The 214322-nt window shown below is 45.8% G+C and overlaps 1 protein-coding gene and 1 non-coding gene across 3 annotated transcripts; one reads left to right on the forward strand and one right to left on the reverse strand.

The window, feature by feature from the left end:
* The first annotated feature begins 12644 nt into the window (after positions 1 to 12644).
* On the forward strand, positions 12645 to 179111 carry SLC24A4 (solute carrier family 24 member 4). Of its 2 annotated transcripts, none has more exons than XM_077123389.1 (17): positions 12645 to 12965; positions 14864 to 14974; positions 126044 to 126120; positions 131023 to 131097; positions 133968 to 134052; positions 135180 to 135283; positions 135869 to 135943; positions 138153 to 138178; positions 139789 to 139842; positions 141073 to 141215; positions 145763 to 145932; positions 150068 to 150278; positions 166441 to 166607; positions 172890 to 173004; positions 175991 to 176103; positions 176487 to 176552; positions 177736 to 179111. In XM_077123389.1, the coding sequence occupies exons 1-17, from the start codon at positions 12836 to 12838 to the stop codon at positions 177886 to 177888; spliced, it is 1875 nt and encodes a 624-aa protein (XP_076979504.1). In that variant the 5' UTR covers positions 12645 to 12835; the 3' UTR covers positions 177889 to 179111. The 2 variants fall into 2 exon arrangements, with proteins under 2 accessions (XP_076979504.1, XP_076979505.1); XM_077123390.1 differs by having other exon boundaries at positions 141073 to 141158.
* Positions 41848 to 41918, reverse strand: TRNAC-ACA (transfer RNA cysteine (anticodon ACA)). The gene has a single exon. It is a non-coding gene; the product is annotated as a tRNA-Cys (tRNA).
* Positions 179112 to 214322: the final 35211 nt, after the last annotated feature.

Consider the following 214322-nt stretch of genomic DNA (forward strand, 5'->3'; position numbering starts at 1 on the left):
TGGGGATATAGATGATTTGCATTTGAATCATAACATCTATAATGTTGAAGCCCAGTTATTGGAAAATATTGGACCCCTCAAATGGTTCATGCAAGTACACAACACTACACACTGCAGAGTTAACCAAACCTCCATTCTGGTGAAGCTAAGTTCACAGTAATGCAGCTAAAGAGCAAGAAGAACAGCGATTGAAGAACAGCGAATTATCAGGAATTCTCCAGATAGGGAAGTTGAATATTTCCTCCTTTCTCCCCAGTCCCCCAAGAGAACTTTGCAAATACTTTTTTATTCTCTGCCCAAATTACTCTGTAATATATCAGCAATCCCAGTACCTTTCACCATTAGGCACCCCTGCCTCCTGGAAGGCTTCTTCTTTCTGGTTCAGAGGTTTTAGAAAAATAGGCAGGGTGTTCAGGTGGAGGGAAAGGGGCTGAAGGGAATTGCACCTAAGGGACAGAAGTGATGAGGGGTGGGTTGGGAGTGGGGGGTCATGAACCTAGGAGGAGGACACTAGGAGGAGCTGGAGACCAGGGTGCTAGTGTTAAGGCAAATTCTGATTGCCCAGAGCTGCCTGGCTTGAGGCTTTCTTAGCAGCAGGGTCAATGCCCCCTTTGTACCTCTTCTGAGAGCTGCCTCCTCTTGGGTTATTGACCGCAGGAATGTTTCTCAAGGCAGCCCAGACTGACACCCACTTCCACCCCAGGAAAGGCACTGGTCCACCTGTGCAGGGACAGGGACAGTGGAATTCTCAAACCCCAACCTCAGTGGGGCAGAGAGGAGAGTGACACGTCCTTTCAACCCAACACACTCTATCGCATTGGTGGAGCCCATTGATAGGAGCTGTGAGGACCTCACCTAAGGTTGCATTCAGGGGGCTCTGGTGGAAATGCCTTCTTTACTAAGGAAAACAGACCCTCGGCCTGTTGTCCAGGGAACAGCTTCAGGGTCCCCACTAAAGGCATCATTATTTTCTTTTCATCAAAGAAGCTATTTTTATTTCCAGTCTCTACTCACACATAGTAATGCACACAATTTCACATAGTTATAATTATGGCAGGAGGATTGTTTGTTGTTTCTTTTTCTAAATAGAAGAACCTCAGATCTTTTCATTTCAACTTCTTAGCATCCCATAGCGTCCTTTGCTGAGCAAATGATGGCTGTGTCTTTGGCAATGAGCCAAGAGATGCTCACTGCTGTGGGAACTTATAAAGAAGCTCACATATGTGTTTGAAAATGGCACCACCGGATATCCTATGGGTTGCTGTTTTGTTACTTATGGGTCAAACTTGGGGTATTAGGTGGGAGCCTCCATTTAACAGCTAACCAGGCTTTGAAGCAGCGGGAGGATAGAGTCCATCATTTGAAAGTTTTAAACAAGTGAACAGAGAAGGAGGCTCACCTGTCATGCAGCTGGTACAGAGTCTCTGCCTCTCCACCTGCATCTGCATCCCAGGGGACCCAGGGTAGGCTCCACCCACACCCATTTCGATGATCCTTTTAATTTGGTTTCACCTTGTGACAAAGGTGTGTCTTAGGGGTGGGGTTTGTTCTACTCTCTGAACTCATTAGAATGGTCCAATGGGTTTCTCATCAGTGATGCCCAAATGGGGTCACAAGATCTCTAACAGTACCTTAGCTCCCAGTCCCCTATTCGGTGGTCTGTGCTGGGCTGGCCTGCCTGAGGGCCTCATAATGAACATCATACCTAATGGAATATTATGTGAACCAAATCCACATGGATGCCAGGGCTGTGGGCTGTAATGTCCCAAGGAGGGTGTTGAGCGTTAAACCTGGGGCCCTGACAATATTTCCCTCACCCCCCATCACCATGCAGGTACTTGGACAAAGTTGTTTCTGCTTTCTGTTCTCTAGTCTCATCCCTGAGGAAGTAAGGGCTGAAAACAGTGCCACCTCCTATTCTCTGAGAGGACCTCTTTACTGATGTGGTATGCAGGATGGAAAAAACCAGGAGCTGAGAGACTGAGCTGCTAGGTCAGGCTCCACCATCAACTCACTGTGACCCGAGAAAGTCACATCTCTTCTCTGGGCCTCATTTTCCCCATCCCTAAAATGTAGGGATCAGGATCTATGAGTACCCTTCAAAACACTGGTTCCATGGGGTATGTTAATTGCTGATAGGAACAAAAAGGATACCAAGGTCAAATGAGATTAGGAAATACTGGATCAACAAAACAAACGATGTTCTATCACATCTCTGGACCTTCTCAGAGTCTTTAATATTCCCTGCAGATCTCCAAAGGAGAATACAGAATGCATACAGCATTTCTGAAATTTATTTAACCAGTGAACCCCTAAACTTTCTTAGTGTCAGCATTAGAATTCTCTATTTCTCCCAGGACAGGCAACTAGAACTTGATCTTCACTTCTTTGAGTGTCTAAGACTCTTTGGTCTTTTGCTTATTTCTAAATACAAATAGTTCTTGTAAGGTAATGGGTGTGGGGTAGGGATCCACTTTAAATCAGGGGTTCTTGAAGGTTGAGTTTTGAGTAAAGGGTTCTAATCCTCTGGAAATTATATTAAAAAACTGATGTGTATAGTTTGCACACTTCTCTGGGGTACAAGGTCTATGGCATTTGTCAGCTTTTCAAAGGCATCTGTGGCCCCAAAGGTGGTGAAACACTGTATAAACTCTTACTAGCTAATACCTTAGCAGAAATTCAGTTTGATTTTGTAGGAATGTGGGTATGAAAACATATTGGTTGGGACCTACCTATCTTGATGAGAATTAGTGGGGGCAGGGAAAGGGCAAGCCAGGAAAGAGGATGGAAATGAGGAAAATGAGAAGGACTAGCAGCAACTCTGTCTGGGCAGGTCATAGCATCCTCTACTCCTTCCTTGGTCCCATCTATGAGTGCTTCTAAACCCATCGCATGTTTCTTCCTTATGGAACGCGGCTACTGAATATTAATGCTTTGTGGCCGGGAGAAAATCGCTGCTGTATCAAAAAGGCTCTGTCTCTTACAGGTCACCAGGGCTCCGTTTATTAAATTGTTGCTCAAGGGCACAAGTGTCCGGAAAGCATATGTGTCCCCAGGGCCTGTCGCCTTCTCTCTGGTTCAAAGACTTCCGTCTCCACTGCGGACTCTCTCTGTGCAAACCAGAGAACAACGTGGAGAAGCTGAGAAATGGTTGCCGGAAAAAAAAATTAATAATAACTTTCATTACAGAGCACAGCCTGGACATGCAAATGTGTCCCAAGGCAGTGGGGCATTTGCAAGGTGACCAAGAGACGGTTCTCGAGCCAAGAACGAAAGATGAGAAGTCGGGATTCAGAGGGAGAGATGGGAAGGTGTAAATTCAAAAGCAGAGTTCTAAAGTTCACCATTCTGGCCATGATCTTCTGATCACTGACCTTTGAAACAGAATACTAATAATAAGAGTATACATTATTATTTACCGGCAGCCCCAGGGATTAGAATTCTCTCGGCTTGAACTGCCCCATGACTGCTCACACATGACTGGACAGAGGATGGTTTTAGCAGCTGGTGGAGGCGTGAGAGTGACTGTGTTTTAATCACAAATGAGCTCTTCATTTCTCTCCTTTGCTATCTTCTGAAGTAGCTGCATTTTCCCACCTGAAATATCTCCACCCTGCACGTAAGAAATCGCTAGAGCTTGCTTTCAAAACTTGGTTTAAAAGGGGGAAAATGGTACAGGTAGAGGCCCCAAAGCTAACCAGCAATATTCATCAGAAACCCTTTAAATTAATTTAAAATGCTGAGTCATACAGAACCATCAACATTACATAACAGCCATTAAAGTATTAGAATTACTATGGGGGGTATTTTATTATGCAACCCAGTGGTAAATCTCCTTTGGGGCCCTTTTTTTTAATTCCCCCAAAGAATTGCAGTTTATCAATTTGTTTTCTAACGGGCTGATTCTGTATTCATCTCAGCCTTCTATTCAGCTTTTTGCCTCAGTGTCAGGATGGTGGACTGCACTTTTGTAACACTATGGGACAAAAAGTTGATATTTAGCATGAAAGACATGCTTGGTACTTAAAAACAACAACAACAACAAAAAACACACTTTCAATCGTACGAAAGGCAGCATCCTCGATTCATTACTTCCCCAAGTGCTTAGTGGAGGCATATTACATGTGGGAGAGTGAGCAATGAACCCAGAATAGGAAATCTGAGCTTCAGTCTCAGCTTTGTCTTTCCGGGCCTCAGTTTCCTTGTCTATAATAACAGGGGGTTGGGCAGGTTTAATCTTGGCATGGTAGAGCATGATGGTTAAGCGCAGGGATCCTGGGCCTACATGGCCAGGCTTTGAATTCCAGCTTTGTAACGTAGCTGCTGTGCAACCTTGGGCAAGCTACTTAACCACTCAGAGTCTTGGGTCCCTTTATCCATAAAAGATGATTAGGGTGGTACTTCCTTCATAGGGTTTTTGGGAGGATGAAGTGGGTGATAGATATAAAGTGCTTTGAACACTGCTTGGCCCAGAGCAAGACGAGATAACCATGATACACGGTTCTGATTATTCTTGGTGAGGCCCCAGCAAGATGGTGGCCTGTGCACGGCAGAGACTCCCCCCAAGCTCTTTCTTCCTCTCCCCAGCACACAGCCAGACCTCACTTCCCTGCCTCCCTGGCAGTCCTGGCCACTGGCTGAGTTGTCACCTTTGGAATCTAGGTGGAAGTAAAGTTACCAGGTCCAGGCCGGACCCATCAAAACCTCCACATGGGATTCTCCTGGCCTTTCCCTTTCTACTGTTTCAACATAGACAAATTTAGTTCCCCCAAAGTCTTGTTGTCTGAGTTTGATTTAGCTGCTATTTCAGATATCACACAGTGAGTTGTGATTTTTGTTGGCTTAGACTATGGGAATTTATTGTCTTACAAATTTGAAGACTAGCAGGCTTGCTTCTTCCCGCAACCAGCTGCATTCCAGTGCTGGTTTTCTGCAATCCCAGGGGTTCCTTGACTTTTCTTGCCTCCCGTTACATGGCAATGTCCGCTGCTTTGTGACACCTGGGACCTCTTTATAAGGCCTCCAGTAATCTGTCAGCCACACCTTAACTAAAAATAATATCTTCAAGAGGCTCTTTTTACAATGGCTTCACACTCCCAGGACTGCAACATGTCTAGATTGGGGTACATGAGTCAACCGACCACATATGGCCACAAGGCAGAAGGGACCAGGATCTCTGAATGGTTACTTAGAGAAGACCTGTCTTCCAATGCACCCATTTCACACTTCACATGAGTGAGAAATACACTCCCAGTGTGATAACCCTCTGAGATTATGGGTCCACCAGAGTTAATATAGCAAGGCCGCTGCGGGGGTACAGAGTCCGACAGGGAGGAGGAAATCGTTTGCAGAGGGGCCAAACCTGGTTGTGGTTATACTGTTGCTTGCCTCCAGGTTTCTGATGTCATCTGGGTCACCAGACCCAAGGACGCCCAGTTCTCTAGTAGGGGACAAGAGCTTGGATGTCCAGCAAGTGCTGGCCTGGTATCTGGCAAGTTCCCTCCCACAGCTGCCCAAGTTGGCCGCCTGAGCTCACTGCCCCTGCTTTCTGACAATAGGGGCAGCATTACTGCCCAGATGCCACAGGGGACAACTCAGGTTGCCTGGTAGTTGCCTATGTTCAAAATCTATCATTTCAGGCCTCAGGGCTTTGCCTTCCCACCTTCCCAGCCTCAGCTGTCCATCTGAGTTGATAGTAGGAATTAGCAGGAATGCTTGTTCAGGAGCATTTATGATGGCCAAAGTGAAATTTCTCATTAAAACTTGAAAGAAAGCATGCTTCCCGACAAAGTATGGGGGTAGAAAGGGGCTGCCCACGTGGTTTTGGCTCCTGGTGGGGGTAAGGGTGGGGGTTGATTTGGCGAACATGTACCTGGGTTGCAGGCTGCCCCAGCAGTCCCAGCTGCATTTCCCAATTCCCCTTGTGGCTGATTCTCTCTCTTTCTGATGAAAATCTCCAGTACTCTAGTTGTCCCTCATTCTCGGCACTTGTCATTTTTCTCCTGGCATGACTATCATTTCTATACATGTATTCGGGCCCTTTCGGGGCTTTTGAGGCCTGAGCCATTAGAAGAAAATGAAGAAATGTGAAAACAAAATAGGGCACATTCATAGGAAAACAAAAACCCAAGCTGCTGTAGCCTTTGGCTGTGCAGGGCACGGATGGTAAAGGAGAGTCTGGCTTTGGTGCAATGTCACAGCTTACACTGAGCACAGAGAGGCCAATCTAACAGCAGAAAATTAGCAAGGGTCTAAATGGAAGGCATTTTTTGAGCCAATTCCCTCAACAAGTGGCCCTTCCTATAGCTTCCTATGGCAGACCCTATCTGCCTTATCGCTACTGTCAGACTGACAAGACCCATGTAAGCAGAGGGGTCATGGTCAGAGGACACCCTGGAGGCACCTCAAAGTCTGCACCTTGGGGTGGAGGATTGAGTTTGTGACTTTTTTTTTAAAGTCACCTAGTCTCCTACAGCCACAATTCCACTTCTGGGGTGGAGGTGGATAGGTGTGCACCCAAATCCCTTCTCTTCTGCTTCCATATGCTGCATTTGGAGCCTTCTTTGGCTAGATGTGTTAAACAACAAAGCTGCCACTGATAGAATATGAGAAGTAGAAGGAGCTGTGAAAGGTTTGGGACACAACACTGGGTGCTTCCCCTTTCTGCTCTCTTCCTCCTACCTGTTGACAGCACCCAGGTGTGGTAATGAGTCTGCTTTGACCATCAGATGATGAAGATGTTGGTGATGCCCTGGGGAAGGCGGAGCCACAAGGCAGAAGGAGCCTGGGTACTCAGGTGACAACGAGGAACAGAGCTGCCTCATAAATCAGGACAGCTCCTACAGGGACTGTTGCATGAAAGAGATAAATTTCCTGTTCTCGAAATCACTCTAGTGTTGGATTTCCCTGACGTAGCAGACTAGCTTTTGCCCTAACTGCTATATGCCTCATAGGTAAGCTATAGAAATGCAAAGTGCCCTATAGCTCTGTGATTTCTGAAGCAATGGTGAGCAAAGGTATTGGTCATTTCCATGTTTAAATTACAAGAATCTGAAAAATTGGCTTGCAAAGTATGTAACAGATTACCTTGATTTCAGGGAACCCCCAACCCCTGTCTGTTCATGCATCTTTCCTCACTGGTCTGCTTAGGCTGAAGGTCCCCACCATTAGCCAGTAACCAGATGGGTCAGCTAGCCAGTTGACTCAGGCAGGAGACAGTGCTGTGACACATAGCATTCTGTCCCAACCAGGCATTAATCTATCCAATGAGCTAATCAACACACTCCTGTCAGGATGAGGAGCTGTGGCACAGCGGGTGAAGTGTGTGGCTCAAGTCTTGACTTTACCATGCAAACTCAACCAGGTCACTGAATTGGGAGGGTCCTCAGCTTCCTTTGGCAACCATAAAATGGGGATGCTAATTCTGGCTGTGCCTACTCCCAGGGCTACTAGGAAGTTCAAGACACAAAAGTGCTGAGAATATTGCATATAGCAGATGCCAAGGGAAATACATGGCAGGTCAAGTCATGTTTGCTGAGTATGGGCTTTAACGTTTGTCTCGTCCTTCCACCAATATTTATTGACAACTACTAAGTCCAGAGAGTGAACATGGGAGGTTTATATTCAGAATCGGGGAGGGGGGGGGAGCTATAGACAAAGTAAATGGGCAACTGCAATACAGCATGATGAATTATTTGGGATAGAAGTTCCAGGTTCCATGCCAACACAGAACAGGAGCTATTAACTCAGACTTCAGCGGTCCTAGAAGACTTCTCAGAAGAAATGGTTTATTTTCTAAGATTGGAGGCAAAAGGAAGAGTTAGATGGCACAGGAGGTCTGGGGGTGGTGTTTCTCCACCTTTGCTGCAGATTAGAAAAAGTACTGATGCACAGGCCCCATCGCAGGTGGCTTACAAGCTCCCTAGTTAATGCTAATGATTCTAATGGGAGGCCAGTGTTGAAAGCACTGATTTGGATCATCCAGGACCTTATAAGTCAAGTTAAAAAGCTGGAAGTTTATCCAGAAAGGAACAGGGAGTCCCCGAGGGTTTTGTGGAAGGAAAGGACATCATCGGATATTTTTTCTTCAGAAAGATCACTGCAGTTGCTGGGTAAAGATAGGAATGTAATGGTAAGACTGAAGTCAGAGAAAGTGGGTAGGAAGGCTGGTGCAGTGGCCCAGGTAAAAAAATGGATCCAGTAGTATCGTGGGGATGGCAGGAAGTGGACAAATCTGACTGTGGGGGAGCCAAGCTTGACGGGACTACATGATGGATTTAATGGGGGTGGGGTGGGCTGGACAAGAAGTGGGAGGACAGGGATGCTGCCAAGATTCCTGTTTTGGGCATGCTGGTCAAAACTCCGGTGAAGGCTCTGGCTAGAGATATGGATTTGAGTAATCAGTAGATAGCAAGTAATTTAAGACAAAGGATTGATGAGCTTTCCTAGGGGAGAAGAGTAAAGAGTGAGAAGAAAAGTGGAGCTAGAACAGAGCCCTGGAGGGCTGAGGGAGGGCACACCCAAATGACATTGAGAAGAGCTGGTCAGAAAGGGAGGAGAAAAACCAGAGGCATACACTGTCAGGGAAATTCAGGAGGTGACCCTTTACAGAAAGGTGTGTTTCAAAGCGTCTCATTCTGCTGAGATTTATCCACAGGTCAGTGGCAACAGTGAAGATGGATGGAAGCTGGAGTGGGTTCAGAAGTGATGGTAAGAATTGGTACCACTTATACGGGCAACTATTTTCTATCTTCTTTACCATGTAGGGAAAAGTGTGTTTGTTTAATCATTCACTCAATCAATCAATCCTTTATTAAGCATTTACCATACTGGGCACTGTGTTTTGAGCTGTGGATAGGTTGGAAATTCCTTGAAGCCCTCATTTGCTAGGAGGAGATATATCCTTGCAAGTATTCCAAAATAATGTGTTTAAGTGCTAAAACAGAGATGCATTCCAGGGGTTTGGAGCACAGAGGGAGGAGGGGTTTGGAACTCTGCGAGGGAGGAGGAAGGGCCAGGCAGGAAAGGCCCTGGAAAAGAAGGAACAGGGGTACAGGTTTGGAATGGTTTGGTTGTCACTGAGACTGTCCAGGACAGAGTTCAGATCTCAGCCGGTAAAGGAAAGATGGCACTTCCTGGTTGGGCCGGGCCATAAGCTTTAGCCAATGAGTGGTGGGCAGTGGTAACATGTCACTTCCTGGCCAGTGCATTCAATTACCAGGGTAACATCCTGCAGAGCTCCCATTCCCTTCTGGCATGGCAAGGAGCAATGCTGGAAACCAGGGCCATTCCCACTCCCAGGTCCTGAGGGATTATAGTAAGCCCAGCATCCTCTCCCATCCCCCATCTCTCAATAGACCAGAAGCATGAGTCAACACTGAGCATTTGGTGTTTTAGGGTTTTCTAGCCCAATGATTCTCAAAGTAGGGTTCCTGGACCAGCAGCAGCAGCACCTGGGAACTTGTTAGAAATGCAAATTCTCAGGCCCTACCCCAGACCAACCAAAGCAGAAACTTTGGGAGTAGGGCCCAGCAACCTAAGTTTTAATAAATCCTCCAGAACATTCTGGTGCCTGCTCACGTTGGAGAACCATGGACCTAGCTGATGCTGATTTCTTCAGAGGAGAAGACATTAGGTGTCATGGAGGAGGTCATTCTAGTAAAGCAAGCTTTAGAAAATGGAATAAGAAAACTACTTAAATGATGAGGCTCTTCATTTCACAGGAAAGGATTTTTGGGAAAAAACATCTTTGTATCCACCTGCCACAAACTGCAGTTTCCCATCAAATTGGCTAAAACCAGTTGGGCACAAACAGTTTCAAAAGGAAATAGTTGCAGAGGAGACATGCTGAATGCACTGTTATCCAAGCCAGACTCAGGGATTAAGAGTAACCCAGGCATGCATTTTCCATTTCCCCCATGGCCTGGCTGATTTAGAAACTCCTCCTGAATGCTTCAAATTTGAAAAGTACATAAACCCCCCTTCTCTCTTCTACAGGGTGAGTCATGAGGGCTGCAATGAGGCTATTTAGTAATGGGCACTATTTAAATGAAGCAAAAAATACCATTTTAAATGAATTGCTTTTTAAGCTGTCAAATAAAAGGAATCCATTTGTGCATGTGAAATTATTCCAAGGGATCTAACTATTAACTGAGAGCAGGTGAAAAATTGTTGAAGAAAAGAACTATTCTAACAAAGAGCTGGTTACATGCTTAAAGATAGACATCTAATGATTCCTCTGACCTGTCTGGATTCAAAATTTTCTATTTTCATGACTGGTAGGTGAACTCTACAGATAGAAGTTTTAAGAACATATTAAATTCTGGTAATAAGATGCCATTTTGCTCATTGGAGTTGCTTTAATGCTTATTATGGACAGAACACCATCATATAATCCCTTAAAGTTTTGCCTTTATCCTATAGTTGATGCTGAGGGTCCTTGGCTAGCTTTCTAAGTGACAGATTTAACACTAGTTATGGTTTTCTACTAGTTATTGATGAATGTATACTTGTACAGCATAGTCAATGAGTAGAAAATTCTGCAAAAGTATGGAAAAGTGCCTTTTTCAGTCACTGGAGGCAGATTTCGCCAACATGTAGGGTGAGCCTCAATGGTAAGATTATCTCCGCAGACAAAACAGAACTCTGACCTTTTCCATTTCATTACCCGTAGGGGGTTCCATTGCAGTTAGTCTGGTGGTCATACCTTCAGTACCTTTGCAGGTACTGAAACAGGGCTGCTGAAAATAATTAGTGCACCTTCTCCCTCCCCCACGGACCTCCTGACATCTTTTACCTGTGTCACTATGCCATGCTAACATAAGCAAAATTTCCCCTTCTTACTCTATCCAAAGGGAACCAAACATCTGGGTGGTGACAGGCTAGAGGCATTGAGGCAGGCTCAAATGGGCAGTGCTTCTCACATTTGTGTGCATACAAATCTCCAGGATCATGTTGAAAATGCAGATTCTGACTCACTGGGTCTGGGATGGGGCCTGTGAGTTTGCATTTCTCATGAGATCCCAGGAGATGGCCCTACTGTTATGAATCATATCTTGAGAAGGGAGGGTATAATGTGCATCCTGGAAAACAGTGACTCTTAGAATTCACCCTAATTACCCACATTTATTTAAGGGTCTAGTTTCCATTGGATTTAAGGTTCCTTGAAAGCAGGGATTGGGTCTTACACCTTTGTTTTGTTCTCTGGCTGGTACCCAACTACCATACACCCTCCCCCCCCCCCCCCGCCTCCTCCCCCCCATAGTCGGTATTTATTTAATTAAACAGACCTGGCCTTGTTCCAAAAAGGATTTTAAGTGAATTTAGTCCATAGTAAGCCCTAAATAGATGTATGATGAATCGGTAAGGAAGTTAAGGCAATTCCAGTGGTTGTTACAAATCCTTTCGGGCTGGGTCCCTTCCGCGCTGGGTCCGGTCAGCTGGAGTTCCCTGCCACCTGCTTGCACCTGGATTACACTTCACCTACTGCTGTTCGGCAATTTTCCCTCCTGCCCCATCGCTAAAGCGGCTTACGCTATAGAAAAGATCGGAAAGGAGGAAACAAAACAAAAGGGAAAGCCTTGGGAAGCGGTCAGTCCCGAAACCTCAAAAGCTCACTCACTGGTGTAGCCGAGGAACTCGGGTTTCTCTCTCCGCCTAGGTCTCCAGCGTTTTGCAGTTCGGTGTCCCGCCCCCGCCAACCCAACACCCCCACTGGCCCTGAGAGCCCTGCAGGAGCGGTCCCGGCGGGCGCGGGCGCCTGTTGGCTTGGTGCAGGCATGCTTGTTAGCTCTGCTCAAGCAATTAATCTTCGCGTGCACCTCCTGCCCCAGGGGATTGGTGGGGAGTTCGGGTCGCCTCGGGGGTCGTGGGGAGCGATAGCAGCAACTGTTCCCTGTTTCGAGAGTCCTCGGCGGTGCCATAACCCATCCCTCTTTGCAGCAGCCTCTTAGGGTAGAGGAAGGGCTCATTTAGGTTCCATTGGGGAAAAGGGAGAGAGAAAGCGAAGGAGGAGGGATATGATGTTGGTCAGTAGTTGAGCCTCACCGGGGGAAGGGAGGAGCGCGCGGGCGAGTGCACCCTAGGGGAGGAGTACACGTGCTGAGGAGGAGGGGGTGAGAGGCGGGCGGGAGGGGAGGAAACGGGAGGCGCCACGGCCTCGCAGACGCAGGCGCCAGCAGCCGTGGAGCCGGAGAGAAAGTTGCCGGGGCTAGTCGAACCCCGGGAGGGACGACGTCGAGGCAGCTCGCCGCAAGGGTCAGCAGCTCCCACGCACCCAGCCGGCCTTCACCCTGCGAGCACTCCATCGCCCGGACTTGCCTTGCAGGAGAGCATCGCCGACGGGCGGTCTCGCGGCAGCCGCCAAACTTGGAGGGGGAGGATGCTGCGAGTGGGCGCCGTGGCGCGGGGCGCGGGGGCGCATTGAGTGCTCGCCGCGGGTGTCCCCGGGTGCTGCTGCCAAGGCTGCGGCCACCGAGCGCGCCGAAGAGGAGCGGGCAGGTAGCAGCTCCAGCGCCAGGACTGCGCCAGCCCTGCGAGCAAGGGCCGCCAGCGCCACCGCGCCGGCGTCGCCTCCTGGCCCCGGAGCCATGGTACACGGAGCGCGCACGCCGCTCGCTGAACTCTAAGCTCCCGCAGCGCCACGCGCTCCCACCTCCTCTCTCTCCTCCGGGCTTCTCCGCCAACCTTGCCCGCAAGCCATGAAGCTTTGGCCCGGAGCGCCTCGCCTTTGAACCCCGCCTCGCCCTCCCCAGTCCCGCGCCGCTCCGCCACAAACAGGACTCCAGCCACCGAACCTCTCCATCCTCTCCCAAGGATTGCACCCAGACGCTCCGGGATGGCGCTGCGCGGGCCCCTCCGGCTCCACAAAGTTCGCAGGAGGCGAGAGATGCTACCGCAGCAAGTTGGTTTCGTGTGCGCGGTGCTGGCCCTGGTGTGCTGTGCGTCCGGCCTCTTCGGCAGCTTGGGTAGGTCCCGGGTGAGGGCTATTCCGCCCCCACCTCGGGAGTTGGGGGTCCCGGGCCAGGAAGCTAGCGGGGCAGCACCGAGATATCTTCCCATCCTTCCTCGTCAGGTTGGTCCCGAGGGTTCATTCATCCGGGGCAGGTAGATCGCACCCAGGAGGGCTCGAAACGGAGCGCTGAGCTGTTGCTCGGGTTCCCCTGGGCTCAGGACGCGGATGTCGATCTGTGTTACTGTGAAGCCGAAAGCTGGAACCGCTACCCCCTCGGTGCCCGAGTTCGGTCCCTGGAGTGCGCGAGGATGGACAGCGCAGCGGTGGAGTCCAGGCTTGGATTCTTTTGGTCTGAGGCAGGCGAAACCGAGCTGTCCATTTTCCTTCTCATTGGAGCGGCTGTGCGCTCTGCGACCCTCGAAAACCCTGGTTCAGTGGCAAGGCTCCGCCATTGCATGTCGACCCTCCCCTTGCCTCTGACCCTGTAAAGGGGGCGCCATGGTGTTCTTACGTGCCCTCCCCCAACTCTAAAGGGGTGGGACAGTCTGTCCCCGTGGAAGATTACTGCCATGAAAGCCCTAAAGGGGTGGGACAGTCTGTCCCCAGGGAAGATTGATACTGTCAACCCCTCTTATGGCCGGTAGAAAGAGAGGAGTGTTGCCTGGAGCCAAAGTCTACAACCACCTCCTCCAAGGAGAGAAGGAGGGATTTGGGAATCGTTTGGGATAGGCAGATCTGGGGCAGAATGGGGGAAAGAGAAGAAACTTAAGAGAAAAAAAAAATGTCTGTTTGGGGTGACCTGAGCCTACATCTTCAGAAGACATTCACTTGGTTGAAATTCCCATTTTGAGTTGGACGCACAGGGCCTTTTAAAAAGAAAGAAATGCCTGCAATTTAGCAACCTTGGCATGGAAATAAAGCTTGTAGTATCTTCCTGAGCATTAAAAAGGTCATAGGCATCTAGACACTATGTAGAGAGGTTTATAGTGATGGATAAAAACCAGATGGAACTTGATTAAACTTTTAGAAAATGCTCCCTTTCAAATTCCACATGCTGCAATTTGAGAATATAGGTTTAAAAGGTGACTCTCGCAACAGAAACCCAGAAAAGTGATCTGAACTTCTTAATACCTGGTGCTTTGCATTTTCTCTCCCTCAGTTACACACCAGGAATAACAAAATACCTAGAGGCTTTTAGATGTCAGCATTTTAGAAGAGGTTTTATTATCCTCTTGAAGCCGTGTGCATGCCAGGAAAGGTAAAGGAATACTTTAAAGGCCTTAAAGTGAGAATAATTTTTATTTGCTCCAAGAATTACCTTTAGGCATTTAACTGTGTTTGGATGCTGGGCTTCATGTGTTCTCCCTTGTTGCTTAATTATGCCCCTTTGACCAGCCACATCAGCATCACCTGGCTTGCTGGAAATTCACGATCACAGGTCCCACCCCAGATCTTCTGAATTAGAATGTGAGTTTTCTTGCAAGATTCCCCAGGTAGTTTGGTGTACATTTGAGTGGGCACTGGCTTGCTGATTTGCTCTCCATTTGTAGGCTCCACCAGGGCTGGGCCACCTGGTCGGTTTACTGGAAGGGAAGGGAACCATCATCTCTCCAAACCCTTCCTGGAACCTGTGAGGGGCTGAAGGCTGAAGCCAGACAGGTCTTGCCCAAGGTCAGATCACATGTGGTTTATCATCTGGTACTAAAAACAATGAACTAGATATAGGAAATAGATGACTATGTGTTAGCAGGTGATTGTATACTTTCAATAATTGTATCCCTCCCTACAGGTGGCTCTGAATAGTCAAATGAGGCTGTTGCCTACATACACAGATATACACAGATAAGGTCAGTTTGAAAATGCAGGTACCACGTTGACCTAATCATGTCTCTGACTTATTTTTCAATCTAGGCCACAAAACAGCTTCTGTGAGCAAACATGTTCTGCCAGATACGTGGAGGAATAGAAAGCTGATGGCACCATTGAATGGGACTCAGGCAGCCAAGAATTGCACAGATCCTGGTAAGAAATAGCTCTTCCCTCCCCCTCGCCAAGGCATTTTGCCTGGCCCAGAGATGATGCTTGTGGGGACAGTTACTGCCAGAGCTGGGAAAAGTGGTTTAATGGACCTGAGGGGGAAAGGGTAAGTTGTTGAAAGGTAATGTACAGACATTAATCAGTTGTGCTGCTAAGCAACTCAACTGCTTTCTTTATCCAACTGAAAAGGTCATGTTCAAGAATTAAAAAATTTATTTTTGTTCTCACAGTGCTCCTGTGGGCTAAGTGTTTTCCCAGCTCTTTTGATTTTGTTTGTTTGTCCGAGAGTCTTTGTTTTCTTTCCCTTTTGTTCACTGTATCCATTTGCTGGAGCTCTAGGGGCAGCAGATCCTGCTTTGGAATAATCCAAACCTGCTGAGCAGCTGCAGAGACAGCCTACTCTGGGGTACTGGAATACTGGGGTCCCTTCTCTGGAATGGAAGTTCAGGGTATCCATATGCTCTGGGAGATAGATTCTAGGAAGTCAGAGGCTATAGGACTCCTTTTCTTTTCTCCTGCCACAGTCGGGATTTGCTTAGACAAGTGGAGAAGTGTCAGGGGAGAAGAGAGGGGACCAGCAGGAGGCAAGGGGTGTAGAAACTGCCCCAGCCTCAGCGAGGTAGTACTGGGCTCCAGCCATGGCTCCTCCTCCTGAGGTGTTTGTGAAAGGGATCCTGTGGGATGGTATATTTGAAAACCCTTTGGGAATTACGAGTTTTCTTACAGCTGGTACCACTTGGCTTTTCCATCAAGTTTCTGGGCGAGTCACAATAATCTCTTAGGCTCCCTGTTTCCTCACCTGTAATGTGGGTTTAATAGTACCTGTCTGCTTCAGGGTTGTTGAAAGAATCTAGTGAGGCTCTGTATAGCAGTGGGTGTAAAAGGAAAGGAAGCTCACGGACAAGGAGCAGACCCTAACACCTTTTTGGGCAGGTCTTATCCCCATTTTACAGGTGAGGAACTCTCTAGGGAAGTGACACGAATTGCTCAATGTCATGAAACTTATAAGTGGCGAAGCTGTAGTTGGAACCTAGCCCTGCACAGCTGAAATGTCTAGTTGTTTCTGCATCCACCACCAGCTTCCTGTCTCAGGATGCCTTTGAGAAGTATGTAAGGGGGAGCAGAGGGTAGACAAATGCAGGCCTGCAGAAAAGTTGCTGGGATTCCCTGGGAACCTGGACCATCCCTGTCCTGAGAGAGCCCATCCGTGCTGGTGACCTGGCAGGTATGGTGCCCAGCCTGCCATCTGACTTCTCTGGCACATTGTCTGTTAGAAGTGGCAGGTGTGTGTGTTGAGGCCACACATGCTGCAGGCTGCGGACTCCATGTGATAGACACGTTTGGGGCAGGGAATAGGGAATGACTAAGGCTGGGGTTATTTTGACACTCCAGAGACCTAATGGCTGGAATTAGTGCCATCCACATGGGGAACGCTTTGCTACTGTGGGTTCTCAGGGTTTATAGTTCACTGGTGCCCTCGTTCTGGGTTGGCTGTATCCTTCTAGGGTACCTCTGTCACTTGTAGTCTGAACACATCAGTGTGTTGACAGAGCCCCATTTCTTGTGATGGATAGAGCTCTCCTATGCCCTATGGTTGCCACAATATCTCCAGTGTACTTTTTATTGATTAAAAACAAAAAAACATTGATTCCACTAACTTATAAAGCACTCGGTCCTGTTGTCCAGAAGCCCTGACATTGTCTGTTTTGTGGAGAGGCAAATGGAGGGAAATTGGCAGTATCACTAGCATAAATTAATATTTGCATCCCGCTTTGTGTTGATGGCTTTTGGAATTAATATTTGCATCCCGCTTTGTGTTGATGGCTTTTGGGATAGGGCCTGGCATGTAGAAAGGACTCAGTAAACCTTGGTCAAATGATGGAATGAAGGTGCATTTTGATATCATAAGCACGTCAACCTTTAGTGTTTTTGCAAAGATGAGGGACATGAAGTTCTGATGTTTAGTGACTTCCCAAGATCATTTGGCTGATGGGGGCATCCCTGGATCACCTAGTTCTGACTCCCATGCTCTCTCCCTCCACTGCACCTGCCCCCAGCTCTCCTCTCTGGCCAATCTGAGGTGGGGCTGACCTCCCTTCTAGCCTCCTGGTTCTGGACCATGAGACTGTCCACCCCCTTTTCCATTCCAGAAGAATGTGGCAAGCTCTGGGGGGTCCTTGGGAATGGTGGTATAGGAAAGTGTATGATGCAGCCCCATGGTCAAGAAGCTGACAGTGGAGCAGGGAATACTAGGTGACACTCAAGGCAGTGAGCTGAAAGAGCAGCCCACAGAGGTGCTTTGGGGGCTCGGAGGGGGGTTGGATCAAGCAGACTTCTGTTTCAGAAAACCTCCCCACTCTGGGTTTAGAAAAAAAAATAGAATTTATTGGCTCAGTAACTGAAGGTGTGGTATCAAAGGTTAAGATGTGCCCATGACTCAGTTTCCTCTGTGGCTGGACTTGCTGTCCTTCAGCATGGGAAGATGGTTATCACCTAGAGTTCTCCTGGGCCCCAAAATGCTGGCAAAGCACACCTATGACTGAGTAGCTTCTACTGGATTGGCTGGGCTTGGGTCACAAGATCACCTGGAGCCAGTTGCTTCCCCAGGGGAGTGCTAAGCGCCTCCAACCCACTCACACCTAGGGCACAGGTTCCACCTTCTGAAGAAAGGTTCTAGAACCCCTGCCCTGTCCCCCAGCTGCTCACCATGGGATCCCACCCTGTGGCTACTGCTGTAATAAAGGTAGAGCAGAGCTTCAAGTTAGTGAGAGTTTCTGGGCTGTGACCAAGGATGGCATCTCATGGCTGTCAGCTTTTCTGTACAGAGGACTTTTCCCATGAAGAATCAATCGCAGAGGCTTCTTGCATCCTCTTGAGGCTTTTGCCCACATCCTTCTCCAGCAGCTGGAGGGCTTCTCCTTTGGGAGACATGGGGAGCTGGAGCTTTAGGAGTTTCCTACCATATAAAACTCTCAAAGTACCCCCCACACACACACACACCGGTGTTCCAAAGACATCTTTGTATGAAACTCTGGGGCACAGGCTGGGTCATACTCACTGACTAATTGAGGGAGTTTAGGGTGGGGCCCAGGAATCAATATATTTTTAGGAGCTCCCCCAGCCACTCCAAGAGGAAGCCAAAGTTGAGGTTCATTGTGCTAGAGCTCCACTGCCCTAGCAGTGTGTGGGCATCACCTGGGAGCTGGGTAAGGCTGCACAATCTTGGACCCACCCCAGACATATGGAACCAGAACTTGCATCTTAATGAGACCGCCACGTGATTCATATGGCCACTGGATTGCCAGAATCCTGCCTGACACCTCGTAGGTGCTCAATAAATATTTGGATGTTGAGTGAAAGCTAATGCTTTAACATAGGGATTTCCTTGAAAAACTTTTTTTTTAAATGTAGGGATGCTAAAAAACAATCTTCATTTTGACCACTGACATCCGTAGAAAGTTTGTTAATTTCCTTTTCCCCAGAGATCTGAAGGCATGACCTGAGCAATAGGCCTTAGATCTTTGTCATGGCCTGCGTAGAGCCAGCACTATAAAAGGGAAGTGAGCCCCTCTGTACACAAGGTAGAGCGCGGGGGAGCCAGCGTGTGCTCACACATCACTTGGTGGTGGCACCTGGAGTGTTTGAAGACAGCTGAGGACAGCAACCAGCACTGCTCAAACCTGGTCTGCAGCCTAGAAACACCTGGGAAGCACCTGAAACCACTAATGCCCAGGTGCTGCCCTGTGAAGTCACAACCAGCAAATGACACCCTCCAGGGAGCATCTACCTCAGAGGATGGTTAGGATTCTCTGAGCTAATACCCACCAAGCACTTACGACAGAGCTTGTCATATAGCACATGCTCAGACACAAGCTTCTTTCTTCATTATTATACTCTTATAATAATAAGAAGATAACATGATGCCTGGTGTATAGTAGGTGCTGAGAAAATATTTGCCCTTTGACTTTTATGAGAACAAGTACATATCCCAATCAAATTTTTTCCTTTCTTCTTCTGGAATCAAATTTCTTGTTTTGATTTTTTGAAGTTTCTTGAGGATTTGGGATGCTGGAGGGTGACATATCTTGTAGAAATTGCCCCTAAATAGAAACTGTGATTTTTTTGTCTCACTCTTGAGTGTTAGCTGTTGGTTTGCATTTAGGTTATTTAGCAGGGGTGGGCTTGGCTTCCCCCATCCTTATACTACTCTCCCCCCACATTTGGGATTGAATGAGAAGTCTCCCCCCACATTTGGGATTGAATGAGAAGTCACCTTTCTACTGTGTCACCCTGCTTGGTTTTCCTATACCCTGTGTAAAGAGAGCAAGCAGGGAAAAGGGAGGAGCTTGGTTTTCCCCACGGTTATTATGGGAGGGATTTAAATCCTCCTTTCGGATTTGCTTTATCATACTTGGTTATGTTCTTTCCCAGTATGTTTTCTGAAATGCCTGACAGCTATGTGCCCATAGAGGGACGGCTAGGAGGAGAAGGCTGATGGTGGGATATTTGAGAGAGACCTTGAAGACGTTTCAGGAGAGTAGAGGAGCTGGGTGTAGGCACCAATCAGATGGGGAGTCTTTTGTGGTCAACGTAATTCTGATCTACCTGTATTTTTTATTCTGTACCAAGGCTGATGTAAAGGCCACTGTGGAAGGAGAGAGGGGTAGTGGGGTCTGGGGTAGGGGTGTGTCTGATTGGTGGGGGGTTGGGATCCCACACAGAGTTGCTGAGACTGGATTAGGAGATGAGATCGCTGAGCTGGTACCCGCTGCAGCAGGCGCCCCTGTGCGGGGAGCAGAGGTGTGGAAAGCATGAGAAATCAAGAGTAGGAGGAAGGGACCGAGAGCTGCAAAATGTACATCAGGACAAGTGGGTGTGGAGGTGAGGTGGCACAGGCAAGCAAGACGAAGCGCTTGGATTCTGAATAAACGTCGGCACGCCTGCTGCTTCAGCTGGCTTGGGGGACAAGTCACAAAACCAGAGTTTTAAAGTTGTTACATAAAAGCAAATCCTGAGTTGGAAAAAGAAGAATGAAACTTCTTTCCTAGGTGGGGCGATCACAGTTCAGTTATTGTCCTGGGATGGCAGGAGCAGGAGTTTCAGCCTGGGGAGTGGGTTTCCTGGGCAGGTAACCCCCAGAGAGCCAGGTGGTTTCGTGGAGAGAGTGCTGCCACCATCATCCTTGGGTCTGTTGATACCAGGCTGGCTGAGCTGCCATCTGGTCACAGACAGAGGTGAAGGAAGATGGTAGGCCTCCATGTGCTCGCTGTGTGCTTTCGGAAGGTACGGATGAGGACTCCAAGTGGCTTGGAAGTCAAAGATCTTGAGTTCTAGTCTGGCTCTGCCAAATCCTGCTTAGCATTTGGTGCTTCCCCTCCACCCCCATCCCCCCACCCTGTATTTTTTTTTTTTTTAAACACAAGGAGATTGCACTGGAAAAACACAGAGACTGCAGGCAGCCAAAAAAGGTCCCTGTCCCAGCAAATACCAGCTTTTTTCTTTGGAGATGGCATTTTGGCACAGTGAAGGCAGAAGTGTGGGTTTGGGCCCCAGCTCACTGATGGACCAGGTGACTTGGGACAAGTTGCATCATCTCTCTAAGCTTTGGTTCTTCTCTTTGGTAAGTGAGGCTAGCAGCAGTTCCTGCCTGCCTTGTAGGGCTGCCGTGGTACTTCAAGGATATGATGTTTAGAAGTATTCTAAACAGTTCCCAGTATTCTAAACAGTATTCTAAGCAGTTCTCAGCACATGGTAGCTGCTGTTCTCACCATAGTCATGGCCAAGACCACCCTAGGATGTGCAGGGCACCTTCTCAGCGTTTCTTATCTTTCAGTGTTTCTTATCTTTCAGTGTTAACATATGTGTTTCTCATAATGACCCTTTAGGAAGGTACCGCTATCACTCTCATTTTGCAGACAAGGAAAAGGAGACCCAAAGAGATCAGGTAACTAGTCCAAGGACACTCCATCCAGCAAGAAATGCAACCAGGTGTTTTAGTTTGGGAAGTCTGAGTTGTGAGCCCATATTTTAGCCACAGTTGTTAATAAGTGGGAAGGAAAAGACAAATTAGAGTTGAGGAACCTCCAACTGGCAGGTTCCAGCCGCTGCCCCTGTCCCTCTCCCGGATGCCCCTGCGACAAGGGTGGTACGCCCATCCACCGTAACAGCCAACATCTGCGTGGGCCCCACTCCTTGGTATGTTTCTAACACTGATTTGTTTGCAATCAAAGTTTTTTTTGCCTTTTCCAAACTATTGGGGCCATCTGTAGCACTCTCTCCTACCTCCCGGCCATCTGCTCCCCCCTGGCTTCCATTCCTGCTCCCGACGCCACGCTGCAGGCCTCCTGCGATCCAGAGCACGCCTACTCAGCTTCCTCTTGAACTCTGAGGAACGTTCCTCACCAAGTTAAAAATGGAAATCATGAAGCACTGCCATGTGTTGCCTTGGGTGGAAGAGATCCAGCCGTTCAACACAACAGAAAAGTCGAATGCTTGAGGAGGGATTTTTAATTTTTTTTATTAAGCATTGTCCGTTATTGAAGAGGCCATTCAAGCATAGCATTTCACTAGAAAGGAAGAAAAATAAATGTGCTGGAATAATGGACTGTTTCCCGTGGAAGAGCAGTGGATGTCCCCCTTGGGAAAGGAAAAGAAGGTCACTGAGAAGGGAAGGGGCACTCTGCTCAGTTGTTCACCCCCGTGCAGATGGGAACATGTGATCACCCATTTTCCAGGTCCCTTTGCTAAGTCAGTAGAGTGCATGGTTCCAGCCTTGGAATCTTGTAGCAATTGCCTGAGAAAGGAAAGGCATCATGCAGTTTTCAAGTGTCTGCAGGCCCTGGGTTATGCTAGGCCTGGAAGTGGTGGGGCCGGTCTGTGCCATCAAGGTGCCCATCATGGAATGGGGTGCTCAAATAAGGGTGAGGCACTGCCGCCCATGACAAATGCTATGTAGGGGGATCCCTAAGGGAGGGTATTGCAGAGAGAAGCATGGTGGCTCAGGACGAGGGAGCCCTCCCTGGAGGAGATGGCATCTGGGTTCAGCCTGAAAGGGCAGTGGTGGCTGCAGAAGATTCTAAACAGAGGGCACCATGCATTTGAAAGTGCTCTTGGGAAATCACGGCAGCATCTCCTGTACCTGGAGGAATGCTTACTAGCAACCACTTCATCTTGCTCATTGGTTGTCCGAGGGGAAAGAGAAAACAAACACAACGAAAGATTACCAGGCACAATAGTAAGTAATTAGGCTTTGGGGATTTAGCAGGGAGTCAGCGTTCAACCAAGGCTATGGCTGAATGAGATTATTTGATTTTTTTTTTTTTTAAGCAGACCTGAGGCACCTGGCCCAGCAAAAACACATTTGCTCTTGTGAGTGAAGGTGAAAACTGCTCACAGCACCTCACTAAGCCAGTAGTCACGGTATTTATTCACAGGTTGTGCTTGGCTCTGTGATAGCGCGTGGCAGATTGCTGTGATACCAGTTTAGGTCTTGCCAGTCTTTTCCCATTAGCCTGTGATGAACTCTTTGAAGGCAGAGACTGTATCTCCTTCATCCTTGACTCTAGGCCCTGGTCTGGGGTCTTCACATAGACTCAGCTTGCAGCAAATAGTGACCAAATGGTCAGACCCTGTCATTTGGCGCATTGGGGAGCTGTACCCCGTAGAAGAGGCTGGTCGTCTTCCTGGCTGTCCCGTCTCACCTCCTGATGCCTTGGGATAGATCAGGACACTCAGTTGGCAGGTGAGGGCATTAAAGCTCAGGAGTTGAAAGTGTAGACACTGGAGCTAAACTATGTGGATTCAAACCCTGCCTCTGCCATTTATGAGTGATGTGACCTTGAGCCAAGGTGCTTCACATTTGCCTTCTAACCTAGGAGAAGGGTCAGGAGTTGTTTTGTTCAATGATGTATCCCAAGCTCTAAAACAGTGCCTGGTGTTCAGTAAGTGTGTGTGCACGTGTGTGTGAGTGTGTGTTCATTCATCCTGACTTGTTTCCCCATCTGTAAATAGAGGCCATGATAATACTTTCCTCCCAGAATACTAAGTGTGCTGATCTGCCTGGCCCAGAGTGAGTGCTGCTGGAATTCTTTCTGAAAGAGAGTTTAAATTACATGACAACTTTATAGGATGTGTTTTTGGAACTGACTTCTGATGAAAGACTGAGGATGAATTTTATAAATGCAGCCCTTTGCTTTGAGTAAAGGTTAATGTGAATATCTTGAGCCCATGTTGGCTTGTTTTTAATTCTTCCAGGATAAGAAGCTGTTGACTTTTGTGTGGATGGTGCTAAGAGACTGCCCAGACCTGTGTGTCACTGGTGGCATGGCACAGGCCTCAGGGTTAGTCCTAAATCTGATCTTCCTGTTGGTGATGTGGGACCAGATATATGAGAGTGTAAATTTGGGGACCTGCTTTTGGATTCTGTCCTTTACACAACCTGTGCAACTTGGGGCTGTCAGAGCCTTAGTGTCCTGTCTGTGAAATGGGCATAATAGTGATACCGTTTATCCTACCCTTTCTCCCAGGATTTTAAGGATTAAAGTTAAAAGTGCTGTGCATGTATCATTGTTTATTGCATGACTGTGGTAAGCATTTAAATTTAGAAGGACATTCCCTCCTTGCAAAATTGAGAGGATCAGTTATTTGGGGTTTCTCAGAATTGACTTATAAAACCATAAATAGGTTTGGGCAACAGCATTGCGCTTGGCTAGTGGGAGACAAAGGCCCCAGTGTTGGTGTCTGGCTGGAAATGGAAAGATGAAGGAAATCGTATAGATCGGCCTTCCATATACAAGCTCTTAGACCCACCATTGCTCTGTCTCATTTCATGCAGCACATATCTGACTTTCAGTTCCATTATACAGGCCAAGTTCTGGGGGCAGCCTCCTAGCTTGGCCTGTCCTATGCCAGCTGCTTCAGCTCTGCTTGTTGAAATAAACGCTCGTGTGGGAAAGCTGGCCCTACAGAGAGCAGTTTCTCTGACCTCAGGTCAAAGGCCATTCTTGGGTTTCATGTTTGGTTACTGGATGAATATTGGTTGAGCAACCCTATGGCCCATGGGGAATTTGAAACTGATCTGGATATGAACCCTGCCTTTCAGAGGTTTCTATTCTAGTGGAGAGGATGGAGAGCTGTACAACTAACCTGCCATACAATGGGGACACCGTCCTACATAAGTCCCTAAGTCCTGAAAGCCAGGATCAAGAGGGTATCACATGAAAGACGTCACTGAAGAGGCCTTGGAAGAGTCACAGTGGAGCAGACACATAGGGAGCAGTGTTCAAAATGCTTTAGCCATGTGAGGTAGGTATGGCTCTATTGTTGTCATCTCAACTTTACATTAGATGAGATTAAGACACAGAGAACTTGAATGATTTACCCCAGGTCTCTGCTCAGAACTGTTAGAACAAGGATTTGAACTTGGGGCAGCCTGGCTCCAGAGCCTGTGTTCTAGAACAAGGAGGAGAAGGGTATACCCAGCTGAGGGGCAGCAGGAGCAGAAGCTCAGGCATGAAAGGTGCTGGATAAGCTTGGAGTGGAAGGCCTGTGGGTGGTTGCAGGAGATGCATCATCCTCTGCGGTTTTTGGGCCGAAGAGCCTTGAACACCCAAAGGCCTGGGTGCTTTGTCTTGTAGGCAGTGGGAGCCACCAAGGGTTTGTGGGCAGCTCTGTATTTCAGGAAGAAAATACAGGTAACAATGTGGGGGTAATGTAAATTGAGATAATATGAGAAAGGTCTTAGCATTTTGTATAATAAGCTTTTATAGGGAGAAAAGAAGTGAACACAGGAGAATATTTGGGAGCCATTGCAAGAGAGTCAGGCAAGAGCGAGGAAGTCCTGTGTGGAATGTCAAGGAGTAGAGAGAGAGGTGGAATCTGCAGATCTTGGCATGCGTTGGGTGTGTAAGCTATGAAGTGGGAAGTCAGCTTTGATTATACATGTGGGTAATTAGGCCAGTGTGCTGCCATTGTCCAAGATGGGGGCCCAGAAAGTATCCTTCCTACTTGAGATTTGGACCCCTCCCCCAGGATCCTAGTCCAGGCAGAGCCTTGTATCAAGCACAGTGAGTGGCTTATATCTTAGATTTCATATTCCTAAGTGTGCAGCCATCCAAGGGACACTCACAGGACGTGGTTGTGTGGAGCACTGGTTGGGTGTGGGGAGTAAAAGGAGAAATCCTTGTCTCCAGTGAGCCCACAGGCTGAATGGCAAAGATGTATCTGTAATCACCTGTGTGCCCTGGAGTGACTCTAACACCCACATGGCTGGAGGGCTTCACAGTGCACTCAGTGTCTGAGCTGGGCTTTGACGCAAGTAGACATTTGTTGGACAGATGGGGAATGGAGGGCCTTCCTGGTGGATATGGTGAATGCAGAGATAGGGTGATAAGAGAGAGCTTGGCCAGATCCAGGACCAGGACAGCATTTTCAGGTACTTCAGGTGTGATGGCCCCTGAAGCTAGATTGTGCCCAGCCCAGTAGCTCAGCTACAAAGGCTGGGCTTTTGTCCAGCTCACATGGGGTTTTAAGAGTAGAAAGATTCCTCTGGCCTCCTTAGGCACTGCTTACCTTTCCCCCACGTGCAAGGTCTCTGACACCTATTGAGATGGGATAGCCACTCACTGTGCCAGGAACTGAAGGGATGGCAGAGCACGTGCTTCTTATCCTCAGGGAGCATGGCCCGTGTCTTGGTTAGGGACAGGTGTCAACTTGGCCAAGTTGTGGTACTATTTGCAAGTGTTCCCTGTTGATTCTGTTTCTCTAGAGAACCCTAACTAATACAGCCCGGTAGGCCTGGAATGCTCCAATCATTGGACTCCTTCCCCTGTTGCCTCACATGTTGGGACACCCAGTGTATTACACATTCAAATCAGTAAGGCTTAATTCCAGCACAGATTCACTGAGGCTCTGTCACAGAGCCTTCTGCTGTAAGCAATGCATAGCATTAGAGAGAGAAAAAAAAAAGATGGTGAAGGAATTGTGAAATGTAGAGCATGACCCATCACGTCTGAAAGGGAAGTATCTGTGCCCGTTACTCTGGGGGGACAGCCAGTGCTCAGACTTCCATCCTGAGTGCCTTTTCTGCCTTTTTCCACCCACTCTGATGAGTAGTATACAAGGGGGCGTTCGCACACTTGTCCTGAAAGAGAATTTGTCCCACCACATGGGCACCAGGCAAGGTGCCCAGCCTCCTTCTCTGGCCTGGTGGCCTTTGCATCTTACCTCATTTGGAGATGAGCCTGGGACGGAACCACTAACCTGTTACGTGAACTGCCCTCTGGGTCCTGCATAAGCTCATTAAGGCGGATGGCCCTGTCGGACCACAGCATCTCCACAAAGCACAGGCACTCAGGTAACAGGGGCCGTGTTGACTCACATGATGTGGCTGGGAGCTGGAGATGGAATCACTGCCCTGAAAGGCTGGGCTTGGAGAAACCAGGTACCAGAAAGAGTTAGACCCCTAGGAGTGTCGATAAAGGCGGCTCATGGAGTCAGTGGGATGATGTATAAGCACAGATTAGCGAGGCTAAGTAGCGCTGGCTTATTAGCTAAGCCTCCAGGGGCTGTGTGAAGAGGTACACTTGAGATGGCTGAATTTCACCTGGCTGCAATTGACTGCACCTGGAAAATTGTCAGACTGTGGAAGAAGAGCCAAGGGACAGTGCCCCAAAATCTCCTAAAGGAAACCTTGGCTTCTCAAATAGAAGGAAAATGGAGAGAAATTCCAGCACCTGGGATATTTGAATTAGATTGGACTGCTCACAGGAGGGTTTATGAGAGAGAGAGAGAGAGAGAGAGAGAGAGAGAGAGCCTGGCTGGCAGCAGAACAAGCCGGCTGTGTTGTATCTTTTCTCTAATTTCTGGGCAATTCTTCTGTGGGCCTCAGAGGGGGCAGGCCATTGAAAGAATTGCTGTGAAATCGCTTTGTTTAAGTCTTGCTTGTTTTTCCTTAGCTGGCAAAAATCCCCATATAACATTGTGTGACAAGCAGCTAAATGACTTGCGGGCTTTGGGTGACCCATAGGCATTAGAAGGAAGAAATGAAAGGTCAGGGGAGCCGGTACCTAATTTGCAGTCCACATGCATTGCAAGGATGCTGCTGCTGCTTCCACAGCCCTGGAGCTCCAGGCTCATGAGGAATACTTAGAATTGCACAATAAAGTCAGAAGGGACTCAAGAGATCACGGAGGAAGGCAGCATGTTTTGTAGCTCAGAGCAGTGCTTTTCCATCTTTAATGTGCACTCAATCACAAGGGGACTGTGTTAAAATGCAGATGCAGTAGGTCCAGGGCAGGGCCTGAGATTTTGCATTTCTAACCAGCTTTGGAGTGACATCAGTGCTGCTGGTCCAGAGACCAGGCTTTGAGTAATGAGAGCATAGGATCTGCCAGGCCTGGGTTGGAGGCCCAGCTCTGCCAGCTAGCTGTGTGTCCTTGGGTAAGTTACTTGGGCTCTCTGAGCCTCAGTTTCTCCACCAGTGAAATGTGGGGTAATGGTACTTATCTTGCACAGTTCTTGGCAGATTTAAATGAGAGCATGCATGATGACTGCTTAGCATTTTGACTGTTCCATAGCCAGGGTTCAGCGATAGAAAGCTCCAGAGAAAGAGAGAGAGAGAGAGAGAGAGAGAGAGGTTGATCCAGCACCCCCAGACTTCTCCAAGGCTCACTGGTCCTGCAAGATGGTCTGTCTCTTCTCTCTACCCCCTACTCAAAAACAGTTCCATGGTCAAAACTGTTTGGGGAAGACTGTAAACTTTGCTGCTTGTGGACAATTCATTCCCAGCCCATGCACGAAAAAAAAAAGTGTATTCAGGGCTCTGAAATATTCTGCATTTAAGAAACCTTTAAGTTTTTTTAAACCTACTATTTCTCAAAAATTTGTTGTGGGGGGCTTGGACTGGGAGATGCTGACCTGTCTAGCCCACTGTCCCTAGCCCTTTAGGTTTCAGTACAGGTGGGGCCCTGAGGTTTGAGATTGTGGTTCTCTGCTCTGGCTGTGCCTTGGAACTGCCCAGAAACTTAAAAAAAAAAAAAAAAAAACTTCCCTTGCCAGGTCCCACCCTCCACCAATTAAACCAGAATCTGGAGACCTGGGGACTGGGCAATAATACTTTTAAAGCTCCTGGATGATGTTAATGAGCAGCCAGGGTTGAAAGACTGATTGGCTTGCTGAGATTCACATCTGCCTTCATTTCTTTGGGCTGCTGTGACAAAGGGCCACAAACTGTGTGGTTTAAAGCAACAGGAATTTAGTCTTTCACAGCTCTGAAGGCCAGAAGTCCAAAACCAAGGTGTTGGTATGATCATGCTGTCTGAAGGCTCTAGAGGAGAATCCTTCCTGGCCTCTTGGAGCTTCTGGTGCCGGCAGTCCTTGGGGTTTTTGGACTTGTAGACACATCACTCCAGCCTCTGCCTCACTCTTCACGGGACGGTCCCCTCTGCATCTGGGTCCCTGCCTCCAAGTCTCCCTTTTCTTAGGAACACCAGCTATATTGGATTAAGGCCCACCGTCTTCCAGTATCTTCTTATCTCAACTAAGTGCATCTTTATAAACCCTATTTGCAAATAAGGTCATATGCAGGGGACCGGAGGTAGGACTTGAATAAATCTTCCAGGGCAACAGTTCAACCCTCAACATCGTCCAACTGAAGTTGCAGTGCTGGGACAAGAACCAAGGCCTGTCAGGTCCGAGGACACTGTGCGTATCAGCCACCTCCTTGAGTCTCCCTCCCTGACTCAGGCTCCTACCCTGGAGTTCCATCTGCAGGGCCTGCTAGGACCCAGGGAGCTGGAATGCCATACTGGAGTGCACGCTGATCGCCTCTGGCTTATGTCCATCAAGCGTGTATTGATGACTGTCGATTCCCATCCTGCCCTCAAGGAGGGAACCTGGCTGGGAAGGCAGGTCTGCCCGCGTGAAACCATCAAAGAGCTGGGACAGGCAGTGTGCAATTCATTGCCCAAAAGTGGTGCACAGAACTGAATGTAAATTAGATGAAGCATTGTTGCTTTCAAGGATAGGCTTTTGTTTATAGTGGTGGCGGTGGCAGTCAGCAGTCTACAGTTCCAATCTTTAACAGTGAAAGATCACTGTTGAGTGTACTTGCACTTGGAGATTGGGGGCAGTTTCTGTGGCCTTAGTGCTCTGGGCACAATGGCCCGGTTCATGAACATCTGCCCCAGCATGGTTTGACCCAAGGAGCCACTATCTAATGGTCGGCTGTTCCGATTTAGTTAGGGTTTGGCAATCATGATTGCCCAAGCTTGCCTTGGCCTGGTGTATAATGGTGGGGAGGAGAGACCAAATAGACTTTTCTCAGCTCACCTAGGGCCCTGGGAAAACAAGCCCAAAGTCCCTGTTTACTCTGGGTTAAGTCTTCGAACTCATTCCTCTCTTTCCAGGATTATGTGCTCCTGTGGTTTTTTGTAAGGAGATTGTCAACCAGAAAGCACCCACCCCAAAGAGATCATGACTGCATGTCACCATATCCCGCCAGGCAGTCCTTGGGGGATTGTGACAAGGTGAACTCCAGGGGATCCACTTGTTTCCTGGGCCCATGAGCAGTTTGCAGGAGCAGAGCTATTGCCCATGGTTACAAGCCTGCATATTCACTTCACACTTAGTAACCAGTCCCTAGCCAAGCCATGGAGCCCGGGGGAAACCCAAGGAAAAGAAACCCCCTTTCTGGTTTGGCAGAGCCGACTGTGTGTTGGGGGGTGAAGGACTGTCCCTCTTGGTCTTGTTCCAGTTGGAGGTTTGACAAACATGGTTCTAACAAACTGGTAGAAATGTCCCCACGCTATTTTTCTCCATAGAGATATGTGATAGCAAACATAATGCAAACTAACAGCAACAAATACAGTGATTTCAACTTCTGATTATATCCCTCTCCTAAAGACCGTTTATGGCTGTTTAATACCTTTGGTCTCCAGCCACTGTGGAGAAAGAGGACAAAGACTCTTGTTCCCCATTGTACTCAGAGCCCCCCATGCCCATCTTCCTTTAAGCATCCTTGGAATTGGGTATTAAAACCCATCATAAAGCAGACCCTGAAGCAGGGGTATTTGCCATTTGGGGTTAGAGAGAGTCCATCTCAGATCCCGTGTGGGTGAAGTGGTCCCTAATCTTTGCAGAGCTGAGGGCACTAGAGGTTGACTGTTTAACGACCAGCTTTGCTCAGCTTGCCGGGTTTGCTGGGTAGCTGCTTGCCCAGGTCATCTGTCCTGGAACACTATGGTTTCCTGTTCGGTATCCTCCCTATTTTCACATAGGACTGTGTCACTAGAGCAATGTGTGGCAGATGAAATTACTTCGCAGACTTGATTTCTCATTGTTTGCTTCCTATGGCTTTGGTGGTGCGCATCTGTTCACCACTTTCCTCTCCTGTAGTGTATCTTACAAGTTGTCTGTTTGGATACAATCTGCAAGTTAAATGCGTAATACCCTGATGTCTGTTTAGAGAAGAAGTAGATGGCAAGGTCAGAAACAGCTTTTCAGATTGATCGGAAATTCACCGACACCCGCCATTTGACTAAATATTGGTCATTTTTGAGTTTAGCTAATTCTTGAGGTCAGATTCTTCCAGCCGGCTTCTCCCAGGCTCTTAAACTGATTGAGTTCTCTGCTCATACCTCCTCTGCTGCCTCTGGCTTGAAGTCTGCTCAGGTCATCTGCTCATTCATTTATTTATTCTTTTCATTATTTATCCAAGAAATTCAGGGGTCTTCAGTGTTGAAGCCCTGAGCTAAGAGTAGATGAATTTGATCAGGGCTCACCCCAAGGAGCACACCGTGCAGGAGAGAGATGAATCTAAATATTAGTGGTTCATAATGAGGAAAATAACTGCTTCTGCCTGAAAAAGATCTCTTAAGCCTAATGGAAATTTAGTTCTCTCCACAAGCTCGTTGGCTCATTAAATCAACTTTGCTTCAATGCCTACTACGTGCTGAGCCCCAGCTAGGAGATGATTCCAACTTCAGGGATCCTCGATTATAACCTGACGGGGAAGGTGAACTATGTAATGCCAATGTTCTCGGTTGACTCTGAGGACAGAGGAACTTGCAGATCTAGTTACCTTAGGAGGCAGATAAAGCTATGTCAGGGTTCAGAGGAGGAGGGGATTTTTCCTGGTGGGGCTTCCTGGAGGGATTGGGCTTGAACATCTGGATAACTGTTGGTGCTGTGGATAAAGGGAAGGACAGGGACCCAGGATGTGAGGCAGGAATTTCTGCGATGGCTTTATTAATTATTGCTTGTAGTTATTTATGTCTGGATCTGTACAGAAGGGGATGTGACTGGCATTCGAGGTTGACATTGGATATGGACACGTGGCTTGCTTTGACCAGACATGACTTACACCCGTCTTAGCAGAAACTTGAAATTCCACTGTGTGTTTCTGCCAGCCCTTGCTTTTTTCACTTTTCCATGGTGTGTCCCAGATGGGACTTTATCATTCTACCTGGATTCTCAAATGGGAAGACAAGAGAATCAAGGGCTCAGCCAACACAGCTACCAATATGTGACACGAATGAGAAATAAATGTATGCCATAAGCCACAGATGTTTTAGGGTTGTTTGTTACTGCAGCTTAGTGTGGTGAAAGTTGACTGATACAGTCTGTGAGTAGCAGAGCAGAATAAGTTTGCTTATGTAGTGTTAGGCAAAGGGAGGACTTGGAGGTCATTCTGGAGTCATATGATAACAAGCCTTCATTGTTGGCCTAAGGCATTTGGATTTCTTAGGGAAGCCACGGGAGTCAGGGAAGGCTTCTGAGCCATGGATTGGTGGGATGAGAAACATGCTTTTGGAGAGGTGACTCCAACCTGTGGTCAGAGGGTGGACCTGGTTCTGAGGAGATTTTGAGGCTACTTGGGGAGTCCAGGAAGGAAAAGAGAAGAGTGGCACCAGTGGGAGGGACAGTAGAACTCAGAGACTAGGTTATGGTTAGACCGGCCATGCTTAGACACCTGACTGTCTGAAGGAGAGTGAAGGAGAGGATCATGTGGGCCAGTTTCTAGGCAGGGGGAGATTTGTTCTTGTTTGGAGCCTTCCACAAGTGAGGAGAACTGGGGCTGACCCAATGTCTTCCACTGGGCTGGCTTGCCAAGCATCAGAGTGCTGCCTGTTTCCAAGAGGCTGCAATGTGCTGTGTAAAAAGACATTTCTGGGACGACATGCCAGGCATTGGGTGGACTTCAAGTTCTCTCCCTGCTTTGAACCTGCTATAATTTTGTTGCTGCACAAATTGGTGTGCAAAAAGGGTGAAGGTGTGATAGGACCTGACTGAGGAGAAAGATGCAGCATTAGGAAAAGGGGACCTAATTAGAATGCATTGTGCCCCACTGTGGCTCAGGCTGGCTTTGGCCTGCCCCATTCGATACATGTAGTAGCATCATTCATTCATTCATCATTTGTCCAACAAAGTCGTTGAGTGTGTACTCTGGAGCCAGACTGCCTGTGTTTAAATCCTGCCAAGCCACTTAATAGCCGTGACCTTGGGCAAGCACCCTTCAGTGCTTCTATTTTCTCCTCTGTAGAATAACTGATCTTAGGGTTAAATGTGCTAGCACAGGTGCAGCACCTAGAAAAGGATTGGTCATAGCCCTAACAGTATGGGCTGTTAGTGTTGGAGTGGAGATATGTGTTGAGCATCTACTGTGCTCCAGGCAGTGGGCATATAGCAGTGAACAAAAACCCTTGCCCTTGTGGAGCTTATATGTGAGTGGAGGAGACAGGAGATAAATATGTAAATAAATGGATGTATAATGTAGGCACTAAAGATTGGAATGAAAAATAGATGGGGTTAAGGAAGTAATGACCAGGAGGGGTTTGAGGGTTTAAAATAGGGTGATCAAGGCCCCCTCGAGGCTGTGATCTTTGAGCACACACGTGAATGAAGTAAGGGAGGGCCATATTGATCTCTGGGAGAGGAGAGGGCAGGGCAGGGAAACGTGTTTCCAGCCCAGGGAACACGAAGTGCCAAGGACCTGAGGAGGGCAAGTGTGTATCTCTTCTAGGAACAGCAAGGACGCTGGCAAGGCCAGAAGGAATGAGGTTGTTGCGATGTTTCCTTTTCTCCATGGGACCTAGATTGCAATGGTTTTTGATTGCAGGGGATTAGATTGTGCAGGCATGATTGAAAACAACTGCTGAAGTAGGTAGGGTGTAGCCTCCCCTGCTCTGGAAGGATTCATCAGGAAACTTGGGCGCATGTGTGCCAGGTGCTGTGCTGCTGGCCCCTGCGGAATGGGGTTGGGTTAGGGTGGTGCTGGAGTAAGGATGACCCTAAGAGTCAGGGCTCCACTAAGCTACCACCTCTATAGTGCCCACCCACCTTCAGTATGACTCAGTGATGCAACTGGACATAGCTTTGTTGTTAATCTATTTAAAATATGCCGTAAAAAACAAGAATGTGCTATAGTGACTCCTTATTCTAAATTAAAAATGTATATATATGGGCTCGTCAGTGGCTTCTGATATTAATCTCCTCTTTCTTCCCCCTTGGGGAGCTAGTGATAACCTTTAGCCAGTATGGTGAAGGGATCAATGTTTACGTTTCCGATACTATTCAGTGTCCCACGGTGGCTCATTCTACCTCACTTGTGCTGGGATGCAGCAGACCTTTCAAGGAGCCAAAGGCACTGGGTACCTGGTGTCTCTGTGGCAGAAGACCTGGCTAATGGTAAATGACACAGTTGGAAACACTGAAGCGTCGAGGCACTTTAGCAGCCGGGAAGGAATGATGCTTCTCATTCGATAGTAAACTCTTCATTGTTCAACTGTATTTCCCTCATTGCTTATCTTCCAGGAAGCTCAGAAGTGTTTCGTGCTCAGTTGCCTTAGATTCCCTTAGAAGTTTTTTAAAACAATAATTATCCATTCCCTCCTTACAATTTCTTCCCTACACTATTACTCGATTTTCAATTTTCTCTCCAATCTCAAGCCTTTTGGGTGGTGTTAAGTGACAGTCGTTTGGGGACATTACCTTGTACCCAGATTTCTGATTGGAAAAAGATTGTTCTCATCAAGTTAAAAGGAGTAGTTTGGATGTTAGTTTCTTTCTTTTTTTTAATTGCAAAATATAATACATATACAAAAAAGCAATAAATTTCCAAGTACATTTTAACAAGTAGTTTTAGAAAAGATTTTAAAGTTTGGTATGGGTTACAGTTCCACGATTTTTCATTCTTTTCTTTTTAGCTGCTCCAAGACACTGGAGACCAACAGAAATTTGAATATAATGATTCAGTAGTCATAGTCATTTGTTAAACCTTGCCTTTTCTGTATAATCCCACCATCACCTTTGATCTTTCTCCTACTCTTTAGGGGTATTTGGGTTATGCCCATTCTAACTTTTTCATGTTGGAAGGGGCTGTCGATAATATGGGATGGGGGGTTGGAACTAGTTGATGTTCTGGAGAGGCTGGACCCTCTGCATTTTGGGACTTATCTGATCCAGGGACCCATCTGGAGGTTGTAGATTTCTGGAAAGTTACTAGTGTATGGAACTTTTGTAGAATCTTATATAATGCCGTAGGTATTCTTTAGGATTGGCAGGAATGGTTTTGGTTGGCGTTTGGTAAATTATAATAGGTAGCAATGTCTAACTGAAGGTTGTGTAAGACAGAGTAGCCTTTTATCTCTATTTGAACTCTCTCAGCCACTGATATCTTATTTGTTACACTTCTTTTCCCGCTTTTGGTCAGAATGGTATTGTTGATCCCCATGGTGTCAGGGCCAGGCTCATCCTTGAGAGTCATCCACCGTGCCACCAGGGAGACTTTCACCCCTGGATGTCATGTCCCACGGAGTGGGGAGGGCAATGGTTTCACTTGCAGAGTTGAGCTTAGAGAGAGAGAGGCGCCACATCTGAGCAACGAAAGAGATCTTCCTGAGGTGACTCTTAGACATACTTGTAAGTAGGCTAAGCTTCTCCACTACCTACATAAGCTTCACAAGAGCAAGCCTCAAGATCAAGGGCTTGCTACTTAAAATTAGGCCTAAGAGTCACCCCCAAGAGAGCCTCTTTTGTGGCTCAGATGTGGCCTGTCTCTCCAGCCAGCACAACAAGCAAACTCACCACCCTCCCCCAGTCTATGTGGGACGTGACTCCCAGGGGTGTGGACCTTCCTGGCAACATGAAACAGAAATCCTAGAATGAGTTGAGACTCAGCATCAAGGGATTGAGAAAACAACCTCTACCAAAAGGGGCAAGAGTGAAATGAAACAAAGTGTCAGTGGCTGAGAGATTCCAAACAGAGTTGAGAGGTTATCCTGGAGATTATTCTTACGCATTAAATAGATATCACCTTGTTAGTCAAGATGTAATGGAGAGGCTGGAGGGAAATGCCTGAAAATATAGAGCTGAGTTCCAGTAGCCATGTTTCTTGAGGTTGATTGAATAATGATATAGCTTTCACAATGTGACTGTGTGATTGTGAAAACATTGTGTCTGATCTTCCTTTTATCTACCTTGTCAACAGAGGAGTAGAACATATGGAATAAAAATAAATAATAGGGGGAGCAAATGTTAAAATAAATTTAGTTTGAAATGCTAGTGATCAATGAAAGGGAGGGGTAAGGGGTATGGTATGTATAATCTTTTTTTTTCTGTTTTTGTTTTATTTGTTTTTCTGTTATCTTTTTATTTCTTTTTCTGAATTGATGCAAATGTTCTAAGAAATGATCATGATGATGAATATGCAACTATGTGATGATATTGTGAATTACTGATTACATATGTATAATGGAATGATTATATGTTAAGAATGTTTGTGTTTCTTGTCGTATATATATTTTTTAATTTAAAAATTAATAAAAAAATTTTTTAAAAATCAAAGGCTTGGCCTATTGATTTGGGTGTCCTTAATGTTTGACGCAGTATCAGAGGGTTCTATAGAGGTAAAGTTTAATAGTCCCATATTTTTTCCTCCCGTCCCTCAAGGGACTTTGCCAATACTTTTTTATTATCTTCTTAATATACTCTGGGGTGTATCCAGGCATTATCTTAAACACACAGGATTAAAGGCTCTCATTTTTATTCTGGGTTCCCTGTATTTGCATTCTTTAAATGATCTATCCAGACAGGTTGAGTTAGATTATGTGCTATGGAAAATTTAGGTTCTGGACAAGATAAACTTTTCTTCCTTTGGTCTCAAAGAGTAGGTGAAGTTCTAAAATACAATGTCTTCCTTACCCCTGTATTCTGAATTATCTTAATCCCAACTTGACCGGCTTCATTCTTACCTCTATATACCAGGTTATATATATATATATAAAACAGCCTCTCAAATCCAGAAATAACAATTACCACTCCAGACTAAATGTGACTACTGTAAGAGCTTACAATCTAGGTCCCAGTTTTTTTTTATAAATATTTTCTAAATGAGACCGTATGACATTTGTTCTTTTGTTTCTGGCTTATTCTGCCTCTCCAAATGCCCCACAGATTCATTTACATCGTTGCATGCCTCACAACTTCGTTCCTTTTTGTAGCAGCACCATATTTGATTAGATGTATATACCATGGTTCGCCAATCTACTTCTCAGTCAGTGCATCTTTCACTCATGTCCATCTACTTAGAGTTTCTTTTGCAACACTGACATCTTCACAGATGAGGACCCAGGCCCAGGGCAAGGAAAGACTTGCTTAGGAGGTAATATGATATGAAAGAAGGGGCTGGAGTTTGAATCCTGACTTCACCATTTAGTAGGTATGTGATCTCAGGCAGGTTTTAATCTACTTGAGCCTCAGTTTCCCTATTTATGGAATGAAGATGTCCCTAGCCTTGCAGGTTTGTTACATGGATTAGATGAGATCATTTGTATAGAATTTTTGGCATGGTGCCTGGCTTAATAAACACTAACTTGGTAGCAATTTTGTCATGATTATTTCTCTAAGTTAAAGAGTCAACAAACCTTTTCTGTGCAGGGATCAGGAATTAACATTTTAGGCTTTGCAAGCCATATGGTCTCTGTATAATGACTCACCTGCTGTTTGTAAGTATGGCTGGGTTCCAATAAAACTTTATTAACCCCGGGATGTGGATTGCTGAGCTCTTCTCTGCATCACAAAGGAACTTGGCAGTTTCCTGATTCCCAGTCTCTGGGACCCTTTCTCTGAACCTACGTTGCACACCGGAAATGGAAACTGCACAGTAATTAGTTTCATGGTTATCCATCTTTTAGTTTTTCAGGTTATTTTTTTCTAGGCTTATACTAAGGCAAAGTTTCAACTTGAGAAATCTGAAAAAAGAGAAGCATGGCTATGAATTTTCTCTGGGCCTCATCTTCTGCTATGCATGGGGTAAAAATCCTTTGAAGAAAAATTTCTGAGGGCCACTTTGGTGGCAGCTGTTTTGGGCCTGGGGCCACCAAGCAATGGAATTTGGTTCTTGTTGGGACATCAAAGCCTGAGGATGTTGCACAGGAGAGAAAACTTAAATTCAGGAAAGACCCCAGACTTTGTCTAAGATTTAGTGGCTGAATGTGGCTTATAACTTGGAATTACTAACTCTCAGGGAGGCTCACCATGTTATGGTGAATCTCGTAAAATGAGTCACTGTATAGCAAAAGTGAAAGAATGGGAGAACCCCATCTTATAGGTAAAAGAGTGAGGTGGGCTGATATCAGGATTGCTATTGAATCCATTCCCCCCACCCTAATTTTCAATGACATATAATAAAAGAACTGAGAGATGTTTTTGCATGTATATGGCTTTTTAAACGTTTTTTTTTAATTAGACTTTTTCTGTCTTTTTTTATTTAGACCACTTGTAGGTTTACAGAAAAATCATGCAGAAAATACAGAGTTCCCATATAATCCCTTACTGTTTTCCCTAATATTTAACATTTTGCATTAATTGTAGTACCTTTGTTAAAATTGATGAATCAATATTATAATTATTATTAAGTATAGTCTGTAGTTTAAGGTTTATTCTTTGTGTTGCATAGTTCTTTGTTGTTTTTAGGTTTTTATTCCATTAACATATATGCAGCATAACGTTTCCTGTTTTAACCACTTTCAAATATATGGTTCAGCAGTAATTACATTCACAATTTTGAGAACATTATAGATCCATATGCAGTTGAAAGAAATGATACAGAGAGATCCCATGTACCTTTTACCACCCCACATGCTCTGTACCCTTCATCCAGTTTGCTCCAGTGGTAACAACTTACAAAACCATAGTGCACCCTAGATGCTGACACTTATACAGTCGAGATGTAGACCTTTGCATCACCAAAAGGAGCCCTCAACTTGTCGAAGAACACTTTTAGATATAAGCTTTTATTAAATTTTGAGGTTATTTGAGTAAAGTGGCACACGAACAGGGCGGTAGTGTCCCTTTAATGCCACACATTTTCAAATACTATCTGGTCTAACAGTCTTGTTGGAGTCTCACAGTGCAGAGAGGCTCCTGTTCGAACTGTGGCTAAGGGAGCTTTGTGATCTGTCTTCCTAAGAGGCAGTTCTTGAGGACTGGGGGACGTGCCATCACACTCTTTTGCCTACACTGTAGGAGAAATCGGTTGCCCTAATCAGGAATTTGTACCTCAAGGGTGATAAATTAACGTGGCAGTTTATTGAATTTGGGGGGCCAACACTTGCCTCCCTATCTGGAGAAGCATTTGGTGGCCATTTGACCAAAAGGCATCATTTGGGGCTGACTTGTACCCCGGTGGTTTTGTTGCTATAGAATCACCTTCGGAGAAGCTTGTCAAAGCTCCACATAATGAATTTATAAGCAGTAGCATCCAGCTTATGACTGTATTGAGCCCTTTTAAAGCTGCCGCACCTAGAAGGACAGTATTGGGTAGAGGTTGTTGTGAACTGATCTAAGCCAATTTGGTGACATGGCAGTTAAATTCTTTGGCTGCTGCTGGCATTGGTAGAGTCAGCTGCTCTCGGCAACTTTGCTACCAGATCTTAAATAAGTTGGCGAGCAAATGCTGCCACTCACAGACATGCAACCTTCAGGAAAGTAGATGAAGTCCCAGTACTTTACCCTGTCTGTTATTCTGAAGACAGGTTTCAGTAAAGATCGACTCAGGTAGAATAAAAAATATTCATATCAGTATTCATTTAACCTTCTAGCCAGGGTCTAGCAGCCCGGACCCTCCCACCAGCACTGTCGGTTCCATCAGTAAGCCTCCATGTCTGACACCCCGTGTGCTTGTTTCTGAGCCACTAATTTATCAGTGAACCCAGTTCATTATACTGATTACTGGAGTTGCTGAGGTGATAGGGAATAGAGACAGCTGAAGGAGTTTGGAATTTGGCCAAATTGTCATGTTAACTTTCCACCCCTGGGGTCCAAATTCCTGATTAGGGCAACTGACTTCCCCTAGAGTGTAGCCAAGTCTACACGTGTGTACATCCATATTACATTGTCACGGCTGAAAGTTCAAAGTAAATTACAGGTACCATAAAAGTTGTTAGCAAGATAGCATGGGCTTCAAAATACCATCTTTAATAAAGCTGTGGGACCCTGGGAAAGTTTTTTCTGATTTTTTTTTTTTTAGCTGCTCTGCTTCCCCATCCATGAATTGAGGATAATAAGACCTAACCTCAGAGGTTACTCCTTTACAAGGAGAGAATCCTTATAAAACCCATAAAAAGAGCTCAATGCATGTTAGCTGCTATAGTTATTAAGTGAAAAAGGTGCTTCTCAGCTTCTGCCTCCATTGGTATGAGCAGGACATGTCCCGTAGAACCATTCTTAAGTGCTCACTCTCTCCCTCTGTATTGGAAGTTACAGGGTTAGTTTTCATTGGAGGCAAACAGAAAGGAGGACAGGAACTTGAGCCCCTGCTATGTGACCAGTCCTGTGGCAGGTGTCAGCGAGGACGGTCCTGGCCCCCAGGGAGAAGCTGGGCATCTGCTGGGGAAGACAGCTCCTGAAGAAGGACGTACGAGTGAGATGAGCCATAGACAAGCGCAGGAGACAATTGGGGGGGCCGGGGTGTGGGGTGTGACCTCGTGAGAGAAGATGACCTCAAGGAAGGAACTTTGAACTTGAGACATGCTGGACAAGTAGGAGAGAGGAAGGAGGGGACTAGCAAGTGCAAAGGGCCCAGACAAGAGAGATCAGGGTCTGTCACAGCAATACAAAGAAGTTCCAGGGATTTGGAGTAGAGTGGCAGGAGAAGGAGTAGGAGTTGAGGTCACAGGATTTCAGGGGCCATGTGGACCAGGGCCTAACAGACCAGGGGACAGCATTTGCTCAAGAGCTGTCTCCTTCGTTAGAATAGATTCTATCAGGAGGTGGCTGTGGATGTGTGGCATCCTCCTCATTTTGCTGATGGGGAGAGGCTGGGAGCGGGTAGATAGGGGTATTGGATATTTTGGCCCAATGTGACAAGAACATACACAACACACACGTCCCCACATACCACATCACACATGCTCCTAATCTCCCACTGCTCCTGCTCCTACATATCCCCCCACACACCACATACATACACACATACACACACACACACCACACTGCAACCCTAACACCTAATACATGCACACCACAGACACACAATCCTCACACACACTACAACCCCAACACCTAATACATGCACACCACAGACACACAATCCTCACACACACTACAACCCCAACACCTAATACATGCACACCACAGACACACAATCCTCACACACACACACCCCTGGAGATAAATAATATTTATAAGGAGCAGCACTGGAAGAAGGATTCCAAATTTCATTCCAAGCTTTATCTTCCCACCTGCCAAAGGGGAGATCTGAGCTGAGGGCTAAGGTTTGTTCCAGCCAGAAATTAGAGCGAGTTAAAGTTGCAGACGGACTGTCATGGCATATGAGAGCACGGCGGCACCTTAGGAACACTCAGTAAAGGAACTGAGGTTGTCTTCTGAGTTAAAAATGAAATCCAAACTGGGGAAATGCCATCAACCATCCTTGGAAATGAGTCTGAGAAAGTGATTTTTTGGGAACTCCCAGAATTCTGATTAGGGTTTCCTCATGACACTTTTAGGACAGTGACCTTGGAGAATAATTGCAGTTCAGTGCAGGAAATTTTTTAAAAATCCAAGTCTTTGAATAGGTAATGTATTCATGTGATTCAAAATTCAAAAAGTACAAAAGATGGTGATGTAAAAACTCTCCTTCCCACTCAAATCCCTTCCCCAAAGGTAGCCCATTACCAGTTTTTGCCTGTGTATACATGGTAGATTGGTTTGTGTGAGGATTCATAGATTTCACATAATTAGTAGCTTATCATGTACATTGTTCTGCTCCTTTCTTTTCTCATTTAACAATAGCTGGGAGGCAGACCTAGATCATTAGTATATAAACAGTTTCTTCCACCCGTAACCAGCTGCAGAGTATTCTATGGCAGGATGGGCTGGGGTTTATTTAACTACTTCCCTGCTGATATACATTCAGATTGTTGTTATTGCAAAAGAATGCAGGGTAGGGAGGCACTTCTTTTACTATGACATTGTTGCAAGGAGTAGCTTAGAAGTGGAATTTTGACGTTGCCAGATTACCCTCTGTCAAGATCCTTCCTATGAGCAGCCTCCATCCCACCCACTGTGGCTCAAGAGCGCCCGTTCCCCTGACCCTGTCATATTTTTGGACTTGTCAAATTTGCTTTTCTGGGATACTGGTGGAGTTTTGATTTCTCTTTCACTCGGGATTGAGATGGAGCAACCTTACATGTTTGAGCCATACATGTTTCCCTCTCTACTTGCTATTGCTTGTGTCCTTTTTTTGTATGCTATATGGAGGGGTCACATTTCATTATCTTCCCAATGACTATCCTATTATTGCAGCACCGTTTGTTGAATTTTTGTGGGTTTTTTGCGTATTTGTTTTTTGGGGGAAGTGCATGGACCGGGAATCGAACCCGGGTCTCCCGCATTGTGGGCGAGAATTCTACCACTGAACTACCCTTGCACCCCTGCTCATGTCCTTTCCTACGCATGCATTTAAACAGTTGCACCAACCAATTTGGAGAAGAACTGTGTTATCAGAAGGGAATTACCCTGGAATCCCCACAGGTCAGCCTTGAGAACCTCAAGACGGCAGAACCTGGGTTGAGCCCTCTGTTCTTTGTGGCAGCCTAACCCAACAGGGAACAACAGTCCCAACCCCACTTGTTGTGCTACGTCTTCCACAGTCCTCAGGCAAGCTCCCCACAGAGTTGGCTGAGCCAGGGGAGACTCAGCTGCATGGACATCTACTAGGAGAAACTGAACTAAATGATGCCTGATTTTCTGCATCCCTCCTGGTGAACTTGGCTACAGAGAGCTGCCTGTGTGAGCTGGCGGTTCCAGAGAAGAATTGAAAGAATTGCTTCTAGAAACCTGAGGCCAGGTCTTGGACCTTGCTGAGCTTACCTGCCCCCTGCTATGGGGCATTTAACCCCTGGCAGGCCTCACCAGGTGATTGTACTGGGCATTGCCCCCTTCATTCATTTATTCACTGCTTGTTACCATGCTGACAGCGTGGCAATATTATTGTAGCTTTGAGACCACCACAGAGATTTTGGAAATAAGTGAAGGCCACCCAAATGAGAACAGCTAAGGCTATTTATTCAGAGCTTGCCATAGCAAGGGAGTCGGCCGCTGTCACCTGCATTTGGCAAAGACTCAAAGGCAGGCAGAGGAAAAGCTTTCTAGGGAAAAAAGGGGAAGCGTTCAGATATTGGAGGCCATTGGCAACTGGAAGCTGGAGGCAAGCTAACTAGAAGCGGGGCATCTAAATGACTGCTTAGGAGGGCATTTTTGACTTTCTCTGGTTGGTCCTAAGTTGGAGATGGGAGCAAAAATTACAGAAGCGCTCAGTTATTGATCAAGCCCTGGCCATTTGGTGTCAGTCATTACAGGGATTGTGGTTTGGCCTCCTGGGCTGGTTGCTGTAGATAATGGGCAGCTTCCTGGACTGGCTGCTGCTGATAGTGGGTCAGAGTTTCCTGGTCATTGTCTACTTGTATATGCAGTGTCTCCATTTAAAAAGGACTAATGGCCTGCCCTTGTGAAGCTTATAGTGATGGGGTGGAAACAGACACAAATAGCAAAGTATATTCATTTCTCGAACTTTAATGTACATGCAGCTCACCCAGGGATCCTGTGAAAATGCAGATGCTGAATCAGCAGGTCAGGGTGGGGCCCGAGACCCTGCACTTCTAACAAGAAAGGGGTGTGGGTGAGGGTAGTCCACAGATCCCACTTTGGGTAGTGAGGGGCTAGAAGGCATTAGGTGCCACGGGGGAGGGGGCGGGATTGGAGCAGGGCGAGGGGGCCGTAGAGGGCTCTTTGGGGTGGGACATTTGAATAGGATCCAGGCTACCCAGCAGAGCCCTCACTGAGGAAGTGATATTTGAGCAAAGGCTTGAAGGAGGTGAGGAGGGCACCAAGGGGACAGGCCTTCAAAAGGGGGGGTGGGGGCACGGTTGGTTGAGGAACAGCGAGGGAGGTGGGTGTGTGGGGGGGGGGGGCGGGGAACAGCAGGCCAGGGGATTGTGGCGGTGGGGGGAGGGTCAGATGGCGCCAGGGCCTTGTAGGTCACCTGCGTGGGCACGTCCCGTGGAAACTGCTGTCTCCCTGGCGAGGCGCTCACTCGCAGGAAGAAGCTGAGGACGGAGAAACTAGGTGACTTGTCCAAAGGTTCAAAAGCTCGCCTCGGAGCCGAGTCCTCACACTCCAGATTCTGTGCCCTGAGATGCCAGCCTGTGAGGTGGAGGAACTTTTCCAGTGCCTGCAGAAGTTTACCTGGATTCCCGTTTTGAAATATCCTCTTCTCCCACATACGAGAGCCCCAGGCTGGATGGGGAGGGCTGGAAGACAGAGGATGAAACCCGGGTATGCAGGCCTGGGCGTGCCGCCTGCCCTGGGTTCAGACGTATGGCCTGGGCTCTGCTCTCAAAGTTTGAGGCTCTGCGTCCATTCTGAGGCCGGAGGGAGCATGAGGCCATCACAAGTGGCATTGGCCCTGTGAGGCAGCCAGTCAGGGTGTCCCGAGTGTGTGGTGTGGCAGGAAGCCCTTCTATTTGTAGGTTCCCATGGAGCTCACACTCTCCCTGATGGCCCTTTAAGGAAATGATGCTGTGTGTTTATTGCTTGGGGGTGTGCACACACCATTGAAAGGGACGAGGGCTGAACTGCTCGGTGTGCTTGGCTTGCCACATCCAGTCCAACAGGAAGCATGGAGCTCTGATGCAGCCTATGTGATGTTTTCTCAGGGAACCAGGGAGAGGATGCCAGGGTGCAGGCTGCTGCAAGGGAGTACAGCTTCCGGGTAAGAATGTAGGCTCTGAAGCCAGAATGTCTGAATTCGAATCCTGGATTCCATCACTTACTAGCTGGGGGGCTTGGTTAAGTCCATTTGACTGTTCTGTGCCTCAGTTTTTCTAACTGTAAAGTGGGTACGGTAATGGCGGTGGTGGTGAGAATAAGAAGAATGTGAATCCCACAGCCCAGTGCCTGGAATGTTGTAAATACCGAATCGTAACAACATGGTCTGCACACTTCAAAGCGTCAGCGAGTCTCCAGGGATACAGGATAAAGCCCAGACTCTGCGATGGGACACAGTTCAGTTCTCTCTAGGATCTGGCTCTGGACCTCTCTAGCTCCCCTCCTTTCCCCTTATGCACCATCACCTACCTGATAACCTAAACAGGTGTATCCTTTGCCACACACTTGTTATGGCCCCTGTCCCTGAGGGTCTGCCACCAAGCTGAAGCAGTTCCCAGCTCGTACAGCACAGAGGGAGCAGTTCAAGTTCAGGAGATGACCTGCCGCATGTTTCAGGCTCCTCGGGTGCGAGGCATTTGCTTGTGTTGACACTGAGAGGTGTTGCTTCATTTGTGTTTTACACAACCGTATTTCCAGCTTTAATGAGTGTTACTTCAATAGTTACACACTCCCCTCGGCACTGGAAGCACATTTCTTGGGTCCTCAAGAGTTGCTGAGCTATTTCATCAGTGAAGGTCAAGTTCAGGTAACAGCTTTCCTTGGCAGGGTAGGATTAGGATAGTCCCTGGCAAGATGCAGAGCAATTACAAGCCAGGGGAAACTTCTAAAGTTAGAAAGGCTCCAGACAGAAAGCTTGGCTCTAAGAGAGAATGGGATATCCTGGTGTAAAGATGGAAATGGGGCAGCTTGATTCAGTTTTATTTGGGAACCTTAACTGTGAATGTGTGTTGCATTTCAAAATTGCAGCAGCGAAGGAAGTGTGTTTCAAGCAGTCTTAGGCCGCCTTTAGTGGAAGGAAATAAATGAAGGTGAAATCTCACAGATACAATTCCTCAAAGCACCAATCTAAGTCTGAGTAAATGTTTATTTTCAATTAGTAACCTTCTGAGAATAAGCCCTGGAAGTCTTGCTATTTGAGGCTGCCTTGGCAGAAAGTGTGTAGTGGAGAGAGAAATGAAAGTTGTCTCTGTTCAACTCAAAGGTTCTCCTTTTCCTAAAATTTATTTGTTTCGGTTCTGCCTGGAGGGGTAAGGGAGAGACATTGTGCAGGGAAGTGGAAAAGAAAAGGGGTAGTTTATTCAGATAAGCCAATTAAATGCATTCAACTGGGGTAGATCTGGTGGTGACCCATTTTGGAACATGTTTGTTTCTAAGGAAGTGGATCCAGTAAGTTGACCCTTGGAAATAATATAGTTTTCATGCTTGTGGGTTCAGCTGTTTGAGAGCACATACTGAAGTCCTATTACATAGAGCGCCATGTTATGTTTGTGGGTACTTGGAGGCTGGTGTATCTTCTCCAGTTCCACAACCCCCTTTCCAGTTCTAGCCACCATCTTCTCTCATCTCGACTAGGGGCTGATCTGGTCTGGAGTGCTAGTCTAGTCTAGTGAAGGGAGCTGATCTGGTCTAGACTAGGGAGATGATCCAGCCTCGTGGAAGAGGTGTGACTGAGCTCTTCTCCCTGTTCTCCACAATCCACTCTCAGTACAGCTGGGATGACCTCTTACAACTTTTTAAAAAGTATGAAATATTAGCACACACAGAAAAATTAGTAAGCCTGACTAATAAGTATAAAATGAGCACCCGTGTTATGATTACTCAAGTCAAGAAATAGAACATTTCTTTATCAGCCCCAGGAACCACACCTGCTCAAGGTGACTGGCCAGGAGAAGCTCACCCAGTTTGGGAATCTCATAGCCTCACGGGAAGGTATTGCCTCAGATCAGGTCATGCTCCTGGCAGGCACGCCCCTGCAGGATGAGCCACCCTGGGCCAGTGTGGGGTGGAGGCTGTAAGCTTGGAGGTGACGTCCATGGTTCCCTGCCCTGTTCTGGGAAGGTGCGAGGTCAGATGCCTACGGTGGCCAAATGGGACAAGAAGATGACCCTAGCCGGATACAGGACGAGCAGTGGATACAGGACAACAGCTGCTTTGTCGATGTTATTTATGCCCACCTTTGGCAAGAAGGGCCCCCGTGCCAACTCTTAAGTCCTTTGCAAACTTGGCTTTCTCTAATAAAGCCGCTTAGCCCAGTCACAAAAAAAAAGAAGGAAAAATACAGCTCCCCTGCGTGCCTCCTGCCACTCATCCCCTCTTCCCTCTGGGGAGCTCCTTCCTGACCTAGATGTAGTCACTTCCTTGCATTTCCTTATACCTGTACCACGCATTGGTAAAACTATTTAAATTTTGCCTTAAAAAAAACACTTTACATTAATGGAGTTATACTAAAATGTTAATATATTTATATATATTTAGTGTACTTTTTTTTTGGCTAAACATTAGTAGTTTTGTCCATGCTACTCCTTGTAGCTGTAGTTCATTTTTATTGTGATTATCTCATGCAGTGGAACACAAGACAGTATTTTGTCTGTTTACAGTTGTTAGTTTGGTTATTTGCCGTATAGCCCTACTACCAATAAGGCTGCCACACGTATCCCTGTCCATCTTGCCTGGTGCATGTGCTTTCATTTCTTAAAGGATAATATCTAGAAATGGAATTGCTGAATCATACCACAAGCAGACTTCCAAGGTGTTTGTATCAATTTACGTCCCCTCCGGTGGTATTTGTGAGTTCCAGTTGCTCCATAGACTCGCCAACACGTTGTATTGGAGGTCTTCTTAATTGTAGCCTTGCTGGTGGCTCTCAGGACCGTCTCATTGTGACCTCACTTCTAATGAGGACGAGCACCTTTTCGTATGTCCATGGCCACTTGGATATGCTCTCATGGGAGATGCGTTTTCACATCTTTTAGTCATTTGCCTACAGGCTGTCTGCCTTATTGATCTGGAGAAGTTATTTATGTATTTTGGAAAGGAGTTATTTGTTTTTAACAACACATCTTCTCCTGGTCTGTGGCTTGCCTTTTCATGCTTAATGGTGTCTTTTGATGAGTAGAGTAAGTTTGAATATAGTCAAATGCATCGATCTTTTGCAATAGAGAGTTCCTGGTGTTCTAGGGGATTTCCCTCCCTCAAGGTCATGAACATATCCTTCTACTTTATCTTCAAAAAAAGTCTGTAGTTTTTCATTTCACATGCAAGTCTGTGATTTGCCTGGAGTTGATTTCTTGTCCACCCTGTGAGGGTCTTTTCTGGTATACCCAACTGCCCTGTCCCTGCAGGGTGATGTTTTAAAAATGCAAATCATGCCGTATCACCACCTCCCTTTAACCATGTTAAGCTCTCCCTTTTCCTGTACTGGCCTACAGGTGCCTGTCGTTCGCCCTGCTGTAGAGCCACCTGCCTTTAGTTCTGTTTCTCAGAAGGGCCCAGGTGTTCCTACATCAGGGCCTTTGCACTTGCTGATCTTGCTCCCTTATATCTTTTGTGTCGACCTCACCCTCTCAGAAGGCTTTCCCCATTTGTCCAGTACAAGTGGGTCCCTGTCTGCTCCCACGCATTACTTTCTCTTCTGTATTAAAGGCATCAGCTGTCTGAATGATCTTGTTCTTATATTTATTTATCTCTCTCCATTCGAGTATCAGTTTTCTGAAAGCAGAGATCATTTGGCTTGATCTCTTTGTCCCTGGTCCCAAACACAGAGCCAAGGAAATAGTAGGTACTTGTCCATTGTTAAATAATCAAGTAAGTAAATCAAAATTGAAAAGGGCTTGTCGTGTGATAAGAGGATTTTCTGTAACAAATATTTACATAATGCTTACCATGTACTGGACATGGTTTAAAATTGCTTACAAAATATTAATTTGCTTAATTCTTATAAAACTCCCAGGAAGTTGTTAATATCACTGTTCTCATTTGGCAAATGAGGAAAAGGAGGAAGAGAGATATTAAATACCCAACATCACACAGCTAGGGAGTTATAGAGCTAGGATTCACCTCAAATGTGAACTAGGATGGAAATGTGAATTAGGCAAGAGCCACGAGGGAGTAACACCCTTTCTCTGGGGATCTGCAAATGTCAGTAGGTATAGGGATATAGGAGAGAGTGGTAGGGGTTTACTGCAGCATCTCCCTGCAAATTCCATGGACTTAATACCCTCAAGAGTGTCCTTCGGTTGAGGATTTTGGTAAGTGCTGCTTTGTTAGGAGAGTTTACAGCATGATTCATGTGCTGAAGAGGAGTCCTTTTGGTGAAAATGCTTTCCTTGTTTAATCCATATTTCCTAGCTTTAAGGGAGCAGGACTCCCCTTTTAGCATAACTATTAACAGTCCATTAATTAGTGTTTAAAGGAAACACATTTTAGGAAATAACAGTTGACTGCAATAAATGAAGCCGTTTATGTATATTTTTAAAAGTAGGGGAAAACATATAAACACAACTACTATTAAAATTTTGGTATATTTCTTTCTAGTAATTGTTATACTTGAATTTTTTTTTAACAAGGCTGATTATATTGAATAATTTCCCAACATGATTTTTCTTCCACTTAGTATTTGATTCCTAAATAAACTTGGTTTTGTCATCTTTGTAAAGATTTTTTTTATACTTGCATTATAGTCTACAACATGACTATGCTACTATATAAACCATTTCTTTGAGCTGTTAGACATCCAGGTTGTTTCTAACTTTTGGTATTATTAATAAACAGGGTTGAGATAAATGTCTACTGTGGAAGTCTTTTTCTTTTCCTCCTCTCTTCTTTCTTTCTTTAGTATTTACAGATATTCCCTGAAAGTGGGCTTACTGGGAAAGAGTGCACACATTTTTTAAGGCCCTTGATTTATCAAATTGCTTTCCAAAAGGGTGATACCAGTTTGTCATCTGAGTGGTATAAAATCTCTACTCTTTTTAAATAAAATTTGGTGACCCACTTTAAATTTAAAAAGTCCATTACAAATCAAATGATTGGTGACATGAATTGTTTGAGCCCTTACCCTTAAACTTGTTTTCCATTATGCTGACAGGACTCTTCTCCCTCATATCTTCAGGTTTTGTAAGGCTCATTTTTGTGAAGTAAACAGTTGATACATTTGCTCATCGTCTATCTGGGGATTTTGTGGTTTTTACAAGGAACTGTGTATCGTGTTATTTAACAGACCAGGAGAGGTCTGATCAGATCCCTGGGATTCTTCCTGACTGTTGAGGATGGGTTCAGGATGCCACATTTATTCCCCTAGTTTGATCCTCATAGGAGCCCTGTGTGGTAGGAGGAAAATGGTTGCTGTCTTGGTTTACATTGGACAGGTGAGAATATGGCAGTGTGGAGAAGTGAAGTGATCCTCTGGGCTCGCAGACTGGTTGTCCATCATGCCCCAGGTCTGTGAGCCTTGGGAGGAGGGTGGGCCTTTCCACCCAGCACATCACACCCCTTCCAGGCAGCTGCTGGGGTGACCCAGCTAGTAGGGACAGTTGCTCCTCATTATCCATGGATTCCAAATTTGCAAATTCATGTACCTGCCAAAATTTATGTGTAAGCTCCAAGTCGATATCTACAGCTCTCTCCTGGTCATTCATGTGCATGTGTGACATGGTGAAAATTTGAGTTGTGCAACACAATTGTTCCCAGCCGAGGTAAAAAAAAAAAAAAAAGGAAAAGCTCTGCTTTCCTCCTTTCAGCTCTTATACAGTAAACAGGCGTGCTTTTTTTTTTTTTTACACATTTAGTGCCCTGTTTTTTGCACTTTTGTGCTTTTTGTGTGTGATTTTGATGTTTAAAATGGCCCCCAGGTGTAGTGCTGAAGTTCTGTCTAACCTCCCTACAGCATAAGAAGGTGTGATTTGCCCGGTTTGATAAGCTTCCTTCAGATGAGTTTCAGTGCTGTTGACTGTGAGTTCAAAAGTTAGTAACAGAATCGCAGGATCGAATGGGACAAGATGGCAGTTTAGCGAGGTGTGGGATTTAGTTTGTCCTGCAGAGCAGCTAGTAAATAGCCAGAAACAGTACAGTACAACTGCAGGGGCCACGTCAGTGACTGGACACACAGTGTACCCCAATCTGGACCAGCTGGACCGGCTGCGAGCCCCCCCCCCCAGAACCGTGAGTTCCCCAAGCCACGGCAGCCGGGTTGCTTCCCAGAGGGGAAAGGAAAAGGACTTTACCAGCAGCAGGGGCTGAGCAACCAAGCTCCAATTGTGGAATTAATTAACAAATTCTGACTACTAAAAATAGGCCCCCAGCTCAGCTGAACCTCCGGTAAAAGCTGAGGTTGCTGGTTTTTGCCCCAGCACAGAGTGGGCAGGGCTGACGGAAAAAGAAAAAAAAAAAACCAGAGGCTTTTTGGATCGAACAGCACAAAATACTTGAAAGGGTCTGTGCCCTGAAGGAAAGGAGGGGGCACATAAGACCTGGAGATATACAAAGCAATGTACCAACTTGTACTCTTGATTGGCAAACCCGAGGTAGGGGTACTCCTCTGAAAAGAAAAAAAAGGGTTACTTTTCTTTCTTTGTGTGTGTGTGTGTCTGTGTGTGTGTGTCTGTGTGTGTGTGTCTGTGTGTGTGTGTCTGTGTTTCTGTCTTGATTACTCTTTGGATACAACTGCAAGGCTTCTCAGGCTCTAACTGCCCCAGGCAAGGGCGGAACTAAGCTTGTTTGAGAGACAAAGAGGCTGGTCAGGTGAAAGGAAGTAATTCCCTGGAGCCTGTGCCTTCCCCAGGAGAGGGGTGGGGTCCAGGTCGTGTGGAATCCCTCCTTCATGGAATTCAGACCCCAGGGTCTGGAAAACTGAAACGATTAAAACCAGCCTACATCCTCTCCTCTGTCTAAATCACACCCCCAGCAGGGAGAGTCTGCTGAAGTTAAAGGTTCCATATCACTTTATGCTGGCGGGACCTGCCGGTGGACAAAGCCACATACTGGGCAGAATAGGGAAAACACAGAGTCTGGAGCTTCATAGGAAAGTCTTTCAACCTGCTGGGTCTCACCCACAGGGAGAAATGAGGCAGGTGACTCTTTCCTCCTGAGAGGAGGCCAGTCTGGTCTGGGAAAATCTGACTGGGATCTATAATGCCTAAGTAGACCCTCCTAAGACAAAAAAAAAAAGGCACCATACAGGCAGGACAGGAAACAAGAACTGAAAAATTCTGATAACAAAACCTATGCTAGAGGTCTAGAATAAACCAAACTGAATGTCAAAGAACAGATAGACAACAAAATCATCCAGCAAGAAAATCCTATGTAGAAAAGTGAAAACAATCTCCAGAATAAACTAATTAAGGAAATTAAATGTCTAGACTACCAGCAAAAAATAATGAATCATACTAGGAAAATTGAAGATATGGGCCAGTCAAAGGAACAAACCAACAATTCAAATGAGATACAGAAGTTGAAACAATTAATTCAGAATATTTGAACAGACATGGAAAATCTCATCAAAAATCAAATCAGTGAATTGAGGGAGGCTATAAAGAAGGCAAGAAATGAACAAAAAGAAGAAATCAAAAGTCTGAAAAAACAAATCACAAAACTTATGGGAATGAAAGGCACAGTAGAAGAGATGAAAATAACAGTGGAAACCTACAATGTCAGAGTTCAAGAGGCAGAAGATAGAATTAGTGAACTGGAGGACGGGACATCTGAAATCTGGCAAGCAAAAGAAAATAAAGGGAAAAGAATGAAAAAATTTGAGCAGGGACTCAGGGAATTGAATGACAACATGAAGTGCATGAATATAATGTACTGTGGGTGTCCCAGAAGAAGAGAAGGGAAAAGGAGGAGAAAAACTAATGAAAGAAATTATCACTGAAAATTTCCCTACTCTTATGAAAGACTTAAAATTACAGGTCCAAGAAGTACAGCGTACCCCAAACAGAATAGATTCAAATAGATGTACTCCAAGACACTTACTAATCAGAGTATCAGATGTCAAAGAGAAAGAGAATTTTGAAAGCATCACGAGAAAAGCAGTCCATTATGTACAAGGGAAGCCCAAAAAGACTGTGCGTAGATTTCTCAGTAAAAACCATGGAGGTGAGAAGACAGTGGTATGATATATTTAAGACACTAAAAGAGAAAAACTGCCAACCAATAACTCTATGTCCAACAAAATTGTCCTTCAAAAATGAGGGGGAAATTAAAACATTTTCAGACAAAAAATCACTGAGAAAATTTGTGACCAAAAGACCAGCTCTGCAAGAAATACTAAAGGGAGCACTAGAGACAGATAGGAAAAGATTGGAAAGAGAGGTGTGGAGAAGAGTACAGAAATAAAGACTATCAGTAAAGGTAAAAAAGAAGAAAAATGAGATATGACATGTAAAATCCAAAAGACAAAATGGTGAGAGAAAGTACTGCCCTTATAGTAATAATACTAAAATGTTAATGGATTAAACTCCCCAATCAAAAGACATAGACTGGTAGAATGCATTGAAAAACAGAACCCATCTGTATGCTGTCTACAGGAGATGCATTTTAGACCCAAGGGTAAACATCGGTTTAAAGTGGAAAGTTGGGAAAAGATACTTCATGCAAATAACAATCAGAAAGAACAGGAGCAGCTATACTAATATCCAACATATTAGACTTCAAATGTAAAGCAATTGAAAGAGACAAAGAAGGACACTATGTATTAATAAAAGGACCAATTCACCAAAACTTAATAATCATAAATATTTATGCACTGAGCCAGAGTGCTCCAAAATATATGAGGCAAACATTGAAAATACTGAAAAGAGAAATAGACACAACTACCATAATAGTTGTAGACTTCGGTTCCCCCTCTCATCGATGGGGGAATATCTAGACAGAGGTTCAATAAAGAAAGAAAATTTGAATAATACAATAAATGAAATAGGCTTAACCGACATTTATAGAACATTACAGCCCACAACAGCAGGTTATGCCTTTTTTTTTTTTCAAGTGCTCATGGATCATTCTCAAGGATAGACCATATGCTGGGTCAAAAAGTCTCAATAAGTTTAAAAAGATTGAAATCATGCAAAATACTTTCTCAGATCATAAGAAATGAAATTGGAAATCAATAATAGGCAGAGGGTCAGAAATTTCACAGATATATGGAAGCTCAACAACACACTCTTAAAGAACCAGTGGGTCAAGAAATAAATTACAAGAGAAATCAGTAAATATCTCAAAGCAAATGAAAATGAAAACACAGCATATCAAAATGTATGGGATGCAGCAAAGGCAGTACTAAGAGGAAAATTTATTGCCCTAAATGCGTATATCAAAAAAGAAGAAAGTGCAGAATAGAGGAATTAACGGTCCACTTGGAAGAACTAGAGAAAGAACAGCAAACTAACTGCAAAGCAAGCAAAAGGAAAGAAATAACGAAGATTAGAGCAGAAATAAATGAAATTGAGAACATGAAAACAATCGAGAAAATCAACAAAATCAAAAGTTGGTTCTACGAGAAAATCAGTAAGATTGAAGGACCCTTAGAAGAAGAGAGAGGATGCAAATAAATAAAATCAGAAATGGAAGAGGAGACATAACCACTGACCCCGCAGAAATAATGAGAGGATACTACGAACAACTTCATGCTAATAAACTAGACAATGTAGATGAAATGGACACCTCCCTAGAAAGGCATGAACAACCAACATTGACTCGAGAAGAAATAACAAACCAATCATAAGTAAAGAAGAAAGTTCAGGACCAGATGGCTTCACATGTGAATTCTACCAAACATTCAAGAAAGAATTAGTACCAATCCTGCTCAAAGTCTTCAAGAAAATTGAAGAGGAGGGAAGCCTACCTAGCTTATTCTATGAAGCCAATATCACCCTCATACCAAAGCCAGACAAAGATACTACAAGAAAAGAAAATTACAGACCAATCTCTCCTATGAATATAGATGCAAAAATCCTGAACAAAATTCTTGTAAATTGAATCCAGCAGCACATTAAAAGAATTATACACCATGACCAAGTAGGATTCATCCCAGGTATGCAAGGGTGGTTCAGCATAAGAAAATCAATTGATGTAATACACCATATCAACAAATCAAAGCAGAAAAACCAAATGATCATTTCGATTGATTCAGAAAAGGCATTTAACGAAATTCAACGTCCTTTCCTGTTGAAAACACTTCAAAGGAGAAGAATAGAAGGGAACTTCCTCAACATGATAAAGGGAATATATGAAAAACACACAGCTGGCATCATCCTCAATGGAGAAAAACTGAAAACTTTCCCCTTAAATTCAGGAACAGAACAAGGAACAGAACAATATTGTGTTGGAAGTTCTAGCCAGAGCAATTAGATGACAAAAAGAAATACAGGACGTCAAAATTGGAAAGAAAGAAGTAAAACTCTCACCATTTGCAAATGATATGATACTATATGTCGAAAACCCTGAAAAACCCGCAGCAAAACTACTAGAGCTAATAAATGGGTACAGCAAAGTGGCAGGGTTCAAGATCAACACTCAAAAATCTGTTGTGTTTCTATATACTAGTAATGAACAATCTGAGGGGAAAAACAAGAAAAAAATTCCATTTACAATTGCAAGCAAAAGCATAAAATATTTACAAATAAATTTAACTAAGACTATGAAAGACCTATATAAAGAAAACTACGAGAAATTGCTAAAAGAAATCACAGAAAACTAAATAAATGGAACGGCATACAGTGTTCTTGGATTGGAAGACTGAGTATAGTTAAGGAGTCAATTCTACCTAAATTGGTTTATAGATTCAATGCAATACCAATTAAAATCCCCAAAACTTACTTTGCAGAAACAGGAAAACTAATAACCAAATTTATCTAGAAGGGCAGGGTGCCCTGAATAGCTAAAAATATGCTGAGAAAGAAAAATGAAGTTCAAGGTCTCATGCTACCTGTCTTTAAGATGCATTATGAAGCTACAGTGGTCTAAACAGCATGGTACTGGCATGAAGATAGATATACTGACCAATGGAATCGAATAGAGTGTTCAGATAATACACCCTCTCATCTATGGACAATTGATCTTTGATAAGGCAGTCAAATCAACTCACCTGGGACAGAATAGTTTCTTCAGTAAATGGTGTTTGGAGAACTGGATATCCATATGCAAAAGAATTAAAGAAGATCCATATCTCACACCCTATATAAAAATTAATTCAAAGCCGATCAAAGACCTAAATATTAGATCTAACACCATAGAACTTTTAGAAGAAAATGTAGGGAAATATCTTATAAATCTTATAATGGGAGGCAGTTCCTAGATCTTACATCCAAAACATGAGCATTGAAGAAATAAATGGATAAATGGGAACACCTCAAAATTAAAAACTTTTGTGCATCAAAGAACTTTGTGAAGAAAGTAAAAAGACAGCCTACACAATGGGAATCAATATTTGGAAGCGATAGATCAGGGTCTAGTATCCAGAATACATAAAGAGATTGTTCAACTCAACAACAAAAAGACAAACAACCCAATTATGAAATGGGCAAAAGACATGAACAAATACTTCTCAGAAGAGGAAATTCAAATGGCTAAAAGGCACATGAAAAGTTGCTCAACTTCTGTGGCTATTAGGGAAATGCAAATCAAAACCACAGTGAGATATCATCTCACACCCACCAGAATGGCCATTATCAATAAAATAGAAAACAACAAGCGCTGGAGAGGATGTGGAGAAAGAGGCACACTTATCCACTGTTGGTGAGAATGTAAAATGGTACAACCACTGTGGAAGGCAGTTTGGTGGTTCCTCAGGAAGCTAAATATAGAATTGCCATGTGATCCAGAAATACCATTGTTAGGTATCTACTCAGAGAACATGAGGACAAGAAAACAAATGGATGGTTGCTCACCAATGTTTATAGCAGCATTATTTACAATGCCAAGAGATGGGAACAACCCAAATGTCCACCAACAGACGAATGGTTAAAGCTGTGGTATATACATATGATGGAATATTACACTGCTGTAAGATGGAATAAAGTCATGAAGCATGTAGCAACTTGGATGGACCTTCATGACATTATGCTGAGTGAGATTAGCCAAAAACAAAAGACAAATACTGTATGGTCTCACTGATACGAACTAACATTAATGAATGGTCTTGGAGAATTTCAGTTAAGAACAGAGGCCTGTAGGAGATAAAAATATGGTAGATATTGGGTAATTTGAGCTGAAGGGATACAGATTGTGCAACAGGACTGATTGTAAAAATTCAGAAATGGATAGCGCAATACTTGCTAATTGTTGCACAATAATGTTAGTACACCAAATGAAGCTGAATGTGAGATTGATGGAGGAGGGCTGGGGGCACAAATGAAATCAGAAGGAAAGATATACGATAAAGACTGAGATGGTATAATCTAGGAATGCTTAGAGTGTACAATGATGGTGACTAAATGTACAAATTAAAAAATGTTCTTGCATGAGGAAGAACAAAGGAATGTCAATATTGCAGGGTGTTGAAAATTATTGTAATTCATATTTTAAAACTTTAACTTATGTGTGAGACTAAGGCAAAAAAAATATTTATTTGGTACAAAATGTATATTTTGACAAGGGCATTTCCAAATATAAGTTAGGTTCACAGTTTAATTGAACACCATATGTACATGGAACCTTGAATAGGGCATGAGATTTTGTATGTTTGTCCAGAGGGATGTCCCGATAAATTCCAGAGTGATGCCCCAATAAATTCCAGAGTGATTTGAACAGTGAATAAAAAGTACTTGCAAAGTCCCCCTTGGGGAGTAGTGAGAAAGGGGGAAAATTCAACTTCTCCATTTGGAGAACTCCTGATATTCTCACAAGCAGTGGGAACCACCAAATCAATAGGCCGAGCCCTCAATCTTGGGGTTTGTTCCTATGAAACTGATCCCTGCAAAGGATAGACTAAGTCTACTTAAAATTAGGCCTAAGAGTCACCCCCCAGAGAACCCCTTTTGTTGCTCAAATGTGGCCTCTCTCTCTCAGCCGCCATAGAAAGCAAAGTCACTACCCTCCCCCTCTTTATGTGGGACATGACTCCCAGTGTAAACCTCCCTGTCATCGTGGGACAGAAATCTGAGAATGAGCTGGGACTCAGCATCAAGGGATTGAGAAAGCCTTCTTGACCGAATGGGGGAAGAGAGAAATGAGACAAAGTGTCAGTGGCTGAGAGATTTCAAACAGAGTCGAGAGCTTATTCTGGAGGTTATTCTTATGCATTATATAGATAACCTGTTTTAGATTAAGGAGTATTAGGCTAGAGGAAATGGCCTGGAACTGTAGAGCAGGGTTCCAGTAGCCATGTTTCTTGAAGATGGTTATGTAATGACATAGGTTTTGCAATGTGACTGTGTGATTGTGATGACCTTGTGTCTGATGCTCCTTTTATCTACGGTATGGTCAGATGAGTGAAAAACATGGATTAAAAATAAATGAACAATAGGGGGAACAAGTGTTAAAATTAAAAAGTATATATACTGGATAGATGGAAATACTAGTGGTCAATGAGAGGGAGGGGTACGGGGTATGGTATGTGTGAGTTTTTTCTATCTCTAGAGTGATGCAAATGTTCTAAAAAATGATCGTGGTGATGAATATACAACTGTATGATGATATTGGGAGCCATTGATTGTACACCATGTATGGAATGTTTTATGTTAAGAATGTAGGTGCTTGAACATTGCTGTAACAATAAAAATAAAAAAGTTAATGAATCAACAGCTTGTTTTATGAGCCCCAGTTACCTGTACCCCAGTGTGATTTGTGGTTAAACCTGCTTACATTTTTGTACAGAGGCTTTGTTTCAGCATCACTCTGAAATGTTCTGAAGAAAATGATACAGCTTCTGGGTGGGGATAAATGGGTCAGCCTCCAAAAGACTGGTGAGACACAGAACTTCTGCAGGAATCATTGCATGCACATTTAAGGAAGAAGCAAAAGAAATAAGGTGTCTTTAAACAGAAAAACAAGAGTATGTAATGCCTAAATTTGCGGGAACCTAATCTTATCTATCTCCTAGGGGTAATGGGTGAGTATTCTATAATTTGACCTTCTCTGGGACTCTGTAGGACATAAGTACCATGAAGAATGAGAATCAATTGTGGCTAGACAGTGCCAGCCTCTGTATCCTGTCCTCTCCTTTGCACCACTTGTCCAGGCTATGCAGAGGCTTTTCTCATTGTCTCTACAGCATAAAAACCACAGAAGCTCCACTCGGCTGCATGGTGTTATCCTTGTATTTCAGAGGACATGATATGCCATGTGTGGAAATAATTAGAATAAAGCAGTCGAGCCTTTTTAAATACGCATGTGAAATGAAAGGGAGCATTTTCAGCTTTAAAAAGAGATGGCGTTGCCCACTTCCAATGAGCCGTGGGTCCTCAGCTTTCCAGTAGGAGGCATCAGGATGTAAAAAGCCACAGGTGTCCATGGCCAAAATATGCCCAAGGCTGTTGGGTGTGTCAGAGATTTCCTTAAGTTGGCATCATTCCCCAAGTGTTTCTCGCCTCAAGTGTTGACCAATTATGTAGTAGAACAATTTTTTTTTTTCTGAAGATAGCATTGGAAACTGCAAAAATGCCTCCTGTACTAGCTAAAACATTTATTTTTGAAAAGCTTTGGTTTCAGACATATTCCTTGGAAAATGTCTTGGAGATAGGAGATGCTGGGGGTGGGAGGGAAGAAGCTTGAGAAGGTAAAGCGGGGAGTCGCATGTGATCTATGTTTTTTAAAGCTATAAGATCTCAGCTACATGAATTTCTGTTATTGTCTAAGTCACTTTGTAAAAATAAATCAAGCCAGGGATGCAAGGGTATAGTTCAGTGGTAGAATTCTCACCTGCCATGGTAGGAGACCCGGTTCGATTCCCAGCCTATGTACTTCCCCAAAAACAAACAAACAAGCAAAAGAAAGGAAAAGCAAATGGTTCTGCAATAACAGGATACTCACATGGGATAAGAATGAAATGTGACCCCAGGCATGTAGCATACAAAAAAAAAAAAAACAAAAAAAACCCAATTTAACAACTCTCCTGCCCTTTATATCTTTTAACAACTTAAAGTGCTGTGAAGTTAAGATGGCTCAAAACATGGTTGTTTTGAGAGGTATTCAGGTCTAGTGAGCAAAATAATGAGAATTTGTTGTCAAAGACCAGGGGTAAAATTTTGCCAGCTCTTTACCTCTGTAGCCTGAGGCAAATCACTTAACCTCTGAGTCTTCTCACTCTTCTGGTTACCTTAAGGTCCCAATGCGTTCTTTTAAGTGAAAAATCTCTGCAAATGTAACGATAGTCCCCATGTAAGCTTTTAATATATTTTTTTTAATGCAAAGGAATGGACCCCTTTTCCTGGCTTCTGCCCAGGTGTCCCACCAAGAGGCTCACTCATTTCCCTGTCCCCAGGCTTGGCCCTTCCTCAAATGCCTTAAGGTTGGCAGAATTTGAGCTTTGCCACTTCTTACTGATCGGTTTGGTCATTCACCAGCCCAGGCCTGGGCCCCTGCTCAGGAGATGACCTTATAGGGGCAGTTGAGTGCAACTGTTGGTTGAGGCTGGCCCAAGAGCACAAGACTGAATATTAGGGACTTGTCAGTTCTTCCTCCCTCTCTCTTCTGGCTACTTCTGCTTGTCCTTTAGGTCTCAGCTTAGATATTTCCTCCCTCAGGAAACCTTCCTGGATCTCCCAAGGCTGGGTCATGTGCTCATCCTGTGTGTTCTCCCAGCACTCTATGACTTACCCCTCATAACTCTTTTCATACTGTACCTCAGTCACCTCCTTATGTCTTATTTTTTATCTTTTTTATTTTTAGAGAAGGAAGAAGGGAAGAGAGAGAGGCAGAGGCAGAGAAAAAGACAGGAAAGGAGAGGAGAAAGGAGGGAGAGAAGATGGGGGAATGAGGGAGGGCACTGCGGGCAGGAGAGCCCCACATTCCCCATCTGTCCTCGAAATCTTTATCCAGATCATACAGAACAAAATATCAAAGGAAGTTATATTGACTTTCCATCTGGGAGCTTACTGCTTCATGGCCTATTAATCAGAGCAACTCATTTGTCTCATCTGAGCCTTGACATTGTCATCTTTACCAGAGTCATAATATTAAAATTATACACTGGTGGGCCACGGTGGCTCAGCAGGTAAGAGTGCTTGCCTGCCATGCCCAAGGACCCGGGTTCGATTCCCGGTGCCTGCCCATGTAAAAACAAAACAAAACAAACAAACAAAATTATACAGTATCTGTCCATTTGTGTCTGATTTATTATGCTATTCCACTGAGGATTATGTCCTCAAGGGTCATCCACATTGTCATATGCTATAGGACCTCATTTCATCTTATTGCTGCATAATATTCAATTGTATGTATATCCCACACTTTGCCCATTCATCTGTTGATGGGCACTTGGATTGCTTCCATCTTTTAGCAATTGTGAATAGTGCCGCTATGAACATCAGTGTACAAATGTCTGTTTTGTATCACCTCTTTCAGCTCTTCTGAGTATATACCAAGTGATGGTATTACTGGGTTGTATGACAATGCAATGCTTAGTTTTTTGAGAAGCTGCCAAACTGTTTGCAACAGTGACTGCACTATTATACAGTCCACCAGCAGTGAGTAAGCATTCCAATTTCTCTGCATCCTCTCCAATATTTGTATTTTCCTGTTTGTTTAATGGCAGCCATTCTTATAGGTGTAAGATGATAGCTATCTCATTGTAGTTTTTATTTGCATTTCCCTTCTCGCTAAAGAAGTTGAGCAATTCTTCATGTGCTTTTTAGCCATTTGTATTTGCTCTTCAGAAAAATATTGCTATTCATATCTTTTGCCAATTTATAACTGGGTTGTTTATTCTTCTGTTGTTGAATTATGTAATTTCTTTATATACCCAGGATATCAAACCTTTATGTGATGTATGGTTTCCAAATATTTTTTTCCTATTGAGTTGGCTGCCTTTCTACCTTTTTGACAAAATCCTTTGAGGCACAAAAGCTTTTCATTCTGAGTGGTTCCTATTTATCTGTTTTTTCTTTTATTGCTTGGGTTTTTGGTATAAAGTTCAGAAAACTACCTACTGTTACTAGGTCTTGAAGGTGTTTCCCTATATTTTTGTTTTGTTTTGTTGTTTTGGCCTGGGTAGGCTCCAGGAATCAAACCCCGGCCTCCAGCATGGGAGGCGAGAATTCTGCCACTGAGCCACCGTTGCACCATCCTTCCTTATGTTTTATTCCAGGAGTTTTATAGTCCTGGCTCTTATACTTAGGTCTTTAAATCCATTTTGTGTTAGTTTTTGTAAAAGGTGTAAGATATGGGTGCTTTTTCATATTTTAATTATTGATATCCAGTTTTCCCAAGTCCATTTATTGAAAAGGCTATTCTGTGCCAACTCAGTAGATTTGAGAGCCTTTGTCAAAGAGCAATTGACCATAAATTTGGTGGTCAATCTCCACACTGTCGATTTGGTTCCATTGATCAATGTTTCTACCTTTGTGCTGATACCATGCTGTTTTGATGGCTGTCGCTTTGTAGTAAGTTTTAAAGTCAGGAAATATTAATCCTCCCAGTATTTGAAGTTTCTTTCCCTTCCAAAAGGATTTGATAAGTAGTTTTTCCAAGTCTTCAAAATAGGTTGTTGGGATTTTGATTGGGATTGCATTGAATCTATAGATCAATTTAGGTAGGATTAACAGCTTAGCAACATTCAACCTTTCTATCCATGAGCATGGAATATTACCTTCTTATGTTTAGCTCAGTTTATGACACAGTAGATGCTCAAGAAATATTGATTGAATGGATAGATAAATCAGGCAAATAATTCCAGCTGGATCATGGAAAGCCATCTCTGACAGCAGGACATAGCTCAGTTGACTCTCTGACCAGGGAATTTAGGTAGAGGAAGGGCTCTGACAGTCTAGGGGCCAATCTGGCCCACCGTCTGTTTTGCAAATAAAGCTTATTAGAATATGGCCATGTCCATTCATTTATGTACCATATTGTATGGCTGCAAAGCTTGAAAGATTTCTTTTCTGACCCTACACAGAAAAAAAATGTGCCCACCCCTGGTCATATTAACGTACTAAAATTTATCAGAAATGAACACAATTGGGGAGTTCAGTACTACCTTTATCAAAACAATCTCCAAAATATTCTACACCCTGCATGTGCCACTCCCCTCACAGGCCCAAGCACCAGTTTTGTTGGTTTTGCGTTCTTTGTGCACATGGCAGGTACTCACAGATTACGTAAAGAAGTTAGGTGACCATCACTGCACCCTTGAGGAAGGTAGCTTCAGGAAAGCAAGTTACATGGGCTGCAGTTTTCAATCTGGGTGGGAAACATCCAGGGAGAAGGATGATTGGCAGCATTTAGGACTTTCCTTCTCAAAGTGTGGTCCAGGGACCGGCAGCTGCAGCATCCTCTGGAGATTGTTGGAAATGTGGAATCCCAGACCCAGTCCATCAGAATCTGCACTCTAACCCCCTTCCCAGGAGGCTCCTATGCACGTTAAAACAGGAGAAGCCCTGATTTGGAGCAAAATGACTCATAATACTAATCTTTGATATTAGAATTCCTTAATGACTAACAAATCCACTTGGAGGTTAGATAAATAATTCTGGTTCATTGCAGAGTAGTTAAAAGCAGCCCTAGGACCTAACCCCTACTCTACCTTATATTCTATATGCAGCCTGAGTGAATTGCCCAGCCTCCTTGGACCTCGGTCCCCTGTCTGTAAATAGACCGTGACAAAACCTACCTCCGAAGACATTATGAGGAGGAAAAGGAATTAGGCCTGTAAAATTCCTAGCACAGGTTGTGACACTTCAGTGATACTTGGTGATGGGATTATGTGTGCTTTTGTAATAAGATTTCCCAAATGTTTCATTTTTAAAAGTCCACAATTAGAGCTTTTAAAATTATACTGAGCTATTTATTAAATATGAAGCCATAGGAAATATCAAGCCTGTTCAGGCCCCCATGTGCTTGGGAAGTTGTAAGTGTACCGTGGTCACTGTCTCATGACAAGCAGAGCCTTTTGTAGAGAGACTCCTGGGCCTCTCTGAAACTCTTTGTTTTTAACTTCTTCTCCTTAAGCATTGACTGTAAGACAAAGAATAAATGCTTTTGGTTTTCAGAGGTAGGAGCATGTCCCGAGAAGGTGGGATTCGGGCTGATTTGAGAAATGGAGCAGGAAGAGAGGGAGGCAGGAGTTCCCAACAGCTGGAACAAAATTAGTAAATTGAAGGATTGACCAGTAAGGCATACATTCCAAGAGCAATGAGCAAAGCAGTTTAGCTTTTTGGTGTAAGTGAGCGATGAGAGGTAAGACAGATGTAGATCTGGAAGACCTAGAGGCTTAGTTGATGAGTTTCTGATTTTGCTCTCCAGATATTAGGGATTTTTTAGCAAAGGAGAGGCAAGATTCTCTCTCTAAGCTGACACAGCAAGTAAATTCACTACCCTCTTCGCCTATGTGGGACCCGACTCCCAGGGGTGTAAATCTCCCTGGCAACGTGGGACAGAAATCCTGGGATGAGCCGGGACCTGGCATCAAGGGATTGAGAAAACCGTCTTGATCAAAAAGTAGAAGAGAGAAATGAGACAAAATAAAGTATCAGTGGCTGAGAGATTTCAAACAGACTTGAGAGGTTACCCTGGAGGTTATTCTTATGCATTATATAGATATCCCTCTTTAGTTTATGATGTATTGGAGTGACTAGAGGGAAGTACTTGAAACTAGAGCTGTTCCAGTAGCCTTGTTTCTTGAAGATGATTGTATAGTGATATAGATTTTACAATGTGACTGTGTGATTGCAAAAACCCTTGTGTCTGATGTTCCTATTATCCAGGTTATGGACAGGTAAGAAAAAAAATGGATAAAAAATAAACAAATAATGGGGGGACAAAGGTTAAAATAAATTGGGTAGATGGAAATACTAGTGGTCAATGAGAAGGAGGAGTAAGGGTTATGGTATGTATCAGTTTTTTTCTTTTTTCCTTTTATTTCTTTTTCTGGAGTGATGCAAATGTTCTAAAAAATGATCATGGTGATGAATACACAACTATGTGATGATATTGTGAGCCACTGATTGTGCGCCATGTGTGGGATGTTTGTAATGTTAAGAATGTTTGTATGTTAAGTTTTATCAGTAAAAATATTTTAAAAAAAGAGGTAAGATGAGGGCTATACTTTTAAGATTATTGGTATGCTGCCTTGGCATGGGGAGAATTATAGAAAATGCATTAGGCTTTGTGAAGAGTCTGTTTTTAAAAAACTATACTTTAAATCTCACTCTCTGGGACTTTATGGGTCAAGCTTTAACCATTTTGAGCTTCATATACCGTATTGTTTAAATGGAAGTTTGTATCAGTCAACTTCTGCTGTGAAACAAAGTACCCCAATACTTAACGGTTTAAAGCAGCAAAATAGTTATTATTTCTCATGTTCCTGTGAGTTGGCTGGGTGAGTCTTCTGATCTGATCTTGGTTGGCTCTGGCTGGATGGTTTCAGATGGCCTCCTTCGCATGCCTGGCCATTGGCTTGATGTCAGCTGGGATCATGCCAGGCATCTCATCATGCAGCAGGCCAGCTCAAGCCTGTTGCTATGGTGGTGGAAGGTCACAGCAGGAAAAGAAGGTACATTCCAATATGCAATCATTTTTCAAGCCTTTGTGTTGTAGTTCTTTATATCCCATTGGCTCAAACAAATCACAGACCCAGGCCCAGTTTCAGGGATAGAGCAGCAACCCTGCCTTTTGATCGCTGGAGTAGCAAAGTCACATTGCAGAGGGGCATGCTGCATACAGGAGTGGGAGGGATCTGTGGCAGTTTTCCCGTCTTCCACAAGGTTAGAATACTTATCCCATGTGGCTGTCATTCTGACGAGAAAAGTTCTTAATATGCGCTGTATAAAGTAGGTGGACTTGAATTTGGGAAGACAGACTGCTTAACTAGTCCAGGCATGAGGTGATGAAGGCCTCACACTTGGGTTGTTGTCAAGATTGCAATGGAAAAGAAAGGAATGAAGGGAGAGATCTTTCAAAGACTAAGGCGGCGTGACTGCATTCACTCCATCAACAAATTTGATCTTTACCAGGCACTAGGAATGGCAATAAAATAAAACAAAGCCCTTGCCTTTGTCATGGGAGTGGGGAGAGAAATAATGACAACATTCTGTTTGATGGTGGTAAAAACAAAGCAGGGTGATCATATGGAACATGGGCAGTGGGGCATCAAAAAGATTCGAGTTGGGGTGTCTGGGTGGGGATGGGAAGGCTGGTGTAGTGAGAAAATGAACTGAGCTCAACGATACTAAATTTGAGGTTTCCATAGATCCTCACAGTAGAAACAAATGTCCAATTGATGGTTGCAAATGAGCGTAGGAGGGCAGTGAGATGGGGCAGAATCTGGGACTACAGGTGGGGATGAGGGAAAGAAGGACGAAGACAGCAGCCTTGGGGAACACCCTGTGCTGGGCCCAGGAGGAGGAACCTGTGTAGTTCCTGGCTCACACGTGCACAGGAAGTATTTGTTGGGAGAGATGTGTGTTGCTCATCGGTCTGGTATACCCAGAAGTTTAGCACAGGAGTTGCTGCGTGTACCAAGCTGTCTTGGAATGAGGCCTGGGACTTTTCTCTCCTTGCTTGGCTGGGCTGTAATGGAAACCCCGGGCTCCTGGTTTCTCATCCAACCCCACTGTTATCCAGCCCTCGTGTCTACTTGGGATCTCTCAGTTGACTACACACTTTGCATCTCAGGCCCAGCCTTCTCTTTTCAGCTCCTCTGGGCCTCTGAAGAGAGAGCCTTGGCGTTTTCCTCCTTGGAAATAAAGATTTCCAAGAAGGTGGAATGGCAAGGACCTGGCACCTCCTGTCCCCAGACTAGTGGGTCACCTCCTGACTTCTACCCCTTCTCATCCTCTTAATCCCAATACTTCTCTTTTTTCCTTTCCCTCTCTCTGCTTCCTCTACTCTCAGCTCTTCCACTGCTTGCCTTCTGCTGCTCAAAAGCAGGCTTAGAGGGGTAATGAAGGAGTTGGGCAGCTTTAGGATGGACTGGACTCCACTGAAATTTAATATCAAGTCATTAAGCCTATACATCTGCACAGCTGCTGACACAAATGGGCAGCCGTAAAAGGGATCTGGGGGGGTTGTGGCAGAGAAGGCTTTAAGCTTAGGAACTTCCAAGGTAATTCACGTTTTGCGTTAAAAATAAGGAACTATTTTCTGAAGTCTCCTGAACCTTTAACAGTGATAACACTGATGCAGCGCTTAGTAGGCTGTGTTATAACTTGTGTGTGTACAGATTTGCCCCTTAGCTGTAACCATTTGGAGAGCTTTTCTTGTGCCTAGCTCTAGGATGGGATCAAACATTTTTGCTCAGAAAGCTTTGCAGAATGAATGAGCAAAGAGGTGAGGCAGCTCCAGGCAGAATCTACGATGCCACTGATATTCGGTCAGCCAACATTGGATACCTACTGTAAGCCAGACTGAAGCCTACTTATGCCAGGTGCTGTGCCAGGATCTGGGAATTCTGCAATGAACCCACAAGAAAAGGCACTCAGCCTACTTGGATTTCTTTTTGGTTGTTTGCACCTTGCCTTTGCCAAGCCACAGTTAATGACACTTGGAGTATGTCCGTGGCTTAAAATAAAATCTAATAAAGAGGAAGAGAGAAGAAAGGCTGAAGAAGGAAATTTTTCATACATTTTTCAGTCATTTGACTGCTTCTCTTAGGGGTCCCGAGGATGACCCTTTCCTCGTCTAAGTGACAGAGGGGATGTCTGAGCAGGCCAGCTCAGGCCAGGTAAAGGGGTTGACACCAAGCAGAGTGTGCAGACTTGTGCAGCCTGGCAGTGAATTGGTGCCTTTTCACAGTCTGAAGGCTGATCCATGTATATAGTCAGGTGGCCTCCAGCTGGGGTCAGTGGCTGCTACTTGACCAGCACTGCTCAGAACTTTAAAGCACTTAAGAGATTTGCCACTGGATTCACAGTACTTGAAATGAGTGCTCACAGAGCCTAAGAGTTTACCAAACATTGTCCTTGCCCCGCAGTCCACATGGCTGCAGGGCTGACCTTCTGAAGGTGCTCCTTCCTTTGGTTAAAGTCTCCAGAATTCTCCATCTCCCTAGGGACGAAGAAGAAACTTCTTAGCACAACTCTGGAATTCCCCGGTACTCTGGCCCGCGGCCCTAGCTCCCATCCCTTTCCCTGCATATGTCTCCAGCCACACAGAACCACGTGGAGTTTCTCTAACTGTGTCACAGCTTGACGCTTCCTTGCCTCTGCATTTGCCATTTTCTGTGCTCAGTATCACTCCTGGCATCCCCCTGTCTGGCCACTCTTGCTCATTCCTTAACACCCATCTTAAACAGTACCTCCCATCTAGGAACATTCCCCGACTCCCTCAGCCATGTTGATTATTCTTTTTGTTTTTCCACTACTGCTTTCATGGCATAATTAGATTATAATTGTTAGTGTGTCACATAATTAGCTTATAATAATTAGCTGTCTTTCCAGGCAGGCTGTGAGCTCATCGGCTCAGCACCCAACATGCAGACAGAGGTTGGTATGTGATGTTCCCAAACTCTCATAGCATGGACTGAATGATGGCCACGGTCCCCTCCTTGGGGGACCCCATCATTCTGCTAGGCTCTTGGGGGTGGGGTGGGGTTGGTGGCGGTGTTGGGCGAGTAAAGACAAGAGAGGCTGGATCAGGTGACAGCCCCAAAGAAAAGGAAGGTGGGGTCTCTGCCCTTGGGAGAGACAGAGAAAGCACAAATAATTATGCATAAACACCCAGGATGAAAACAAATGTATACACATTCAGCAGCAGCTGTGCCGGCCCGCGCCATGGATGTTGGGAGGAGGGGAGATGGGATGACGAGGGCACTGGGGTTACTTTGGAACACACAGTTCAGTGGAAAACAACCTTTCCCTCCTGTTCAGGGCAGCACTGCCATCCAGGAGTCTGGGAAGTGGGTGAAGAAGGAAGGAAGCGATTGGATGCACATCTGCTGTTCCCCTGCTAGGAATGCACTCCCCTCATCTTTGCTTTTTGGCTCCTCCTTCCCCTTCAAGTCTCACAGTCATTCAGAGCCTCTTGCTCACTGCCTCTGGGCAACATACTCCATTAGGGGCCAAGACAGGCGTGTCTTCTGCTCCGGTGCTCCCACCAGAACCACCCATGGTATCTTAGTCCATGTCTGTTGAAAGAAATGGATCTCTTCCCCTCTCCCTCCACACTTGTCCTTCCAGGCCCAGCCACCTGCACAGGTTCCCATAGATGCCCTGTGATTCCGTCTCTAGACCTCGTTCCTATCCTTCCTTCTCCCTGACCCTCCTCCCTCCTTATCTTTCCAACTTAACTCAGGCGGCACCTCCCTCTTGGAGCCCTCCTGCATTTCTCCTGGCCCCATCCAGACCCTCCTCCCTTGGTACCTGGCATTTGCCATCCTAACGGTCTGCCTGCCACAGCATGTCTACTGCCCACCTGTCACCACTCCTGCATGGGAGCTCCCCTGGGGCAGGGACCACCGTCTGTTATTTGGGTGCTGGCCCCCAGTGTGTTGCCTGGGAAGGGGTTGCGTCAAACCTAAATGCACCTCCGCAGGGCTATTGGAGCATTGGTGAGGTCGGGTCTGCAGAGTAGCTGGTGCTCGACCTGCAAAGATCTACGGTGATTTCAGGGCCTGCTGTTGTCCTTATGGCTGTGGAGTGGTGTCCCTGGATGAGCTTTTAGCGCACGCTCAGGCCTTCCAGTCTGCAGTGGCTGGCCCAGCAGGGCTTGGATTGAGAGCTCCGCCTTCCAGCTTTCCCAGAATCTCTCCTCTCTGAGGCTGGCATTTAGGAGGACGGTCAGCTCGGACCTCCGTGCACTTGCTGGTTTGTACCTGTCTCTCCCTCATAGGCCCAGCCCACCAGACTGGGCTGTAGCCTCCCCCAGGGCTGTGGGGGAGCCACTGTGGTCCACCTTCACCTGCGCCCCATTGGCAACATGGCTGTCTCCCCGCCGGAAAGTGCACCCCGGAGCATCGGGGGCGGTAGCATCAACTCACCTGGGTGGTGTGTGCGGTGACACTGTGGTCCCAGAGAAGGTCAGAGATGACTCTAATAGTCATTAGACAGCCGCTAATAGTAATTGATTGATTAGCATGTTAGACACTGTTTATGAAATTTCATGCCTGTTAACTCTCAATTCTTGGGATGAGGCAATGGCAAAACTGAGGAGGAGAGAAACCTGGACTTGCCCAGTATCACGTGGTGTCAGTGGCAGTGGCTGGTGCAGAGCCCAGGCTCAAACCTCCCATCCGTGCTGCTTTTTCCTGTGTCACCACGTTCCAAGCACTCGTAGCTTGCACTCAAGAGCTTACTGTGTGCCAGGCACTGTCCTAAATCCTTCACATGTGTAGACTCATTTAATCCCTACAGCCTTTGCAGGGTAGCTGCCATTATGTCCCCATTTTGCAGATGATGAAATTGGGGCATTGAGAGGCTAAGCAATTGTAGTAAAAACTTCACTTTTTTTTTTTTCCTGCTGGACTTGCTGCCCTGGTGCCAGCCACCTCGGCCTCTGCTGGGAGCACCTGTTTCGAGGGTCAGGGCATGGGAAGGAATCGGAAAGGAGGCTGTGTGCGTAGGGTGGGGACGCAGTCCTATCAACATGACACCGTCCGATAGGCAGAGAGTCCCAGGATGGCAGATCCCCTGCTCTCATCTGGAGTTGGAGACCATCCCCTGGGGTGGAGGAATTTTCCAGCCAGATGCTCAGGAAAAACCCCAGCTCTGGTCTTCAGCCAGGGAAACAAGGTCACAGCAGCCTTGCTCCGTTGGGGGAGGGTGTGCTGGTCTCAGGATGGTTGTCGGAGATAGGGCTGACCTTGTTCCTGGCAACAGAAGAGAAGATATTGATTGGTGTCAGATTTTACTGGAGTGCTAATCAGCCTCTCCTCCTGTGATTTAAGCACTGAGGGCGGAATCTACCTGCCTTGAGACAACACCCACTACATTGAATAACCCTGTCTGGGTTTTTGAGCTTATTAATAAAGCAGTGGGGCCAACACAGCCTTGGAATGTCTTCAGAAATCATTTGGGTGACAGAATTCATGCTGTCTTTGCATTTTTCTACTAGCCTTTTCCAGCATCCTTCATCCCCTTAGTTTCCCTGCCTTCCCTCAACCTGGATTAAAATTTGGGAGTGTCTCAGCCACAGCTACACCTGTACCTTTTCTTGTGTGCCCCTTTTCCACTCCATGAAAAACAAACAAAATGTATTTGGAAAAAGAGGCCACGGACACTCTTTTCTTTTTTAAAAAATATTTTTATTGACACATCTTCATACACATACAGTCCATACATGTTGTACAATCAGGGATTCACAATATCATCACATAGTTGTGTATTCATCGCCGTGATCATTTTTTAGAACATTTGCATCATGCCAGAAAAAGAAATTAAAAAAAACACTCATATATACCATACCCCTTACCTCTCCCTCTCATCGACCACTAGTATTTCCGTCTACCCAATTTATTTTACCTGTTATCCCCCCACTATTTATTTATTTTTATCCATATTTTTTTTACTCATTTTATCCATACCCTGGGTAAAAAGAGCATTAGACACAAGATTTCCACAATCATACAGTCACATTGTAAAAGTCATATCTTTATATAATCATCTTCAAGAATCAAGGCTACTGGAACATAGCTTAACAGTTTCAGGTACTTCCCTCTAGCCACTCCAATACACCATAAAGTAAAAAGGGATATCTATATAATGGGTAAGAATAACCCCCAGGGTAACCTCTCAACTCTGTTTGAAATCTCTCAGCCACAGAAATTTTATGTTGTCTCATCTCTCTCTTCCCCCTTTCGGTTAAGCAGGCTTTCTACTATTTTCTTTTAAACTTACCATCTGATATCTTCAGGACTTGCCCTAGGGTGGCAATACCGATTTTCTCTGGCTGGGTATAGGGCAAATACTGATACCCAAAGCCAGAGTTTCTGCTAGGCTCTGTTACTTTTGTATCAGTCTAAATATTGAAAACTCTTAAAAATAAAGAAAAGGTTAAATATCTGTGGTGGAACCCCTTCGTGGGCTGCATAATGAGGACCAGGGGGCTAAAAATATTCACTTCATATTTTTCTATAGATTTTCATGATCACTGTATTTTTAGAATTGGCAGGGAAGGGATGGTTATTTCTGTTTCTTTTTCAGGCTCAGGTTCAGAGAATCTGAGTAACTCGTCCAGGATCACACAGCTGGTAAGTCTGGTGCCAGGACTAGGCCAAGACCTCTTGTTCTGGGTTCAAAGTGCTGTCTCAGCTACTCTGGCTTTGGTTGGGGAAACCAAAGCTGGTTTCCACCCAGCTTTGCAGGTGACAGATAATGCTGCTAGCATTAGAATTAGGAAGCAGGTGGATTCCTCCAATAACATCCAGGAGATACTGAGTCCTTGTTTGTCACTTGATCCCCTTCCTAAATAGCAGGAACGGTGAACGCTCACCCCAGCGTTTTGCCTTGGTCAGGCTGGGTGGTCTGCCTTTTAACTTTAATGCTGATAAAGTAGAAGTGTCACCAGCACTTCTGCCCGAGTTTTGTGCTGTCCAGGGTAAGATGGGGATTTAGGCATCCAGTAATTACTAAGCTCTTCATGTGCACCGAGTACTGTTAAATAGCATGCAGTGCCCTTCCCTGAACTCCCTCACTTAATCCTTGCAGTGAGCCAAAAAACCAAGGCAGAGCAAAGGCAAGACTGCACAGTTGGTACAGAGTGGGGATTCAAACCCACACACCCAGGCATATCTTCAGTCCTACCACACTGGCAGAATGAGAGATGGGATTTGCTGGAAGAAGAGATTTGAGGTCATGAGTGGAAATATTCTGCCTGAGGAATGAGCGAGAACAAAGGGATGTAGAGAGGAAGAAGGTATCTCTCCTCAGGAGAAACAGCTGGCTAGGCCAGTAGTCCATCCCACAGGGAATGGTTGGTGCCATTCAAAGCAGCTGTTGAATGGTCAGTGTTATGTGTTATTTCTATATCATTACATCAAACCTTTGGTCACTATCTGCCACAAGAAGATAGTTGGGTTACTTTAGGAGGGAAGCCCGGGGTGGGGGTGGGGGGACAAAAAAACAAAGGTAGTATCTGCCCAGCATGGGGCAAAGCGAAGAAAGACCAGCATCTGCTGGATGTGAGTTGCAGAGTGGAGAATGAGCATTCAAGAACAGCAGAAACTCAGAGAAACAGAAGTGCTTAGAGAATTGTCAAGCATATTTTTAAAAAGCTAAACACATAATTCTCAAACAAATAGACAGTGAGCATGTGTCAAAGACTTATTTAACTCATTAATAAGGGAAGCAGCAGGATGTCAAAAGCTGGTTCCAGAAAAGATACAAGAGACAAAAATATCTTGTGAGTGAAAGCTTGCTGGATTCAGATTCTCAAGTGTATTAATCAGAGTTCTCCAGAGAAACAGAACCAACAGGAGAGAGATGTACATCCATGTGTGTGTATGTATTTATATTTGTAAATATTATGGATGTATTATAGGAATTGGCTCATGTGGCTGTGGGGATTGGCAAACCCATAGGGCAGGCCACAATTGGGAACTCCAATGAAGGTTTTGATGAATTCCCCAGGAGAAGGTAGCTGGCTGATGTAGAGATAAAATTTTTCCTTCCTGAATGCTGAAATCATCCGTTCTTCCTTGAAGGCCATCGATTGACTAGATGAGACTTTTCTCACTGCTGAAGGCAGTCTTCTTTGTTGATGGTAGATGTAATCAGCCATATGTAATCAGTGATGGATGATTTACATCCATGAAATACCTTCACTTTTACAATCAGGCCAGCACTTTCTTGATTAGACGACTGGATGCCATAACCTGGCCAAGCTGACCCGTGAATATAACGATCACACCAAGTTTGATAGAATTGGGCTTATGTTGTACAGGGCAATGAAACTATAACCTTTGGGATTATATTTTGTCCCTCCAGACAGCGCAAATGTCAATTTACCAATTTCCAACAAGTTAACATCTAACTTTGCAAAATGTGAGCCACAAATTAGGAGTAAATAGACTTAGATTGCCTCTGATACCCCTTTGGTGGGTTGGTTAGACAGTGTGCCAGCACATCATTGAAAGGATGCAAAGACATCTATTGGGCATATTTTGGAGTTTTAAATGATTTTTTTCCCCTTAACAGTCTTTGGAGATACTGGAGGAGTGGTGTTCTCTGAATTTCCTATAGGAGATAGTTTCAAGACTCTGCTGTTACTTAAATATTAAAAGACACAAGCTTCTCATGAAAGGTAATGGATTGAAAATGCATACTTACCTCTGCTCATTCCCAAAACCCCATTTGAAGAACAGTAAAAGGATCTTTTTTTTGAGAGACTAAAACCCAGAAAGAGAAGCTTTCAAGGATTTTAGAAGCTGGAAAGCGCAGAAGGGTGGGTTGTAGCTATGTTGTCCTGGGAAGGCTGCCCCAGAGGAAAGACAAGTATTAGCCCTTCATGAGGAGTAAAGTGAGGATTGGTGGAAAGTCAGGAGAGCAGTTTGCTGCCTTCTCCCTTCCCTTCCTCCACGAAGTACAAGCAGTCCTCAAATCTCATCCCAACTTGGGCAGAAAACTGTGGGCCTTTGGGCAGCATCCCCATCCTGAAAAGAGGGGTTCAGAGGAAGTTTGCACATTGGAGGTAGACATCGCCGAGTTCTCCTGATTGAGGACCAGTATGTAACATCCCTGCCAGAATACTCAGCCTGATGGCAGCTAGTGGGGAATAAGCAGATGAATGCGCATGTGGGGCAGCTGACAAGAAACTGGCCTGAAGTCAGACCTACTCTAGGACAAAGGAGAAAAGGGAGGCATAACAACTAATGCAATGGATTAGATCTAGAACTGGAAGAAAAGATACTTTGGAAAGGACATTTTAAGGACAGTTGGAGAAATCTGAACATGAGCTGTCTGAGATAATGTTATATCAAGATTCAGTTCCTTGAGCTCATAACAGTATTGTGGGTGGGAACAGGGTTTTTCAACTTGGATTATGGAAGTCTGGGGTTGGAGAATGCTTTGCTGTGGGGGACTAACCGGTGCCTTGCAGGTATCCCTGTCTCTATCCATCATATGCCAGTAGTATCCCTCTCCCCGGGTATGAAAACCAAAAGATGTCTCCAGATATTGGCACTGGGGACCAAAACTGCCCCAAGTTGTGACCCACCGGTATGGAGGAGAAGATTTTTGTTCTAAAGAGATAAGTGCTGAAATATTGAGAGTTGAATTTCATTCAACTTATTTCCCACTCTGGGCGTGCACTCAGGCAGCCTTCGGGCCTGGCTAATACATCCACTGCTGGGAGCTGTGCCACCCTCACCTGGCCTGACACGGGACCTTTCTCGTTCGCCAGGGCAGGGGACATGGAGGGGGTGCCTAGGCCCAGACCTCCGTCTTCGCCCCCGTGGTCTCTGTCTCGTCCATGCCACTCACCAGACAGGTGCTGGCCTCCTTGTGGGTGCCAGGCCCTGGCTTCCGCCCTCAGAGGACCCCTAGCCTGCCAGGCAGGAGGCACCTGATGGATTTCAGTATTTCCTCAATTCTCTGACACGTGTGTCCTCATTTCACGGTCTCTGAACACAGGATATGGCTCACGAAGGGAGCACTTTTGGGCTTATGGGCCCCTCCCCGCCACCCAGCCTTGCGCAGTCAGCGGGGCTGTGAATCCAGATCAGAGGGACAGGTGTGGGGCCAGAGGGAAACACAGATGATGCCGTGAGTCCCGCCTGCAGCAGCCAGGAAAGGCTCTAGTGGGTCTGAGCTCCCTCTGGGAGGGTGGGCCTAGGAGGGCTGAGGGGCCCCAGGCAGAGGGCATGGCCCTGGACCAGCGGGTCATCAGGGATGGGTCCTCAGTGTCTTTAGGGCTCCTCACAGCCCCCGAGTATGGATCTCAGAACACGTGAGCCTCATGAGACAGACCCGACTGCCGGACCTCCTCCTCCCAGGCTGAATAAACGAGGCCAGCAGGGTGCAGGGAGCTGTGACCTGGCTGGCTCTGACCCTGTGTTGTGGCCGCCCTCAGGTTGCCACTGGCTGGCCTGAGCCTGAAGCAAGAGAGGAGTCCCTGACCCGTCCCTCGGATGGCCCCGGGGGCTCAGTCCTCAGCTCTGGAGGGTGTCCCCAGGGAAGGGTCAGGGGCTTATCCCATAAATGCGTGGAAGTGGTAGGCATGTCATGGGCCCTGACTGAGAGTGTGCATTGCAGAGCTGGAAAGTAATATCACATAATCCAGCCTCCTCGGAGTCATTGTTTTGCAGCCAAATGTGCTTGGGCTTCTGGGATCCAAGGATCTGTTTCCAGCCCTGGCTCTTCACCCACTCCCTCTGAGCTTCATCTTTGGCCTCTCTGAACTTACCCCCCTCCTTCGTGGAGTGGGGATGGTATCGACCTCCAGGTTTCAAGGTGTGTGTGGAACATTGAACGTCGCCTTCGTGCATATTGAAGCCTTCTAGGAACGGAAGGGGTTGTAGATGCTGGGAAGGAATTGGCCCTGCCCGGGTCTGGTGTGAGTTAGAGTAAACTGAGCCGGGCACCCTGGAGGCCTCTGCCCTCTGCCTCCAGCCCTGGGCTCGCCTCCCTCACGATGGGCTTCTGACCACCTGGCACCGTCCCTGCTGTGTGCCCCGTTCGTCCTTCCGTCCTCAAACACTAGACATCCTCTGAGTGTCAGTGTTTCTAGGCTCTGAGATAATTATCTTCCTTCCAGTTCTTGTATAATCAGGAAAACTCACTATGGAGAGTCAAGCTGGGAGGGGGTCTGCCCTCACCTGGGGGGCCCTTTCCTCCCAGCCTGGTACCACCCACCATGAACCTGTGGGTCTGGGTGACCATACCTCTGACTTCTCTAAAGAGAAAGAACATCCTTCATTTAACTGTGTGTGTGTATATTTACCATTTTGCCTTTCTTCCTGTTATTTGTTTTTGTTTTCTTTTTACATTTTATGTTGGAAAATTTTAAATATGAAATAAGAGTTAATAGTATAATGGGCCCCACATGGCCATCACCCTGAAACTTCAACAACTGTCAACGGCTATCCAGTCCTGTTTTGTTCACACCACCTTCCACTTACCCCTTCCCATATTACCATCTCGTAGCAAATCCATTTATCATGTTTCGCTCATAAATACTATGTATCTCTAGAAGATTTTATGTATATAATGCAAACACAATGCCATTATTGCACCTGAGAGGTTGCCTGTTTACTCTTTATTCAAACCAGATCTGGACCTCTACTGCCTCTTGAGAAAGAGAAAACTCCAGGAAGTTCTTTTTTTTGGTTCTTCCCTGGGCCCAGGTCCTAGAGGTGGGAGGTGGCTTTTAGGGGCCATTAGGAATGGTTTTGACCTGGATAGTTTTCACCTCGCCTTTCCTAGGCCAGGCAGGGCCCCTTAACCCCTGTTAGCCCAGAAGGCAAGGGTGTGGGGGCCACTCGTGTAGACTGGGGACCTCCTCTGTAAGGACCTTCTCAGATGCTGACTCCCCAGGTGGAGCAGTGATGTGGTTCCTATGAACCTGAAGAGTTGGAGGCTCGGAGAGGGAGAGTGGCTTGTCCCAAGGTCCCTCAATCGGAGAAACTAGGCCAAGATCCATTCTAAGATCATATCTGAAGGACCCTACTCTGCCTGGTCAAGGGATACACCTGGTCAGTCACTGGGAAGGCGTTGTAGCCACAAGCTAAGCTTCATAGGTGGGAGCTCCTCCTTGCAGGCATTCTCCCACACCCCAAGGCTATTTTCAATGGGTGCTCAGCTCCTTGTACCCCGTTCGCCCAGGTCTCAGGATCCCAGAAAGCAAAGCATCTTACGACAATCCTCCAGCTTTTGCCTTCCCTTCCTTAGATCTCAGCCCCATCAGCGCTTGCCACATTTTCTCATTATGCTCAGTGTTTGAGATCTGAGTCTGAATTTTAAATTTGTGCTCTCAATAAATCAAACCTTGGAAAGTAGGCCATTTCAGCATCCTGTTACACAATTCTAGTTAGGGGACCTTTAAACATTGGGTGCGGTATTTTGCAATTTGCTTGTTTGCCCTATTTTTGTTAATAGGGCTTTAATTCTCTTTAAACGTTTGCTCCTATCTTTTGGCTTTATTAAATTTTGAAATGCACATGTGTTTTTGAGTCCTCTGGAGTCCTCTGGGTAACCAAACGTCAGCAGATTAGAGTACATTTTTCATTGCTTGCTGGCATGCAGAGTTATAGTAATAACCTAAATCTGATTAGAAATGAGGCTCCCCCCCACCCCGAACTGTGCGGCAAATTGCTCTATGGTGTGTCGTGGGAACACAGGCTCAGGCACAACAGGAACTTTCAGCAAACAACTGCTTTATTGCTTACACAGCACAAAGGGCCCAAAAGAGCAGAGGAGGAGACCCCATCGTGGCTGATCTCCTGGGGAGGCCAACTGCTAAGGTCAGATTGGTGGATGGCAGCTCTGCACACCCCACTGCATGTTGCTAAGGGCCGGGTATTTATGTGACCCAGGGGGCGGGGCGCCTGCCACTGAGAGTTCCTGCCCTGATAAGCAGCTGGGGCTGCTTGTTCCCACTTTCGGGGTTCAAGTCCGATCAGGCCTTTTCGTTAGCCCTGATATCTCTCCCAGGTTGTGGAATGGAAACAGACTGAAACATCTGCACAAAAAAAGGAAGAGGGACTAGGCAAAGGTTGGAAAATGGCATGTCCGTGACTTCCCCAGCACCACCTGTCATCCCAAGAGCTTCTGCTCTTGACCACAGAAATGTGAGAAATTAAGCCAGTGATTAGGTGCCCCTCAAAGAGTTCCAACTTTAAGCCAAGTCTTTTTCTGGTCACTGGAGTTGTGGAGTGAAATACAAATCAATCCTTTTCTCCCATAAGTGATCTGAGGAATCTCAAATAAGGGGCATAGGATATTTGACATTGAGTATTTGGAAGATACCATTGCACACCCATGAGAACGGCCATAATAAAAATAACAGAAAAAATTGGAGCCTCCATGTATTGCTGGGTGCAAATGTAGAATGGTTCAGCCACTGTGGAAAATAGCTTGGCAGATCCCCAAGAGGTTAAATATAGAATTACCGTATGATGCAGCAATTCCACTCGTAGCGTATACCCCAAAGAATTGAGACTAAGTGTTCAAGCCAAACTTATGTGTGAATGTTCATTGTAGCACTATTCACAATAGCCAAAAGGTGGAAACAACTTAAATGCCTATCCACTGATGAATGGATAGACAAAATGTGGTATATCCGTAAAAAGGAATGACGTTTTGATACGTGCTACAACATGGGTGAACACTGAAAACATTATGCTAAGTGAAAGAAGTGAGATGCAAAAGGCCCCATAGTGTATGACTTCATTTATATGAAATGTCCATAACAGGCAAATCAGTAGAGACAAAAAGCAGATTTGTGGTTGCCAGGAGATGGGGTGAGGGGGAAACAGGGAGTGACTGCAGTCATGTATAGGATTTCCTTTAAGATGATGAAAATTATTTGAAACAAGATGGAGGGATAATATACAACATTGGGAATGAACTAAATACTGTGAATTATTCCATTTAACATGGTTAATTTTATGTTAGATGAATCTTACCTAAATTAATAAGAAAAAAAAAGACAGGAATCTCATAACACTCTCACTACTGTTTTTATGCCTAGCGGCCCAATAAGTCAGTTGGGAAAGATCTGCCAGTGGGCCGTCCAATGGGGCTGAATGGGTGCCATGGATAAGAGAATGGGAGGTGGGTTCAAATGTTGACTCCTCCAAGCTGTGTGACTTTGGGTATGTTCCTTAACCTCTCTGAGCCTCAGTTTCCTCATCTATAAGCTGGAGTTTACAATAATGCCTACTCATAGGATTACTGAGGAGAGAAAGCTCTTACAGTCAACCATGAATGGGGCCTGCCATGCCTCCAAATTCTAGTTGTCTCTTCTGCAAAACTAAGAGTGAGGATTCCTGCCCAGAATAACTTTGTCACATGGGTCAAGGGAGATCCAGGGCAGGAAAAGGCTCAAGTAACTGCTCTCAGGCCATGGAGGCTGTGGTGGGGAATTTAAATGGTATTTGGATTTCCCTTCTGCAGGAATCTGTCTGCCTCTCTCTGCATGCTCAAGGCTGGGCTGGAGCCAACCAGACATCTCTGGACCCTGTGTCAGATGACTGGGACCCCAGGCCTCTGTAGCCCCTGCTGAGAGTATTCTCTGATCCCAGCTGGGGGGACAGGTTTTTTCCATGCAGGGATCATGCCCCGTGCATAAGCAGCTGGTTAAATCTGCTTTAGCTCAGGTTCTTGGAGCATTTTTTTTTTTTTTAATTTCTGGGATCAAAATCCAAGTCAGTGATTCTCAACCAAAGGAACTTGGCAATGACTAGAGGAGTTTTGGGTTGAAACAACTTTAGGATGGGGTGGGGTGGTGCTAACAACTTCTAGTGGGTAGAGACCAGGGACTCTGCTGACATCCTGCAATGTACAAGACATCCCCCCAAGACAAAGAGTTATCTCATCCAAACTGTCCACAGTTCTGAGGCTGAGAAACCCTAACCTGAGTCAGCCTTTTGGAAGGACAGGTTTGCAGTGCCCTGGCAAGCTCCCGACAAGGGGACTGACCACCTGCCTGCCTTCCAGAAGCATCTCATTTACATATCCCAACAGCCAAGGAGGTGTCTTTCCCACTTCACGGATGGGGAAAGTAAATTTCGGAGGGTTGAGTAACTTGTTCAAGGACTGCAGCTGCCAAGCGGCAGAGCTGGGATTCGAACTTCATCTGTGTCATTCCAGAACCTGTCTCTTTACCCATCAGTAAAACAGAGACAGGAACACGTCTAGCCTACATATGAAGACCAAATGGATTAAGACTGGTTTTGTTTAGATAAATCCACACTTAGTGCCTCTTCTTGCCTAAGAGCGGTGTGATGTGGTCCCTGCTGGCAGGGGGGCTAGAATGTAGTGGGGCAAGAGATCTTGAAATCGATGAGTTGGATTTGCTACGGACTGAGAGAACTGATACTCGCATGGAGGAAAAGGTGCTTGAGCCAAGGGTTGAAGGTAAGGGGCAGGCAACCCGTTTCAAGAAAGGTGAATGGGTGGTCTAAGTTGGTGGGACAGCATGATAGCAAAGCGGTGACGTGACCAGATAGGGCGGAGCCGCAGTGGGGGCTCCACTCTGAGCTGACCTGGGAGACCGGGGTGGTGGGGAGAGGCGTGGCTCCAGGAGAAGGGAGGCCCAGCTCCCAGGGCCTTCACATGCCATGCATGAGGGCTGGGACCTCGTCCTGCGGCCAAGGCAGGGTGGTGAGAACAGGGCCGGGCTGTGACCCAGATAGAGCACCCTGCCTGCCGTGGGGAAGATGGGTCTGGGGAGGTCGTTGGACAGGAGGCTCTGGGCAGTAGTGAGATGCTGAGGGCCGGAAGGTGGGCTGAAGCAGCTAGGGCTGGAGAGGAGACAGATTGGAGGACGAGGCAGGGGGTGAAACAGGCAGAACTTGGTGATCGATTTGCCATATGGAAGTGAGGGAGATGGGGCTTCGGCTGACGCCCAGGTTTGACGCTTGAGCGGAGGGGAGGCTGGTACCCCGGCAGAAGGGGAAGACCCAGGAAGTTTGGCAGTGGGAAGGGAGGGTGGAGTTGGGGAGGATGGAGTTTGAGCCGCCTGGGGGAGAAGCAGCAGGGATTTGTCTAACACACAGTTGAGCCTGAACTCAGGAGGGTGGGCGTGCCTGGAGTCTCATCTTTTCGGTGAGGTTCCTCCACGTTGTTGTGGCAGTTGTGGCAGCCATGGTGCGCGCCTTCATTGTCTTCTGGCACCGCTGAAGCACGATGCCGCTGTCCGCTCATGCTGATGAACCTTTAGGTGCTTGGAGCTTCTACGATGAGCGCTTCCTCGGGACAGACGTGTGCATTCACTTTTGTGGGGGAGGTAGGAGCAGAATCACCGGCCCTGGGAATATGTTCGTGCATCTGTCCTGGCTGCTGCCAAATGTCATTCAAAGTGGCTGCACCGCTTTATGCTCCCGAGAGAACGGCCGGGAAGTGCTGGTTGCTCCCCCTCTTGGCTGACACTTTCCATTCCAGAACCTCAGTGTGGTTTTACCACGCCTTGGCCTGCAGAGGACTGGTTTGGAGCACCTTTTTACTTGTTTAGTGACCATCTGGATGTGTTGTCTCTTTTCTTCTCATGATGTATCCAAGTCTTTGCTCATTTTCCTGTTACATTGTCTTCCTTTTTGATTTGTCTTCTGTCAGGTATATGCGTGTCTTCTTACACACCGTAGGTTTCCTTTTCAGTCTCTTTATATGGTGTCTTTTCACAGGAGTTCTTCATTTTAATAAATTGTAGCGATGACAGCAGTGAAGCAAGAGTGTCTTTATTTAAAATGGAGCATTACGGTATCTTAGAATGAGAAAAGATGTTTACCCTGCAGCCACTGTGATTTTTAAGAGAATGGGGAAATCGTTCCTGTTTAGTAAGAGGAGGGAGATGAGCGGGAGGTGATCTCGGGTCTTGGATCTTTTGTTTGTCGGGCAGGTCCCTCCTGGTTCCTGTCTGTGAAAAGAGATGAAGCCTTCCCAGCTTCTCAGGGCGTCCGCGGGAGCCAGTGGGATCTGGAGGGTGAGAGAGCTCCGAAGAGAGCCAGGCTGGTGGAGTTCTCTGGGGTTCTGTGCTGAACTCCAAGGCAGCGGTGGGGCCTCAGACCCACCTCGTTCCTGCTGAAGGGGACAGGCCTGGGGGACAGGCAGGCATGGGGGCTGCGGGAGTAGCCTGGGAGAGAAAGGGTCAGGTTGGGCATGTGCATCGTGCAGGTGCCGGATGGGGGCACCCTTGCCTCTCTCCTCCCTGGGGACTCCCTTTCCCATCCCTTCGTATCCAAAGGCCTCTGAGATGAAGGAGCTCTGGAGAGGCGGCCTCTAGGACATGGGCAGGCCCACTGTGGTGGGGCTTGGGCTCCGTGCCCTAGGGGACTGACAGACTTGCTTGAAACCCATTTTCCTGTGCTCACCTCATTTCCTGCCACCTCCCCTACGCACACTGTGTTCCAGACGCCGTGACCTGTCCCTTCCACAAGCATGACACCACTCCCCGCCTCAGGGCCTGTGCTGGATTGAAAGGGTGTATGAACCCCAGAAAAGCCATGTTTTCATCAAAATCCCATTTCATAAAATGGCAGAATAATCCCTATTCAATGCTGTATGTTTGAATCTGTAATTAGATCATCTCCCTGGAGATGTCTCCCAATCAGGAATGGTTGTTAAACTGGATTAGGGGAGATGTGTCTCCACCCATTTGGGTGGGTTTTGATTGGTTTACCGGAGTCCTATAAAAGAGGAAACATTTTGGAGAATGAGAGATTTGGAGAGAGCAGAGAATGCTGCAGCACCACAAAGCAGAGAGTCCACGAGCCAGTGACCTTTGGAGATGAAGAAGGAAAACACCTCCTGGGGAGCTTCATGAAACCAGAAGCAGCAGAGAAAGCTAGCAGATGATGCCGTGTTCCCCATGTACCCTTCCAGCTGAGAGAGAAGCCCTGACTGTGTTTGCCATGTGCCTTCTCACTTGAGAGAGGAACCCTGAACTTCATCGGCCTTCTTGAACCAAGGTATCTTTCCCTGGATGGATACCTTAGATTGGACATTTCTATAGACTTGTTTTAATTGGGACATTTCTCAGCCTTAGAACTGTAAACTAGCAACTTATTAAATTCCCCTTTTTAAAAGCCATTCTCTTTCTGGTATATTGCATTCCGGCAGCTAGCAAACTAGAACAGGGCCTCTGCCCAAACTGTGCCCTCGGCCAAGGGCTTCCCATCATCCAGGCCCTGCCCCTCTCACCTTCCTGTCCATGCTGGCCCTTGGGTCACTCCACCCTGACCCATACTCTGAAGTGGGCGCCTCGGTGTTCTGGTTTACAGGCCAGCCCCTACCCCCCCCCCCCCACCTGGAAATCCTGTGAAGGCAAGGACCTGACCTTGTTCGTTGCTGTATTCCCAGGGACTAGAATCAGGCCCAGTGCATAGTAGGGGCATCAGGATTTTTAAAGCTCCCCAAGTGATTCTAAGGTTGACAGCCATTGTTTTAGGAAGTCATGTCTAGTCTTTAATTTATCACTTTTTATAAATCTGTAGGAAACCCAAGATAGGTTATTTTAAAATGCAAATAAGTTCTTAACAGAAGCCTTGTCGATTGACTGTCTACTATCTTGTCTGTTATTTGAAGTGTATTGGTCAGCTCCCTAGTGATAATTTATTTTGGCCTTTTGGATCCTGTAAACCCCTCTCTTCCTGCCTCGGGGCCTTTGCACCTGCTGTTCCCTGTGCTGGGAATGCTCTTCCTGGACCCTCTGAATTATTCAGACTTCAGCTCAAATGTCACTGCCTCTGAGGGGTCTGCTCAGACTTGCCAGTCTCAAGTCCTTCCCTTCCCAGTGATATTCCTTCATCTCACACCTTCACGGCACCCAAACTGCTGACATTTCCCTGTTTACTTACTTGTTCATTGTCAGCTGCTCTACTCTGAGGTGTAAACCTTGGGAGGGTCCTTGCCTTTCTCGCTCACTGCCCCTGGGAGGCTCACAAGTCAAGAGTCAATGGGGTCAAATGTGGTTGTGACCCCTTGAGCACAGGCCAATGGATTGTGTCCCTTGGAGGCCTCTTGCAGCACCGGGCACGGGGGTAGAGGCATGGCAGGTGCTAGTACATAAATATATTCAGCAACTTTTTGTTGCAAATAAGAAGCATCTAAACTAAAAAGACCAGTCTGCCTTAGGATTTGCTCTAGGTTATTACAGGAGGAGGGGAAAATGAAGTCAGTGACAGAACAGAAAAGCACAACACCAGTTGGGGGTCACATAACTACAAAGTTAAAAACAAAACCATTGAAGAGGTTGAAGGTCAAAGTGATGATCTCTGGGTGGAAGGATTGCTGTGATTTTCATTTTTGTCTTGGTGCTTATTTTACATTTTGTAAGTGTTCTATAGTGAATATGAATTTTCTAGAACCAAAAATATTACATTTCAAAGTCACATTTTTATTTGTCAGTGCTTCTGGTACAGTATTTTTAAAAATTCTGGCTTAAAAAAAATAAAGAACGCATCAAAAAGAGAAACCATCTGGCTGTTAGGTCAGACCGGTCTGGCTCTGCCACTTGCTAGCTCTACCTGAGGTCAGTTAGTTCACCGCTCAGTACTGGCTTTCCTGTCTGTTAAATGGGGATGATAGTCCCTGCCCTGTTGAGGATTAAATGTGCTCATGTGCATGCAGCACCCAGAACTGTGCCCGCACAGGAGTGCTCACTGTGCGTCAGTGGTATTTTCACTACTACCGAGGTACCAGGTCAGACTTTTTAAGGCACACTCTCCCGCTTAATCATTTAATCCCCAAACAAACCTATGAGCTATGTGGAGGCAGAAATGGAGGGAAATCAAATAACTTGCTATTGTGGTAAGAGCAGGAACTGGAACACAGGTCCAAGCTGCCTCCTAAGCCGGTCAGATTTTGCCCATATAACTTTACTCTGGAAATAAAGGAATTGATCAGTCATCCTGTTATAACTGGCCCTAGAGAAATTCTGGGGGAATCAGTCAGCAGAGGCACAGACTGAGAAACTGGTTTTCCTTCTAGTGACGCTAACTGGGCCCTACCTTGGGCCCTCTGCCCTCTAGTGGCGAACTCAGGAAGTGCATCTCTGCTGGGCAGTGGCGCTTCAAGGGGAGGTGTGAAGAGCACTGGATTTGGAGTCAAAATGTCTGTGTCGTGGCCGCCTCTCTTCACTTAACTAGCGAAGAGACCATTGGCTCATCTCACAGCCTCAGTTTCCTCACCTGCCACACAGACTCACTCCCCGCTGGCCTCATCCTGACCACTGCTGACAAGTAGCCTCGCTCCCCGAATCCATCAACAGTCCATCAACCAAATCCTGGCCTCAGTTTTCTTTATAGCCAGCAGATACATTCGTGTCATTTACATCCATCAACACTTTGGGGGTCATTTATTGAAGGCTTGGCCCCAAAAGGAGGCTGCCACGTAAGGCCCTTCCTTCTCGGTCTGGTTCCTACCCTGCCCTCTAACCTGGTTTTGTGCCCCTACCCCCAACATGCCTCTCTGTATGGATGGCAGAGGGCACCCAGAGAGGTGAGAACCAGTTATGGAGTTGACAAGCGGGGGAAGGCTGCCACGCAAGTGCCATGAATTAGAGACAAAACATCCCGAGTGTTACAGTCTATGTGTACCATTTCCCTCTTGCAGTGTCCTTCCTTCTCTGTCTCGAGTTAGATGCCTACGTATCTCTTAAGACAATCTCGAAGTCCCTCTTCTGGAGCATTTTCTGTTGGCACGCAAGGTGGAAGGAAGCGCTTTCTCTTGTTACCCCTGCACCTGAATGCACCCCCAGCTGCAGGCATGGGTGTATTTGCTTCCCAGTTGACCTCCCCAAGGGCAGAGCCTGAGTCATTTGAGTAGTCCCTGGGGCAGAGTGGACCTCACGTGAATGAATGATAATTAAAAACCCTTTCCAGACACCCGATGTCCTCATCAGCCTCCTCATCCAAGTCCCTGTCCTCCGGGGGCTCCAGCCACTGCTGCATCTTCCCTGTCCACTCCTAGGGCCCAGCAATTCCCTGGGAAAATATTTTGTGTTGCCCAGAGCTGTGCATGGCTGGACCCCGCTTACGAGCTGCTGGAGGCTGACGTGGAGCGGCTCTGAAACGTAAGCTGGAATTAGTCTGGAGCAAACCATTTAATGACTCTGGCTTGACTCAAATGAGATATGAACCGAGTAAACACCAAGCAAAATGAATTTTTGATTACCGCTTGGGCTTTGTGAATATTTCTGTCTGCCTTGTCTGGTGTTTTTTTTTTTCCTCCCAGCTCAAGCATGAAATACACTCTGTAGTTTCTCAGAAGAGCCAGGCAGGCAGGGACTTGGGGATAAAGCAATGTTGAAAATTACCAGCCTAAGAAAGGAAAATGACAGGCCTCTTTGGGCAGAGGTTTTAGTCTATTTTCTGTAATTAAAATTTATTTTGAATTCCAGGGCTGCATTTATCCAGACTGAGGGAGGGGGTGCATTGTACGGGACAGTATAAGTCACGTTTTAGAGCAGAGATTTTTGGGGGGAGGTCTGTGATTGCTGGAAACATCAGCCGTGCATCTTGGGGGCCTGCTCTATGCCTGTGTTGTGGGGGATGTAAAGTGAAATTGATAAGAAGCCTCCCCTCAAGTAGGCAGTTGTACTTTAGTTGTAAGTACAGGCAGAAAGGTCTCAGGGCCCTACGAAAGTGCCACAAGTTCAGAGCTCTATTAGGTCAACCCCGGGTGGCTTCATAGAGGGGGTAGCATTCAAGGAAGGTCTTGGAAGATGCTGAGGCATTAAACACATGTTAACTGGGACTGGAGAAGTCAGCCCAGGTGGAGGGCATGCAGCAAACTAAGACACAGAAAAGTAGCTCATTCAGAAATCGGGGCTAGGTAGCTGGGCCACAGTGGAACCCAAGAGGTAGGAGGGGACAAGATTGGAAAGGGAAGCTGGGGTCGTGTCATGGGAACGTTGAGAGTCACTCTGTTGGCAGTGGTTGCTCTTGGTCTGGGAGAGCTGTTGTCACTGGGGCATTTTCCCCATCCTTGGGGCTAGTGGACAGCAATAGAGAGGAACCTACCAGAGGGGTGTGTGGTAGGAGCCACTTCTACCCCTCTTGCTTAGAAGGCGAATTAGAAGGAGGGTTAGTACTAAGTGATCCCATTAGCAGGATGCAAAGAAAGGGGTGGGCGGGGGGACCTGGCTTTTTTCTGCCTCCACACCCTCCTATCTTGTCCTTCAAAGCTTGAGGAGTGTATTTTAGGGAACAAGCTTGGTGGGGCACACTCCCTGGGTTTGAATCCTGGTTCTTGCTTGCACTGGTTGGGTGACTTCTGATGAGTGACTTCAGTGGTCTGAGGCTCCACTCCCCTATCTGCAGCAGCGTAATGAGGTCATGATGGCAGCTGAGAAGTAAGACGGCTGAGAACCATGTCTCACAAACAGCAAGCGCAGCTGCCTCTACTCTTGCAGAGGGGCTCTGATTGTCTGGGCCTCAACTCGTAGCACCTCCATGAAGACACAGCACCTCCCAGTGCCACTACCTCCGGGTGCATATTATTATAAAATACTGGGAGGGGCCTGCCAGGCAGTACTCATCACCCTGGGGAGAGCCTGGTTCAGCTGCAGGTGCCCGCCCGGGCCTCACAGCCAGAAGCCCCAGTGGCACATACGCCCAGGGTGTCTGATGACAGCGCAGCCCCCATGTCTGCGTGGGAAGAGAGATGGGCCCTTCTGGTGCCCGTACTCTTTGGGTGCTGGGATGTCCCAAGGACAGCCAGACACTCCAGAGCTTAGTGTTCTTCTCACACTTGTTGCCCCATGGCCTGGGGCAAGGTGGGTAGGTGAGGGGCTGGGTGGTGACCTGGGTATGGGACAAAGGAGCAGTGGCAGAGGGGGAATGGTTTCCAGGGAGCCAGGCTCTGGGAGGTCAGGCTGGATCTAGTGTGGATTTGGGGAAGTAGGCGCTTCTAAGGTCCCATGGGGTCCCCCAGGGAGGTTGCAGGCTCTGTGACTCATTCTTAGGAGCTTAGAGTATGTTTCCCCTAGTGGCTTAATTTTGTCTTCCCCCACCCTCCTTAGGTATTTGAAGAGGATGTTTAGGGAGGTGAGGTAGCCTGAGCAGTATGTGGCATGGAACATTGTCACTGGCAGTGGAGAGGTAGTATAAGAGAGGGGCCTGGGCTCACCTCCTTTAGGCACGGCTCCTAAACTCCCTGTGCCTCAGTTTGCTCAGATGTGAAATGGGATCATAAGAGCTCTATGTCCTGAGGCCAACAGGCAGATTAATTTGCAGAATGCAGGTAGAGGCTTATCAGTCCTTGGCCAGGTGACTCCACCCAACTAGGGCTGGGGATTCAGCGGGAAGTAAGAAGGACGCTGACTTGTGAAGGCTGGAGAAGCTTCTGGCACAAGGACTGACACATGTTAAGCTTTCAGATGACCAGTAGTAATGGCTGTTAACAAGAGCGGTTATTATTTAAAACCAGCCTCATTCTTCTTCCACCCAGAAATGCACTGAAAATAGCAAAAATCCACACCATCAGGTCACCTCTGCTAAAGGGGTCTGTGTGACATCTCCATTAGTCAGCATTTAAGGTGGACACAGAGGGTCTGAGTGGACCTTGGTCTCCCTCTATAGCCACCTCCAGCTTGGCGTTTGCTGCTGCCATTGAGCCTTGCCTCATTCTTTTTTTCTTTTTTTCCTAATATTTTTATTGACAAATCTTCACCCATGTACAGTCCATACATGGTGTATAATCAATTCACCTCACTCTTGGTGTTAAAATTCCAAGGGGCCCCCGGGGGTAAAAGATGGTGGGCTGAGGAGAAGGGGATGGGTTCTGAAGCTGTGAAATTGTGTCCTGTGAGCACCAGTGGGCCTCAGCCCTGGTGTCCTGCAGTGCCTGGCCTCTGCTGGGACCCTGGGTGAGAGCGTCACAGGCCCTGTGTGCCCTACCCTCTCACCCCACCTGCTGCTTGACCCGTGGGGCCTAAGGGAGGAGGCACAGGAGCAGTGATGTACCTGGGTGGGCAGGGGCGAGGTGGGGTGGTCTGCCCCTGCAGAGGGGTGTTTTTATCACTGGCCTTGTTTACAGTTGCTGACCAATGCTACCGGTAGATAGTCCAAGTGTGAATATTTTTAAATTTTCCATTATGGCCAGCGTCCCCTTGCTACCTTCCTCCCTTCCTGTTTTCCTCCATTGTTATGTTATGTTATGTCTCTCTTGGGAGAGACCTCAGAAGGGTCTGTGTGTGAGCACTAAGGGAGCAACCTGGGTGGGGTCCCATCACAGCGTGGGCCCCCTGCTGGCCTTGGTGGCCCATCCCGGGCCTCAGTGGTGACCGCTGCGCCTTCTGGCCGCCAGTGCCAGCCTGGGTTCCCAGTGGGCCGGCTGTGGTCCCTTTGAGGCTCCCAATGGCAACCTCCAGCCCTGTTTTCTCTTGGAGGCCCACAGGAATTGGGGTGGTCTGTTTCCAGACCATCTGGACTTTAGCCACTGATGGTCACTGGTCACCCCCTTGCACTTGGCTCGCAGACTGCTTCCTCAGAGGTTTCCAGGCCGAGTGTGAGCATGGCGGGGTGGGGGTGGGGGTAGGGGATGGAGGGGCTGCGGGGGCGATGGAGGTGGCAGGGGAATGGGGGGGCAGGGTTGAGGTGCTGCCCTCTCATCTACTCTGGGTACTAATGGCAAGGAGGGAAGCGGTCAGCAGAGGGACCTGGGGTGGTTGGCACCAGTTCCGGGAGATGGTTCTGGGGCCCCTTATCATCCCCAGCACAAAGCTCACAAGTGTGGGCTGGTCAACCAAGGCAGGGGCCACAGACCCTTGGGAGACCCCCAGACCGATGTCGGGCCCAGGAGACATCCTCCGGCCTCCTCCAGCCAGTCTGTACCAGGAACAGAGAGAGCCTCTGGGGCTTAATCCAGACTGTGTACTGTGTTTGCCTTAAAAAAAAAAGAAAAAAGCAGAACTTATTTTAGATTATGTACTAGAACATCTTACAGTAGAAATAATAGGACAACTGGGATTCTCTTCCAAATAAAGTAGATGTGGGGGTTATTTGAGGGAGGCAGCAGCGTTGGTGGGGTACAAATGAAGCAAGATTGTCCCTGAGGAGGGGACGGTGGAAGCTGGGTGATGGTGCAGGGACGTTCACTCCGCCAGACTCTCTTTCCACGGATGTTTGGTGTTTTCCATAAGAAAGGTTGAAAAACATTCTAGCTCCCCCTGGAGCACCTCTTAACACTCTCATTAAATACAATGTACCTGCAGTGTGGGGCTGTTGTCCCCATTTTACAGTGAAGTAAGCTGAGGCTCATTGACCTTTCAGCTGAATTGTGGCATCGTGGGACTGGAACCCAGGACTGGTTCCAGAACCACAGCTCATTCGCCTGGACCTGTTGTCTCTCAGCCCACCTCATCAGACAGGGGTCCACACCACCTGGGCTCAGTCCCTGGAGACAACCCCTCCAGTGGGGCCTCTAAGTCCCCCTGGTGGCCTTGCTTTTTCCACTTGGAACCCCAGAAAGTCCTGCTCGCAGGAACCTAAAGACCACAACATAGATGAGGAGACCGAGACAAGGAGGCAGGGATGACAATGGGCTCTACCACTCAGCCCCCCAGTGGCAAAGCAGCCCCCGGTGCCCAGGCCAGCCCCACCCTCCCCACCTCCCCAAAGCTTCCCCATCTCCCTCCCCCAGGCCTCGTTAGCAAGCCTTCATTTCCTGTGCCATCCCCAGGCTCCTAAACTTGGCTCTCAGATCTCCCCTTTTCCTTACCCCTCCCCCAGTCCATTCCCCAGCATCCTCTTTAGTTTGTTTTCCTGTGTCTTGGTTTGGTCCCTTCTCTCGCCTCCTCTTCTGCTCCATTGGTCCTGTGCCAGCCAGCCCTCTGCAGACAGCACTTTCTCTTCCCCCTTCCTGACCGTTCCTGGCCTCTTTTCACAAACTCTGCAGCACATCTTCTCCTGCTCCATCCCTCCTCCCTCCTCCCAGGTTGTCCCCCTGCCCTGGGGCCATTGTCCCCACAGCCCAGTCATCTCCCTGCCTCCAGGCTGGTGTCTGGGTCATTCTCGTGGTCCACAGGCTACTATCCCCACAGCCCAGGTTGGCAGTTTTCTCCCTCCCTCACGGAGAGGCACATTTCCCTCCTTATGCCAAGGCATGCCCATGCCACCTCGCTGCATGGAGCCTCCTCTGAGCACAGAGGGCACAGCTACTGCCGCCCGGGACCCAGGTTCCTGGCCTTCTGCTCCAATCCGTCAGCCTGTCAGCCTCTGTTACGCTGAAGGTATTTTTAAGCACTCTTAAGACTTTTGTGTTAATTTTAACCCCTCCCTAGTTAAAACATGGCTCTCCTTCTAGCTAATTCCCCCCCCCAATTAAGATGTGACCATATATTTTACTAAAATGCTTTCTGAAACTTCATTCCTTCAAAACCCTAAATTTGAAACAAGAATAGTCACCAAAATGATAGAACGTCCTCTGTGGCTGGACTCTATCCCCCACCCCAGACTGGGCTGGGAGCTCCTCCACAGACCCCATAAGCCTCCCTGGGCCATCCTGTACCCCGTGCTTTTTGTCACCTGCCAGCTGCCAGCACCATTTTACAGAAGTGGACACCACGTTCACCAGGGAAAATTGTAATTGCTATTTTAGGAGCGGCTAGTTGAATGTGACCAGGAGGTGGTGTGGCATTGGATAGAGTAATGCCAGCTGCCGTAACCCCCACCGACCAGTGTCTGGGCATCGTACAGGTTCGCGTCTCACCACGTCCCACCATGGGGTGTTCCCTGGGGAGCCTGCGCCTGGCCGTTCAGGGGCCCGGACTCCTTCCATCTTGTGGCTCCCTTTCCACGTGGCGTTGCCTGACATGGTCATCCCACAGATGGGAAGGAGGAGGGGCAGAGTGACAGTACCTGCTGCTTGGCTGCCTCCGTCTGGAACACACAACCCTTCCACTTCCATAACATTGGCCACAACTCCCCACTAGAAGAGGGAGCAGCTGGCCATGTCCCCACATGCAGGAACCGGGCGTGGGGGAGGCAGAGCGGAAAGGCCGCTTGCCCTTTCCATAATGCTCTGAGTTTCACCTCGGAAGACACTGCATCTTTCATCTGGGTTATTCTCTGGGTTTTGAGTCAGGAGCCAGGGCCTTGGGTGGGGAGTGAGGGGGAGGGGTAGAGTGGGGGTTATGGATTGAATGCTGTTCCCTAAAACAAAATACTCTCATGGCCTAACCTCCGTCCTGTGAAAGAGACAGTTTGGAAGTAGGACCTGTGAGGATGTGATTGGTTACGATGAGGCCAGGTAGTGATAGCTGTGACGGGAAGCGCCACCGATTGCCTGTAGGCCACCACCAGAAGCCACGGGATAGGCACGCAACACTCTTCCGTCAGGCGTAGGAGGATGCCCAGCCCTGCCAACGTCTTGCCTTTGGACATCCAGCCAGCCGAACTGAGAGGGACACTGTTCTAGTTTGCATGCTGTGGAATGTGATATACCAGAAACAGGACAGCTTTTCAAAAAGGGAATCTATGAAATTGCAAGTTTACAGTTCTAAGCCCATGAAATTGTCCAAATTAAAGCAAGGCTATAGAAATGTCCAGTCTAAGGCATACAGGGAAAGATACCTTGATTCAAGAAGGCTGTTGACTGTTCAGGTTTCTCTCTCAATTGGAAGGGCACATGGCAAACATGACAGCATCTGCTTGCTTTCTCTCCAGGCTTCCTGTTTCATGAAGCTCTCCCAAGGGTGTTTTCCTTCTTCATCTCCAAAGGTCTCTGGCTGTGTGGGCTCTCCTGGCTCTAAAGCTTTTTCCAAAATGGTTGCCTCTTAAAGGGCTCCAGTCAGCAACCCTACCTTGAATGGGTGGGGACACATCTTAGATGGAAACCATCTAAGCAAGAGTTACTACCCACAATTGGGTGGGTCACATCTCCATGGATAATTAAAAAGTTCCCACCCAGCAATATTGACTGAGGATGAAAGGACATGGCTTTTCTGGGGTCCACCACAGATTCAAACCAGCGCAGATACATTCTTGCTGTTTTAAGCCAGCCGGTTTGTGGCACGTTGTTAGGGCATGCCTTATCTTTAGTTCTTCTAGTTTTGTGTTTGCCATTTTCTCTCTTTTTATAAATTACGGTGTTTTTTTCAGTTTGGGGACATCACCTCTATTTGCAATGTGTTTAAAATGCAGAAGAAATAGAGCCTTCTGCAAGCAGTTAAATGTTAATCCAGATGGGAGATCGCTGCACTTGTAATATTATTGTTTTTATTGTAATTCATAATCCTCCATAAAATTTGGTTCAAAACAATCATAAAAGAGACCAGGAAAGGGTAATGTTATTTCAGGAGAGATTCAGGTTATTCTTTATGTAACTTTTAAGACTACTCTGGACCATAAATATCTACTCAATATAAATACATCCGTAGAGGATATTGGCAATGCGTTTACATTTTCTCTGGAAATGTTAACTTTTAAGTGATGTGTAGCACAGGAAAGGAAGTAAATCATACTCTGGCATTTCAGGCTCTTCCACTTTAGGGCAAATTTCCCAGCTCCCTCCACCCACATCCATGAACAAAGAAAGATACCAATTAAGAGTTACTGAGAGATGCTGAGAAACTGGAGCTGTGGGATAACTTCCCGTCTGAAAAGCCAAAGCAGAGAAGTGAGGTGAGAGTGTGACTTGGTAGCATGAGTGAGAGAGGATGCAGGTGTCTGTGGAAAGGTCTGCATGGCCTCTGGGATGGATCCAGCAGCCCAGAGTCCTGAACTTGACTCTTGACCTGGATAGGTTTGTAAACTGGTGTTCTTGGTGGCTTGAAGTTATATACCCTAGAAAAACACATGTTCTTAATCTTATCCATTCTTCTGGGTATGAACCTGTTATAAATAGGATCTTTGATGTGGCCACCCCAGTTAAGGTGTGGCCCACCTGAGTCAGGATGGGTCTTAATCCTGTTCCTGAAGGCCTATAGAGAAGGCCACAGAGAGAGAAGCCACGGGGAGCAGCCAGAAGCTGGGGGTCAACAGAACCCCAAGAGAAAGGAGCTGTCGCCATGTGCATTGCCATGTGACAAAAAAGCCATGGGACCTCAAAGACTGCCAGCCAGCCAGAAGATGCCAGCCACCCCGGGAGGAAGCAGGCTTTCTAGCCTCTGAAACCCTGAGCCAGTAAATTCCTGTTGTTAAGCCAACTTATTTTATGGTATTTGTTTTAGCAGCTGAGAAGCTAAGACAGCATCCTGTTCTCTTTGGAAGTGGTGAGAGAAAGCTCAGGCCCATCCTTTTTGGCCTGGCTTTTTCAGCCAGCTGTTTCTGCCTGATGGGGGTGGGGAGGTGGGGATCCCTGGGGTTGTCTTGGGTTAAGGTTTAATCGTGGCTGTATCACGTTGGCCTTTCTGGAAACTAAGCTTCCCAACCTGGCTGCCTGGAAAATGTGGTGTTGCAAAAGGTCCGTCTTGATCAGCAATTTTCAGTGCAGAATCTGAGGTTTAACCAGAAGCCTTAAGGGGCCTTTTGATGGGACAGTGCTGATTAAAAAAAATTCTGTCTGGTTCTTGTGGGCAAATGAAGTACCTACAGATAACTCCAAAATCTTCACTTGCAGAAATAACTGTTACTAGTTACTTAAGCTGGCTATTGAGGGCTGCTAAGACTTTTCATTTGTAAATGATTATTAGGGAGTTTCTAGAGTTTGGGGCCCTAATTCAAGATTTTCTAAGAAGCATTGAATCCTCTCTGCAATTGGCATCACTGCCCAGTTCCCGCTTCATGAGTGCATTACAGAAGAGATGGAATTCCCTTGGCTCTAGGAAGCGTGCCCTATGAATGGTTCTTCTGAGTTGGTCCTTGCTTTCAGTTGCTGCAGTCCTTGTTTTTTATTTACAAGTAAATTGCTATTTATCCTTATTGTCAATTTAGTTTGGTGAGGGTGGTTTGAATCACAGGGTAAGGTTGGCCATATTTGCCTATTTTGGGCTTGTCATTTATAAGTAATTAGACTGAGATGTGTTTATTTTCATTTGAATAAATCGCATGCACGTATGCATACAATTTGCTATGGAGTAATGCTTTGTTGTCATCATTTCTTCTACTGGGAAGTGGGAACAGGTGACGCTGGGTGAGTGCCAGATGTTTTCGTTCCCTGTGTTGTAAAATAATAATACATAAAAGGTTTGGGAAACTCTGCCCTTGATCAAAGATTAGGATTCAGTAATCGGCACAAAAAAGAATGGGGACCAAATCTAGGACAACCCCTTTTCACCATCCTAAAACACAAAGTTACTTTTAAAAATATGTCCACAGCAAAAAAAAAAAAAAAATACACACACACACACACACACATATACATATACATATCTCCACAGGTTCTTTGTTACAACAGTCAATTTAACTCTAGGGATCTCGGGCTCTTTACCTGCGATTGCTGAAGTTTTATACACTGTATACATGATTTTGTTCTGCTTTTTCATTTATCTGCTGTATCTTTTCTCTGTCTTTTTAGTAGTCAGAATTCCTTTTTTTTTTTTATGTTTGTGTCACAGTCTCTTGAGTTGTGGTGCTGTCATTGACAGATGTAAAGAGGGCATTGGAATGGCTTCCTGAATCTCTGCTGTCACCCCCTCTGCAGGGGCCACTCCTTCCCACCCCCCCTTTCTCCTGACCACCCCCTCTCCCACCTCCTCTCCCACCTCCTTCCCTCTCTCCCCCTCTCCTTCCCATCCACCTACCCGCATAAGCTCTTTTACCAGTGTACAGATGGGGTTCATTCAGCTACATTTATAGGGCACCATCTGTATGCTGGACTCTGTGTTGTCCCGGAAATTCTAAACATGCCTCTGTTTCCTAACCTCAAGGAACAAATAACATTTTCCTTTACTCTGGTAAGAAATTGTAATGTAGAGAGTATGCATTTCTTCCTATTTATCACTAAATGTTGATGGCTTTTAAAGTCGGTATAAAGCAACATCACGCAAAAGGGGAAATTCTTCCCTCCTTTTGCTGGAGCAGCCAACCCAGTTGATTCTTAGTTGCTCTGTGGTTGGAAATGGTGTGAAATAGATCACGGTGGATAATCCAGAATTCACTTGTGGAATGCAGATATTTGTTCTCGGAATCCCATGGAAAATCAGCCTCCTCCTGGGCCCTTCTCCTGCACCCGCCTGACTGCCTCTGCTGAGTGGCATCAGGGGGAGTCCCTGAGTCACTGCTTGGAGCGGCTGTTCATGACTAATTGAATGGTTATGGCCTTCAGTTATTCGGATTTTTGTTTTTGGCTTGGAGACCAGTCTGGAATGAGCCAAAGGCAGCTTCCTTAATGCCCAGCCCAGAGCTCTTTCCCCATCTCAGAAGGAGGAAAGGGCTTTTTCCACAAGAATGGTCACCAAAGCATCCTGGAGGCAGAAGCTTCCTGTCTGGGCTTGAGGAGGATTTAAATTGGCAAAGTGAGCAGATGTGTAGGGGTCAGAATGGACAGGGTTTATGGCCGGACAGGGATAAGGCTAGAATGAGGGGTTTACCTTGGGTTTTGGAAGGAATAAAGGATATTTCTGTAGGTTTCTCTTGGTGATTATCTACCTTTGCAGGTTGGAATTTAATAAAAGTAAAGTAAATACCCACTGGTAGAAAGTATTTTTCTACTTATATTGTTTTTCTGATCTTAAACAACAACAAAAAAGATGCAAAAGGCAGCAATATTTAGGACTCATAGAATAAGTAGGATTTGGCTCCAAATCAGTCCTAACTCAGGAAACATTACCCAGACCAGCGGGAGCTCAGGCTGATCTCACATCATCCTCTTTGAGGACAAGCTGTGCTACCAGAAATGGGTCCCATAATGCCTAGACCTGAGCAGCGGACCTCATTCATCACTCACAGCCATTGGGGCTGGGCAATGAGAGGAAGGGACCAATCTCGCCTTTCCTTTTTGGTCCATATACCCAACATTGGCGTCTTCTCCCTTTTTAAGATGTGCCTGGTGCTTACCGGCTGCACTTGGTGGAAGCGTGCAGGAGGGCCCCTGGGGGCAGTGACTTAGTAGCCAGAAGCCATTTGTCAACCAAAGGACGGTCCATGCCACACAGCAGTTGGCCTTATCTTTGGGCTGTGGGGCCACCTACGGCTTCTGTGAAATGGCCTGGTCCCACCAACACAGGGTGAAAAAGAGGTGAGGCCAGCAGCTGGGCCCATGGGCTGGAGCAGGCATCCTCATGGAGAGTCAGTGGAGAGGGCATGTAAGGACCATCTGGGAGCAAGAACTTAAGGCTCGGGGCTTTTGGTGGTGGGAAACAGGGAAGGGAAAGAATATAAAATGGTTCAGCCTCCAACACCTGATTGAACTGACATCTGCTTCCCCTTCCTGGAGGCTTCTGTATCCTAAGAAAAATCCGGTTAAGCTCAGCCTCTTGCTTCCCAGGATCCCATCTCCCAGCTCTGGGGGTACTATGTTCCCTCCATCCATCCCACTAGGCATGGCTCAGAATATACCTCTTCCCACGGTAAGGTGGGTTAGAAACAGGGAATTGCTCCAGTTGTCTGAGCTATCACGGGGACATGTGCGATGCAGAGAATCGCCGCCAGGTCATCTCAATTGCCTGCCCACCCTCAGTGGAAAACCAAGAGGGGGCTGGTTTCACTAGACCAAGTGTCCTCTTAAGAGGCACAGCCCTCCCTCACGTCATCTTACTCAAGGTTTACTTCTTTCTGAAGCCGATTCTCAAGGGCGAGGTCGCATCTGTTTAAATCTGACCACGCGCTTGCTAACAATCTATGTTTGAGGATGATCAAGTCTTGTACTTCAGGGGCATTCTAAGCGAGATTTAAGATCTTAATTAACACTCGAGTCCTGTTGAGCCTTGTTGGGCGACATTTAAATGCCAGCGCACTCATGAAATACCTGGGGAGAGCCCTGCTAATTTATTCAAGCCTCAATTGATCTTAGAATGCATTTTCAGTAGGATACAGAGTTCTTTAGACCTGGGTTCTCAGAAAATGACATGTTGTTAATTTCATGCACAGGGAGTTAAAAATGTCACTCTGTGGGGTTTAAATTGCTATAAACTTGATTATGCAATGGACTCTCACCTTGGTTTTGACTCCCATTAGATAGGGATGAAGATTTCTCATTTGGTGATGAATACTAACAGTTCAGATGAACAGCTCCCAGATCTGACGGTTCTTTTACTCCAAGAAAGGGATAAAGCAAATATATCTGTAAGAAATTAGGAAAAGGCAGTTGGGCTTTCACGAAATTGGAGTCAAAAATAACTACCACAATTCCTTTTCATAGGCGAGGGGTTATCTAAGGAAGAAATCAATAGTTCATGGTATCAACATCTACATTGAGTGTTGCCCCATGATTTGGTAGAAAGCCACTTGACTGCCTTGTGGGTGGCTGTGCAATCTTGAAGCATTGTAGTTACTTATATCTGCCTTCCTATTGGTGAGTTAGTGGGGCTGGGAGTCAGCTGGCTCCGGGCCTTTGCAGTGAGAAGATGCTGATGGTTTACCTCCTTCCTCTCCTGCTCCCAACACCTTCACCCAAAGAGTGGGATAACTAGGACCATTGTAGTAAAATGTATTAATTGCAGCTATAGCTAGAGAAGAGAGGTGAATAAGTCTTGCACATAGTTTGGGCCTCAGGCAGGGGATGGGGGTGGGTGGGAGGAGAGAGCAAGGGCAGAGAGGAAGATGTATTTGCACAATAAGGCACAGTTTCAAATAAAGCATTTGAAATCTGTATTTATGGTACCTTGATAAACTTGAAAAAACTAGAAGATATTGGCTTAGATTTAGGGGGATATATACATATGTCATATGTATGCATATATATATATATATGTCAGGTACCAGGTTATCCAGAGGAGAGAAGGCTCTTTGGGAGTTCCCTTGGAAACTCTGGACATGGTTGCCTCCTTTGGGCCATGCAGGACTGCATTTCCTCTTACCTTTGACTTTGAACCCCAGTTTAGTAGGAGCACCGCCCTCCATGGGGAAGTATTGGGCAGGACCTAACGCCTGATAGTCATCTGGAAAAGGAAAGCATGATGTGATCAGCTGCAATAAGAACAGGTGATTTCATTTCCTCTGACAGATCTAGAAGCAGCTGAGTTTGTGAGTCCCTTGCCATCTTTGCCTCCTCTTGTTTATTTCTTTGGGCAGTGGTGTTGAGTGGGAGAGGCACACTTAACAAATGCAAGTTAGAAAGGTGCTTTGTCCATACTCTTGATGCCTGGTGTAAACGTGTGTAAGCTAAGAGGCAGGAAAGAGATCTCGACATGTACTTTTGCCACTCTCCACTAGATAGGTGAAATTGGGAAATGGAAGCAAAAGCCTAAGCAACAGACTGTTCATTTGAAGATCTCTCTACTTCACAGAGAGGGAGGGACTCACACAAGATACCCCGCTAGCTGTCAGTCCTCGCTTCCCCACCAGCAGGACAGGAAAAACAATGAAGAAAAAGAGTTTTACAAAGAAAAGTCAGGAATCACCTGCTTCTCAACTTTTGCAAATCAAGTCAACTAGAATATACTGACCCCTGCTGTATGCCAAGTGCTATGCTGGGACCTAGGGCCACCTAGATGAGAGCCCAGAGATGTCCGCAAGGAGCTCAGCGTCTGGAACAGGTTGCCGTACACAGCTGTACAGGCTGTCACTGTAGAGAGGCCTGTTCACAGTATAGACTTTGTAGATTCCCATCTTCATGATGATAATATTCCAGCAGATGGCGGCAGAATGTCTTGGGCGCCTTTTTCTAATTCATTCTAGGCCTTCTGGGCTAGTATGGCCTGAAGATGGGGAGGGGCGAGAACCAGTTACCGTACAGCATGGCAACGGTGAGAGTGCAGGGGTGTGCAGAGGACAGAGGGCTCAGGAAGAAGCTCTTCCACATGCCCAGGAGATTGCCAGAGGGCTTTGCAAAGGGGTTCCCTGCAATCTGGAGGCAGTGTTATATGGTGACAAAGGGATTATTTTCAACCCTCAGGTCGCTGGGTTCAGGTCTCACATTTGCTCCTTACTCTGTTAACTTGGGCAAGTTGTCCAACCTCCCTGTGCCCCATTTGAGCTGCTATTTCTGTCACACCCGAGGATTTGTGTCTGCCTAGCCAGGCCAGGCAGGTGATTAGTAGAATGAAATATGGGGCAGGGAGGGGGCCAGGGAGGCACCTCAATCCTGCCGTGTGGTCTGATAGGCTCCCATCCCACCAGAATGCTCCATCCAGCCTTTTCATAGTGTCCGGACCAGACAGTGGCCAAATCCACCCACCCATAGTGAAACTCATTCTCTGGTTTTCCCCAAACACCAATGTCCATAAAAGTAAAAGAGAATTGGGAGACCAACATTTTCAAATTCATCTAGGCCCATTGCCTGATTTCCTTGATGATGTACTAATACTAGTAGTGGACTATATCAATTCCTAATTTAAATACTATATCAAGTATTTAAGCACTTTATAGTTTGCTGAATGTGAACCTCAGGTAAGATTTATCAGTACAGACTCTTGTTTTCAAGGTACAAGGGCAGAACTGAACAAGATTGGTAATGCCTAGAAGGGGTGAGCCATATGTCAAAATGACATAAAATTGGTTACCCCAGCTTCTAAAAATACCTCTGAGAGGCAGTCAGGATTCTCGAGTCCTAAGTGCAATTATCACTTAACTTTAGTAGGGCTTTCCACTTCCTAATTGGGCGGCCCTTCATAGTCTTAAGTTTTTCTCCTTTCCTGGGTATTTATCCTCAGTGGCAGCCACAAAGAGCGTCCTGGACAGTCCTGCCCCAGAGTGGTCCACATGCTGTGATCAAAACCCCATCCAGATAACGTAGGCAGATGCTGCGAGAATGTTGAGGGTCATATAGCTGAAAGATAAAAAGGGTCATTCCCATATGAAAAACCTGGGATATAGACTACAAGTTTTATTTCAATGCTAAATTTCGCGAACTTGATAACTACAAGTAAAGTGGTTACATAAGTGAATATCCTTGTTCTTAGGAAATGTACGTGGCAGTATTAAGTATTCAAGGAGTGTGATGTTTATAAACTACACCCAAGTGTTCAGAGAATAGATACATAGATGGAGAGACAGATGGCTTGGTAAGATTGATGGATGGACAGATAGGAGGATACGGCAGATATGGCAAAATGTCGAAATTGGTCGATCTAGGCATCTGGAGGGATGGGAGAATGTTGACGTTCTCTTATGGGATTTGTATTATTTTTGTAACTGCTCTGTAAATTTGAAAGTATTTCACAGTAAAAAAAGTAAAATTAAAAAATGTCATCCTTTGGAGGTGAATTACGATAATAATTATGAACTGTAACAGAGACTGCCTGAAATCTCAGGAGCTCAGCCCAGCAGATGTTTACTTGTCACTCCCACAGCAATCCCGGGCGCCTTTTCAGTGGGTGGCCATCCGAATGGTGACGCAGGGGCCCAGCTGCTTCCATCTCTTGGCTCTGCCGTCTTCGGTGGGGGAGGGCTTCCAGGGCTTCTGTGGAAGGGGTGAGAGGGCTGAGAAGACCCCTTGGGGCAGAAGTGATACCCATCTCTTGTGGTCTGATTGATGGAATCCTCTAGGAAGACAGCAGCTTCCCACAGCGCACACCTCCGTGGTTACCCCCTTAGCCCCCACCCCACCCATGCAGAGTGAGTTCAGAGGACCAGACTCGCTAAAGCTCAAAGTATACTACCCGGAGTTTGGACTCCTGGAAGTGGGGTTTCAGCAGTCGTGGAGAATGGTCCCCAACTTTCCTGCATACAGTTAAGGCCAGCCTTCAGCCAAATTTTGAAGGAGCCACCTCTCTCATCTGTTTCTTCTTTCCCCCACATCCTTCTGATGCTTCTCTCCACAGACTCTGTTGAAGTCTTCCATTTGGGCAGTGTACACTGGTCCTCTCCACGTGTAGCTCTGTTACCACTTTATGTGCCTCCCTTCTCCTCAACCAAAGTGCTTACTCCTTCAGTGCTGCTAATGCCTAATATTAAAAGATGACAGAGATAATTTATACTAATGTGTAATTGACCTGACCACTCTTTTCTTAGGGAAATATATGTGTTTATTAAAAAAATAAAATGTTTGAGCGAGCTTGGCTTCGGGCTTGCCAGAACCTCAGTTCAGAGCCTGCATCAGAAAATGGGAATCATGTCACTTTAAGCATAAATTGAAAGGTACCAGAAAAAGATGGTACTGCTCTTAGTGCTGTGTCCTGTGCTTGTCCATATCTGGAGGCAGAGAGGCAATACCTGTAGTGAGGAAGTGCTGGCTGCCTGAGTGCCAACCCCAACTTTGCCACTTGCTGTGTGACCTTGGGCAAGTTCTGTAACCTCTCTGGGCCCTAAACACAGCTGCTGCGGCTATTTTGCAATACCCCAGAAGTGGTGTCTACCCGTGAGGTAAATCAGTTGCCCCTTCTGCAGGGAGTCATATCCCCTTCAGAGAAATGACAGGGCTTAGAAACAGGGCCCAGCAGCTGTTTATGTTTATACCAAAGCGGTAAATCAAGACATTAGAGTTGAAGCTTTCTCCATGGGTCCCAACCCTAACAGCCAGGTATCATCTAGTATAGGCCTCACCCCGACAGTGGTTTCCAGAATTAAGGACCGATCACACCAGGCCACAGAGTGATCAGACACAGCGAGAGGAGAGGGGTTACATGTTTTCTTCTTTTGCCAGACAGGTTCCCCATGTAGATTCAGACAAAAATGATTTCCACTGAACCAAAGCGTTGAATTGTCACGCGATGCTCATGCAGTGTGTGTGTGCTTGTCATGCTGCAGGAGACTGTGTGTGGGGTGGGTGGGTGTGTGTTTCACATCCACAAGGGGGTATGAGTCAGGATGGAGGGAAAAGAGGAGGGTGACTATTGACCTGGGATTAGAATCTATTATTGTATTTGTTGTGGTTAAGTTGGGTCTTCTGGGGTTTGTTTAAGGAAGTGTCTTGCTTCATTATGTGTTTGTTTAGCCCAGAATAGCTAAAGTAAGTGCCTGTGTATTGGAAACTGCAGGTAAACTTCTCTTTTCTCTGCAAGTCTGTGGACTTTTCTTACCTTGAAGCCCTGTAGGTGTGCTAATTGTCCTAAGATGATACCTGGGAGGATTGAGCTGTGGTGGGGAAAACCCAGGTATTGGGACCTGCCCCAACTGGATTGGGGTGAATTCTAGCTCCTCACAGGCTGGGGGGCCTCAGGCCACTCACTCGGCTTTCCAGCTTCAGTGTCCTCATTTGTAAAATGGGGATAATGATACCTGTGCTTCAGACGATCATTAGATCATTAGGATTAAGTAAAATAATGACTTAAAAATGTTGGTTCTTTCATTTCTCTACTAGAGTCAGCCACTCTCTGTATACATATATGCATATGCACATATAGACAGATACGTATTTACATATACATTTGCCTCTTCCCTTCTCCCGAGGCAGGTTAATCTATACCTTTCCCCCAGCAGGAAATTTCCCTGTTGGGAAAATTTGGCTATGACGGATTTATTTGTGTGGGCCTTTTCCTCCAGGTGAGAACAGGGGTGACTTGGATTCTAGGATCTGTGAATTAAAAGTCATTATTATTGGGATTAATTAGAACATCCTTGGGGCTCAAGTTTTCTGAGAGAGAAAAGAAGCTGCGGGAAAGGAAATCCGAGCCAGGAACCACCTGGCTGAGTCTGTGGGCTGAAGGATGAGCCGTGTGTGTGTGTGTGTGTGTGTGTGTGTGTGTGTGTGTGTGTGAGAGAGAGATTAAGTGTGTCATGGGGTGGGGGTGGGGGGTCCCTGTGTACTCGCTGGGTCCTCAGAGGTGGCACTTGTTCAGCCGGGCTTGTGGGAAAGAGCCCCTCCGCCCATGCCGAATAAAGCTAAGCCTCCTCAAGCTTTTCCCATCTCAGTCAACATGGTTACTCTGGTCTCTGAGGCCACAAAAGGGTCCAGCCAGTAGATGTCAGCAACTCAGCAGCTCCTGGCCATAAAAGGAGACAGTCTTGAGCAGTCAGGTGAAGGAATGGCCCTAGGCAGGCGTAGGTGCTGGGTGGGGTGGGGAGCCGGGAGGCTGGTACCGTCATCCAGCAAAACTGTTTCCTGCAACCAAGCCGAGCAAAGCTGTAAGCCCTTTGAGGCTGTAGGGCACAGAGGCTGTAAAGAGTTGCTCATGAGCAGGGGATGGAAAATGCAAATGCAGTACACGCGTTTATTATCATAGGAAGCTGTGCAACTGCTGCTGAGGTTTCTGCACTTTTTGTCTGCGTGTCTCCGTGTTTATAATTTTTTACTCAAGTATAGCACATATACAAGAAAGTACACTTGATAACTTTTCGCGAGCTGAACATACCAGTGTCACCAGCACCCAGATCAAGAAACAAACTATCACCAGCCCCAGAAGCCCCCCTGTATTTCCCTTCCAGGATTCCTGCACCCTTCTCCCCCACTCTCCCCAGGATGCGGCAACCACTCCCCTGGCTTGTAACAGCAGAGGCTGGTATTATAAGGGTGCCTCTGTGGGATCAAAAAGCCCCACGGACACCCCTGAGTTAGTGCTACACTTTGGGTACCGCTGATCACGTGTAATAGCCAAAATGCATTGAGCACTTGCTGTATGCTGGTACTTTTCCAAGCCCTTCACCCAGATCATCTTGCTCTATCCTCTGAATGATTCTAAGAGGTGGGTACAAATAATCTGCTCTTTTACAACAGGAAACGGAGGCACAGCAAGGTTCAGGACCTTGCCCAAGGCCTCTCCACTAGCAGATGGTAGAGCAAGAATCCAAATGCAGGCAGAGCCCAGGTCCTGACCACCTTGCTTGCCTCGTGACCTCTGGGTGATGGGTGGAGGTCACCTCTCCTCTGGATGTAGTAAATTGTATACTAAGAAAACAAAATGGCCAAAAACACTTGTGAACTTAGTAATGTGATCAATGAAATATAAATTCCTCTGAGAACAAGCGCCTGCACCCTCCTGCTGCATGTCCTTACAGGAGGTGTGTTCATTCCAGGTGCACTCAATGCTTGTGAATTGGAATACCTCTCGGATACACGCTGAGCTCAGGCCCCTCAAATCGAGAATCACTTCTCTAGTTCAGCCCTGTCATTCACAGAGGAGGAAATCGGGTCCCACAGAGGAGAAGTGCCGGGGATCATGTGTTCTGTGAGTGTAGGGTTGAGACTCAGACCCTGACATCTTGGCTCCTTGCCCAGTGTTCTTACTATCCTTTTCCTGCAGTTTCCACTAACTCCACTTTTCCATGGGCCTGTTTCATGGACGCCCACAGTTGAGTTGGGTATTCCAGAGCCTCTGTTGGGGACCCAGGCCCTGGATCCCACCTCCCCACTCCACCACCCACCACCCACCACCTACCCTCGTCATCAGGCTTGAGAAGCTTGGCAAGAGTTTTATTGCCCATTTATTCTTTTTCCCGAGTGAGCTTCTGCTAACGGCAAACATTTCCTTGCCCAGCGTGAGGTCGGCCCCTTTCCTTAACCATCTCTGAGACCAAGTAATTCCCTTCTTTCATTTAGGCTCCTACCTGAAATGCTTTTATAGTTGGTGTTCCCACGACCTGCTCTCTCCCAGCCGCGAAGCCTATCTTGGTTGTTTTTATGAGATAGAACCAAATCCCTATAGTTCCTGGTTTCTCGGAAACCTTAATTGGTAGAGGAGGGAAATAAATCCATATCATCTTCTGATCTTTCTTTTCAGTTTCTTGTAGCTTAGTGTGTAGGTTCCCCAGGATTACTTGCCTTCATTCTGGCACCAGCAATTACTGAGCACCTATTGTGTTTCAGGGTCACCACGTAGAGATAAATATGGCAAGAGTGTACATCTTTCAGGGCAGACTCAACTGCTTTGGACAAGACTATCAAGTAGTTCTTTAAGATGGACACTTAGTCCTCAATGATTCTAAGACTAAGGCCTCTGCCCTCTGAGGTGTCACTCCACCAGCAACTGGATGTGTGAAGACTGTGAGTTGCAAGTGATGCATGCCAGCCTGGACTGGCATGAGCAAGTGATGAGAGAGTATTGGTTTTTATAACTGACCAGTCCAAATCCTAGCTTCAGGTAGGGCTGGACTCAGGGATCAGTGGATGATATCAGGATTGGATCAGCTCCCTTTCATGCTGGCTTCCTTCTCAGCCAGTGTGCCAGTCTGAATCTGTGGTGGACCCCAGAAAAGCCATGTCCTTTAATCCTCATTCAGTATTGCTGGATTGTTCCCCTAGAGATGTGACCCACCCAGTTGTGGGTGGTAGCTTTTGATTAGATGATTTCCATGGAAGTGTGTCTCCACCCATTGAAGGTGGAGTTGCTTGCTGGAATCCTTTAAAAGAGGAAACATTTTGTAGAGAGTCCCTTTGGTAGAGCCACGAGAAAGCCAGCAGATGCCACCATGTTCGCCATGTGCCCTTCCAGCTGTGAGAGAAACATTGAATATCATCGGCCTTCTTGAACCAAAGTATCTTTCCTTGGATGCCTTAAATTGGACATTTCTATAGACTTATTTTAATTGGGACATTTTCTCAGCCTTAGAACTGTAAACTTGTAACTTATTAAATTTCCCTCTTTAAAAGCCATTCTGTTTCTGATATATTGCATTCTGTCAGCTAGCAAACTAGAACAACCAATGTCCCCCTACACAGTGGCCCTGGCTTACATTTTATCACTTTCAGCTTTAGCCAAAAGAAAGCTGTCCCTTCCTAAAAAGTTTCAGCAAAATTTCTGGAAATGACCCCCAGTGGGCCATTTGCCCAATCTCTGAACCAACCCCTGTGACCCTAGGGGAGAGAACAGTCTCACTCAAATCATAAGGACCACAACAGGGGAAGATTTCCCCATGGGAAACCAGGGTTTTAGGGTGCTGGGTAGGCAAAACAACAAATGGCAATGCCATCAACTGCCCCAGTGAAGAACAACACAGAAAAGCCACACCAGAGTAGCCGACTCCGGTGCAGCCCAGCTCTGAGACTGCCTGGTCTGCATTTGAAGCAGGCATCTCTGTCCTTGTGGGCATGTGGATATGGCCACAGCCTGTAAGTCTTCCTGACCACATTACCAAACTAGATGTATGACCTCATGGTGCCTCGTCACCCTGGCTGGAGGCCACAGCATCATTCCCCCCTTCCTTCCTTCTCTTCTCCCTCCCTCATTCTTCCATCCTGAAGGCCTGGTGGCCACAGCATTTCTGCGTCTAACCCTTCTTTTCTGTTTCCATGTTACTCCATCAGCCTCCTACCCAAAGTCTCTGCTCCTGCCCACCTTGCTTGCCAGTTGTTTCTAAAATCGGGGTCCGCATACTATGACCCATGGACCAAAGCCATCTCACCACCTGATTTTGTAGGGCTAAGACTGGTCTGTACATTTTCTAATGGTTGGAAACATTCAAAAGAAGAAGAATATTTTGTGGCATGTGGAAATTATATGGGATTCAGATTTCGATGAGCATAAATAAAGTTTTACTGAAACATAGTGTTTTCTTCACCATCCAGGCCCTTCGTCCCATTGGTGAGGGAAGGATTATCTCTTGGGGTTTTGGGAATGGCCAAGCACATAGCGTAGTGCTGGACAGATGAGAACAACAGCAACTCATTAGCTGCACTCACAGCCCAGGGGAGGCAGACACTGCAGGCCACGCAGAGCCATGTGGAGGTGATGGGAACAGATGGAACCAGCAGGCGCTGGGGGAGGCAGGCTATGTAGTAGCAGGAGGATGAGGTGCCTCTGATGCCCATGGGAGGGTGTTGATTGGCTTGCTCCAGCAATCCCTCGGGCTGGCAGGGAACTGAAATCCACTGCTTGGGGATAAACACGTCCCCTGTCTGGTCCTGATGATAAAGAAGGTCAGTGGGTTAGGGGAGCAGAGGGGGAGGGAAGCTTGAAGTTAGATCATTCAAACCCTTCAAATTTTACCCAATATCAAGGCAGCACTTAGTACTGAATCTTAGTTTCAGCCCCACACTGCACAGAGCCGTGCTTGCTTGTCCATGTGTCATATCCGGCTGCTCTCGTGCTGCAATGGCAGAGTTGACTAGTTGCAGCAGAGACCCCAAAAAACATAAAATATTTGCTATCTGGTCCTCTGCAGAAAACGTTTGCCTACCTTTGGCCTAAAATACTCTTAACTCTATTATTCCTAGGCTCAGAAATCTTCTAATGCTCCCTGGTGTCCTTGGGACATAGCAAGACTCCTTATCCTAGCACTCCACATCCTCCAACCTGGTTCAGCCCCCTGCTCTGGTTTCTCTTCCCCTTATAGCGTCTCTCCCTCCCAGAGTGCCCTGCGACCCAACTCACAGAATTCCCAGTCTCTGGGCTCCTTCCCACCTTCCTGCTTTAGCATCCAGTTTGTTCCCTTTGCCTAGAAAGCCTTTTCCCTCCCTCCTGGTTGTCTCCTGGGAAACCCTTCAGAGCTCAGGTCCACCACCTCCTGGCTCTTCCCTGAGTCATCTTTTTGGAGTTAGAATTAATTGTTCCCTCTTCTGTATTCTCCTAAAGCTCTGCCTGAACCTCTCCTGCGGCAGCTAAGACTTGTTATGGTCCCCGTAAGCTGTACATCTGTTTCCCCTCCCCAGGGTATTGCAAACATTGCCTGGTTTAGCCTCATTCCATCGCAGCCCCTGGCACAAATCCTCCTGGTGGATGGTACATGCTTAGGGCTTGTCTGAAGGAATTAAAGTCAACCTCTGAGCTGGAAGTAGCTTCTGTTCCAGGGCCCCATAACTGCTGGCTGTACACCTATTGGACAGACGCAGCTGGCAGAAAAAAAAGATGGCGCTATGGCAGAATGAGCCTTAGGTTTTCATTCTGCATAGTCCATGCGCAGAGCCCACAACTGAAAGATGTGGATTTGAGTCAACTTAGATTGTAAGGAGCATGTGGGGCAAGAAGGAAGAGGTGAGAACCAGAGAGTTTCCCAGCATATTCCCAGTCACCCAGTTTGGGCAGAGAGAGTTGTGTGAGGGGGGAAGTGCAGCAGGTTTACTGGTGGATAAACTGCACCTGAGAAGGAGAGGGTGCCTGTGTCCATTCGTTAATTACAAAGAGACAGAGGGAAGCAGGCGTCTGTGTTCAGTGGGCAAAGGACAAGTCACAATTTCAACTTGTTTTATTCCCTGGACTAGGATTTTTCAATGGGGACACTATTGACGTTTTGGTCCTGATAATTGTTAGGAAGACTTTCCTGGGCATTTTTTGATGCCCCTAGGAGCATCCCTGGCCTCTAGCACCTCCCGTCCCTCCTGCTGCCTCCCAGTTGTGACAACCAAAAATGTCTCCAGACATTGCCAGATGTCCCCTGGGGAGCAAAATTGCCCCCAGTTGAGAACCAGTGCCTAAGACCAGCGCTTCTGGCACTACCTGTGGTGAAAGGCCAGATCCAAAACCTAGGACTTTTGTGGAAACTAAGGAGCTAAGGCATGTTCCAAAAGCTCACAAAGGAAAGCCAAGAATAAAATTCGGATTCTAGTGAAATGTTTTTGATAGTTGGAGCCAAGGGTAGGATTAAGCATAGAACCTGCAGGGAATCAGGCAGATGTTTTTAGTTAGATTTCAGAAAAAGAGGGATTCTCTGTTCAAGTGACAGCTGTCAGCCATTCAAGGACTGTTTAGTGAGGCAGCTACTTCATGGGAGACACACCTGGAAATAAACTAAAACTGCAAGATAACCTGTAATCCTGCTTCATCTTGTTAGTGACCTAGTAGACACTTTAAAATTTTAAATGAGTACAAGGGCTTCTATTTATTCAACCAGCGTTCACTGAAGGAATGCCTACCAAGCAACATTATGAAAGAAAAATCTGTCCTTTCCTGAGAGATTCCAGGGGATCTTTCCAAATACAGCTGGTGAACTCAGCCCCTGTTTGTCCTAAATCCTTGACAGACTTCTTGCCTCGTGGCTACTCGGGCAGCCAGTGGGGATTAGGTCTAGGAAGGGTGGCAGAATTATGCCAAGGAGAAAGACCACCAAACTGAACAGGGGGTGGGGAGAGGTCTCAGGGAACAAGGTAAGACCCAAGAGTGCCGAGGTGGGGTGACCCTGACTCACACCTGTGGGATCTCCAGATAGCAGTGGCAGCCTTTCTGCTTCTCCAGAGAACTCTCATATGCATCCCCCTGGTTCTACCTCCTTGGGACAAATGCAGCTCCTGAGTCTTCACATCTGATCCCAAGTTGCCACAGCCCAACTCACAGGCCAGCCCTGACCTCAGGAAGGGAGCATGTCAGGGAAGGAGGGACCACCCTTCCTCCGGGATCCCTTGGCAGTGAGTGGGGGGCCTGGTACAGAATGCTCTTGCAAACCATCCATCCTCCATTAGCTCTAAGTGCCCTTGGGGAGGAGGTCTCTCTGAGCCCCAGCCCCCTGCTCCAGCATCCACCTTTCCCCTAACATTCCCTCACCTTCTTGAGGTCATCCAGGGCACGGAAGTGCCCAGACCCGTGGTAGAAAGTAGGGGGGCCCTCCTGGCATGTCAGCACAGGTTAATTCATTTGGACTCTCTTGACTAATTGGTATTCTTTCCTCCAGGTCCTTGTATTCCTAATGAGCAGGGTGACCAGGTAATTTATAATCCAAAGAGATGCCGATCATTACAGTGGGAGGGCACGTGTGAACTGGGACTGACTGTCCTGGGCCCATTGGGACATATGAACACCCTAAAAACCACCATCGCTGTCTCCTTGAGAGCTCATTGATGCAGGAATGTCTTCAATGCCTGTTTCCATGGATAAAGGGTTAATCATGTCAACAAAAATGGACACCTCACTACGTGGGGCCTTCTAATCTAGATGCCTGGGACACGTCGGTGATTAACAGCAGTAAAAAGCTCATTCTTATGAGAGTTCTTGATGCAGGGGTTCATCCCTGGGACTTTTCCCAATCTGCAGCCAGATGGCCTAGCCCGGCAACGGATAGTCATTTCTGCAGGTTGATCAGACAACAGGTTTAACATGTAGCCCGAGTTAAGTAGAGCACCCACCCCTGCCTGCTCAGAAGACACAGGGCAAGGGAGGGGCTTCTGCCACGTAGGGCTTAGGGCCCAGTAAAACAGGTTCTGTCCTTGTCACTGGTGGCGATGAGATGGGGCAGGTGCCAGTGTGGTCTTGTGCCAGTATGAGCCCCCCCCGCCCCCATGGTGGTGAACTTCCCTGAGAATGGGTCACGGGAGGCTGAGCTCTCTCTGCATCCCACATTTCTGCAGTTGAGCTCCAACTTCTGGAGATAAACTCACTTTTGCAGCAGCAGAGCAGGCCAGAGTCAACCCATCCAAAAACTTCTCCACTTAAGGTTCATTGTGGCTGAGCTAGGCCGTGTTTGTGTCTGTGAATCCAGGTGCTTGCTGCTTGGACACGTCCATGCCAAAAATACCAGGACAACTGGGAAGTCGGGTATGGGTTGTTAAACATTTTCAGTGGCAAAATGCTTCCCTTTTCCTACATTATGGGAAGTCCAATGGCTTTCCTTTTATTGAGGTATAACTTCCCCAAAAATCAACACACATTTTGAAATGCACAGTTTGAGCTTTGGCAAATGTATGCAACCAGGCAGCTACCACCCCAATCAAGATCTAGAACATTTCCATCAACCCAGAAAGTGTCCAGTGCTCTTTTCTGATCACTCGCCTCCCCCCACAATCTCCAGAGGCAACCACTGTTCTCATTTCTACCCAGCCTAGGAGTAACTGATCTTCAATTTGATTGTTCTTGACCTGCATGGGAATGGAACCATTCAGTTCTCACTCTTTTCTGTGGTTTCTTTCATGCCCTGTGTTTTCAAGCTTGTCTTTTTTTTTTTTTTGATAAATCATAGTAAATTGACTTAAAATATTGTGCCATAGAAACAATATTGCCACATTATAAAGCGTTTGGAAGGGGAGGGTGGTGATGGAAAGGGAAGCCATTTAGAACTCCTCCACCCTGCTGCAGGACATATTTTGATATTTTTCTATCCAGTTCTTTTCATAGCTGCAAGAAAACTACAGGTGATTTTGTGTTTTGCTTTTTCTCATTTATGATAAACATTTGTATACATTCAATGACTTTATCATTTTTGATAATACTCTATCTGTATTGCCTCATGCATTTGCCTGCCCTTTTCACTGCCCTATTCCCGGTGCCTAGAATAGTGCTTGGGCCACGGAGGTGCCAGGGAATGTTCATGGAAGGACAAGATGAAAGCACCACAATGACCTAAACTTTCCTCTATAACTGCACAAAGAGTGGCTTCCAGTATTTACTATTAGAAGTAAGCAGAATCTTCATATGTATGTTTTTCCTCCATATTTGGAATGATTTCCTTAGAACAAATTCTGAATAAAGAACTGATGCCAAAGGGAAGAAACTTTTTTATGGCCCTCAATATACAGTCAAGTGCTATTTAGAGTCATATTATCAAGGTGCCAATCCTGGCTCTGCCATTTACTCACTGTGTGACCTTGGGCAAATTACTTTAGCTCTCTGTTGATGGGGCTAATAATAGTATTTCACAGGCTTGTTGTGAGGTTTAAATGACATACTGTGTGCAGAGTACTTGAGTGCTCGTCACAGAGTAAGCCCTGTAATTTGCTATTTATGTGGGGTTTTTTTTGTTTTGTTTTGTTTTGTTTTGTTTTGTTTTGCATGGGCAGGCACTGGGAAACGAACCCGGGTCTCCGGCATGGCAGAAGAGAACTCTGCTTGCTGAGCCACCGTGGCCCACCCTATTTATGTTTTATATGTGAAACATTATATCATGCTTTTAAAACTTGCACTCATTCTTCCAAATAGAAATTATTTGCCCTAATAACCACGGTCCTTTTGGTACTAACTGCATTAACCATTGGCCCAGAATATGCATGTTGTTTGGGCAGGCAACAACCTCGGTTACTGAAGCATTTCAGATATTGAATCTGGTCCCTGGAGGCTGTTTTTGTTGGATGCGTTCCAGTAGAGGTGTGGGTGATAGAGGGATGGACACATTTTCCCCGGAGCTCTCTGAGAGCACTCAGCTTCATGTGGGAGAAAGACATACAGACACAACTGAAGGTCATTACTACTAATTGTATAGAGAAACTAAAACCACCCAAATGAGAACAAACAGGATGTTAATTCAGAGTTAACTGTAGCAAGGGAGTCAGCCACCATTGCTTGCATTTGTCAGAGACTCAAAGGTAGGTAAGGATAGGGGAGCGGGAAATCTTTACAGTGGAAAAGAAAGGAAAGGTTTCAGGAATATTCCAGCTGGATGTTGTTGGCGTGGGAATGCTGGAGATGGACTAACTACAAACGAGGCACTTTGTGTAATTGGTTTGGGAAGCACATTTGACTTTCACTGGTTGGTCCTGAGTTGGAAGCAGGGGCAAAAAAAAAAAAAAAAATAGGGGAACTGTTTATCACTGACCAAGCCCTGGCCATTCTGGTCAATTGCTACAGAGGTGCTACTTGGCTTCCCAGCCACTTGTTGCAGAAGTTGTACAACAGGGATCTATTGTCAGGTATGTCTGCTCATTGTCCATTTGTATATGCAGTCTCTCTTCATTCTGACACTAAATTGCTGTGACGCTGAGTCAAATACTTGACTTCTGTGTAATTCAGTGTTCTCCCTTTTAAAAATGAGAGGTTAAATTTTTCAGGTGTGGCAGGGCAAGAAATTTCAACATCAGGACAGTTTGGGATGACAGGGATAGCTTAGAAAAAGCTGCCCCTGTGATTTTGATCAGCTTTGTCCTCTGCCTGGGTTGAGAATAGCTAAACCAGGTAGCCTGAAGGGCCTCTTTCAGGCATAAAATTCCATGGAGATTGCTCAGGGAAAGAGCAGTCTTACTGCTGGGTCTTCCAATCACAGTTTTCTTTTTCAGGATGCATGCTTTCTCTTGGAATGTATGGAAAAAAAGATTGGATTTTTAAAACTTTTCACACTGGTTAAGCCAATGATTTTATGTAATTATTTTTACTCCTGTTTGGGACATGAAGGTGATGATATAAAATCTAGACATTCCAACTGTTGCCCATGAAAGGTATAAAATGTTAGCAAAGTTATTTTAAACCACCAAATTGGGAAAAATCACTTTTTTTTTTTTTTGCTTTCGGTTTCTGGCATTTGGGTAGTTCCTAAAACACATACCTTATATAAATTGACATGATAGAAATTTGGAGCTATTTTAAGTTACTTCCCAGCCTTGCAGTCTAGTTTTCATAGTTTCAGAATAAACGGCAGGGCTTAGAATGTGGTGTTATTTTTAACTAGGATAGAAAGCAAAGAGAGAATGACATGTTTGGAGGAAATTAAAAAAAAAAAAAAATTCAATTCACAGTTTACATTCCCTAAAGAGAATAAGCTAATTGAAAGGTTTAAGAAAGACCAGCATTGAACAGAATGTACATCTCTATTAAAAACTTTTCATCTGGTAAAGATCCTTGCACATCATTGGAGAAGGGGTTTGGAAGACTGGAGCTGAGAAAGCAGAACTGGCCTGACTGTCTCCTGGAGATCCTTCCCAGTAGAGCTCATCTTGGTGGCTCTTGTGTTGTGTCAGAAGGGAGGTAGAAGACCAAACACTCACTCATCCCGCTGGCATTTTCTGAACACTTGTCCACACTGGCTGGGGGATAGGGGGCAGAAGAGAGGCTGGAGGGGCAGTGTGGTAGTTAGGTTCAGGTGTCAACTTGGCCAGGTGAAGGTGCCTAGTTCTATTGCTGTGGACATGAGCCAATGGCATGTGAACCTCATCTGTTGCTGATTATATCTGCAGGTGGCTAGGAAGCATGCATGCTGCAATGAATGATGTTTGACTTAATTGGCTAGAAGCTTAAAATTGTAGAGACCTCAGTGTAGCACAGCCCAAGTAGCTCAGCATACCTCATCTCAGCACTCACAGCTCAACCCAGGCCTTTGGAGTTGCAGAAAGGAATCACCCCAGGGAAAGTTGTTGGAACCCAGAGGCCTGGAGAGAAGGCCAGCAGAGATCACCGTGTAAGAGAAGGCCGTGTAAGAAAGAACCTTAGTTGAAAGTTAGCTGCCTTTCCTCTAAAGAACTATACATTTTTAACTAAATAAATCCCCTTTTATTAAAGCTAACCCATCTCTGGTGTGTTGCATTCTGGCAACTAGCAAACAAGAACAGGCAGACAGGCCCAGACTTTCCAGGGTTGTGGTATTTATTCTCAGAATAACTGAAGGATTTTAAGCCATAAGAACATGTTGCAAAACTTTTCCAGCCATTGTATGGAAAACAGAAAAGAGCAAATGGAAAACAGGCCCAGGGAGACTGGTTAGGGGGCTGGTGCAGTGGTGCAGCAGAGAGGTGATGCAGGTGGTAGAGACAGAGAGGTGGACAGACTCAGAGCCATTTAGGAAGTCAAGTCAGCAGGACCCTAAGGAGGATTGGCTAAGGGGTAGGTGTAGGTGTATCAGTCAGTGATCAGTGAAGGAAGTACATGCCATTCACAGTATTTTGAACAGAAAGGGATTTAACTCAGGGAATTAGGTGATGACAAAATTGTTAAAAGAGCTAGAGGAGCAGGAGTTAGAATTGTAATAATCAAATTCAAAAATGTCCTGTGCAGGAATCAGGAAGTGGCCACTGTTGCCAGAAGAGCCTCTCCATGACCTTGATTGCCAGTGGCAGCAGGAAGGCTGCCTTTGCCTCTTCTCAGCCCTTCAGATGGCCCAGGGTGGCAGAACCTAATTTGTGTTCAGAATCCTAGCTGTAAGGGAGTCTGGGCTCTGCGGAACGGGCAGTAGAGCTGCTCTGGAAGATGTTGCTCAGCCTGTAGGCCTGTATCTTGGGTTCCTGGTGGGAAGGCATGTCGAAGGATGAACTGGATGCTGAGTGCCAGCTGACCTGCCTACCCCTCCTGGGGCATGAGGGAGGAGGGTGTTTCAAGGAGGACACCCAGATCTTCACACAGACTGTGATGGATGGTGGGGCATTCACTGAAAGTGGACTTTTGTCCCAGTAGGAGGGCCAAGAAATGGTGGATGTCCACTGAGTTGCTGGATGTACCTGGCCTTGAGTGCGGGGAAGTTTAGAAGGAAAGATGTCTGCTCAGACTGGAAAGTCAAAGCCAGAGGGTGTCCATGTGGGGAGTGTGCACAGCTGGGGGAGAGAGCTCAGGACAGAGCCACCAGGGACAGCAGAGCTCCGGGCTCCGGCAGAGGAGGGGACCCTGTAAACAAGGGGAGTATGGAGTCAAGCTAAGTGACAATGTATGACTCCATTGATAGGACCTTCTGGAAGAGGCAGAACCATAGAAAGAGGAAACACATCAGCCTTTGGGTCGAGATGGGGATGGTGCCTATAAAAAAGCAGGAATTTCTAGGTGATGGAACTGCTCCATCACAACGGGTGTGGTGATAGATACACAACTCCACACAGTTCTCAAAACCAGTACAACCATATACTACAAATGGATTTTATTGCCTGTAAAAAAAAAAAAAGATAAATAGGAAGTTTTATTGAATGCTGCAAGGGGGTCAAAGAAGCTGAGTGACAGGTTTCCCTGGGACCCGTGGGATCATGGCTTAGACTCCTGTATGGGTGGGTCCCAGGCCATGAGCAGAATTGACGTAAAGATGCAACGCGTCTTCCTCCTTTCAAAGCCACGGCTTCTTGCCTGGCCTGTTAGAGCTTCTGGAACACAGAGCCTGCTCCTCGGGAACAGGAGAACTTTGCCCTGTGACATGGCTTGTTCTCTTACCTGTCCCTGACCTGACTCCGTGACTGTGGGTGCACCCTTAGATCTCAGAGCCCCCATTTCCTCATCAGTATAATGGGAATAATGATGTCAGGATTGGCATGGGAGAGCGAAGGGCTTTGGAAAGTTAGTAATTGCAGCCTTCAAAACGGAGCCTGGGCACCCCTGGGCACTCCAGCGTGTCCTTGCCGCTCGCTCCCCACCCCCCACCAGGCACTCCTTTGTTTACTTCTCCATCTCCACATCCCACCCCGTCCCCAGACCCGGTATTCCCTAAATGCAAATGCTCAGGAAACATTTAGGGACGCCTTCTCTGCCAAGATCAGGTTATTTTCCATCTTGATAACCTGCCACTCTCTGAATAACTTTGGGTGCCTCCGAAAGTCAAATCCCCCCTCCAAGATGAAAATTCTTCGAGGAGATTCAAGGATATAGCCGGCTCTCACGCGGCCGTCCCCAGGTGGAGGCTGATGCTCTCACATGGATGGTTCTTAGTAAATAGTTATTGAATAAATTAATAAATTTTGAGTTAGAAGAGTATATTGTATGGTTAGAAAAAGTATAGAGTTTGAAGGGGGAACACGAATTCAGAGTTTCGGAAATATAATGATGCTATCCCTGTAGCTTCTTTTGTGTAAATAAAAAGGTCACATGTGCCTTGGGGTTCTGAACGGCACTTTATGGAGAGGGGAGGGATGCGATTAAAGAGGCTGGGGGCCCCCCGACAAAAAGGGGTCTTCCTTTCTGGTGTTCGGGAAGGCCGCCCAGCGGGAAAGGCCCGGCCTCCTAACCCCTACCCACTGGCATGCTCCCCCACCCCACCCCACACAAGCGCAGTCATGGGTGGGGAGGCCTGGAGGGAGGCAGATAACCTGGAGTGTCCAGGAACCATAGTGATGGAAAAGCCAGTTCCGGAGAGCGTGGCGATCCCTGGGCCCTGCTCCACCTGTAGGCCCGGCTCCCAGCCCCACCAACCCAGGATTTCTGGGGCTTAAAGGCTTAGGTGTGACCTCCAAAGCATGCGTGAGTGCCCTGGCAGGGCTTTGTGCAGCCGCGGCACAGGCCCAGGCTTGCACCGCGCCCTTGAACGTGGCCCCAGCGGCTCCTGATCCCAGCAAGCCCCAGAGAGGAGAAGGAAGGCTTTGTCCGGAATCTGGAATTAAACGGCAATCGCGTTCAGATTCTGATGGGACTCGTGTGATCTCTGGCTCTCTTTCTTTTTCCCACTAAGCCGCTTTTGGTTTCTCTTTTGCATTCATGAACCGAGGCTGCGAGCCCTCTGAAACAGGACACAACTCGTTATCTACGAGGACTGTAAATTAATGGGTGACCGGCATATAATATTATCTAACTAACTTAGAACTTAGAACAACTAAGGTTCTGTCGTGATGCCAATTTACAGGTGAAGAAACAGCTCCTGGGGTAGTGAGAAGGGGTAGAGGCCGCTTCCTGAAGCCTAAACCTGTTTGCATCTAAAAACAAGGCACTGAACTGCTGTGTGTGGTGTTTTAAATTCTAAATTTTGAAGTTGGCGGTGGCCAGGGTGGGAGGGGCGGCATTCCTGCCGAGCAGGCTCTGCTCTGTACCCCTGGATGCCCGTTTCTAGATGATATGACTGCTGAGCTGGGGAATGCGGCTGCCTGCTGGGGAGGAGGAGGTGACCATCATCCAGTTTACAGCCTTGGACATCTTTCCAGGAACTGCCACACACAGTTACCACAGTATTATAGTATTTCAGCACCTTGCACATTTGCAGCAGCAGCTTGCACAAGGGCCAGAGAGATTAAATGGCTCTGCCAGGGTCACAAACTCCCTGCATAGTTGAGCTAGGACTTCGATCCAGGTATTGCCTCTCCTAGTGCAGCGTGATTTCCACTCTGCCAAACTGTCTCAGTGTGGGAGACAGAGCCACACCTTGCATGAGGAACCCCTGATCCCACTGTGAGTCCTGGCTTATATGGCTGCGTCCCCTGAGTGGTCACTTGCCTCTCTGAGCCTCATCAGGGACATTTGGAGCTTCAGTGCCTACCTTGTGAGTTCAAGACAGAAAGGGAAGGTTTGGGCGGGTACAGAAAATGCTAGAGCATTCGCAGCTTGTGACTTTGCTGGCTACTCATGTCTTTGTACAAAATTAAGGTCATAAGTGGAATTCGCTCTCCTCCTGCATCCTTCTTGCACATTCTGCAGAGTGCAGAGATGTGACTGAGCCAGAAACCTGTTCCTACCAAGGACAAAGCCATTTATAACCCCCCACCCCCACCCCCCACTGAGGTCCACAGCAGAAATGGAACAATGCTTTATTCTAAACTTCAAGGAATTCCCAGTATTGCATAAATCACCAGCTCTCAAAACACTGTTTGGAGACTCAGGAAATGTCTCAGATTTTCATGGCAGAAATGTCTATTGACCTGCACTGAATATCCCAGACAGCTACATTTCTCCTGAAACAAGAGCCCAGGCACAAGAAGGCTGAGTCTCCCTTTGTAATTCGCCATCTCAGAGCCAACAAACTGAATTAGAGCCGTGTCCTTGAGTAGCCAACAGCAATTCTATTAAAGAAGTTTGATTATAAAAAAAAGAAAAAAAAGAGAAGTGAAAGACTCTATATTTCATTAAATGCTGCTTGTTTCAAAATGGGAACATGTTTTGCACATCTGGGGAGCTGGTGTTTCCTGTGTCTTGTTGGAAGAATCTAATCTTTAAAAAATAGAAAGTTTCCATATAAAGGAGAAACCATCACTTCCAGAGCATAAGACAGCATATTTACAGAGAAGAGATTTTATATCCTGTGAGTTTATTTAACAAACATTCATCGAGTACCCACTCTGGACATCATTCCAGGTACTTGAGGGGTTCGCAATGGTAAAAAGATGATGTGAATTATTATTTTTGCTGTTAGTACGTTGTCATTATTTATTCAGTTGATTGTGAATGGGCCACTGAGAACCTACTGTTCTGGGCCCCTCCTAGGCAATGAAAATGCAGTGGCAAACAGGGAGCTGTGGATCCTGCCTTCCGGGAGCTTCCAGTCTACCTGGGGGGCTGTAAGAATGAGTGATGGCAGCCGTGATGAGGACATGAGGCTCTGAAGGAATTTGACCAGGGACCTTCCAGGCTAGGGCTAAAGGATGGCTTATCTGCAGAGATGACATCCACAAAGCGCTTGCTTGCCCCTTGGTCATTTTGAATGGAGGAGGGGGTAATGAGAAGAGAGTATTCCTCCATTACCACTGGGCATCCTGAATCCTGAGAGGCTGATGGTTGGCTCAGAGTTACACTGCATGGAGGTATCAGTAGGGGTGGTTGCTTGCACCCAGAGCACTTGATTCTCAGTGCAGAGGGCTGTGTACCTCACTGGGCCACCTGCCAACTAGGATAGATGAGTGCTTATAACAGAAAGATTAGTGCCTGCCCTGCTGGGGTCTCATCGGGGCCTGGGAGGGCTTCTAACATGATCCGGGATGCCGACAGAAGAGCACCCATCGCCTGATTGGGCCTGATGGAGGTCCAGAAGGTAAGGGGGCCAATTGCTGATGCTCTCAGCCCTCTCCCTCCCTCCCTTGTTCTTAAGTTCTACTCTGACCCAACCTGAGCCTCACCTTCCATCGCTCCATTTTCTTGCTCTGGGTGGGGCTGCCGAGGGAGGGCTCAGCTAGTGTTCGTGCTGCTGTTCCTGATCCAGAAGGTGTCACTTGACCTCTTGGTACCTCAGTTTCCTCACTGGATCTATTATTCTTCCTCCCCATTGAGTGGGAGGAGGCCGGCTCTGTGAAGGCGTAAGAGCAGGTTTGGATTATCTCCTCCCTCCAGATTCCTTTCTGGCACCTCCCACCCCCCAAGACCTCAGGAACAGGCATTCTCATACAAATCCCATTCATGAAACCTTTCTCCACCCAAGGATTCCAACCCTGCAGTGACCAGGGAAGGGTATTCCAGAATCCTGGGGAGGGTTGGTTTGAAGCTACTCATGGCAAGCTTGAAACAGTTTAGAAGTGACATGTATTATTAAAACCAATAAGGCTCAAAGAGGTTAAGGAACATTTTCCCTGTAAATATTAGAGCCAAGATTTGAACCCAGAGGCCACCTTCCTGAGCTGGATATGCCTGCCTCATGGCCTGGGGCCCCTGATTGCACAGGAATTGCTTTTTATAACAAATCCAAGAACATGTTGAATCCTCCTGGGAAACTCTGTTAGGAATGTGATCAAATCCTTGGGCAAGACAAGTAACCATGACTTCCGGGTCAAGATGGCGGCTTAACAACGTGCACATTTTAGTTCGTCCTCCAGAACAACTACTAAATAACCAGAAACAGTACAGAACAGTTCCTGGAGCCACGATAGTGACAGGACACAGAGCGTACCCCAGTCTGGACCAGCTGGACCAGCTACGAGCACCCCCCAGAACCGTGAGTTCCCAAAGCTGCGGCGGCCAGCGCCCCTCCCCCACAGGCTGCTTCCCAGAGGGGAAAGGAAAGGACTTTACCAGCAGCAGGGACTGGGCACAATCAAATGCCAATTGTGGAACTAATTAACAAATTCTGACTACTAAAAATAGGCCCCCAGCTTAGGTGAACCTGATCAAAGTGGAGGTTGCTCATTTTTGCCCCCGTGCCAAGGGGGCAGGACTGACAGAAAAAGGGGGAAAAAAAAAGAAGGAAACAGAGGTTTTTGTGGCTGTGTATCTACAAGGGTTTCACTGTCTCTGGATACAGCAGCAGGACTTTTCGGGCTGCAACTGCCCCAGGCATAGGCAGAAGTGAGCTCTTTTGGGGGCTTATCTGGAGCTTGTGCCTTCCCCAGGGGAGGGGTGAAGCCCCACCCAGATGGAATCCCTCCATCAAGGAATTCAGACACCAGGGCTTGGTAATTTGAAGCCATTAAAACCAGACTACAACCTCTCCTCTGTCTCCACCATGCCCCCAGCAGGGAGAGTCTGCCAAAGTTAAAGGTACTGCATCATCTTATGCTGGTGGGACCTGCAGTCAGACAAGCATCACATACTGGGCAGGATAAGAAAAACAGAGTCCAGAGACTTCACAGGAAAGTCTTTCAACCTGCTGGGGTCTCACCCTCAGGGAAAACTGACGCAGGTGACTCTTTCCTCCTGATAGGCCAGTTTGGTCTGGGAAAATCTGGCTGGGGTCATAATATCTAAGTAGACCCTCCTAAGTGTGTGGGGGGGAAAGGCACCACACAAGCAGGGCAAGAAACAAGAAAACAAGAACTGAAAAATTCTCCTCTGTTAAACAAAACGTAAGCTAAAGGTCCAGATAAAGCTGAACGGAATGTCAAGGAACAGATAGACAACAAATTCATCCAGCAAGAAAACCCTAGATAAAAGAAGTGAAAGCAATCTCCAGAATATACTAATTAAGGTAATTAAATGCCTAGACGCCAGCAAAAAAATAATAAATCACACTAGGAAAATTGAAGATATGGCCCAGTCAAAGGAACAAACCAACAATTCAAATGACATACAGGAGCTGAAACAATTAATTCAGAATGTACGAACAGACATGGAAAACCCCATCAAAAACCAAATCAATGAATTGAGGGAGGATATAAAGAAGGCAAGGAAAGAACAAAAAGAAGAAACTGAAAGTCTGAAAAAACAAATCACAGAACTTATGGGAACGAAAGACACAGTAGAAGAGATGAAAAAAACAATGGAAACCTACAATGGTAGATTTCGAGAGACAGAACATAGGATTTCTGAACTGGAGGACGGAACATCTGAAATCCAACAAGAAACAGAAACCATAGGGGAAAAAAAGGAAAAATATGAGCAGGGACTCAGGGAATTGAAAGACAATATGAAGTGCATGAATATATGTGTTGTGGGTGTCCCAGAAGGAGAAGAGAAGGGAAAAGGAGGAGAAAAACTAATGGAGGAAATTATCACTGAAAATTTCCCAACTCTTATGAAAGACTTAAAATTACAGATCCAAGAAGTGCAGTGTACCCTAAAGAGAATAGATCCAAATAGACATACTCCAAGACATTTACTAATCAGAATGTCAGAGGTCAAAGAGAAAGAGAGGATCTTGAAAGCAGCAAGAGAAAAACAATCCATCACATACAAGGGAAGCCCAATAAGACTATGCGCAGATCTCTCAGCAGAAACCATGGAGGCGAGAAGACAGTGGGATAATATATTTAAATTATTAAAAGAGAAAAACTGCCAACCAAGAATTCTATATCCAGCAAAATTGTCCTTCAAAAATGAGGGAGAAATTAAAACATTTTCAGACAAAAAATCACTGAGAGAATTTGTGACCAAGAGACCAGCTCTACAAGAAATACTAAAGGGAACACTAGAGACAGATACGAAGACAGAAGAGAGAGGTGTGGAGAAGAGTGTAGAAAGGAAGATTATAAGTAAAGGTAAAAAGAAGGAAAATTAGATATGACATATAAAATCCAGAAGGCAAAATAGTAGAAGAAAGTACTACCCATGCAGTAATAACACTGAATGTTAATGGATTAAACTCACCAATCAAAAGACATAGTCTGGCAGAATGGATTAAAAAACAGGACCCATCTATATGCTGTCTCTACTCAAAGGACACGAGGCCAAGGACACAAATGGAGATTTACACACCAATGTTTATAGCAGCATTATTAACAATTACCAAGAGATGGAAACAGCCAAAATGTCCATCAACAGACAGTTGGCTAAACAAACTGTGACATTTACATAAGATGGAGTATTATGCAGCTGTAAGACAGAATAAAGTTATGAAGTATGTAACAACATGCATGGACCTTAAGGACATTATGCTGAGTGTGATTAGCCAGAAACAAAAGGACAAATACTGTATGGTCTCATTGATATGAACTGACATTAATGAATAAACTTGGAATATTTCATTGGTAACAGAGACCATTAGGAGATAGAAATAGGGTAAGATATTGTAGTAATTGGAGCTGAAGGGATACAGATTGTACAACAGGACTGAATATAAAAACTCAGAAATGGACAGCACAATATTACCTAACTGTAATACAATTATGTTAAAACACTGAATGAAGCTGCATATGAGAATGATAGAGGGAGGAGGTCTGGGGCATAAATGAAATCACAAAGAAAGATAGACGATAAAGATTGAGATGGTGTAATCTAGGAATGCCTGGAGTGTATAATGATAGTGACTAAATGTACAAATTTAAAAAATGTTTTTGCATGAGGAAGAACAAAAGAATGTCATTACTGCAGTGTGCTGAAAATAGATGGTAATTCATATTTAAAAATTTCAACTAATGTGTGAGGCTAAAGCAAAAAATGTTTATTTGGTACAAATCTATACTTTGACTAGTGCATCTCTTAATATAACTTATGTAGATAGTTGATTGAACACCTTAAGTACACAGAACTTTGTATAGGACATGAGATTTTGTTGGTTTGTCCAGGTGATGCCCTGATGAATCCCAGAGGGATTTGATCAGTGAGTGGAAAGTATTTGCAAAGTCCTCTTCGGGGATGGTGAGAACAGGGGAAAACTCAACTTCCCCAAGTTGAATTCTTGATATTCTCACAAGCAGTATGGACAACCAAAGCTATAGGCTGAGCCCCCAGTCTTGGGGTTTGTTCATATGAAACTTAACCCCACAGGGGATAGGTCAAGCCTACTTAAAATTAAGCCTAAGAGTCACCCCCAAGAGAGCCTCTTTTGTTGCTCAGATGTGGCCTCTCTCTCCAGCCAACACAGCAAGCAGACGCACCACCCACCCCCTGTCTACGTGGGACATGACTACCAGGGGTGTGGATCTTCCTGGCAGCATGGGACAGAAATCCCAGAATGAGCTGAGATTCAGCATCAAGGGATTGAGAAAAACTCTAGAATGAGCTGAGACTCAGCATCAAGGGATTGAGATAACCTTCTCGACCAAAAGGGGAAAGAGTGAAATGAGACAAAGTGTCAATGACTGAGAGATTCCAAACAGAGTTGAGAGGTTATCCTGGAGGTTATTCTTATGCATTAAGTAGATATCACCCTGTCCTTCAAGATGTCGTGGAGAGGCTGGAGGGAACTGCCTGAAAATGTAGGGCTGTGTTCCAGTAGCCATGTTTCTTGAGGATGATTGAATGATGATATAGCTTTTACAATGTGACTGTGTGATTGTGAAAACCTTGTGTCTGATGCTCCTTTTATTGTCAACAGAACAGAGGAACATATGGAATAAAAATAAATAATAGGTGGAACAAATGTAAAATAGATTTAGTTTGAAATGCTAGTGATCAATGAAAGGGATCAGTAAGGGGTATGGCCTGTAAAATTTTTTTTCTGTTTGTTATATTTTTCTGTTGTCTTTTTATTTCTTTTTCTGAATTGATGCTAATGTTCTGGGAAATGATCACGATGATGAATATGCAACTATGTGATGATATTGTGAATTGCTGAGTGTATGTGTTGGGAATGTTTGTTTCTTGTAATTTTTTTTAATTAATAAAAAATTTAAAAACAAAACAAAACAAGTAACCATCCCTTGATTTTCCTGTTTGGCATATTTTGGCTTCTTTAATTTTTTTGCTTATGTGTGTGTTTTTTAATAACAACAGCTTTCTTGAGATGTAATTCATATACCATACAACTTGTTTTTTTAATTACACATATTGGTGGCTTTTAGTATAGTCATAAAATTGTGCAGCCATCAAATCACCATGATCAATTTTAGAGCATGCCCATTTCCCTAGAAAGAAACCCTGCACCTTTTAGCTGTTGTCCTCTAGTGCCGCTATTTCCCTCCACCCCCACCCCCACCTCAACCCAAGACAACCGCTAATCTAATTTCTTTCTCCACAGATTTGCCTATTCTGGAAATTTCATTAAATGAAATCATGCAATATATGACCTTTGGTGATTGTCTTTTTTCACACAGCGTATTATTTTCAGTGTTGTTCCATGTGCTCAGTAGTCATTCCTTCTTATTGCCAAATGATATTCCATTGTATGGGATATGCCACATTTTATTTATTCATTCATTAATTTGTGGATATTTGGGTTATTTCTGTTTTTCTGGTGATTATGAATAATGCTGCTGTGAATATTTGTAGATGTGGTTTTGTATGGACATATGTTCTCATTTCTTTTGGGTTTATACCTAGAAGTGTAATTGCTGGGTCATGTGGTAACTGTATTTAACTGCCAGATCATTTTCCAAATCATCTGCACCATCTTCCATTCCCTCCAGCGGGGTCTAAGGGTTCTGATTTCTCCACATCCTTGTTCTCCACGTCCACTTGTTTTCTGTCTTTTTGAGTGTAGCCATCCTAGTGGATGTGCAGTCCATGTTTTATTTTGGTTTTTTTTTTAAGCAGAAGGCCTATCTAAAACATGATCAATTCCAAGTACTAGAATATTTATGGATGCTCCATTACCCAGCAATTTTTCCTTAAGAACAAGGCCAGCCCCTGGGCTGAGAAGTAACTGGCCATCTTACTGGGTAGCCCAAAGCCAGGCATGCCCCTGGCTTCCAGATCTCAAGTGAGTTCTTTGGGGGAGCACTGCTGAAGACTAACCCTGTGTCATCTCCTTTTACCTTCCAGCAATCCACGAGTTTCCCACAGATCTGTTCTCCAATAAGGAGCGACAGCATGGAGCCGTCCTGCTGCACATCCTCGGTGTAAGTGGGCCCCATGGGGCTGAACTTTGGTAAACGTCAGGGTGTGAAGCTTTATCTGCACTGTGGGGGTTGGCGTCTCAGTAAGTCAGAGATCTCATTTAATCTCATAAGAGCCCTGTGAGGAGAAAAGATACAGGATCCATTTTACCAACAGAGAACCAGAGCCTTAAAGATGTGAGGTGACATGTCCATTGTCACCCACCGAGTGACCCAGAACCCAGACAAGAGCACAGGTCTTCCTGTGCCTCGTTTTCTGATATTAGAAAATGGGGTCATGGCACCTAACCCCCATGTCTGGATGTGAGTGGATATAAGTAAAGTGCATTGGACATTGCATGGTGCATAATCAGTGCCAGCTGTCATATTCCTTGATTATCCCCCCCAACTATACCACCTCCACAGAACTATGGTTTAAAATTTTGACATTCTGCTTCTCAAACTTCCCTCTCTATTTAGTTGGCTCTTGATGACAAATGGGGTTTAAGCAGCAGTTCAAAACGGAGTAATGGGTTCAAACCTAAATTCTAGGTAAAAGTCACTCTTCCTTGACAGGAGCTGGGGAAAAATGGCCCACAGCCAAATCTGGCCCATTGCATGTTTTTGTAAATAAAGTTTTGTTGGCACACAGTCCCTCTCATTCATTTCTGTATGATCTGTGGCTGCTTTTATGTTTCAGTGGTAGAGCTGAGCTGTTGTGACCGGGATGTTATGGTCCACAAAGCCAAAAATACTCACCATCAGGACCTTTACAGAGAACATTTGCCAACTGTGGGGTTCAGCATGGGGACATGAAGGTGGCCAGGGTTTGCCTACCTACTTCAGATCAAGCGCAGTAGGTTTTCCTCCTAATTAGCTCCCTTGACCACCCAGCACCACCTGCTTGTATATTTAAACCCAATCAACTTCAAGTCTTTGCAAGAGATAATTAAGAAAGTGAAATCTGGGATTCCCGCATAGTAACGACCAGGGAATAATGAATGAGTGATGTTTTAATTAACAGGGTAAATCATTAACGAAAATGAAGGTTGTAAGGAGGGGTGGCAGGCACATTTTAAATGACAGGTCTGTAATGTATTTCCGCAGTAGAGCTATGCTCTCTAATGTTCTCAGCCTGACACTTCCCTCAGGGGAGTGTGGGTTTGGCTATCTGTGGTCCCACCTCATTAAGTCATAGCATCGCTGAGACTGAACCTTCTTTGTACCCCAAAGCACCTCAGGAACCTTGTAGGAGAGCAAGGAGCAGCGAACTGCAGCTCAAGGGCCAAAGCCAACCCACCACCTCTTTTTGTAAATATAGTTTTACTGGAACTCAGCCACACGTGTTCTGTGGCTGTTTTCATATGCAACAATTGCCACAGAGACTTGTGCACTACAAAGCCTGAAATTTTTACCGTCGGACCCTCTACAGGAAAATGTTGCCATCTTCTTCTTTAGAGCAAGGAAAGATTAGCTTTGGAGCCAGTTTTATTGGCAGCACCAGGCAGCTTCTTGGCAGAGGCTGAGAATTTCATTTAGTCCCTGGTCCTGGCAGGGGGAATTAAGACACTGTCTTGACACCCCCTTCTGTACTTTCCAGTTTTTCTGGGGATGCGTTAGGGAAATAGGAGGTCTGTCAGCCTCATAGGCCACTCTGTGCCTGTGAGATGCTGTTAGAAGGAATTGCTATGGGTGCAAATTTAAGTTGGGATCCTGAGATTTCTAGAAGGGTCTCTTCAATCTCACACTCTCTCTTTTACTTATATCCCATGACAAATCCAGGGGCAGACTCCAATAGATACTCGCCTGAAATTCCTTGGCCACAAATATTACTTATACTTTATTTAATCCAGTTAATCATGAAGTAGAATATCACACTGTTCTCACTGGAGCAGCCCAGCCAGTCTCTCTTTTGCTAAAGTGAATGACTTCACTTTGTCTTTGAAAAAAAGAATGGCTTCCCCAGCACTGGGAGTAAAATCCTATTTCCTTTCCATGGTTCCTGGTCCTTGCTTCTCCCTCCACCCTCACATCCTGTTTCCCACATCACTCACTCTGCTTTGCCTACAGCAGTGGCCTCGCTGTTCCTCAGATGCATCAAGCACTCTCCTGCCCCAGGGCCTTTGCACTTGCTGGTCCCGCTGCCTGGAACACTCCTCCTCTAGAATTTTGCCTGTCTTGCTCCCATACTTCATCCATGTCTCTGCTCAGAAGCCACCTCCTCAGAGGGACCCTTCTCTAGCCACCCTGTCTAAAACGGTATCCGTCCCCTGTGGGCCCTCTGACTCTGTAAACCGTCTTATTTTTTTTCCTGGAAGTTATATACCCTTTATTTGCCTGTCTGTCTCCCACTAATATAGATTACAGGAGGCAGATAATTTCCTTGGTATCCTCAGCAGTGTATCCCTGAGGCCTGGGATAGCACTTCGCACATGGGATAAGCTCCGTAAGGACTTGCTGGATGGCTGAAGGGACGGACAGGGCAGGGATAGGTTCCAGATACAAACCCATTTTAAAACTACCACTCTATTCCTACTCCTTCATTAAACAGATGAGGAAACTGAGACCTAAGGGAATGACTTATCCAAAGTCACAGGGTAATTTAACCCCAGAATCAGCATCAGAGTCCAGACTCCTTATTCTCTGGGCCTCCCCATGTCCAAGCCCTCCTTATTTTAAATGTGCGCCTGCCAGCAGGGGATGCCTTTTCAAAAACATGGAGTTTTGTTTGCTTTGGCAGGAGGTGGGCATTTGCTAATCAGGAAATGATGTCCTTGCTGAAAACAAGGTGGGTGTGCAGGGATACAAATCAGGATTCTTAGTATTATTTTGAACTATTACAATGTTGATCCTTGGTCTTTGAGAGCTGTATTAGTTAGGGTTCTCGAGAGAAACAGAATCAACACAGAAGACTTGCAAATATAAAATTTATAAAAGTGTCTCACGTGACTGCGGGAATGCAGAGTCCAAAATCCTCAGGGCTGGCTGTGAAGCCGATGATTCCGATGGAGGGCCTGGACGAACTCCACAGGAGAGGCTCGCCAGCCAAAGCAGGAAGAGAACCTGTTTCTTCTGAATCCTCCTTAAAAGGCTTCCAGTGATTAGACTGAGCATCACGTACTGTAGAAGACACTCCCCTTGGCTGATTACAAATGGAATCAGCTGTGGATGCAGCTGACGTGATCAGATCTAATTCTAAGAAATGTCTTCATTGCAACAGACAGGCCAGCACTTGCCTAACCAGACAAACAGGTACCACCACTTGGCCAAGTTGACGCATGAACCTGACCATGACAGTCCACCCCTTGTCAACTTGGCAGCTATGTATATCACCTTAAACCATACCTAATTTCTAAATAAAAAACATTAAAACACACATTTTTTTTCTTTTGACTAAAAATACTCAACTGTTCTGCATATAACTGGAAACACAGGAACTCTCTCCAGAATAGGGTACAAGTCCTTGGGTAATATTCATTCTTAAACTTGATATTTTACAACTTAAATAGTATAACAGGAATAAAACAGCATCACAGTCCTCTTTTCTGTAACTGATCATGTGGTCGAAGTTCATATTTATCACTATCTTCTTCCACTACCCATTCCATGTTCTCTTTACCCTCAGCAAGCACTTCAGCTGGCCATGGTTCTTTGCCTGGTGGGGTGATTCAAACCTTCATTCCTGAAGTTTCAGACCCATTGGTAGTCCTGCCTGGATTGGGCTGTTGCAGTTTTCCATTGATTTTAATCACAAGGCATGGTAGTACTAAAAGACGCCCTAGGGGATCTCCTATATTTCAAGAAAACTCTTCTTTACCTCCATTGTGTAGTTGCAGTCCTATTTCCCCCTGATAGTTAGAGTCAATCACCCCAGACAATAATGCAGTCCCTTTCTTGGCTTATTGATCCAGGGGCATGAGTAGCCCAAAGTGACCACGTGGCAGTCTTAGATTCCAGTTCAATGGAATCATTGTTGTTTCTCCTGATGGAAGCACTCCTCCTTTTGAGACTAAAACCTGTAGATCAGCAGAGCTCAGGGCCACAGGGACAGGAAGCAAAAATTTTCCTAGTGGATCACTAGGGGTAATAGTGAGTGGTGCCACTCCCATTTCCACCCCTTGGTTCCTGGACCCGTGGATCTTGGGTATGGGAGAAACAGCACCATACAGTGGATGCTGATTCAGAGCATATACAGCTTCCTGGAGAGCATTACCCCAGCCTTTCAAGGTATTGCCACCTAGTTGGCAACATAATTGAGTTTTCAAAAGGCCATTCCACCATTCTATCAATCCAGCTGCTCCTGGGTAATGGGGAATATGGTAAGAACAGAGAATACCATGAACGTGTGCCCATTCCCGCACTTCATTTGCTGTGAAGTGTGTTCCTTGATCAGAAGCAATGCTGTGTCGAATACCGTGATGATGGATAAGGCATTCTGTAAGCCCACGGATGGTAGTTTTGGTAGAAGCATTGCATGCACGGAAAGCAAACCCATATCCAGAGTATGTGTCTATTCCAGTTAGAACAAATCACTGCCCCTTCCATGAAGGAAATGGTCCAATGTAATCAACCTGCCACTTGACCAAGTTGACACATGAACCTGACCATGACAGGAGCGTACCCTCCCCTCTGCTGGGAAAGAGCTGCTGTTTTAAGAGGGGTGAAAGAGCACAAGACCAGGTGGCCTGAGTTTAGTCCCCTCTGCTGATCAGCAAGTTTTCTCCTCCCTGGGCCTCAGTTTCCCCATCTGTCCGTGAGAGGATTGAAGGAGCAGATCTCTATGATGCTGAAACTTTCCACTGAGCCCTGTTCTATCCACCTGGTCTCTGCCCTCACATCTGCTTTGGAGTGTGCAAGGGCCCTGCCCCCAGATGGCTGCGGCAGGTCCCCTCACTGACACTCTGCCTCTCCCTGTTTCCTCTGCAGGCTCTGTACATGTTCTATGCCTTGGCCATTGTGTGTGATGACTTCTTTGTTCCGTCTCTAGAGAAGATCTGTGAGGTACGTGGAAGACCATGGTGAAGCCCTTTGGGAGGTTGGAGAGGGGCTGGGGACATGGGAATGTAAATGCCAGGCTGAGGAGGCCGGGACTGGAGTGGAAGACAGCAGGCTGCTGGAGGCTGTCATGCCTGACACTTAGTGTCTATCCCACGGCTAAGCCTTACCCGCTGACAGGATGGCACCATATCCTGGCAATTGGCAGAAAAATTGCTCCCAGCATGAACTCATTAACCTTAACCTCTGGATCCACAGCAGGCCATCGGCATTTATGCCAAACCTGCTCAGTTGGAGAACTGGCCAGGCCTGCAACCTGTGTTGGAGCATTTCCCATAAACTGCTGCAGGTGGCAGGTGGGGCTCTCTGCTCACGAGTACTCACCTGGGGAGGATGCTGAGCTGCACTGGCACGGAATTCGCTTTGCAGGTGTACATTTTCCTCCTTTCATAGCTTTGTGAATTTTTAGTTTCTTCTCTTATTTCTCCCCATGTATAAGGCCCTCGTCTATCCCTTATTCTGCATTGGCTTCTAGTCAAAAGAGAACTGCCTGTGTTTTTAGCACCTACCCCTTGCAGACTGCTGGAGGCTTTGCCATGCTTTATCCCCATGGAATCTCCCAGCTGTTTGAAGTCATGATGTGACTGGGGCAACAAAAACCTACAGATTGTTAGGGACCTGTTCAGGCAGCTTAGGGAGCTTAGTGTAAGGTGGGAAACCTGAGCTGAGTGGGAATTGACTGCTGTTGATCTGTGAGGTACGTGGAAGACCATGGTGAAGCCCTTTGGGAGGTTGGAAAGGGGTTGGGGACATGGGAATGTAAATGCCAGGCTGAGGAGGCTGGGACTGGAGTGGAAGACAGCAGGCTGCTGGAGGCTGTCATGCCTGACACTTAGTGTCTATCCCACAGCTAAGCCCTGAGACCCCTCAACAGGGAGCTGGCAAAAGTGGGTGAAGGCCTTCCCCTCCCCCAACCTAGATCTGTGCTAGATCTAATGGGAGTGGGGTGAAGGGGAGCGAGCCTCTCCATTTTCTCCCCTTCTCTACCCCACTTTAGTTCTAGCCGTGGGCCCACCTTTATAGAGATATTTGTCGGAGAACTGAGGCAGAGAAAAAGTGTTTAGGATCTAGACCCAGGAGATGACCAATGTGGACATGCGTGCAGGAGCTGGAACCTGAGACCCTGAGGAGTGGAGCTTGGAGGAGATGGTGGCTACTGCAAGTGGCCTGTTCTTCCTCTGACTTCTGGAGGTGTCCCTCAGGGATAAAGCAGTCAGCTGATCCTTGCTTGAATACAAACACCGGGCGACCCTAGGCTGAGAGCTTGGGGAGGCCGCCACAATGGGGTTGGACCCCCTGCCCTTCTAGAGTTGCCAGGACCCCCAGGAAGGGTGACCTACAGCACAGGACCACATACAGTAGTGGTGCCAGGTATCCACAAGGAACCTGCATCCCTCAGGATACAGAGGGGAACAAGGCAAGGTCCTGGCCCTACTGGCAAGACTGATGTAAATGGCTCATGAGAAACAATAAAGGACTTGGGGAGCATCTCTGCTGGGAAGAAACCCAGGAAGTCCTTGAGGAGGAGGTGGCATTTGTTTGTTCCAGCTTTTTGAAGTAGGGAGGATTTCAGTAAGCAGAAATGGAGAGAATGGCGTTCCAGGTAGAAAGAATCAACCCCAGAGGGAAGAGAGGCAGGAGAGAAAGTAGCGTATTTGGATTCTGCTGAAATCCATTGGAGATGCTTTGGTGGTAGAGCCTTTTCTGTGGAACCTACCTCTTTGGCAGGGTGAAGGTGGCCAGGCTTCCACCTTGAGGCTCGGTGCTGTGTCCTCACTCCTGCCCATGTCAGGCTCAAGCATGTTCCCAGTCCCACATGGCCTCGAGCTCTGACCCTTTGGATCTTAGGGAGGTTCAGCGGGCCTAAGGTTCCTCAATGACTCCAGAGTCTGGTGCTTTGGGAGGTGGGGCTGGATGTGGCCAAGCCCTGCCTGAGCCAGTCTGCCCTGAGAAGGCGTTCTGAGAACCACTTGGGAGGGTGCCTTCTGGTTACCATTCAGGAAGACCCTGCATCTCCGTGGTTTCTCCAAGCATCCCAAGCTCTCAGCACTACATTCTAGATCAGAAGATGGGCCTCCTTGGCCAGAACACAGCCTCGCCAAGCAGGGTGCTGTCCCACGCCAGCTCATCCTGGAGAGATCTCTGGGTCTCCGTCTTGGTAACAGTGGGTGTAGGATTTGCTCTTTCTGGAATGCAAGACCCAGGCAGTGTGATCAAGGCCTCCAGTCCCACAACCCAGATATGTAGAAGGCCCTCTGGTACCCAAAGCAGCATGGGCATGGCAAGTCATGGTCAATACAGACCATATTTTAGGCACTGGGGAGCCAAAGATGGAAAAGACCAGACCTGCCCCGGGGCTCGTGGTCTAGTAGGGAAGGCAAGCATGTGGACCAAAACCTTTATCCCAAGTAATTTCATGTTTCAGAAGATAGTGGGTAAAACATAGCACGTTTCTGACGGGGGGAGTGGTTGGCTTGGGTGGACACCTCAGGAAAGGCTTCCTCAAGGGGACATGAAGTCAGAGATTGAGATAGGGACAAGGAAGGGGTATTCCAAATCGGAGGCCTGGCCTGGTCAGAATGTGGGGGCTGGGAAGAGGAGGTCAAATGGAGGGAGAGCGCAGCAGGCCAGGACCCCAAGGTTATGTGCTCAGAGTCCTGGAAGGAGGGGCAACTCGTACAGCTGGCTACTGGCTGAGGGGTGTGGCTCCACCTCAGCACTGTCCCTTTTACTTTCCCTGGCTTCTTGATATCCAGTTAGTGTGTCTGCTGTACCGATGATTGCAGCCTGAGGGTCTCTGGTTGTTTCTGTTTCAGAAACTCCATCTGAGCGAAGATGTGGCCGGAGCCACCTTCATGGCTGCAGGAAGCTCGACCCCTGAGCTGTTTGCCTCTGTTATCGGTGAGAAATCCCACCAGCCCAAGACCTCAGGTTGAGAGAGGAGCCTGGGTTTGGTGCCAAGAGCAGGTGGAGCATTTGTCCTCTCTGAACCTCAGTTTTCTCATCTGGAAAATGGAGGCATTGAAGAGACAAAAAGTAGATTAGTGGCTGCCTGGAGGTTGGGGCAGGAGGGAATGAGGAACGACTGCTGCTGGGTGTGGGGTGTCTTTTTTAGGGTAATGTTCTGAAACTAGATTATGGTGATGGTTGCGGCATTCTTTGAATACTTTTTTAAAAATCTCTGAGTCATGAGCTTTAGATGGATAGATTTTATGACAAGTGAATTAGATCAACAAAGCTGTTAAAAAATGGTGGGAAAGTTTTGGTAAAGGATGACGATGATGGCAACACAACATTGGGAATGTAACAGCACTGAATTATGTATTTGAATGTGGTTGAAGGAAAAATTTTAGGTTAAATACATGTTATTAGAATAAAATTTTTAAAATAAATGTTATTACAAAGCTACAGTCATCAAGACAGCATGGTCCTGGCACCAGAACAGACATACCGACCAATGGCGTCAAAGTGAGAGCTCAGAAATAAACTCTCACTCCTATGGCAAACCGGTTTTTGACAAGGGTGCCAAGTCCATGCAATGGGGAAAGAATAGTCTCTTCAACAAATGATGCGGGGAAAACTGGATGTCCATATGCAAAAGAATGGAAGTGGATGGCCTCCTCCAGCACGTCATATACAAAAATCAACTTAAAAATTCAGTGGTGGAATTCTTGCCTGCCATGCAGGAGACCCAGGTTCGATTCTCAGTCCATGTACTTCCCAAAAAATAAACAAGCAAGTAAAACAAACAAAAACCAACCAAACAAGCAATTTAATAAATGGTGCTGCAATAACGGGATACTCACATGGAAAAATAATGAAATGTGACCCTGCCATACAACATACAAAAAAAAAAAAAAATCAACTTAAAATGAAAAAAGAAGGGGGGGTAGGCCCAGATGCTACCTGAGGGCCCTTCTCTGGCTTTGCTGTGCTCGCCAGCGTCGTGGGCAGCCTTAAAGCTCTGTTCAGGGGCCGCAGTCCTCCAGGGCGGCCAGGAGCCAGGCTTTGTGCCGTTCCCTTTCCAGGCGTGTTCATCACCCACGGCGACGTCGGGGTCGGGACCATCGTGGGGTCTGCCGTGTTCAACATCCTGTGCATAATTGGCGTCTGTGGATTGTTCGCCGGACAGGTCAGTGGTTCCTCTCCCCAGCCTGGCTGACGCGTGGCCCGTAGTTGTAGGGGGGGGATAAGCTTTTGTGGGGACACCCCAGGCTTTCGCGGGGCTGGTAAGTCACTGTGGCTTTGAGCAAGTCAGCTCCCCTACCCCCGAGCCCGTTTCCTCCTGCGTAAAGCAGGCGTCCGGCGTGCCTTCATCGTTGCCAACTCTCCTTTAGCATCTTCTCTTGACCTCAGAGAGCTTGGCTCATGTTTGGGGCTCTGCCTTGCCGAGGGAGAGAGAAGGGGGCATCCAGTTACCACCAGAAGGTTCCAGCATTGAATAGAGAGAGCACGTGCCTCTGTTCTCTGCTGCTGCTGTGAATTGGGACGTTACTGTCTTGGAGGAGTGGGGGTCCGTTTCGCCATTGCTTAAGAACATTACTTGGTTTCATTCTTTCCCCCCAGTGTAACATACGGCAAGGGGGCACCTGGAGCAGCAAGACAAGCTTCGTTTCTGGCCGCACAGTTGGGAGGGGCTCCGTGGTGCACCTGCGGGGGTCTGGGTGGGGTGAGGGAGCACCTGCACAGCGGCACCCACCCCCTCTCTCCCCGGCAGGTGGTTCGTCTGACGTGGTGGGCTGTATGCCGAGACTCTGTGTACTACACACTCTCTGTCATCGTGCTTATTGCGGTGAGTTACCCCTCCAGCTCCAGGTGGCAGGCGGGCCGGGTCCCTGCTAAGGCGTGGGACCCCTGCCCATCTCTGTTCTTGGCGTGAGAACCAGAGAACCCTCAGTGTCCAACAGTGGGGTCTGCTGCAGTCCCATTTATCCACCTCCCTGCCAGATTCCAAAAAAATTCTTGTAGCTGACACTTCAGTCATAGAGCAAATTCAGGAACCATCTGGAAAGCAAAAAGGCCTTGAAAGCCCAGCACATGGTCCATTCAGGTAGACCTGTGCTCATCAAAGGCCTTGCGGATGCTCACTTAGAGCCCATTTATCTTTGCAGGACCCAGCTCTAAGAAGTAGAATTTCTGGTTTTGCAGCTCACCACAGAGTAGGAAAGAGAGAGGGCCAGCTCGAAGCACTCTGCGGTGGCACGAGGGCAGGTTATATTCAAAGAGGGTAGATGGAACAGTTCTCAACCTTACCAAACACAGAGCTGTCTTCATATGACAGTTAGGTCCCCTGTAATTGTTACCTATCATTGTGTAATAAATATCCCCAAAACTCAGCAACTTAAAGCAACAAATGTTTATGTTCTTTCATTTTCTGAGCTAGGTTCTCTGTCTCAGGGTCTCTCCCAAAGCTGCAGTCGAGGTATCAGCAGAGGGACAGTCATCTCAGGGCCCTGCTGGGCGAGGGTTCGCTTTCAGAATCACTTGCTTGGCTGTTGGCCGGAGACATCCTGGCCCACTGGCCTTCCCAGAGCACCGCTCCCATGTAACAGTGGGCTGTCCTCTGAGCCAGGGAGGGAAGATGCCCAGGATGGAAGCCACAGTCTTTTTATAACCTAATCCCGGATTGACAGCCCATCACTCTGCCCTCTCCTTTTTCTTAGAAATGGGTACAACTGACGTTCAAGGGGGACTGGAATAGCAGCGGGTGGGCTCACCGGGAGCCAGCTTCGAGGCTGCCTTCTATATACCCGCTTGACCACCTGAAAATGAAATGTATAGATAAAAGAGTCTACCTGTACATAAAAAAATCAACATAGTATAAAGGAGAAATAAAAGCAATGTATAATAATAATAAAAAGAATACTTATTTCCTTATGTAAATCCTTTGACATGACCACACTAGCCAAGGTATAAACAAATGTTGCCCCTGTACATAGAATTGCCACACCTGACAGCCACAGACGCACGCTGCGGCCAGGGTGATGGGCTGATGCCTTTGCCACCAGGAGTGATGCTGACCTCAGTGAGAGTTTCCAAAGTAATCAAAGACTCCCCAGTTTGCATGACAATTACATTGCTAGAAAAAGAAATATTTATCAAAAACCAATAAAAAATACTCTGGAGTTAGCTGTTAGGCTCCGTTTCTTGTTTTCCATTTGCCTGAATGTTTAGCAGGACATTTAAAGATTGCGCCAGATGTAGAAACCGTTCTTTACTGGGCAGTGCGGGCCACATGCGTGAGGTTGTCCCACGTCCCTGCCGGCGCTGCTCTACAAGCCAGCAGCCCTCCAATCACAGCAAAAACCGGAAGAGCCCCATAAACATCCCCAGAGTCCCCTAGTGTAGGTATTGCCCTCCCCTCTGTTGAGCAACACTTCCTTGCAGTGCTGAGTTTGGGGAGCCTCGTGGCACTGACCAGGGTGACCCTCTCAGAAGGGGGTCCCCAAAAGTGAGCTACCCACAGCCCACTGTAACAGCGAGGAGAGGGGTGCCATGGGGCACAGCCCAGACAGCTCCTCGTATCACATGGAGCCACCACGTGTCCCTCTTGTGGGGAACAGCCCCCTACACCAGCCCGTGGGGGCACAGTTAGAGGGGTCCGCCCCTGGGCCCAGAAGAAGCACCCACTTATGTCTCAGGTGGGAGAGGCAGGCGGGGGGTGTTGAGCAGTACCCATGCCCTCTTAGGAAGCCACCGAGTCCCCCAGCACCGCCCGAGGACTCCCCTCAGACTGGACCGGCTGGCCTTCTCCCTCAGAACCTCAACTTTCCCCAAGGAGTCTCTCATCTTTATTTTTAAGAAAACTGCACACACACACACACACCATACATATATGTAGATATCTTTGCAGTTGAGAGACAAAAATGGAGGAAGAGACACTGAATTTCTATATACACATGACTAGGCCAATATGAGATTTTTTTATCTATTTAGGGGTCTGCATTTGTTTTTCTTTTGAAATAATCAGGTTCCCCCTTTTGTTTCTTTTTGCCTCCCAGTTCATATATGATGAAGAAATTGTGTGGTAAGTTTTTAAAGTTTGCTTTTTTTAGCTGCTGCTTTTTAAAATTTATTTCTTGTTTTTTGGTCCATTGAATCTTTTAAAATTATTTTTGTGAACATAAGCTCATTAACTTGTTAAGGTAAAAATGGTATCATTCTAAGCAAACAGGATTTTATGTTTTCTAAATGACAGAAAATGTTTCCTTCATTATTCCTTCCCTGTCACATATCAAGATATTCTAGAAAGCTAGAATAAGGAGAGCAGTATGGTATTTTGCACAGGGACAAGCATACGCCAATATGGAATTTGAAACCAAGAACCCAGAAACAGGTGTCATGACAAGGCCGAAGGGAAGTGATGTCCCTCAAATGCAGCTGGGACCACGGCAGAGCCATACGGAGTCAAATCAAATCAGATCCCTCATGTCAAATGGAAATACATTCTAGGTGAATTGAAGCTCTCACTGTCAAAAGCAAAATTTAAAAAATAATTTGGAAGATAATATAGGGAGTCATCTTCATGACATCGAGGTAGGAAATGATTCCTTAGTTAAGATACGTAAAGCACAAACTTCCAAAGGAAAGATTATCTGCACTCTATTTTATAGGACATGAATGCATCATACGTTCAGAAGCCATAAGAATTTCCTTTTATTGACAGCAATTCTGCATCCTATATATGGTTATTTGTGGGGACATATTCAGGAGGTCTGGCTGAGGACATTCAGCTGCCTGGCCCGAGCAGCTGTGGGCTGCAGGGCCTAGAGAAACCTGCTCTGATCCCGGCCTCACCCCCAACCTGCTGTGTGACCCTGGGAATGTGTCTTCACTTCTCTGGGCCTTGTCTTTCTCATCTGTAGGTGGAGTTGGGGTGGAGGGGGCAGTAAGAATACCTGCAAGTCCCTTTCTGGGCCTGCTAGTCCCTGGGTTCTGTGTCAGCAAAAGGAAGAGTCCCAGAAATGACTGTAACCTATGCTAGGCACACAGTAGGCCTTCAAATGAATGACCCCTCTAAAGCTTGTGTGGTTCCTCAGAGGCTGCTGGTCAGGGCTATAGAAATCCCCTCTGCATGTGCCCTCTGGCTCTGCGTCCACAGAAGAGCAGTCACAGTGTTTCTCGATGGGACCCCCACCCACCCCACCCCACTGCACACCCCTTCCCTGCCCACCCATCCCTGCCCTGCATCCAGTCAGTTCTTAGGACCCTCCGGGACGTGAGACCCTTTCCTCCTGCACCCATGGCATCTCTGGTCCCTGGCCAGAATCTTGGATGACCATGGGGCCTCTTAGGATCGAGTCAGTGTGACTCCAGGCCACAACTCCACCCTAACCCTAGGATGTGGTGGCCCAGGCTCACCTCTGTCCCTCAGCCAGGTGCTGCGCTCAAACTTCTTCCCCTGGGCCCCCATAATCCCGTATAGTGAGTCAAACCCACCCTTGGCCTTCTCTCAGCTCCCACGAGGACTTCGGGTGGCAGGGACAGCTACTGGGCAGAGCATTTGTCCTTCACCCAGCAGGCAGGTCCTGGGCTGGTCAAAGGGACAAGGGAAGAGACCCCGGTGTACTTCCCCTCCCAGCTCCACCAGCCCATGGACCTTCGGAGCGCTAACCCTGCCTTCTTTCTCTCTCTGAGGTGGGAAGGCCTGGTGCTCATCATCTTGTATGTGTTTTACATTCTCATCATGAAGTAAGTGCCCTTCCTCTTCTCCTTCTGGGTGGTGACCCCTCGCTTTGCCTCCCCCCTGGCCTTTTGTGAGAGCAGAAGATGAAATTCTGTTGGAGCTTTCACTCACTTTGATCAGCCCCAGTTCTCTAGGAGGGCACCCTGGTTGGGGAGGCTGGAGTGGGAGAGAGATGTTCAGATGTGCTTGGGAATGCCATCACACCCAGGCCAGGAGAGTCGTGCTGGTGGCTTTTGTGCAAAGAGGCTGCTCCCTAAACAAGCAAGCAAGGGCCTCTGCTCCATTTCACTCCTTGCTGCTTCTTGGGGCCCCAGATGGCCACTCTTTTTTGCTGTCTCTATACATCTACTGGACTGCTGCCCTTTGCAAAAAACCAGGCAGCTTTACCTTCTGCTCTAGGCTTCATAAAATGCAACCTCTCAGGGCTGCTGTCTTGCACAACTGCAGGGGGTGCCACTCACAATACTGGGAAGGCAAATCCCTTGCCCCAGGGTTGTGCAACACTGAGGCCTTCCAGAAACTGCCCAGATCAGAACTCATCTCAAAACTACCCTGGAGCTGAACCACACTTAGGTTTATCTTCCTTCTTATACCTTCATAGGTAATTTTAAAAATCTCTTTAGAAACACTATGATTTTTATGAGACTATAAATCCCTATAATGTTTTCTAAAAATGGATGATAAACTGTCACGTTGCAAGAGAGGATGTCCTTAAATGATCTCCTCTCTAAGTGCCTTTCAAGGAGGCAGCCAGCCTCAGGGGCTTTGAGCTGGAGAGAACCTCCCCTCTTAGGGCTCTGTCAGTCTCCCAGGGGAGCGTGATTTGTGGCTTATGGGAGAGGACAGGCCAGGCACTGTCTTTTCTGAGCCTGCCCCACAGGCTTGGCTGAACTTCTTTTGTTAGGACAGGCTTGTAACTTTGCAGCAAGCAGAAGTCATATCCTCAGCTAAAGGTCCCTCGTGCCCCCAGGAAACCTACTAACAACTCAGTAAGAGCAGGCCGCAGGTAGCACATGTGCTGTCTGGAAACTGTCAGCTCGGTTGAAAAGCCTGGGCTCCCCATTCCCCTCAACAGGACACCCCCGGGGCTGGGCTAAGAGGCTGTGCATGGGTGCGGTAGGATGAAATGGGGTGGGCCTGCAAGGCTCCAGCAGACCCCCCACCCACCTGGCCCGGGAGATGACTCCCCTTCCCGACCTATCCCCCTCGACTGACCTCCTATTTTACCATCCCAGGTACAATGTGAAGATGCAAGCCTTTTTCACAATCAAGCAAAAGGCCATTGCAAATGGCAACCCGGTCAGCAGCGAGCTGGAAGATGGTAATGATTACTGTGATGTTAGCTCTGATGACCCTTCCGTGCCATTGCTGAGGCAAGGTAAGGCTGAGCAGACAGGAGGGGGCTGAACGCTGTCACTGGAGCCACTTTCCTCTTGCACACACACACACACACACACACACACTCTCTCCAAATTGTCACTCTCAGGTCACAGCACCTAAAGGTGGAGGGAGAATTCAAGTTTGAGATGTCGCCCCCTAGTGTTTGCACAGCTCGGGGGAAGGATGGAGGAAAGATGCTCCAGGAAATTTAAAATAAAGCTTCATGTCCCCTGGGAAGTTTCCTGAGGCTGGCTCCAGGCTCTTGTGCCTCTCCTAAAGCGCAATTGTCTCTGAGTAAAAAAGGCCTAAGACAGGAAGCTGAGGACTTGGGGGGTGGCGGAGCAGACCTTGTCCCATCTGTCTTGGAGGGACCTGTTCAAATGCCAGGTCCCATCTGTCCTGGAGGGACCTGCTGGCTTTCAAGGAGGGAACGTTGCCCAGAGAAACAGAAGGCCAGGGAAGGCAGCCAGGGAGCTGAGTAGGAATTCCCAGACAGCTCCAGGAGAGCCCTGCACAGGAGCCCTTTCCCCTGGGCGGGCAGCCTCGTCTCCTCAGCTGCTCTTTGGCCCTCTTGTCCTGGAACTGGGGCTTTTGGGTCTCCAGAGCCAGCCCCTGACATCTCTGTAGGCCCCAAATTGTCCAGGCCTGATGGGCTGCTTCCTGGGAAAGCCTGTCCTCATTTCCTTATCACCCAGCCTGTTCCCAGGTAGCCCCTCTGAAAGGGATGCTGCCAGGACAGAGAGCAAGTTCCCTTCCCTACCCCTGACCACTGTTAGAGCCTGAATAGGTATTTGTAATTAGGATAGTGAAAATCAGGGCTTACCCTCCATCCAGCCGCTCCTGAACTAGGTGGCCTTGCTTTGGCCTGGCCACCCGTGAGGGTTCCTGAGGGCCCTGGGCGGGCCAGTCCTTTTTGAACTGACTTTAACTCATTTGTGATTTCTCTGGTTGGGCCAGTTGACCTCAGAAGGGCCTGACTGAGCCAGGGTCCAGGACCCCTGGGGTCCCTAAGCTCTATTCAGGTAGGCCATTGGGTGGCCCTTGTGCAGGTGCTGGGTGAAGGATGAATCTCTCCACATGGAACAAAGAAGCATCCTGGGTGCGGGGTTGGGGGGGGGGGGCAAGGCCATGGGAGGGGCACCTCTGACACCCATGAGGGGCAGAGCAACGGGCCATCTGGACATGGGACGCATAGAACATAGGCCACCCCAGGGAGAGCCTGTTTCCAGGACAACCTCAGAAGGGAAGATGCACCTTTGGCCGCTGCGTTGGACTTTTGGCTCCAAGCTCACCCTCACAGGTTCCCTACACGTGGTCCCTGGAGACACAGATTGATTCCTGCCCAGTCACATGCCCATGGGGTTAGTGTCCCCCAGGTCTTCAGGGCAGATAAGAGAGGCACCAAGGGGCCGCCCTGCAGGCCAGCAGGAAGTGCCCCTCCCACAGTGTCAGCCCCAGGAGCTGACGGGAGAGGCCCATCCCCCGTGGCTGGGCAGGAAGCAGCACCCTGTGTGCTCACCCTTTCCAGGGAAATCCAGGCTCTCCTGATGCCTCTTTGCCCACTGGGGACCTTTCCTGGCACTTTATCCTGACACCATCCCCTTTACTTTTGCCCCCCTGATAATAAAGACTTTCCTACACGTTCCTTATTTCCTCCCAAATCTCTTTAAGTCCAGGATAATTTCTAGGAAGTTGAAAGATCAGACACTGGGGATGGAGACAAGAGCAGGTCTCCCCTCACCCTTTACCAGGTGAATGTGTTTAGACAAAGGCCAAGGGGAGAGAAAAGTCAGAGTGCCAGATGGATGACCCCAGAGACCTAAGGGAGGAGGACCAGGCCTGGAGGTCCGGAAATGGGGGATGGAGAGGCCTCAAGATGTGGACTTAGGGATTTTTTAGCCAGAGTTGGTGGATTAGCTCTGCCCTTACTACCCCACAAAAGACTATACCAGTCAGCCACTAGGAAAGGAAGTCCCTCCCAGGCATGTGCCCTAGAAATAGACTTGACTGAAGTTGGAGGGGGCCTCGTCTGGTGACACCTTGGTCCTTATATGGTGTTGCCTTGGAACCTCTCATCTGGGGAAGACCTCAGAGTTCCTCTCAGCAGGCCCTCGGCCTCCCGGCAGTCACCGTCCATCACAAACAGCCCCGTCCTGAAAGGAATATACAGCTGGCTGGCTGGCAGATGCTTTTAAGAACGCATGCACATCCACTCTGAGCCCAAAGTTCACTGTTATGTATCTGGATATTTCCCACATAAAATCAAAATATTTATAACCAAACCTCTTCATAGGAGAGGGAGCCAAAAGCCTTTACCACTGCTCAAATAAAACACCTCTGTAAGCATAAATGTTGTTAAAGGCCCTGAAGTTCAGCTTGTTGAATCAGCTCAGGCCAGTTTTCTTTCCTCTACGGGGCAGCTTTTCCTCCAACTTTGTTTTTGTTCAGTTTTTTTTGTTTTTATTTGTTTTTCTAAAATGTTTACAAATTTTTTATATCACACTTCAACACTGGTCAAGAAAGGGCACAGTATACCAAGAAAAGATCCCAGGAACTAAGGCAGGAAGGTGAACCCAGCTCTCCTTGCTGTTTTTTGGGTAGCTTGGACCCAGCATGGCCCAGAATTCCCTTGGCCACTAGCCACTGTAACACTTAGTCAACTCAGAGGACTCACTATGGAGCCTTCCCAGTCTGCCCTGGCCCTGGGCACAACTTTGGCATAGATGGGGCAAAACGGGGGCAGTACCTGACCTTGCACTGAGGGAATCATGCTGTCATTGAGTTACCTGCTGGGCGTCCACCCTTAGCTTGGACCCACCCACTTGGTGGGCAGCACCAGGACAAGGTTTCCAGGAGCCACCTACTAAGACTCTTGCCTCCAAAGGCTGATTCCATAGGCTCCCTCCTTTGAGTGCAGTTCCCCCAGTGGGGCCCATGCAGGACCGGCTCTATTGGACAGAACCCATTTTGCTGCTTTCTACCTCCCACTGCAATGGAGGCGCCTGAGTAGGGAGGGATTTGGGTTTTCTTGCAGCATCACAGTGGAAGCAGAGCCTTCGGAGCTCATCCAGGCTATTCCAAAGGCCAGAGGCCCTGAGCATAAGACGCCCCCTGTAGAAGGAGCCCCTCTACTAACCCCTCCTTCAAATAACCCCCTGGCATCTGCACCGCCATCAAGAATACTGCCCCAGCCTCTCAGCATCCACCGCACGCTAATCATATCTGGCAATCATGACTGTTGACCTTTGTCTCGTTAACTCTTCTCCTCTTCCAAATTGTAAGTAATCTGCTTTCATCCAAGTGACAACACATGCATTAAAAAAAAAAACATGATACCATGAAGCCGGCCCGGTGCACGCCTTGCCGGCGGTTAGTGTCCATTTCTGACAAATGCATGGTCCTCGGCTTCGTCTTCTAACTCACGTGCCTCCTGTCTGCTGAGCCTTGCTGCCCTTTTGGTGCTGTGTGTTGTTTGGCCTGCATTTGTTTGTGTTTATGCTATTAACTTTTGCGCGGGTTCGTCCTCCAGACCTGTTCCCTGGTTATCCTGTTGCCCATGAGGGACGCTGCCCGGAAGCTGGTAACTGATGCCAAGGGGCAGGCCCTTCTGTTTTTACAGCCCCTTTCAGGGAAGACTCTGCTGGCCTGTGTGTGCTATGCTCATTGTGAGCAGTTTGGTTACTAGAACCTTCTGGGACTCCGGAGTTACACGTCGAATGCCCTAGGCTACCAGCATTGAGGGTGCTTGTGAAGGCTGCAAGAAAGAGGTCCAGAGATTAGGGGACCTTGTTCAGCCTCATGAGGAGAGGGAAAGTGTCAGAAGAGGGAACGACCTCTCTGCTGGTGGGTGTGGGTTTTGTCAGAGACCAGGCTTAGCCAGGGCTCAGCAGGTGCCCTCCAACAAGCAGGCACCGATCCTGGGTCTCGGTGGCCTTGCCCAGGACCTGAGATCCAAATCATCGACCCCACTGTTAGCCTCACAGAGAAAAAAGTTGGAACCTTCCCTGCCTGGTTGAGGTGGCCCCTCAATGAAAGCGCCAGAATGAGTGCCAAGGACGAGTGGCCTCGTGGAAAGTTTAGACCAGTGCTCTAGTGCTTTCCCACATTTCTCATTTGGGGAAATTTTTGTCAGTTTGCCAAGTTTTGTCTGAAACTCTATAAACACAGGGAAAGAGAGGTCCCAGGTAAAAGGCAACAGGGACCCTTCTGTATTCTAAGTGGGCTGCCCAGTGAAGCGAAAAGACCCTTGGGACCAAGAGGTCCCAGAAGTAGGGGAAGAACCAGTCCCTGCTTGGGCTAGATGGAGGGGTTAGATACAGAGTGTCTGACCATGTGGGTCCTGGCAGCAGGGGTTCTCATAGGGGTCTGTCTAATACCCGCATCAGGCGGGGCAGACCCAGGGGCCCTCTTGCACTGGAGGGAGGAGCTGAAGCCAGGCCCCCGGGATGGCCAGGTGGCTGCCGGGAGGACAGCGCCAGGAAGCAGACCCGGCACCTGGGTGTCCTCGGGGAGCTTTCAGCACTAACCGTGGCCTTGTGTCAATAGTGAAGGAGAAACCCCAGTACGGCAAAAACCCGGTGGTGATGGTGGATGAGATCCTGAGCTCCAGCCCCCCCAAGTTCAGCTTCCCGGAGGCCGGCCTGCGCGTAATGATCACCAATAAATTTGGGCCACGGACGCGACTACGGATGGCCAGCAGGATCATAATTAACGAGGTGGGTTTGCTGGAAGGATGATCGTGCGGGGCCTTGGAGGGGTTCTGGTGTGGGGGCCCCCGGCATAGACGGGCTCTCTCTGGTGTCAGGACGCCAGCGATCAGCTGCCAGGCTATCGTTCATTGCTGCAACTGTTTATGGAAGCCCTGGAGCTTCCCGAAGCCTCGCATCACCCATGGCTGCAAATGACCCTTCCGGGAGGGATTTTAAAGCAGGCAACAATCGAATATCATGCCCAAGATATTTCGCTAAGTGTTTTATCAGGCACTAGGGTAGAACTACTTGGAAAAAGGCCAGTTTGAAGTATGAATTTTTTTTTCTTTAAAATGTTATTTAGGAAAAAATAAGATAAATGCATGCCTGGTCGCTGCGCATAGAGCAGCTATAGCAGGAGACCATAAACACTAGTGAGCAGTGATGGCCTAGGGGGTAGGTGGGGGACACCTTTCTCTTCCTTCTGTACTTCTTGCTAAGCTTGAAGTTTGGACCATGTGTCTCTCTCCTTTGAAAGAAATCAATCATTTCGAACACCATTTAATGTTTGAACACTACAGCAAAATAATGGACTTAGCGATTGCAATATATTTATACAGTCTTTGCTGTATATGTGCCTGTTAGATTTCTAAATCCTTATCCTCGGCAGCAGCTGAGGGCTGTAAACACTGATAGCTAATAATTGGTAGCTAGCACATCGATTGCAAGCAAGAATATGTGACAGTGCTTAAAGGTTCTCTATTTTGAACATTTCTACTTTGATCTCATGCTTAATTTGCCCTCTCTGTGAAAAGTTTGTATTCGGTAAGGGAAATGCCATTCTAAGCTTTAAACCATTCTGAATCATTTTGGTCCAAATCAGTAAAATATGAATCAGTGAAATTTTGCAGAGTCCTGGCCATTTTTCAGAATTTGAAAATTGCACCTACTAGATGCTGGGAGCGGGAGGGGATTGTACAACTCCCCAGGATTTGGAGATTTGGGTTATGGTCAGATCTTCATGGCGCATGCAGCCAGGGAAATAATGGGGTTTTGACGAACCAGGAAGAATCTAGTAGTCTGGCCCCAAATGTTTTAAGCTGCTGGGAAAACCTCGACTTCCACCGTGTTGGGATTGGCCTGTATTGGGATGCTACACAGGAAGCCAGAGGGGCTGGGCTCAGGAGGAGGAAATTCTGACTTTTAATTTCACCTCAGCCACACTCATGTCATCTCTGGGGCCTCCATTTCTCTCTCTGGAGGTGCAGGACAGGAATGCTTCTAGCTCTATAATTTCAGTGATATACAACTGCGGGGCTGGGCCTGGAGGTTGAGTAGTTTCTTTGGGGAAATTCAACACGGAGTGAAAGTAGGGAAATAAAAACCATAGAATGCTTTTTTCGAAGTTGTTTTGAAGACCCCTTTGTTCTCATTTACTCTTCAGTCATTTTAATTCCAGACTGTCACAGAGAAGTTTGCCAAGCTAAAATAATGCCCGTGTGATGGCGGACCAGTTTGTTCACCATCACGGATGATGCAAACCCCGAGAGGGACTGCAGAGGGATGTGTTCTGGGGTGAGGGGTGGGGGGAAGGCAGTTGTGTTAGGGCCACAGAAGGTGGGCTTTGCTTTTCCCACACTCAAAGCTGCACCTGCCCTCACTTGACCATCTGCACCCAGAGCCATTGCGATGAGTTGCCAAGGGACCTTGAGCTTTACCCACCCTCAGTTTCCCCTCCTTCCTTGTGAACCCACTCTCATCTGCTCACCCACCTCCTTCACCCCACAGCTCTCTCCTCCCTGACTCATGCCTGGATGCTGGATCATTGTGAGCTGGTAGAACTAGCTGTAGTTTACTGAACACCTGCTGTGTGCCAAGCAGAGACTTGATATATCACTAATTCTCTTTAACAACCTTGTGAGGCTGGTGTTGATTTTTTCCCATTTATCTAGGAGAAAATTGGAGCTCAGAGAGATGAAGTAATTTTCCCGAGGCCATACAAATTTGTAAGGTGCAGAACCACAATTCCAACCCAAATCGGAATCTAGACTGTGAACGGGAGACTACGTAGATTCTTAGGTTTCATTATAGTCTATCACTCTTGCCTTCTTCTTTTGAGTCCCTCTACAATATCCAGCCCCTGCTTGATTGAGTCTCTTCCATGTGGCAATCCTTTAGATGTCAGCAGCTGTGCCCTTCATTCTGTCCTTGAGTCTGAGCACCCTTGGAACCTTACTCCCCTCCGATGTGGCAAAGATCCAGACCTTAGTATCTAGTCAAGCTCCTTTGGAAAACTTCTAGTTTGTGTGTCTCCTAACTTTGGAAGCCCCAAATATAAGGAAATGAGACCCATCAACTCCCTCATATTATAATTTATACTTCTTTTAATACAACCTCTGATAGCTTTGGCTATTTTTTTGAGTTACAACCCTCTGTTGATCCCTGTTAAGCTAGAGTCATGAGGGTCTCCCCTCCCTTAATTACCACTACCACTTACATTGCTACTAAATTACATCTCCCCTCAACCTTTATTATTCTATCCTGGCACAACTAGTGTTTTTGGACCGTAGGACAAAAATTTTTGGATGCTAGGACCCTGTCATGTAACCCTACTTGGGCAGTGACATTATGCTTGCATGTCAAGGCTTGAATCTTGGGCACAGGTCACTTTGCTTTTTTTTAGTGGACTGAATGTTGTAGCCTCTTTGTAGGAGAATATTTTTAAATGTCTATTCCTCCCTTGGCCTTGGCTTTATGCTTTAGGAGTCTCTGCCCAAACCTTACATAAAGGCAGCTAAATGGTCAATTCTTCTTTCTTTTTTTTTTAACATGGGCAGGCACCAGGAATCGAACCCAGATCCTCTGGCATGGCAGACAAGCGTACTTGCCTGCTGAGCCACCGTGGCCCACCCTCTTCTTTTTTTTTGAGAAATAACATAGTCTTATTTTAAGTGATAATGGCTTTCCAGTAACTGCAAGGTCAGGTACCGGGTATGTTGCCTGAGGTATTGTTCTGGTCTCCTGCTCGGGTATTTGGAGGGGAAATACCTGCCCATCGTGTAGCAATCATTAGCCAAAAAGCAGGTTCATAGGTATTTTTAATGAGAACCAGAAAAAGGTGACCTATGCAAAGGCAAACAGATTCTCGGGAGAAGGCAGACCTGTTGACTTCTTGAACATCCTCTGTCTTTCCCCTATTCAGTAGAAACCTAGAAACCCATGACCGTGGCGAATATCAGCCTCTACTTGGGAGTAAGTGAGGCAGCCTTTGTCAGTCACAGAAAGATGGGAGGAGGCACCAGCCTGGTGGGGAGGGAGGGAGATGAGTTTTGTCACGAGCATCTGCCTTTGTGAACACGCTCCTTAAACATGGCAAGAGAACTGAGCAGACACTTCCCAGAAGATGCTATCCAAATGATCAACAACACAGTAAGATGCTCAACCTCATCAGTCAACAGGGAAATGCAAATTGAAAACCACAATTAGATACCACCACACACTCACCAGAATGGCTGAAATGAGGGTGTCGATGAGGACGGGTAGCAACTGAGATTCCAATATGTTGCTGGTGCAAGTGTAAAATGGTTCAACCTTCCCCTACCTTATGACCCAGCAGAAATCAGTGCATGTGTCCACAAAAAGACATGTACTGCATTGTTCACAGCAGTATTATTCTTACTAACCCAAAGGTGAAAACTACCCAAATGCCCATCAACAGACAAAAGGATCCATTGTGGTTTATTCATGCAGTGGAATACTACACAGCCATGAAAAAAAACCAAACTCCCAATACATACAATATAGACGAATCTTACAGATACTAGGTTGCATGAATCTGTTGTAAGAGCCCAGCATTTTTACTGCCATCCCCTGTCATGGGTCAAAGCGTGGGCTGGCTTGTGTTGGCCTTTAGAAAGGAGGGAAGCCCTTTTCTATCCCCACAGGCTTCCTGGTATGGTCTAAATGCAAATGGGAAACTTGGGTGGATTCAAGGTTATTGAGCCAATTCTTAGGCAAGTCAATCTCCGGCAGTATTATTCTAGGAGCATTTAAGAGGTCTGCGTGTCTGTGCGTGTGTGTGCATGTGTGTATAAAGGGACAAGGCAATAGTGTGACACATTATGCCATCTTTCCGCATCTTCCTTGCCTCCTGTCCCCGCAGCGACAGAGACTGATCAACTCGGCGAACGGCGTGAGCAGCAAGCCGCTGCAAAACGGGAGGCACGAGAACATCGAGAATGGAAACATTCCCATGGAAAACCCCGAAGACCCACAGCAGGATCAGGAGCAGCAGCCGCCACCGCAGCCGCCACCCCCGGAACCAGAGCCAGGGCCAGTGGAGGCCGCCTTCTTGTCCCCCTTCTCCATGCCAGGTGAGTTGCCGGGGCTGCTTGGCTCATGAGAACAAATGGGAGCATACGGCCCGGCCGAGCTGCCAGGGACTGTCAGGACGAGGGCTGGGGCAGGCCACGGAGTGGCAGCCGTTTGAGTGAGGGGGACAGCCGGCTGGTGTGGAGGGCCCTGAATGGTTAGGAGGCACCGAGAAAGGCATAACTCGGGACTGACCTATGGCTCAGGGCTATTGCGTGCAGCTGGAGCTCTGTCCAGAGAGCAGGCTGGCTGGTGACAAGGACAGTGCCAGTGACCCTTCGTAATGGCGCTCAAATCTCAGGGCAACTAACCTCAATTTTGCAATAAGAAAAAGCAACCACCAATGTCACTTTTCTTTTTAGTTTATCATTTTGAATTAATTTCAAACATGGGACATTTGCAAAAATATTACAAAACCAGTACAGAGAATGCCAACATACCCCCTACCCAGATCCCCAAAACCACCAACTTTTAATGTTTTGCCACATGCATTGCATTATTTTCTCTCTTAATCTCTCTCTCTTTTCTAAGCCTTTGAGATTAGGTTACATATATCATACTTCCTAACACTTAATGCTTCCACATATATTCCTAAGAACAAGGATATTCAGTTATGTCAACCACCTTAAGTACAGACCAACATAATTTTTATGGGTGTTCTCAGACCCTCCCACCCCTTCCTGCATGAGCTCTGCTTACTGGCTAGGACAGGATATTTTGAGGCCACAAGTGGTCCTTAAACAATCTGTACCTTATGCACTGGAGGACATCTACCTGCAAGTAAGTCAAATCAGGCCACAACCCTGCCCCACGCCCTCCAGCATCATCCCATCTCTCTTGGAAGAGAAGCCACAGTTCTTTTCCTAACCTGCATGACCCAGTGTTATCATGTCAGCCCCTCGTGGCCCTCACCTCCTGCTTTTCTCTGACCCATTCCCTCTGCTCCAGCCACACCTTCCTAGAACATTCCAGGTATTATACTCCTGCCTCAGGACATTGGCATTTGCCCTTTGGTGGAGTGTACTCTCCCCAGTGATCCATATGACTCTCTCCCTCCCCTTCTTCAGGTCTCTTTTTAAATGTCACCTTATCAGTATGGCCTTACCTGACTGCCTATTTGAAATATTTTCAATTTTTCTTATCTTGGACATTTCCCCTCACTAATATGTGAGCTCAGTGAGGGCAGATTTCTTTGTCTGTTTTGTTCACTGCTGTATCCCCAGTGCCTGTGCTTGGCACATAGTAGGTACTTAGTAGATATTTGTTGAATGAATCAAGTCAAGAGTTCACTCGCAAAAGGATCCCCAGGCCCACCCACTCAGCCTTGACTTTAACCAAACCCTTTGTGAGATCCTCAGCAGTGTCAGACGGGAAATGAGGGCCTGAGGTGTTTGGCCCTAATCTTGGAGGTGTTTTTCGTTTTGTTTTGTGTCTACCACCCTGAGAAGCAGCAAGATTCCATCAGGGGACTTTCAAGTCTGGAAATAATTCTGTGTTAAACATTGGGCTTCCTGAGGATCTGACTTGGGAGGCAGCTCTTCAGGGAAAGGGCCCTCACTTACGGAAGCAGTCCTGCCTCCTGGGAAGGTGGTTTGGGCTCCAGTGCTCAACCCATGGCACTTTGTCTTGAAAATGCAAGCTGCTCTGGGATTGCAGGGATTCCTTGGCCTTTCAGGGTCAGAGTCTCCAGTGGGAAATGTGTCACCATCACCTAGGGGCTCTTCCCAAAATGCAGAGCCTGGTTCTGAACCCAGACGTTCCAAAGATCAGAGCTGGGCCTAGGGATCTACATTTCCAAAAACCTTCTGGGTTGCTCCTGTTTGGCACCTCCCAGCTTTTTAAACTTAAGGACAGATACAGAAAATGAAATGTGTCTTCTCTCAGAGGTCACAGAGCAGCCCAGCCCAGGGGCTCTGGTCTCCCCAGACTCCAGCCCTTCCAACCTGAGGGTCAAGGGAATTGGCATCTCTGCATGCCTCTAAGGCAGCCCTGGCAGGGGAGCACACCCATGTTAGGAAGCTCTTTGAGGAACAGAGGTCATCGCTCAGCCAGGTCATCTGCTGTGGGGTCAAGGTCAGGCTGTGTCTATAGCCTGAGGATACCAAGAGAAAAAGCGATGTCTTCTCCAGATCCTCTGTCCCCACATTGGGTTATCTGCTTAGGCACACCAGGAGAGGAAAGATTCCTGCAGGTCAGTGAGTCTACCCAGAGGACAACCACCTCCAAGGCTGACAATCCAGGGTGGCTCCTGCTTCATCTGAGCAGTTTTGGCTTCTGTGTTCATAAAAGGTCACAATCCAGGCCTTAAGTCCAGAGCCCCGGGTACCCCGTTCAGCCCCGAATGGTCACATGGCCAGCCCAGTTCTCCTCCTGTGTACTAATGGGCCTGAGTAAAGGGGGCTTGGGACTGTAGTCCTTTAAAAGTTCCAGTTCCTTGGGGTCTGGAGAGCAGATACTGGGCAGCTTGGGGTGTGGCCACAGGCGGGAGAGGCACCCAGAGCACACACGGTCCAGTGAGCAGCCGAGCTTGCCGATAGGGCTGAGAAGAAGAGAACAACCATTTGGGGGCGGGGAGCAGGGGATGATGGGAGAGGGAAGGAGCCGTCCCACTGGTCAGCTTGTGTACGATGGAACAATGTAAATTTAGGGTATCAGGGACTGATTCTAGGCCAGACCAGTGTGTACTCCTTCTGCACCCGGGTTATTGAAGTAGTAAATAGGATAATTTAGTCAAAGTCTCTGTGGCCTGTTTGACACATAGTAGGAACTCATTAAGTGTTCATTTGGTGTGCTTTAATCACATAGTTTCTTTAAGGACATAGAGATAGCTGGCTTCTAGCATCCTTCCCTGTTTGAACTACAAGCAGTGTTCTAGAAAATCAGAAGTGCCAGAACCTCTGGAGGCCTAGAACTGTCAGTCACCAAGGGGCCAGGGAGAGGGAATTAGCACTCACCAAGCACCTGCTTCAGGCACCTTGCAGATATGCTGATTGTTTTGTACAGTAAGTATTTGGTACCAGACTCTGTTCTGGGCTTTGGGAATCAAGATGAGAACAAGACAGCCATGGTCCCTGCCCTCTGGAGCTGCCAGGCCTGCAGAGCAAATCCAAGCAGATGACGCAGGATGCCTTTTATAACTCATCTCGCTCCATTACCACACAGCTAATAGGTGGAGGGGGTAGGACGCCCCAGCCTGCCTCTCATTTGGATTCCAGGGCAGAGCCCAGCGGCACCCTGGCTTCAGTGGCCACTCGCTCTGATGTTGGGTTGACCTTCCAACACCAAGTGCTGCAGTGCCCGTCTGCTTCTGGTCACAGAGGCTGGTAATTAGGCCTCCTGGGGTTAGCTGTTGGCTGGAAGCAGAGGAGGAGGAGCTCATCTCCCATGGAAACCACGGTCTTCAGCCTTAGCACTGCCCTAAACTGGTCGGCCCGAGACCCTGGGCCCAGCACCACCAGGGAAGACCCCGAGGCAGGCTGTGGGTTTGTGGCTGCCTTACAGACTGCAAGGTCTTGCCCTCATAAGGGTAAGGATGTTGCCAGGGATCTAGGAGAGGGATCCCCGGTTCCACCCAGCACACACAGCCCCTCCCAGGATGCTGGGTCCTGTGTCTGCCATCATTACTACAGCATCTACTAGAGAGTTCCTGCATGGCAGACGCTGAGCCAAAAACAGGGCGTTCTTCTAGGGCTCTCAGGGGGCTTCTGTGTGCCATCCTTGTTCTAAGAGCTTTATGTATATGTTCATTCATTTGTGCATTCAACATGTAAGGTAAGAACTGTTATCTCCATTTGGCAGAGAAGGAAAGGGAAGCACAAGGATGTCAAATGACTTGCCCATACTCACCCAACTACAAAGTGGAATGCAGCAGTGCTAACTACTGCACCGTACTGCCACTTTATAACAGCTTGGGAGGGAGGTTTTGGCATTATCCCCATTTTACAGAGAGGGAAACTGAGGCTCCGAGAGGTGATAGGATTTCCTGGGTCACATAGTGATGACATGGGAGCCTCACTTCCACCCTGCTTCTCTCCAGCTGCAAACCCTGGCAAGGGCTGATCCAATTGGGAGCAGGCCCCAGGTCACAACCCCTGGTGAAGTCATGGAAAAAAAGTCATATGGGATAAATGCGGGTTTCATGAATGTCCAGGCTCTTGCAAGTTCTTGAGCAATAGCAGGACTAAAACTTATTGAGTGCTTACTCTGAGCCAAGCAGAGTGCTTTATATGTATTAACTCATTAAATCGTTACATGAGAGGTAAGTATCATTATTATTCCCATTTCCCAGGTGAAGAAACCGAGGCACAGAGAATTAATAAGTTGTCCAATGTGACACTGGAGGGAAGGGGTGGAGCTGGGATTTGGATCCAGGCATTCTGACCTAGACATGCTTAGTGCACAGCACCGTAGCCCAATCAATGGATCCTTTGGGTTCCCCTTTTCCTTTGGCATCCATAAGAAAATTGGTTGCCAATGTCTTCTGGCTCAGTTCTGGGTCTAGTAAACAGAGATACCAGATGACTTGTGTCTGTGCTCAGTAAATTTAGTGTTGAATTGAGTTGAGTCATGGGCCTTTGGGAATCTGGCATGCTGTCTTCAAGGTTTGGAGGGCGCCAACAAACTTTCTCTTTCTCTTTATTGTAGCAAAACCCAGCATAGGTAAATCTGATGACTCCTGGGAACTTTTAGGCCTTCTCCTCCCCAGCTGTCGTCCTCAGTTCTAACTAGCATTTGAAAGAGGTGGACTGGTTGGGAAGGGAGAAGTCTTGTTGATCTTTATAAACCCAGTAAGGTGATTCTGCAGAAAGGGAGCTCTGTAAAAATTCCATGCTCCTGTTTTTGCCTCTTTGCTGCTTGACACATCCGTGAAAGCAGTGAAGAAACTGCAGATGACACTGGCCCATTTACATGTGAAATTCCATACACAGTCCCTGGTATTCCAGCCCCACCCACCCCCAGAGACAAACGGTGCTTTATGGTAGAATTAATCTTGTTCTTGTCTCTGTTGTGGAGCCACCAGAGATTGCACATTCAATAGACTGTTTCATAAGTCAAGGTTGGTATTTCAAAGACGTGTCCTTGTCCATCACTGATTGTGGAACTCTGAGGTCTCAGTTCACAGCCCACTTAGAACAAACACTGGCTGAGTTTTTGTTCGCTTGCATATTGTTTTAATAATACAGCCTATTGAGATATCGTTCACTTACCATGACGTTTACCCCATTAGTGTACAGTGTGGTGGTTTGGGATATATTCACAAAAATTTTGCAAACCACAGTCAACTCTAGAACATTTTTGATTCCCCCAAAAGAAGCCCCATACCCGTTTTCCAGCACTCCTCATTTTTCCCCTACCCCTTAGCCCCTGCCAACTACTAATCTATTTACTGCTTCCTTGGATTTGCCAGAATTCTGGCAGTTTTCCTCCAAGTTCTCTGCAGTCTGTTCTTAAAGACAAACAGTCTCTAAATATAGGGGCTGAAAGTATCCTGGGCATTTTCAGCCCAGTCTTATATTCCAAAGCAGGAAACTGAAGCCCAGAGAGGGACAGAGGCTTGTCTAAGGAGCAGTCTTGGCTAAGTAGAACCAGGCATCTAAGTTGCCTGCCTTAGAATCTGTTCTTTGATGCCCCTGCAGTCAGGTCAGCACAAGGCAGGTCGCGTGGGAGGGGCAAAGGTTGACCCAGGACTGGGCATGCACTGGGCCTGTGCAGGGTCCTGAAGCCACACAAGAGCTCTTGAGCAAAAAGGGAAATTATTTTTTATGAGGATATATGAATGTGTTAGGAATACCAAGGTCAGGGAAACATCTGGACTCATCAAGGGGTTGATCGCTGACCCTCAATAGATGCCGAGATGCTTCCTGGCTCTTGTCTTCATCTGTCTGTTTATTCCTATCTCATTTAGCTCTTTGGCTGCTGGGGGGGATTGAGTCATGTCCCCCACAAAAGGCACATTTAGGTACCAACTACTGGTCCTATGGGAGTCAGCCCATTTATAAGCAGGACCTTTGAAGATGTTACCAGTTGATGTGTGCCCAAACTGAAAGAGGTTGGGTCTTAGTTCAATATGGCTGAAGTCCTTATATACAAAGGAAATTGAACACAGAGAGGAAGCCACAGGGAGAAGCCAGAAGTTCAGAGTTAATGGGACCCAGATGAAAAAAGGAGAAAATGTTGCCGTGTGCATTGCCATGTGATGGAAAAGCCAAGGACTAAGGATTACCAGCAGCCAGCTCCAGAACCCCACAGTCTTTGGAGAGAAAGCACTGCTTTGCTGACACCTCAATTTTGGACTTCTTATTTATTGAGCCAATAAATTCCTATTGTTGAAGCCAAACCATTGTATTAGATATTTGTTTTAGTAGCTGGGAAACTAAAACAGCTGCAGACCAACTTTCTCAGTTTACTGTTGGTCCACCTGATAGACTGTGGCCCCCAGCAGATTCCAGACCAACAGGAGTCAGCTCTAGCCTCCCTAAGCTTAGCTTACTGATGCCTCTGGCATCATCAGGAGATGAAAAACGTATCCTGTCTCAGATGCAGGTAAAAGGGAAATTATTACAAAGACATAGGTGCCATATATAATCATTGAAAGAGCTCAGGGCAGGTCCCCTAGGCTGACACTAGCAATGATTCCCAGAGCCTGCCACTCAACTGACTGGCACCACCACGCATGCCAGAGTCAGGGAGGTGTGGGACTGGGCTGCACTGGAACCACTGCACTCAAGGAGTCACCATCAGAGCTCTGACCCAGGGACAAGGAAGTTTCGCATACAGCTTGGGACTCTTGACTCCAACAGCAACAAGAACTGGCCATTGAGATGCTGGGCAGAGCTCTAATACTGTCTCTGGTGTCCATGAAGTACGTTCGGGGTGCAGACAGGCTGCGGCAGCAAAGCCAATGCACGGCATCCAAAGCAGCAGGAAGGTGGCTTGGCCTCACCTCAGTTCTGCTTATCAAATTAGGAGGGCTATATTTAATCCAGAATTTCAGCTGCAAGGAAATCTGGGGAATGTTGGTTTCAGCTTCGCAGCCTCTGCAGACTCACTGGAAGGAGGTTGGAAGGAAGGCTCCTCTAGGCCAGGTCAGCTGTCCCCTGCCACGGGAATTATAGTAAAGTCTCAAGAAAAGTAATAATACCAATCTTGTTTTAAACTTTTTTATTTTGAAATAATTTCAAAAATACAAGAAAATTGTAAACATAATGCAAAAATAATATACCATCTATCCAAATATACAGATCTACCAACTTTTAACATTTTGCCACATTTGTTATATCATTCTGTGAGTCCATCTATCTAACAATATCTGTCTGTTTTCTAAATCTTTGAGAGTAAGTTGTACGTACCATGCTACTTTGCCATTTAATACTTCCATGTATATTTTCTAAGAATAAGATATTAACTTACGTAATCATATAAAGTACAGTTAGCAAGTTCAAGAAATTTAAGTTGATATAAAGTATGCAATTTATATTCAAGTTTTTGTCCCAATGTCCTTTTAGACATTTTCTCCTCTATTAATTCATCCAGTCCAGGATTCTGTATTGCATTAAATTATCCTTGTTTATTTAGTCTCTCTCTCTCTCTCTCTTTTTTTGTTGTGACATATATATACAACCTTAAATTTCCCATCTCAGCCTCTCCCAAGCATTCAGTTCAGTGGCATTAATCACATTCTTGTTGATTGAAACTGATGACTTAGACTAGACCAAAGGTCTGCTAAGGAACCTGTGGGGCTTTCAGAGTCTTCCTAGGGAGCAGAGAAGAGGCAGGGCACTAGCCTGTAGCTATGCAGATCCTTCATCAAATGCCTGTTGTGGTCGCAACACTTAACATCTTACTTAAATTTGGTGCCTAGAGTTTGCACAGCAATCTGCTGCATACCTGGTGTGGTCCCCGGAGGTGAGTAGGTGCCGCATTCAGGACTGACACCCCAGGTCTGTCCAACGCCAAAGTGCTCTCCTCTGCCTGTTGACTTTGGCTAAGAGAGCTAGATCCTGAGCTGGCCCCTCCTCGCTGGAATGCAAGGGGCAGCAGGAAGGGAAGCGAGGAAGGAAGCCAGCCGCTGGGTCTGTTTGCTTCGTAAACACCAGGCACCTGGCCAGCCCTGTGCCACCCTACACCGCCAGCACTTTGCTGAATGTTTAAGCCAGGAGATCCCATCTGCAGTGTGGAGGGTGAATAAGTGTCATTGTTTCTAAGACTTGGCTTCTAGCTCATGCTCTGCAGGGCCAACAAATTCAAGGTGAGGTCTTCAAGGGTAGAACAACTGCTCTGTCTCTTTGCTTTTCTCGAGTCTTCTCTAATTCCTGGAGGAGGATTGAGCAGGGCCAGTTATGGGCATCTCACAGATGAAGACTTAGAGGCTCAGAGAGGTTAAAAGTCTACCCAGTGCCACACAGTCAAGGGTGACAGAGCCAGGCTTTAGACTCCATGGCTTGCGCTACTTCCTCTCCAACAACCCTACCGGAGGCCATGTTCATGAATGTGCAGAAAGGGTGCATGGCCCAGGTGAGCACCTGTGCTGATGACTGGCCTTCTCCACTTCTCAGAAGACAGAACAACTCTCTTTGTTGGAAGCCTTGTGATCCCTGTGGTGGGGTACAAAGCTGGCTGAAAGTTAGGGTCATCTAGAATGAAGAGGTTGCACACACTCACCCATGACATCCTTCCAGCTCAGGGACCCATTCCCATCCAGCCTCATAGTTGGACATGGAGCCACACAAGTGCCAGATGATGTGTACAGGGACTTCCATGAGCCTCGAAATCATGGGACTCAGAGGGCAAGTAAGCAATATAGTACACAGGACCCAGGATTTAGACTCTGAAGATCTGTGTTCAAGTCCTAGAACTACCTGCCACTGTCCAAGGCGTTCAAGTAAGTCACTGAATTTCACCAAACCTGTGATGGTTTGACGCTTTTATGGGCCTCAGAAAAGATCATGTTATTAAAGCTAATCTGTTCCTGTGGGTATAAATGTATTGAGGGTAGAACCTTGTAATTAGGTTATTTCAGTTGAGGCACGCCCCAAGAGGGTCTTTATTCTCTTTCTGGAGTCCTTTATAAGAGGATGAAAGATAGAACTGAGAGAGAAGGGCACGCAAAAACTCTGAAAGAAATCCATAAACAGAATGGCCAGAAGCTGAGAGCAACAAAACCTGCGAGTAAAGGGAGAGCCCAGAAGATGTGCCATATGCTTTGCCGTGTGGCAGAGGAGCTGAGGAGGCCGCAGGCTGTCTTCAGAGTCCAGGTATCATCTTGATGATAGCTTGATTTGGACATTTTCATGGCCTCAACTGTAAGCTTTTAAGTTAATAAATTCCCATTATAAAGGCCGGCCCATTTGTGGTACATTGCATTTCAGCAACTTTAGCAAACTACTGTTATCCCTTCCATGTCGTGGGTGTTAGGGGTGTGGCACCCCCACATCTAGAAAATTCACATTTTGGGTTTTGAGGCCTTCCCTTTATACCAGAGAAGAAGTTTGAATTTTTGTTTTTATTTTATGGGTGTTTCCAGTATGTTACTGTATAATTTGAGTTAAGTATTTGGTCAAAGTCTATAGATAGGTCAATGTTAAGTAAAAATGGTGTATGAAAAAGAAATAATTATAAAAATTGACTTTAAAAAAGCAATTGTGTATATTTATGGTATTAAAAGATAAAATACATTGTTATTATAAAACACTTTACATATATTTTGTGCATTTCTGGGTTTCTGAACTTCTTCTGTGTCATCTGCTGGACTTCACCTGTTTCTGTGGCATCTGCAAAACTTCCAAAGATTCCCATTTAATTTCTTATGTCACCCTGCAATATACTGAAATTACAATGGGAAAAGTAGCAATATGGAAGGGATAACTGTACAGCAAAACCTGTTTACTTACCTGTGAAATGGGGAAGAACACCTCCCCCAAAAAACTGATATGAGAAACCAAGATTACTTGTAAAAAAAAAATTAAAAAAAACAAAAACCTAAGATGTGAGGCACCATGCAAATGCTGGGTAGTGGTGAGGTGGCAGTTTGATACCCAGCTCTGACAATGGTCGTCCTCCACCTGCAGCAGCTGCTGTCCCCACAAAGGCAGTCCAGGAGATGGCTGGCTGAAGAAGCAGAGTCTGTTGTGGCTCTGCCAGTAATTGTCTATGAGATTTGCGGCAGGTTATTAAGCTTCATGGGGCTTGACTTCCCTCTGTAAAACAGAGTTAGACAAGTGGGATTTATCCTAGGAATTCAAGGTTGGTTCAATATACAAAATTCAATAAACTCAAACACCATATTTTTAGAATAAGGATAAACAAAATGTGCTCCATCCATAGAATGAAAATTATTCAGCCATAAAAAAGAAATGAAGGACTGATTCTCACTACAACATGAATGACCCTTGAATGCATTATGCTTCAGGCAAGGAGCCAGGCACAAAAGGTAACATGTTGTATGATTCCATTTATATGAAATGTACAGAATAGGCAAAGCAATAGAGTCATAAAGTATATTAGTGGTTGTCGGGCTAGGGGAGGAGGGAATGGGAAATGACTGCTGATGGATACAGGGCTTCTTTTGAGGGGCGATAGAAGTCTTCTGGAATTATATAGTGGTGATGATTTCACAACTTTGTGAATATGCTGAAACCCATCTAATTATGCACTTTAAAAGGGGGAATTTTGTGATATGTGAATTATATCTCAATTTTTTTAAATGGAGTTTATGTATGTCACTCAGTGACACTTCTCTGAGCGTGGTCCCAGGACCAGCAGCAGCACCTGGGAACTTGTTAAAAATGCACATTCTTGAGCCCCACCCAGACTTTCTAAATCATTAGCTCGGGGGGTGGACCCAGCAAACCACTCTAACAAGCTCTCCAGGGGAGAGTGTGAGTTCGGTCTGGACTGTAGACCAGGAATCTAGATCATATCAGTGCTCCAAGGTCCATGAATACTTTATGTCATCCAGTCACACAAACATCACATGGCACAAGTAAACCAGTCCCTTAATTGGCGTGTCTAATAAGTTAACTGTCCAGATTAATTTGTTTGAAGATCAGTAATTGCATCTGTTCCTAATTTTTTCCTCCAGTATGATTAGCTATCTGTTTTGTTATAGTTCATTAAAAATTTTTTCACATAATTAAATTGTCATTTCCTACATCAAAAGAGAAACCTGAGAAGTTAGCAAAAGTAACAACAGCAGCACTTCTTTCTCTTGTTTATCTCTGAACATCAGTTGGAGTCCATGATGAGCATTTCTCAGATATCACTGAAGGGACAGCAGCAGGAGCCCAGGAGGTCCTTGAAGGGACAGCAGCTGGCAAGCGGCCCTCATGGTGGTACACGGAGATGATCCCTTAAGATGGACATTGACTCATCACCTCAGTGGCCCCCAACATTTGATTTTGTATCATTTCACCCATGATTGGTCCAGACTTTCCTAGTGTTTGAAAAACCCAATTCAGGATGACTTCCGCCAAAGGGCTCACGTAGTGGGATGTTCCCTGGAAAATCTACCTTCAGGCAAGGCTGGCTGCCAGCCTCAAATGAAGTTATAAGATATTATCTGGGCGGGCCATGGTGGCTCAGCAAGTAAGAATGCTTGCCTGCCATGCCCGAGGACCAAGGTTCGATTCCTGGTGCCTGCCCATGTAAAAAAAAAAAAAAAAAAAAGATATTATCCATCTCTCAGCAATACTTTCTGATGGGTTGGCTTCATTCTCAGGTAACTTACGATGACCACTAGCTGTCTCCACTTATATCCCACTGGGTTACCCCAGTGCCCAGGTGGTACCTCTGTCTTAAAGAATTGTATTCAGCTGCATGTAACAGAAACCCCAAGCGAAATAGCCTTTAACTCAAACGATTTATTTTCCTTTCATAATAAGTCCTGAGATAGGGGAGTCCAGTGGCTCTATCATGTCCTCAGTATCCCATATCTCTTCCTCCATCCTTAGCAGTGACTTTTGTCTTCAAGATTGCCACATGGCTCTTGCAGCTCCCATGCATCCAGGTTCAAGGCAGGAATGAGGAGGAAGGGCAAGAGGCACCTACCAGCTGAGTCTGCCGCTTCTTATAAAGAATATATTTATCTTCCTAGAAGCCTCATCAGGTAGACTCATATCTTATTGTCCAAAACTTTCCGTGGCACTGTTAGGTGCAAGGAAGCCCAGGAAATTAACATTTTCTAGGGTTCTGTTAGTAAGGAGGTGGGGAAAATGGGATTAGAGGCAAACATTCCCAGCAAATTCCCGGAGTTGGCTCTTACCAGGTCATGGCCCAGCCCCAAGCCTATGTAAGCTCCACAACAGTAGAGATGGTATCTTGTCCACTCTTGGATTCCTAAGTACCTAGAATAGTGCCTTGCAAAGAGAATGAGTACACTAAATGTTTGTGGAATAAGTGATAAGCCAAGCCCAAATCTCATGCCCACTCATAGAGCCAGAAGATGGAGTCAACCCTGTCTAAATCACATGGACTGATATAGAATGGAGGGTCAGTTCCCTGAAGGAAGATTAGCATGCTGTAAAGAGGAATGGGTATGGGGCAGACAAGAACAATTGCTCTGTACCTTAGTTTCCCAGGACTGCCATAACAACCACAAACTGGGTTGCTTAAAACAACAAAAATTTATTGTATCACAAATTTTAGAAGCTAATCTGAAGTCCAGATGTTGGCAGGCCTATGCTTCCTTTGAAGTCTGGTGGTGGCTTGCCGGCAGGCCGTAGCATTCTTTGGTTTGCAGCATCACTCAAACTCTGCCTCTGTCACATGGCTGTCTTCTCTCTCCATTTGTCTGTGTCTAAATTTCCTCTTCTTATCAGGACACCAATCATATCAGAGTAGAACCCACCCTAGATCCAGTTTGACCTTACCTTAAATAATAACATTTTCTAAGACTCTATTTCTAAATAGAGTCACATTCATGAGACTGGAGGTTAGGACTTACAACTAGCATCTTAACTTACAACAATCTAGTTAGGCATTCCAATTTAATTACAATAGCGTACAAAAACTTTGCTCCTATATAACTATATTCCCTCCCCTGTCCTTTGAGCTGTTACTTTTCATATAAATTATATCTTTATATGTTGTGTGCCCATCACCACAGATTTATGATTGTTTATGCAGTTGTATTTTATTATCAGATAGGAAGGAGGGAAAGTTGCAAGCAAAAAATACACACTTATACTGTCTTTTATATCTACATTTATATTTGTCCTTACCAGTATGTTTTATTTCTTTGAATTATTGTAGATTGAGTCTTATGTCTTTTCATTCGAGCATTAGGAACTCTCTTCAGTATTTTTTGTAGGGCAGAGCTGCTAGATGAATTCAGTTTTTGTCTGAGAATTTCTTAATTTCTCCATATTTTGTTGTTCCGCTGGATGTAGAAATCCTGGTTAAAAATCTTTTTCTTCCAGCAATTTGAATATATCATCCCACTGCCTTTTGGCCTCCATGGTTTTTTGTGATAAATTAGCTGTTGATCCTATTGAGAATCCCTTGTGTGTAAAGGGCTGCTTCTCTTTTGAGCCTTTAAAAAATCTGTTTGTTCTTGACTTTTGACAATTCATGGCATGTTTAGGTGTGGAACTCTGAGTTTATTGTACTTTGAATCTGTTGATCTTCTTAGATGTGTAGCTGAGTTCTTCAAATTTAGGGAGTTTTTGGACATTGTTTCTTCAAATATTCTTTCTGTCCCTTTTTTTCCTCTTCTCTCTTATTGGGACTCATTATTTGTGTGTTGGTACTCTTGATAATGTCCCACATGTCTCTGAAGCTATGTTCATTTTTCTTCATTTTTTTCTTTCTGTTCCTCAAATAATGTCAGTTTACCTTTCTTCAAGTTTGTTGATGTTTTCTTCTGTCTGCTTACATCTGTTTTTGCATCCCCTATAGTATGTTTTTCATTCTTTTGTTATACTCCTCAACAAAAATGAGGAGTTTTTTTGATTTAATGAATAAATAATGAATTTAATAAATAAATCCATTATTTATATTTGTGTTCTTATCATTTCTGTCTCTTTGTGATATTCTCTACTGGTTGGACATTCTTTAGATATGGTTTCCTTTAGTTCTGAGCACATATTTGAAAATAGCTGATTGAAGTGTTTGTCCAGTCAATCCAATGTATGAGCTTTCTCAGGGCAGTTTTCATGGACTGATTCTTTTCCTGTGTATAAACCATACTTGATTGTTTCTTTGCATGCCTTTTCTTCTTTTCTATTTTTTCCTTTTGGTTGAGCACTGGGCATTTTAAATCGTATAATATCACAACTGTAAAAATCAGATTCTCCCTCCCTAGAATTTGTTGTTGCTTGTGTGTGTTTTTAGTTACTTTTCTGAATTCTGTAAACTTTAATTCTGTAAAGTCTGTGTTCTGTGTATATGTGGCCAATGAAGTCTTTGCTAGGTTAATTTAGAGGTCAGCTAGTGATTGCACAGAGATTTCTTTAAATGCCTAGATCCATTAGTCTCCCCTTCTTTGCCAAGGGAGAGTGTGTGCGTGATGGGCCATACCTTCAAGTCTAGCCAGGCAGCTTACAACTTTCTGTTTGCACAGAGCCTCAAGGACCACCAGAGATGAGAGCTTAGGGGCTTCTCAGGAGTTTCTTGAGCATGCACACAGCCCTGTGCCTACATATGGCCTCTTAGATTCCCAGGAACACGTCAGAACTTTTTGAAGTTCCCATGGACATCTTACTCTGAAGCTTTTCCTTTTAAATATTTGTTAGCCAAAACTTCCTCTCCCTTCTTGTTCTAGCCTACCCCATTGCAGAGGCATGAAGGCACAGAGACAAGAGGATGTCCACCTGGCCACCATCTTCCTTAAGTTTTGTTTAGGTTATTTGTCCCAACTGTTCCCCTCCCCTCAAGCGTCCATGATGTTCAGCAGTTACCTCTGCTTTCCAAATATCCTCAAGGAAAAGGCTAACCACACCGGGTGATGTCCAAGTCAGGTGCAACACAAACAGCCTGGAAAGTGGGGTGTTCCAGGAAGCCTTCAGACAAGTCAGATAATGACAGTTCTCTATGAATGAGCTTTGACGGAGCTCCAACCCTGTTTTTCCCCACCATTGGCTACCTGGCTCCTGGGTTGCACTGTGATTGTAGTGCAGATTAAGGCTACTGCAGAGCTAGTGGGAGGGGGATGGGAATAGGGCAAAATAAAGCACCACAAAGCCTGCTCTTCTTATCCAGTTGTTTTTTTTTAAGACATGCTCTCCAGATTGCTGCAAGTCGTTGGTTAATTTACTGAGTTCTGAAAAAGTTGGTTCTGACATTTCTTGGCAGTGATCTCATTGTTTTCATGGAGGAGAGAATTTTCAGAGGTCCTTACTCTGACATCTTCACTGCCCTCACCAGCAGGCTGGTTTTGAGCCTACATGTACATGCCCACAGCTGGTGGCTTATTGAGGCCACTTTTCCTTGGTTGAGTTGTTTGTGGATGACCTTGTTAGAAGTTAGTGTGATCTGGATTGCCAACAGGATATCCCCATTTTAGTCTTTCATCTGACATGGATTGTCTCCAGTGACCATGAAACAAGGTAGATGACATTTCCACAGCACCCATGCTGTGCCAAACTCTGAGTGTTGGTGTTTTGTGTATATTAAAACATGTCATTTTTGTAGCATCTGAGAAAGAGGTAATGTTCCCATTTTACAGAGCAAGTATTTATAAGAGTCAGAGTGCTTGTCACTGTGTCTGCTTCACATAGCAAATACGTGATAGGCTCATTAATGTTACGTCCTTGTCATCACTACTACAATTGTCATCAGAAAAGAGGAAGTAGAGTTGACAGCCTTGCTCAAGGCCATTTGAATTCCAATCCAGGTTTGTCTGATTCCAAAGTATATTCCTATTCCATATCCTCATTCCAGCTTCCATGGGTCTTACTTCCCTTATCAGTCACAGGGGGTTGAAATGAATAAAATTGTTCAATTAGAGACAAACTCCCTGAGTCGTCTCACTAAGACCCTTTCCCGGATCACCTAATGGAGGTCTGTGATTCCATGACGTCAGTTGCTTTGAGTCCACTTGAAGGCATTCTCTTGTTTGGTTTGGAAAAAAAAAACACACCCCACCCCACCCCCAGTAGACTGACAGGTGTGTTAACCTGGCTTGTGTCTCTGTCCCTCTCCCTCCTCATTCCTCTCCAACCCCTGCAGAGGCCCAAGGGGACAGAGCCAAGTGGGTGCTCACCTGGCCCCTCATCTTTCTCCTGTGCATCACCATCCCCAACTGCAGCAAGCCTCGCTGGGAGAAGCTCTTCATGGTCACCTTCATCACTGCCACCCTGTGGATCGCCGTGTTCTCCTACCTCATGGTGTGGCTGGTGAGTGACAGAAGTGGGCGGTGGACCGTGGGGACAGCCCCTGCCCGCCTCTGCCAAGCGAAGGTGGGACAGCTGGGTTCACGACTGGCCCAGGCGCTGGGCATGGCACCTTGGGCGAGTCGCTTCGCTTCCCTGAGCGCCGGCTCATTTCTTGATGGAAAGAGATTTCAGCAGAGGCACATGGCGCTGGGCTGTGCACCAGGGATAGCCAGCCTGAGACATGCCATGCTGGTACGCCAGGCAGCATAGCGAGAGAACACGCCGGGAGCAACAGGAGCGGGAGTAGAGAACCATGTCTGATACTTTGCAGAATTCTCTGTAAAGAGCCAGGTAGGGCTGATTGTTAGGCCCCCTCCATTCCCAGGGCCCCCAGGGAAATGTGAAAGGAGACCCGGGTCAGCGTGAGGTGCTGGTGGTGACAAGAAGGCTCTCCCCATGTCCCTTACCAAGGGATGCTCCCCTCCCCACTCTCTGGACCAGCCACTGCTTAAGACCCTTATAGAAACCTTTTAATTAATCTCCAACAACCCCATGATTTAGATAGTTTTTTAATTCCCATTTTATAGGTGGGGAAACTGAGGCACCAAGAGGTTAAGTAATTTGCTCACAATTACACGATCAGTGAGTGCTAGAGTTGGGATGTGAATCTAGGTATCAGTCTCCAGAATCCATGAGCTTAACCACTCTACAAACTGCCACTTGGTTTGTTACTAGAATCTTCAGGTGCCGTTCTGTCTGAAGTTTTGCAGGCAGAGGCCTTGGTATAGCTCCTACGGCCTCTGGTCGCACACGGCTGCTCCCGGTCCATGCCTTTCCCTGGCTGGGCCAGGCCAGGCCCTCTCTCTGTGTAGCACCCTGTGGGGCCCTGCCTCCTCCTCCATGGGGTGGGGGCAGGGAAGCCCAAGATCAAAGAGGGGCACCCCATGTTTACAGGATCGGTGGATGGCGGTTGGTTGTGGTTTCATTTATTACGGGATCTCTTGATTGTGTGGCTCACCTGTCAGCCCACTCACGCCCTACTGGTTATGAGTTTAGTCATTTTACTTTCCTCTTCAGCCCTGGTACAGCTGCAAGGAGGGCAAGTTGGTGTGGACTGGCAGGGACTTGTGGGCATGGGGCCTACTTTCCCTTAACTTCAGAGGAATGATGCAGTTTAGGGGGCAAAGAAGGGCCATGGGGTCACATAAAATCATTTAAACTTACCACTGATCCATAAAATCTGGGTGGGGGACTCAGCATCCCTGAGCCAAGGTCGCCCCTCTCTAAAAGGGGGGTGATAGTAGCTGTCGAGAGTCTAGCAAGTGCCTGGCACATTCCAGGCCTGCAGCCAGTCCTGGCTCTTTCTTACCACCTAGTCCCAACACCCCTGTCTCCTTCCTTCCCAGAGTGTTGTGTGTGGGTGATCCTAAGCACACCTTGTTAGGATTCTGAATAGTGTGTGGGAGCTGTTTTGCTTTCTTGAAATCACGCTCCTTAACCTACTCTCCCTGGAGACACAAGTACCACCCAGGACCCTGGCTGCAGCTGAGTGGTAACGTGCCCTCAGCCTCTCTCAGAGTCCTGACCCTTTCCCTTGGGGCAGACACTCCCCAAGGCAGCAGCTGGTGAGAGATGCTGTCCCCCACAGCTGTCCCCTTTCCCCTCTTCTGGAGCCCTTCCCCTACCCCATAGCTACCCCCTTAGCATACTGATTCCCAAAAGGAATCTCAGGACTCCATATAAAGTTGTTTCTTGGTGAATGGGAAAGTCATATAACTCAGGGGGGGCAGCAACTGCTCCATCCCCACATCTACACTCCTGGAACACCCTGGCCTTGGTTCAGCTGAATTTTTGTCATGGAGCCACTCAGACATCTGAATCTCCCAAGACCTCTCTCCCTCTTAAGCTCTGCCTCTTGCCCCACCCTCATCCCCAGAATAGGTTGGTTTAGCATCACCAAAATGAGCCCAATTACAGTCACTTTTTGCAACCCACAGCCAGTTAGCACCGCTAACTGGTGACAGCCCGATGGCTGTGAACATCACAGAATAATACACGTTTGCCCACTGAGCCATGAGAGATCCCCCACACTGCCCTTCCCATGTTGGATTGACTTTGATGGTACCTCACACTCAGTTTCAGCGTAATCTCACTTCCTCTCAGATCAGGCTCTGTGATCTGAGCTTGCAGTGGGGCTGCCTGTTCATAATTGTAAACTTCAGCCATTTGCACCATGAGATACAGCCAACACTGCCTTCTAGCTTCATTTGAATGATGGTTAAAAATCTCCATAAGCACATAGATGTGTGTGTATGCTGGGATGGGGGGCTGGGGGAGCTGGAAATAGCTCCTGTCCAATCCCTGCAAAAAAGGATGACAATCAAAGATAATAAAAACTGTGCCTTAAATTAGTTGGCTTTGAGGTTTAAATTTTCTGCCTAGAGTTAAAACCTAGTCTGCAAAATTTATAATTTGACTAGTGCAGTTCCTAATATAACTTATGTGGACAGCTTAATTGAACACCATAAGTACATGGAACCTTGAGTAGGGCATGAGATTTTGTAGGTTTGTCCAGAGTGATGCCCCAATAAACCCCAGAAGGATTTGAACAGCGAATTAAAAAGTATATGCAAAGTCCTCTTGGGGGAATGGTGAGAAAGGGGGAAAATTCGGCTTCTCCAAGGGGAGAATTCTTGATGTTCTCACAAGCAGTGGGGACAACCAAAGCAATAGGCTAAGCCCCCAATCTTGGGGTTTGTTCATATGAAACTTAACCCCACAAAGAATAGGCTAAGCCTACTTAAAATTAGGCCTATGAATCACCCCCAAGAAAACCTCTTTTGTTGCTCAGATGTGGCCTCTCTCTCTCTCAGCCAACATGACAACCAAACTCACTGCCCTCCCCCTCTCTACATGGGACATGACTCCCAGGGGTGTGGACCTTCCTGGCAATGTGGGACAGAAATGCTAGAATGAACTGGGACTCAGCACCAAGGGATTGAGAAAATTTTCTCGGCCGAAAGGGGGAAGAGAGAAATGAGACAAAATAAAAGTGTCAGTGGCTGAGAGATTCCAAACAGAGTTGAGAGGTTATCCTGGAGGTTATTCTTGTGCATCATATATATATATATATCACTTTTTTAGTTAAGGTGTAATGGAAAGGCTGGAGGGAACTGCCTGAAAATGTAGAGCTGTGTTCCAGTAGCCATATTTCTTGAAGATGATTGTATAATGATATAGCTTTCACAGTGTGACTGTGTGATTGTGAAAACCTTGTGTCTGATGCTTGTTTTATCTACGTTATGGACAGATGAGTAAAGCATATGAATTAAAAATAAATAAATAATAGGGGGAACAAATGTTAAAAGAAATTGAGTAGATTGAAATACTAGTGATCAATGAAAGGGAGGGGTACGGGGTATGGTATGTATTAATTTTTTTTCTGTTTTCTTTTCATTTCTTTTTATGAATTGATGCAAATGTTCAAAGAAATTATCATGATGATGAATATACGACTATGTGATAAAAAAATAAAAAAGCTAGTCCATGTTGACATTTCAGGAGATCCAATAATTTGTCTAGGGAGAGTGCATTTCCCAAACAATATTACAAGTTAAAAGGACTACGTAATGACTGTTGAGCAATGTGAAAATTAGAAAGATCAAATTAGCAAACGTGAGATTTTTCCTTCATGAATTATTGAAAAGTATTATTAAATAAGTTCCAATAATTAGCAATGAGAAAGGACGTTTATAACACTCCTACCCTCAGCACCTTGGCTAACAAGCCCCATACTTGCTCCTTCAAGCCCAGATGGAGGAAATGGTGTGGCCCGCAGTCACAGGAGCTCTTACCTGTGGTTTTAAACTTGAGATGTGCTCCATTTTGGGGGACTGGAATGGCCTCCACAGTAGCCATTCTTTATTTATAAAGAGAACAGTGCCACAGGTTAGCCTAGATTTCCCCTGAGCAAAGAGCGCCATGTGTTTTCTTTCTTTATGACCAATGAGGTGAAGTCCCACCTGCCCACCCCGCCACCGCCTCTCCCATCTTCAGGAAGTACGAGGCCTGGATGTCAGTGTCCCAAGAGAGACCTTAGAAATGGATTAGCTGGTCCGGTACACATGAACAGTCGGACAGATTTGGGGCCAGGGAGGAGCCCTGACTCCCGCAGGGTCATGGAGGTAGTCAGGGGCCAAGCCACGGAGAGCCGCAGGGCTCAGGACTCAGCTCTGCTCATTTTCCAGCACCTCAGCAGGGGCAGGACTTAGAGGGCCCAAGAGACAGGAGGCTCATGCTGTACGGAAAGCTCTGGATGAGATGTACACGCACACAAAGCCTGCCTTCCTTCTGTCTTCCCATCCTTCAACTTCTTACCCACACAGTTCAGTATTTGTTTGTTTTTCAAGAAATGGAGGCAACTCTAATAATCCCAAAATAACCCCGGCTTGGCATTTATGATGTCTGGCATCGCCCGTTAAGAAGGTGCCAGCCACAGCCTGCTTTTTTGTGGGGATCTCTTTCATGTCCAGCGTGGGCTGAGTCCTGATGGATCAATTGCTCTTTTGTCCTCCTTGCATGGCAGAGCAGCCCCGGGGCAGCACCCTCTGTTTGCCTTCGCACCAGGTCTTGAGAAAATGATGCCCCCCCCCCCACTTAAGAGCACGAGGGGTGAGCCTGGTGAGACTGAGCTCAGTCCTTCCTCTGGAAAGTGGGGGCAGCTTCAAAGTGGGGGCAGCTTCAAACCTCTCTGTAAAGCTTTCTCCTCAAAGGGTTATCTTTTAAACACATGTATCCTGGCTATACTCCAGGGCTGAGCTTTGCACTTAGAAGGCACACTTAATCCGGAACTCTCTGAAACCTGTGGGTCTGATCACCCTCATTGTCTCTGCCCCCAGAGACTGCAAGACAAGTGATTGGAAGAGAAGGGAAACATCTGATTGTGAACATCTTTCATAGGCCAGATGCTGTGACCCTGCAGTTTCTCACTTAATCCCCCTTAACAAGCCCATTTTACAGGTGAGGGAGTCCAAGGTCACACAGCCATTAGCTGGGGTTGAGCCATTAACGATATATGGGTGGCCCTAAGGAGTGCCACTGTGCCCATTTTCAGGGCAGGGAGGCAAAGCCAGAGCTGATGCATGGGTTGAATGGAGTGGCCCAAGTGCTTCCAAGGCTTTCCATGTAACCACTGCTCAGAGTCCCAATCATTTCTGAAGTGCCAGATATTTACTTGAAGAGTATGTGAATATGTTCAAAATCCTTAAAAGCCCACATTGTCTTTGATCCAGCAGTTCTATTTCTTGGAGTCTATCCTAAGGAAGTAGTCCAAAGAGAACCCAACAATGTATGCCCAAGGCAGCAGGGTGGAGAGGTCAGAGCAGAGGCTCTAGTATTGTACAGACCTGGCTCAGAACCCCTGCTACCCCACTTACTGGCTGCAGACTTCTCGGTTCCTCAGTTTCCCTGGGTGTGAAATGGGCATGATGATAGTGCCTCCCGCCTCAGTGGGTGGTGAATGATAGAGTATATGAGCCTTTGAAAGCAACATATCCCATAAGGTAACTGGTATATATCAAGTGCTCAGTAAACATTCTTATCATGGGCAGTGATATTATAACAGCAGAAAAGAAACTACCTAGATATTCCAACATGAAGGGATTGGCTAAAAACAAGTTCAGCCATACAATGAAATCTATCCACTGCTTTCACGGAATGTTGCAGATGAATATTCAAGGTGGAAAGAAATTCACAAGGTATTATTAAATGAAACAAACAGAAAATACATACATTTATACTCTGATTCCATTTTTCTAACACACACGTGTAAAAGAAGTTCAGAGACATGGGATATATTCTAAAGCAGTGATTTTCAAATACAAGCCCCAGATCAGCAGTCTCTCAGTCCCATCCAGAAATGCATATTCTAAGGCCTCCTGCCAGATCTCCTGAATCAGAAATTCTGGGAGTAGGGTCTGGAAACCTGCATTTTGATGAGCTCCCACACAGGATTTTCTACATGCTCCCATTTGATAACCACTGACTGGTCTAAATGTGGGTCTCTGGGTCATGAGGAGTGGTTGCATTTTTTTTTTTTCATTTTATATTGTTTTCTAAAGTTTTTAAAACAGTAAACACATATTACTCATGTAATCAGGAGAAGAGGAACTCTCGAAAGATGTTTTTTAAAAAAACCATATTCCAAAATTGTTCCATTGGTTACAGCAGTGCCACGCTCAAGAACACCAAGGGTAAGCAAAATGTCTATCGTGCGCTCATGCCCTGCCCCCCACCCTTCTGCAGGTGACTATCATTGGATACACGCTTGGGATTCCTGATGTCATCATGGGTATTACTTTCCTGGCAGCAGGGACGAGTGTTCCAGACTGCATGGCCAGCTTAATCGTGGCGAGACAAGGTACAGGTCCTGCCTGGGCCCCAGGCCATTGGCATCACCTCCAGGCCTCCTTGCCCCTGCCTGAGTTCATGGCTCTTATTGTTGGCTTACGTGGGGTGAAGTCCTAGTATGGAGGAAGCGGGGATATCTGGAAAGGTTTCATTCATGGGGAGAATTTCACCAAGATAAATGCCTTTAGACATCTAGAAGCATTTGCTCAAGACCAGTTCTCTAAAAATGAACACATCCTGAAATAACCATTCAACATAAGATTGAACAGAACCTATCCCAGACTATATATAGCAAAGGAGCTAGTAACAAGAAATGTTCTGGTCCCAGGAAGGCAAATGGGGGCCGTACTATACATCCAACTTCTTTTCCATTCTTCTCCAAAGTTCTAGTACATGTATAAGGATTTAGTTTGTTCATGGTTTTTTCTTTGGGCTTACTGAGTGACATGGGTTGAGCAAGGGGAGGAGGGACTGTATGCTCTCTGGTGGCAGAACAAAAGGGCTGTTAGGAGACTGGCCTTTATTTACTGAGACTCAGATGAGATAGCATCCCAGCAGGGACTTCCACAGATCTTTTCTCAGTACATGAACGTTTCAAAGTATGGGAGGGAGGGCAGGGATAAAAATGGAGTGAAATCTCAGAGGAGATAGGGGAGGAAAGATGTGCCCCAAGGAAAAAAGTTGGATTTAGCAAGAGGGATGGGATATTTATTCCTCCAAGATGGAAGGGGTTGATTGGTTGGTCAGGTGGTCATGAGAAAGCATGAGATGTGGAGAAGGGATGTGTGGGATTGCCTTTGGTACTAGGCTGGGGCCTCAGAGAGAATGAAGAAGGTTGGGGACAGCAGTTGAGGGGAGTGGAATTTAATTGAGTGGCCTTTGAACTCAGTACAAGGAAAGGCACTGAGCGACACCTGGGGCCTGGGTGATGCTCTGTAGTATAAACTTGGGTGGGATTCAGTCATGCCAGCTCTTGTGATGCACAGATGAGAGATGACAAGTCCACCCAGAGCGAGGGTTAGTTGGGTGTACACCATGGAAGGCCAAGGGGCAAGAGAATGGACAGTTTAAACAACTGACCCTGGAGTCCAGGCTAGTGAGGGAGGGTCATGATGGTAGAAGCTCCGATTAATTGGTAGAATTACAGGGGTAATTCTGGGAGTAGGGGGCAGGTCTTGATGAGGTCAACCATGGGACTCTGTAAGAACAAAGGAGAAATGGGGTTCCAAGGGAGGATATCATCTCAGAGTGGCAACATTAGAGCATAGAAGAAAGGAAATTGAGGAAACGTGAGGTCACGGGATGGGAGTATACAGTTGTCACAAAGGCAACATTGATGTGATTGACAAAGAACCCAATAGACATGGTAAAGAATAGACAGTTTCTTTGGCAAAGCATACAGGAGCCTCTGTTCTGAGCCCAGTACATGAAGCAGGAGACTAAACCTGAGGTATTGCATCCTAAACTCCCCAAAAGCTTGCTGCTCAAAATGGGGTCCAGGCCAGCAGCATCGACTTCACTTGGGAATGGATAAGAAATGCAGACTCCCAGACCCTACCCCAGAATCTACATTTTAGCAAGACCCCCAGGTGATTTGTAGACACACACTCAGTTGATGCTTAGCATCTCAGCTATTGAAACCATATTGAGGTTACCGGCATTCATTCATTCGGTAGCTTAAAGCAGTACCCTTTTATCAGCTTACAGCTCTGTAGGTCGGACATCTCTGCTCACAAGGTGTTGGCAGGGGCTGCCTTTCATGCCCTGTGGTTGTTGGCAGGATTCAGTTTCCCTTAGTTATGTGAGGTCTGTGATTCATTTGTTGACTGTCAACTGGGGCCATTCTTAGCTCCTAGAGGCTTCCCTCATTTCTTGCCAGATGGTTCCCTTCATCTTCACAGTAAGCAGTAGAGAAGCTCCCACATACTGAATCTCCCTTATGTTTCCAATCTCTCTTGCCATGAAGGACCATGTTCTTTTTAAAGACTTATCTGGATGAGTCAGACCCCTGGAAGATAACCTCCCTATCTTAAGGTCAACTGACCTGGGGCCTGAATCACATCTCCATAAACCCTTCACAGTGACACCTGGACTAGTGTTCATCTGAATAACTGGGAGGAAGTGTTTGTACACCAGGAGCTGAGAATTTAGGGGCCAATTTAGAATCCTGCCACTATGAGTGAGAGTGTTAGAAAAACTGCCAACTATTCCTACTGGAAGGAACCACCACTGCTAAGTGAAATAGAGACCCTGGCAAGACCGAGAAAGGCCAGGCATTTATTTCTCAGGCTTGTTCATTCCATGAACATTTATTTGTCTGCGTGCCAGGTCACAACAGTCATGTCAAATGAGGGCCCAGTGGCCAGGTCAGAATAGGTGCCAGCCAGCAGGAGCCATATCTTTATATTTGTTTTTCTAATATATAATACCTGTGCATGCTGCTGTTCAGGTGGGAGGGAAGGGGAAGAAAGATGATATGGCCCCTGGCCTCTAAGATGCCTCTCATCAGGCTAGAGAACAAGAGTTCACCCTTTGAAACCCACCAGGACACAAGGCCGGCTGCCCTATCCCAGCCAACACAGTGAGTGCCCTCTCGTGGGTCACAATACCCATCTGCGCATACTGGAAAGGGCCCAGGACCAGGTGTCCTGAGACGGGGCCACTCACCAATTGTGTCCCTGGCACGTCCCGAGCCTCCGTTTTATCATCTGCCACTCTGGGGCAGTGTCCCCTCCTTCCCAGAGTCACCAGAAGTATGAATGAGGCCAAGCGCAGAGTGGGTCCCCAGGAAGAATCGGCTGGTGAACCTGGCAGGAGAAATAATGAAGGGCCCCCTTAGGCTTCATGATGGAAGTGGATCTTACACCTCATAAAAATGTTTTAGGGCTTTGGGGCTGATGAAGAGGGAATCCCTTTCTAAGGACTAGCATAGCACGGCTATGGGTTTCTTATGACCTGGTCTTAATGAATGAAATGTGTCGGTTGTCCCTTCCAAGGCCTTGGAGACATGGCGGTCTCCAACACCATAGGAAGCAACGTGTTTGACATCCTGGTAGGACTCGGCATACCGTGGGGCCTGCAGACCATGGTTATTAGTTACGGATCCACGGTAAGTCCCCTTCACTTCCTTGATGCCGGCATGTGCACTCTGCAGTGACTGACAGTGGCATTGGCCCAGGTCCACTGGCCCCTTCTCCCTAGCACCCTGACACCCACTTTCCCTGAATGCTTCCTGAGCAGCCCAAGAAGGGGGTGGGGGTGCCCATGTTCTGGGCACTTGTCGGTGCTTAGCTGTTATCTCTAAGCAACTGACCTGAGGCATACCTATCCCTAAGGCCGGGTCGGTTGATTGGATAGCTGACCCCACAGTACCTCATGGCCACCTGCCAACTCCCGGGTTTTCCAAATGAGGGAATGAACATAGTGAGCTTTCAGGATGGGTTGGACCCTACGCAGTCAAGAGATTCATGGCACATTTGTTTGTTTCTCCAGGTGAGGATCAACAGCCGGGGCCTGGTCTATTCCGTGGTGCTCTTGCTGGGATCTGTCGCGCTGACTGTGAGTTTTTAGAATTCTCAGATTGAAGTCTCGTGTGCGCTTCATTTCATCTGACTCTAAGTCATTCACGTTACTCTGAGCCCGCCTCTCACTTCCCCCTGGCAGTAAGGGCCAAAGCCGTGTGAATATATAAATTCACAGGTACCCCCAGGTGGGCACCCACTGTGACACCATTCCCCAAGTGGCTAAGAAGTCATCCGAGGCACTGAATGACATGCCCTGTCCTCTTGCTGCCCCGTCTGGTCTCCTCTCAGTTGTGCCATAGCAGTGAAATCTCCTCCCAAGCCCCCAAGCTGACAGATGGGAGGCATGGCGGCCAGGCCCCAAGACCAACACATAGTTCAGATCAAGGCCCCCCTGCTCTGAGCACCTGAGACTGTGCTAAGCACTTGACCTCCACATTCCTTTATTCAGTCCTAACGACAATGTGATGAGGCAGGTGCTGTCATCATTCCCTTCTGCTGACAAAATCGAGGCTCAGGGATTAAGCAACTTGCCCAAGGTCATTGGAAATACAAAAGCTTCAGCTTTGAACCCAGGTCTGTCTGTCTTTATAGAAGTCAAAAACTTTCTATCCCCTCTGCTCTGATTCAGTCATTATGATCCGACCCTTCTGGAGCCTTCATTCAAGGATAGAGAAAGAAAGGCAGGAAAGGAGGTTGTGGGGAGAGTCTGGGAAGAAGACTGGATGAGGATGTGCTTGAACCCCTTTTCCCCCAGACACACAGTTAGGAAAAGGTGGGCCAAACTGCAGCTTGTCTGGTCATGGGCCAGTAGGAGTTCTTGAAAGCTTTCCTGAAGGGAAAAGACCAAGATGGCAAGTTCTAAAGCCAGGGGCCGTGTTCTCTCCAGCAAGAGGCCTGTTCGTCCCTAGGAAGGCCTGGGCAGGAAGGAGGTCCCCAGGCGGTGGTGTGCCTGCCTGGAGAGGGCCTCTGTGGAGGATAGCTGCTGTGCGATCACACAGTCAGAGGGTCTGGGTCACTCCTCAGTCAAATCCAAAGCCTCCAGGGCTCATTCTGATCAGACTGAAGATGTGCCTGCCAGCACCAGCACCAGCACCAGCACCAGCACCGCTTTCTGTTCTTGTCCACATCTGGCAGGAAGTTCTAGAGCTCGTAATTATAGTTAAAATACCTTGCCTATTTCTTTTCAACCAAGCCCAACTCTTGCCCTGTCCTTCCAGGTTCTTGGCATCCACCTAAACAAGTGGAGACTGGACCGGAAGCTGGGTATCTATGTGCTGGTTCTCTATGCCATTTTCTTGTGCTTCTCAATAATGATAGAGTTTAATGTCTTCACCTTTGTCAACTTGCCAATGTGCCGAGAAGACGATTAAAGCTGAGCCACTGCCCATGGGGAGCCACCGTTCTGGACACCCCGTGATGCTGGCATCCTCCTCTCTCTCCTTACCCCACCACGAGTCTCGCCTGCATCTACAGACACCGTCTGTTCTTTTGTCCACTGGAAGGAAGAGCCATCGTGGTATCTTGTCTGGTCACAGGCCAGGCTGCTGGACGTCCTCCTCCTCATTGGAGTTCCACCCCCAAAGGCAAGATTCAGGGGCTGTTATTTGAGCTGCTTCTCAGACCTCTGAGCTGCCAGCCATGGGGATGTGCCGTGCGTCTCCTTTCTCTCTTGCACACTGCAGTGTGGTTTGTTTTTGTTGCACGGGCAGCCTTGGAAATGAGGCAGTCGGCAAGCAGGAGGTCTCATGGGACAAGTGCAAAATAGGAATGCAGTTCTCAAGGGTAACTGACCTCTGAGCCAGAGGGCAAGAGCTTATGATCTAGGATGTGCTGCTAAGAGCCTCAGACTCTGCTGGAAGCACTTTGGGTGCAGAGGGGGCAAGGCCTCAACCTGTTGGGGTTTGGGGCAATAACTACAATTTTTCTAGAAAAGAAAGAATATGAACAGTTTTTCACAGCATAAAAGAGAAAAACAAGAGACTCTTCTTATCAGTTTTACTGATGCATTCAGAGAATGAGCAATGAAATACTAAAAATAAAATGTCACATAGATCATCATACTTGAAAAATCTCACTCTGTATGAAAGGACCACAGTGGGAACAAAAAAAGGTGATGTCTGTAGAAAATGTATCCCATGTATGTGATTTTGAGTCGGCACTGAGCCGCTTGGTCTGGAATATAGAAAGAGGTGAAAGACTAATATCTAAAAGGGTGCTGACTCCAAGATGCAGAAGACTGCAGTTTACAGCTAGACATTCCAGAACTTCCGCATGATGCGATGTACCATCAGTTTGGGTTTGGTCATTTCTTTGTTAGTGCTCTAGTTTCAAAACCACCCTTTTGAAAAACTCAATTATGCATATGCCCAACAAATCTCCAGTAGCCTGCTCCGGTAAAATGAGCAGGGCCGAAAGTGATGATCAATAACTAGAAGCAAAGTGTCCTGAAAACCAACTGCTCTCTAGTTAGCCCAAAGCAAGTATGGAAAACCATAGCTTAGAACTTTTAGAGCTAAGTTACTTGAATCTCATTAGTTTGCTTCACAGGAAAGGCCAAGGACAGGAGGCTGATTCCAAAGTAGATAGAAAACTACTTTGTTTTCAAAACAATGTTCGACTGCTTTATAGCTCTAATATATATATATATATATAAAAGGTGTATGAACACAGACCATTCATGGTTTCTAAAAAGAAAGCACAATTAATTTTGTATAGAGTCTGTTTTTATTTTTTTAATGTTACTATTGCAAAAGTCTATCAGATTTGATGCACTTTTCATATTGGGATATATTGCACAGAAGACTGTGTGGGAACTACCCCTGATGATATGAGGAAGGGAGATTTTTAGTGATTCACCAGAAACCAGTTATTGGTGATAGTGTTGAATGTAAATTCAAATCCAATAACTAATCCCTTCCTGAGACACAAAGCTTGAAGTTCACATTGGAAGTCGTGGCTGTGTTCTTTAAGGCCTACCAGATTTCCAAAGGAGGAAGTGTTCCAGTTGGGTCCCTTGAGTCTCCTTGACCATGAGCCTAAGATGGGACCAAGTCCCATGCCCAGGCTTCAATTCTCATTCCACATCAGTATTTGCAATTAAACCGAGTTAAGTCTTCTCTTTGTTTCTCTACCTAGATACAGGGCTCAATGGTCTCCACGTTGAGGGCAAGGAGGATTTTCCTAAGAAATCAGCTAAGCAAGGAGGCCAGGGAACCTGTAGGTCCATCAGTGTAAATGTTAGATGCACTGGGTTTGAGAGCCCTTGCAACCACTCTGTGCACCCACCCCCCAGGCCCTCCCATTTTACAGACTAATCTGGGTTTCAGAGTGCTCTGTCTCAGTTTGGATTCTCAAAACTGCCCTGTGATGTACGTAGGAATCATTCTCCCCATTTAACAGAAAATTGGGCCCTAAAGAGGTCAAGTGACTCAAGGTCAATGGCCATTAAGTAGCAAAATGTGGGCCAAGCACCAGCCCTACCCCTACCCCCTCCGGCCAGCCAGTCCACATGGGTTGGCCATCCTTTAGTGGATGGTAACAGGTATATGTCTTTGCCCACTTGGTTGGTTCTTATTTGGTTAAAATCTCCTCAAATATTTCACTCGCTCCTGGAACCTCCAGGTCATATCCTGATGTATGTCTGGATCCAATGTCCCTTTTCTTTTTTTTTACTGAAAAAGAAGGAGAAATATTTTTTGCTCTAACAAGGCACAGGCCACATGGCCCGTTGTGTGTTTAATTCTCTGAATCCTCATGAAGCATTTGGAGAACACATCCTACTGGCCCTCCTCTTTCTCAGCAGAATCCATTTGAGATTTAAAGTATACTGCACTTGCAGTTCGAGACTAGAAAATGATGTTTTTAATATGTGGAGCACTCCTCGTGGCTAATTTTCTTTTGACTTTAATGTGCCAATGTAATTTTCTTAAAATATTTATGCATTCATTATATCTAGAGAACTATATATATATATGCTATGGGTGAAAAGCACTCTCTTTTTTCACTTAAATATTTTCCCATCACAAGTTTAAAGACTTGCTTGATTAATTAGGCCTTCATTTTAAAGTAACGCTTTCATCACTACACAGGATTGCTTCCTTTATTTTATTCCCAAAGCTAATTAGCATGGGATAACTACTTTGCTGTAAAAATAGGCAATTAAAAAATAAATTTAGCTCTTCTAATTGGAAGCAGAAAAGAAAAGCAAACCGTTGTACTCAGAAAATGTCTTTGGAAGCAGAAGCAGACAGTTCCTGACAGATCCTAGTTTGGAATTTATCCTTAACCAGCCCCAGCATGGTAGCGTGGAGGGCATGTGGAATCTTAGAACCTGGCCCTGGAGGAAGATTCTGGGGTCAGCACAAGGAGAGACCAAATGGTTGCAGGTAGGGTGGACAGGTCAGCGTTGGCCCCACCTTCTCCTTCCTCTCTCCCCTCTCCCAGCCTTCCTACCACCCACCCCCAGGTCTGTTGGTTTCTATGCTTCTCCCCCTGGTCACCTGTGTATCCACCTTGTGCCCAGACCTGGCCACCTTGGGAGTTTCTGCCTGTTCACCACATCTTATCTGTTAAGGCTGTTGCTTGCTTCTGCCCCCGTCGATGCCCTGCATGACAGGTCCAAGTAGCTGATATGATGCTAACCCTCCGTGAGCCAGGCTAAACCAGATAGGGTGTGCACATCACCTCAGGTCTGTCCTGCAAACCCTGACCAAAGACCCCCTCCTCGGCTTCCCAAAGTCCAGACCCAAGGAAAGAAACCATCTGCTCTTCTCTATTGATGATGATTTATTTGCGAGCCAACAAGCATCAGTGGAAAGACATTGGTGAACCCTGGACTCCCTAAACAGGGTGGGAATTCAGTAAGGTGTGGGTGGCATCCTGGCCCGACACCCTGCTTTCCTCCTGACTTCCTCCTCCCTGAGTCCTAGGGATCCTCCCTCTTCTTAAGGTGGGGTGGACAGAGGCCACTCAGATGAGAAAGGTGGGAGAGGATCGCAGCACCTTTGTTGGAAGTCCCAGAAGCTGAAGCTGCTTTCTACCCCGGCCCTCTTCCCCAGGTATAAATTAGGCTAGTGGGACTTAGGGTACTGCAACAGCAGGGGTTCTGTTAACACGTTTTGGAATTTCTCCACCGGAAGTCAACAGGAGAGAAGAGACCTTTCAGCTTGGCTGACGCAGGCTCAGTGGGCTGTGGGCTCTGATAGTCCATTGGCTGTTGCCTCCCAGTCCGCCCGGACTGCGAATGGGCACTCAGGGGAGGGGCCGTCTCTTCTATTCCCACTCCCACCCCCGCCCTTCCTTCCTGGAAGGCCGGTTCCTCCCCGGCTGGAAAAGAGTGCTGCACTGTGGGAATGCTAGGCTTTCAGCAAATGCTTGTTGCTTGAACAAACAAAGAACTTGCTACTTAGGGCAAAATGTTCCAGGACATTGTATCCGTATGCTGTGATTTAAACAGTCACAGGCCTATCTAAGGCCCTGTACTCATGATGTGTATGCAAGAACGTGGGGCCAACTCGGGCCTGCCCACCCTACCTGTAACCACTTAGTCTCACCTTCCAGCTGACCCTAGAACCTAAAACCCTCCCTGGTGGAGGAACTTAGCAGGTAGGCTTGAGGCAACTGAGTTGGTCCCTGGCACTGCAGCTTCATCACCACATTGTGCCATGGAACCTTCCAGGAATTCCTATAAATTCCCTCTGGGTAGGCTCTGGATGGCAGGAAGCCTCTCACCCCCCACCCACCCCTGGACTCAAAGTGCTACCTTCCTGGCCTCTGCCCTTTCTCTTTTCTGGATTCAACCAAAAAGCATGTGGACACCCTGGCCAGGTATGAACACTACTTTTTCTGGCTTTCCTGCTCTCTGCAGACCATGGGAGCCCCTTAGGAAGAAGCTTCCTCAGTGCCCTCTAAAACATAGAGAAGGGGCCCCTCTGGCCCTTTGGGTAAATCTTCCCCAGTGTAGTCATGTGGGTGGTAGAACAAGAGCAGAGGGGTGAGGGTGGGGGTCTTTCCATGGGCCCGCCCCACCTGGCAGGTAGGAGGCATGGATTTTGTGGCTCTCTTAGAGCCGTGGTTTTTGCAAACATGGCTTGGGTTGGGGCTGCTTTGCTTGCTGCAGAGAATTGTTCTCCAGAGGGCTAAGTACACAAAGGTACAGATTTTTAAATGGCATTTTAATTTAGTTTATGTACTTGTTAATAATGAAAACTAAATTGGGACACTAGCATTGTGCTCGACTTCTGGCCTGGCAGCTGACAGGAAAATGCCCTAATGTTACCAGGCTTCCCAGCCCAGCAGAAACAGATGACTCTGTGAAACTGGGAGAAGAGGCGACTTTCTCTGACTCTGCCACCAGGGTGGAGATGTTTTCTCCATCACATCAGGGAAGCTAGCTGGGGAGGGGGAGAGGGAGAGGGTGTTAGAGTTTGGATTATTTCACATGGGCCTGGGTTTTAAACATTCTATCTTTTCAAAGACAGGCGGGTCCCGGGTTCCATTTATCTCTGCTAAATCCTCCAAACCACTCTTGGCACGTGGTATCATGGACACATGGCTGTGCTCATTTATGCATAATTCATTGTGTAGTCTCAGTGTCCAGTTGTCAAAGTTTTGTGTCCTCCTCTCACTGCTCAATCAGCAGGGGCTGAGAATTTGCTCTTTTCTGGTCTAGGAAAATGTCTACAACTTGAATGTCTGGGTGCAGTGCTGGGGCAATGGGAGGCACCTCTGAGAGCTAAAAATACCCACTATGCCTGTGCGAATGGCAAGCCCATGGCTGTGTGGCTCTTCCGTCTCTTAGATTTATGGGCCTGGAGTTGGCTGATCCTTAGTTAATAGTCACAGTGACACATACTGGCTTAGTCCATACCAATTGCTATTGTTGCCAGAATCAAACAGCTGCTTCTTATTCAGCATCTTGGTCAGGACTTTTCTGTGGATGAGCCCAGTAAAATCCTGGAGAGCGTGTGTACCCTCCACCCCCAGCTGGGAAACAGATTTGTTAAGCTGTCAAGAAAGGGAGCATACAGCTTTGGGTTTCCACTTGTATGGTTTGGTATGATCAGGCTTTGCGTAGAAGGGAAGGGTCTCAAACAACAGAACCCTCCCTGCTGCCTCTCCAGGATTCCCAGGGCAGGAGTTCCCAAGTCATCTCAGACAGACACTCAGTCTCCTTCCAACAGAAGAAACAAACCCTTCCTCCTACTGAAAATAACTGGGATGCAAACAACACAGTTCCATTTGTCTAAATAAAATATTCTAGTGTTTTTTGTTTTTGTTTTTTTTTTTGGCCACCAGGGTTTTTCTGTCCTCACCTTTCTGAGGTGGCTTTCTGAGCTATAAAGCCCATTCTCCACTTCCTTGCACATGGGGCTTGAGCTGGGGCATTTGGGCATCTAGCCAAAGAGCTGTGGTAGAGCCACTGTGGCTGGCTCTCAGGGATCCCCATGCAGGGGTGTCCAATTCAGAGCTCACTCTCCCTGGCAGGGTGCCCTCTGCCTGTGTCTTCCGTCCAGCAGCTGCCAGCTCGGAGCTGTTGCTGGGCATCTAAACACAAAGAGAGTCCTGATTACCTTGAGAGGAAAGAGGGCCGCCAGCCAGATGGGCCTGGCGCACGGCAGATGCAGCAGCAGCCAAGAAAAGGGCTGAGCAGGGAGGGGTCGAGCACATCCAAGATGCCAGAGATACAGATGTGGCATGGGTCACACAGGACCCTGGGATCTTCCTTAGGTAAATCAGGGCTTACCAAGGAGCGTATACATGAAACCGAGGACTCTCGTGTCCAGAAAAGACCTACCAAAACCAAGAACTTCTGAGGCTGTAACACATTGCTTGAGCCTCACAAGATATCTCTGGTATGCGGGGCTGACCATCGCCATTTCTGTCCATTTTCTCTAACAGGCAAGCAGAAGCAATGAGTTGAAAAGTTGTAAATAATGAATATCTTTACCCGCTATTTATTTTTTCAATACTGTGACCTTCTGCACTGTGAATGCTCTGTGATATGAGATTCCTAGTTCAATAAAACCATCATTAAATTTAAATGAATTAATATTGGTTGCTAAACACTGGCATGAGTTTATTTTTATTGTGAAGAAAACTCTAGAGTAAATACAAATTAAACCTTTATGAGAAATCTAGCAGTCAGTATTGTAATTCAATATATCAAAACCTGTACACTGTCAATAAAATAAATGAATGCAAGTTGTCTTTCACTATATATATATATATATATATATATATATATATATAGCTTCCATTCACATTTTAATCAACACACATTTGTATTTTTTGAAAGAATAATTTACACTGGAGTAACAGCCATCTGAAACAACTTGTGTTTATATATTGAGAGAAAATAAACTTCAAAAAGGATAAGGGGTTGGAGCTTTTTAATGATAGTAATGGATAATGAATAAACCAAAGCAGAAATCTCGTAAGTGATCTTGGCTTACATCAACACATCCAGGGGCTCCAACCATTTCTTGCCCCCCAGCAGTGCGGGCTTCGTTTGAGTGGGACCTTTGCTCCACCGTGCTTGGTTGTCACCATCTTGAAACCCAATGATTTTTTTGAACCAAGGGGCCCTTCATCTCCACTTTGCACTGGGCCCTACAAATCATGGGATACAGAAGTTAGGAGAAGAGGTTCTGGTTAATTTCTTCATTCTACAAAAGGTTCCTGAGCCTCAGCTCCCCCCAGACCTTGTGCCACCTGTGGGTGTCACTGCAGACTTGAACAAGTAGGGGAGTCACCCGGTGATCTTGCTAAAAAAGCAGATTCTCGTTTTGGTAGGTCTGAGGTGAAGCCGGTGAGACAACATTTCTCAGAAGCTTCGAGTAAGCCAGTGTTGCTGGCCCATTTGGAGTAGCAAGAGGACAGATCCAGCATCCATCCTCTAATGGGACCTGAGCACCGGTCTGTTATCAATCTGAGGGTTGGCGGATATAAACAGTTAAGGCAGCATGATGACTAATTTTACATCTGAATCCTTTTTTTGATAATGTGTTTTTATTATATTTGATAAGCATACCAACCCACAATGGATTGGAAAAAAGAAATCTCTTTTCGTGTAAACTCTTTCCTCTTTAGTCAATCTAGGATGCAAAAAGTGCTTTGCCTTGGTAATTCTGGTCCCAATAATCTTTTTTTGAGAGGGTCCTTCTGGCCTCGTGCTCATGACTCTGGACATCCAGGGTCCCTCAAATGTCTGATGCACACAGGACAGGGGTATCATTCCTACTTTACAGATGAGGAAAAGAGGGACCCAGGGGATGTGTGCTGCGCCCTGGCTCTCCTGTCTATTCACTGTGAGAACCAGCCTTAGAATCCAGGTCTCCTCCTTTGCCTGGGGCTGTCCAGAGCAGAGAAGGTTGTGGACATTGTCCTGACCCATGAGCTCAGCTCCTCAACTGTTTTCACAACGCTTGTCTCCACCCACTCGCTTTTGATGGTTTCTAAAACTTACACCAGGCCGTGCCAAATGCACAGGGGTCCTGGTGTAGGAAGTCTGCTTAAATGAAGTCACCCAGGTCTGGCTAACTGGGGTGGTTGTAGCCCTTTGAGGTTCACTGATGTGGGAAGGAGGCCTCCTCCTGGGCTTCTCGCATCTCCCCTGTTGCTGGCTGGTCCCCACCAGGAAGAACCAAGTGGAGGATCCAGGAGGCAGGGAAGTGATTGTGACCCCTCTCCTTCCCCCACTAAGGGCTCTCTCCTGAGACTCAACCTACACTCACTCCGCCCAGGTGAGTGCCACCAAATAAGTCGTCAGACCCCGATAACCCCTGGGCCCTTATTCTCAGTCACTCTGCAGTTTTTAATACTGAAGATCTTGTCCTCCTTAATGAACCAAGAAGCTCCCTCTCTTGGTTCTGTCCACCTCTTCGTTTCTTGTTCTCCTTCCCTGGCTTCTCCGTATCAGTATTTCCATTATTGCCCACCCGGGAGCATCTTTCTTCTAGCCTAGGGGTTCTCAATTCTGACTGCCCAGTGGAGTTATTAGAGGAGCCTTAAAACACAGACCCTGGACTCCACCCCAGATGTGATCAGCTGGGCCCGGGGAGCTCTCCAGGTGATTTGAATAGGCAGCCAATGCCACAAACCACTTACGCAGCTCAGCCCGCATGGCTCAGCCTCCCCAGACATAGCACAGATGAGCACCACTGCTGCCCCCATAACTGACCCCTCCAGCCCCAACATTCTGGCTCCCTCCAGAGCTTCTTATCTACACTTCAGATCTCCAACTGGACTCCTCAGCTGAAGACCTCCCAAGCCCCTCAAAGTGATCAAAAATGAACATCTAGATTTTTTAATGGCAAATGTTCACATCAGCTTTATTCATAACTGTCAAAAAAAAAAAAAAACAGAAACAACTCAAATGTCCATCAGTAGGTGGACTGAAGGAGAATAATTCTAAAGAAATCCGGTTTTAAAATAATCTTAAACAATACTGAACTGCAGATAATGACATACAGGCTTAAGTATTCAGTGGTGAAGGTTATTGATGCCTTGCTTAGAGATGTATCAAAAACATCAGATGGTATGTGATGATATTGTGAATTACTGATTATATATGTAGAATGGAATGATCATATGTTAAGAATGTTTGTTTCTTTCTTGTCATATATATTTTTTTAATTTAAAAATTAATAAAAAAAAAACACATTAGATGGCCCTGCTCCATCAAGAAGATAGAGTAAGATGCTTCAGGGCCCCTCCTAGAAGCTTTGAACCACCAAGAGGAACTGGCAGAAACCTCTTTCTGAAAGCTCTAGTAAGAGGGTATGAAAAGAAATAAAACAAAATAGAGTTACTATGGTGAAGAGGTTTAAAATAGAGTCAGGAGGTCATTATGGAAATTACTTTTATGCAAATCTCATACCACAAACTGCGAAATTATACAAAACCCCAAGCAATAATGTTCCTCAAAACTCTATGGACGGGGGGCCATGGTGGCTCAGCAGGCAGAGTTCTCCCCTATGAACATCTGGACACCATAAAACACAAGATAAAGAAACTTAACTGACATTTGGGACACCCCAATATTCACCAATCATAAACAACTTATGTCATCTTCTTTTTCTTTAAAAACCCTTGCCTGGAAGATGAAAGATGGGACAAAATTTGGGTTGCTACCTGAATCTGTGCTCCCTGAATTGCAATTCTAAGACCCCAAATTATTGCCTTGCAACTCAGTTTGTTATTTCTTGGTTGACAAAGGTTGAGTGCCAAATGAAGAAAGAGACTATTAAGAGCAGTAGGCTTTCCTGGCATTCTCACTGGCCCCTTCCCCACTCCAGCCAGTGCCAGCCCACACCCCCAGTGCAGACTGCTGGTCTGTTCCAGAAGTAACACTCGGGCATATGTTGGGAGCATAGATGTTTGGCCCAATCTGAGGACTCACCATTGCAGAGCTTGCTCTGAGGCAGCTCAGAGAGCTCTTCAACAGAATTTTGTCGGGAAGCAGACAAGTGGGTGCCTGGGGCAAGGATTGCCAGCTGGAGGACATGCAATACAGTGCCCAGACAGTAAAGAAACTGTTTCCTAGAAAAGAGGGGACACTGCTATCTGTATAAGTGACAGAATTACTAAGGCCACATGCACATGCCCAAAACAAGATACATGTGCAAAAAGCATCAGGGAGACCCCTACTTTTTGGAGCTAGTTTCTAAATTCATTGTATGGATAAATTCTGAAGGAGTGCACTCACGGGAGTCAAACTGCAAAGACTGGGAAATGTGTTTTCTCTTTTCCTTTTATTTTATCTTATTTTTTACTAGTTCCTGGCATTCAAAGAAGCTCTGTCATACCATTTGCTGGATACAAGCTTGAGGAATAGATGTCAGTCTGAATTCCAACAATAACATTAAAATATCAAAATGTCCAAGTTAAAACAAAGTAATATAAAACATACAAAGAAGCAGAAAGTGATGGCCCAAGCAAAGCAGAAAATTAAAGGAGGGACCAGACCTGTGACAAAAGACTTTTTTTTTTTAATGGTCCAAAATATGCTCACAGAGGTGAGGGGGAACATGGACAAAGAAACTAAAGAAAACCAGAGAACGGATACATGAACATGAACACAAAGAGAATATCAACAGAGACATGGAAATTATGGAAAAGAACAAAACAGAGCTGAAGCCCACAATAATAGCAATTTTTAAATCTTTGGAAGGGTCCAATGACAGATTGGAGCTGGAATAAGAAAGAACTGGTGAACTTGAAGATAAGATGATTGAAATAATATAGTCTGAGGAGCATAAAGGAGAAAAAATTAAGAAAAGCGAGCAGAGGAACTTGTGGGACACCATCAAATGTACCAATATCCTGTGTGGCACTTGGGTCCTGGTGTCAACTTGGCCAAATGATGATGCCCTGTTGTCTGGTCAGGCAAGCACTGGCCTGACCGTTGCTGCAAGGATATCTCATGGCTGGTTGATAAACTAAAAGGCTGGTGTCTTAAATCATCAGTCAGTTGATTGCAGCTGTGGCTGACTACAACCGTGATCAACTAAGACGCGTCCCCCACAATGAGATAATCCAATCATTGGAGGCTTATAAGGAAGAAGAAGCTCTTTCACAGCTTTTTCAGCTAGTGAGCCTCTCCTGTGGAGTTTGTCTAGACCCTTCCTCAGAGCTGCCAGCTTCACAGCCTGCCCTATGGATTTTGGGCTCTGCTATTCCCATGGTTACGTGAGACATCTTTATAAATCTCATATTTACAGATCTCTCCTGTTGGTTTTGCTTCTCTAGAGAACCTCAACTAACACAATGTGCATTTTGGAAATCTCTGAAGGGGGAGAGAGAGAGAAACTGGCAGAGACAATATTCAAAGGATAAACGCTGAAATTTTCCCAAATGTAACAAAACACATGATTATACACGTTCAAGATTCCCAATGAACTCCAAATAGGGTACACCCAAATAAGCCCATACCACACCATATTATCATCAAATAGTCAAATACTAAACATACGGAGAGAATTCCAAAAGCCACAAGAGAGAAGCAACTTGTCACATACAAGGGAATCTGAGTAAGATTAAGTGCTAATTTTTTTTATCAGAAACCATGGAGGCAAGATAGCAGAGAGATGACATATTTAAAGTGCTGAAGGCAAGAAAAGACAAAACAAAAAAAAACTGCCAACTAAAACTGTCTTTCAGAAGTGAGGGAGAGGTTAGGATATCCCCAGATGAACAAAAGCTGCAGAGTTTGTCACCAGTAGGCCTGCTTTACAAAAGACGCTACAGAGAGTTCCGCAGGTCGAAAGGAAAGAACACTAGATAATAAATCAAAACTGCATAAAGAAATGAGGATCTTCTATAAGGGTAACAACGTGGGTAAATATAAATGTCTTTTTTTTTTTTTTTTTTTTTGGTTTGTAACTCCATTTTTTACTTCCTACAGGATTTAAAAGACAGATGCATAAAAATCTCATAACAAATCAGTTGTTTTGGACTCAATATATAAACATGCAATATGTGATAAAAACAACATAAAGGGTGTGGGGGGGTATAGGAACATAGTTTGTTGAAGTTAAGTTGGTAAGCAAACAAGAGTGTTATAGATTTAGGTTGTTACATTTAAGCCCCATGTTAACTACAAAGAAAATATCAGAGAATATGCAAGCTCATAGAGAAATTAGAATATAGATTGCCAAGGTTAGGGAACAAAGGGAATGGGGGTTAATGGATCATGTGTGCAGGGTTTCTGTCCGGGAGATGGGAAAGCTTTAGTAAGGAAAGGTGGTGCCCCAACATTGTAAATATAAGTAATCCCACTGAATGGTATGTTTGGGAATAGTTGAGAAGGGAAAGTTTATGTTGTATATATGTTCTCACAATTAAAAAAAAAGAGAACACCTAGAAAGAGACGATGACAATTAAAAATACAATGTGACCCTGGTTGGGATCTATCAAGGAAGAAGAAAAGGCTATAAAGAACATAATTGGGGCATTCAAAACACTTGGAATTTAGACTTGTAAGATTGTATAAATGTTACATTTCTTGAACTTGAAAACTGCATTTAAGGTGGTTATATGAGTGCCTGTCTTTGTTCTTAGGAAATGTACACGGCAGTATTAAATGCGCAAAGAGCACAATATATACAACCTACAATCAAGATTCAGAAAATGGATTGATAAATTGACAGAGACAGATAGATGGATGTGTAGGTAGACTGATTGATGAATAGGGTAATACAGTAAATGTGGTAAAATGTAAAACTGGTGGACCTGATTATCTGGGGGGATAGAGTATCTGGGAGGAAAGGAGTATGCTGGAATTCTCTGTATGAGGTGTGTATTATTTTTGTAACATCTTACAGGTTTGAAAGTATTTTTTTTAATGCACAACAAAAAATCTAAGATGATTGGCTGGGTATTGGACAGATTGTGATAAGCCATTTTAGCAAAACGTTAATTATGGAATGTAGGTAGTGAGCGTCTGGATGTTCATTGTACAGTTTTCCTTATAAAATGGGGAAAAAAACAACTCATTCTCCCACCTCCAGATCTACTTCTGCTGTGGTCACTATCTCAAAAATATTACTAGCTCATCAGTCACCTGGCTGCAAATTGTCAACACCCCACCCCCTCCACTAGCCCCAATGTTAGACACAATTATCAATCTTCCCATTTCTTCCCTTGCAATCTTTTTGGTTAACTCTCCCTCTCTTTCTGCTCCAGTGGTCACTGTCCCACGGTTAGACACTGCCTGACCCATGCCTTCGGCTCCTAGCTGATCTGCCTGCTCTGTTCCCAGTCCATCCTCTACCCAACAGCCAGAGGGATCCTGTAAAAGCAGATTTGTCCCTCTCTTGCTCAGAAATATTCAGTTACTCCCTACTGCATCAATGGCCATTTAAGACCCTTGATGACGTCTCATGTTTCCAACTTCATGTTCCTTGATTCCCCTTCTCCTTTATCTTTCATGATTCTGCCTAGCCTTATGCTCTTCCCTCTGCTTGAGACGTCTCTACCCCTTGTCCTATAAAGAGGGCCACTTCATCCTTAAAGGCTGTTTTAGTGTGCTAAGCTGCCAGAATGCAATATACAAGAAAGAGGTTGGCTTTATTTATGTATTTATTTTTTAAACATAACAACATACAACATGAACATTCTTACCATATGATCATTCCATTCTTGGTATATAATCAATAATTCACAATATCATCACATAGTTGTATATTCATTACCATGATCATTTCTAAGAACATTTGCATCAATTCAGAAAAAAGAAATGAAAAGAAAACAGAAAAAAAAAAATTCATACATACCATACCCCTTACCCCTCCCTCTCATTAACTGCTGGTATTTCCATCTACCCAATATATCTTAGCCTTTGTTTCCCCTTTTTTTTCTATACCCCTTACCACTCCCTTTCATTGATCACTAGCATTTCAATCTACTAAATTTATTCTAACATTTGTTCCTCCTATTAGTTATTTATTTTTAATTCATATGTTTTACTCATCTGTCCATACTGTAAATTAAGAAAGCATCAGACACAAGGTTTTCACAATCACACAGTCGCATTGCAAAAGCTTTATCATTATACAATCATCTTCAAGAAACATGGCTACTGGAACACAGCTCTACATTTTCAGGCTCTTCCCTCCAGCCTCTCCAATATACCTCAACTAGAAAGGTGATATCTATATAATGCATAAGAATAACCTTAACCTCTCAACTCTGTTTGAAATCTCTCAGCCATTGACATTTTATTTTGTCTCATTTCTCTCTTCCCCCTTTTGGTCGAAAAGGTTTTCTCAATCCCTTGATGCTGAGTCCCAGCTCATTCTAGGATTTCTGTCCCAAGTTGCCAGGAAGGTTTACACCCCTGGGAGTCATAATCCACACAGAGAGGGGGAGGGCAGTGAGTTTGCTTGTCATGTTGGCTAAGAGAGAGAAGCCACAACTGAGCAACAAAAGAGGTTCTCTGGGGGTGACTCTTAGGCCTGATTTTTTTAATTAGTTTTTTAATTTTTCAAAAATATAACAATGCAAACATTCTTAATATATGATCATACCATTCTACATTCTACATATATAATCAGTAATTCACAATATCATCAAATAGTTGATGTGAATTATGAATCAGTAATTCACAATATCATCAAATAGTTGCATATTCATCATCATGATCATTTCTTAGAACATTTGCATCAATTCAGAAAAAGAAATAAAAAGACAACAGAAAAAAATTCATACATAACATACCCCTTACCCCTCCCTTTCATTGATCACTAGAATTTCAATCTACTAAATTTATTTTAACATTTGTTCCCCCTATTATTTATTTTTATTCTGTATGTTTTACTCATCTGTTGATAAGGTAGATAAAAGGAGCATCAAACACCAGGTTTTCACAATCACACAGTCACATTGTGAAATCTATATCATTATACTATCATCTTCAAGAAACATGGCTACTGGAACACAGCTCTACATTTTCAGGCAGTTCCCTCCAGCCTCTCCATTACATCTTGACTACAGGGCGCTATCTATTTAATGTGTAAGAATAACTTCCAGGACAACCTCTCAACTCTGTTTGGAATCTCTCAGCCATTGACACTTTATTTTGTCTCATTTCTCTCTTCCCTCTTTTGGTCAGGAAGGTTTTCTCAATCCCTTGATTCTGAGTCCCAGCTCATTCTAGGATTTCTGTACCATGTTGCCATTAGGCCTGATTTTAAGTAGGCTTAGCCTGTCCTTTGTGGGGATAAATTTCATAGGAACAAACCCCAAGATTGAGGTCTCAGCCTATTGCTTTAGTTGACCCCACTGCTTGTGAGAATATCAGGAATTCTCCACATGGGGAAGCTGAATTTTCCCCCTTTCTTGCCATTCCCCCAAGGGGACTTTGCAAATACTTTTTTATTCACTGTTTAAATCACTCTGGGATTTATTGGGGCATCACTCTGGACAAACCTATAAAATCTCATGCCTTACTGAAGGTTCCATGCACTTATGGTGTTCAATTAAACTGTCCACATAAGTTATATTAGGAAATGAACTAGTCAAATTATAAATTTTGTACCAAATAAACATTTTTTTCTTTAGTCTCATGCATAAGTTAAAGTTTTAAAATATGAATTACCATCTGTTTTCAACACCTTGCAATATTGACATTCCTTTGTTTTTCCTCATGCAAAACATTTTTTAATTTGTACATTTAGTCACTATCATTGTACACTCTAGGCATTCCTAAATTATACCATCTCAGTCTTTATTGTCTATCTTTCCTTCTGATTTCATTTGTGCCCCCTAGCCCTTCTCCTTCTATTATTCTCACATTCAGCTTCATTCAGTGTACTAAAACTATTGTACTACAGTTAGGTAGTATTGTGCTATTCATTTCTGAATTTTTACAATCAGTCCTGTTGTACAATCTGTATCCCTTCAGCTCCAATTACCCAGTATCTACCCTATTTCTATCTCCTGATGGTCTCTGTTCTTAGCTGAAATTCTCCAAGTTTATTCACTAATGTTAGTTCATATCAGTGAGACCACGCACTATTTGCCCTTTTGTTTCTGGCTAATCTTACTCAGCATAATGTCCTCAAGGTCCATCCATGTTGTTATATGCTTTATAACTTTATTCTGTCTTACAGCTGCATAACATTCCATTGTATGTATATACTACAGTTTGTTTAGCCACTCATCTGTTGATGGACATTTGGACTGTTTCTATCTCTTGACAATTGTAAATAATGCTGTTATAAACATTGGTGTGCAAATGTCCATTTGTGTCTTTGCCCTCACGTCCTCTGAGTAGATACCTATCAATGGTATTGCCAGGTCATATGGCAATCCTATACTTAGCTTCCTGAGGAACCGCCAAACTGCCTTCCACAGTGGTCATACCATTTGGCATTCCCACCAACAGTGGATAAGTGTGCCTCTCTCTTCACTTCCTCTCCAGCACTTGTCATTTTTGTTTTATTGATAATGGCCATTCTGGTGGATGTGAGATGATATCTCATTGTGGTTTTAGTTTGCATTTCCCTAATAGCCAGGAAAGTTGAGCATCTTTTCATGTACCTTTTGGCCATTTATATTTCCTCTTCTGAGAAGTGTCTGTTTGTGTCTTTTTTCCAGTTTGTAATTGACTTGTTTGTCTTTTTCTTGTTGAGTTGAACAATCTCTTTATATATTCTGGATACTAGACCCTTATCTGGTATATCATTTCCAAATATTTTCTCCCATTGTGTAGGCTGTCTTTTTACTTTCTTGACAGAGTTCTTTGATGCACAAAAGTGTTTAATTTTAAGGAGTTCCCATTTATGTATTTATTTCTTCAATGCTCACGCTTTGGGTGTAAGATCTAGGAAACCACCTCCTATTATAAGATTTATAAGATATTTCCCTACATTTTCTTCTAAAAGTTTTATGGTCTTAGATCTAGCATTTAGGTCTTTGATCCACTTTGAGTTAACTTTGTATATAGTGTGAGATATGGAGCCTCTTTCATTCTTTTGCATGTGGATATCCAGTTCTCCAGGCACCATTTATTGAAGAAACTGTTCAGTCCCAGGTGAGTTGGCTTGACTGCCTTATCAAAGATCAATTGTCCATAGATAAGAGGCTCTACATCTGAACAATCTATTCAATTTCATTGGTAAGTATATCTATCTTTATGCCAGTACCATGCTGTTTTGACCACTGTAGTTTCATAATACGCCTTAAAGTCGGGTAGTGTGAGACCTCTGACTTCATTTTTCTCTCTCAGGATATTGGGGTACACTGCCCTTCCAGATAAATTTGGTTATTGGTTTTTCTATTTCTGAAAAGTAGTTTTTTGGGATTTTAATTGGCATTTCATTGAATCTGTAAATCAATTTAGGTAGAATTGATATCTTAACTATATTTAGCCTTCCAATACATGAACACAGTATACGCTTCCATTTATTTAGGTCTTCTGTGATTTCTTTTAGCAATTTCTTGTAGTTTCCTTTGTATAGGTCTTTTATAGCCTTAGTTAAAATTATTCCTAAATATTTTTTTGTTGCAATTGTAAATGGATTTTTTTTCTTGATTTCCCTCTCAGATTGTTCATTACTAGTGTATAGAAACACTACAGATTTTTGAGTGTTGATCTTGTAACCTTCCACTTTGCTGTGCTCATTTATTAGCTCTAGTAATATTACTGTGAATTTTGGGGGGTTTTGGCATATAGTACCATATCATCTGCAAACAGTGAGAGTTTTACTTCTTCCTTTCCAATTTTGATGCCTTGTATTTCTTTTTCTTGTCTAATTGCTCTGGCTAGAACTTCCAACACAATATTGAATAGCAATGGTGACAGTGGACAACCTTGTCTTGTTCCTGATCTTGGGAAAGTTTTCAGTTTTTCCCCATTGAGGATGATGTTAGCTGTGGGCTTTTCATACATTCCTTTTATTATGTTGAGGAAGATCCCTTCTATTCCTATCCTTTGAAGTGTTTTCAACAAGAAAGGATGATGAATTTTTTCAAATGTCTTTTCTGCATCAATCAAGATGATCGTGTGGTTTTCCTGCTTTGATTTGTTGATATGGTGTATTACATTAATTGATTTTCTTATGTTGAACCATCCTTGCATTCTTGGGATGACTCCTAATGGTTATAGTGTTTAATTCTTTTAATGTGCTGCTCGATTCGACTTGCAAGAATTTTGTTGAGGATTTTTGCATCTATATTCATTAGAGAAATTGGTCTGCAGTTTTCTTTTCTTGTAATATCCTTGTCTGGCTTAGATATGAGGGTGATGTCAGCTTCATAGAATGAGTTAGATAGCCTTTCCTCTTCAATTTTTTGAAGAGTTTGAGCAGGATTGATACTAATTCTTTCTTGAATGTTTGATAGAATTCACATGTGAAGCCATCTGGCCCTGGACTTTTCTTTTTGGGGAGCTTCTTAATGACTAATTCAATTCCTTTACTTGTGATTGGTTTGTTGAAGTTGTCTATTTCTTCTCAAGTATGTTGATTGTTCATGCCTTTCTAGGAAGGTGTCCATTTCACCTACATTGTCTAGTTTATTAGCATAAAGTTGTTCATAGTATCTTCTCATTACCTCCTTTATATCTGCAGTGTCAGTGGTTATGGCTCCTCTTCCATTTCTGATTTTATTTATTTGTATCCTCGCTCTTCTTCTTTTTGTCAACCTCACTAAGGGTCCATCAATCTTATTGATTTTCTCATAGAACCAACTTCTGGTTTTGTTGATTTTCTTGATTGTTTTCATGTTCTCAATTTCATTTTTTTCTGCTCTAATCTTCATTATTTCTTTCCTTTTGCTTGCTTTGGGGTTGGTTTGCTGTTCTTTCTCTAGTTCTTCCAAGAGGACAGTTAATTCCTCCCTTTTTTCTCTTTCTTCTTTTTTGATATAGGCATTTAGGGCAATAAATTTCCCTCTTAGCACTACCATTGCTGCATCCCATAAATTTTGATATGTTGTGTTTTCATTTTCATTTTCATTTTTCTCATGATATTTACTGATTTCTCTTCTAATTTCTTCCTTGATCCACTCTTTGTTTAAGACTGTGTTGTTGAACCTCTATGTATTAGTGAATTTTCTGGCCCCTTATCTATTACTGATTTCCAACTTCATTCCTTTATGATCTGAGAAAGAGTTTTGTATGATTTCAATCTTTTTAAATTTATTGAGACTTGCTTTGTAACCCAACATATGGCCTATCCTGGAGAATGATCCATGAGCACTTGAGAAAAAGGTGTATCCTGCTGTTGTGGGGTGCAATGTTCTATAAATGTCTGTTAAGTTTACTCATTTATTGTATTATTCAAATTCTGTTTCTTTATTGATCCTCTGTCTAGATGTTCTGTCCATTGATGAGAGTGGGGGATTGAAGTCTCCAACTATTACAGTAGATATATCTATTTCTCTTTTCAGTGTTTGCCGCATGTATTTTGGGCCACTCTGGCTCAGTGCATAAATATTTATGATTGTTATGTCTACTTGTTGAATTGTTCCTTTTATTAATACACAGTGTTCATTTCTTTTAATTGTTTTACATCTGAAGTCTAATTCTTTGGATATTAATATAGCCATTCCTCCTCTTTTCTGATTGTTGTTTACATGAAATATCTTTTCCCAACCTTTCACTTTCAACCTATGTTTATCCTTGGGTCTAAGATGCATCTCCTGTAGACAGCATATAGATAGATCCTGTTTTTTAATCCATTCTGCCAGTCTGTGTCTTTTGATTGGGGAGCTTAATCCATTAACATTTAGTGTCATTACTATAAGGACAGTACTTTATTCCACCATTTTGCCTTTTAGATTTTATATGTCATATCTAATTTTTCTTCTTTTTACCTTTACTGGTAGTCTTCATTCCTTCTCTCTGCTGTCTTTTCCTATCTGTCTCTAGTGCTCCCTTTAGTATTTCTTGCAAAGTTGGTCTCTTGGCCACAAATTCTTTCAGTGATTTTTTGTCAGAAAATGTTTAAATTTCCCCCTCATTTTTGAAGGACAATTTTGCTGGATATAGAATTCTTGGTTGGCAGTTTTTCTCTTTTAATATCCTAAATATATCATTCCACTGCCTTATCGCCACCATAGTTTCTGCTGAGAAATTACACATACTCTTATTGGGCTTCCCTTGTATGTGATGGATTGTTTTTCTCTTGCTGCTTTTAAGATTTTCTCTTTCTTTTTGACATCTGACATTCTGATTAGTAAGTGTCTTGGAGTACATCTATTTGGATGTGTTCTGTTTGGGATATGCTACACTTCTTGGATCTGTAATTTTATGTCTTTCATAAGAGTTGGGAAATTTTCAGTGATAATTTCCTCTATTAGTTTTTCTACTCCTTTTCGCTTTTTTTCTCCTTCTGGGACACCCACAACATGTATATTCATGTGCTTCATGCTGTCATTCAGTTCCCTGAGTCCCTGCTCATATTTTTCCATTCTTTTCCCTATATTTTCTTTTGCTTGTCAGATTTCAGATGTCCCATCCTCCAGTTCACTAATCCTAACTTCTGCCTCTTGAAATATGACATTGTAGGTTTACATTGTTTTTTTTTCATCTCTTTTACTGTCCCTTTCATTCCCATAAGTTCTGTGGTTTGTTTTTTCAGACTTTTGATTTCTTATTTTTGTTCAATCCTTGCCTTCTTTATATCCTCCCTCAAGTCATTAATTTGACTTTTGATGAGGTTTTTGATGTCTGTTCAAACATTCTGAATTAATTGTTTCAACTCCTGTATCTCATTTGAATTGTTGATTTGTTCCTTTGACTGGACCATATCTTCAATTTTCCTAGTATGATTTGTTATTTTTTGCTGGCATCTAGGCATTTAATTTCCTCAATTAGTTTATTCTGGAGATTGTTTTCACTTTTTTTACCTAGGATTTTCTTACTGTTGTTTATCTGTTCTTTGACATTCAGTTCAGCTTATTCTGGACCTCTAGCTGAGGTTTTGTTTAACAGATCAGAGTTTTCCAGTTTTTGTTTTCTTGTTTCTTGCCCTGCCTGTATGGTGCATTTTTCCCCACCTTAGGAGGGTCTACTTAGGTATTATAGACCCCAGTCAGATTTTCCCAGACCAAACTGGCCTCCTCTCAGAAGGAAAGAGTCACCTGTGCCAGTTTTCCCTGAAGGCGAGACCCAGCAGGTTGAGAGACTTTCCTCTATGAAGCCTCTGGACTCTGTGTTTTTCCTATCCTGCCCGGTATATGGTGCTTGTCTGCCTGAGGGTCCCACCAGCATAAGGTGATGTGGTACCTTTAACTTCAGCTGACTCTCCCTGCTGAGGGTGTGGTTGAGACAGAGGAGAAGTCATAGACTGGCTTTAATTGCTTCAGTTTTCCAGACCCTGGAGTCTGAATTCCTTGAGGGAAGGATTCTACCTGAGCTGGGCCCCACCCCTCTTCTGGGGAAGGCACAACCTCCAGACAAACTCTCAGGCAAGCTTAATTCTGCCCATTCCTGGGGCAGTTGGAGCCTGAGAAGCCATGCAGCTGTATCCAGAGAGCTGTCAAGCCATAGAAACACAACCACAAAAAAGAATAGGAAAAAAAATCCTTTTCAAAGCAGGACCCATATTCCTCAGGTTTGCCAATCAAGAGTTTATGTTGGTACATTGCTCTGTGTATCTCCAGGTCCTATGTGCCCCCTCTTTTCCTTCAGCGCCCAAACCCTTTCAAATATTTTATGCTATCTGATCAAAAAAACCTCTGATTTTTTTTTTCTTTTTCCATCAGCCCAGCCTCCTCTGCACAGGGGCAAAACCCAGCAACCTCAGCTTTTACTCAAGATTCAGCTGAGCTAGGGGCCTATTTTTAGTAATTAGAATTTGTTAATTAATTCCTCAATCGGAGCTTGGTTGCACTCAACCTCTGCTGCTAGTAAAATCTGTTTCCCTTCCCCTCTGGGAAGCAGCCTGTCGGGGGCGGGCACTGGCCACTGCAGCTTGGAGGACTCACTGTTCTGGGTGGGCTCGCAGCAGGTCCAACTTGTCCAGACTGGAATACACTGTGTGTCTGGTCACTGATGTGGCCCTAGAAGTTGTTCTGTACTGTTCCTGACTATTTACCAACTGCTCTGGAGGATGAACTAAATTCCACTCCTCAGTAAGCTGCCATCTTGGCTCCGCCCATGGATTGGCTTTTATAAAGGGGATTCATTAAGTTACAAGTTTACAGTTCTAAGGCCATAAAAATGTCCAAAACTAAGGCTTCCAGAGAGAGATCCCTTGACTCAAGAAAGGCTGATGACATCCAGAACACCTCTGTCAGCTGGGAAGGCATGTGGCTGGCATCTGCTGATCCTTTGGATTCTGGTTTCAAACAGCTTCCCTGAAGGTGTTTTCTTTATGCACCTCCAAATGTTTCTGTCTATATCGGCCTTAAAGGACTCCAGTAAGCAGATTAATACCCATCTTGAATGAATGAAGATACATCTCCATGAAAACCACCAAATCAAAGGGTCCCATCTACTTGGGTGAGTCATATCTCCATGGAAACAATCTAATCAAAAATTCCACCCTAAATAATAGGTCTGCCCCCACAAAACTGGATTAGGGAAAAGAACATTTTTTTTTCTGGGATTTTTTCTTTTCTGGGATACATAACAGTTTCAAACCAGCACAGAGGTCTTCTTTAGAACTCCAGGTCAGAATGAATCACACACCTCTGATCTTTCATCATCTTTTGTTTGTAAATTTCCTTCTGTTATTTCTTGAGCAATTATGCATTTGGAATTTTCTCAAACAACCTCAATTTGAAATAAACTAACCCATGGTTCCACCAACCATGTAAGGACACCAGTGTTTGGGTATCAAAACCACATTTCTCAGACTGGTCCTTAAGCCTAGCATGGGGATCCAGGACCCAAGATTCCCCTCCACATTGAGAGCAGGTCATTGAACGTAGCTGCCTGAATGACCAGAACAGACATTAAAAGTCACCAGACTTCCTCAGAGGGGGAAAGAATGTACAAACGGTATTGTAAACAAGGCATTGAAACTCCCCTTCCCTGATCACTGCTGATAACAAACCTCCAGACACTTGTATCACAAGACCCTGCTAAAACTCTGTTGTCATACTGTATGGAATTTCTTTGTCCTGAACCCTATAAGCTACTCTCTGGCACTCCCCACCCTTTGCAGAGCACTGACTTCTATTTTCTGACTGGCCACCATCAGGAAGAATCTTCTTTGTTCATAAGTCCTAATTAAAATTCATGTCTAACTCCATGCCTGGCATATTCTTTGGTCTTTGGGCTGTCCCACCCCAAGCCCTCTGAGACCCACACGTGCTCCTCCCCTTGAGTGCCTTTCCCTACTCCTGTCTCTCCCTAATACCAATCAGTTCCCAAATCCCATGGGTGATAGGTCCTAGATACAAGCCAATGTATCACTCAGGTCACATGTGCCTCTCCCCTTAGGCAATCCCTCCCCAACACACAAAGTATTTTGTCACTCATTGATTCATTCAAGAAATATATACTGAGGGACTACTCTGTAGAAAAGATCATGCCAACTGCTGGTTGTAGAAAAGGAAGGCTGGTTCTGGGAGCAATTGAACTCATGAGGCTTTAGGAGTCCAGAGATGGGGCACACAATCATCCTGGTGGTCAGGAAAACAAGACTCAAGGTGAGGCTTAAAGGATGAGGGATGTCATGGTTGATGGTAGAAAAGGACATTCTAGAAGGAAAAACATATGCAAAAAAGCTACACATAAAGAAACTCTTTAAAGTCACATGAAATATTTTGTTAAAAAAGAAAAAAACAGACAGTGAATAGCCAGGAAAAAAAATATGACATAGAGGTTGTGTGATTATATTCATGTGTCAACTTGGCAAGTTGATGATGTCCAGTTGTCTACTCAAGCTAGCACTCACTTAACTTACTGTGAGGGCATTTTGTGGGCTTAAATCATCAGTAAATTGATTGCATCTATGGTGGACTACATCTATAATCAACTAAGGGGAATGCCTTTCACAATGAGAGACATTTAACCCAATCAGTTAAAATCTTTAAAAGGCTAGATGATGAATTCAGTAATCAGAAGAGAGAATTTTCATCTCTACTTCAACCAGCCTGCCTCTCCTGGAGAATTCATTAAAAACCTTCATCAAAACCTGTTGCCAGGGGTGCAGGGGTAGTTTAGTGGTTAGAATGCCCGCCTTCCATGCAGGAGACCCGGGTTCGATTCCTGGACCATGCACCCAAAAAAAAAAAAAAAAAAAAAAAAAAAAACTGTTGCCAGGGCAGTGTGATGGCGGTCAGTGGCAGAATTTTCACCTGCCATACCAGAGACCTGGGTTCTATCCCTGGTGCCTGCTCATGCAAAAAAAAAAAACAATCAGCCTGCTGCCTGCCCTACGGAATTTGGACTCCTGCACCCCCACGGTTACATCGTACACTTTTATAAAATCTCTTATTTACGGATGTCTCCTATTGGTTCTGTTTCGCTAGAAAACCTTGACTAATGTAGAGACGTTCAAAATTTCTTAATATCTTCAGCTGGATAACTCATAGAGCCTATGTTAGGCAGAATATTTGTCCCCTCCCTCCACCCCAAAAGATGTCCACATCCTAATTCATGGATGTATTACCCTACATGGCCAAAGGATCTTGAGATGGGGAAATTATCCTGGATTATCCTGGTGGACCTTATAAGAAGGATGCAGGAGAATCAGTGAGAAGAGATGTGACAATGGAAGCAGAAGATGGGGCCATGAGCCAGGGATGGTTGGCAACCTCAAGAAGCTGGAAAAGGCAAGGAACAGATTCTCCTCCAGAGCCTCCAGAAGGAATGCAGCCCTACTCACCCATTTTGTACTTCTGACCTGTAGAACTGTAAAATGATACATTTGTGTGGTTTTAAGACACTAAATTTACAGTGATTTGCTACAGCAGTCACTGGGAACCAGTAGAGGGCCTATGATTGATTGTGGTTAGAGGCACAGAGGGAGATGTGGATGAGGGTGAGACTGTGGGCAGAGTGGATAATGACTGGGACAAGGGATGGTGGCAAGACTGGAACAAGAGGCATCAACCAGGTGTCCAAAGCCCAGAAAAGCAGGGAGGACACTCGCGTTTGGGCGGGATTGCCTAAGGACAGAGGCACATGTGACCTGAGTGATGCATTGGCTTGTGTCTCGGACCTGTCACCCACAGGATTTGGAAACTAATTGGTATCAAGGAGAGACAGGAGTAAGGAAAGGTGCAGGGGAGCAGCAGGTGTGGGTTGATGGGAGATGATGAGTTCAATTTAGAGCATGTGGGGACTGAGAATCCTGTGGGGCACTGGCTAAATTATTTAGCTAATCTGAGACCCTGTCCCCTCCTCTGCAAAACTAGAATCATAAAACCTACCACACAAATAAGACCATTATTTGAGATAATGTATCCACATCACCCGGCCTGGTACCTCGTTTTAGCAAAAAATCCAGGGATGGCAACTTAGTAATTTTTGAACAAGCTGCCCCATGTTTTCATTTTACAGTGGCCCCATGAATTATGTAGCCATCCATACCCTAAGTAAAAGTCATTGTGATTGCAGGTGAAGCCCAAAACACCTGTAGCAAATGAGAAAACACTCTGTTTAGAGGTTTAACTCTTGTTTCCTTGCTGCTTTCTATCCAGGAAGCATATCTCCCTGGACACATACTTGACGTTTGAAGGCAAGGCCTGGGAGTGGAGAGGAGTCTTGGCACTTGGTACATCAAGAGCCAAGCCTGGAGAACTCTGGTGAAAGTTTCTCCTGGAGGGTAGGAAGATCCTGCCTGTCTAAGGCTCAGCCCTGCATCTTGGGGGAGTGAAAGGGAGAAGTGGGAGGGCCTCAAACTGCCCTCTTTGGGTTTTTGCCCAGGAAGAGAGTATGCAAGATAAAAAAGCTGTGGGGGACCAAAGAATCAAAGGTGGCTCTTGCCACACTCTGTCCTTGGGACCTCTAACAGGAAGCACCAGGGTGACAGAGCCAAGCTGGGCTGGCAGGCAGAGTCCCAGGGCTGGGCAGCATTCCAGGGCTGGGCAGCATGGCCTGCCACACAGAGAGAGTGCTCCCCGTACATGGAGGACCCAGTGGAACTCCCACGGGGCTGCTGGCCTGCAAGCAGGAGCTGGGAAGGGCCCTCTGTGCCAGGGAGCTGGACATGGCAGAGGCTAAGGGACCAGCGAGGACTGTGGTGAAGCTGAGCCCAGTAGAGAGTAGCCACTGGGCTGAGACTGAACCAGAACGGTCCTGGTTTTAGCACTGAAAGTCCCATGTCCTAAGAAAACCCTCTGGCCCAAGCAAATCAGGGTGGACTCCCTGGGCACGTGACCTGTGCAGTTTCTCGGGCCCAGGCTTAGAGGGTCCCTCTCAGAACCCCATGCTCAGGTTAAGACTCTGCTGCCCCCATCCTGACATGCTTGAAAAATTTTGAGCAAAGGCCCCACATTTTCATTTTGCATTGGCCCTACAACTTATGTAGCTGCCCATGCCCTAGATAAAGGTCACTGTGAGGGTCACACCCTACTACAGGGTTGGAATCTACGACAAGATCCTTGGGAAGGCAGGGATGTGCAGTCTCCCTCTCTGGGTCTCCAATAGTACCTTGCCCAAGGCAGTGTTAATTAATGGCCGCTGAATTGAACCCGAACTTCCCCGAACACAACTCTTGGCAGCCCTGTCAGTGCCAGGGCTCAGGACAGAAGGTTTCTACAGAGCCCACATAGTGGGACATTTTCGAGGCTCTTACAAGAATCAATGAAGGGGAACACATTTGTCCCAAGTCTACTCCATGAGTGACTGTTGAGCACCTTCCTTATATTCGCTCAAGCAGCCATGGGATAGGTGCACCTCCACCCATCTTCCAGAAGAGGGAACTTGGGCCCAGAGAGGCTAAGAAGTTTGCTTAGGGTCACACCGACAGCAATAGTGGCACGGAGATGTGAACTGCACTGGGCGGTGTGGAAGCAGACAGAGTGTCCCCCCAGCAGCCCAGGCCCCCACAGAAGCTCTTGAAGAAAGTGAGTCCTCTGTGGGGTTGTTCTTATCCAAGGTCCCAGGAACCTCTGGCCGAGGGCACACCAATGGCATGATAGCAGAGGCCCAGGCTGGGACTGCAGCCGAGATGTCCAGTGTGGAACTAGACTGTTTGCCACCCTATGATTTTAAGTGAACCACCCCAGTTTGTCTTGCAAAGAAGAAGGCTCAAGGACACCACGCTTGTTTTCAGGAGAAGTAAATATCCCAAGAAAGAAGTGAGATAGAAACAAATTACATCCTTACTCCCAACTAGTTATGGAACATCTTTTTGGCCAAGCATGCTATGGTCATGTAAACTCTTAGGCAGAAATTCATTTTGCCCTCAGCACTGTCTTGAGAGGTAAGTAGGGTATTACCTCCAGGCCTTTGGGTTTGCTAAAGCTGATGAAATGCAATATACCAGTAATGGGTTGGCTTTTACAACAGGCATTTATTAACTTACAAGCTTACGGTTTTCAGGCTATGAAAAATGTCCAAATTAAGGCAGCAACAGGAAGATACCTTCTCTGAAGACCGCCTACTGTCAAGCTTGGACTTCTCTGTCAGATAGCAAGGTACATGGCCATGTCTGCTGGTCCTTCTTTCCCGGGTTTTGTTGTTTCCAGCTTCTGGCTTCCGTGGCTTCCTGTGGTAGTTAGATTCAGTCGTCAACTTGGCCAGGTGAAGGTGCCTAGATCTATTGCTGTGGAATTGAGCCAATGGCATGTGAACCTCAACTGTTGCTGATTACATCTGTAGTCGGCTAGGAGGTGTACCTGCTGCAATGAATGATGTTTGATTTAATTGGCTGGTGCTTAAATGAGAGAGCTCAACATAGCACAGCCCAAGCAACTCAGCATACCTCATCGCAACACTCACAGCTCAGCCCAGACCTTTGGAGATGCAGAAAGGAATCACCCCAGGGAAAGTTATTGGAACCCAGAGGCCTGGAGAGAAGACCAGCAGAGATCACCCTGTGCCTTCCCGCGTAATAAAGAACCTCAGTTGAAAGTTAGCTGCCTTTCCTTTGAAGAATTAACAAAATAAATCCCCTTTTATTAAAAGCCAATCCATCTCTTGTGTGTTGCATTCCAGCAGCTAGCAAACTAGAACACTTCCTCTCAGTGTCTGTGGTTTTTTTTCTGTGAGCTTCTCTTAATTTCATCTCTTAGCTTCTGTATGTGTTTTATCTTCTTATAAGAGTGTTAAGACCCACCCTGAATGAGGTGGGCCACAACTCAGTTGAAATAACTTAATCAAAAGTTTCCATCTATAATAGGTCTGCACCCACAGAAATGGATTAAAAAAGCAAAAAGCATGCCCTTTTCTGGGGTACATACAACTTCAAATTACCACAGGTGAGTAGGGTATTGCCTCCAGGCATTTGCTCCTTTATTCCCTTCTTCCTAGGATGCCCTTCCCTTATTTCTACCAGTTAAAATCTACTCCAGGAAACCTCAAATAGCAGTGACTTAAGGAGTTTATTTCTCTCTCAAGTAGAAGAAGACAAGGGTTGTCAGTCCAGGGCTGCTGTGGCACTCAATGGTCTGATCCACTCATCCTCCTTCTCTTTTGTTGCTTTGCCTTCTTCAGCACAGAGCTTCTGGCTCATGGTTCAAAAGGGCAGTTCAAGTTCTTTTGATTGCAATTTCACCAGAGATCCTGTGCCAGAACCACCCAGCTAAGCTGCTCCCAAATTTCTGACCCACAGAAGCGGTGAGATTTAAAAAAAAGTTTATTGTTGTCTAAAACTATTAAGTTTGGGGTAATTTGTTATGCAGCAATGGATGACTAATGCATTGTGTACACAGGATTCATCCCCATCCATTCAACTGTCCCAAGTCCCCAACCTGAGCATACAGGGGTGAAGCAGACATGGCTAAAGACTGCCTACCAGAATGTGAGCTCTTGGGGTCTGGTCAGGGCCAGAAATTATGTCTTCTTTGTCTGTGTACTTGGCACCTTTCCCAACCCCCAACCCCCGTTTGGCACATGATAGGATCACAATACCTGGCACACAATAGGATCTAGGATTCCCAGATCAAAGCCCCAACATCCTGACTTGCCTTCTGGTAGATGAGCCAACTTAGAAATGAGCTGCTAATGCTTACTCAGCTGGCTTCTTGTCAAAAATGCAAGTTTGTTTCCCAGAGGTCACTGTTTCACAGCCTCTTTCCATTCCCTCATTCTAAGTGCTGCCAAGGAGAAGAACATGAGTAGCAAGCAAGTACCGAGTATTTCTTAAGTTGGCTGCCTTCCCCCTGCCTACAGCCAGTGTCAAGGGTCTGAGTCCTTCAAGGGCCAATCAAAGGCCACCTCCTCCTACAGGCCTCCTGGGTTGTCCTTCAATCACTAAGTTGGTTAAGAGGGATCTAAGAAAATAATCTTCATAAAAGGTGATTTTCTCATGCTGAAAGTTTATGAATCATATTGTCAGATCAACTTGAATTATACCTAAAAATAAATTTTTATAATATATAATACTCTTTACTGTAAATTTCATATAGCCAATTGAGTCTCATAGAATGCTTTCACTGATTTTTACCAAACTCTTATCTGTAACCAACCTCCAGTCTCAGTTGATGGATGACATGAATGTTGGTGGATACTTTTGTTTACATTGGAGAGTACAACAAAACAATCAAGACTTAGGTCAGAACTTGACTCATTCATCAATGACAGGAATGACTTCTTCGCAGAATCCAACAATAGTTTTTGGAAATCAGAAGAATACTGTCTTAACTTTTTGTGCTTGTTACAACATAATGGCTAAAGATACAATGCACTTTTTTCAAAAAGCTTTGTTAAAATATAATTGACATCAAAGAAATCATACATGTTTAAAGTATACAATTTAATAAGTCTTGTTATTATGTACAGCTCCCTAAAACCATCACCACAATCAAGATAATGAAAATATCTATCACAGCAAAAGTTTCCTAGTGTATGACCATTTTTTCTAGTCATTTCTATCCAGATATAGAGGATGCTGTTGGCTATCTGCCCAGAATCTATTTGGTCAGGTAACAACCTCTCTGCAATATGATCCAGAGGAAGGTCACTCCCAACCCCAGCACCAAGGGTGGACCCTAATTGACCTAAGCCAATCAATGCATGACATTTCTTCTGGTGACTTGGGAAGCCATGTGACCAAAGTTGGTCGGTTAAACTATATGAACTTCTGTACATCCCATGCTTAGGGGAGAGTCTTATCCCTTTTCCCACAGGGCAGATATCTAGGAACCATGGGTGAACCAGCCTTAGGATGAAGTCAACACTGAGAGGTCAAGCAATGAGAGGAACCAAACCTAAGTGATTGATGGCAATGTTGAGTCCCTGATCATTTTAACTCTGGAACCTACCTACAATAGGCAGCTCCTTAGATGTCTCTCAATGATTCCCATGTTCTTGTCTTCACAATTTTGTGTACTTTCTGTATACCCTTGAGCATGGACAGGACCTGTGACTTGCTTCTAACCAATGGAGTATGGCAAGGGTGATGGAATGTCACTTCCATGCTTGGGTTATGTAAGATTGTGATTTCTGTTTTGCTAGTCAACTCTATTGTCTTCTTGTCTTGCACACTTTGATGAAGCAAGTGGTCATGTTGGAGATGTCCATGTGGCAAGGTATTGAGGAAGACCAGTCAACAGCCAGCAGAGAACTGAAATCTTTCAGTCCACCAGCCCTCAAGAAACTGAATCCTGCCACCGAGCTTGGAGGAAGACCCTTCCCAAGGCAAGCTTCAGATGAGACCCAGCCCTGGCCGAAAACTTGATTGAGACCTTGTGAGAGATCCTGAAGCACTGACAATCATCAAAGTTGTGCCCACACTCCTAACCCTTAGATACTGTGAGATAATAAATATATGTTTGTATTAGTCAGGGTTCTCTAGGGAAACAGAACTGGCAGGAGAAAACTGTAAATACTAGGAGATTTTTATCTTTAAAAAAATGTCTCAATTTAGTGGTAGAATGCCTGCCTTCCATGTGGGCGACCCGGGTTCAATTCCCAGACCATGCACTGCCCCCCAAAATGTCTTGTGCGACTGTGGGACAGATTCCATAGGGCAGGATGAACGCTGGGAACCCTGATGAAGGTTTTCAATGAATTCTCCAGGAGAAACTGGCTGGCTGAAGTAGAGGTGGAAATTCTTCCCTCTGACTGCTGAAATCATTACTTTTCCTTTTAAAGCCTTCAACTAAATGAATGAGACATCTGTCATTGTTGAGGTCAATCTGCTCAGTTGATGGTAAGTTAAATCAGCCATAGATGCAATCAATTTACGGGTGATTTAAGTCCATGAAATGTCCTTACAGCAACAATCAGGCCAGTGCTTGCTTGACCAGACAACTGGGCATCATCACCTGGCCAAGATGACACACTAACCTAGCCATCACAGTGTTCTTTTCAGGCACAGTTTTACTCTCCTAGCTGCTAAAACAAATACTATACAATGGGTTGACTTACCAGCAGGAATTTATTGGTTCACAGTTTCAGAGGCCAGAAGTGTTGCTTCCTTCCAAGGTTGGTATCTTTTGGCTGGCTGGCAATCTTGGGGTTCCTTGGCTTTTTCATCCCATGGCAATGTACATGGCAGCGTCTTCTCCTTTCTCTTCCAGGTTTCATCAACTTCTAGATTTTGGCTGCCCCCACCCCCTACCCCATGACTTTTTCTCTGTGGCCTTTTCTGTAAGGCCTCCATAGTAGGATTAAAACTCATCCTGATTGAGTTAGTCCATACCTCAACTGAAACAACTTCATGAGAAGTTCTGTTTACAATGAGTTCACATGCACAGGAATGGATTAAGATCAATAACATGTTTTTCTGGGGTACACAGCTCCAAGCCACAACAGCCACTAAATTTGGGGGTTATTTGTTACATAGCACGTATAATAAACTATCCTTTCTCTGAGCTTCCAGTCATATAGATAATCCATTTCCTTTGTCCCAATCCACTTAGAGTTAGAGATTTCTGATACTGACATTCAAGAGCATCCTCCTATGGCATGTCTTGTCCAACCCACTAGCATATAAGATCCCTAAGACCTGGACTTCCACAACTTTCCAAAGCTTCATGGGTGTCAGTAACTTTGTAAACTATGAATGAAGAACATTCCTGACCCCCTTTGGCCAGATTTTGTTCCCAGTTCATCAGTTCTCCACAGCTTCTACCCAGTCAGTGCAGACATTTGTGTCTGACTTCTTGAGGACACGTTGATTTTGCAAAGGTTTTTTTTTTTTCTTTTCTTTTTTTTTTAATTTCTCCAAAGTGAAAGGAAGTGGAGATGTGGGACTTTCTGGGGGTCAGAAGAAGATGGAAGAAGCCGAAAGAGCTGTTTTCTGGTTACCTTCTTTTGCAAAATAAAGTATCCCAAAGCAGTAAACTTTTTATTCTATTTCATGATTTTATGGCACAGGATTTCAGGCAGAGCTCTTCCAGTGAGTCTTCTGTTCTGTGTGATGTTGACTGAGGTCACTGCCTGGTACTGAGCTGGCACATGAGCTGGTCAGAGCTTCTAGGCAACCCCGGTCCCCAGATGCATGGTGGGGGTGGGGAGGTGGCAGGAAGTACAGAGGCTAAGGACTGTGAAGACTTGAAGAAAAGTCTCCAGGCCCTTGTTCTTTTTGTCTGAGTCCACCAAGTCCTACCATTTAATGAGCACCTACTGTGTGACAGATATGCTTCACATATCAGTCTTTTTAATTCTCACAATAGATTTGTGAGCAAAATGTTATTGCTCCCATTTTACAGATAGAGAAATTGAGGCTCAGAAAGTTCATTGATTTGCCCAAAGTAGAGGCTGAGTAGGTTTTGGGCCCCTTTTTTTTAATCTATAGCTCTGTCCTCCTGGCCTATTGCCCCTTCCCCCCACCTTCTCCACACCCAAGGAGGCTGATCCATATGATGACCAAGGGACTCCCAAGCCTACTGGCATCCAACTGGACAACTGGGAGGCAACTGCAAGAGACTGCAGGGAGAGAGGACGACCAGAGTATTTATTTTCCTGGCTGCCTCCCCGAGGGTCCCCATGAGGGAAACACTGCACCTCTCTTTTTCTTGGATGAAGCAGTGAAAATTATTAAGTGTATTAAATCAGATTTCTACTCTTGAGCACATCTTTTTCTTTTAAAGAATGTTTTATTACTATATGATTCACATACCATAGACCTCACCATTTCAAAGTGTACAATTCAGTAGTTTAAGTACATTCAGAATACTGTGCAATCATCTAATTCTAATTCCACAATATTTCTATTACCCCAAAAAAGAAATCCTGTACCTCCCAATTCCTTCCTCCCCTCATCCCCTGACACCACTAATCCTGTTTCTATGGATTTGCCTTCTATGGATCGCCTATGAACATTTTTATAAATGGAGTATATACAACATGTAATCTTTGGTATCTGGCTTATTTCACTTAGCATAACGTTTTCCAGGTTTATCCATGTTTAGATGTGTCAGTACTTCAATTCCTTTTCACAGTTGAATAATATTCCATTGGATGCATATACCATATTTGGTTTACCTATTTGTCAGTGTACGATATATGAGTTTCCACTTTTTGTCCATCATGAATAATGCTGATATACATATTCATGCACACGTGTTTTAAAATTTTTATTTTAGTAACATATAAACAATGTAAAATTTCCCCCTTTTAACCACATTCAGATATATAACTCAGTGATGTTACACACACAATGGTGTGCTACCATCTCTATCATCTATTACCACTTTTCCATCACCCTCAACAGAAATTCTGAATCCATTAAGCATTAACTCCCCATTTCCAACCCCGAGTAACCTATATTGTAGTTTCTCACTCTATGAATTTGCTTATTCTGATTGTTTCATATCACTGAGATCATACAATATTTGTCCTTTTGTGTCTGACTCATTTCATGCAACATGATGTCTTCAAGGTTCATCGATATTGTTGCATGTATTGAAACCTCATTATTTCACAACTGCATAGTATTCCACTATAAGGATAAACCATCTTTTGCTTACCTATTCATCTATTGATAGACACTTGGGTTGCTCCCATCTTTTGGTAATTGTGAATAAGGCCATTATGAACATCAGTTTGCAAATATCTGAGTCTCTACGTCCAATTCTTTGAATATACACCTAGAAGTGGGATTGCCAGGTCATATGGTAATTCTATTCTTAACTTTTTGAGGAACCGTCACAGTGGCTTTACAATCTTATATTCTCACCAACAACGGATGGGTGTTCCTGTTTCTCCCCATGCTCTCCAGCACTTATTTTTCATTTTCTTCATAGTAGCCATTCTAGTGGGTATGAACTGGTATGCTATGGTTTTGATGTGCATTTCTCTAATGGCCAATGATTCTGAGCATCTTTTCATGTTCTTTTGGCTATTTATGTATCTTCTTTGAAGAAATGTTTACTCAAGCCTTTTGACCATTTTTTAAAATTGGATTATCCGTCTCTTTTGTTGCTGAGTTGTAGGACTTTTTTATAGATTCTGGAAATTAAACCTTTCTCAAATATATGGTTTCCAAATATTTTCTTCCATTCTGTAGGTTGTTCTAGTCTGCCAAAGTTGCCAGAATGCAACACACGAGAGATGTATCAGCTTTTAATAAAAGGGGACTTATTTAGTTAAAAACGTATAGTTCTTCAGAGGAAAGGCAGCTAACTTTCATCTGAGGTTCTCTCTTACACGGGAAGGCACAAGGCAATCTCTGTTTTTCCAGCAGCTTTCCCTGGGGTGATTCCTTTCTGCATCTCCCAAAGCCTGGGCTGAGCTGTGAGTGCTGAGATGAGGTATGCTGAACTGCTTGGGCTGTGCTGCGTTGAGCTATTTCATTTAGGCATCCAGCCAATTAAATCAAACACTATTCATTGCAGCAGGCACTTCCCCTAGCCAACTGTAGATGTAATCAGCGACAGATGAGCTTCATATGCCATTGGTTCATGTCCTCAGCAGCAGAACTAGGCACCTTCACCTGGCCAAGTTGACACCTGAACCTAACTCCCACAGTTGTCTTTTCACTTTCATGATGCAGTCCTTTGATGCTTATAAATATTAAGTTTTGATGAGGTCTCACTTGTCTGTTTTTTTTATTTTATTGCTCATGCTTTTGGTATTGCCTAATACAAGGTCCTGAAGATGCCTCCCTATGTTTTCTTCTAGGAATTTTATAGTCCTGGTTCTTATAATTAGGTTTTTAACCCATTTTGAGTTGATGTTTTGTACATGGTGTCAGATGGTGTTCCCCCTATTAAACTAGATATCCAGTTTTCCCAGCACCACTTGTTAAAGAAACCATTCTTTCCCCATTGAGTGGACTTAGCACCTTGTTAAAAATCAATTGGTACGCCTAAGAGTCACCCCAAGAGAACCTCTTTTGTTGGTCAGTGTGGCCTCTCTCTCTCTAAGCCAACTCGGCAGGCAAACTCACTGCCCTCACCACTACATGGGACATGACTTCCAGGGATGTAAATCTCCCTGGCAACATGAGACAAGACTCCCAGGATGAGCCAGGACATAGCATCATGGGACTGAAAGGGCCTTCTTGACCAAAAGGGGGAAAAGAGAAATGAGACAAAACAAAGTTTCAGTGGCTAAAAGATTTCAAATGGTTGAGAGGTTATGGAGGTTATTCTTATGCATTATATAGATATCCCTTTCTCATTTGTGGTGTATTGGAGTGGCTAGAGGTAAGTACTTGAAATTGTTGAACTATGTTCCAGTAGCCTTGATTCTTGAAGATGATTGTATAACTATACAGCTTTTAGAATGTGACCATGTGATTGTGAAAACCTTACGTATGATGCTCCTTTTATCCAGGATATGGACAGATGAGCAAAAATAAATAAATAAATAAATAATAATAAATAATAGGTGGATAAAGGTAAAAAAATGGGCAGATTGAAATATTGATGGTGAATGAGAAGGTGGAGTAAGGGCTATGGGATGAATGAGTTTTTTTCTTTTTTATTTTTATTACTTTTTCTGGAGTGATGCAACTGTTCTAAAAATGATCATTGTGATGAATACACAATTATGTGATGATATTGTGAGCCACTGACTGTATACCATGGTTAGACTGTATGTGTGTGAAGATCTCTCTATAAATGTATTCAAAAAAAGAAAGAAAGAAATGAAAGAAAGATAATGGATAAAGCACTCTTTCAACACCGTTCCTGGGGCATAGTTAGGGCTCAAGCATATTTGCTACTATTAGTCTTTCATTGAACAAATATTAAGTTCATATCAAATGGCTGGCTCTTCTTTACCTCCAAACAAACAGAAGACAACACTTCCTAGCCCCGGTGATTATTTGTGACAAAAGAAACA

The sequence above is a fragment of the Tamandua tetradactyla genome, chromosome 12 (assembly GCF_023851605.1).
Source record: "Tamandua tetradactyla isolate mTamTet1 chromosome 12, mTamTet1.pri, whole genome shotgun sequence".
NCBI lineage: Eukaryota > Metazoa > Chordata > Mammalia > Pilosa > Myrmecophagidae > Tamandua > Tamandua tetradactyla.

What these genes read in the sequence shown, in the direction of transcription:
- SLC24A4 (XM_077123389.1), top strand. Translation starts at nt 12,836, where the DNA reads ATGGCGCTGCGCGGGCCCCTCCGGCTCCACAAAGTTCGCAGGAGGCGA. An exon ending in GCTGTTTGCCTCTGTTATCG is followed by an intron (nt 134,053 to 135,179) that starts GTGAGAAATCCC and finishes TTCCCTTTCCAG; the next exon opens with GCGTGTTCATCACCCACGGC. An exon ending in GTCCCCCTTCTCCATGCCAG is followed by an intron (nt 150,279 to 166,440) that starts GTGAGTTGCCGG and finishes CAACCCCTGCAG; the next exon opens with AGGCCCAAGGGGACAGAGCC.